The 288358-nt window shown below is 45.0% G+C and overlaps 1 protein-coding gene and 2 long non-coding RNA genes across 3 annotated transcripts; 1 reads left to right on the top strand and 2 right to left on the bottom strand.

Moving 5' to 3' along the window:
- Positions 1-190496: 190496 nt before the first annotated feature.
- LOC123396077 (basic leucine zipper 43-like) lies at positions 190497-191952 on the top strand. Its single transcript, XM_045091107.1, has one exon. The coding sequence runs from the start codon at positions 190781-190783 to the stop codon at positions 191357-191359; it is 579 nt and encodes a 192-aa protein (XP_044947042.1). The 5' UTR covers positions 190497-190780; the 3' UTR covers positions 191360-191952.
- Positions 191953-192974: 1022 nt separating this feature from the next.
- Positions 192975-196539, bottom strand: LOC123399066. The gene is made up of 4 exons (XR_006610314.1): positions 196499-196539; positions 196305-196408; positions 193620-193674; positions 192975-193546 (listed from the first exon to the last, which is right to left on the bottom strand). It is a non-coding gene; the product is annotated as an uncharacterized LOC123399066 (long non-coding RNA).
- On the bottom strand, positions 196539-197037 carry LOC123399067. The gene is made up of 3 exons (XR_006610315.1): positions 196892-197037; positions 196654-196806; positions 196539-196561 (listed from the first exon to the last, which is right to left on the bottom strand). It is a non-coding gene; the product is annotated as an uncharacterized LOC123399067 (long non-coding RNA).
- Positions 197038-288358: the final 91321 nt, after the last annotated feature.

Here is a 288358-nt window from a genome sequence, read left to right on the forward strand (position 1 = left end):
GGTTTCTCAAGTGACGCTGAAGGCGCCACATAGGAGCACGCTCTATGTCTCGCCTTACACGAGGGAACAGCTAGCAATCGTTGAAGGCGTTCCCTAACTGGGCCGGTTCAGTTGGTGCGTCCCACTCGAGCAGTTCGAGAATTCAAATTCTAATGCCCCGCGCGTCAGTTTCCTTATCTTGTTTTATTTTGTTTCCCCTATTTCTTCTTCTCTTTCACTTGCTTGTTGTTCTTCTTTCTTTGCTTGTTCTTTCAATAGTAAATAATTTTCTTTATGACTAAATTAGTGCGTAATAATTTGGCTATTCCTTGTTGTTTATTGTACATCAATTCATCTGAAAAGGATGTTGTTCTCAAGAACAAAATAGACTAACTTTTAAAATTAAAGAGGTAGTGGAAAAACTAAATCATAAGTACTTTTACTCTATAGTCATTGGCTCTTAATGCAAAATAAAAAAACAACTAGTGTATTGTTTCTAGCTAGGCATTTCAAAATGACTCAGTGGACATTCACTCACTAAGTCCAATTTTTACGGAAAAAGATATAAATGAACTGTTGCTTGCTAACTTATTGAATATTTTCTAGTGATGGTTGATACGTCTCCAACGTATCTATAATTTTGTTGGTTTCATGCTATTATCTTGTTAAACTTCGGATGTTTTGCATGCGTTTTATATATTTTTTGGGACTAACTTATTAACTCAGTGCCAAGTGCTAGTTTCTGTTTTTTTCCATGTTTTTGACCCCTTTCAGAGGAGGATTTTGAACGGAGTCCAAACGGAATTAAACTGCCAAAAAGATTTTTTCCGGAACAGAAAAAGATCGGGACACCGGAGAATCAGGGCACGAGGCCACCAGGGACCCCACAAGCCCTCATGGCGCGACCAGGGGGGCCCGCGACCCTCTGGCTTGTGGGCTCCCTAAGGCTCCTTTGCCCTAGGTTTTGCGCCTATATATTCCCTAAAATTCCATAGAAAATCAGGAGATCATCGAAAGTACTTTTCCGCCGCCGCAAGCTTCTGTCTCCGCAAGATCCCATCCGGAGCACGTTTTGGTGCCCTGCCGGAGGGGGATTCGGATACGGAGGGCTTCTTCATCAACACCATGACCTCTCCGATGATGCGTGAGTAGTTCACCCTATACCTACGGGTCCATAGCTAGTAGCTAGATGGCTTCTTCTCTCTCTTGGATCTTCAATACAAAGTTCTCCATGATCTTCATGGAGATCTATCCGATGTAATCTTCTTTTGCGGTGTGTTTGTCGAGATCCGATGAATTGTGGATTTATGATCAGATTATCTATGAATCTTATTTGAGTTTCTTCTGATCTCTCTTATGCATGATTTCATATCCTTCTAATTCTCTTCGAGTTGTGGGTTTTGTTTGGCCAACTAGATCTATGATTCTTGCAATGGGAGAAGTGCTTGGTTTGGGGTTCATACCGTGCGGTGACCTGACCCAGTGACAGAAGGGTAGCGAGGCACGCATCGTGTTGTTGCCATCAAGGATAAAAAGATGGGGTTTTCATCATTGGTTTGAGATTATCCCTCTACATCATGTCATCTTGCTTAAGGAGTTACTCTGTTCATCATGAACTCAATACACTAGATGCATGCTGGATAGCGGTCGATGTGTGGAGTAATAGTAGTAGATGCAGAAAGTATCGGTCTACTTGTCTCGGACGTGATGCCTATATGTATGATCATTGCCTTAGATATCGTCATGACTTTGCGCGGTTCTATCAATTGCTCGACAATAATTTGTTCAACCACCGTAATATTTGCTATTTTGAGAGAAGCCTCTAGTGAACACTATGGCCCTCGGGTCTACTCCACACCATATTTTCAGCCTTACACTTTTTACTTCTTTGCACTTTCCGCCTTCAGATCTCACTTTGCAAACAATCTTAAAGGGATTGACAACCCCTTTATAGCGTTGGGTGCAAGCTCTTTGTGTTTGTGCAGGTACTCTGGACTTGACGAGATTCTCCTACTGGATTGATACGCTGGTTCTCAAACTGAGGGAAATACTTACTGCTCCTGTGCTGCATCACCCTTTCCTCTTCAAGGGAAAAAACCGACGCAAGCAAGAGAAGTAGGAAGAAGAATTCCTGGCGTTGCCGGGGAAGGACTTTTGTTGCCGTAGCAGAAGAATTTCTAGCGTCGTTGCGGGGGAGGATCAAGTCAAGAACTCATCCAAATAGGTGTCGCAAACTCATCTCTTGCATTTACTTTGTTTGCCAGTTGCCTCTCGTTTTCCTCTCCGCCACTTCACCAATTCGCCTTTTTCGTTTGCCTTTTCGTTCACCCTTTTTCTCGCTTGCTCTTTGCCCGCTTGTCTGCCTGCTAAAACCCTCATGGACCAACTAAGGGATTTTGATGCTCACTATGCAAAGATGGAAGAGATTGAAACTAGTGTTAAAAGCTTCATGTCTACACAGTTTGAATACAATAGTTACTTTCGTAGAGAACTGAAGGAGCAAAATTCTTTTCTGGCCTTTATGAGTAGAGAAGTTGACAATATGGCCAAAGAATTCCTTGCGCTAAATGCTCAGTTTGCTCGTCTTGAAAAGTTGGTAGGCCAGATTTCTGATAAGCAGGCTACCTTAGTCAATAAAATGGCTACTAAACCTGAAACTCGTGATGAGAATCACGAAGATATTAAAGTGCTTGATGTGACTCCCATTCAATCTTTGTTTTCTTGTGTCAAACCTAATGATTATGGGTCTGGATATGAATCCACTTTGGTTGAAAAGTGCCCCAATGATTCGGAGTCCATCTATCTTGATGCTAAAAACATTGAAAGTGGAGTAGAAGATATTAAAACTTTGAGTAGTAATGAAATTACTACCTTGGATTTCAAGGAATTAAATTATGATAGTTGCTCCTTGATTGAATGCATCTCCTTGATGCAATCCATGTTAAACTCTCCACACGCTTATAGCCAAAACAAGGCCTTTACCGATTATATCGTCGAAGCTATGATAAAATCTCTTGAAGAGAAACTTGAATTGGAAGTCTCTATCCCTAGAAAGCTTCATGATGAGTGGGAACCTACTATCAAAATCAAAACCAAAAACTATGAATGCAATGCTTTGTGTGATTTGGGTGCTAGTGTTTCCGCGATTCCAAAGTCTTTATGTGATGTTCTGGGTTTTAATGAGATTGAAGAGTGTTCTCTTAATTTGCATCTTGCGGATTCTACTCTCAAGAAACCCATGGGAAGGATCAATGATGCTCTTATTATTGCAAATAGGAACTATGTACCCGTGGATTTCGTTGTGCTTGACATAGATTGCAATCCTACATGCCCTATTATTCTTGGTAGACCTTTCCTAAGGATTATCGGTGCTATCATCGATATGAAGGAAGGGAATATTAGATTTCAATTTCCTTTAAGGAAGGGCATGGAGAACTTTCCTAGAAAGAAAATAAGATTGCCTTATGAATCCATGATGAGGGCCACTTATGGTTTGAGCACCAAAGACGATGATACATGATTCTATCGCTTTTATGCCTAGCTAAGGGCGTTAAACAATAGCGCTTGTTGGGAGGCAACCCAATGAATTTATCTTTTTCTTTATGTTTTCTTGCGTCCACACCATCATAATTCTGTTGTGATTGTGTTTTTTGTGTTTCTTTTTGTGTTTGAGCCAAGCAAAACCTTTATGATTAGTCTTGGTAATGGTTGTTTGATCCTTCTGGAAAAAGACAGAAACTTTTCGCTCACGAGATGATTTTTCATTTTTATTAAGAAAGAGATTTTGAGTTGATTCTTTTTTCTGCTGGTTGATATGCCTTTTTACCAGGCAGACATAATTTTTCAGAATTTTTGAGGTACTAGAAGTATACGAGGTATACAGATTGCTACAGACTGGTCTGTTTTTGACAGATTCTGTTTTTGTTGAGTTGGTTGCTTGTTTTGATGAAACTATGGTTAGTATAGGGGGGGGGGGTACTAGCCATGGAAAAGTGAGAATATAGTAGCCAACACCAATATAGATATAATTCAAGTTTGCTACAGTACCAAAAGATGTGGTAGTTTGTTTTCTTGTGCTAATGTTATCACGAGTTTCTGTTTAAGTTTTGTGTTGTGAAGTTTTCAAGTTTGGGGTGATGTTCTCATGAACAAAGAGATAAGGAGTGGAAAGAGCTCAAGCTTGGGGATGCCCAAGGCATCCCAAACCAAATTCAAGGACACCAAAAAGCCTAAGCTTGGTGATGCCCCGGGAAGGCATCCCCTCTTTCGTCTTCAATCCATCGGTAACCTTACTTGGAGCTATATTTTTATTCACCACATGATATGTGTTTTGCTTGGAGTGTCTTGTATCGTAGGAGTCTTTTCTTTTTGTTGTGTCACAATCATCCTTGCTGCACACCTTTAGAGAGAGACAAGCACTCATCGTGATTTTGCTAGAATACTCATAGTGCTTCACTTATATCTTTTGAGCTAGATAATTTTGCTCTATGTGCTTCACTTATAACTTTTAGAGCACGGCGGTGCTTGACTTGGTAGTTGGCTTATGCTATGAAAGTAGTCCCAAAGGTGATAGGTACCCAAAGGGGATACAAAAACCTCCATATTCATGTGCATTGAGTAGAAAGAGAAGTCTTGATTCCTCTCAATTAGTTTTGAGACGTGGATTCGGTAATATTAAGAGTTATGTTAGTAGGGTGTTGTGAATCTAGAAATACTTGTGTTGAAGTTAGTGATTCCTGTAGCATGCACGTATGGTGAACCGCTATGTTAGGAAGTCAGAGCATAATTGATCTATTGATTTTCATCCTTTGTGTTGAGGTCGGGATCGCGTGATGGTTAACACCTACCAACCCTTCCCCTAGGAGTATGCGTTTAACACTTTGTTTCGATTACTAATAAAAACTTTCGCAACAAGTATGTGAGTTCTTCATGACTAATGTGAGTCCATGGTATAGATGCACTTTCCCCTTCCACCATTGCTAGCCCTCTAGTGCCGCGCAACTTTCACCGGTACACAAACCCACTATATGCCTTCCTCAAAACAGCCACCATACCTACCTACTATGGCATTTTCATAGCCATTCGAGATATATTGCCATGCAACTCCCACCGTTCCGTCTCATGACTTGTGCCGTCACTCTCATATTGCCATTGCATGATCGTAAGATAGCTAGCGAGATGTTTCAACGTCATACGTCAAGCTAGATCGTTGCACATCCCAGTACACTTCCGGAGGCATCTCCTATAGAGTCATTTCTAAGCTTTGAGCTGTGAGTAAATAAAAGTGTGATGATCATCATTTTTAGAGCATTGTCCCATGTGAGGAAATAAAAAAAGAGGCCAAACAGCCCAAAAAAAGAGAAAAAAGAGAGGCCTAAGAGCCCAAATAAAAAAAAGAGAGAAAAAGAGAGAAGGGAAAATGTTACTATCTTTTTCCACACTTGTGCTTCATATAGCACCATGTTCTTCATGATTGAGAGCCTCTCGTTTCGTCACCACCATATGCTAGTGGGAATCTTCATTATATAACTTGGCTTGTATATTCCAGTGATGGGCTTCCTCAAAATTGCCCTAGGTCTTCGTGAGCAAGCAAGTTGGATGCACACCCACTAGTTCTACTTTTGAGCTTTCACATACTTATAGCTCTAGTGCATCCTTTGTATGGCAATCCCTACTCATTCACATTGATATCTATTAATGGGCATCTCCATAGCCTTTTGATACGCCGAGTCAATGTGACCATCTCCTCCTTTTTGTTTCACAACCACCGCCACACTCTATTCCACCTATAGTGCTATATCCATGGCTCACGCTCATGTAGTGCGTGATAGTTATAAAAAGTTTGAGAAAGTAAGAGTGCGAAAACAATTACTTGGCCAATACCGGGGTTGTGGATGATTTACATTAGTTGTGTGAGGATGATGGAGCATAGCCAGACTATATGATTTTGTAAGGATAACTTTCTTTGGCCTTGTTATTTTGAAAGTTCATGATTACCTTGCTAGTTTGCTTGAAGTATTATTGTTTTCATGTCAATAGCAAACTATTGTTTTGAATCTTACGGATCTGAACATTCATGTCACGTGAAAGAAGTTACAAAGGACAACTATGCTAGGTAGCATTCCACATCAAAAATTCATTCTTTATCACTTCCCTACTCGAGGACGAGCAGGAGTTAAGCTTGGCGATGCTTGATACGTCTCCAACGTATCTATAATTTTTGTTGGTTTCATGCTATTATCTTGTCAAACTTTGGATGTTTTGCATGTCTTTTATATATTTTTTGGGACTAACTTATTAACTCAGTGCCAAGTGCCAGTTCCTGTTTTTTCCATGTTTTTGACCCCTTTTAGAGGAGGATTTTGAACGGGGTCCAAACGGAATGAAACTGCCAAAAATATTTTTTCCGGAACAGAAAAAGATCGGGAAGCCGGAGAATCAGGGCAGGAGGCCACCAGGGACCCGACAAGCCCTCATGGCGCGGCCAGGGGGGCCCGCGGCCCCCTGGCTTGTGGGCTCCCTGAGGCTCCTTTGCCCTAGGTTTTGCGCCTATATATTCCCTAAAATTCCATAAAAAATCAGGAGATCATCGAAAGTACTTTTCCGCCGCCGCAAGCTTCTGTCTCCGCAAGATCCCATCCGGAGCACGTTTTGGTGCCCTGCCGGAGGGGGATTCGGATACGGAGGGCTTCTTCATCAACACCATGACCTCTCCGATGATGCGTGAGTAGTTCACCCTATACCTACGGGTCCATAGCTAGTAGCTAGATGGCTTCTTCTCTCTCTTGGATCTTCAATACAAAGTTCTCCATGATCTTCATGGAGATCTATCCGATGTAATCTTCTTTTGCGGTGTGTTTGTCGAGATCCTGTGAATTGTGGATTTATGATCATATTATCTATGAATCTTATTTAAGTTTCTTCTGATCTCTCTTATGCATGATTTCATATCCTTCTAATTCTCTTCGAGTTGTGGGTTTTGTTTGGCCAACTAGATCTATGATTCTTGCAATGGGAGAAGTGCTTGGTTTTGGGTTCATACCGTGTGGTGACCTCACCCAGTGACAGAAAGGGTAGCGAGACACGCATCGTGTTGTTGCCATCAAGGGTAAAAAGATGGGTTTTTCATCATTGGTTTGAGATTATCCCTCTACATCATGTTATCTTGCTTAAGGTGTTACTCTGTTTGTCATGAACTCAATACACTAGATGCATGTTGGATAGTGGTCGATGTGTGGAGTAATAGTAGTAGATGCAGAAAGTATCGGTCTACTTGTCTCGGACGTGATGCCTATATGTATGATCATTGCCTTAGATATCGTCATGACTTTGCACGGTTCTATTAATTGCTCGACAGTAATTTGTTCACCCACTGTAATATTTTCTGTTTTGAGAGGAGCCTGTAGTGAACACTATGGCCCTCGGGTCTACTCCACACCATATTTTCAGACTTACAGTTCTTACTTCGTTGCACTTTCCACCTTCAGATCTCACTTTGCAAACAATCTTGAAGGGATTGACAACCCCTTTATAGCGTTGGGTGCAAGCTCTTTTTGTTGTGCAGGTACTCTCAACTTGATGAGATTCTCCTACTGGATTGATACCTTGGTTCTCAAACTGAGGGAAATACTTACTGCTCCTGTGCTGCATCACCCTTTCCTCTTCAAGGGAAAAAAACCGACGCAAGCAAGAGAAGTAGCAAGAAGAATTCCTGGCGTTGCCGGGGAAGGACTTTTGTTGACGTAGCAATGGTTTCTTCTTTTCCTTGGCATGATAAGCTTCCATTGTATAGTTTTTCAATGGTTGCAACTTGAGCGAACCCTGCAACAATGTGGGACAAAATCTGATTACTTGAAGTGTCAAAGCTACATAAGAAATTGAGCACGATTGATTATCAATTAATAAAAATATAGGAATAGAACTGAATGCATGGTAGACAAAACTAGAAGAATATGACCTTCTTCGAGGTAATTCCTATTATTTGGAAGATGCATTACTTGAAGTTCCAAGCAGAGATCTAAATTAGCTTCTCCCATGATTCTAGTTAGTGCAAGTTGTCCACACCCTACAATAATTTGTAGCAAATATGTTTACTTGAAGTTTCAAGCAGATATTAAATTACTTCAAGTTTGGAGCAAAAAAAACTTAACTTATTGCATAAGTGCCATAAATTAGGAACAAAGCTCAATGAGTAATGCACTTCTTTAATGTCGAAATCCCAAACCGCAAAGGGCCAGGTGATCGGGATTGTCCGAAGAGCCGTTGGGGGCATGTGGCTTTGATTTGCAAAAAGTTGATGCCCCACATAGTGATGGACGAGTGTGTGGGCGTCCGCTCGGGCTGTGGGCCAAAAGAAACCAACTCAAAAAGCCTTGCTGACCAGCGCCTGTGCCGCTGCATGGTGGCCTCCCATACATGCGTGTACTTCGGCCAAAAGTTGTCTCCCATCTTCCTCAGAGATGCACCGCTGGAGGACTCCTGTGGTGCTTTTCTTATATAGCTCTCCCTCATGGACCTTTTAGGCTTTTGATCGGCGGATGATGTGTCTTGCCTCGGTCTGGTCGTTGGGTAGTTCTTTGCACAGAAGGTAAGCAAGGAAGGGCTCGGTCCATGGCGCGATCACTCCCATGACCTCATGAGTCAAAGGTGTTTTTTTAAATTGTAAATCCGCTCATGATTTGATCGTCCTGCTCGGCTATGGGGGTTACAACCTATTCTACACCATCAGCTCCTGTGCTACTGATACGTCTCCAACGTATCTATAATTTTTTATGGTTTCATGCTTTTATCTTGTCAAACTTTGGATGTTATGCATGCCTTTTATATATTTTTTGGGACTAACTTATTAACTCAGTGCCAAGTGCCAGTTCCTGTTTTTTCCATGTTTTTGACCTCTTTCAGAGGAGATTTTGAAACAGAGTCCAAACGGAAGGAAATCCCCGAAAAGATTTTTTCCGGAACGGAAGAAGATCGGGAAGCTTGAGAGCCAAGACACGGGAGCCTCAGGGGCCCCACAAGCCCCCACCCCGCGGCCAGGGGGAGGCCGTGGCCCACAGGCTTGTGGCCCCCCTGAGCGCCCTCTGACCTAGGGGTTGCGCCTATAACTTCCCTAAAAATCCCAAAAAAATCGGGAGATCCTCGAAAGTACTTTTCCGCTGCCGCAAGCTTCGGTCTCCGCAAGATCCCATCTGGGGCACGTTCTGGTGCCCTGCAGGAGGGGAGATTCGGATACGGAGGGCTTGTTCATCAACACCATGACCTCTCCGATGATGCGTGAGTAGTTCACCATAGACCTACGGGTCCATAGCTAGTAACTAGATGACTTCTTCTCTCTCTTGGATCTTCGATAGAAAGTTCTCCATGATCTTCATGGAGATCTATCCGATGTAATCTTCTTTTGCGGTGTGTTTGTCGAGATCCGATGAATTGTGGATTTATGATCAGATTATCTATGAATCTTATTTGAGTTTCTTCTGATCTCTCTTATGCATGATTTCATATCCTTCTAATTCTCTTCGAGTTGTGGGTTTTGTCTGGCCAACTAGATCTATGATTCTTGCAATGGGAGAAGTGCTTGGTTTTGGGTTCATACCGTGCGGTGACCTCACCCAGTGACAGAAGGGGTAGCGAGGCACGCATCATGTTGTTGCCATCGAGTGTAAAAAGATGGGGTTTTCATCATTGGTTTGAGATTATCCCTCTGCATCATGTCATCTTGCTTAAGGCGTTACTTTGTTCGTCATGAACTCAATACACTAGATGCATGCTGGATAGCGGTCGATGTGTGGAGTAATAGTAGTAGATGCAGAAAGTATGAGTCTACTTGTCTCAAACGTGATGCCTATATGTATGATCATTGCCTTAGATATCGTCATGACTTTGCGCGGTTCTATCAATTGCTCGACAGTAATTTGTTCACCCATCGTGATATTTGCTATTTTGAGAGAAGCCTCTAGTGAACACTATGGCCCCAGGGTCTACTCCACACCATATTTTCAGCCTTACACTTTTTACTTTCTTGCACTTTCCGCCTTCAGATCTCACTTTGCAAACAATCTTGAAGGGATTGACAACCCCTTTGAAGCGTTGGGTGCAAGCTTGTTTGTGTTTGCGCAGGTACTCTAGACTTGACAAGACCCTCCTTCTGGATCGATACCTTGGTTCTCAAACTGAGGGAAATACTTACTGCTCCTGTCCTGCATCACCCTTTCCTCTTCAAGGGAAAAACCAACGCAAGCCCAGTCTCCGTCAACATGTCAATTTCTGGCGCTGTTGTTTGAGAAGTAGCAGAAGGATTTCTGGCGCCGTTGCCGGGGAGGAAGATCAAGTCAAGGACTCATCCAAGTAGGTGTCGCAAACTCATCTCTTGCATTTACTTTGTTTGCGAGCTGCCTTTCGTTTTCCTCTCCCCCACTTCACCAATTTGCCTTTTTCGTTGGCCTTTTTGTTTGCCCTTTTTCTCGCCTGCTCTTTGCTTGCTTTCTGAACTCACCATGAACGAAAACACCAAACTTTGTGACTTCTTGAATACTAATAATAATGATTTTATTAGTACTCCATTGCTCCCGCTACTAGTGCGGAGTCATACGAAATCAATGCCGCTTTGCTGAATCTTGTTATGAAAGAGCAATTCTCTGGCCTTCCTAGTGAAGATGCTGCATCCCATCTCAATACCTTCATTGAGCTTTGCGATATGCAAAAGAAAAAAGATGTGGATAATGACGTGATTAAATTGAAGCTTTTTTCCTTTCTCGTTGCGAGATCGCACAAAAACTTGGTTTTCTTCTTTGCCCAAAAATAGTATCGATTCTTGGGATAAGTGCAAAGATGCTTATATATCCAAGTATTTTCCGCGGGCTAAGATCATCTCTCTCCGTAATGATATCATGAATTTTGAGCAACTTGATCATGAACATGTTGCACAATCTTGGGAGAGAATGAAATTAATGATTAGAAATTGTTCCGCTCATGGCTTGAGTCTTTGGATGATTATTCAAATCTTTTACGCTGGCTTGAATTTCGCTTCTAGAAATATCTTGGACTCCACCTCAGGTGGAACATTCATGGAAATCACGTTAGGGGAAGCCACAAAGCTCTTAGACAACATCATGACAAACTACTCTCAGTGGCACATTGAAAGGTCACCTACTAGTAAGAAGGTACATGCTATAGAAGAAATTAACTCGTTGAGTGCTAAGATGGATGAGTTAATGAATTTGGTTGCTAGTAGAAGTTCTCCTTTGGATCCTAATGATATGCCCTTGTCTTATTTGATTGAGAGGTGCAACTCTAGCTTGGACGTTAATTTTGTTGGTAGGAATAACTTTGGCAACAACAATGCTTTTAGAGGAAACTATGTTCCTAGGCCTTTTCCTACTAACTCCTCTAATAATTTTGGCAACTCCTACAACAATACTCATGGAAATTACAATAGATTACCCTCTGATCTAGAGAGTAATATCAAAGAGTTCATCAACTCTCAAAAGATTTTCAATGCGTCCATAGAGGAAAAGCTACTCAAAATTGATGATTTGGCTAAGAGCGTTGATAGAATGTCTAGTGATGTTGATGCTTTGAAAGTTAGATGTGCTCCTCCCAAAATCAACGTGGATGAAACTTTGAAAGCTATGCGTGTTTCCATGATTGAAAGCCAAGAAAGAACCGCCCAAATTCGTTCTAGACATGAATGACTTAAAAAGGCGTTTTCTTGTGATGAGAATCACAAAGATCTTAAAGTGCTTGGTGTGACTCCCATTGAATCTTTTTTTCTTGTGTCAAACCTAATGATTATGGGTCTGGATATGAATCCACTTTGGTTGAAAAGTGCCCCAATGATTCAGAGTCCATCTATCTTGATGCTAAAAGCATTGAAAGTGGAGTAGAAGATGTTAAAACTTTGAGTAGTAATGAAATTACTACCGTGGATTTCAAGGAATTTAATTATGATAGTTTCTCCTTGATTGAATGCATTTCTTTGATGCAATCCATGTTAAACTCTCCACACGCTTATAGCCAAAACAAAGCCTTTACCGATCATATCGTCGAAGCTATGATAAAATCTCTTGAAGAGAAACTTGAATTGGAAGTCTCTATCCCTAGAAAGCTTAATGATGAGTGGGAAACTACCATCAAAATCAAAATAAAAAACTATGAATGCAATGCTTTGTGTGATTTGGGTGCTAGTGTTTCTGCGATTCCAAAGTCTTTATGTGATGTTCTGGGTTTTAATGAGATTGAAGAGTGCTCTCTTAATTTGCATATTGCTGATTCTACTGTCAAGAAACCCATGGGAAGGATCAATGATGTTCTTATTATTGCAAATAGGAACTATGTACCCGTGGATTTCATTGTGCTTGACATTGATTGCAATCCTACATGCCCTATTATTCTTGGTAGACCTTTCCTAAGGACTATCGGTGCTATCATCGATATGAAGGAAGGGAATATTAGATTTCAATTTCCTTTAAGGAAGGGCATGGAACACTTTCCTAGAAAGAAAATAAGATTGCTTTATGAATCCATGATGAGGGCCACTTATGGTTTGAGCACCAAAGACGAAGATACGTGATTCTATCGCTTTTATGCCTAGCTAAGGGCGTTAAACAATAGCGCTTGTTGGGAGGCAACCCAATGAATTTATCTTTTTATTTCTGTTTTGTTGCGTCCACACCTTCACAATTCTGTTGTGATTGTGTTTTTTGTGTTTCTTTTTGTGTTTGAGCCAAGCAAAACCTTTATGACTAGTCTTGGTAATGGTTGTTTGATCCTGCTGGAAAAAGACAGAAACTTTTCGCTCACGAGATAATTTTTAATTTTTATTCAGAAAGAGCTTTTGAGTTGATTCTTTTTTCTGCTGGTAGATATGCTTTTTTCCCAGGCCGTCGTAATTGTTAAGATTTTTTGAGGTACGAGAAGTATACGAAGTATACAGATTGCTACAGATTGGTCTGTTTTTGACAGATTCTGTTTTTGTTGAGTTGGTTGCTTGTTTTGATGAAACTATGGTTAGTATCGGGGGGTACTAGCCATGGAAAAGTGAGAATAAAGTATCCCAACATCAATATAGATAGAAATCAAGTTTGCTACAGTACCAAAAAAAACTGGTAGTTTGTTTTCTTGTGCCAATGTTATCACGAGTTTATGTTTAAGTTTTGTGTTGTGAAGTTTTCAAGTTTTGGGTGATGTTCTCATGGAAGATGAGATAAGGAGTGGAAAGAGCTCAAGCTTGGGGATGCCCAAGGCATCCCAGGCCAAATTCAAGGACACAAAAAATCCTAAGTTTGGGGATGCCCCAGGAAGGCATCCCCTCTTTCGTCTTCAATCCATCGGTAACATTACTTGGAGCTATATTTTTATTCACCACATGATATGTGTTTTCTTGGAGCGTCTTGTATCTTAGGAGTCTTTTCTTTTTGTTGTGTCACAATCATCCTTGCTGCACACCTTTTTGAGAGAGAGAGACATGCACTCATCGTGATTTTGCTAGAATGCTCATAGTGCTTCACTTATATCTTTTGAGCTAGATACTTTTGCTCGTTGTGCTTCACTTATTTCTTTTGAGCTAGATACTTTTGCTCTAGTGCTTGACTTATATCTTTAGAGCACGGCGGTGCGTGACTTGGTAGTTGGCTTATGCTATGAAAGTAGTCCCAAATGTGATAGGTACCCAAAGAGGATGCAAAAACCTCCATCTTCATGTGCATTGAGTAGAAAGAGAAGTCTTGGTTCCTCTCAATTAGTTTTGAGACATGGATTCGGTAATATTAAGAGTTATGTTAGTAGGGTGTTGTGAATCTAGAAATACTTGTGTTGAAGTTAGTGATTCCCGTAGCATGCACGTATGGTGAACCGCTATGTTAGGAAGTCGGAGCATAATTGATCTATTGATTGTCATCCTTTGTGTTGAGGTTGGGATCGCGCGATGGTTAACACCTACCAACTCTTCCCCTCGGAGTATGCGTTTAGCACTTTGTTTCGATTGCTAATAAAAACTTTCGCAACAAGTATGTGAGTTCTTCATGACTAATGTGAGTCCATGGTATAGATGCACTTTCACCTCCCACCATTGCTAGCCTCTCTAGTGCCGCGCAATTCTCGCCGGTGCACAAACCCACCAAATTCCTTCCTCAAAACAGCCACCATACCTACCTACTATGGCATTTTCATAGCCATTCCGAGATATATTGCCATGCAACTCCCACCGTTCCGTCTCATGACTTGTGTCGTCACTCTCATATTGCCATTGCATGATCATAACATAGCTAGCGAGATGTTTCAATTTCATACGCCATGCTAGATCGTTGCACATCCCGGTACACTGCCGGAGGCATTTTCTATGGAGTCATCATCATCATTTTGAGCTGTGAGTAAATAAAAGTGTGATGATCATCATTATTAGAGCATTGTCCCATGTGAGGGAAAAAAGAGGCCAAAGAGCCCAAGAATAAAAAAAATAAAAATGAGAGGCCTAAGAGCCCAAATGAAAAAAAGGAAAGAGAGAAAAAGAGAGAAGGGACAATGCTACTATATTTTTCCACACTTGTGCTTCATGATAGCACCATGTTCTTCATGATTGAGAGCTTCTTGCTTTGTCACTACCATATGCTAGTGGGAATCTTCATTATATAACTTGGCTTGTATATTCCAATGATGGGCTTCCTCAAAATTGCCCTAGGTCTTCGTGAGCAAGCAAGTTGGATGCACACCCACTAGTTCTCCTTTTGAGCTTTCACATACTTATAGCTCTAGTGCATCTCTTGTATGACAATCCCTACTCATTCACATTGATATCTATTAATGGGCATCTTCATAACCCTTTGATATGCCGAGTCAATGTGACCATCTCCTCCTTTTTGTCTCACAACCACCACCACACTCTATTCCACCTATAGTGCTATATCCATTGCCCGCGCTCATGTATTGCGTGATAGTTATGCAAAGTTTGAGAAAGTAAGAGTGCGAAAACAATTACTTGTCCAATACCGGGGTTGTGCATGATTTACATTAGTTGTGTGAGGATGATGGAGCATAGCCAGACTATATGATTTTGTAGGGATAACTTTCATTGGCCTTGTTATTTTGAAAGTTCATGATTACCTTGCTAGTTTGCTTGAAGTATTATTGTTTTCATGTCAATAGCAAACTATTGTTTTGAATCTTACGGATCTGAACATTCATGTCACGTTAAAGAAGTTGCAAAGGACAACTATTCTAGGTAGCATTCCACATCAAAAATTCATTCTTTATCACTTCCCTACTCGAGGACGAGCAGGAGTTAAGCTTGGGGATGCTTGATACGTCTCCAACGTATCTATAATTTTTGAGTTGATTCTTTTTTCTGCTGGTTGATATGCCTTTTTACCAGGCAAACATAATTTTTCAGAATTTTTGAGGTACCAGAAGTATACGAGGTATACAGATTGCTACAGACTGGTCTGTTTTTGACAGATTCTGTTTTTGTTGAGTTGGTTGCTTGTTTTGATGAAACTATGGTTAGTATCGGGGGGGGGGGGGGGGGGTACTAGCCATGGAAAAGTGAGAATACAGTACCCAACACCAATATAGATATAATTCAAGTTTGCTACAGTACCAAAAGATGTGGTAGTTTGTTTTCTTGTGCTAATGTTATCACGAGTTTCTGTTTAAGTTTTGTGTTGTGAAGTTTTCAAGTTTGGGGTGATGTTCTCATGAACAAAGAGATAAGGAGTGGAAAGAGCTCAAGCTTGGGGATGCCCAAGGCATCCCAAACCAAATTCAAGGACACCAAAAAGCCTAAGCTTGGTGATGCCCCGGGAAGGCATCCCCTCTTTCGTCTTCAATCCATCGGTAACCTTACTTGGAGCTATATTTTTATTCACCACATGATATGTGTTTTGCTTGGAGTGTCTTGTATCGTAGGAGTCTTTTCTTTTTGTTGTGTCACAATCATCCTTGCTGCACACCTTTAGAGAGAGACAAGCACTCATCATGATTTTGCTAGAATGCTCATAGTGCTTCACTTATATCTTTTGAGCTAGATAATTTTGCTCTATGTGCTTCACTTATAACTTTTAGAGCACGGCGGTGCTTGACTTGGTAGTTGGCTTATGCTATGAAAGTAGTCCCAAAGGTGATAGGTACCCAAAGGGGATACAAAAACCTCCATATTCATGTGCATTGAGTAGAAAGAGAAGTCTTGATTCCTCTCAATTAGTTTTGAGACGTGGATTCGGTAATATTAGGAGTTATGTTAGTAGGGTGTTGTGAATCTAGAAATACTTGTGTTGAAGTTAGTGATTCCCGTAGCATGCACGTATGGTGAACCGTTATGTTAGGAAGTCAGAGCATAATTGATCTATTGATTTTCATCCTTTGCGTTGAGGTCGGGCTCGCGTGATGGTTAACACCTACCAACCCTTCCCCTAGGAGTATGCGTTTAACACTTTGTTTCGATTACTAATAAAAACTTTCGCAACAAGTATGTGAGTTCTTCATGACTAATGTGAGTCCATGGTATAGATTCACTTTCCCCTTCCACCATTGCTAGCCCTCTAGTGCCGCGCAACTTTCACCGGTACAAAAACCCACCATATGCCTTCCTCAAGCCACCATACCTACCTACTATGGCATTTTCATAGCCATTCCGAGATATATTGCCATGCAACTCCCACCGTTCCGTCTCATGACTTGTGCCGTCACTCTCATATTGCCATTGCATGATCGTAAGATAGCTAGCGAGATGTTTCAACGTCATACGTCAAGCTAGATCGTTGCACATCCCGGTACACTGCCGGAGGCATCTCCTATAGAGTCATTTCTAAGCTTTGAGCTGTGAGTAAATAAAAGTGTGATGATCATCATTTTTAGAGCATTGTCCCATGTGAGGAAATAAAAAAAGAGGCCAAACAGCCCAAAAAAACAGAAAAAGAGGCCTAAGAGCCCAAATAAAAAAAAGAGAGAAAAAGAGAGAAGGGACAATGTTACTATCTTTTTCCACACTTGTGCTTCATATAGCACCATGTTCTTCATGATTGAGAGCCTCTCGTTTCGTCACCACCATATGCTAGTGGGAATCTTCATTATATAACTTGGCTTGTATATTCCAATGATGTGCTTCCTCAAAATTGCCCTAGGTCTTCGTGAGCAAGCAAGTTGGATGCACACCCACTAGTTCTACTTTTGAGCTTTCACATACTTATAACTCTAGTGCATCCTTTGTATTGCAATCCCTACTCATTCACATTGATATCTATTAATGGGCATCTCCATAGCCTTTTGATACGCCGAGTCAATGTGACCATCTCCTCCTTTTTGTCTCACAACCACCGCCACACTCTATTCCACCTATAGTGCTATATCCATGGCTCACGCTCATGTAGTGCGTGATAGTTATAAAAAGTTTGAGAAAGTAAGAGTGCGAAAACAATTACTTGGCCAATACCGGGGTTGTGCATGATTTACATTAGTTGTGTGAGGATGATGGAGCATAGCCAGACTATATGATTTTGTAAGGATAACTTTCTTTGGCCTTGTTATTTTGAAAGTTCATGATTACCTTGCTAGTTTGCTTGAAGTATTATTGTTTTCATGTCAATAGCAAACTATTGTTTTGAATCTTACGGATCTGAACGTTCATTTCACGTGAAAGAAGTTGCAAAGGACAACTATGCTAGGTAGCATTCCACATCAAAAATTCATTCTTTATCACTTCCCTACTCGAGGACGAGGAGGAGTTAAGCTTGGGGATGCTTGATACGTCTCCAACGTATCTATAATTTTTGATGGTTTCATGCTATTATCTTGTCAAACTTTGGATGTTATGCATGCCTTTTATATATTTTTGGGACTAACTTATTAACTCAGTGCCAAGTGCCAGTTCCTGTTTTTTCCATGTTTTTGACCTCTTTCAGAGGAGATTTGAAACAGAGTCCAAACGGAAGGAAAATCCCCGAAAAGATTTTTTCCGGAACGGAAGAAGATCGGGAAGATTGAGAGCCAAGACATGGGAGCCTCAGGGGCCCCACAAGCCCCCACCCCGCGGCCAGGGGGGAGGCCGTGGCCCACAGGCTTGTGGGCCCCCTGAGCGCCCTCTGACCTAGGGGTTGCGCCTATAACTTCCCTAAAAATCCCAAAAAAATCAGGAGATCATCGAAAGTACTTTTCCGCTGCCGCAAGCTTCGGTCTCCGCAAGAGCCCATCTGGGGCACGTTCTGGTGCCCTGCCGGAGGGTAGATTCGGATACGGAGGGCTTGTTCATCAACACCATGACCTCTCCGATGATGCGTGAGTAGTTCACCATAGACCTACAGGTCCATAGCTAGTAACTAGATGCTTCTTCTCTCTCTTGGATCTTCGATACAAAGTTCTCCATGATCTTCATGGAGATCTATCCGATGTAATCTTCTTTTGCAGTGTGTTTGTCGAGATCCGATGAATTGTGGATTTATGATCAGATTATCTATGAATCTTATTTGAGTTTCTTCTGATCTCTCTTATGCATGATTTCATATCCTTCTAATTCTCTTCGAGTTGTGGGTTTTGTCTGGCCAACTAGATCTATGATTCTTGCAATGGGAGAAGTGCTTGGTTTTGGGTTCATACCGTGCGGTGACCTCACCCAGTGACAGAAGGGGTAGCGAGGCACGCATCGTGTTGTTGCCATCAAGTGTAAAAAGATGGGGTTTTCATCATTGGTTTGAGATTATCCCTCTGCATCATGTCATCTTGCTTAAGGCGTTACTTTGTTCGTCATGAACTCAAAACACGAGATGCATGCTGGATAGCGGTCGATGTGTGGAGTAATAGTAGTAGATGCAGAAAGTATGAGTCTACTTGTCTCAAACGTGATGCCTATATGTATGATCATTGCCTTAGATATCGTCATGACTTTGCGCGGTTCTATCAATTGCTCGACAGTAATTTGTTCACCCATCGTGATATTTGCTATTTTGAGAGAAGCTTCTAGTGAACACTATGCCCCCCTGGGTATACTCCACACCATATTTTCAGCCCTACACTTTTTACTTCGTTGCACTTTCCGCCTTCAGATCTCACTTTGCAAAATATCTTGAAGGGATTGACAACCCCTTTGAAGCGTTGGGTGCAAGCTTGTTTGTGTTTGCGCAGGTACTCTAGACTTGACAAGACCCTCCTTTTGGATCGATACCTTGGTTCTCAAACTGAGGGAAATACTTACTGCTCCTGTGCTGCATCACCCTTTCCTCTTCAAGGGAAAAACCAACGCAAGCCCAGTCTCCGTCAAAGTGTCAATTTCTGGCGCTGTTGTTTGAGAAGTAGCAGCTAATAACCTCGTATTGCCATACCACGGATGGCTTGAAAAGCCTCTGTAGGAATGTGTTACTGGGATGGGGTCATGCTTTGCGCCTAAGCGGGCTAGGATGTCTGCGGCTTGGTTGTTGTCTCTCGAGACGTGATGAAATTCCAATCCCTCGAACCGTGCTGATATCTTAAGGACAACATTTATGTATGCTGCCATTTTTGTTTTTTTGCATCAAATTCATCGTTGATTTTTGAGATGGCGAGGTTGTAGTCCCCCAGTACCTCGATAAATTGTGTCCCCATTGAGTTTGCCATCCAAACACCGTGTTATAGTGCCTAGTATTTTGTTACATTATTCAAATCGGCGTACATGATCTGTAGCACGTATCGGACATTATCCCCGATAGGGGATGTGAAGATCACCCGAGCCCCTAGTCGAACTAGAGTTTTCGAACCGCCAAAGTACATTGTCCAGTGAGCATAATGTTGGCAATATGCCCTAGAGGAAATAATAAAATAGTTATTATTATATTTCATGTTTCCAGATAACGTTTATTATCCATGCTATAACTGTATTGAATGGAAACATAATTGCATGTGTGGATATATAGACAAAACTATGTCCCTAGTGAGTCTCTAGTTGACTAGCCTGTTGATCAAGGATGGTCAAGGTTTCTAGCCATAGACAAGTGTTGTCACTTGATGACGGGATCACATCATTAGGAGAATGATGTGATGGACAAGACCCAATCTATGAACGTAGCATATGATCGTGTCATTTTGTTGTTATTGTTTTCTGCATGTCAAGTATTCATTCCTATGACCATGAGATCATGTAACTCACTGACACCGGAGGAATGCTTTGTGTGTATCAAACATCACAACGTTATTGGGTGACTATAAAGGTACTCTACACGCATCTCCGAAGGTGTCCGTTGAGTTAGCATGGATCAAGACTGGGATTTGTCACTCCGTGTGACGGAGAGGTATCCCGGGGCCCAATCGGTAATACAACATCACATATAAGCCTTCCAAGCAATGTGACTAAAGAGTTAATAACGTGATCCTGTATTACGGAACGAGTAAAGAGACTTGCCGGTAATGAGATTGAAATAGGTATGGAGATGCCGACGATCGAATCTCGGGCAAGTAACATACCGAAGGACAAAGGGAATGGTATACGGGATTATATGAATCCTTGACATAGAGGTTCAACCGATAAGATCTTCTTAAAACATGTAGGATCCAATATGGACATCCAGGTACCGCTATTGGATATTGACCGGGGAGTGTCTCAAGTCATGTCTGCATAGTTCTCGAACCCGCAGGGTCTGCACACTTAAGGTTCGGTGACGTTTCGGTATTGTTGAGTTATAGGTGCTGATGATCGAAGTTTTGATCGGAGTCCCAGATGATATCCCGGACGTCATGAGGAGTTCCGGAATGGTCCAGAAACGAAGATTGATATATAGGAAATTGATACTTGGATCCCGGAAGAATTTCGGGCACCGGGGGCCCACTAGGTGGACCCACCACTCCCCAAGAGGGCCACATGGACTTGATGGTGGCGCAGTAGCTCTTAGTGGGCTGACTAGTCAACCAAAGAAAGCCCATGAGGTAAAAGTGGAAAAAACCAAAAGAGGTGGACAACTTGGGGAGGAGTCCTACTCCAAGTAGGATTGGAGGACTCCTCCTCCGCCCTAGCTTCGGCCGAGCCCAAGGAGGCTCTCCTTAGGGATCAAGGGTAGCCCCTCCTTCCTCCTATATATACTAGAGGTTTTAGGGTTTTTGAGACACAATTTAAGCCACGTGCAACCCTCTCATGTAGTTTGTAGTTCCTCCTCTAGATCGGATTTCTATGGTGCTTAGGCGAAGCCCTGCGGGAATAGATCACCACCACCACTGGCGCGCCATCACGCTTCCGGAGAACTCATCTACTTCCCCGTCTCTCTTGCTGGATCAAGAAGGCGGAGATATTCATCGAGCTGTACATGTCCTGAATGCGGAGGTGCCGTCCGTTCGGTACTAGATCGGGACAGATCGTGGGACGGCGACGATTTGGATCGCGAAGACGTTCCACTACATCAACCGCATTTTTAGCGCTTCCCGCTTAGCGATCTACAAGGGTATGTACATCCAATCTCCCTCTTGTAGATGATCATCACTATGATAGGTCTTCGTGTGCGTAGGAATTTTTTTGTTTCCCATGCAACATTCCCCAACAATGGCATCATGAGCTAGGTCCATGCATAGATGAAATCTCGAGTAGAACACAAAAGTTTTAGTGGGCGTTGATGTTCAATTTGCTGCCGTCCTTAGTCTTTTATTGATTCGGCGGTATTTTTGGATTGAAGCGGCCCGGACCAACCTTACTCGTACCCTTACGAGAGACCGCTCTCATCGACTAACATGCAACTTGTTGCATAAAGATGACTGGCGGGTGTTAGTTTCTTCAACTTTAGTTGAATCGGATTTGACCGAGGCGGTCCTTGGAGAAAGGTTAAATAGCAATTTGCGTATCACCATTGTGGCTTTGCGAAAGTAAGATGCTATAATACTAGATACCGATAGCAGCCACGTAATACATGCAACAACAAATTAAAGGACGTCTAACTTGTTTTTGCAGGGTATGCATGTGATGTGATATAGCCAAAGACATGATGTGATATATTGGATCTATGAGATGATCGTGTTGTAATTGTTAAATATCGACTTGCACGTCGATGCTACGGCAAGCGGCAGGAGCCATAGGGTCGTCTTTAAACTAACGTTTGTGCTTGCAGATGCGTTTACTACATTGCTAGGTAGTAGTTTTAGTAGTGATAGCATAGATAGCACGAAAACCTCGATGGCGGCACAATGATGGAGATCGTGATGATGGAGATCATGGTGTGGCGCCGGTGACGATGAAGATCATGCCAGTGCTTTGGTGATGGAGATCAAGAAGTACAAGATCATGGCCATATCATGTCACTTATGAATTGCATGTGATGTTAATCCTTTTATGCACCTTATTTTTCTTAGAACGACGGTAGCATTATAAGGTGACCCCTCACTAAAATTTCAAGATAAAATTGTGTTCTCCCCGACTGTGCACCGTTGCGACAGTTCGTCGTTTCGAGACACCACGTGATGATCGGGTGTGATAGACTCAACGTGCACATACAATGGGTGCAAAACAATTGCACACGCGGAACACTCGGGTTAAACTTGACGAGCTGATACGTCTCCGTTGTATCTACTTTTCCAAACTCTTTTGCCCTTGTTTTGGACTCTAATTTGTGTTGGGGAACGCCGCATGGGAAACAAAAATTTTCCTACGCGCACGAAGACCTATCATGGTGATGTCCATCTACGAGAGGGGATGTGTGATCTACGTACCCTTGTAGACCGTACGGCAGAAGCGTTAGTGAACGTGGTTGATGTAGTGGAACGTCCTCACGTCCCTCGATCCGCCCCGCGAACCGTCCCGCGATCAGTTCCACGATCTAGTGCCGAACGGACGGCACCTCCGCGTTCAGCACACGTACAGCTCGACGATGATCTCGGCCTTCTTGATCCATCAAGAGAGACGGAGAGGTAGAAGAGTTCTCCGGCAGCGTGACGGCGCTCCGGAGGTTGGTGATGATCTTGTCTCAGCAGGGCTCCGCCCGAGCTCCGCAGAAACGCGATCTAGAGGAAAAACCGTGGAGGTATGTGGTCGGGCTGCCGTGGAAAAGTCGTCTCAAATCAGCCCTAAAACCTCCGTATATATAGGTGGGAGAGGGGGGGGGGCTTGCCTTGGGGCTCAAGGAGCCCCAAGGGGGTCGGCCGAGCCAATGGGGGAAGGTCCCCCCCCCCCAAACCGAGTCCTACTTAGTTTGGTGGGTCGAGTCTTTCTTTCCTTTCCCACCTCCTCCTCTTTTTTTTTCTCTTTGATTTTTCTTCCAATGCGCATAGGGCTCTTTTGGGCTGTCCCACCAGCCCACTAAGGGCTGGTGCGCCACCCTCAATGCCTATGGGCTTCCCCGGGGTGCATTGCCCCCCCGGTGAACTTCCGGAACCCATTCGTCATTCCCGGTACATTCCCGGTAACTCCGAAAACCTTCCGGTAATCAAATGAGGTCATCCTATATATCAATCTTCGTTTACGGACCATTCCGTAAACCCTCGTGACGTCCGTGATCTCATCCGGCACTCCGAACAACATTCGGTAACCAACCAGATAACTCAAATACGCATAAAACAACGTCGAACCTTAAGTGTGCACACCCTGCGGGTTCGAGAACTATGTAGACATGACCCGAGAGACTCCTCGGTCAATATCCAATAGCGGGACCTGGATGCCCATATTGGATCCTACATATTCTACGAAGATCTGATCGTTTGAACCTCAGTGCCAAGGATTCATATAATCCCGTATGTCATTTCCTTTGTCCTTCGGTATGTTACTTGCCCGAGATTCGATCGTCAGTATCCGCATACCTATTTCAATATCGTTTACCGGCAAGTCTCTTTACTCGTTCCGTAATACAAGATCCCGCAACTTACACTAAGTCACATTGCTTGCAAGGCTTGTGTGTGATGTTGTATTACCGAGTGGGCCCCGAGATACCTCTCCGTCACACGGAGTGACAAATCCCAGTCTTGATCCATACTAACTCAACGAACACCTTCGGAGATACCTGTAGAGCATATTAATAGTCACCCAGTTACGTTGCGACGTTTGATACACACAAAGTATTCCTCCGGTGTTAGTGAGTTATATGATCTCATGGTCATAGGAACAAATACTTGACACGCAGAAAACAGTAGCAACAAAATGACACGATCAGCATGCTACGTCTATTAGTTTGGGTCTAGTCCATCACGTGATTCTCCTAATGACGTGATCCAGTTATCGAGCAACAACATCTTGTTCATAATCAGAAGACACTGACTATCTTTGATCAACTGGCTAGCCAACTAGAGGCTTGCTAGGGACAGTGTTTTGTCTATGTATCCACACATGTAAATGAGTCTTCATTCAATACAATTATAGCATGGATAATAAACTATTATCTTGATACAGTAATTATAATAATAACAATATTTATTATTGCCTCTAGGGCATAATTCCAACAGTCTCCCACTTGCACTAGAGTCAATAATCTAGCCCTCACATCATCATGCGAATTACATTGTAATAAATCTAACACCCATACAGTTCTGGTGTTGATCATGCTTTGGCCGTGGAAGAGGTTTAGTCAGCGGGTCTGCTACGTTCAGATCCATGTGCACTTTGCATATATTTACGTCCTCTCCTTCGACGTAGTCGCGGATGAGGTTGAAGCGTCGTTTGATGTGTCTGGACTTCTTGTGAAACCGTGGTTCCTTTGCTAAGGCAATGGCACCCGTGTTATCACAGAATAAGGTTATTGGATTCAGTGCGCTTGGCACCACTCCAAGATCCGTCATGAACTGCTTCATCCAGACACCCTCCTTAGCCGCCTCCGAGGCAGCCATATACTCCGCTTCACATGTAGAATCTGCTACGACGCTTTGCTTGGAACTGCACCAGCTTACCGCACCCCCATTACGAATAAATACGTATCCGGTTTGCGACTTAGAGTCGTCCGGATCTGTGTCAAAGCTTGCATCGACGTAACCTTTTACGGCGAGCTCTTAGTCACCTCCATACACGAGAAACATCTCCTTAGTCCTTTTCAGGTACTTCAGGATATTCTTGACCGCTGTCCAGTGATCCACTCCTGGATTACTCTGGAACCTACCTGCCATACTTATGGCCAGGCTAACGTCCGGTCTAGTGCACAACACTACATACATGATAGAACCTATGGCTGAAGCATAGGGGACGGAGCGCATATGCTCTCTATCCTCATCAGTTTCTGGGCACTGAGTCTTACTCAATCTCGTACCTTGTAAAACTGGCAAGAACCCCTTCTTGGACTGTTCCATTTTGAACCTATTCAAAACTTTATCAAGGTATGTGCTTTGTGAAAGTCCTATCAGGCGTTTTGATCTATCCCTATAGATCTTAATGCCTAGAATGTAAGCAACTTCTCCTAGGTCCTTCATAGAGAAACTTTTATTCAAGTAATCCTTTATGCTCTCCAAAAACTCTACGTTGTTTCCAATCAGCAATATGTCATCCACATATAATATTAGAAACGCCACAGAGCTCCCACTCACTTTAACCACTTGTATAAACCCAAATGCTTTGATCACCTCATCAAAGCGTTTGTTCCAACTCCGAGATGCTTGCACCAGTCCATAAATGGATCGCTGGAGCTTGCACACCTTGTTAGCATTCTTAGGATCGACAAAACCTTCGGGTTGCATCATATACAATTCTTCCTTAAGGAAACCATTAAGGAACGCCGTTTTGATATCCATCTGCCAGATTTCATAATCGAAAAATGCAGCTATTGCTAACATGATTCTGACGGACTTAAGCATCGCTACGGGTGAGAATGTCTCATCGTAGTCAGCTCCTTGAACTTGTGAAAAACCCTTTGCCACAAGTCGAGCTTTATAAACGGTCACATTGCCGTCAGCGTCTGTCTTCCTCTTAAAGATCCATTTGTTCTGAATAGCCTTGCGGCCCTCAGGCAGTACTTCCAAAGTCCACACTTTGTTCTCATACATGGATCCTATCTCGGACTTCATGGCTTCTAGCCATTTGTTGGAATCTGGGCCCACCATTGCTTCTTCATAATTTGCAGGTTCATTGTTGTCCAACAACATGATTGATAAGACGGGATTACCGTACCACTTTGGAGCAGCACGTGGTCTCGTCAACCTGCGTGGTTTGACAGAAACTTGAACCGGAGTTTCATGATCATCATCATTAACTTCCTCCTCAACCGGCGTCGTAACGACAGAGGTTTCCCCTTGCCCTGCGCCACCATCCAGAGGGATGAGAGGTTCAACAACCTCGTCAAGTTCTATCTTCCTCCCACTCAATTCTCTCGAGAGAAACTCCTTCTCGAGAAAAGCTCCGTTTTTAGCAACAAACACTTTGCCCTCGGATTTGAGATAGAAGGTGTACCCAACTGTCTCTTTTGGGTAACCTATGAAGATGCACTTTTCCGCTTTGGGTTCCAGCTTTTCAGGCTGAAGCTTTTTGACATAAGCATCACATCCCAAAATTTAAGAAACGACAACTTTGGCCTTTTGCCATACCACAATTCGTATGGTGTCGTCTCAACGGATTTTGATGGTGCCCTATTTAAAGTGAATGCAGCTGTTTCTAATGCATAACCCCAAAACGATAACGACAAATCGGTAAGAGACATCATAGATCGCACCATCTCTAATAAAGTACGATTACGATGTTCGGACACACCATTACGCTGTGGTGTTCCAGGCGGTGTCAAATGTGAAACAATTCCACATTGTCTTAAGTGAGCACCAAACTCGAAACTCAGATATTCACCCCCATGATCAGACCGTAGGAACTTGATCTTCTTGTTACGATGATTTTCAACTTCACTCTGAAATTGCTTGAACTTTTCAAATGTTTCAGACTTGTGCTTCATTAAGTACACATAACCATATCTACTCAAATCGTCAGTGAAGGTGAGAAAATAACGATATCCGCCGCGTGCCTCTACGCTCATCAGACCACACACATCGGTATGCATGATTTCCAACAAGTCACTTGCACGCTCCATTGTTCCGGAGAACGGAGTTTTAGTCATCTTGCCCATGAGGCATGGTTCGCACGTGTCAAGTGAATCAAAGTTAAGTGACTCCAAAAGTCCATCGGCATGGAGTTTCTTCATGCGCTTTACACCAATATGACCTAAGCGGCAGTGCCACAAAAATATGGCGCTATCATTGTTAACTCTAACTCTTTTGGTCTCAATGTTATGTATGTGTGTATCGCTATCAAGATTCAATATGAAAAATCCTCTCACATTGGGTGCATGACCATAAAAGATGTTACTCATAGAAATAGAACAACCATTATTCTCTGACTTAAAAGAGTAACCGTCTCGCAATAAACAAGATCCAGATATAATGTTCATGCTCAACGCAGACACTAAATAACAATGATTCAAGTTCATAACTAATCCTGATGGTAACTGAAGTGAAACTGTGCCGACGGCGATTGCATCAACCTTGGAACCATTTCTTACGCGCATCGTCACTTCATCTTTCGCCAGCCTTCGTCTATTCCGCAGTTCCTGTTTCGAGTTGCAAATATGAGCAACAAAACCGGTATCGAATACCCAGGCACTACTACGAGAGCCGGTCAAGTACACATCAATAACATGTATATCAAATATACCTGATTTTTCTTTAGCCGCCTTCTTATCTGCCAGATACTTGGGGCAATTGCGCTTCCAGTGACCCATACCCTTGCAATAGTAACACTCTGTTTCAGGCTTAGGTCCAGCTTTGGGTCTCTTCGTCGGATTGGCAACAGGCTTGCCGCTCTTCTTTGAATTTCCCTTCTTGCCTTTGCCGTTTCTCTTGAATCTAGTGGTCTTATTCACCATCAACACTTGATGCTCTTTACGGAGTTCAGACTCTGCGACTTTCAGCATCGCAAACAACTCGCCGGGTGACTTGTTCATCCCTTGCATGTTGTAGTTCAACACAAAGCCTTTATAGCTTGGTGGCAGTGATTGAAGGATTCTGTCAGTGACAGCCTCTTGCGGGAGTTCAATCCCCAGCTCAGCTAGACGGTTTGAGTACCCAGACATTTTGAGAACATGTTCACTGACAAACGAGTTCTCCTCCATCTTGCAAGCATAGAATTTATCGGAGGTCTCATACGTCTCGATCCGGGCGTTCTTCTGAAAGATAAACTTCAACTCCTGGAACATCTCAAATGCTCCATGACGCTCAAAGCGACGTTGATGTCCCGGTTCTAAGCCATACAAGACTGCACATTGAACTACTGAGTAGTCCTCCTTACGTGCTAACCAAGCGTTCTTAACATTCTGATCAGCCGTAGCGGGTGGTTCATCTCCTAGCGCAGCATTAAGGACATAATCCTTCTTCCCAGCTTGTAAGATTAGCTTAAGATTACGAGCCCAGTCTACAAAGTTGCTTCCATCATCTTTCAACTTAGCTTTCTCTAGGAACGTATTAAAATTCAGGGTGACTGTTGCGTGAGCCATGATCTACAACACAAATATATTCAAAGTGGACTTAGACTATGTTCAAGATAATTAGAGTTTAACTTAATCAAATTTATCGCTAAACACCCACTCAAAAAGTACATCTCTTTAGTCATTTGAGTGGTTCATGATCCACTTACACTAGCTCAAGTCCGATCATCACGTGAGTTGAGTATAGTTTCAGTGGTAAGCATCCCTATGCTAATCATATCATCTATATGATTCATGATCGACCTTTCGGTCTCATGTGTTCCGAGGCCATGTCTGCACATGCTAGGCTCGTCAAGCTTAACCCGAGTGTTCCACGTGCGCAACTGTTTTGCACTCGTTGTATGTGAACGTTGAGTCTATCACACCCAATCATCACGTGGTGTCTCGAAACGACGAACTGTAGCAATGGTGCACAGTCGGGGAGAACACAATTTCGTCTTGAAATTTTAGTGAGAGATCACCTCATAATGCTACCGTCGTTCTAAGCAAAATAAGGTGCATAAAAGGATTAACATCACATGCAATTCATAAGTGACATGATATGGCCATCATCACGTGCTCCTTGATCTCCATCATCAAAGCACCAGCACGATCTTCTTGTCACCGGCGCCACACCATGATCTCCATCAACGTGTCGCCATCGGGATTGTCGTGCTACTCATGCTATTACTACTAAAGCTACATCCTAGCAAAATAGTAAACGCATCTGCAAGCACAAACATTAGTATAAAGACAACCCTATGGCTCCTGCCGGTTGCCGTACCATCGACATGCAAGTCGATATTATCTATTACAACATGATCATCTCATACATCCAATATATCACATCACATCGTTGGCCATATCACATCACAAGCATACCCTGCAAAAACAAGTTAGACGTCCTATAATTTTGTTGTTGCATGTTTTACGTGGTGACCATGGGTATCTAGTAGGATCGCATCTTACTTACGCAAACACCACAACGGAGATATATGAGTTGCTATTTAACCTCATCCAAGGACCTCCTCGGTCAAATCTAATTCAACTAAAGTTGGAGAAACTGACACTTGCCAGTCATCTTTGAGCAACGTGGTTACTCGTAGCGATGAAACCAGTCTCTCGTAAGCGTACGAGTAATGTCGGTCCAAGCCGCTTCAATCCAACAATACCACGGAATCAAGAAAATACTAAGGAGGGCAGCAAAACACACATCACCGCCCACAAAAGCTTTTGTGTTCTACTCGAGAAGACATCTACGCATGAACCTAGCTCATGATGCCACTGTTGGGGAACGCCGCATGGGAAACAAAAAATTTCCTACGTGCACGAAGACCTATCATGGTGATGTCCATCTACGAGAGGGGATGTGTGATCTACGTACCCTTGTAGACCGTACAGCAGAAGCATTAGTGAACACGGTTGATGTAGTGGAACGTCCTCACGTCCCTCGATCCACCCCGCGAACCGTCCCGCGATCAGTTCCACGATCTAGTGCCGAACGGACGGCACCTCCGCGTTCAGCACACGTACAGCTCGACGATGATCTCGACCTTCTTGATCCAGCAAGAGAGACGGAGAGGTAGAAGAGTTCTCCGGCAGCGTGACGGCGCTCCGGAGGTTGGTGATGATCTAGTCTCAGCAGGGCTCCGCCCGAGCTCCGCAGAAACGCGATCTAGAGGAAAAACCGTGGAGGTATGTGGTCGGGCTGCCGTGGAAAAGTCGTCTCAAATCAGCCCTAAAACCTCCGTATATATAGGTGGGAGAGGGGGGCCTTGCCTTGGGGCTCAAGGAGCCCCAAGGGGGTCGGCCGAGCCAAGGGGGGAAGGTCTCCCACCCCAAACCGAGTCCTACTTGGTTTGGTGGGTGAGTCCTTCTTTCCTTTCCCACCTCCTCCTCTTTTTTTTGTTTTCTCTTTGATTTTTGTTCCAATGCGCATAGGGCTCTTTTGGGCTGTCCCACCAGCCCACTAAGGGCTGGTGCGCCACCCTCAATGCCTATGGGCTTCCCCGGGGTGGGTTGCCCCCCCGGTGAACTTCCGAAACCCATTCGTCATTCCCGGTACATTCCCGGTAACTCCGAAAACCTTCCGGTAATCAAATGAGGTCATCCTATATATCAATCTTTGTTTCCGGACCATTCCGGAAACCCTCGTGACGTCCGTGATCTCATCCGGGACTCCGAACAACATTCGCTAACCAACCATATAACTGAAATACGCATAAAACAACGTCGAACCTTAAGTGTGCAGACCCTGCGGGTTCGAGAACTATGTAGACATGACCCGAGAGACTCCTCGGTCAATATCCAATAGCGGGACCTGGATGCCCATATTGGATCCTACATATTCTACAAAGATCTTATCGTTTGAACCTCAGTGCCAAGGATTCATATAATCCCGTATGTCATTCCCTTTGTCCTTCGGTATGTTACTTGCCCGAGATTCGATCGTCAGTATCCGCATACCTATTTCAATCTCGTTTACCGGCAAGTCTCTTTACTCGTTCCGTAATACAAGATCCCGCAACTTACACTAAGTCACATTGCTTGCAAGACTTGTGTGTGATGTTGTATTACCGAGTGGGCCCCGAGATACCTCTCCGTCACACGGAGTGACAAATCCCAGTCTTGGTCCATACTAACTCAACGAACACCTTCGGAGATACCTGTAGAGCATATTTATAGTCACCCAGTTACGTTGCGACGTTTGATACACACAAAGTATTCCTCCGGTGTTAGTGAGTTATATGATCTCATGGTCATAGGAACAAATACTTGACATGCAGAAAACAGTAGCAACAAAATGACACGATCAACATGCTATGTCTATTAGTTTGGGTCTAGTCCATCACGTGATGCTCCTAATGACGTGATCCAGTTATCAAGCAACACCATCTTGTTCATAATCGGAAGACACTGACTATCTTTGATCAACTGGCTAGCCAACTAGAGGCTTGCTAGGGACAGTGTTTTGTCTATGTATCCACACATGTAAATGAGTCTTCATTCAATACAATTATAGCATGGATAATAAACGATTATCTTGATACAGGAATTATAATAATAACAATATTTATTATTGCCTCTAGGGCATAATTCCAACAATTTGCATGATTTGATTGGAACTAACTCGGACTAACGTTGTTTTCAACAGAATTGCCATGGTGTTGTTTTTGCGCAGAAATAAAAGTTCTCGGAATGACCTAGAAATTTATGAGGATTTTTGTGGAATATATAAAAAATACTGGCGCAAGAATCAACCGGTGGGGTGGACCGAGGATCCCACAAGCCCACCACGCGCGACCCCCCTGGCCACGTCTAGCAGGCTTGTGGGCCCCTCGGAGCTCCACCGCCTCCAATTCCAGCTCTATTTAGTCCCTTTCGTCCGGAAAAAAACAAGGAGAAAAGGTCATCGCGTTTTACGATACGGAGGCACCACCACCACCTGTTCTTCCTTTGGAGGGCAGATCTGGAGTCCGTTCTGGGCTCCGAAGAGGGGAGATCGTCGCCATCGTCATCACCAACCTTCCTTCATCGCCAATTCCATGATGCTCTTCATCGTTCGTGAGTAATCTCATCGTAGGCTTGCTGGACGGTGATGGGTTGGATGATATCTATCATGTAATCAAGTTAGTTTTGATGGGGATTGATCCCTAGTATCCACTATGTTCTGAGATTGATGTTGCTACTACTTTGCCATGCTTAATGCTTGTCACTAGGGCCCGAGTGCCACGATTTCAGATCTGAACCTATTATGTTCTCGTCAATATATGTGTGTTCTTGATCCTATCTTGCAATTTGTAGTCACGTACTATGTGTTACGACCCGTCAACCCCGGAGTGACAATAGTTGGAACCACTCCAGGAGATGACCATAGTATGAGGAGTTCATGTATTCACTTAGTGCTAATGCGTTGTTCCGGTTCTCTATTAAAAGGAGAACCTTAATATCCCGTAGTTTCCATTAGGACCCCGCTGCCACGGGAGGGATGGACAATAGATGTCATGCAAGTTCTTTTCCCTAAGCACGTATGACTACATACATAATACATGACTACATTACATTGACGAACTGGAGCTAGTTACATATCTCTCCGTGTTATAACTGTTGCATGATGAATAACATCCGGCATAATTATCCATCACCGATCCCATGCCTATGAGTCTTTTCCTACTGGTCCTTGCTACGTTACTTTGCTGCTACTGCTGTCACTGCTGCTACTGTTACCGCTACTGCTGTCACTACTGCTACTGTTACCGTTGCTACTGTTGCTATCACACTACTTTGCTACTGATACTTTGCTGAAGATACTAAGTCTTTCAGGTGTGGTTGAATTGACAACTCAACTGCTAATACTCGAGAATATTCTTTGGCTTCCCCTTGTGTCGAATCAACAAATTTGGGTTGAATACTCTACCCTCGAAAACTGTTGCGATCCCCTATACTTGTGGGTTATCAAGACTATTTTCTAGCGCCGTTGCCGGGGAGGCATAGCCATATTCTGTAAGTCACTTGGGATTTACGTCCGCTAATCACTATGAGGAATCCAAGAGATCCAAAAACTAAAGTCTTGCCCTCAACTACGAGGACAGGTAAGGAACTGCCATCTAGCTCTGCACTTGATTCACCTTCAGTTATGAGTAAGTTTGCGACACCACCTCCTGCTAGAAATTTTGATATGTCACCTGTGCTTGATGATGCTACTTCTGCTGTCCATGATGCTTATGATGATGCTTTTCTTGATACTGCTTTGCCACTAGGTTCATTCCTTGATGCACAAATTGCTAGAGTTGCTGCTAGATGTGATGATACTTCTGAAACTGCTGAGATTATTGAAGTAGAACCTGCTATTTCGCCTGTTAGAACTAGCTCTCCTAGATATGAATTGCCTGATATGCCTGAGGGTTATGTTATGGAGGGAGAGATAGCTGAGGACTTTCTTGCTTGTAAGGATAGATATGATGTTGAGAATTTGCTGCGCAAGTGGAAAGAAAAATCTTTGAACGCTAGGATGAAATATGACCCGAAGTTTGCTATTTCGCCTATCTTTGTGACCGATAAGGATTATGAATTCTCTGTCGACCCTGAGTTAATCACTCTGGTCGAATCTGATCCTTTTCACGGTTATGAGTCTGAAACGGTTGTAGCACATCTTACTAAGCTACACGATATAGCCACCCTATTCACGAGTGAGGAAAAGATCCGCCACTACTATATCCTCAAGCTGTTTCCTTTCTCACTAAAGGATGATGCTAAGACCTGGTTCACTTCTCTTGCTCCTGGTTGTGTGCGTAGCCCCAAGGATATGATCTACTACTTCTGTGAAAAATATTTCCCTGCCCATAAGAAGCAAGCTGCCTTGCAGGAAATATACAACTTTGCGCAAGTTGAAGAAGAGGGTCTCCCACAAGCTTGGGGGAGGCTTGTCCGGCCACTGAATGCTTTGCCTGATCACCCTATTGAGAAGAATTATATACTTGATATCTTCTACAATGGACTAACCGATGCTTCTACGGACCACCTAGATAGCTGTGCCAGTTATGTTTTTAGGGAACGAACCGTAGAACAAGATGAGATCCTATTGAATAATATCTTATGCAATGAGAATGCTTGGACTATTCCCGAACCACCTCCAAAGCAACTCCTAATAAAAGAGGTATCCTATTCCTTAGTCCTGAAGATATGCAAGAAGCTAAGAAATCTACGAAATAGAAATGCATTAAATCTGAAGATGTCAAAAATCTACCACCTATTGAAGAGATCCATGGTCTTGATAACCCGATACAGGTAGTAGCGGTAAATTCTCTTCGTAGATTCAATGAGAGTGATATTCCTTTTGATAAACCTGCTAGCTTATGCCCGGATGAATTTGATAACTTTGTTGCCAAACAACAGAGTTTCAATGATTATGTTAACAGACAATTGGAACAGAATGCTCGTATGCTTAGTCATTTAAGTGCTTGTGTGGACAGAAACGTCAATGACCTTAAGCTCTTGAGTAAACATGCCTCTATGGTCACTACTCAAGTAGAACAAGTACTTAAGGCTCAAAATGACTTGCTCAATGAGTTGAATGACAATTCTGTCAGAGTCGTCACTAGAGGCGGTAGAATGAACCAGGAACCTTTGTATCCCGAGGGTCATCCTAAGAGAATTGAACAAGATTCTCAAGGAGTTAGCACCGAGGCACCTAGTCATCCTAGAAAGGAAAAGAAAGATGATAGGAACTTGCACGCTAGCAACCCTGTTGCTGTTACACCTGAGAATCCAAATGATGTCTGTGTTTCTGATGCCGAAACACAATCTGGTGATGAACATGAGCCTAATGATAATATAGATAGTGATTTTCATGATGATGCTCAACCTAGCAAGGATAAGGATGTGGAGATTGAACCAGTTGATCTTGATAACCCACAGCCTAAGAATAAGAGATACGATAAGAACGACTTCATTTCTAGGAAGCATGGTAAAGAAAGGGAACCATGGGTTCAGAAACCCATGCCCTTTCCTCCCAAACCATCCAAGAAAAAGGATGATGAGGATTTTGAGCGATTTGTTGAAATGATTAGACCTGTCTTTCTGCAAATGCGTTTGAAAGATATGCTCAAAATGTCTCCTTATGCTAAGTACATGAAGGATATTGTGACTAATAAGAGGAGGATACCTGAGGTTGAGATTTCCACCATGCTCGCTAATTATACCTTCAAGGGTGGAACTCCTAAGAAACTAGGTGATCCCGGAGTGCCCACTATACCTTGCTCCATTAAAGGAAACTACGTTAGAACTGCTTTATGCGACCTTGGAGCCGGTGTTAGTGTTATGCCTCTCTCTCTCTTTATCGTAGGGTTGAACTAGATAAGTTGACACCCACTGAAATCTCTCTGCAAATGGCCGACAAATCAACTGCTTTCCCTATCGACATTTGCGAGGATGTGCCTGTTGTGGTTGCTAACGTCACTATTTTAACAGACTTTGTTATTCTGGATATTCCCGAGGATGATGCCATGGTGGTCATCCTTGGAAGACCCTTTTTAAACACTGCATGGGCTGTTATTGATTGCAACAAAGGCAATGTCACTTTCCATGTCAATGGTAATGAGCATACGGTGCACTTTCCGAAGAAACAATATCGAGTACATTGCATCAATGCTATTTAAAACACTTCATCGATTCTTATTGGGAGCTTTGAATGCCCTATACCTACTGTTAAGATGAAGTATGATTTGCTTGTTGGGGATATGCACATCCCCATTGAGGTAACCTAGTGACTATTCGAAAATTCTCCGTTTTCTTTTGCGGTTCGAAAAGGCTTGCCAAGGAGACTTGATCAACCTCATTGACAAATTTATTTCGATGACCATGAGACGGATGAATCAAGGAGTCACAACCCTCTCTTCCAAGCTTTCACCTTCGGTTGCTTAGAAGAAAAATGATATATTTAGCTTGAGTTTTCCCTGTTTTCTGCCTTTTGCGTCCCATAAAAAAGTGTCCCGAAAATAGAAGTTCTCCTTATGCCGTGAAAATCAAGTATGATTTTTTCTGGAATTTTTGAAAAATTCCGAGATGGAGAGCTAGTCAGGGGGATGCTCCAGTGGGCCACAAGCCCTGGAGGTGCGGGCACCCCCCTGGCCGTGCCCACCAGGCTTGTGGGGCCCACGTGTCCCACTCCACTTATTCCAGCTCCCATCTACTTCTCCTACCTCAAGAAAAAATCGTTTCGCAGCTCAAACCCGTGTTCTTGCTCTTCTTGCTGTGATTTTCGATCTCCTTGTGCAAAGCCCCATTCACCAAACTGTTTCGGGGGAATTGTTCCTTGGTATGTGACTCCTCCATTGGTCCAATTAGTTTTTTCTCTAGTGCGTTATACGTTGCGTATTTTTGCTGCCTTGGTGACCCTGTTCTTGAGCTTTGCATGCTAATTTTAGCTGGTCCCAAGTAGTTTTGATGCATGATATGGCCTCTAGGGAATTGAAGGAGTAGTTGCTACGAGTTTCGTTGGGCCTTGTTCACTTTTCCTTATAGTCACTAAAATTTCTGAAATTTTCAGAGATAGAAAAAGGAAAAGATGAGGAGGTTCTTAAGAGGCTCTTCAAGCCGTGACCCCAAGGATGATGAACATGAGAAGAAGAAACCCAAGTATCCGGTCCCCCGAGTTGCAGAAGTTCGAGCGTGCAAGTGGCCAAGCGATGTGTTCCTATGCGCCGCCAGACTTTATGAGGACTTTTACTACTTGGTGGAGAACGCGTGCCTTACCGCCTTCGTTGAAGATAAGTGTCCGCAATACCTCCTCCTCACTAATATTTTTGTGCAAAGCTTTAACTTCTATCCAAGGAAGAGTCCTCCTATGGTTGAGTTCAAATTATATGATATCCCCCAGCGCATGTCACTTCAGGATTTTTGCAATGTTTGCAAATTACCTTATGTTGGGGATATTCATGAACCTCGTCCACGGGACTTGGAGGATTTCATAGATACTATTGCTGTAGGAGAGGAGAGAGGAGTGTCTTGCGCTAGAGCTACTAGCATACATTTTCCCGTGCTTCGGTACTTCTCATTATTCGTGGGAAAATGTTTGATTGGCCGTGGGAAAGCTGGGGCCCTTAGCTCCCCAGATCTTGCGGTTTTGCGCGAAGCCCTTTATAATGATAAAACTTATAGCTTGGGCGCTATAGTAGCTCAACGGTTGAACACGAACCGTTCTAAAGGCGTTGTTTATGGAGGTATCTATGCTACTTGATAACCCACAAGTATAGGAGATCAATTGTAGCCTTTCTCGATAAGTAAGAGTGTCGAACCCAACGAGGAGCTAAAGGTAGGACAAATATTCCCTCAAGTTCTATCGACCACCGATACAACTCTACACACACTTTACGTTCGCTTTACCTGGAACAAGTATGAAACTAGAAGTACTTTGTAGGAGTGATAGGATAGGCTAGAAAGAAAGTAAAGAACACGTAAATAAAAACTAGGGGCTGGTTAGATAAATAAACGTTAGTATAACGAGTGTGGAAAGTGGTGGTAGGAGTTGCGGAATTGTCCCTAAGCAATTGACTACGTTACTAGACCGATAACAAGTTTTATGTTGGAGAGGCCGCTGCTAGCATCTCATCCCTTACTTGGAATTCAATGCACTTATGATTGGAACTATTAGCAAGCATCCACAACTACTAACGTTTATTAAGGTAAAACCCAACCATAGTAATAATATATATTGGTCCCCCTTCAATCCCATATGCATCAATTTCTATGCTAGGCTGAAGCTTCTATCATCCTTTCCCTCCAATACATAGTCCTATCAACATACTACTAACCCTATGGTGTGATCCACGCGCACACTCATATGATGGGCACCAAAGGAAAACAACATAACCACAAGCAAATTAAACCAATCATAGCAATCCATCAATCACCGATAGGACAACAAAAATCTACTCAGACATCATAGGATGTCAACACATCATTGGATAATAATATGAAGCATAAAGCACCATGTTAAAGTAGAGGGTACAACGGGTTGTGGGAGAGTGGACCGCTGAATATAGATGGGGGAAGGTGATGGAGGTGTTGGTGAAGATGACGGAGGTGTTGGTGTAGATCGCCGTCACACGATGATGTCTCGAGCAGCGTTCCGGCACCGCCGGGAGAGAGGGCAAAGAGCCCCCTTTCTTCTTATTATTTCTTGACCTCCTCCCTAGATGGGAGAAGGGTTTCCCCTTTGGTCCATGGTCTCCATGGCGGCGGAGGGGCGAGAGCCCCTTCGAGATTGGATCTCTCTCTCTCTGTGTCCTTTTGTTTCTGCGCTCCCAGATTTTGCCTTTCACTGTTTCTTAAATTCCCGGAGATCCGTAACTCCGATTGGGCTGAAATTTTAACACGATTTTCTTTCGGATATTATATTTCTTGCAGCGAAAGAAGGGCCACAACCGCCTTAGGGATGGGTCACAAGCTTGCCAGGTGCGGCCCCACTCCCAGGCCGCGGCTAGGGGGCTTGTGACCCCCTCGGGCATTGTTTCGCATTGATTCTTCTTCCCAAAAATCATAAATATTCCAAAAAATCCCCGTAGGTTTTTATTGCGTTTGGACTTCGTTTGGTAGGGATAATCTGCGAAACAAAAAACATGCAACAAACATGAACTGACACTGGGCACTGGATCAATATGTTATTCCCAAAAATAGTATAAAAAGTTGCCAAAAGTATATGAAAGTTGTAGAATATTGGCATGAAACAATCAAAAATTATAGATACGACGAAGACGTATCACTACCCGTCTTGCTATACATTTTGAGATACCTATTAGACTGCACGAGGAAGAAGAGATTCTTCTTCCTGAGTGATATCTAGATTATGATAGCATGGTTCGCCATGAGTTTCTTGATAAAGATATAAATAAGTGGATGATTTATAACCTGGTATTTAGTTAGGGTACTCGTGCCACTATTACCTTGCCTGCTCCTTGTTTGTTCAATCTTCATCTAGGCAGGTACATTATTATGCCCTCGGACATCTACGCACATTGGGGCATAGCACCACCACAGGCGCCCGTGCCCGAGCTACCAGTCGAGTACCACACGCCAGTTTATCAGTGGGAGCCAGAGGAGCTCACACAGCAGTGGCACCCTCAATACACTCTGGAGTACCCTGAGACGGTTATTTCCCTCCTTGGGAGTAGACCAACTTAGGCCAAAAGCCTAAGTTTGGGGGAGTACGTCTTTCTCACCGACTTTATATTCATGCTCAAACTTTCACTTTGATAGTCGGTGTTCACACTTTTCCACTGTATCATCCATGCTAGTTTATTTTCTTTTTCTCGCTTTCTTCTCGTGTGTTTGTCTAGTTTTAGAAAACCCAAAAAGATTTCATGTTCTTCTTTTGCTTGTTGGGAGCTTTCCCGTGTAAATAGTTTTCTTTTTCTTTGGGTCAAGGTAGAAGACCATGGTTACAATGTTTAGCGACTCTCGCATGCATATCTGTTTATCTGTCAAAGAGCCATATTACTTTGTCTTCTCCTTTGTGTTTGCTTGCAGATTCCAGCTTAGTCCAATGCACGAGCACTCTTATTATTGTTCACATCATTCGGTCGTGCAAATGAAAGGCAATAATGACGATATATGATGAAGTGACTGAGCCTGGAAAAGCTGGTATGAACTCAATCTATTTTGTTTTTGTAAATATGGATAGCTCATCGTTCCAGATTCAACTTTGTTGTGAGAGAAACATGTTTGCAATGACAACTTAGAGATCATAGTTTCTGATGCCATGCTTAATTAGCTAGGAGCTTATAATGGTTTGTCTTGGATGCCAACATGAATTTTGAGATGATTATGATGTAGTATGATAGGGTGGTATCCTCCTTTGAATGATTCAAGTGGCTTGACTTGGCGCATGTTTACGCAGGTAGTTGAAACAAAATCAACATAGCCTATATGATATTCATGTTCATGGTGATTTATGTCCTACTCATGCTTGCACTCAATGTTGGTTAATCTCAATGCATTTTGATGACTGTTGTCGCTCTCTAGTTGGTCGCTTCCCAGTCTTTTGCTAGCCTTCACTTGTACTAAGCGGGAATACTGCTTGTGCATCCACTTCCATAACCCAAAGTTGTTCCATATGAGTCCACCATACCTACCTATGTGCGGTATCTACCTGTCGTTCCAAGCAAATTTGCATGTGCACTCTTTAAACCTTCAAGAAATAATCTGTTTTGCATGCCCGAACCACTCGTGCTGACAAGGGGCGATGAGTATCTTCCATGCTAGGCGTGTTATCCTTGATATGTGTTTATTCACTATCTCTCACGAGAAAGGGGCCGGTAATTGGAATGCCCAGTTCCATGCTCAAATCGAAAAGATAATTGCAAACAATACTCCCCCTGGATTGATGTTGGTATGGACGGCACCCGAGTATTCAGCTAGTCGTGGAGTGTGATTGATCGGTGGTGGGTGATAACCCACAAGTATAGGGGATCGCAACAGTTTTCGAGGGTAGAATATTCAACCCAAATTTGTTGGTTCACCAAAAGGGAAGCGAAAGAATATTCTCAAGTATTAGCAGCTGAGTTTGTCAGATTCAACCAGACGTGAAAGATTAGTGTGTGCAAGCAAAGTATCAGTAGCAAAGTAGTATCATAGCAACGGTGCGGGAAACAATCTATTGACGGCAAACTATTCCTAACTGTTGTATCAATGGCGCCAGTAGGTTGCACGTGGGCGAGTAACTATTCTTCCCCGACAACAGTGTTGGAAAATATCTTCCAACAAGTAACTGCGAAGTAGCAAGGAACAGCAGTAGCAGCAGCAGCAAAGTAACAACAGTAGCAAAGTGGCCCAATCCCTTTTGTAGCAAGGGACAAGCCTGGACAAAGTAACGTAACAAGGACCAGTAGTAAACGACTCGTAGGCAGTGGATCGGTGATGGATGAGTATGCCGGATGTGATTCATCATGTAACAACCATAACACGGAGAGATAAGTAACTGGCTCCCGTTCGTCAATCTAATGTAGGCATGTATTCCGTATGTAGTCATACGTGCTTAGGGAAAGGAACTTGCATGACATCTATTGTCCATCCCTCCCGTGGCAGCTGGATCCTAATGGAAACTACGGGATATTAAGGTTCTTTTTTTAATAAAGAACCGGACCAACGCATTAGCATGCGGTGAATACATGAACTCCTCATACTATGGTCATCTCCGGGAGTGGTTCCGGCTATTGTCACTCCGGGGTTGCCGGGTCATAACACATAGTAGGTGACTACAACTTGCAACTTAGGATCTAAAACACACATGTATTGGCGACAACATAATAGGTTCAGATCTGAAATCATGGCACTCGGGCCCTAGTGACAAGCATTAAGCATAGCCAAGTAGTAGCAACATCAATCTAGAACATAGTGGATACCAGGGATCAATCCCCGTCAAAAACTAACTGGATTACATGGATAGATCTCATCCAACTCATCACCGTCCAGCAAGCCTACGATGAGATTACTCACGAACGATGAAGAGCATCATGGAATTGTCAATGGAGGAAGGTTGATGCTAACGATGGCGACGATTTCCCCTCTCCGGAGCCCAAAACGGATTCCAGATCTGCCCTCCAGATGAAGAACACGAGGTGGCGGCGTCTCCGTATCATAAAATGCGATGAAACCTTCTCTCTGATTTTTTTTCGGGCGAGACAGAAGATACAGAGCTGAGTTTGGGGGCGGTGGTGCCACGTGGGCCCCACAAGCCCTCACGGCGCGGCCTAGGGGGGTGGCCACGGCTTGTGGGCTTGTGGCCCACTAGCACGCCCCCTACGGTGGATCTTTGCGCAGGTATTTTTCTTTTATTCCAGAAAAAATCTCCGTAAATTTTCAGGACATTCATAGAACTTTTATTTCTGCACAAAAACAACACCATGGCAATTCTGCTGAAAACAGCGTGAGTCCGGGTTAGTTCCATTCAAATCATGCAAATTAGAGTTCAAAACAAGGGCAAAAGAGTTCTGAAAAGTAGATACGACGTAGACGTATCAACTCCCCCACGCTTAAAGCCTTGCTTGTCCTCAAGCAATTCAGTTGACAAACTCAAAGATACAAAAGAAAAACTTTGACGAACTCTGTTTGATCATGTTGTTGCAACAATGTCTAACTCATATCCAGAGTTTCAGCAAGATCACAAGCAAACCACATAAGCAAATGACATCTAGGTCTCACGGTAAACTCATATCAATGGCATAATCAACTAGCGAGCAAATAATAATAAGCCTCAAATGTCAACACTTCAATCAAAACAACATGAAGCAGTGCGAACAGATGGTATCTCGCTAGCTCTTTCTGAGACCGCAAAACATAAATGCAGAGCACCTTCAAAGACCAAGGGCCGACTAAACATTACAATTCAAGGCAATGAAGATCCAGTCATAGTCATACTCAACACAGTTAAAAGCAAAGCATAAAAATGACAGAGGTGCTCTCTAATTGGTGCTTTCGTAAGAGGTGGATGATTCAACACGAACATAAATAGACATGCCCTTCGCAGAGGGAAGCATTGATTTGCAGAGGTGCCAGAGCTCAAGCTTTTAAAACAAAGATAATAATTTTGGGTGGCATGCTTTCATTGTCAACGCAATGACTAAGAGTTCTCAACATCTTCCACGCTACACATGTTATAGGTGGTTCCCAAACAGAAAAGTAAAGTTTTGACTCCCCCACCACCAATCAATCATACTCCACGGCTAGCCGAATCCTCGGGTACCGTCCATACCAACATCAATCCTGGGGGAGTTTTGTTTGCAATTATCTTTTTGATTTGAGCATGGAATTGGGAATTCCAATTATCGACCCCTTTCTCGTGAATGATAGTGAATAAACACATATCGAGGATAACACGCCTAGCATGGAAGATACCAATAGTCCCCTGTCACCACATGAGCGGTTTGGGCATGCAAAACAGATTATTTCTTGAAGGTTTAGAGAGTGGCACATGCAAATTTACTTGGAACGGCAGGTAGATACCGCACATAGGTAGGTATGGTGGACTCATATGGAACAACTTTGGATTTATGGAAGTGGATGCACAAGCAGTATTCCCGCTTAGTACAAGTGAAGTCTAGCAAAAGACTGGGAAGCGACCAACTAGAGAGCGACAACAGTCATCAAAATGCATTGAGATTAACTAACATTGAGTGTAAGCATGAGTAGGACATAAATCACCATGAACATGAACATCATAGAGGCTATGTTGATTTTGTTTCAACTACATGCGTGAACATGCGCCAAGTCAAGCCACTTGAATCATTCAAAGGAGGATACCATCCTATCATACTACATCATAGTCATCTCAACATTCATGTTGGCAACCAAGACAAACCATTATAAGCTCCTAGCTAAGTAAGCATGGCATAAGCAACTATGATCTCTTAGTTGTCATTGCAAACATGTTTCTCTCACAACAAAGCTGAACTAGGAAGAGTGAGCTAGTCATATTTATAAAAACAAAATAGATCGAGTTCATACCAGCTTTTCCAGGCTCAGTCACTTCATCATATATCGTCATTATTGCCTTTCACTTACACGACCGAACGATGTGAACAATAATAAGCGTGTTCGTGCATTGGACTAAAGCTGGAATCTGCTGGCAAACACAAATGAGAAGACAAAGTAATATGGCTCTTTGAAAGCTAAACAGGTATGCATGCAAGAGCCACTAAACATTGTAACCAATATCTTCTACCTTGACCCAAAGAAAAAGAAAACTATCTACACGGGAAAGCTCCCAACAAGCAAAAGAAGAAAAAGAAAATATTTTTGTTTTTTCTCAAACTAGACAGACAGGCGAAAAGAAAACGAGAAAAAGAAAATAAACTAGCATGGATGATACAGTGGCAAAGTGTGAACACCGCTAACAAAGTGAAAGCATAAGCAAGAATGTAAAGTCGGTGAGAACACGTACTCCCCCAAGCTTAGGCTTTTGGCCTAAGTTGGTCTACTCCCAAGGATGGTCCTGGCGAATCCCGAAGTCATAATGGGGGTTATACGGGAGCGTTGCAGCCACTGCCTGAATAGCTGCCTCACGGAGACGAGCAGCCTTTGATTCCCTCTCATACTCCTCTGCCTCTCCTCTGGTTATGTAATATCTCCATTTTAGCTGAAAGTCAAAGAAAGCAGGAGCAGGAAGGGTAATATGGAAAACACGTTGCCGGTTAAATATCATACGGCATAGGACGGATTCATCATCCCTCTCAAGGAACTGGTAGCGTGTCAAAGCGACGCGATCAAGGAAAGCTGTATGGAGTGGGGGATCTCCTTCGCGGATGGGTACTCCAAGAAAATTTGCTATGCGAGTGGCATAGACCCACCAAAGAAATCCCCTTCAATAGCATTCTTATTCAGCCTCCTTGCTATAATAGCTCCCATGTTGAAGCTTTTGTCACCCGTTACTGCGCTCTTATGGATACTAAGGTCGGGTGCGCAGAGGTGAAAATGCTCAATCTTGCCATTAATGCATCTGCCTATGAAGAGGGCAAAGTAATGCAAGGCAGGAAAATGAATACTTCCCATGGTAGCTTGCGTAATGTCTCTAGTTTCTCCAACCATAATACCAAAGGAAAAATCTCTAACCGAAGATTTAGGAGGATCATTGAGGGTACCCCAAATAGGTATTTTTCAAATTCTATTGAAATCCTCTAAATCCATGGTATACGATTTATCATAGAGATCAAACAGTACCGATGGCTCAGGGCCAGCTGGAAATTTGAATCTACGAACAAAAGAGGCAGTGAGAGCAACATACTGTTCACATTTATCGGAGATGAATTCTTCGAGTTCGACGTTGTGAACAAGTGCATCAAACTCATCTTTGAAACCTGCCTCAATCTTAAATTCATCAGAAGGCCATTCACATGGTCGTACCTGCGCGTCCCTTGGTTGGTAAGGATCACGCTCCCAAATCGCAAGACGGGGACCTCTCTTGCTTGAGGAGCCACCATGAAAGTTTCTCCTGAACATCTTCCTTTTCTGAAATTTTCACCGACCCAAAGGAAAAGTGAACAAGGTTCAACTAAACTAGTAGCAACTACTCCCACAAGTGCCTATAGACCATATTACGCATCAAAACTACTTGGGACTAGCTAGAATCAGCATGCAAAGCTAAAGAACATGGTCACCAAGGCAGTAAACATACGCGGAGTATAAGGCACTAGAGCAAAAACTAATTGGACCAATGGAGGTGTCACTTACCAAGGAGCAATTTCCCCAAAACAGTTCGGAGAACGGTGATTCGAGCAAAGAGATCGAAAATCCCAGCCAGATGAGCAAGAACACGGGTTTGAGCTGCGAAACGATTTTTTGGGAGATAGGAGAACCAGATGAGAGCAAGAATGAGTGGAGGGGGTACCTGTGGGCCCCACAAGCCTGGGTGGCGCGGCCAGGGGGGTGCCCGCGCCCCTAGGGCTTGTGGCCCACAGGTGTGCCCCCTAGACAAACTCTTTGTCTCAGAATTTTTCAAAAAGTCCAGAAAAAAATCATACTTGATTTTCAGGACGTTTGGAGAACTTTTATTTTCGGGGTACTTTTCTACCGGACGCGAAAACAGAAAACAGGGAAAACTAAACTAAATCTATCATTTTTCTTCTAAGAAACCTAAAGTGAAAGCTTAGAACAGAGGTTTGTGACTCCTCGATTCATCCATCTCATGGTCATCGAAAGAAATCCGTCAATGGGGTTGATGAAACCCTCTCGACAAAACCTTTTCGAATCGCAAAAGAAGACGGAGAATTTTTGAATAGTCACTAGGTTGCCTCAATGGGGATGTGTATCTCCCCAACAAGCAAATCATACTTCATCTTGACACGAGGAATAGGGCATTCAAAGCTCCGAATAAGAATCAATGAAGTCTTTTCGATAGCATTGATGCAATGTACTCGATATTGTTTCTTCGGAAAGTGCATCGTATGTTCATTACCGTTGACATGGAAAGTGACATTGCCTTTGTTGCAATCTATAACAGCCCCTGCGGTGTTTAAAAAGGGTCTCCCGAGGATGATAGCCATGGCATCGTCTTCGGGAATATCCAAGATAACAAAGTCTGTTAAGATAGTGGTGTTAGCAACCACAACAGGCACATCCTCGCAAATGCCGATAGGGGAAGCGGTTGATTTGTCGGCCATTTGCAGAGAGATTTCAGTGGGTGTCAAATTATCTAGTTCAAGTCTATGATAAAGAGAGAGAGAGGCATAACACTAACACCGGCTCCAAGGGCGCATAACGCAGTTTTAACGTAGTTACCTTTAATGGAGCAAGGTATAGTGGGCACTCCGGGATCACCTAGTTTCTTAGGAGTTCCACCCTTGAAGGTATAATTAGCTAGCATGGTGGAAATCTCAACCTCAGGTATCGTCCTCTTATTAGTCAGAATATATTTCATGTACTTAGCATACACAGACATCTTGAGCATATCCGTCAAGCGCATTTGGAGAAAGACAGGTCTGATCATTTCAACGAAGCGCTCAAAATCTTCATCATCCTTTTTCTTGGATGGTTTGGGAGGAAAGGGAATGGGTTTCTGAACCCATGGTTCCCTTTCTTTACCATGCTTCCTAGCAGCGAAGTCATTCTTATCGTATCTCTTATTCTTAGGCTGTGGGTTATCAAGTTCAGGTTCAATCTCCACATCCTTCTCATTGCTGGGTTGAGCATCAACATGAACATCACTATTGATATTATCATTAGGCTCATGTTCATCACAAGATTGTGTTTCAGCATCAGAGACAGAGGCATTGTTTGGACTCTCAGGTGTAGCAGCAACAGGGTTGCTAGCGTGCAGGTTCCTATCATCTTTCTTCTTCTTTCTAGGATGACTAGGTGCATCAGTGCTAACTCCTCGAGAATCTTGTTCAATTCTCTTTGGATGACCCTCAGGATACAAAGGTTCCTGGGTCATTCTACCGCCTCAGTGACGACTCTGACGGAATTGTCATTCAACTCATTGAGCAAGTCATTCTGAGCTTTAAGTACTTGTTCTACGTGAGTAGTCACCATAGAGGCATGTTTACTGAGAAGTTTAAGATCATTGACATTTCTGTCCACACAAGCACTTAAATGACTAAGCATACGAGCATTCTGTTCCAATTGTCTGCTAACATAATCATTGAAACTCAGTTGTTTGGCAACAAAGTTATCAAATTCATCCATGCATAAGCTAGCAGGTTTATCAAAAGGAATATCACTCTCATCAAACCTACGCAGAGAATTTACTTCTACTACCTATATCGGGTTATCGAGACCATGGATCTCTTCGATAGGTGGTAGATTTTTGACATCTTCAGATTTAATGCCTTTCTCTCACATAGATTTCTTGGTTTCTTGCAAATCTTCAGGACCGAGGAATAGAATACCTCTTTTCTTTGGAGTTGGCTTCGGAGGTGGTTCGGGAATAGTCCAAGCATTCTCATTGCACAAGATGTTATTCAGTAGAATCTCATCTTGTTCTACAGTTTGTTCGCTAAAAACACTACCGGCACAACTATCTAGGTTGTCTTTGGAAGCATCTGTAAGTCCATTATAGAAGATATCAAGTATTTCATTCTTCTCAAGAGGGTGATCAGGCAAAGCATTCAGTAGCTGGACAAGCCTCCCCCAAGCTTGTGGGATACTCTCTTCTTCAGCTTGAGCAAAGTTGTATATTTCCTGCAAGGCAGCTTGCTTCTTATGGGCAGGGAAATATTTTTCAGAGAATTAGTAGACCATATCCTGGGGGCTACGCACACAACCAGGAGCAAGAGAAGTGAACTAGGTCTTAGCATCATCCTTTTGCGAGAAAGGAAACAACTTGAGGATATAGTAGTGGCAGATATTTTCCTCACTAGTGAATAGGGTGGCTATATCGTGCAGTTTGGTAAGATGGGCTATAACCGTTTCAGACTCATAACCGTGAAAATGATTAGATTCGACCAGAGTGATTAACTCAGGGTCGACAGAGAATTCATAATACTTATCGGTCACAAAGATAGGCGAAGTAGCAAACTTCGGGTCGTATTTCATCCTAGCGTTCAGAGATTTTTCTTTCCACTTGCGCAGTAATTTCTCAACATCATAGCTATCCTTACACGCAACCTTCTCCTTGTAGACTACGCAACCTTCTCCTTGTAGACTACGCAACCTTCTCCTTGTAGACTCAGCTATCTCTCCCTCCATAACATAGCGCGTGATGTCTACTACGCAACCTTCTCCTTGTAGACGTTGTTGGGCCTCCAAGTGCAGAGGGTTGTAGGACAGTAGCAATTTTCCCTCAAGTGGGTGACCTAAGGTTTATCAATCCACGGGAGGCGTAGGATGAAGATGGTCTCTCTCAAGCAACCCTGCAATCAAATAACAAAGAGTCTCTTGTGTCCCCAACACACCTAATACAATGGTAAGTTGTATAGGTGCACTAGTTCGGCGAAGAGGTGGTGATACAAGTGTAATATGGATGGTAGATATAGGTTTTTGTAATCTGAAATTACAAAAACAGCAAGGTAACAAATGGTAAAAGTGAGCACGAACGGTATTGCAATGCGTGGAAACAAGGCCTAGGGTTCATACTTTCACTAGTGAAGTTCTCTCAACAATGATAACATAATTGGATCATATAACTAGCCCTCAACATGTAACAAAGAGTCACTCCAAAGTCACTAATAGCGGGGAACAAGCGAAGAGATTATTGTCGGGTACGAAACCACCACAAAGTTATTCTTTCTGATCGGTCTATTCAAGAGTCCGTAGTAAAATGACACGAAGCTATTCTTTCCGTTCGATCCATCATAGAGTTCGTACTAGAATAACTCCTTAAGATACATATCAACCAAGACCCTAGTATCACCCAGATACTCCATTGTCACCTCAAGTATCCGTGGGCATGATTATACGATATGCATCACATAGTCTCAGAATCATCTATTCAACCAACACATAGAACTTCAAAGAGTGCCCCAAAGTTTCTATCGGAGAGTCAAAACGTGTGCCAACCCCTATGCATAGGTTCCCAATGTCACGAACCCGCAAGTTGATCACCAAAACATACATCGAGTACTCACATGAATCAAACGTGTGCCAACCCATATGCATAGGTTCCCAATGTCACAAACCCGCAAGTTGATCACAACAGATAGACACGTGCAAGACATACATCAAGTGTTCTCAAAGACTCAATCCGATAAGATAACTCCAAAGGGGAAACTCAATTCATTACAAGAGGGAGAGGGGGAAGAACATCATAAGATCCAACTATAGTAGCAAAGCCCATGGTACATCGAGATCAAGACATCTCAAGAACACGAGAGAGAGAGAGATAAAAACACATAGCTACTGGTACATACCCTCAGCCCCGAGGGAGAACTACTCCCTCCTCATCATGGAGATCGCCGGGATGATGAAGATGGCCACCGGAGATGGATTCCCCCTTCGACAGGGTGCTGGAACGGGCTCCAGATTGGTTTTTGGTGGCTACAAAGGCTTGTGGCGGCGGAACCCCCGATCTAGGTTTCTTTTTGGGGGTTTCTGAATTTATAGGAATTTATGGCGGTGGAATTACGTCGGTTGGGCCCACGAGGAGGTCACAAGCCTGGTAGGCGCCGCCAAGGGGGTGGTGGCGGCGTCAGGGCTTGTGACTCCCTCGTGGCTCTGCTGGCCTTCTTCCAAAGCTTGAGGGATCTCTTTTAGTCCAAAAAAAATCATTGTAAAGTTTCATTCCATTTGGACTCCGTCTGAAACACGGAAAAAACAGAAACTGGCACTTGGCACTGAGTTAATAGGTTAGTCCCAAAAAAGATATAAAATAGCATATTCATGCATATAAAACATCCAAAGTTGACAAGATAATAGCATGGAACCATAAAAAATTATAGATACGTTGGAGACGTATCAAGCACCCCCAAGCTTAACTCCTGCTCGTCCTCGAGTAGGGAAGTGATAAAGAATGAATTTTTGATGCTTTCATGCTACCTAGCATAGATGTCCTTTGTAACTCCTCTTATGTGACATGAATGTTCAGATCCGTTAGATTCAAAACAATAGTTTGCTATTGACGTGGAGACAATAATACTTCAAGCAAACTAGCAAGGTAATCATGAACTTTCAAAATAACAAGGCCAAAAAGAAAGTTATCCCTACAAAATCATATAGTTTGGCTATGCTCTATCATGCTTGCACAACGAATTTAAATCATGCACAACCTCGGTATTGGCCAAGTAATTGTTTTCACACCTTTACTTTCTCAAACTTTTTCAACTCATGCAATACATGAGAGTGAGCCATGGTTATAGCACTATAGGTGGAATGGAGTGGTGGAGGTTGTGAGACAAAAAAGGAGAAGATGGTCACATTGACTAGGCATATCAATGAGCTATGGAGATGCTTATCAATAGATACCAATGTGAATGAGTAGGGATTGCCATGCAAGAGATGCACTAGAGCTATGAGTATGTGAAAGCTCTTAAGGAAAACTAGTGGGTGTGCATCCAACTTGCTTGCTCACGAAGACCTAGGGAAATTTTGAGGAAGCCCATCATAGGATTATACAAGCCAAGTTATATAATGAAAATTTCCCACTAGCTATATGGCGGTGACAAAACGAGAGACTCTCAATCATGAAGATCATGGTGCTTAATATGAAGCACAAGTGTGGAAAGGAGATAGTAGCATTGTCCCTTCTCTCTTTTTCTCTCATTTTTTGTTGGGCTCTTTGGCCTATTTTTTTGGTGGGCATATTTGGCCTCTTTTTGTAAATGGGCTTCGCTGGCCTCTTTTATTTCCTCACATTAGACAATGCTCCATCAATGATGACTCTATATGAAATGCCTTCGGTAGTGTACCATGACAATGATCTAGCATGGCATAGACATCAATGGAAACATCATGCTAGCTATCTTATGATCATGCAATGGCAATGTAGAAGCTGTGGCACATGTCATGGTGGTATTTGCATGGCAATATATCTCGGAATGGCTTTGAAAATGCCATAGTAGGTAGGTATGGTGGCTGTTTTGAGGGAGGCTATATGGTAGCTTTATGCACCGGCGAAAGTTGCACGGTACTAAAGAAGATAGTGATGGTGGAAGGTGAAAGTGCATCTAAACCATGGACTCAACATTAGTCAAGAAGAACTCATATACTTGTTGCAAAAGTTTTATTAGTAATCGAAACAAAGCATGCAACGCATACTCCTAGGGGAAGGGTTGGTAGGTATAAACCATTGCGCAATCCCGACCGCTACACAGAGGATGACAATCAATAAAATAATCATGCCCAAACTTCATCACATAGCGGTTCACCATACGTGCATGCTACGGGAATCACTAACTTCAACACAAGTATCTCTAGATTCACAATACCATACTAACATAACTTAAATATTACCACAACCACATCTCAAAACAAATTGAGAGGAATCAAGCTTCTCTTTCTACTCAATGCACATGAAGATGGAAGTTTTCGTAACCCTTTGGATAACTACCACTTTTGGGACTACTTTCATAGCATAAGCAAACTACCAAGCCACGCACCGTTGTGCTCTAAAAGATATAAGTGAAGCACATAGAGCAAAATCAACTAGCTCTAAAGATATAAGTGAAACACATGTTAGCTGAATTGCCTAACTCAAAGGATATAAGTGAAGCTCGACAAAATCACGGTGAGTGCATGTCTCTCTCTAGGTGTGCATCAAGGAAGATTGTGACACGACAAAAATAAAATACTCCTACGATACAAGACGCTCCAAGCAAAACACATATCATGTGGTGAATAAAAATATAGCTCCAAGTAACATTACCGATGGATTGAAGACGAAAGAGGGGATGCATTCCCGGGGCATCCCCAAGCTTAGGCTTTTTCAGCATCCTTGAATCAACTTGGGGTGCCTTGGGAATCCCCAAGCTTGAGCTCTTGCCACTCTTTATCTCTTTGTCCATAAGAACTTCACCCAGAACTTGAAAACTTCACAACACAAAACTTAAACAAAAACTCGTGATATCATTAGTATAAGAAAGAAAATCACCACTTCCTTAGGTACTGTAGCAAACTTAAATTCTACTTATGTTGGTGTTGGGTTGCTGTATTTTCACTTTTCCATGCCTAGTACCCTCCGATACTATCCATAGTTTCATCAAAATAAGCGACCAACTCAACAAAAACAGAATCTGTTAACAGCAGACCAGTCTGTAGCAATCTGTATACTTCGTATACTTTTGGTACTTCAAAAAATCTGACAAATTACGACAATCTGAAGAAATTGCATAGAAATCAGAAGCAAGAAGAATCAACTTAAAAGCTCTTACAGAATAAAAATGAAAATTCTTTTCGTGAGCAGAAAGTTTCTGTCTTTTTCCAGCATGATCAAACAATCATCACCAAGACTAATCATAACGGTTTTGCTTGGCACAAACACAAAAAGAAACACAAAATACACAATCATATTAGAATTATGATGGTGTGGAGAAAACAAAACAGGAAGCAAAAAGCAAAGAAAAATTTATTCATTGGGTTGCCTACCAACAAGCGCTATCGTTTAACGCCCTTAGCTAGGCATTGATTTCAATGATGCTCACATAAAAGGTAAGGATTGAAACACAACGAGAGCATCATGGAGCAAATGGCTAGCACATTTAAGTCTAACCCACTTCCTATGCATAGGGATTTTGTGATCAAACAATTTATTGGAGCAAGAATCAACTAGCATAGGAAGGCAAAACAAGCATAGCTTCAAAAATTTCAACATATGGAGAGGAAGCTTGATACTATTGCAATAAGTAGAAGCATATGATCCTCTCTCATAGTAATTTTCAGTAGCATCATGAATGAATTCAACAATATAACCAGCACCTAAGGCTTTCTTTTCATGATCTACAAGCATAGGAATTTTACTACTCTCCACATAAGGAAATCTATTCTCAAGAATAGTAGTGGGAGTATCGTAAAGGACTTGAATGCTACAAATAGTTTCCACATTGAAAAAGCAAGGTTTATCAAAGGGGTACTCAAGAGTATGACAAGTTTTATCATCCCTCTTCTTTATAGCATAAGTATCCTCACAATAATCATCATAGATAGGAGGCTTGCAATAGTCATAATAAATTTGATCACTCAAAGTGGGGGGACTAAAAGGATCATCTTCACATAATGAAGCATCCCCAAGCTTGGGACAAATTTTAATTGTAGAAAATATATTGTCAAACATGGCATCCCCAAGATTGTGCTTTTGCAAATCATAGACATAATCACCCTCATCATTAATAGCATGAATAGCACCAAGAATATAGCAATTATTATCATCCTCCACATTTATACCATTTGGGAGAGATACCTCTTTACCTTTACTTTTTCTTCTTTTCTTCTTCTTCACCCCATGTGAAGATTTACTTAGTTCTTCTAAGCTTCCTTTTGGAGAGGTTGGTTGAATGGAGAGCTCCTCCTCGTTACCTGATTCATCATAAGAAATAATAGGAGGGTATTGGGAAACCTCTTCCCCTTCGTTAGTATTATCTTTATCTTCCATTTTTTTCTTGCCTTTAAGTAATTGGCAATATAAGGATTCTCAATGCAATTCACCGCACAATATAAATAAATTTCTTCTAGATCATAATCAAGCATTTTCATGACAGCCCAATCTGGAAGGTGCTTAGTTATACGTTTCATTTCTTCATATCTCAGAAGCAAACTAAGTTCATTGTGATACGCAAGGGAAATCAAGTCATCACAATTTTTGGACACGATTTGATCATGAAACAATTTGCATTGCATATTTAAATGACCATGTTCATTGCAAAGTTCACAAGGACGGCTATCAATATTAAATATTTCAGCACAATCATCTAGCCTCACATGCAACGACTTAGTTTCTAAATACTTATGCGTCTTGCAAAATCTATCTTCTCTTTTTGGTATATATTTGCAAACTCTATGTATACCACAGAAATCAACATGCTTATAGGAGACATTTTCATCATGAATAGTGCAATCGCAATTAGCATCATGGATATTCAAAGTATTCATGCTAAGGACATTGCAATCATGCTCATCGTTCACATATTCTATGCCAAGCATTCTATGTAATTCTTCTTTCAGCACTTGAGCACAATTTTCCTTCCCATCATGCTCACGAAAGACATTGAAAAGATGGAGCATATGAGGCATCCTCAATTCCATTTTTTGTAATTTTCAGCGAAAGAACAAGAAACAAAAAGATTCGATTGCAAGATCTAAAGATATACCTTCAAGCGCTAACCTCCCCGGCAACGGCGCGAGAAAAGAGCTTGATGTCTACTACGCAACCTTCTCCTTGTAGACGTTGTTGGGCCTCCAAGTGCAGAGGGTTGTAGGACAGTAGCAATTTTCCCTCAAGTGGGTGACCTAAGGTTTATCAATCCGTGGGAGGCGTTGGATGAAGATGGTCTCTCTCAAGCAACCCTGCAACCAAATAACAAAGAGTCTCTTGTGTCCCCAACACACCTAATACAATGGTAAGTTGTATAGGTGCACTAGTTCGGCGAAGAGATGGTGATACAAGTGCACTATGGATGGTAGATATAGGTTTTTGTAATCTGAAATTACAAAAACAGCAAGGTAACAAATGGTAAAAGTGAGCACGAACGATATTGCAATGCGTGGAAACAAGGCCTAGGGTTCATACTTTCACTAGTGAAGTTCTCTCAACAATGATAACATAATTGGATCATATAACTAGCCCTCAACATGTAACAAAGAGTCACTCCAAAGTCACTAATAACGGGGAACAAACGAAGAGATTATTGTCGGGTACGAAACCACCACAAAGTTATTCTTTCTGATCGATCTATTCAAGAGTCCGTAGTAAAATAACACGAAGCTATTCTTTCCGTTCGATCCATCATAGAGTTCGTACTAGAATAACACCTTAAGATACATATCAACCATGACCCTAATGTCACCTAGATACTCCATTGTCACCTCAAGTATCCGTGCGCATGATTATATGATATGCATCACATAATCTCAAAATCATCTATTCGACCAACACATAGAACTTCAAAGAGTGCCCCAAAGTTTCTATCGGGAGTCAAAACGTGTGCCAACCCCTATGCATAGGTTCCCAATGTCACGAACCCGCAAGTTGATCACCAAAACATACATCAAGTACTCACATGAATCAAACGTGTGCCAACCCATATGCATAGGTTCCCAATGTCACAAGCCCGCAAGTTGATCACAGCAGATAGACACGTGCAAGACATACATCAAGTGTTCTCAAAGACTCAATCCGATAAGATAACTCCAGAGGGGAAACTCAATTCATTACAAGAGGGAGAGGGGGAAGAACATCATAAGATCCAACTATAGTAGCAAAGCCCATGGTACATCGAGATCAAGACATCTCAAGAACACGAGAGAGAGAGATAAAAACACATAGCTACTGGTACATACCCTCAGCCCCGAGGGAGAACTACTCCCTCCTCGTCATGGAGATCGCCAGGATGATGAAGATGGCCACCGGAGATGGCTTCCCCCTCCGGCAGGGTGCTGGAACGGGCTCCAATTTAGTTTTTGGTGGCTACAAAGGCTTGCGGCGACGGAACTCCCGATCTAGGTTTCTTTTTGGGGGTTTCTGAATTTATAGGAATTTATTGCGGTGGAATTACGTCGGTTGGGCCCACGAGGAGGTCAGAAGCCTGGTAGGCGCTGCCTAGGGGGGTGGTGGCGGCGTTAGGGCTTGTGACTCCCTCGTGGCTCTTCTTGCCTTCTCCCAAAGCTTTGGGGGTCTCTTTTGGTCCCAAAAAATCATCGTAAAGTTTCATTCCATTTGGACTCCGTCTGAAAAAGGGTCAAAAACACGGAGAAAATAGAAACTAGCACTTGGCACTGAGTTAATAGGTTAGTCCCTAAAAAGATATAAAATAGCATATTCATGCATATAAAACATCCAAAGTTGACAAGATAATAGCATGGAACCATCAAAAATTATAGATATTGGAGGAGTATCAGCGCGTATTAGGCATAACAGGCAATTCAGGCATAGTACCAGGTTCTACTTCAATAGTATTAGCAGTTTCAGAAGTATCATCACATCTAGCAGCAACTTTAGCAATATGTGCATCAAGGACACCTAGTGGCAAAGCAGTATCAGGCATAGCATCATCAGGCGTAGTATCAAGCATAGCATCATCAGGCATAGTATCAAGCATAGCATCATCAAGCACATGCGACATATCAAGATTTCTAGCAGGAGGCGATGTCGCAAACTTACTCATAACTGAAGGTGAATCAAGTGCAGAGTTAGATGGCAATTCCTTACCTCTCCTTGTAGTGGAAGGCAAGATTTCAGTTCCTGGATCTTTCGGATTCCTCATAGTGATCAGCAGACGTCAATCCCAAGTGACTCAGAGAATATAGCTGTGCTTCCCCGGCATCGGCGCGAGAAAAAGGTCTTGATAACCCACAAGTATAGGGGATCGCAACAGTTTTCGAGGGTAGAGTATTCAACCCAAATTTGTTGGTTCACCAAAAGGGAAGCGAAAGAATATTCTCAAGTATTAGCAGCTGAGTTTGTTAGATTCAACCACACCTAAAAGATTAGTGTGTGCAAGCAAAGTATCAGTAGCAAAGTAGTATGATAGCAACGGTGCCAGAAACGATCTGTTGACGGCAAACTATTCCTAACTATTGTATCAATGGCGCCAGTAGGTTGCACGTGGGCGAGTAACTATTCTTCCCCGACAATAGTGTCGGAAAAGATCTTGCAACAAGTAACAGCGAAGTAGCAAGGAACAGCAGTAGCAGCAGCAGCAAAGTAACAACAGTAGCAAACTGACAGTAGCAAAGTGGCCCAATCCCTTTTGTAGCAAGGGACAAGCCTAGACAAAGTAACGTAACAAGGACCAGTAGTAAAAGAGTCATAGGAAGTGGATCGGTGATGGATGAGTATGACGGATGTGATTCATCATGTAACAGCTATAACACGGTGAGATAAGTAACTAGCTCTCGTTCGTCAATCTAATGTAGGCATGTATTCCGTATGTAGTCATACATGCTTAGGGAAAGGAACTTGCATGACATCTATTGTCCATCCCTCCCGTGGCAGCGGGGTCCTAATGGAAACTACGGGATATTAAGGTTCTTTTTTTAATAAAGAATTGGACCAACGCATTAACACGCGGTGAATACATGAACTCCTCATACTATGGTCATCTCCGGGAGTGGTTCCGGCTATTGTCACTCCGGGGTTGCCGGGTCATAACACATAGTAGGTGACTACAACTTGCAAGATAGGATGTAAAACACACATATATTGGCGACAACATAATAGGTTCAGATCTGAAATCATGGTACACGGGCCCTAGTGACAAGCATTAAGCATAGCCAAGTAGTAGCAACATCAATCTAGAACATAGTGGATACTAGGGATTAATCCCCGTCAAAAACTAACTCGATTACATGATAGATCTCATCCAACTCATCACCGTCCAGCAAGCCTATGATGAGATTACTCACAAACGCTGAAGATCATCATGGAATTGTCGATGGAGGAAGGTTGATGATGACGATGGCGACGATTTCCCCTCTCCGGAGCCCAAAACGGACTCCAGATCTGCCCTCCAGATGAAGGACAGGAGGTGGCGGCGCCTCCGTATCGTAAAACGCGATGAAACCTTCTCTCTGATTTTTTCGGGCGAGACAGAAGATATAGAGCTGAATTTGGGGGCGGTGGTGACACATGGGCCCCACAAGCCCTCACGGCGCGACCTAGGGGGGTGGCCGCGGCCTGTGGGCTTGTGGCCCACTGGCACGCCCCCTCCGGTGGATCTTCGCGCAGGTATTTTTCTTTTATTCCAGAAAAAATCTCCGTAAATTCAGGACATTCCGAGAACTTTTATTTTTGCACAAAAACAACACCATGGCAATTCTGCTGAAAACAGCGTCAGTCCGGGTTAGTTCCATTCAAATCATGCAAATTAGAGTCCAAAACAAGGGCAAGAGAGTTCAGAAAAGTAGATACGACGGAGACGTATTAGTGGGGGAGTCAAAACTTTACTTTTCTGTTTGGGAACCGCCTATAGTATGTGTAGCATGGAAGATGGTTAAAACTCTTGGTCATTGCGTTGACAATGAAAGCATGCCACCCAAAAATATTTATCTCTGTCTTCAAAGCTTGAGCTCTGGCACCTCTGCAAATCAATGCCTCCCTCTGCGAAGGGCCTATCTATTTATGTTTCTGTTGAGTCATCCTCTTCTTATAAAACACCAATTAGAGAGCACCTCTGTCATTCTTATGCTTTGCTTTTAATTGAGATTGAGTATGACTGTGACTGGATCTTCTTTGCCATGACTTACAATGTTCAGTCAGCCCTTGGTCTTTGAAGGTGCTGTGCATTTATGTTTTGCGGTCTCATAAAGAGCTAGCGAGATACCATGTGTTCATACTGCTTCATGATTGTTTCGATTGAAGTGTTGACGTTTGAAACTTATTATTATTGCTCGCTAGTTGATTATGCCATTGATATGAGTTTACCATGAGACCTAGATGTCATTGCTTATGTGGTTTGCTTATGATCTTGCTCAAAATCTGAATATGAGTTAGGCATAATTGCAACAACAAGATCAAACAGAGTTCGTAAAAGTTTTTCTTTTGTCTCTTTCAGTTTGTCAACTGAATAGTTTGAGGACAACCAAGGCTTTAAGCTTGGGGGAGTTGATACGTCTCCGTCGTATCTACTTTTCCAAACTCTTTTGCCCTTGTTTTGGACTCTAATTTGCATGATTTGATTGGAACTAGCCCTGACTAACGCTGTTTTCAGCAGAATTGCCATGGTGTTGTTTTTACGCAGAAATAAAAGTTCTCGAAATGACCTGGAAATTTACGAGGATTTTTTGTGGAATATATAAAAAATACTGGCGCAAGAATCAACGAAGGGGTGGAGCGAGGAGCCCACAAGCCCACCAGGCGCCCCCTGGCTGCGCCTAGCAGGCTTGTGGGGCCCTCGGAGCTCCACCGCCTCCAATTCCAGCTATGTTTAGTCCCTTTCGTCCGGAAAAAAATCAAGGAGAAGAGTTCATCGCGTTTTACGATATGGAGGCGCCGCCACCACCTGTTCTTCCTGTGGAGTGCAGATCTGGAGTCCGTTCTGGGCTTCGGAGAGGGGAGATCGTCTCCATCGTCATCACCAACCTTCCTTCATCACCAATTCCATGATGCTCTTCATCGTTCGTGAGTAATCTCATCGTAGGCTTGCTGGATGGTGATGGGTTGGATGAGATCTAACATGTAATCGAGTTTCTTTTGATGGGGATTGATCCCTAGTATCCACTATGTTCTGAGATTGATGTTGCTACTACTTTGCCATGCTTAATGCTTGTCACTGGGGCCCGAGTGCCATGATTTCAGATCTGAACCTATTATGTTCTCGTCAATATATGTATGTTCTTGATCCTATCTTGCAAGTTGTAGTCACCTACTATGTGTTATGACCCGGCAACCCCGGAGTGACAATAGCCTGAACTAGTCCCGGAGATGACCATGGTATGAGGAGTTGATGTATTCACTAAGTGCTAATGCGTTGTTCCAGTTCTCTATTAAAAGGAGAACCTTAATATCCCGTAGTTTCCATTAGGACCCCGCTGCCACGGGAGGGATGGACAATAGATGTCATGCAAGTTCTTTTCCCTAAGCACGTATGACTACATACGGAATACATGCCTACATTACATTGATGAACTGGAGCTAGTTACATATCTCTCCGTGTTATAACTGTTGCATGATGAATAACATCCGGCATAATTATCCATCACTGATCCAATGCCTACGAGTCTTTCCTACTGGTCCTTGCTATGTTACTTTGCTGCTACTGCTGTCACTTCTGCTACTGTTACCGCTACTGCTGTCACTGCTGCTACTGTTACCGTTGCTACTGTTGCTATCACACTACTTTGCTACTGATACTTTGCTGAAGATACTAAGTCTTTCAGGTGTGGTTGAATTGACAACTCAACTGCTAATACTCGAGAATATTCTTTGGCTTCCCCTTGTGTCGAATCAACAAATTTGGGTTGAATGCTCTACCCTCGAAAACTGTTGCGATCCCCTATACTTGTGGGTTATGACGAACCTAGCATGTAAAGACATGGCCTAGGAACACAAGAGACCGAATGGTCGAGCATGAGTCATATAGTAGATATGATCAACATGGAGAGGTTCACCACTAAAACTATACTCAACTCACGTGATGATCGGACTTGAGTTAGTGAATTTGGATCATGCGACACTCGAATAACAAGAGGGATGTCTATTTGAGTGGGATTTTATAAGTAATATGATTAGCTAAACTCAATTGTCTTGAACATAGTCTATGTAATCTTTGAAAAAAAAAATTATGTTGTAGATCAATGGTCGTGATGAATACTACGTCGAGTGTTACTCATTCGGTGCAGCATGCTTCTTTCCCAGGGACGATACCTCTGAAGGTGGTATTTCTTTGTTCAATTCGAGACCTATCAAACTGCATTTTCTCAGGACCCTGATCCTAAGCCATACGTATCTAGCATGTAACACATCATATCACTTTGTGGCCTCACGCACGGTAATCCCCACGGCTGCCACTTTACCTTGGCCGGGACTATTTGCGCCTTTTGGCTCACGTATATGAATATGTCGCCAACAACTCACGTCCAAGGCAGTCGCATATCTGAGTTGGAACCCATAATGGAAGTCCGGCCGAGGTTTCCAACATGGCCTCAAACAATGTGAGCAGGGCCCCAAGCCAGTCCCGAGTGGGCCTTTCATCCACTTCGCATGCCATGCCACAACCTATGAACGGTTTGAACTGCCATGACTCATGGACTAAGAACAGAGTAATTAATAGGCCCAGAGATCTCGAGTTACCGGAGCCCAATGTGCGGTAGTAGCTAGTCTTGGAACACCAACACAAGGTCTCAGGTTCTAAGTGCGGCGTCAATGAGACAACCCACCCTGTCCTCCTACATGGCCTCTCATCGCTACCTTTACCAAAACAAGTTCACAAGCTTAACTCTCATTAGTAGGACATGTTCATTCCAACTCATCATCCTGATGGCCAGACCAACTCAACTCTAAGCATAGCAAGCAAAACAGGTTAACGACACAACATGGCTCAAGCATCTACCAGGTATGTTAGGTTGCTTGGTCTAGCTATTTACTATGATAATCACAGGTCATGCAAAGGAATGGGTTCATCTACCATAAAACAAGTACCAATTGAATCATCTTGTCCTAACGCATTGAAATGAGAGCAAGGGCGAGATAGTGGAATTATATCAAAATGTTCAAGGGGGGTTGCTTGTATGTTGATCAGAACAGCTCAATTGTTCTTCGATGTCGTCGATAACTATGTCTTGCAAGTCTATCGACAAGATCAAACAAGGAAAAATCTAAGCACGACAAATGCTTCACAACGATGCATGAGCATGGCATGTTAACATGTTCCTGGTTTTGTCTAATGCAAGTGACCACAATTTAAATGGAAGTTATTTGACCAATATAGATCAATTTCAAACTCCACATATAAGCATTTAGATGACTGTAATGAAATTACCCTAATCAGTGGTTATAAGTTGTTCAAACATGCATGAAAATGTTACCATCAGATTCCTTGAATTTTTTCGATTATTTTTCATATACAAATTATTTCATTTGGAGCTATAGATTATTTTCTATGAATTTTTGAAGTTTTAAGTATTTTTTGGAATTTCCTGGTTTATTTTAATTTTAGAAAATAACTAATTGCGTTCGGTTGAGGTCATTCTTGCGTCAGCAAATCAAACCCGCCCAGTACAGGTCAAACCTGACCAGTGGGGTCTAATGGTCAGTGACCCAGGGGCTAATCCCTCGTTGACTAGTGTTTGACCCACTTCTCGAGCCTAGTGTCAGCGTCAAGGCCGGTTTAATTAACGCTAATTAAGTTCCTGACGGCCGGGGCCCGCCAGTAAGTGGCTCAGGACAGCGAGGTTGTCGCTAGCAACCACTCGACGCGGTGGAGTCCGCTCGAGAGGCCGTAGGGAAGGCGGAGGAGGGAACTGGGGCGAAGCCCAAGCTCGCCCGCATATAGGGGCACATGCGGCTGGTCGCGGGGGCGTCAGAGCTCGTCGGTCGCGAGCCCGTGACGGCGGACGAAGCTTGGCCATGGCGGTGCTGTCACTAGGCGACGCGGAGAAGCTGGGGAGGAGGGGCAAACAAGGCAACAAGTCATGACGTGTATGATGGAGGCGACGACGAGGTCGAGGACGGCCCGAGCAAAGCGAATCGAGCTCGCAAGCTCCGGTGGCCGGAGTTGGAAACGGTAACAGCGACGATGCTGCGGGGCCTCCGGCTTCGATTCCTTCAACATGGAGCACGAGGGCGACGAGGCAAAGACGATGGGCTTATCGAAAGGGCGAATGGAGGCCGGTGGTTCCGGTGGTGGTGAACGGCGATGATCGCATGCTCGGGGCCGGTGCGGGAGGAGCAGAGGACGAGTGTGAGGGACGACAGGGAGAGGGGGAATGGGATCAACTCGTCCTGGCCGCCGTCCTGGCACGGTTGGAGAGCCCGAGATCCCCCCCCCCCGAGGTGGAATCGGGAGGTGGCTGAGGGCCCTCGGGTGCGCGGCACGCTTCTCCCTTGCCTACTAGGTGAAGGTAGAAGATGAGGCTGCCCGTGTGGATTGTGCCTAAACTTAAAAGGTAAGGCCCAAGTAAGTGAGGGTTCTTTTTCTATTTTCTTTTCTTTTCTTTTCTATCTTCTGACATTTCTTTGGTTTTTAAAAAATAAATATAAACCCATTTGCAAAAATCCTGAAATTGATTATGGGGTCTAAATGGAATTAGCGAGTGCCACATAAGAAATTCTAGAATATATGGAACTATATTATATGTAAAGTAAATATAATTCCATTGCAAATAATTTTTTGATTAATTCAAAAGCTCAAAATAAAATGTTTCTATGATTCTAAAATATTGGTTGACATTTTTAACTCATGTCAATCTTTTATTAGAATATCAGGGACATTTTCTTGGACCTCCGTAAAACAATTTTTGTATTGCTTATTTGACAAAATTTGGTTTCTCACGCTTGATTACTTCCTCAATTCATTTTTAGAAGAAAAAAATGCATGCACGAATGCATTAGCAAACATAATTAAACTAGGGTTGTGACACGTTTTTCCGAGTGTGTCCTCGTAAATGAGGTTTAGACCGCTGCCCCCGTCCATTAGCACCTTATTAGTCTCAATCCATCGACTATGGGGTTTAAGACTAGGACGGAAAGTGCTCGGCCTGTGCTGGTGATCGGCTAGTCGTCTTTGCCGAAAGTAATTGGTGTGTCCGACCATGGGGTTTCCGTCATTACATGGTGGATTTGATGGACTTCTCGAAGAGCTCTCTTTCTTTGATTTTTCGAGGAAAACATTTCGTAGATCGTTAGGATCTCTGCATTGTTATCAGGCAGTGTTCCTGACTGTTCCTCAGTGGGTGGGGCCTTGAGGATGCCTTCTCCAGTTTTTGCAACTTGCCTAACGACCCAACATGCTCGAAGGCTGTGGGTGGAGCTTGTGTTAGGCGGGGACGAGTGTATGGGGCATGGCTTGTCTAGTAGTACGTCGAGGACCAATATCGCTCTCGTCCATGTTTTGTTTCTTTCTGCAGGTCCGGAGGTAATCGGCCCCATGAATGGGGGTGTGCGCCTTCTCCGGATTCCTCTGGTTTCCTTGATATGGCTGGGCTCCGTACACATTTGCTGTATTTTCTAAGTGCTTTCCATGGCGCAATATTTGAGCATCGGGTTTGATAGCTCGATGAAGGTTTGAACTCGATGATGGCGAGGGCGTTGAGGATGCCCTCATCGTGGCAATTATGCTGGAAGGCGTTGATCATCTCCTGCTCGCCGCGGCCCTCTGCCCTATCCTTGTTGAGGAGGAATCTAGCCCAGAAGTGATGTATTGATTCGCCTAGCCTTTGCATAACATTATATGGGTCCAATAAACCAAACTCTTTCGCTTTTCCCGAGGGATTATCTAGTTGGGTGGTGGGTGGGATAAAATTTCCCATGAGACGTGAGTATGAGATCTCGGCGACCGCGTTCCACGCTCTGGTGGGGTTTTGCGCGGCAGGCTCGGGTCCGTAGTTACGACGAGACCGTCTTGCACTGATTATGGGTCATGTGCCGGATCAGCCACTAGCCCCAAGTTTTTCTCGGGATGAGATTCGGATTCTGGATTATCGGAGGAATCCGGATGGTTGGTAACCGGGATGTATACTATCCTTAGTTCTGGTAGTTGATGCGGGGAGCCCTTAACCGAGGACTCGACGGTGGCGACCACGTGATGGGTGGGACGCAAATTTCCCGGTCATCGGGTGATGGGGTTATAGGTCAAGGGTAGGGTCATAGGTCTGCCCTGTAGGTCCTACCCAAGGACTACCCTTCATAGGGGACAAGGCCCTTAGACTGTTCCGACTGAACTAAGGACGCCCCCATCATCTAGTCGGCGACGATCCACTCGGAGCATATCTAACGTACCGACTGGAATCCACTCTGTACATCGTAACCTCCCAGGAGGGCAACGGTCATACGTTTTCATACACCATAACTAGACTTTAAGGCTTACGTTACTAGTAACGCCAGCGTTTACTCGCCACTACTCCACCCCTGTCCACCAGACCATTATGAAGGGCAGCGCACTCTATATAAGCCGCCATTCACCACTGGTACAGGGGTTGGCACTTGCTGTAATCCCTAAATACACTCGACACAGAGCTCCCAAGAGCACAAAGACGTAGGGTTTTTACCTCCACCGTAGAGGGGCCTGAACTCATACATCCTCGCCGTAGCTAAGGCTCTGCACATATACTTTCATACCCCGTACTTCTACTGTCAGACTTATACCCACGACAGTTGGCGCCCACCGTGGGGCAGGCGCCTAAGCGACTTCCGGCGAGTTTGCGATTTCATCTTTTCGTCATGTCATCCGGTGGAGATCTGTGCATGGGTCATGAGATCCTCTTCGGTGCACTCTCCTTCATCGCCGATGATTCGGCATGGCTTCAGGATGCGCCCCTCGACATCGAGACGCTTCCGAGTCGTGGGGCTACGCACTTCCGTGCCAGTTCCTACGGTGTTCTTCTTCTCCAGCCATCGACCCCAGTGTCGATCTTCGCCCCCGTCACGCGCCGCAACAAGCAATCCGGTCGTTCACGGCTGCAGCGTTGGGTGCGACATGCCCTAGCGCGACAAAACATGTCCTCTCAAGTGGCGGTGCTCGAATCGGTTGGGGTCCCGCGATCATCCCAGTGCTTGGAGTCAGTTCCAACTGAACTACCTTCCGAGTATCAGGGTCACGGGCCTGCAGCCAAAGTACTCATGGCCGATTCCCATGAAAGTCCCTCCAGGACTGGTCGGAACGAGCGTGAGATCGGAGAATCATCCGGTGCTCGTCGTCAGCACCTTCGTTCTTCCAGTCGACGCACTCGCCAGGGCAACGTCGAGGTGTTCCGCACACCCATCCTCAACTTGGCTGCAGCCGCCAGGATCGCTGATTCTCTCCAGCCGACTGATTCGGAGGCTGGCAGAGGAATCGAGCAGATCCGTGCCTTGTTACATACGGCGCAGTAGCAAAACTCGACGGTCTCCCAGTCGCACAACAAGATCCACAACAGTTCCATTCAAGCGAACACACATCGGTCGGTTTTCAGTCCCGACTCTCACCACCGACGCAGAGGGGGCAGCCGTTCCAGGGACCCGAGTCGGAATCCGCTTTCCATTCGGTGTCATCCCGAAGATCGTCGTCGTTCACATACTCCTCCGCAGAGTGGGCCTTACGGAGCCCGGCATTACGATGATCATCGTTCGGGCGGTGGCGTGCATGAACAAAGGCCTGATGCAAGAGGGTATATCACTCAGAAGAAGGTTGATAGAATCCGAGCCCACCGTGATGGTCACGATAGAGATCATCCGAGTGGAAGCAGGATCGTTGTTTCTGGTCCCGAGTGCTTTAGTCGGGCCATTCGCTCGGCTGACATCCCTCCCAACTTCCGATTGGCGACGGGAATCAGCAAATTCATAGGAGAGTCCAAACCAGAAACTTGGTTAGACGACTACAGAGTGGCGGTCCAGATCGGTGGCGGAGATAACCATGTCGCCATGAAACATCTCCCACTGATGCTCGACGGTTCGGCTCGAGCTTGGCTAAACCAGGTAGCTCCATCAAGCATTTACAGTTGGGCAGATCTGTCCCGAGTCTTCATCAGGACCTTCGAGGGTACGTGCAAACGCCCTGCTGGTCTCACAGAGCTTCAACACTGTGTCCAGAAGCAAAACGAGCCCCTGCGCGATTTCATCCAGCGCTGGACAACTCTCTACCACACGGTGGAGAATGTTACAGAACACCAAGCAGTCTGCGCCTTCAAGGCAGGCGTTCGGTACAGAGATCTATACCTGAAGTTTGCTCGGACAGGCAACATCTCCATGAGCAAGATGATGGAGATAGCCGCGCGCTATGCAAATGACGAAGAGGAGGACCGCATACGTAGCGGCAAGCATAAGTCAGTCACCGACGGAGATGGGAGCAGCAGTCGGAAGCAGAAACAGAAAGCCCAATCCAGTCCGCAAGCAGAGGCGGCAGTCGTTACAAACGCTAAGTTCAAAGGCAAGGGGAAACCACAGTACACCCCCTAGAAGAAACAGTCAGGAAATTCCATCCTAGATCAACCGTGTCCAATCCACACGAAGATGGATGAAGAAGGCAATGTCATATTGCCGAAACATACCACTCGGCAGTGTCGCCTCCTGATCCAAGGATTTGGTGAAGGACAACCGAGTGAGAAATACACCGAGCAAGATGATGAGGACAAGGAGGATCCATTCCCTCAAGTCCATGCAACGTTAATGATTTTTGCTGATGTAGAAAGCAAAAGTCGACTGAAGCTGGTCAATAGGGACGTAAACATGGCAACCCCATCCACTCCCACGTTCCTCAAGTGGTCACAGACTGCAATCACTTTTGATCAATCAGACCACCCAGCACACGTACCCACCCCAGGGAGGCAAGCTCTGGTCGTCGACCCGGTGGTGGAAGGACTTAGGCTGCGCAAAGTCCTCATGGACGGCGGCAGCGGCTTGAATATCATGTATGCCGATACTCTCAAGGGAATGGGCATTCCGATGTCCAGACTTAGCGAGAGAAGTATGAAATTCCATGGAGTCGTCCCAGGAAGAAAGGCCAAATCACTCGGCCAGATTGCGTTGGATGTCGTTTTCGGCTCTCACAAGAACTTCCGCAAAGAGAAGTTAACATTCGAGGTGGTAGACTTCCAGAGTGCATACCATGACATTCTAGGCCGTCCGACATACGCACATTTCATGGCCCGTCCATGTTACATATATTTGAAGCTGAAGATGCCTGGTCCCAAAGGCGTGATTACTGTCACAGGTAATCGGCAGCGGGCCGAGGAGTGTCTCCAGCAGGGGTCGAAAATTGCAGACCATCAGATGGCTGTACTCGAGTTGGATGAGTACAAGAAGATTGCCGACCCCGCCGACCTGATGCGTTCAAAGAAGCCAGCTTCCGAGTCAGCATTCCAGTCGGCGGGAGACACGAAGAAATTAAGCATCCACCCGGCGGATTCCACCGCCGCCCCAACAAACATCTCCACCACCCTTGATCCAAAATAGGAAGCCGAGCTCATCCAATTCCTCCGTGAGAACTGGGACATTTTTGCATGGAAGCCTGCTGACATGCTAGGTGTACCCAGGGAGTTGGCTGAGCACCGACTCCATGTGGATCCTGCCGCTCGGCCCGTCCGAGAACGCCTGCGTCGGTCCGCCGCGCACAATTGAAAAGCAATCGGAGAGGAGGTAGCTAAACTTCTGGCAGCCAACTTCATTCGCGAGGTACACCACTCCGAGTGGCTCGCTAATGTTGTCATGGTGCCCAAGAAGGACAAGTCTCTCCATATGTGCATCAATTTTAAGCACCTTAATAAGGTCTGTCCGAAAGACCACTTCCCGCTCCGCCGCATTGATCAAATCGTTGATTCGACTGCGGGTTGCGAGCGCTTATCCTTCCTTGATGCCTATTCGGGCTATCATCAGATCTGTCTGTATGGTCCAGATGAATTAAAAACATATTTCATCACCCCATTCGGGTGCTTCTGTTACATCACTATGCCAGTCGGTTTGAAAAATGCAGGAGAAACTTTTATGCGAATGATCCAAAAATGCCTCCTAGACCAGATTGGTCGAAATGTGGAGGCATACATGGACGATATCGTAGTCAAGTCACGGAAAGGTTCCGACCTGCTGACTGACTTGGCAGAAACATTCGCCAACCTACGTAGGTATGATATCAAGCTCAACCCAGCCAAGTGTTCATTTGGCGTTCCCAGCGGGAAGTTACTCGGTTTCTTCGTTTCCGAACGAGGGATCGATGTCAACCCCGAAAAGATCGGGACCATTGTTCGAATGGAGCGGCCGGTAAGAGTACATGACGTACAAAAGCTCACAGGTTGCCTAGCGGCTTTGAGCAGGTTTGTCGCTCGACTCGGCGAGAAGGCGTTACCTCTGTACCGACTCATGAAGAAGTCGGATACCTTCGAGTGGACAGACGAAGCCCAAACCGCATTCGACAACCTCAAAGCCCTGCTTTCCACCCAGCCGGTTCTCACTGCCCCGCTCAGTAAAGAACCCCTTCTTCTGTACATCGCGGCTACAAATCAAGTCTTCAGCACCGTTCTGACAGTCGAACGCGAAGAAGAAGGCAAAGCGTACAAGGTTCAGCGGCCAGTATATTATGTTTCTGAAGTCCTGACTCCTTCCAAGCAGAGGTATCCCCATTATCAGAAGCTTATTTATGGGATCTACATGACTGCAAAGAAGGTGGCTCATTATTTCCAAGACCACTCGGTATCTGTCATATCCGATGCTCCGTTGTCGGAAATTCTCCACAATCGGGACGCATCAGGCCGAGTGGCAAAGTGGGCAATGGAGATGCTATACTGCGACATCAAGTTCGAAGCCAAGAAAGCTATAAAGTCTCAAGCTCTTGCTGACTTCATAGCAGAATGGGTAGAACAACAAAAACCGACTCAGATCTACTCGGCTCATTGGACCATGTTCTTCGATGGGTCCAAGATATTGAATGGTTGCGGCGCCGGCGTAGTGCTCATATCCCCGAAAGGTGATAAACTCAAGTATGTGTTGCAGATCCATTTTGATTCTTCCAACAATGAAGCAGAGTACGAAGCTCATCTTTACGGGTTGCGCATGGCCATCACACTCGGCGTCCGTCGCCTGATGGTCTATGGCGACTCAGATCTAGTGGTTAATCAAGTAATGAAGGAGTGGGATGTAAGGAACCCCACCATGACTGCATACTGCAACGCAATAAGAAAGCTCGAAAAGAAGTTCGAAGGTCTGGAACTTCACCATGTTCCCCGACTGAAAAACCAAGCAGCAGATGAATTGGCAAAACTTGGATCCACACGGGGACGTGTCCCGAGTGATGTCTGCCACGAGCACTTACACCTCCCCTCAGTAAAAGAAGATCCTTTTACAGAGGAACCTGTGCAACCGAAGAGCTCAACAGATCAGACTGAAGTCGAGGTTCCCGCTATGGTTGACCCGGTCTTGGAGATTCTAGCTGTCATTCCCGAATGGACTGTGCCATTCATTGCGTACATCCTGAGGCAAGAGTTACCGGAAGACGAGGTCCAAGCTAGGCAGATCGCTCGCAGGTCGAAGTCCTTCACCGTCATTGATGACCAGTTATACACAGAAAGTGTTTCAGGCGTCCTTCAGCGGTGTATCTCTCCTGGGGAGGGTCAGTTAATTTTGGAAGAAATGCACTCGGGAACCTGCGGCCATCATGCCTCCTCAAGGGAAATCATCGCCAAAGCATTCAGAGCTGGTTTCTTCTGGTTGCAGGTGAATGAAATGGCAAAAGATATAGTCGACCATTGCGAAGGTTGTCAGTTCTATTCAAACAAGTCCCACAAGCCAACGTCCGCGCTGAAGACAATTCCCCTTTCCGGGCCATTCGCCATGTGGGGATTAGATACAGTCGGACCATTCAGAACAGGCCAAGGAGGATTCACCCATCTGCTGGTAGCAGTCGACAAGTTTACCAAGTGGATTGAAGCCAAGCCAATCAATAAGCTTGATGCCCTTACGGCCATCAAATTTATCAGAGACATCATTGCCAGATACGGGGTTCCACACAACGTAATCACCGACAATGGCACAAACTTTAACTCGGACGAGTTCAAAGGTTTTTGCGCAGGCCAAGCTATCCGAGTGGATTTTGCATCCGTTGCGCAGCCCCAAACAAATGGACAAGCGGAGTGGGCGAATGGACTCATTCTTCAAGGGTTGAAGCCTTGACTCCTGCGGAAAGTTGGGCATGCCGCCGGCGCATGGGTCACCGAGCTGCCTTCGGTGCTGTGGGGCCTCCGAACAACTCCGAATAGATCGACAGGATGATCCCCGTTTTTCCTCGTTTATGGAGCCGAGGCAGTCCTTCCGAGTGACTTGCTTCACAACTCTCCACGAGTCGAACTCTTCTCCGAAGCCGAAGGAGAGAAAGCCAGGCAAGATGGAGTAGACCTTTTAGAAGAGAAGCGCGAGATGGCATTGATCCGTTCAACAATTTATCAACAAGATATGCGGCGATTTCATGCGAGGCACGTCAGGAGTCGCACGTTCCAAGCAGGCGACCTGGTGCTCCGAGTGGATCAACAGAGACCCCACAAGTTGGCTCCCGCCTGGGAAGGACCGTTCATCATTTCTAAGGTGCTGAACAACGGAGCGTATCAACTCTACAACCTTGACAGGGAGACGGGCGAGCTGCGAGCATGGAATGGAGATCTACTGAAGCGCTTCTACACATAACCGCCGACAGAGACAATGTAAAGAACAAATGTCATCGAAGTAATACAAAGCGGATTAATTTCTTGCCGATTCAAAATTCTTCCGCGTTTGCAGACTCCGGTCTAAAAAACTAACTCCGAGTGTGTACTAAAAGTCACACTCGAGGACTTAGCTGCGATGCAGAGTCGCCTAAGTAAACAACTTGCTCCGAGTGTGCACCAAAAGTCACACTCGGGGACTTAGCTGCGACCCAGAGTCGCCTAAGTAAACAACTCGCTCCGAGTGTGCACCAAAAGTCACACTCGGGGACTTAGCTGCGACCCAGAGTCGCCTAAGTAAACAACTTGCTCCGACTGTGCACCAAAAGTCACACTCGGGGACTTAGCTGCGACCCAGAGTCGCCTAAGTAAACAACTTGCTCCGAGTGTGCACCAAAAGTCACACTCGGGGACTTAGCTGCGACCCAGAGTTGCCTAAGTAAACAACTTGCTCCGAGTGTGCACCAAAAGTCATACTCGGGGATTTAGCTGCGACCCAGAGTTGCCTAAGTAAACAACTTGCTCCGAGTGTGCACCAAAAGTCACACTCGGGGACTTAGCTGCGACCTAGAGTCGCCTAAGTAAACAACTTGCTCCGAGTGTGCACCAAAAGTCACACTCGGGGACTTAGCTGCGACCCAGAGTCGCCTAAGTAAACAACTTGCTCCGAGTGTGCACCAAAAGTCACACTCGGGGACTTAGCTGCGACCCAGAGTCACCTAAGTAAACAACTCGCTCCGAGTGTGCACCAAAAGTCACACTCGGGGACTTAGCTGCGACCCAGAGTCGCCTAAGTAAACAACTCGCTCCGAGTGTGCACTAAAAGTCACACTCGGAGACTTAGCTGCGACCCAGAGTCGCCTAAGTAAACAACTCGCTCCGAGTGTGCACCAAAAGTCACACTCGGGGACTTAGCTGCGACCCAGAGTCGCCTAAGTAAACAATTCGCTCCGAGTGTGCACCAAAAGTCACACTCGGGGACTTAGCTGCGACCCAGAGTCGCCTAAGTAAACAACTTGCTCCGAGTGTGCACCAAAAGTCACACTCGGGGACTTAGCTGCGATCCAGAGTCGCCTAAGTAAAAACTAACTCCGAGTGTGCACCAAAAGTCACACTCGGGGACTTAGCTGCGACTCAGAGTCGCCTAAGTAAACAACTTGCTCCGAGTGTGCATTTCAAGTCACACTCGAGGACTTAGCTGCGAACCAGAGTTGCCTAAGTAAACAGCTTCCTCCGAGTGGGCACACAAGTTGCACTCGGAGGCTTAGCTGAGTCGCCTAAACAAAATCCACGAGCAAAACTCGTGTCAAAAAATAACTCAGCGAAAGAAGAGCAAAAGATCCGGTTCGAATTCAAATTGAGTTCAACGATCAGTCAGCTCGGTGTGAATCAAGTTTATCCACACTGAGCCACAAATGTACCGGCCAACAGCAGTGGCCAAAGTTTAATACAAACTCCACTCGGCATACCGAGGTAAATGCGCGTTCAGCATAAAGTCTATCAAGCATCGCCGGGGCTGGCAGGCTCCACGAAGGTGTCGAGGTCGATTCCATCTGCAATCCGAGTGGCCGTGTCGAGGAAGGTCTCCATGAAGTCTTCAAATCGAAACTTCTTGGTGTTGGCGACCTGCAACGTCTTCAGCTTGTCTTCACGGGCTTCCTTACAATGCACTCGGACCAGAGACAGCGCCACGTCCGCGCCACACCGCTGCGGCAGACTTCTTCCATGCCTGCACTCTGCTTGGAACATCCTCCAGTCGAGTCATCAACCCCTCTATCTCATTCCGGGAGTCATCTTCAGGCCACAGCTCTTTGTCAATTCGGCCGAAAACTTCTCTGAGGCGATCAATGAAAGGACCCACCTTCTTAAGGCGGGAATTCAGTCGGAACATGTCCCGGTTAGCTTCATCACCGAGTGGAACATTCGGTTGCCCAAGCGCCCGTTCAATTTCGGCGGTCTCGGCTTCAACGTCCCGACAGAAATCTGCAAAGAAAATACACGGAGAAAATAAGCGCGGAGTGAACTCCAAAGTCAAAGAGCACTCGGCAATCAACTTACCACCAAGCAGTGCGACCATATTCTTCGCCCAGTCGCCGACGTAATTCTCCTGCGCTTTGCACTGAGCGTTCATTGACTTCAGCTGGCCCACCCATTCAGTTCTCTCCTTCTTCATTTTTTCTAACTCGGCTAGCACTGCCTTGTTAGTCCCCCGAGATTCCTCCAAAGATATTTCTCGTTTAGCGAGAGCCTTCTTCATGCCAGCCAGATCATTCGCAGCTACCTCCAAGTCGGCAGCAAGTTGAGTCTTCTCAGCCTTTAGAGCATTATAGGCCGATCCCATTTCACAAGTCTTCTGTCAAAGAGATAGAAAGGGAGGATCAGCCAGATCCAACAAGGAAAAAGTCTCGACAGATATGACAAAACAATCAAAACTCAAGATTCTCCAGACCCCTGCCGATGCAAGCAATCAACAGTGGTCTCGGGGACTACACCCAGTGGGTTCACTGAGAGTGACCCCACTGGTATGAAGCTCGAACAGGTCGGTCCCATTGAGCTCCATAGCAAACCAAGAACACCATGAGATTACTATTACTCGACCCGAGTAACACTACTCTCGGGGACTACACCCAGTGGGTGCACTCGGCGTGCCCCCACTGGTACCATTCGGGCAGATCAGCTCTGATCTCTAGAGATTATGGAAAATACATATAAAAACAACTGCCGGTGCAAGCACTCGGCAGAAGTCCCGGGACTACACCCACTGGGTTCACTCGGAGTGAACCCACTGGAAAATTAACCTACTGTATCCGAGTATCTCGCCAAAACCCCAAGTGGGCACCAAGAGGAATGTAAACACTTACTAGCGCACTTACTCAGATATCATCCCGAAGCTCCAAGCTCTTCTTGTACAGGGACGCAACGGAGTCATATGCTCCCTTGGCTTCGCCCACCATCAGCTCCACTTGTACCATGGCGTCCTTGGCGGCTCCTACTTGATCTTCCGGGAGGCGTCGGGCATCATATTGAACAGTCGACGGACCCGGCGTGGCAGAAGGCGCCCTAGGTATCCCGAGCTCCCTGGGCATCCTGAGCTCTGCTCCAGTCGGTTCCGCCGTAAAGACCACCGTCTCATTCGGCGGCACGCTCATGGCGGGGTTGGCAGTAGGTTGGATAACCCCAAGGACAGGTGCCAAAGCTGGTTTCGACCTCCTTTGGTCGTCGTCGTCCAGATGGATCACCTCCAAAGGAAGCCCGACTGAACAAAATAAAAATATAGAAAAAGATCAAGATCAAAGACATCACTCATGAAACGGTAATACAACTCTCGGAGTCGTGACAACGTACCTTGCTGGGACGTGGCGGCGTTATCAGTGTCCATGGGATCGTCACCCTGACGCGACAGAGAGGTAACGGAGGTAGCAGCTCTGTTGAGTGAAATCCATTCGACGGGTAAACATGAATTCCCAAAAAGAAGAGTCCAATCGGATACTGAAGGAAGATGGAAGAGCAAAGATACTTACGCCGAGGCGACCGAAACAGGGATCCTCATCCAGGGCAAAGTTTTCCGAGGTTTAGATCCGCTGGGTTTAGCCACCTTGGACGGCTGATCCACGGGCTCGGCAGAAGAACCCCTGGTTCTCTTCACACTCCGAGCACTCGGGGCCATGGGAGGAGCCGGCGGAACAGCGGGGTCATGACGGTGCTTGGTTTGGCGTTCTGGTGGTGAGGGTGACGAGCTCTGCTCTTCACTCTCCTCCTCCTCCTCTTCTGTTTCCTCCTCCGTCTCCCTACTGTCAGAGACATACTCGGCACTACCCGTGCTACCCTGCATGCTGCCTTCTTCTTCCTCGACCGGATTCCCATTTGAGACTGCAGAATGCCAGTTCGTCCACTCCTGCACAAAACACAGTCGGCAACGTCAGTCGGCGAGACAAGAAAAGCAATAAAACTGAGAAGGTTAAAAGCACTCGACAACATGCACTCACCTCATTCGGAGGAGGATTTTGGGCGTGGAAGGCCTTCACCCACCGAGCTCCCACGGGGTTATCACATGTGCCCGTGATGCTGCGGACCCACGCACCCACGGTCTCCTCGCTCACGTCTTCAGGATGGGACCGAGTGGTATCCAAAGGCCCCGTGTAATGCCACATTGCGTGGTCTCGGGCCTGGAGCGGCTGGATGCGTCGACCCAGAAAAGTCTCCAACAGGTCCATGCCGGTGACTCCGTTCCGGACGACGGTTACCAGCGCGTCGATCAAAGGCTGGATCTGGGTTTTTTCTTCCTTAGAGAGCGCTAGCTTCGTGGGAGGGCCCGGACAGTCTAAACTAAAGGGTGGTAACCCACTCGGAGCATTCGGGCAGGCAATGTCCTGGCAATAGAACCAGGACGATTGTCAGTTCCTAACCGACTCGGATAGCTGAAGGGAGGGATAACTACTTTTCGTTTTCTTCTGAAATTCTAAACCCCCGCAGAGCTGGAGGATGTGTGTCTTATCATCAGACTAGCTAAGTTTCTTAACCGTTTGAGATCTAGCAGAGAAAACATATTTGAAGAGCCCCCAGTGGGGAGGACATCCTATGAAACACTCTCAGAGGGTGATGAATGCGGAAAGATGAGCTATCGCATACGGCGGAAAGTGATGGAGTTGCGCCCCGAAGTAGTTCATAATACCTCAGACGAAAGGATGGGGAGGCAGGAAGAAACCTCTGGCCACGTGGCTGAGCAGCAGGACGCGCTCCCACTCCCTCGGCGCCGGCTCCATCTCGCCTTCCGGCAGCCTCCAAGACTTATTGACGACCATGCCGTGCTCCACCAGCTCCAGCACGTCGGTCTCCCTCATCGTGGAGGGGAGAAAGTCCCCCTGGATCCAGCCCGCCGGCAATGCCCGCCTCCGGTGCTGAGTGGAGGCCGCCCCCTTCTTCTTCTTCTTCGCCTCAACCTTGCTGGTCTGCCCCTTCGTCATGGCGAGGGCGACGGATCCGCAGAGGAGGAGGGGAAGGAGGTGGCTAGAGGTGTGTAGGGAGTTGCGGGGAGGCGAGATCAATGGGAGGAAGACGAGCAACGCAATAGGAAGGTCCGCTGGGAAGGCTTTAAAAGGCCTCCGACTGAGTCACCTACAGGTGGGACCAAAATCTTATCCTCCCAACCGACTGCTGCAAGATTAGTGGAGAAGATCACGGTGCGGTAATCGAGGAGGCGAGATCTACTCGATGGCGATGTCGTCATCCCTGCTGAGTGCGCGGCAACCGAAATTTGAGAATCCCGGAAAATCCGGCGCTGTCAGTATGACCGGTCACGTCGAAAGATTCCGCAGAAGCAATCGGTCCCTCACGGTTCGTTTCGCTTGCATATTCACTCGGATCACTAGCCGCAAAGATAAAATGGATCGAGGCAGACAACGCTAAGATCACCTCAATACCAGTCGGCTCCAAACTCTGGACATCACTTCATCGTTCCAGCCTCGACCCATTCGGGGACTAATGATGGGGTTATAGTCCCAGGGTAGGCTCATAGGTCTGCCCTATAGGTCCTACCCAAGGACTACCCTTCATAGGGGACAAGGCCCTTAGACAGTTCCAACTAAACTAAGGACGCCCCCATCATCCAGTCGGCGACGATCCACTCGTTGCATATCTAACGTACCGACTGGAATCCACTCTGTACATCGTAACCTCCCAGGAGGGCAACGGTCATACGTTTTCATACACCATAACTAGCATTTAAGGCTTACGTTACCAGTAACGCCAGCGTTTACTCGCCACTACTCCATCCCTGTCCACCAAACCATTATGAAGGGCAGCGCACTCTATATAAGCCGCCCTTCACCACTGGTACAGGGGTTGGCACTTGTTGTAATCCCTTAATAGACTCGACACAAAGCTCCCAAGAGCACAGAGACGTAGGGTTTTTACCTCCACCGTAGTGGGGCCTGAACTCATACATCCTCGCGTAGCTAAGGCTCTGCCCATATACTTTCGTACCCCGTACTTCTACTGTCAGACTATTACCCATGACATCGGGTCTAAGCCCAACTCGGTCGTAGATCGGAGGTTGGTCGCCGATCATGCCCATAGATTGGATCCATCCGAGTAACTCGTGTAGTAATCGGAGTTGGCTCACGGCACTGATGCCCCTAGTGTGGGAAATATGCCCTAGAGGCAATAATAAAGTGGTTATTATCATATTTCCTTGTTCATGATAATCGTCTATTGTTCATGCTATAATTGTATTAACAGGAAACAGTAATACTTGTGTGAATAAATAGATCACAATGTGTCCCTAGAAAGCCCCTAATTGGCTAGCTCGTTAATCAATAGATGATCATGGTTTCCTGATCATGGGCATTAGATGTCATTGGTAACGGGATCACATCATTGGGAGAATGATGTGATGGACAAGACCCAATCCTAAGCATATCACTAGATCGTATTGTTTGTATGCTAAAGCTTTCATAATGTCAAGTGTCTTTTCCTTCGACCGTGAGATTGTGGAACTCCCGAGTACCGTAGGAGTGCTTTGGGTGTATCAAACGTCACAACGTAACTAGGTGACTATAAAGGTGCACTACGGGTACCTCCGAAAGTGTCTGTTGGGTTGGTACGAATCGAGATCGGGATTTGTCACTCCGTGTGACGGAGAGGTATCTCTGGGCCCACTCAGTAGAACATCATCATGAGCTCAATGTGACTAAGAAGTTAGTCACAGGATGACGTGCTACGGAATGAGTAAAGAGACTTACCGGTAACGAGATTGAACAAGGTATAGGCATACCGACGATCGAATCTCGGGCAAGTTCTATACCGACAGACAAAGGGAATTGTATACGAGATTGATTGAATCCTTGACTTTGTGGTTCATCCAATGAGATCATCGTGGAACATGTGGGAGCCACCATGGGTATCTAGATCTTGCTAATGGTTATTGGCCGGAGAGTGTCTCGGTCATGTCTGCATGCCTCCCGAACCCGTAGGGTCTACACACATAAGGTTCGATGACGCTAGGGTTATAGGGAGTTGTTATACGAGTTTACTGAAGGTTGTTCAGAGTGTCGGATGAGATCTCGGACATCACGAGGAGCTCCGGAATGGTCCGGAGGTAAAGATTGATATATAGGATGGATGGGTTTGGACGCCGGAAATGTTTCGGGCACCACTGACAAAGTGCCGGGACCACCGGAAGGATTTCGGAGGCCCACCGGGAGGGGCCACAAGCCTTGGAGGGCTACGTGTGCCAAGTGCGGGAAGGAACTAGCCCCTAGGTGGGATGGTGTGCCCCCCACACCCAGCCCATGCGCACCAAAGAGGGAGGGAGGGGAAACCCTAGGCGCTGGTGGGCCTAAGGCCCACCTAGGGGTGCGCCCCCTCTCCCTGCCCTGGCCGCCGCCCCCTCTCCCATCTGGGCTGCCGCACCACCTAGGGTGGGAACCCTAGGGATGGCGCACCCCCTCCCCTCCTCCTATATATAGAGAGGGTTTTGTGGCTGTTTTACAAATAGTTTTCCCTCTCCCTCGGTGCAGTCGTGCTCCCCTCCTTCCTCCTCTTCCACTGTGCTTGGCGAAGCCTTGCCGGGAGACCTCGTCTCTCCATCGACACCACGCCGTCATGCTGTCGAAGATCTTCCCCAACCTCTCCCTCCTCCTTGCTGGATCAAGGTGCGGGAGACGTCACCGGGCTGCACGTGTGTTGAACACGGAGGTGACGTGGTTCGGCACTAGATCGGAATCACACCGCAATCTGAATCGCCGCGAGTACGACTCCATCAACCGCGTTCTTGCAACGCTTCCGCTTAGCGATCTTCAAAGGTATGAAGATGCACTCACCCCTCTCTCGTTGCTGGTCTCTCCATAGGAAGATATGAATATGGCGTAGGAAAATTTTGAATTTATGCTACGTTACCCAACAGTGGTATCAGAGCGAGGTTTCCTATGCGTAGATTATATGCACGAGTAGAACACAAAAGGTTGTGGGCGATGATTTGTCAATTTCTTGCCGCTACTAGTCTTATTATTTTCCGGCGGTATTGTGGGATGAAGCGGCCTGGACCGACCTTACAAGTACGCTTACGTGACACAGGTTCCACCGACAGACATGCACACCGTGCATAAAGGTGGCTAGCGGGTGTCTGTCTCTCCCACTCTAGTCGGATTGGATTTGATGAAAAGGGTCCTTATGAAGGGTAAATAGCTTTGGCATATCATCATTGTGGCTGTCACGTAGGTAAGAAGATGTTCTTGCTAGAAACCCAAATCAGCCACGTAAAACTTGCAACAACAATTAGAGGACGTCTAACTTGTTTTTGCAGGGTTTGACATGTGATGTGATATGGCCAAAGTTGTGATGTTGCATGTGTGATGTATGAGATGATCATGTTATTGTAATAGGATTCACGACTTGCATGTCGATGAGTATGACAACCGGCAGGAGCCATAGGAGTTGTCGTAATTTATTGTATGAGATGCAACGCCATGTGTTTACTACTTTTACTTCATTGCTAACGGTTAGCTATAGTAGTAGTGGTAGTAGTAGTTGGCGTGACGACTTCACGGAGACACGATGATGGAGATCATGATGATGGAGATCATGGTGTCACGACGGTGACTATGATGATCATGCGATGCCTAAAGATGGAGAATGAAAGAGCAAAGATGATAATGGCCATATCATGTCACTATAGGATTGCATGTGATGTTTATCACGTTTTTCATCTTATTTCTTAGAACGACGGTAGCATAATAAGATGACCCCTCTTAAAAATTTCGAGAACGTATTCCCCTAAGTGTGCACCGTTGCGAAGGATCGTTGTCTCGAAGCACCACATGATGATCGGGTGTGATAGATTCTAACGTTCGCATACAACGGGTCTAAGCCAGATTTACACACGCGAAACACTTAGGTTGACTCGACGAGCTTAGCATGTATAGACATGACCTCGAATACAAGAGACCGAAAGGTCGAACATGAGTCGTATGGTTGAATACGATCAGCATGAAGTTGCTCACCATGACGACTAGTCCGTCTCACGCGATGATCGGACACAGGTTAGTCAACATGGATCATGTATCACTTAGATGACTAGAGGGATGTCGATTTAAGTGGGAGTTCATACTTAATTTGATTAAATGAACTTAATTGTCATGAACTTAGTCTAAAAGTTGTCTTTATAAATACTGTAGATGGCCAACGTCAACCTCAATTTCAACGCATTCCTAGATAAAAACAAGCTGAAAGATGATGGTAGCAACTATGCGGACTGGGTCCGCAACTTGAAGCTCATCCTTGAAGCAGCTAAAAAGGCTTATGTCCTTAATGCGCCGCTAGGTGACCCTCCTGCTCCTGCAACAGCCCAGGACATTCTGAACGTCTGGCAAACGCGGAGTGATGACTACTCTCTGGTTAGGTGTGGCATGTTATACAGTTTAGAAATGGGGCTCCAAAGGCGTTTTGAGCAACACGATACATATGAGATGTTCCAAGAGCTGAAACTAGTTTTTCAAGCTCATGCCTGTGTCAAGAGATATGAAGTCTCCGACAAGTTCTTTAGCTGTAAGATGGAGGAGAACACTTCTGTCAGTGAGCACATACTCAAAATATCTGGGTTACACGGTCGTCTGACTTCACTTGGAGTGGAACTTCCGGATGACGCTATAATTGACAGAATCCTCCAGTCTCTCCCACCAAGCTACAAAGGTTTTGTGCTGAACTACAACATGCTAGGGATGGAAAAGACCATTCCCGAGTTGTACTCGATGCTCAAGTCTGCAGAAGTAGAAATCAAGAAAGAGCATCAAGTGTTGATGGTCAATAAGACCACCAGTTTCAACAAAGGCAAGGGTAAGAAGAACTTCAAGAAAGACGGCAAAGCCGTTGCCGCGCCCGGTAAGCAAGATGCCGGGAAGAAGAAAAAGAATGGACCCAAGCCTGAGACTGAGTGCTTCTATTGCAAGGGAAAATGTCACTGGTGTAAGTGCATCTAGTGCCCCTTAGTGATTTTGGTGGTTTGAAGACTTATAGGTTAAGTATCTAATGTGTTTATGAGTGTACACATGATCTATAAGTCATTGAGGAGTTTGAGATATTTGAAGAATATCGACCCCTAAAAATATATATCTTCAGTTGAAGAAATTGATCTTAAGCTGAAGAAATGAATCACGAGGAATCTGTGATGAAATTGATATTCCTCATGAAGATACTGAAATCGAGGAATTCGGTGTGTCGTGAAGAAAATCATTTCGAAGACTTTGAAGCATGAAGATTTACTCTTTTTGTTTTATTTTCTTCGCATTTGAGTAATAGGAACACCGTACTGTTAAAGGGGGTCGAAGTTACACTTTGGAATGAATTTCCTCATGATGCTCAACCTAAGCCTAATCCTACCAAAAGCCTCAAGTGAGGAATACGAGTGACATGAGGACTCTCACAGTTGAGGGTTCCGACCGTTTCGATAGCCACGCCAAGTCATTGGTCTTATCCACTCCAACGGTCATATTATTTAAGGGCATTAGTGTCAAATCATGTCGGGATGCTCCCAGGCTATAAACAGCCACCCCCCACAACCATTAGCTGGTTGGCTGCTCCGTTAGAAACTGACACTTGTCATAAGAGCAACCCAATTCCTCAGAGTCTTCGAGAGTAATTCATCAGTGAGGAAATACCCCATACACCGAAACCACAAACCAAACCTAGTGATTGAGCATCACTGAAGAAGTTGTTCCTGTGTGGGACTGAAGCGTTTTACCTTTGAGGACTATGCATCCTCCAGACGGTTAGGCATCATGGTCTAGAGCTTTCCAGCAGTCAATTGTGGATCGCCGGGTGACCAAGTTTGTGAGGGTTTGGAAGTCTGCCCTGAAGACTTACCATGAGTGTTGGGCGAGGACTATATGTTCTTAGCCCAAGGAGAACACGGTAGGGACTGTGTGTCCTTTGGTTTTAATACCAAGCCGCTCCAAACCAGATGTACGACTGTCACAACAGTTGGAACTGGGTCATCAACGATTGTCTTCACTGAGAAACGGGTTCTAATTCCTCAACTCCTTACTTTCCTCGTATTATGTGTTGATGACTTTCACTGCTACTGTTTGAAGAATTTGCTGAAGACTTTCTCTGAATTTCCTCAACCCAAATTCTTCACGTCAGTTAATCCTCATCTGTATTCTGCGTGCCTTCTCACAGAGCAATCTGTTTTCACATTCCTCACTCTGAAAAACTGATGTTGTGAAACTTTGCACTTCTGATCCTTTACTGTTTCCGCTGTAAGTTAGTCATCAGTGAGGAATTTCCTCAAAAGGAATTTCCTCAGTGATGAAATTCTAAAAATCTCCTATTCACCCCCCCTCTAGTCGATATAACGCACTTTCAATTGGTATCAGAGCAAGGTACTCCCTTGTTCTGTGTGATTTTGGTTTAACCACCTCGAGTTTTAGTTATGTCGACTGCAGGCATGTTTAAGGTGACTGCAGCATGTCCTGCCTTCGAACGAAAGAACTTTCCCTTCTGGAAGAACAAAATGCAAATGCATCCACAAGCTATTGATAATGATCTCTGGTATATTGTGGAACATGGCGTCCCCATCATCTCAGCTAGTGTCTCTGCTGCTGATGTGAAGAAATTCAAGCAACTCGAGTCTCAAGCGAAGAATATCATCTGTGGCCATATGAGCCCGGGCCAGTTTGGAAGAGTAAGTGCTTTGGGCTCTGCAACACTGATCTGGGAGAGACTGTGCAAAGTAAATGAAGGAGTATCAACCCAGCGTGACTCTCGTGTTGATATTCTTCGCAATCTCGTCAACCGCTTCAAGAGACATGACAATGAAAGCTGCCAAGACACCTTAGATCGCCTCACTGACATATCAAATGAACTGCAAGCACTAGGAGCTCGAGACATCACTGATCACGAAGTTATGAAGAAACTGCTGAGATCTTTGGATTCTTCATTTGATACTTTAGTTCTGATGATTCAAGAAAGACCAGACTACAAGATGCTTGATCCAGCTGATATACTCGAAAGGCTAAATACTCATGAATTCCAGCTAGAAGAAAAGAAAGATCTATATGGACCAAGCTATTCCAGACCACGTGCACTGAAGGCAAGAGCAATTTCCTCATCTGAAGAAGAAGACACAGATGACAACATTGGTGACCCTGAAGAATTTGGATAGGAGCTTGCAATGCCCGTGAGGAAATTCCAGAGATTCACACGACGTGGCCAGTTCGGTAAATCTTCAAGAAGAGACATGAGGAAATCAGAATCTTCATCTGAGGACTACAAGAAACGAACCTCCCACAAGTGCAAGAAAGCAGGTCATTACATTGCTGATTGTCCCCGTTGGGGAAAGGAATCAAAGAAGAAGAAATACAAGGATGACAGTTCTGATGACTCGAAGAAGAAGAAGAAATCTTCAAAATCCTCATCTTCAAATCCCGCATCGCACAAGAAGACTAGTTTCAGAAAGGCTCGGGCACTTATTGGCAAGGAAATGGACCCAGAGGCAGAATCAGAGGAAGGTGATGAAGAAGAGGGTTCTGATGAAGACTCAGAATCCGGACAGGCTAGTCTTGCACTGGCAACCACTTTCGTCAGCAAGTCAATCTTCAATCTTGAAGAAAATGATTGCACCATCCACACTGATGACTATGCTGATGACTTCGCTCCAACCTATTGCTTCATGGCAAAAGGTTCAAAGGTACCAAATAATTCCTCCTCCTCTGATTCAAGTGAATGTGAACCTGATGATTATAAAAAACCCAGATACAGTAAACTTGCTATCATTGCCACTAAACAACAAACTGCCCTGGAAAAGCTTCAGAAACTGCTAGATAAAAGTGATGATCTGTTGAATGATGAAATGAACCTTACCCAAATCCTCACTGAAGATGTGAAAAGTCTTCAGTCTAGATTTGATAATCTTCAGGATCGTTATGATACACTCCTCACTAATCATGAGAAGCTTTCCTATGAATTTCTTCAAAGGAGGCTTGATCTTGAGAAGCTAAGGATGTCTCATGATGATCTTCGTATGGAAAATGATTCATTACTAGCTCAACAGATCAGCGCTAGTCAAGTTGAATTCATTCCTCCATGTCTTAAATGCATTGAACGCGAAACTGCTAATTCCTCACCAGAATCATCAAATGCTACTATTGCTACAAATTCTTCAACTGCACCTGTTGTGTCTATTTCCTCACTTGAGGAAAACACAAATGTTACTGATGAAAATGCAGGGTTGAAGGAATTGTATGTGACAGGCATATACAAAAGCCTCAAAGGACATCAAACCCTTTGTGATGTGCTCAAAAAGCAGATCTTGAACAGGAACCCAAGGAAAGAAGGAATTGCCTTTGAGAGGAAATTAAATGCTGATGGATCTTATTGGAAACCTGAGCAGTATCCCAAAACCTCATAGTTGCTGCTGCTGGGCCTCCTTTTAATCCATCTAATCTAACTAGCTTTTCATGTGAATTATCCTATTCCTGAGATGAGTCATTTGACTCCAATTATAAACTGTCCAAAAATCAATCTTGTGAAGTATTTTCTCGATATGTTGGAACTAACTGCAGGAATGGCCCTCCCTTGAGGAAAATCTGGGTTCCCAAAAGTTGTCTTGAAAATCTTCAGGTGAATGTCCTCATGACACCACCACTGAAGAATCTGAACCCCAGATCAAATTCTTCAGGAGGACCAAAGTCTTCAAGAGGATTAAAATCCTCAACTGGTCAAAATTATGCTCGTACCCGTGCTAATGCATCTAACATGCAGGGAAATTACAAGGAATATGAATATGAGCGCTACTCTTCAAATCATTATGTTCATAAATCCTCAAACCAGTTCTCTGCATATTCATACGAGTACTTTAACCCCCCTACTCTTGAGAGAAGTGCATTAGGTTCAATGCCACCCTTCAGATGTGGGTGGTCAAGAAATCGAACTAATCACTTCTGCAGGTCAGGTCTCCAGATGAAAATCATCATGTGAAGAATTTGCTGGAGACCTGAGGAAATGCTTGATAGGACACAAGCTAATGATTGATGAAATAGAAATATTTCACACATCCTTATATTTCTGTTGTGATGAAATTCTTATCTGATGAAATTAATATCATATTCTTCAAATCTGAAGAATATGAGATGGTAAGTTGTACTAATTCATCTGTAGGATGACAAACCCAAGAATACTGAGTGGGTTCTTGATAGTGGTTGCACACATCACATGACTGGTGGTAAAAGCTTACTGATGAATATGCCACTAACTCCATCACCTCTGAAGCAAATCACATATGCTGACAAAGGTAAAAGCAAGGTATTGGGACTTGGAAAAGTGGCTATTTCCAAGGATAGGCATATGGACAAAGTGATGCTTGTTGAATCCCTTGGTTTTATCCTCATGTCAGCCTCGATGCTTTGTGATCTTGATATGATTGTTATCTTTGGTAGATATAGATGTGTAGTCATCATGGAATCTGACAGATCCAAAGTCTTCGAAGGTGTAAAAAGAGGGGATTTGTACATTGTTGATTTCTCTACAGGTCCTCAACCATCCACTTGCTTACTAGCAAAAACCTCAGAAGGATGGTTGTGGCACCGAAGACTAGGTCATGCAGGCATGAGGAATTTGCACACGCTCGCGAAGAAGAAGCATGTCATCGGCATTGAATCAGTAAAATTCCTCAAGGATCATCTCTGTGGTGCTTGTGAATCTGGAAAATGACCAGATCCAAGCATCCCTCGAAGACTATCATGACCACTACACGTCCATTCGAATTGCTTCATATGGATCTATTTGGACCTACTCACTATGCCACACTAACCAATGTAGCATCTTTATATGGCTTCGTCATAGTTGATGATTATTCCAGATATACATGGGTGCATATCATAGTGTATAAAACTGAAGTGCAGGAAATCTTCAAACGATTTTCTTCAAGGGCCTCGACGAACTTCGGCATCAAGATCAAACATATCAGGAGTGATAATGGAACCGAGTTCAAAAACACTGGTCTTGATGATTATATTGATGAACTTGGTATTACTCACGAATTATCTGCTCCTTATACTCCTCAGCAGAATGGTGTCGTCGAAAGGAAGAACAGGACTCTGGTTAAAATGGCAAGAACTATGCTTGAAGAATATCAGACTCCTCGTCGCTTTTGGCCTGAAACAATCAACACTGCATGCCATATCATCAATAGGGTATATCTTCACAAATTCCTCAAGAAAACCTCATGTGAACTCCTCACTAACAAGAAACCCAATGTAAGTTATTTCAAAGTCTTCGGTGCAAAATGTTTGATTAGAGATCCTCACCATAGCTCACAATTTGCACCTAAGGCACATGAAGGTTTTATGCTCGGTTATGGAAAGGACTCGCACACTTACAGAGTCTTCCACAACTATCACAACATAGTTGTTGAGACTGTAGATGTGCGGTTCTAATGAAACTAATGGCTCGCAAAGGGAGGAATTGCCTTCTGATCCAGATAAGCTGTCTCCTGAGGAAGCAATAAAGCTCAAACCTACTGAAGACATTGTCCCCACTGAGGAAATTGGCGAAGAAACGATCCCCATCACTCATGAAAATCAAGAAGATGCTCCTGAGGAAATTGCACCAGAACCACTTCCTCAGCCCAGACGAAATCCTCAACCAGCTCATCCGAGGATTGCAAATGAAGTAGAACTTGACAAAATCCTCAACGACATCAACGCGCCAGGTCCTCTCACTCGCTCAAAAGCTTCACACTTAGTTAACTTTTGTGGGCATTTTTCTTTTGTATCCATCACAGAACCCTCAAAAGTTGCTGAGGCTTTTCTGGAACCGGAGTGGATCCAAGCTATGCAAGACGAACTTCTTCAATTCAAGCTGAATGATGTATGGGAGCTCGTTAAACGACCAGATCCTCGCAAGCACAACATCATCGGCACCAAGTGGATTTTCCAAAACAAGCAAGATGAGGACGGTCAAGTGGTGAGGAACAAGGCACGACTTGTAGCCCAAGGCTACACCCAGGTTGAAGGAATAGATTTCGATGGAACTTTTGCACCTGTTGCTAGACTTGAAGCTATTCGAATACTACTCGCTTATGCTAATCATCATAACATCATATTATATCAAATGGATGTGAAAAGTGCATTCCTCAATGGTAAGCTTGAGGAAGAAGTATATGTTGCTCAGCCCCCAGGTTTTGAGGATCCAAAGAATCCAGACAAAGTCTTCAGACTCAAAAAGGCTCTCTATGGTCTCAAGCAAGCCCCTCGGGCATGGTATGATACATTGAAGGAATTCCTCATGAAGAAAGGCTTCAAACCTGGTTCACTCGATCCAACTCTTTTCACTAAATCCTATGATAATGAGCTATTTGTGTATCAAATATATGTCGATGATATCATATTTGGCTGTACTGACAAACGATACAGTGATGAATTTGCTTACATGATGAGTGAAGAATATCAGATGTCCATGATGGGGGAGCTGAAATTCTTCTTAGGTCTTCAAGTTCGTCAACAAAGAAATGGAATCTTCATATCACAGGAGAAATACCTCAAGGATGTTCTGAGGAAATTCGACATGCATGAATGCAAAGGTGCCAAGACTCCAATGCCTACCAACGGCCACCTCGGCACTGATGAAAATGGTAAAGATTTTGATCAGCAGGTATATCGCTCTATGATTGGCTCTTTATTGTATCTATGTGCATCTAGGCCAGGTATAATGCTTAGTGTTTGCATGTGTGCACGTTTTCAAGAAAAACCGAAGGAATCCCACCATAAGGCTGTGAAGCATATTCTTCGATACTTAGCTCACACACCAACACTAGGATTATGGTATCCCAAGGGCTCAAATCTTCATTTGGTAGGGTATTCTGATTCTGACTATGCTGGTGACCGTGCGGATCGCAAGTCAACTTTTCGCACATGCCATTTCCTCAGAAGATCACTAGTTTGTTGGTCCTCAAAGAAGCAGAACTACGTATCACTCTCCACTGCCGAAGCTGAGTACATTGCTGCTGGTTCATGCTGTGCTCAATTACTATGGATGAATCAAACCCTCAAGGATTACGGCATCAACATGAAGAATGTGCCTCTCTACTGCGATAATGAGAGTGCAATCAAGATTGCATACAACCCAGTACAGCACTCGAAGACCAAGCACATCCAGATTCGTCATCATTTTCTTCGGGACCATGTCCTCAAGGGCAATATCCTCATCGACCATGTGAAGACTGATGATCAACTGACAGATATCTTCACTAAGCCCTTGGATGAGAAAAGGTTTTGCAAGTTGCGGTGTGAGCTAAATATCTTAGAATCTTCAAATGTTTTGTAAAAACATGCACACATCCTAACACTTATGCAAAATTGATGACTTAGATGTGCAACACATGATGAATCGATTTTCTTCAACTGATGAAGAATGTCACTCTGAATGTGAAGAAATCAACGAAGACATTGACTCTCAGGGCCCTACGACAATTGTACGCGGCGTCTGCAATCAACATTCTTATATGGTGGGTCACGCCACCGCCTAATGTGAAATTCCTCAAGTTGATTTTCTTCAAATGTTCCATTTCCTCAATATGTGTTTTTCTTCAAAACAGTTATTCTTCATTGTGACGATCTATCACAAAATCTTCAAAACACTTGATGACTTTCATTTGACTAGATAGAGTGTGATTGCAAGTCCTCAACATCATTCACTTATAGCTATTTCTTCAAGTTGATATTTCTGCTAAGTGAATGTGATCGGACCCTACTTTCCCTCTATGCTATACTCATCCAGTCTATTCAATTCTTCATATGCGTTCTACTTGAAACTGTGTTCAAAATCCTCACTGCGTCCTTGTCAGCTGATGGTTTTGTAACGAAAATCCTCAAATCTTCAAAAATTGTTTCTTTAATGCACAGTAACTGAACCCCACTTCCCACGATCGGATAACCACGATCTCCACCGCCTTGTTCGGGAACTACATGTGTCCTGCGGAGACGTAGAGGCAGGGGTTGTTTGGTCCGAAATCTTCGCGCCAACAGTAACTGTCTGGCTATAAATATGTCCCTATCCCCCTCAGCAAAGTCTTCTTCGCTCCATCGCTCTCCTGCTACAGCAAACACCACAGAACCCTAGCGTCATCACTGGTATGTGACAGCCCGAGTCCGACGTTCCAGAAGATTCCCCTTTCTTTCCATTTTCATCGTGTGACTATTTTCTTTTGTCGCATCATCATCGCATCATGCGCATCATCTGCATTGCATCGGCATCTCCGTTGCCGCCAGTTTTCAAAACTTGCATCCGTTGTTAGTTGCCGGTTCTCGTCGTTGTTCGTTCCGAGTCCGACCGCACTCGCACGCGCCCGCGGCATCGTCGAAACCCTGTTTTAAAAGTGTGTTTAAATCTTTCTATGATTGGGGTGACATTTGACGTGCGATCGTATTTTAATATAGGTAGGCCGACTGTCAAATTTCGTCGCGATCGGAGTTCGTCTGGTACCCGAATGGTCGACCGTAGTGGCACCATATTCGGTCTACCGTCGGACGGTTATCGGTGTTTCAAATAGCGTTGCCGTGCCGCCCGTTTCCCACTCGTCTCCGGATAACCGCTCTACACAGCCCGCTAGTTCCACCGTGCCACTTCCTCCGTTTGTGGTCATCGGATCGCGATCGGACGGACGAGGTCCACCCCACCAGAGACCAACCCTATATAAGTAACACCTCCCCTAGAGAGAGCTTCTCACTTCACTAGGGTTCCCCCTAGTCATTTTTGCAGCCACCCCCCTAGAAATCCCCACCTGCTAGCCCACACCCTTCAAATCCCGCAGCCCCAGCTCCATAGCCTTTCTCAGCCTTCGGATCTGAGATATGGGGCTCAGATTCGCCCAAATTCCCACCTACCGGACATGTCCGTGGTCAAATCGGACATGTCCGGGCGACCACATCAACTCCTCCCGTGCCCGCAAACTCCTCCCATGCCGCAGCTCCTCCCATGCCGCAGCCCCTCCCATGCCCGCAGCTCCTAGCCGGATTCCCCACCGCCGGCTGGAGTAGCCCCGCCGCCGCCTCGGTACGAGCAGATCCGGCGAGCTGCCGCCCGGATCCAGCCCCTTCTTCTCCCTAGACCGAATCTTGGGCAGTTCCCATGGAGCTGTCCTCAGTTCGTCGCCGCGCCAGATCCCTGGAACGTCGAGCCGGCGCATAGCACGAGGCAGCGCTCGCTGGCCTCTCGCTCGCCGTCGTCGTGCGCTTGCCTCGATCTGATCGAGGACGAGGCCTTCGCCCCATTGACCGATCGGGAGCGCCGCCAGCCCAGCAACGTCCCGCTCCCCCTCGTTAACCGCCGCGCCGATGTGGCCCAGCCGGCCTTCGCCTCGGCCCAGGCCAGCGCCCCGACCAGCCCAGCCTACTCCGCCCCCCAGGCCACTTCGAGCCGGCCCAAGGTGAGATCCCCCGGCCCTCTAATCTTTCACCTAGGCGACGTGTTAGCTAAGCTGCGCCCAACTGTTAGGCCCATTAGATTAATTAGGTTAATATTTCGGAATATAGACGATATTAGAATGCCCATAGATTTTATTTCGTAAGTCAGATCGGATCATGTAGCATATGGTTTTCGCGTAGTTTTACACGTAGAATACGTTGGTGCAACTTGCATATTTGTTTGATTTAGTTTAGCATGCCTAATTCCTAGTTTTGCGTGCTGTCTCAATAGGTTTATTGCCCGTTGTTAATTTTCGTGCGTGTCCGGATAGCCCACATGCCGTAGGTTAAATGTCCATGTTTTAAGAACCATTTTTGCATGTATTTTAGAGCGGTCATTGGTATTTTTGTGTGTAGGGATTTGCCGCTAGATTATTTTTCGTGTCTAGGTTATTATCTCGCATTTTCGTGTGACATTATTTTTGTTGCGCAACCCCACATATTTTATATGTTTTCGGGGTAGAAAAATCCATGGGATTTTTCTGTGCAATTAGTTTTAGCTTTCGAGTAAGTTAGTTCGCGCGATATTTTGCTATGTTGCCCTCTTGTCATTTTCGTAGGATTTATTCCGTGCTTCGTTTGAAGGAGTTGTCAACTAGAGAGTTGATCTTGGATGTTTTGTCTAGCCCCTGGTATTTTTGGTTGCAATAGATATGCATGTTTAGGTGTGGTTTGCTTGCTCTCAAGTTGCTAGAAATAGTGCTGATTTGGGGGTGCTGAAATACTTCTAAGTCTGGAATCTGTTATATTTTGTTGTTGTTTTGTTTTGCTTGTATCTTGTGATCTGTAGCTCTTTTGAGGTTGGTGCAATGGAGTAAGTTGTAGACCTTGTGATTCTATAGCATGCTGTGTATTTTCATGCCATTTGGAGTTCTGTAGCTATAGGTTTTGCTGCTGTCAATATAGCTTCAGATCGAAAGCTGCACTTTCATGAGGTGTAATTTTCACTAAGTCTGAAATAGTGTGTGAGATGCCATTTTGTGTCTTCTTTTCCTAGTGCTCCTTGCCGCCATGCTAGTTGTTGTTAGTTGTTTGTAGTAGTGCGTCTTGCCCTCTTTCGTTCCATGCCTTCCTTGAGTTTATCGGAGTTGTGTAGCTCGTAGTTGTGGGGCATAGAAAATGCTATGTGGCTGATTTTGGCAGATTGTAGTCAGTTCTTGTTTTCCTCGTAGTTGTTGAACCGTAGCTCCGATTTGATCGTGTCCTACATGAAACTTGCTTAGAATCTCGTGTAGTTTCATTTTATATTGCTGGTTGAATGTTTTGAAGTGCTCGTGACCGTGGTTGCACACATATTGCATTCATGCCATCATATCTTGCGATGCTTGTATCTTTTGATCCGTAGCTCCGTTGGAGATGTTCTCTATGTGTAAATTGCTTGTAACAACGCGTAGAATCACCTGAACCTATTTGTTTTGCTGTTTAACAACCAATTATATGTGTTAGTTCAGATCTGGACAGAATTGTAAATTAACATGTGAGGTCGTCTCGGAGATGCTATATGTCATTTCCGACCTCATTTAAAATGCCTAGATAGGTAGTTTAATCGCGCTTCACCTCTTGCCATGTTTAACCACATTTAATATTGCAGTGTATCTAATCGGGATAGAACTAAATAATTAAACGTGGAGTTTCGTCAATATGCAACTCGTTGCATATTGAACTTCACTTAACGTGTAGTGTTTGTTTGTCGTGAATTGCCATGCTGTGTCTTGCATGTATTCAGCTGCTCATGCATCATATGTGTTGTGCATCGTGTGGTGAATTCCATGTGTTGATGCTTGTTTCCGGTTTTCCCTGTCTCGATAGAGTTCCGCAAGCGTGTCGGATGTGAGGACCCGTTCGACTACGTCGGTTCGTCTGCTTCATGGAGGCATTCTTCTTCCAAGCGGGATCTCAGGCAAGATGACCATTTCCCGAGATACCATTACTATCATTGCCATGCTAGTTTTATCGTTTCTGTCGTTATGTCTCGATGCCTACCACATGTTAAATATCAGCCTCTCAACAATGCCATGAAAACCTTCAACCTGTTCCACCTAGCAAACCACTGATTGGCTATGTTACGGCTTGCTTAACCCTGTGTTAGCGTTGCTAGTTGCAGGTGCAGTTTCTTCCATGTGAAAACATGGGTTCCTTGTTATATCACCATATTAAATGCTATTTAATTTAATGCACCTATATACTTGGTAAAAGGTGGAAGGCTCGGCCTTTCTAGCCTGGTGTTTTGTTCCACCTTTGCCCCCTTAGTTTTCGGCTACGGGTGTTATGTTCCATAAATGAGCGCTCCTAACACGATCGGGGTTGTTATGGGGACCCCCTTGATAATTCGTTTTAGATTAAGACTGGTCTGGCAAGGCCCAACTTTGGTACTACATTTGCCTAATAACCTAATAATAATGCATAGGGACCCGCCGGCACCCGAGGAAATTTAATCAAACCCCGGGCCAGTGCTCCTCACGAGTGTTGGTCCAAACTGGCAGACTACGGGGCCACCACGGGGCAACCCGAGGTTTGGTATCTCCTATTGTGACCCATCCGTCGTGTCCTGAGAACGAGGTACGTGACTCCTATCGGGATCGTCGACACGTCGGGCAGCCTTGCTGGATTAGTTTTACCTTTGACGAAATATCTTGTGCATCGGGATTCCGGTGATGCTTTGGGTAATCTCAGAGTTGAGGTTTTCCACTAGGGAATCCGACGCGATCGCGAGCTTCGTGATTGAGGATTTCTATGAGGCTTGTGGTAATTTGTGATGGACTAGTTGGAGCACCCCTGCAGGGTTAAATCTTTTCAGAAAGCCGTGCCCGCGGTTATGTGGCAACGTGGAAACTTTGTTTAACACTGGTTCTAGATAACTTGAAGTTAACTTAATTAAAATATGCCAACTATGTGCATAACCGTGACTGTCTCTTTCGTGAGTTCTTACTCCGATCGAGGACACGGTGGGGTTATGTCTGACGTAGGTAGGTGTTCACGATCATTCATTTGATCATTCGTAGCTCACGTCCGCTACGCGTAGATCTTCCCCCTCTTATTTCTTGTACTCGTAAGTTTAGCCACCAAATATATGCTTAGCCGCTGCTGCAACCTCACCACTTAACCTTGCCTCACCCATTAAGCTTTGCTAGTCTTGATACCTTTGGAAATGAGGTTGCTGAGTCCCCTGTGGCTCACAAATTACTACAACACCAGTTGCAGGTACAGGTAAAGGTTACTTGACGCGAGCGCGTTGATTGTTCATTTGGAGTTGCTTCTTCTTCTTCTTCTTCTTCATTGATCTAGGATGGGTTCCAGGCCGGCAGCCTGGGATAACAAGGATGGACATCGTTCTTGTTTTCTCGTTTGTTTTCATCCGTAGTCGGACCCTGCTCTTACTCTTGATGATTACGTAATGTAATGATGTGACTCTGATGTAGCTTGTGGCGAGTGTAAGCCAATTCTATTATATATTTCTTCTTTTCAGTACATGTACTTGTAATGATATCCATTCTTGCGACACGACGAGATGCGCTTCTATCCCTGACGAGGCCTTCGTGCCAAATTGAGGATAGGGTCACATCTTGGGCGTGACATGGTAGTCTCGTCGCCGGTGAGGAGGAGCTTCACTGCCTCAACTTCTCCGTCGCCGGAACCACGCCGGAGTCGGACTATCTTCGTCCGCCGCCGCCGCCGTAGACATCCTCTGTCGCTAGGTTAGGGCGCATTGGACACGCGACCGAAGGGCCTCACTGCACAACTTCTCTGTGTTCTTCGTGTGCTCCTTCAAGGGTAAATAAATCCCATTTTTACCGCAAGTTAGATCTACAATTTTACATCTTCTATGTGAAATATGTTTTTCCTCAAGAATCGATAAGCACTTGATTCCTCAAACACTGCCTATCACCACATCATTGATGAACTATACTAAGCATCTAAGATTTTCACGAGATTCCTCTATTGTGCGAATTTTCGGATCTGTACAACTCTGGAACCCAAGAACAGTATGCTTAGGCAAATTCCTCAACCACTGGTTAAATTCCTCAACTGTCAAACTTTTCCATTTTCTTCAAATCTGAGAACACATATGACCTCTCCAAATTCCTCGCAACTATACTCTGTTCACAGGTACACACATGTCAGCTGATGAATCTCTCGGTTCTCATCACATTAACTCATTTGCAGCGTTTCTTGAAGAAAATCTTCAAGTCTCATCAGAATCCTCAAGAGTTCAATCTCATCAGCAAAATCCTCAGCTGAAGAAAATGGAGGATGACAGAAAACAGAAGGGGGGAAAGAAACTTGAGCAAAACACAGCTGCGGATATCCCTGAGGATATTTACTTGGACTATTGCACACCTGATGAAAATGAGACAATGGCCAAGAGAAAGATCCGGCTGCAGAAGATAGAACGCCGATGGGCGAAGGAATGGAAAGAATACAGGTTTGTAACTACCAAGTATGCGAAGAAATTCGCTCCGAAGCCCCCTGGCAAACGGGCCCCACTTGAGGCTCATCAAGTAGCACATCCCTCAAGCCTCAAGACCCTTGATGACTATCCAGATGAGAAGGAAAAGCATCTGGCTAAGCTCAAGAAGCGGGCAGATGCTGCAGTGAGGAAATTCAATGAATCCTCAGCTGCTGCCTCAGCTGCAACTACTTCCTGTGCCGCTGAGACCTCTGGTTCAGCAATTCCTCAACCACAGTCTGTGCCATCAAAGCCAAGGGCTCCAAAGCCTCAAGAGAAGTCTGCTCAGGCATCAGTCACAAAACCCTCAGCTCCAAAACCCTCAGCACCACCACCAAAGCCTCAAGAAACACCAGTGCTGAAGCCAGTCATGAAGCCAATGACCGCCACCTCCAGCTCCTCACTCCCGGCTGCAACCAGCTCGGAGACAAAGTCTTCACCACCTCCGGTGAAGACTCAGGTGTCTGCTGAAAGAGCAACTCTGCCGAGCCCCAGCAAAATCATCACCGTTCCATCTGCATCAGAGGGCAGTGATGAATATGATGATCAAACCCTGCAAGCCATAATCAGAAACAAGCAGGAGAGAGTAGCTCAGGCATCAGGCAACACCATTCCTCTGGCCATGGACCCCAAGGTCCTCCTAGACTACATCAACATCTGCTATGAGGACCCAAACACTCTGCTTGATGATTTGAAACTTCCCCCTGGCATCAGCCACATGGTGGCCACTTTCATCAATGAAGCCAAGTGGAAAGAAGAGCAGGCCAAGCAGGCCAAGGTTGCAAAGCTTAAAAAGGAAAAATTCCTCAAGCAGAACCTCCTCAGCTTGACGCCTGATGCACTCGTGTCAACACAGGCACAACTGAAGAATTTCACTAACAAGTACTCCAAGCTGTCAGATCGTAAGAGTCTCAAGAGAAATTTCATCAAGCTGGCCACTAAAGTTGTTGATGACTACAACAAGAAGGTTGCACCTCCAGCACCAACTTCCCAGCCCTTGATTGAGGAGCCAGTAGATGAATCTCCTCATGCTGAGGAAACTCCTCAAGTTGAGGAAATACACCAAGAAAGCCGTGTAGATGTACCGGCTATTGAAGAAATCATCATGGAAGCTCCAGCTGATGAATCTGTTGCAGCTGATGAGACTGCCCCTGACCCAGCTGCTTCATCAAAGCAAGCTGATGACTCTGTTCTAGCTAGTTCCTCAAAATCAGCTGAAGAATCTGTCGAGAGAACCCCTTCACCAAAAGCTTCAAAGGTGAAGAAGATGACTCCGTCTGCATCAGACGTGAAGAAAACTAGGGCTGCTGAGAAGGAAGCCAAAAAGAGAAAGGCCTCCTCAGCAGAAGAAGAAGCAGAGGCCAAGCGCCTCAAAGCGCTTCAAGAGACTGCCCCTCTAGACCCTGTGCCCCTAAATGTCGCACCTTCTTATGAAATGGTCATCCTTGATGATCAAGCGAAAGGGGCAGATGAGAAAATGAAGGATACTGACGCTGAGGAACACACCGACGAAGAAATTCGTATTGACGACAGTCCTCAGCCCTTCATTCCTCAGAAAGACACTGCTCAAGGATCAGCTGCACCAGCTGAAGAAACTGCCTCCGCCACCAAGCCAGCTGAGAAAGAACAAACTGAAAATCCTCAAACTGAAGAAATTCAAAGCTCCGGGCAAAATCTTCAAGATGAGGAACAGGCTGACCCAACTCCTCCACCTGAGCAAGATGAAACTATTCCTCAGCCTGATGCACAGCCAGAGCAAGCCCCTCAGCCTGACGCCCACCTAGAGCCATCTCCTCAGCATGAAGTCCCAGCTGCTGAAATTCCTCGCCCTGAGGAAAATGTTGAAGAAAATGCACCTGACCAAGACAATGCATTCGTCGTGCTCAACCCCGAGACTGCAATTGTTGTCTCCCCTCCTGTTCCTCAGCAAAATCTTCAGCCAGTTCAGCGCCAGCCATTCTCCAAGCGTCCAAAGTTTCAAAAGGAGAATTTCTTTGAAGAACGCATGTACTTCATTGGAGAGAACCCCTATGACAAGCCTCAAATGAGGCATCAGAAGTTTTGGACTAGGACACAGATGAATTACTATGCCTCTGTGTTGTGTGGAAGAAACAAGATCTTCCAGCACAGGCTTATTCCAAACGTTGAACTTGAAGCTTGAAAGTGCGTTATATCGACTAGAGGGGGGGTGAATAGGAGATTTTTAGAATTTCATCGCTGAGGAAATTCCTCACTGATGACTAACTTACAGCGGAAACAGTTAAGGATCAGTTGTGCAATTGTTCACAACAGTAGTATTACAGAGTGAAGATTATGAAAACAGATTGCACAGCAAGCAGGCACGCAGAATACATATGATGATTTACTCAAGTGAAGAATTTGGGGTTGAGGAAATTCAGAGAAAGTCTTCAGCAAATTCTTCAAACAGTCACAGTGAAAGTCATCAACACATAAGACAGAGAATGTAAAGAGTTGAGGAATTAGAACCCGATTCTTGGTGAAGACTGTTGTTGATGACCCAGTTCCAACTGTTGTGACAGTTGTACATCTGGTTTGGAGCGGCTTGGTATTTAAATCAAAAGGACACCCAGTCCCGGGACACACAGTCCCTACCATATTCTCCTTGAGCTAAGGACACACAGTCCTCGCCCAACACTCGTGGTAAGTCTTCAGGGCAGACTTCCAAACCCTCACAAACTCGGTCACCCGGCGATCCACAATTGACTGCTGGATTGCTCTAGACCATGACGCCTAACCGTCTGGAGGATGCACAGTCCTCAAAGGTAAAAGGCTTCAGTCCCACACAGGAACAACTTCTTCAGTGATGCTCAATCACTAGGTTTGGTTTGTGGTTTCGGTGGGTGGTGTATTTCCTCACTGATGATTTACTCTCGAAAGCTCTGAGGAATTGGGTTGCTCTTATGACAAGTGTCAGTTTCTAGCGGAGCAGCCAACCAGCTAGTGGTTGTGGGGGGCGGCTATTTATAGCCTGGGAGCATCCCGACATGATTTGACATTAATGCCCTTAAATAATATGACCATTGGAGTGGATAAGATCAGTGACTTGGCGTGGCTTATCGAAACGGTCAGGACTCTCAACTATGAGAGTCCTCATGTCACTCATATTCCTCACTTGAGGCTTTTGGTAGGATTTGGCTTGGGTTGAGCATCATGAGGAAATCCATTCCATAGTGTTACTTTGACCCCCTTTAACAGTACGGTGTTCCTATTCATCAAATGCGAAGAAAGTAAAACAGAAAACGAAAATCTTCACGCTTCAATTTCTTCAGAATGATTTTCTTCAGGAACCACCGATCTTCTCAATATCAATATCTTCATGAGAAATATCAATTTCATCGCAATTTCTTCGCGATTCATTTCTTCAGCTTCAGACCAATTTCTTCAACTGAAGACTTATATTTTTAGGGGTCGATATTCTTCAAATATCTCAAACTCCTCAATGACTTATAGATCCTCTGTACACTTAAAAACACATTAGATACTTAACCTATAAGTCTTCAAACCACCAAAATCACTAAGGGGCACTAGATGCACTTACAATCTCCCCCTTTTTGGTGGTTGATGACAATTAGGTTAAGTCTTCAACAGGGATCGAAAATATGAAGTGCAAATACTCATTTGAGGAATTTGAAAACAAGATTCACAGAGACTCCCCCTGAAGATGTGCATACCTTGAGGATTTTGCTTTTATAGCATATGCACATTGATGATTTATATCATGGAGATCTCCCCCTGAATCTTGTAAATCATGCATACATATAACATGTCATATGAAGAAAATTCAGATGCATGATTGCAAATGGTATCTGACAAATTCCAGCATGCGTGCATTAAAACTTGAGGAATAAGCATGCGAAGAAAAACGTTCAAAAAGCGTCAGAGTACCATCGGGCTTAAGTTACAACTCATTACATAAAAACTTCAGAAGAGCCAAGAGTTTGTAACTTAAATATAGTTCATAAGCCCCAAAAATAATTCCCGTTTGAAGACTAACTCTCAAGTTTCTCCCCCTTTGTCATCAAGTGACAAAAAGGGACAAACTGAGGACTAACGCCCGTGAAGACTTCATTGCTTGGCAGTTGATGAAGATCCCTGGCGCTTCTTGGGTGTAGTCTTCTTCCTAGGGCCTGTGGCGGTGTCAAGTTGTTCCTCATCAGATTCGGCTGTGCGGAAGGACGAGAAGGAACTGTCTTCAAGATCTGGCACAGGAATGGGCCTGAACTTCTTCTTGGGAGGCCACGACCATTCAAAATCCTGCTCAAAGTTCAATTCTTCAAGCTCAGTCTGGGTCTTCAGATGTGCAAGAGTAGCCCAGGTGCGATCAAAAACCTCATGCAGATAGTGATGATTAAGCTTCACACTGTCCTGTGTCTCAGTGAGGGTTTTCACAATGGCACCAAACTGGCGTTTGACCCATTTGTGGTTGTGATCGACCTTCTGATGAAGACTGAGAAGAAGCTCTCTGGTGTTAAGCACGCGAGGAGGAACTGGGCTTGGCGGACGAGTCTCAGTGTCGTCCCATGAGGAATATGCATCTGGTTCTTTGAACTGGCCATCAAGGGGCATGCTTCCTTCATCAATCACAGACTTTCCTTTTCCCTCAATGGGCTCGAAAGTCTTCTTGTTGACCCGGATAGGAGGCATATAACCAACATGGTTCTGGAAATCTGCGTGAAAGTTGATGCCTGTCCTTGTCCTGAGGAATCTCATGATCCATGGTGCATAGATTTTGTGATCATAGGGGCACATTGCATTGTCAGCCAAAGTCCTCAAGAAGAAATCATGGATATTCATGGGGATACCGTGAATGATGTTGAAGAGGATGTCCTTCATGAGGCCGACGACATATTCGTCGTCATCATGGCCTTTGATTGGCGCTAGCACACTGCAGAGAATGCGGTAGACAGACCGTGGTGTGTACTTTAGCTCATGGACGAGGAATGTGGTTCTTGAGGGTTTTCCTGCAGCCAAAGGCTTCATGAGGACTTCCATCATTCCATTTGGCAGCTCACGCTCACCATAAAGCATCACTGCCCCTTCTGAAGGAATTGGTACGGGCAGTTCTCTGAGGAGTTCAGACGCTGGAGCCTTGTAGTGAGTATTTTGGGCCATCCAGTCGAACACCCAAGTGTTGATGTCATCAGCATTGCCCGAAATGTGCAGAGTTGAATAGAACTGAAGAATTAGCTCACTATTCCAATCTGATATGTCAGAGCACATAGGGAGCAAACCTGCATCATGTAGGACACTGAGGACTGGTTCCATGCAGGGAATTTCTTCAAGGTCAGCATGAGGAATGTGCTTGTGCTAGAATATTTTGTTGCGGCCACAGAGCACAGAAGCATAGTAGTTCATCTGCGTCCTTGTCCAAAACTTCAGATGCCTCATTTGAGGCTTGTCATAAGGATTTTCTCCAATGAAATACATACGTTCCTCAAAGAAATTCTCTTTCTGAAACTTGGGCCTCTTCGAGAATGGCAGGCGCTGAACTGGATTGAGATTGTGCTGAGGAATGGGAGGGGAAACAACCATGGCAGATTCTGGGTTGAGGACAATGAATTCATTGTCAGGGGCGGGAACATTTTCTTCAGCAGTTTCCTCAGGATGAGGAATTTCTTGTTCTAGCTGAGCATCAGGCTGAGGAATTTCTTCTTCCTTCTCAGCTTGAGGAGTTTGATCAGCTTGTTCAGTAGGTGGAGCCTGCTCAGACTGGACATTTTCTTCAGCTTGATTTTCATCAGCTGACTTTGTGGCAGAAGCAGATTCATCAGCTGCTGCAGCTGAGGCTTCAGTAGTCTTTTTCTGAGGAATATGAGGTTGAGGACTGTCATCAATCTGTATTTCCTCATCAGTATGCTCCTCAGAGGCAGCATCCTTCATTTCCTCATCTGCCCTCGTAGTGTGGTCACCAACGATGACCATTTCAAATGATGGTGCAACATTAAGAGGCACCGGGTCCAGTGGGGCAGATTCGTCAGTTTCCTTGAGGCGTTTTGCCTCAATCTTTTCTTCTGCTGAGGAAGCTTTTCTCTTCTTCGCTTCCTTCTCAGCAGCCCTTGTCTTTTTCGCGTCTGATGCAGACGGGATTAACCTCTTCACCTTTGAAGTTTTTGGTGAAGGTGATTTCTCAACAGATTCTTCAGCTGGCAGTGAGGAACCAGCTGGAACAGAGTCATCAGCCTGCTTTGGTGAAGCAGTTGGATCAGTAGCAGTTTCATCAGGAGCGGTCTCAGTGATGATCTCTTCAATGGCCGGCTGATCAGCACGGCGCTCTTGGTGTTGTTCCTCAGCTTGAGAAATTTCCTCCTCAACAGGAGATGCATCTTCTGGCTGTTCAACCAGGGGCTGAGGAGTTGGTGCTGGTGGGGGGTGACGTCTGTTGTAGTCATCAACGGCACTAGTGGCTAGCTTGATGAAATTGCTTTTGATGCTTGTGCGATCTGACAGTTTCTCACACTTGTCAGTCAAAAATTGCAGTTCTGCCTGGGTGGACACCAATGCTTCAGGCGTCAGTTTGAGAACATTCTGCCTGAGGAATTTCTCCTTTCTGGCCTTTGCAATTTTTGCCTGCTTGGCCTTCTGTTCCTTCCACTTGGCTTCGTTTATGAAAGTAGCCACCATGTGGCTTACACCAGGAGGAAGTTTCAAATCATCAATGGGTGTGTTTGGATCTTCATACCACACGTTGATGAAATCGAGGAGGACCTTGGGGTCCAGCGCCAGAGGAATAGCACTGCCTGATGCTCGTGCTACCCTTTCTTGTTTGTTCCTGATGATGGCTTCCAGAGTTTCATCATCATATTCTTCACTTCCCTCTAATGCAGACGGGACTGAGATGATTTTGCTTGGGCTGGGCAGAGGTGCAGGTTCAGTAGTAGCCAAAGTCTTCACATGGGGAGTTGAAGACTTTGTCTCCGAGCTAGTTGCAGCTGGGAGTGAGGAGCTGGAGCTGGCAGTCGTAGTCTTCAAGACTTTCTTCTGTACTGGCTTTGGAGGTGGAGCTGAGGACTTTGGTGTAGGTGCGATTGGTGCTGAGGGTTTTGGCGCTGACGGTTTTGGTGTGGACGGTTTTGGAACCGAGGGTTTTGGAGCGGAGGGTTTGGTGACAGAAGCCTGTGTAAACTTTTCTTGGGGTTTTGAAGCTTTTGCCTTTGCTGGCACAGACTTTGGTTGAGGAATCTCAGAGCCTGAGGTTTCTGCTGCTGAGGAATGAGCAGCACCGGAGACAGCAGCTGAAGATTCATGAAATTTCTTCACTGCTGTTTCTGCTTGCTTCTTGAGCTTGGCCAGATGCCTTTCTTTTTCCTCTGGGTAGTCATCAAGTGTCATGAGACTTGAGGGATGAGCAACTTGATGATCCTCAAGTGGGGCCCTTCTGCCAGGAGGCTTCAAAGCGAATTTCTTCGCATACCTTGGAGTCACAAACCTGTACTCCTTCCACTCCTTTGCCCATCTGCGTTCAATTTTCTGCAGCCTAATCTTTCTTTTAGGCATAGTTTCAGGTTCATCATCAGGCGTGCAGTAGTCCAGGTATATGTCATCAGGAATGTCCACAACTGTGTTCTGCTCCAGTTTCTTTCCTCCCCTCTGTTTCCTTTCTTCCTCCATTTTCTTCAGACGAGGAATTATCTGAGGATTTTGAACTCTTGAGGATTCTGATGAGCCTTGAAGAGTTTCTTCCAGAAATGCTGCAAATGAGTTAATGTGATGAGAACCGAGAGATTCATCAGCTGACATGTGTGTACCTGTGAACAGAGTATAGTTGCGAGGAATTTGGAGGGGTCATATGCGTTCTCAGATTTGAAGAAAATGGAAAAGTTTGACAGTTTGAGGAATATAACCAGTGGTTGAGGAATTTGCTTAAGCATTCTGTTCTTGGGTTCCAGAGTTGTACAGATCCGAAAATTCGCACAATTGAGGAATCTCGTGAAAATCTTAGATGCTTAGCTAGTTCATCAATGATTGTGGTGATGGATAGTGTTTGAGGAATCATGTGCGCATCGTATCTTGAGGAAAAACAGATTTCACACGGGAGAGGTAAAATTTTAGATCTAATCTGTTGTAAAAATGGGATATAATTACCCTGGAAGGTGCGAACGAAGAACACAGAAAGGTGGCGTTGGAGAGGCTCTTCGGTCAAGTGTCCAATGCACCCTAACTTGGCAGCAGAGGACGTCTACGGCGGCGGCGGACGTAGATGTTCCGTCTCCGGCGTGATCCTGGCGGCGAGAAGGTTGAGGCAGTGAAGCTCTTCCTTGTCGGCGACAAGACTACCAGCGGTGGCGCTAGGGTTCGGTGTGCTGTGGCAGGAGAGCGATGAGGCGAAGAAGATGATACCGAGGGGTTAAGGACATATTTATAGCCCGAAAGTTACTGTTTGGCGCGAAAGTTTCGGACCGAATAGCCCTTGCCTCTACGTCTCCGCAGGACACGTGTAGCTCCCGTACGATGCGGTGGAGATAGTGGAGATCGTGGCTATCCAATCGTGGGAAGTGGGGGTTCAGTTACTGTTCCTTTGAAGAAAATAATTTTTCGAAGATTTGAGGATTTTCATTACAAAATCATCAGCTGACAAGGATGCAGTGAGGATTTTGAACAAAGTTTCAAGTAGAACGCATATGAAGAATTGAATAGACTGGATAAGTATAGCATAGAGGGAAAATAGGGTCCGATCACATTCACTTAGCAGAAACATCAACTTGAAGAAATAGCAATAAGTGAATGCTGTTGAGGACTAGAAATCACAGTCTACCTAGGCAAATGAAAGTTATCAAGTGTTTTTGAAGATTTTTGCAATAGATCATCACATTTAAGAACAGTTGTTTTGAAAAACAATGCATCATGAGGGATTTGATCATTTGAAGAAAATCAACTTGAGGAATTTCACATTGGGCGGTGGCGTTACCCACCATATAAGAATATTGATTACAGACGCCGCGTACAATTGTCGTAGGGCCCTGGGAATCAATTTCTTCCTTAATTTCTTCACATTTAGAGTGGTTTTCTTCATTGGTTGAAGAAAATCGTTTCATCATGTGTTGCACATCTAAGTCATCAACTTTGCATAAGTGTTAGGATGTGTGCATGTGTTTACAAAACATTTGAAGATTCTAAGATATTTAGCTCACACCGCAACTTGCAAAACCTTTTCTCATCCAAGGGCTTAGTGAAGATATCAGCCAGTTGATCATCAGTCTTCACATGGTCGATGAGGATATTTCCCTTGAGGACATGGTCCCGAAGAAAATGATGACAAATCTGGATGTGCTTGGTCTTCGAGTGCTGTACTGGGTTGTAGGCAATCTTGATAGCACTCTTATTGTCACAGTAGAGAGGCACATTCTTCATGTTGATGCCGTAGTCCTTGAGGGTTTGCTTCATCCATAGTAATTGAGCACAGCAAGAACCAGCAGCAATGTACTCAGCTTCGGCAGTGGAGAGTGATACGCAGTTCTGCTTCTTTGAGGACCAGCAAACAAGTGATCTTCCGAGGAAATGGCATGTGCCAGATGTTGACTTGCGATCCACACGGTCACCAGCATAGTCTGAATCAGAATACCCTACCAGATGAAGATTGGAGCCCTTGGGAAACCATAATCCTAGTGTTGGTGTGTGAGCTAAGTATCGAAGAATATGTTTCACAGCCTTATGGTGTGATTCCTTCGGTTTTGCTTGAAAACGTGCACACATGCAAACACTAAGCATTATGTCCGGCCTAGATGCACATAGATACAATAAAGAGCCAATCATAGAACGGTATACCTGTTGATCGAAATCTTTACAATTTTCATCAGTGCCGAGGTGACCGTTGGTAGGCATTGGAGTCTTGGCACCTTTGCATTCATGCATGTCAAATTTCCTCAGAACATCCTTGAGGTATTTCTCCTGTGATATGAAGATTCCATTGTTTTGTTGACGAATTTGAAGACCTAAGAAGAATTTCAGCTCCCCCATCATAGACATCTGATATTCTTCACTCATCATATAGGCAAATTCATCACTGTATCTTTTGTCAGTACAACCAAATATGATATCATCAACATAAATTTGACATACAAACATTTCATTATCATAAGATTTTGTAAAAAGAGTTGGATCGAGTGAACCAGGTTTGAAGCCTTTCTTCATGAGGAATTCCTTCAATGTATCATACCATGCCCGATGGGCTTGCTTGAGGCCATACAAAGCCTTTTTGAGTCTGAAGACTTTGTCTGGATTCTATGGATCCTCAAAACCTGGGGGCTGAGCAACATATACTTCTTCCTCAAGCTTACCATTGAGGAATGCACTTTTCACATCCATTTGATATAAGATGATGTTATGATGATTAGCATAAGCAAGTAGAATTCGAATAGCTTCAAGTCTAGCAACAGGTGCAAAAGTTTCATCGAAATCTATTCCTTCAACCTGGGTGTAGCCTTGGGCTACAAGTCGTGCCTTGTTCCTCACCACTTGACCGTCCTCATCTTGCTTGTTTCGGAAAATCCACTTGGTGCCGATGATGTTATGCTTGCGAGGATCGGGTCGTTTGACGAGCTCCCATACGTCATTCAGCTTGAATTGAAGAAGTTCGTCTTGCATGGCTTGGATCCACTCCGGTTCCAGAAAAGCCTCAGCTACTTTTGAGGGTTCTGTGATAGATACAAAAGAGAAATGCCCACAAAAGTTAACTAAGTGTGAAGCTTTTGAGCGAGTGAGAGGACCTGGCGCGTTGATGTCGTTGAGGATTTTGTCAAGTTCTACTTCATTTGCAATCCTCGGATGAGCTGGTTGAGGATTTTGTCTGGGCTGAGGAAGTGGTGTTGTTGCAATTTCCTCAGGAGCATCTTCTTGGTTTCTGTCAGCGATAGGGATTATTTCTTCTTCAATTTCCTCAGTGGGAACAATGTCTTCAGTAGGCTTAAGCTTTATCGCTTCCTCAGGGGACAGTTTATCTGGATCAGAAGGCAATTGCTCTCTTTGCGAGCCATTAGTTTCATCGAACCGCACATCTACAGTCTCAACAACTTTGTTGTGATAGTTGTTGAAGACTTTGTAGGTGTGCGAGTCCTTTCCATAACCGAGCATAAAACCTTCATGTGCCTTAGGTGCAAATTTTGAGCTATGGTGAGGATCTCTAATCCAGCATTTTGCACCGAAGACTTTGAAATAACTTACATTGGGTTTCTTCTCAGTGAGGAGTTCATATGAGGTTTTCTTGAGGAATTTGTGAAGATATACCCTATTGATGATATGGCATGCAGTGTTGATTGCTTCAGGCCAGAAGCGACGAGGAGTCTGATATTCTTCAAGCATAGTTCTTGCCATTTCAACCAGAGTCCTGTTCTTTCTTTCGACAACACCATTCTGCTAAGGAGTATAAGGGGCAGACAATTCGTGAGTAATACCAAGTTCATCAAGATAATCATCAAGACCAGTGTTTTTGAACTCGGTTCCATTATCACTCCTAATATGTTTGATCTTGATGCCGAAGTTCGTCGAGGCCCTTGAAGAAAATCGTTTGAAGATTTCCTGCACTTCAGTTTTATACACTATGATATGCACCCAAGTGTATCTAGAATAATCATCAACTATGACAAAGCCATATAGAGATGCTGCATTGGTTAGTGTTGCATAGTGAGTAGGTCCAAACAAATCCATATGAAGCAATTCAAATGGACGGGTAGTAGTCATGATGGTTTTGGAGGGATGTTTGGATCTGGTTATTTTCCCAGATTCACAAGCACCGCAGAGATGATCCTTGAGGAATTTGACTGATTCAATGCCAATGACATGCTTCATCTTTGCAAGTGTGTGCAAATTCCTCATGCCTGCATGACCTAGTCTTCAGTGCCACAGCCATCCTTCTGAGGTTTTTGCTAGTAAGCAAGTGGCTGGTTGAGGACCTGTAGAGAAGTCAACAATGTACAAATCCCCTCTTCTTACACCTTCGAAGACTTTGGATCTGTCAGATTCCATGATGACTACACATCTATATCTACCAAAGATAACAATCATATCAAGATCACAAAGCATTGAGACTGACATGAGGTTAAAACCAAGGGATTCAACAAGCATCACTTTATCCATATGCCTATCCTTGGAAATAGCTACTTTGCCAAGTCCCAATACCTTGCTTTTACCTTTATCAGCATATGTGATTTGCTTCAGAGGTGATGGAGTTAGTGGCATATTCATCAGTAGGCTTTTATCACCAGTCATGTGATGTGTGCAACCACTATCGAGAACCCACTCAGTATTTTTGGGTTTTTCATCCTGCAGATCAATTGGTACAGCTTACCATCTCATATGCTTCAAGTTTGAAGAATATGATACTAATTTCATCAGTTCAGTGATTTCATCATAACAGAAATGTAAGGACGTGTGAAATATTTCTATTTCATCAATCATTAGCTTGCGTCCTATCAAGCATTTCCTCAAGTCTCCAGCAAATTCTTCAGATGATGATTTTCATCTGGAGACCTGACCTGCAAAAGTGATTAGTTTGATTTCTTCACCACCCACATCTGAAGGGGTGGCAAAGCGTTCATCATCCTGCGAGCAACATATGAGAAAGGTGGCATTGAAGCTAATGCACTTCTCTTAACAGTAGGGGGGTTAAAGTACTCATATGAGTATGCAGAGAACTGGTTTGAGGATTTATGAACATAATGATTTGAAGAATAGCGCTCATAATCATACTCCTTGTAGTTTCCCTGCATGTTAGACGTATAAGCACAGGTATGAGCATAGTTTTGACCAGTTGAGGATTTTGATCCTCTTGAAGACTTTGGTCCTCCTGAGGAATTTGATCTGGGGTTCAGATTCTTCAGAGGTGATGTCATGAGGACATTCACTTGAAGATTTTCAAGACGACTTTTGAGAACCGAGATTTTCCTCAGGGGAGCGCCATTCCTGCAGTTAGTTCCAACATATCGAGCAAATACTTCACCAGATTGATCTTTGAACAGTTTATAGTTGGAATCAAATGACTCATCCGAGGAATAGGATAATTCACATGAGAATCCAGTTAGATTAGATGGATCAAAAGGAGGCCCAGTAGCAGCAACCCATGAGGTTTTGGGATACTGCTCAGGTTTCCAATAAGATCCATCAGCATTTAATTTCCTCTCAAAGGCAATTCCTTCTTTCCTCGGGTTCCTGTTGAAGATCTGCTTTTTGAGCACATCACAAAGGATTTGATGTCCTTTGAGGCTTTTGTACATGTCTGTCACGTACAATTCCTTCAACCCTGCATTTTCATCAGTGACATTTGTGTTTTCCTCAAGTGAGGAAATAGACACAACAGGTGCAGTTGAAGAATTTGTAGTAGTGGTAGCATTTGAAGATTCTGGTGAAGAATTAGCAGTTTCACGATCAATGCATTTAAGACATGGAGGAATAAATTCAACTTGACTAGCGCTGATCTGTTGAGCTAGTAATGAATCATTTTCCATACGAAGATCATCATAAGACATCCTCAGCTTCTCAAGATCAAGCTTCCTTTGAAGAAATTCGTAGGAAAGCTTCTCATGATCAGTGAGGAGTGTATCATAACGATCCTGAAGAATATCAAATCTAGACTGAAGATTTTTCATGTCATCAGCGAGGATTTGATTAAGATTCATTTCTTCATTCAACAGATCATCACTTTTGTCTAGCAGTTTTTGAAGCTTTTCCAGAGCAGTTTGTTGTTTAGTGGCAATGATGGCAAGTTTACTGTAACTGGGTTTTTTGTAATCATCATGTTCACAGTCACTTGAATCAGAGGAGGAGGCATTATGTGATACCTTTGAACCTTTTGCCATGAAGCAATAGGTTGGAGCGAAGTCATCAGCATAGTCATCAGTATGGATGGTGCACTCATTTTCTTCAAGATTGAAGATTGACTTGCTGACGAAATTGGTTGCTAGTGCAAGACTAGCCTGTCCGGATTCTGAATCTTCTCCAGAGCCTTCTTCATCATCACATTCTTCTGATTCTGCCTCGGAATCCATTTCCTTGCCAATAAGTGCCCGAGCCTTTCTGAAGCTAGTCTTCTTGTGTGAGGAGGACTTTGAGGATGAGGATTTTGAAGATTTCTTCTTCTTCTTTGAGTCATAAGAACTGTCATCCTTGTATTTCTTCTTCTTTGATTCCTTTCCCCAGCGAGGACAATCAGCAATGTAATGGCCTGATTTCTTGCACTTGTGACAGGTCCGTTTCTTGTAGTCCTCAGATGCAGATTCTGATTTCCTCATGTCTCTTCTTGATGATTTACCGAACTGGCCTCGTCGTGTAAATCTCTGGAATTTCCTCACAAGCATTGCAAGCTCCTATCCAAATTCTTCAGGGTCACAACTGCTGTCATCCGTTTCTTCTTCAGATGAGGAAATTGCTCTAGCCTTCAGTGCTCGTGGTCTGGAATAGCTTGGTCCATATAGATCTCTCTTTTCTTCTTGCTGGAATTCATGAGTATTTAGCCTTTCAAGAGTATCAGCTGGATCTAGCATCTTGTAGTCTGGTCGTTCTTGAATCATCAGAACTAGAGTGTCAAATGAGGAATCCAAGGATCTCAGCAGTTTCTTCACAACTTCGTGATCAGTGATGTCTCGAGCTCCCAGTGCTTGCAGTTCATTTGATATATCAGTGAGGCGATCAAAGGTGTCTTGGCAGCATTCATTGTCATGTCTCTTGAAGCGATTGAAGAGATTTCGAAGAATATCAACACGAGAGTCACGCTGGGTTGATACTCCTTCATTTACTTTGCACAATCTCTCCCAAATCAGTGTTGCTGATCCCAAAGCACTTACTCTTCCAAACTGACCTGGGCTCAAATAGCCACAGATTATGTTCTTCGCTTGAGAATCGAGTTGCTTAAATCTCTTCACATCAGCTGCAGTGACATTAGCAGAAACGAGCGGAACGCCATTTTCCACAATATACCAGAGATCATTGTCAATTGCTTGCAGATGCAGTTGCATTTTGTTCTTCCAGAAAGGAAAGTTCTTCCCTTCGTAGGTGGGACATGGTGCAGTCACCTTGAACATGCCTGCAGTCGACATAACTAAAACTCCAGGTGGTTAAACCAAAATCACACAGAACAAGGGAGTACCTTGCTCTGATACCAATTGAAAGTGCGTCATATCGACTAGAGGGGGGTGAATAGGAGATTTTTAGAATTTCATCGTTGAGGAAATTCCTTTTGAGGAAATTCCTCACTGATGACTAACTTACAGCGAAAACAGTTAAGGATCAGTTGTGCAATTGTTCACAACAGCAGTATTACAGAGTGAAGATTATGAAAACAGATTGCACAGCAAGCAGGCACGCAGAATACAGATGATGATTTACTCAAGTGAAGAATTTGGGGTTGAGGAAATTCAGAGAAAGTCTTCAGCAAATTCTTCAAACAGTCACAGTGAAAGTCATCAACACATAAGACAGAGAATGTAAAGAGTTGAGGAATTAGAACCCGATTCTTGGTGAAGACTGTTGTTGATGACCCAGTTCCAACTGCTGTGACAGTTGTACATCTGGTTTGGAGCGGCTTGGTATTTAAACCAAAAGGACACCCAGTCCCGGGACACACAGTCCCTACCGTATTCTCCTTGAGCTAAGGACACACAGTCCTCACCCAACACTCGTGGTAAGTCTTCAGGGCAGACTTCCAAACCCTCACAAACTCGGTCACCCGGCGATCCACAATTGACTGCTGGATTGCTCTAGACCATGACGCCTAACCGTCTGGAGGATGCACAGTCCTCAAAGGTAAAAGGCTTCAGTCCCACACAGGAAGAACTTCTTCAGTGATGCTCAATCACTAGGTTTGGTTTGTGGTTTCGGTGGGTGGTGTATTTCCTCACTGATGATTTACTCTCGAAAGCTCTGAGGAATTGGGTTGCTCTTATGACAAGTGTCAGTTTCTAGCGGAGCAGCCAACCAGCTAGTGGTTGTGGGGGGCGGCTATTTATAGCCTGGGAGCATCCCGACATGATTTGACATTAATGCCCTTAAATAATATGACCGTTGGAGTGGATAAGATCAGTGACTTGGCGTGGCTTATCGAAACGGTCAGGACTCTCAACTGTGAGAGTCCTCATGTCACTCATATTCCTCACTTGAGGCTTTTGGTAGGATTTGGCTTGGGTTGAGCATCATGAGGAAATCCATTCCATAGTGTTACTTTGACCCCCTTTAACAGTACGGTGTTCCTATTCATCAAATGCGAAGAAAGTAAAACAGAAAACGAAAATCTTCACGCTTCAATTTCTTCAGAATGATTTTCTTCAGGAACCACCGATCTTCTCAATATCAATATCTTCATGAGAAATATCAATTTCATCGCAATTTCTTCGCGATTCATTTCTTCAGCTTAGACCAATTTCTTCAACTGAAGACTTATATTTTTAGGGGTCGATATTCTTCAAATATCTCAAACTCCTCAATGACTTATAGATCCTGTGTACACTTAAAAACACATTAGATACTTAACCTATAAGTCTTCAAACCACCAAAATCACTAAGGGGCACTAGATGCACTTACAAAGCTATACCGTGCCTAGAGCCAGTCCTTAATGTACTCCATGATGCTGGTTTACTGCCAATGTGCTCCGACATCTCTTACTGGAACAGCGAGCTCATTCTTCAGTTCTATGCTACTCTTCACATCTCTGGCAACCCTGAAGACATTAACACTTGGGTGTTTGACTGGATGACTCAAAACACTCACTACAAAGCTCCTGCTACTGAGCTCCTCCGTGAACTGTCTGTACCAATTCCCTCAAAGGAGGCTGTGAAGCTTTATGGTGAGCGTGGGATGATGGAAGTCCTCATGAAGCCTTTGGCTGAAGGAAAATCACCGAGAAAAACATTCCTTGTCCACGAGCTCAAGTATACACCCAGGTCTGTCTACAGAATCCTCTGAAGTGTGCTCGCGCCGATCAAAGTCCATGATGATGAAGAAGATGTCGTAGGCCTCATGAAGAATATCCTCGTCAACATCATTCATGGTATTCCTATCAACATCCATGATTTCTTCTTGAGGACTTTGGCCGACAATGCTATGTGTCCTTTTGATCACAAGATATATGCCCCATGGATCATGAGATTCATCAAGACAAGGACAGGCATCAACTCTCTCGCTGAGTGCCAAAACTATGTTGGTTATATGCCTCCTATCCGAGTCAACAAGAAGACTTTCGAGCCCATTGAAGGAAAAGGCAAATCAGTGATTGAAGAAGGCAGTAGGCCCCTTGATGGCCAGTTCAGAGAGCCAGAAGCTTATTCTTCATGGGATGATACTGAGACTCGTCCGGCAAGCCCCGTTCCTGCTCAAGTGATGAATACAAGAGAGCTCCTCCTCAGTCTTCACCAGAAGGTGGATCGCAATCACAAGTGGGTCAAACGTCAGTTTGGCGCCATTGTGAAAACCCTCACTGAAACACAGAACTCTGTGAAGCTCAACCATCACTATCTACATGAGGTTTCTGATCGCACCTGGGCTACACTTGCACATCTGAAGACTCGGACTGAGCTTGAAGAAATGGACTTTGAGCGAGACTTTGACTGGTCGTGGCCTCCCAAGAAGAAGTTCAGGCCCATTCCAGTTCCAGACCTTGAAGACAACTCCTTTTCTTCATTCCGCACTGCTGAAACTGATGAAGAACAGCTCGACACTGCTACCGGTCCAAGGAAGAAGACTACACCCTAGAAGCGTCACGGCTCTTCCTCAACCGCCAAGAAGTGAAGTCTTCTCGGGCGTTAGTCCTCAGTTTGTCCCTTTTTGTCACTTGATGACAAAGGGGGAGAAACTTGAGAGTTAGTCTTCAAACGGGATATTTTTGGGGCTTATGAACTATATTTAAGTTACAAACTCTTGGTGCTTCTGAAGTTTTTAGGTAATGAGTTGTAACTTAAGCCCGATGGTACTCTGACGCTTTTGAACGTTTTTCTTCGCATGCTTATTCCTCAAGTTTTAATGCACGCAGGCTGGAATTCGTCAGATACCATTTGTCATCATGCATTTTCATTTTCTTCATATGATATGTTACATGTATGCATGATTTACAAGACTCAGGGGGAGATCTCCATGATATAAATCATCAATGTGCATTTGCCGTGAAAAGCAAAATCCTCACGATATGCACATCTTCAGGGGGAGTCTCTCTGAATCTTGATTTCAAATTCCTCAAATGAGTATTTACACTTCATATTTTTTATCCCTGTTGAAGACTTAACGTAATTGTCATCAACCACCAAAAAGGGGGAGATTGTAAGTGCATCTAGTGCCCCTTAGTAATTTTGGTGGTTTGAAGACTTATAGGTTAAGTATCTAATGTGTTTATGAGTGTACACAGGATCTATAAGTCATTGAGGAGTTTGAGATAATTGAAGAATATCGACCCATAAAAATATATATCTTCGGTTGAAGAAATTGATCTGAAGCTGAAGAAATGAATCGCGAGGAATCTACGATGAAATTAATATTCCTCATGAAGATACTGAAATCGAGGAATTCGGTGTGTCTTGAAGAAAATCATTTTGAAGACTTTGAAGCATGAAGATTTACTCTTTCTGTTTTATTTTCTTCGCATTTGAGTAATAGGAACACCGTACTGTTAAAGGGGGTCGAAGTTACACTTTGGAATGAATTTCCTCATGATGCTCAACCTAAGCCTAATCCTACCAAAAGCCTCAAGTGAGGAATATGAGTGACATGAGCACTCTCACAGTTGAGGGTTCCGACCGTTTCGATAGCCACGCCAAGTCATTGGTCTTATCCACTCCAACGGTCATATTATTTAAGGGCATTAGTGTCAAATCATGTCGGGATGCTCCCAAGCTATAAATAGCCACCCCCACAACCATTAGCTGGTTGGCTGCTCCGTTAGAAACTGACACTTGTCATAAGAGCAACCCAATTCCTCAGAGTCTTCGAGAGTAATTCATCAGTGAGGAAATACCCCATACACCGAAACCACAAACCAAACCTAGTGATTGAGCATCACTGAAGAAGTTGTTCCTGTGTGGGACTGAAGCCTTTTACCTTTGAGGACAGGGCATCCTCCAGACGGTTAGGCGTCATGGTCTAGAGCTTTCCAGCAGTCAATTGTGGATCGCCGGGTGACCAAGTTTGTGAGGGTTTGGAAGTCTGCCCTGAAGACTTACCACGAGTGTTGGGCGAGGACTGTGTGTTCTTAGCCCAAGGAGAACACGGTAGGGATTCTGTGTCCCGGGACTGTGTGTCCTTTGGTTTCAATACCAAGCCTCTCCAAACCAGATGTACGACTGTCACAGCAGTTGGAACTGGGTCATCAACGACTGTCTTCACTGACAAACGGGTTCTAATTCCTCAACTCCTTACTTTCCTCGTATTATGTGTTGATGACTTTCACTGGTACTGTTTGAAGAATTTGCTGAAGACATTCTCTGAATTTCCTCAACCCAAATTCTTCACGTCAGTTAATCCTCATCTGTATTCTACGTGCCTTCTCACAGTGCAATTTGTTTTCACATTCCTCACTCTAAAAAACTGCTGTTGTGAAACTTTGCACTTCTGATCCATTACTGTTTCCGCTGTAAGTTAGTCATCGGTGAGGAATTTCCTCAAAAGGAATTTCCTCACTAATGAAATTCTAAAAATCTCCTATTCACCCCCCCCTCTAGTCGATATAACGCACTTTCAACTGGAAGCGGAACTGCCCCAAGTACTTAGCGGACAAGAAGGCCGACAACGTTAAAGGTATATGTGATATACATGTTATTGATGTGTACCTTACCAGCGCTCGTGATATACAAGAAGGCCGGTGTTGTTGCTCACATTTGCAACTCAAAGAAGGAACTGAGGAATAAGCGGAGACTGGCCAAGGACGAGGTGACGATGCGCGTCGGGAATGGCTCCAAGGTCGATGTGATCGCCGTCGGCACGCTGCCTCTACATCTACCGTCGGGATTAGTTTTAAACCTTAATATTTGTTATTTAGTACCCACTTTGAGCATGAATATTGTACCAGGGTATTGCTTAATGCGAGAGGGCTACTCATTTAAGTCACACAATAATGGTTGTTCTATTTATATGAGTGTTATGTTTTATGGTCATGCTCCGCTGGTGAATGGTTTATTCTTGATGAATCTCGACCGTGATGTTACACATATTCATAGTGTGAGTACCAAAAGATGTAAAGTTGATAATGATAGTCCCACATACTTGTGGCACTGCCGCCTTGGTCATATCGGTGTTAAGCGCATGAAGAAGCTCCATACTGATGGACTATTAGAGTATCTTGACTTTGAATCATTTGACACATGCGACCGTGCCTCATGGGCAAGATGACTAAGATTCCATTCTCATGAATAATGGAGAGAGCGACTGACTTATTGAAAATAATACATACTGATGTGTGTGGTCCAATGAACGTTGAAGCTCGCGGTGGCTACCGTTATGTTCTCACTCTCACCGATGATTTGAGTAGGTATGGGTATATCTACTTGATGAAGCACAAATATGTGACGTTTGAAAAGTTCAAGGAATTTCAGAGTGAGGTTGAGAATCAACGTGACAGAAAAATTAAGTGTCTACGATCTGATCGTGGAGGAGAATATTTGAGTCACGAGTTTGGCACACACCTAAGGAAGTGTGGAATCATTTCACAACTGATGCCGCCTGGCACACCGCAACACAACGGAGTGTCTGAACGTCGTAATCGCACTTTATTAGATATGGTACGATCTATGATGTCTCTTACCGACTTATCGCTATCATTTTGGGGATACACATTAGAAACTGCAGCATTCACTTTAAATAGGGCACCGTCTAAATCCGTTGAGACGACGTATGAACTATGGTTTGGCAAGAAACCTAAGTTATCGTTTCTTAAAGTTTGGGGCTGCCATGCTTATGTGAAGAAACTTCAACCAGAGAAGCTCGAACCCAAAGCGGAGAAATGCGTATTCATAGGATACCCTAAGGAAACTATTGGGTATACCTTCTATCTTAGATCCGAAGGTAAAACCTTTGTTGCCAAGAACGGATCCTTTCTAGAGAAAGAGTTTCTCTCGAAAGAAATAAGTGGGAGGAAAGTAGAACTTGATGAGGTAATTACACCCCCTCTCGAACAGGAAAGTAGCGCAGCGCGGGAAATTGTTCATGTGGCGCCTACACCAACTGAAGAGGAAGTTAATGATAATGATCATGAAGCTTCGGATCAAGTTACTACTGAACCGCGGAGGTCCACAAGGACACGCTCCGCACCAGAGTGGTACGGCAACCCTGTGATGGAAATCATGTTGTTAGACAACGGTGAACCTTCGAGCTATGAAGAAGCAATGGCGGGCCCAAGTTCCAACAAATGTCTTGAGGCTATGAAATCCAAGATAGGATCCATGTATGAGAACAAAGTATGGACTTTGGCGGACTTTCCCGATGACCGGCGAGCCATAGAAAATAAATGGATCTTCAAGAAGAAGACTGATGCAAACGGTAATGTGATCGTTTATAAAGCTCAACTTGTCGCAAAGGGTTTTTGACAAATTCAAGGAGTTGACTACGAAGAGACTTTCTCTCGCGTAGCGAAGCTGAAGTCAGTCCAAATAATGTTAGCAATTGCCGCCTTTTATGATTATGAAATTTGGCAAATGGACGTCAAAACAGCGTTCCTTAACGGGAATCTTAAGGAAGAGTTGTATATGATGCAACCAGAAGGTTTTGTCGACCCTAAGGGTGCTAACAAAGTGTGCAAGCTCGAGCGCTCCATCTATGGGCTGGTGCAAGCATATCGGAGTTGGAACATTCGCTTTAATGAGGTGATTAAAGCATTTGGGTTCATACAAGTTTATGGAGAAGCTTGTCTGTAAAAGAAAGTGAGTGGGAGCTCTGTAGCTTTCCTCATACTGTATGTGGATGACATATTATTGATGGGGAATAATGTAGAGATGTTGGAGAGCATAAAGGCCTATTTGAATAAAAGTGCTTTCCTCATACCGTAGGAGTGCTTTGGGTGTATCAAACGTCACAACGTAACTGGGTGACTATAAAGGTGCACTACGGGTATCTCCAAAAATGTCTGTTTGGGTTGGTACGAATCGAGATCGGGATTTGTCACTCCGTGTGACGGAGAGGTATCTCTGGGCCCACTCGGTAGAACATCATCATGAGCTCAATGTGACTAAGGATTTAGTCACAGTATGACGTGCTACGGAACGAGTAAAGAGACTTACCGGTAACGAGATTGAACAAGGTATAGGCATACCGACGATCGAATCTCGGGCAAGTTCTATACCGAAAGACAAAGGGAATTGTATACGGGATTGATTGAATCCTTGACATCGTGGTTCATCCGATGAGATCATCGTGGAACGTGTGGGAGCCACCATGGGTATCCAGATCCCGCCGATGGTTATTGGTTGGAGAGTGTCTCGGTCATGTCTGCATGCCTCCCGAACCCGTAGGGTCTACACACTTAAGGTTCGATGACGCTAGGGTTATAGGGAATTGTTATATGAGGTTACCGAAAGTTGTTCAGAGTCCCGGATGAGATCTCGGACGTCACGAGGAGCTCCGGAATGGTCCGGAGGTAAAGATTGATATATATGATGGATGAGTTTGGACGCCGGAAATGTTTCGGGCACCACCGGCAAAGTGTCGGGGCCACCGGAAGGGTTCTGGAGGCCCACCGGGAGGGGCCACAAGCCCCGGAGGTCTACGTGGGCCAAGTGCGGGAGGGAACCAGCTCCTAGGTGGGCTGGTGTGCCCCCACACCTAGCCCATGCGCAGCAAAGAGGGACGGAGGGGAAACCCTAGGCGCTGGTGGGCCTAAGGCCCACCTAGGGGTGCGCCCCCCCCCCCTCCCTGCCCTGGCCGCCGCCCCCCTCTCCCATCTGGGCTGCCACACCACCTAGGGTGGGAACCCTAGGGGTGGCGCACCCCCTCCCCTCCTCCTATATATAGAGAGGGTTTTGGGGCTGTTTTACACACAGTTTTCCCTCTCCCTCGGTGCAGCCCTGCTCCCCTCCTTCCTCCTCTCCCACGGTGCTTGGCGAAGCCCTGTCGGGAGACCTCGTCTCTCCATCGACACCACGCCGTCGCGCTGTCGGAGATCTTCCCCAACCTCTCCCTCCTCCTTGCTGGATCAAGATGCGGGAGACGTCACCGGGATGCATGTGTGTTGAACGCGGAGGTGTCGTGGTTCGGCACTAGATCGGAATCACACCGTGATCTGAATCGCCGCGAGTACGACTCCATCAACCGCGTTCTTGCAACGTTTCCGCTTAGCGACCTTCAAAGGTATGAAGATGCACTCACCCTCTCTCGTTGCTGGTCTCTCCATAGGAAGATCTGAATATGGCGTAGGAAAATTTTGAATTTATGCTACCTTACCCAACACCTGGGTTGTTCGAGAACACTCCCGGGTTGTGTTCGGCTGAGACAAATCTGGGAGTATCGACCACATCGGGCTCTAAGGCTGGGCCAATGGTAAAAGTCGTACCAGCAGTGGGATCCACAACTTCCGAAGTCAAAGCATCAGGGCTCGTGGGCTCCTCGAAAGGAGCTAGGAGCCTTTTTTAACACAAGATCTCCCCGGGGGTCGGTGGTGAACTCTAGGCTCCTAAACCTTACTTCTTGATTGGGGGTGAAGCTTTTGACCTGGCCAAGGCGGTTGGCCGGATCGGCATGTAGAACGATGCTTCCGAATGCAAAGATCTGTCCAGGGACAAAGACGTCCTTTTTGCAGATCTCTTCGCTGATGACTAAGCATGCCATCAATCCTTCCTGCGACCCTACAATGAAACTCTCAATGAAAGGACCGGTGTCTGTATCAAAACCGATGGATCGCGGGTAGGGGTCCCGAGCTGTGGACCTTGGGTCGATGGATTACACGAGACGAAGGAGACAGTATTCACCCAGGTTCGGTCCCCCTTGCAGAGGTAAAACCCTACGTCCTACTTGATTATATTGATGTGGATGAGAATTACAGAGTTGATCTACCTCGAGATCGTATGAGCTAAAACCCTAGATGAGTCAACCTGACCACACGGATGAACTCGTCTGGTTTATATAGACACTAGGGGTTCCTAGGATTACACATAACCGACCTCCAACCGGGGACAAACGCGCCGACCTAGACTACTTAACTTGGATGACACGCCAGTCTTTGGAGCTTTCCTTCTTGAATTCGAGGTCTTCATGTAATCCTGTCTTCAACAACACGGCCCATTAGGTCGGCCTCTAAAAGATGGGCCGACCGTCCGAGGACCCCTTAGTTCCGGACTCCCTCAGTCGCTTCCCCTCTTGTCCGGCTTCAATATGGAGCGGCCGCTCCACAACATCGTGAATGTGGGCGGCTGGTGCCGGATGCGAACACGCATGGGTGAGGGAGAAGGGTTTTGAATAGGTCAGGGCGGTCAGAAGCGGACGTGGGTGTTTTCCGGACGCCCCTAAAGTACTCCTTAGTTTGTCTCCGGTTGGCGGAAAAAAACACATCCGAACCGTTCATCGTACCAATGCAGGCCCGCGTTGGATAGCACAACACGCCCAGACTGCGTTGTCCGGATACTTGCGTCCGGTTTAAGGGTCGGAGTTGGATAGGTCAGAACGGTCGGAAGCGGCCGTAGGTGTTTTCCGGACGTCCGGAAAGTACTCCATAGTTTGTCTCCGGTTCGCGAAAAAAAAAAAACAAATCCGAACTGTTCGGCGTACCAATGCAGACCCGCGTCGGATGGTACAACAAGCCCAGACCACGCGGTCCGAACATTTGCAGCCTGTTTAAGAGTCGGTCTTGAAGATGGCGTTGCTCCTTCTTTACTAGCGAGTTGAGGCCATTTTTTCCTCCGTTTAAATAAAAGTTCCAACGGGGAGATACCGCTATGTTGGCAACAAGCTTAGTAGTACTCCTAGCTAGGCCGAGACTGCGTTGTCCGGATACTTGCGTCCGGTTTAAGGGTCGGAGTTGAAGATGTCCTTGCTCCTTCTTTACTAGCGAGTTGAGGCCATTTTTTCCTCCGTTTAAATAAAGGATACTTGCGTCCGGTTTAAGGGTCGGAGTTGAAGATGTCCTTGCTCCTTCTTTACTAGCGAGTTGAGGCCATTTTTTCCTCCGTTTAAATAAAAATTCCAACGGGAAGATACCGCTATGTTGGCGACAAGCTACCACTCCTGGCTAGGAAGAGGAAAAGCCATGGGCATTTGTCACAATTCGACACATGTCTTCCCCACGCAAATGGCGAAGCTGAGATCAGGCCATGCTGTCTTACATGGTGCCATCATCAGGCGCCTTTGATTCCTCGTCTAGTGTAACAATTCTCCACCACTACCATGCTAGTGTGGGGCACTTTGTTTTACTTTCTTGTCACACCCTCGTATGCCCCCGAACACAACAAACAAACAGATCAAACCAGCATAAAACAACTCGGCGTAGGGCTGCAGGAAGCCGTCTAGCCCGCAGCGCCAAAAGCCCACCCAGACCACGCACCCAAAACCGGAAACGCATATGATAACCGGGCGCCGGAAGAAGAGGCGTCTCGGGGTCGAGGCTCGTTGCGCGACACCTGAGAAGCACGCAGCATCCTCACGCGCGACGGCGAAGCGCGGGGCCGTGCGTCATCTCGACAGCGAGACCCCCGCCCATGGCTGTTCCACGCGCCGTCTCGTGTTGCCGCCGCATAGGCTCGCGCCGGGCTCGGGCCCCGCCCGCCGGCGACACGCACCACCACCGGATGAACCTCCCGTCGTGCTTTGGTTGCGTCGACGCCGTGGAGTTTGATTAGCTCGACGGCGACGGGGCGCTAATTAGTGTTGGCTTAATTTAATGGCGATGTAACGTCTGTAGTAGTAGCAGCAGTACTCCGGATCATTGATCAGTGCTGCTAATGGCCTTCGTCATCCGGCTCCCATCATATATCCACATCGAAGGCTGGCTGGCTGGCTATCTAGTGCGGTGACGAACTTAGTTTGGTTTCGTCGAGTAAACTAGTGCAAAGTGGGTGCGTACGTACGCGGGCTTTTGCGTGCGCGCCAAAGCTCGTTTGCGTCACCATGGGCGACCAACTTGCACGCCCCCCTTTTGTTTTCCTTACATGCATCCGAGGCTCTCTCATTCTTAATGTCAATTTGCTAGTGCGTCAAAGTTAACTAACTGTCAGATTTAGCCGAACATTCTCGAAGATTTGGAGATCTACTAGCTTAGCCTAGTGACTTAGTGCACACACCTTTAATTTGTGTTGCTAGCTTCAGAGATTGGGCACTATTATTGCTAACAGAGATGCGTATAACTAAGAAAGAGCATGGTTAGGGCTTATCCACATCGGTCCAATCAGGGAAGAGAATTCTTTTGTGGAAAATATGCATGCATGTATCCACATCGATCGCATCTTAAACTGGTAAAATTATTAAGCTGGTGTTCGCTTTATACCAAGAATGGTGGTTGTGCGCCCGCAAGATGCACCGTATCTCAAAAGGTAGAATGTTTAGATAGGGTTTTAATTCAGTCGGAAGTAAGATCGACTTGTGTACGGTGTGCCTGTGTGAAACCTGTCTGACCACTACGGATGTGCACCATGGTCTAGTAGACTTTCCTTAATTACCAATCATCCACTTTAGCTCATGTAAGGTGCACCCCCGTGGCTCAAAATACAACAATCAAAGAAGCTTACCCTCTCATGAACCCGGATCGATCTCGATTTAGGCATGTCTCTGATTTGGCTCATACAAATAAACATATGATTAAACAAGCAATTTTGGAGACTAAGCAAGCTTGACCTGAACGTTTTCATCTCAATGAAACTATCTTGGATACCAAGATTTGAGGAGTTAAGATAAAATATGCTTGACCAGCTAGTCAAGTAAAGTCTGCTATGTTTATAAATATTTCGCAAAAAAGAGAGTCTATGTATAAGGCTCTCAAAGAATTTCTATGGTTAGCTACTAGAAATAGTGTGCTGACAAAAGATTTACTTATTCATAGAGGTTCGCCGTGTGAGGCTAAATGTATGTTTTATAGCACTAGGCGCATGCCCTTGCGTTTCCATGGGCGCCAAATATTTTTGTCTCGATAAATTCCTTAGCCTGAATCATGCATGGTAAGTAAATTAATTTGATTGAGCAGTGAAGGTGCGGTGAAATATGACAGTAAATTGAATGGTGTAATACCATGTTATTGCAAAATAGAAATTTAATTAAGGTGGAGTTGAATGACGGGGGAAAATCAACAAGATGAAAAAATCGATGGATGGCCGTGATGCGAGGGGATGAACCGATTGACGAAAAGCTTTGTCTGACAAAAAAAAGTACTTACTTTTTAAATAGTAGAGATAAATGAAAGTTTAGATCACCTGTTTTCAACTTGTCATGTGGCTAGCTATACGTGGAATGTGATAAAATGAAGTCTCGGTCCATGGATTCGTGTGGCTACGAGCAACCGGGGTTGGTGGTGCGTGCTTGTGTTCCGACAAGTGGCCCACGAAGGTGGTGGAGTCTTCTCTTTTCCTGTGTTTGAGCCAGCGGTGCACGGGTTCGGCGGGTGGCGAGTGCGGTAACAGTTGACGAGCAATGACGGTGGCTTCGACATGGGGCTCGTGTTCGGGCGGACCATCTCGGTGTCCGAGGTGAGTCCGGGCTCGCGCTCTGGGCAGTGAGGTCAGGTGCGGTATAGGAGGTGCTCGTGGGAGGAGATGGGGCAGTGTGACTGCTTTGGTTAGGCGGCGGTGTAATCTGGGTTGTTGGCGTCTTCGACGCGGGTGACGCGGATTTGGATCATGGTGGTGGACGACGTTCGGCGGTGCGCAAGTAATATGGTTGCTTTAGCCCAGGTTGGATGCCTTCCTTTGTGCCCTTCTTGCTTGGCGCCTGTCTGTCACATCGGTCCAAGGTTTGCTCTCCGGGCGTTGTTGTATCATCACACGGATCGGCGCCAATGACCACAAACATGACGATGTTCGAGCATACTCGGCGGTGACCGTCGGTAGTCACTGGGTTGTACCCCTCTCGGTCCACCGAGACGAGTTGCGGAAACAGGTGTGGGCGCTTACTATTATGGAGGTGACGACCCAAACCCGGTGACTGATTGATACGTCTCCAACGTATCTATAATTTTTTATGGTTCCATCCTATTATCTTGTCAACCTTGGATGTTTTATATGCATGAATATGTTATTTTATATCTTTTTTGAGGCTAACCTATTAACTCAGTGTCAAGTGCCAGTTTCTGTTTTTTTTGTGTTTTTGGCCCATTTTCAGACGGAGTCCAAATGGAATGAAACTTTACGATGATTTTTTTTGGACCAAAGAGACCCCTGAAGCTTTGGGAGAAGCCAGATGGGCCACGAGGGAGTCACAAGCCCTCACGCCTCCACCCCCCCCCCCCCCCCCCCCCCGTGGTGGTGCGCAGGCTTGTGACCTCCTCGTGGGCCCAACTGACGTAATTCCACCGCCATAAATTCCTATCAATTCAGAAACCACCAGAAAGAAACCTAGATCGGGAGTTCCGCCGTCGCAAGCCTCTGTATTCACCAAAAACCAATCTGGAGCCCGTTTCAGCACCCTGCCGGAGGGGGAATCTATCTCTGGTGGCCATCTTCATCATCCCGGCGATCTCCATGACGAGGAGGGAGTAGTTCTCCCTCGGGGCTGAGGGTATGTACCAGTAGCTATGTGTTTGATCTCTCTATCTCGTGTTCTTGAGATGTCTTGATCTCGATGTACCGTGGGCTTTGCTACTATAGTTGGATCTTATGATGTTCTTCCCCCTCTCCCTCTTGTAATGAATTGAGTTTCCCCTTGGAGTTATCTTATCGGATTGAGTCTTTGAGAACACTTGATGTATGTCTTGCACGTGTCTATCTGCTGTGATCAACTTGCGGGTTTGTGACAATTGGGAACCTATGCATATGGGTTGGTACACGTGGATTCATGTGAGTACTTGATGTATGTTTTGGTGATCAACTTGCGGGTTCGTGACATTGGGAACCTATGCACAGGGGTTGGCACACGTTTTGACTCTCTGGTAGAAACTTTGGGGCACTCTTTGAAGTTCTATGTGTTGGTTGAATAGATGATTCTGAGATTATGTGATACATATCGTATAATCATGCCCACGGATACTTGAGGTGACAATGGAGTATCTAGGTGACATTAGGGTCTTGGTTGATATGTATCTTAAGGTGTTATTCTAGTACGAACTCTTGAATAGATCGATCAGAAAGAATAACTTTGTGGTGGTTTCGTACCCAACAATAATCTATTCGTTTGTTCCCCGCTATTAGTGACTTTGGAGTGACTCTTTGTTGCATGTTGAGGGCTAGTTATATGATCCAATTATGTTATCATTGTTGAGAGAACTTCGCTAGTGAAAGTATGAACCCTAGGCCTTGTTTCCATGCATTGCAATACCATTCGTGCTCACTTTTGTTATTTGTTACCTTGCTGTTTTTGTAATTTCACATTACAAAAACCTATATATACCATCCATATTGCACTTGTATCACCTTCTCTTCGCCGAACTAGTGCACCTATACAACTTACCATTGTATTAGGTGTGTTGGGGACACAAGAGACTCTTTGTTATTTGGTTGCAGGGTTGCTTGAGAGAGACCATCTTCATCCTACGCCTCCCGCGGATTGATAAACCTTAGGTCACCCACTTGAGGGAAAATTGCTACTGTCCTACAACCCTCTGCACTTGGAGGCCCAACAACGTCTACAAGGAGAAGGTTGCGTAGTAGACATCAAGCTCTTTTCTGGCGCCGTTGCCGGGGAGGTTAGCGCTTGAAGGTATATCTTTAGATCTTGCAATCAAAACTTTTTGTTTCTTGTTCTTTCGTTAGAAAGCTACAAAAAAATGGAATTGAGGATGCCTCATATGCTCCACCTTTTCAACGTCTTCCGTGAGCATGATGGGAAGGAAAACTGTGCTCAAGTGCTGAAAAAAGAACTACATAGAATGCTTGGCATAGAATATGTGAATGATGAGCATGATTGCAATGTTCTTAGCATGAATTCTTTGAATACCCATGATGCTAACGATATGCAAAGCCACAAGCTTGGGGATTCTATATTTGATGAAGATGGTCTTTTTAGGTCTTCCACTTTGAATGATCAAAATCATTTTGATGAAAGCATGCCCCCTATCTATGATGATTATTGTGAGGATACTTATGCTTTAAAGAAGAGGGATGATAAAACTTGTCATACTCTCGAGAACCCCTTTGCTAAACCTTGATTTTTCATTGTGGACACAATTTGTAGTGCTGAAGTCTTTTACGATACTCCCACTACTATTCTTGAGAATATATTTCCTTATGTGGAGAGTAGTAAAATTTCTATGCTTGTAGATCATGAAAAGAATGCTTTAGGTGTTGGTTATATTGTTGAATTCATTCATGATGCTACTGAAAATTACTATGAGAGAGGATCATATGCTTCTAATTATTGCAATAGTATCAAGCTTCCTCTCCATATGTTGAAATTTTTGAAGCTATGCTTGTTTTGCCTTCCTATGCTAGTTGATTCTTGCTCCAATAAATTGTTTGATCACAAAATCCCTATGCATAGGAAGTGAGTTAGATTTAAATGTGCTAGACATTTGCTCCATGATGCTCACATTGTGTTTCAATCCTGACCTTTTATGTGAGCATCATTGAAATCAATGCCTAGCTAAGGGCGTTAAACGATAGCGCTTCTTGGGAGGCAACCCAATGAATAAATTTTTCTTTGCTTTTTGCTTCCTGTTTTGTTTTCTCCACACCATCATAATTCTGTTATGATTGTGTCTTTTGTGTTTCTTTTTGTGTTTGTGCCAAGCAAAACCGTTATGATTAGTCTTGGTGATGATTGTTTAATCATGCTGGAAAAAGACAGAAACTTTCTGCTCACGAAAAGAATTTTTATTTTTATTCTGTAAGAGCTTTTGAGTTGATTCTTTTTGCTGCTGATTTCTATGCAATTTCTTCGGACTGTCGTAATATTTCAGATTTTTTGAAGTACTAGAAGTATACGAAGTATACAGATTGCTACATACCGGTCTACTGTTAACAGATTCTGTTTTTGTTGAGTTGGTTTCTTATTTTGATGAAATTGAAGTTTCTCATGATAAACTTAAAAAGGATTTTGAGGCCCTTCTCCTTGAATGCAATAATGTCAAGGGATAGCTCATCAAAACCTCTAAGATCTATCAGGAGCTTCAATCTACTCATGAGAAGTCTCTATTTGCTACTTACTCCTCTCATATTGTTGATGATACTTGTGTTGGAATTATGCCCTAGAGGCAATAATAAATGTATAGTTATTATTATAGTTCCTGTATCAAGATAATAGTTTATTATCCATGCTATAATTGTATTGAATGAAGACTCATTTACATGTGTGGATACATAGACAAAACACCGTCCCTAGCATGCCTCTAGTTGGCTAGCCAGTTGATCGATGATAGTCAGTGTCTTCTGATTATGAACAAGGTGTTGTTGCTTGATAACTGGATCACGTCATTGGGAGAATCACGTGATGGACTAGACCCAAACTAATAGACGTAGCATGTTGATCGTGTCATTTTGTTGCTACTGTTTTCTGCGTGTCAAGTATTTATTCCTATGACCATGAGATCATATAACTCACTGACACCGGAGGAATGCTTTGTGTGTATCAAACGTCGCAACGTAACTGGGTTACTATAAAGATGCTCTACAGGTATCTCCGAAGGTGTTAGTTGAGTTAGTATGGATCAAGACTGGGATTTGTCACTCCGTGTGACGGAGAGGTATCTCGGGGCCCACTCGGTAATACAACATCACACACAAGCCTTGCAAGCAATGTAACTTAGTGTAAGTTGCGGGATCTTGTATTACGGAACGAGTAAAGAGACTTGCCGGTAAACGAGATTGAAATAGGTATATGGATACTGACGATCGAATCTCGGGCAAGTAACATACCGAAGGACAAAGGGAATGACATACGGGATTATACGAATCCTTGGCACTGAGGTTCAAACGATAATATCTTCGTAGAATATGTAGGATCAAATATGGGCATCCAGGTCCCGCTATTGGATATTGACCGAGGAGTCTCTCGGGTCATGTCTACATAGTTCTCGAACCCGCAGGGTCTGCACACTTAAGGTTCGACGTTGTTTTATGCGTATTTGAGTTATATGGTTGGTTACCGAACGTTGTTCGGAGTCCCGGATGAGATCACGGAAGTCACGAGGGTTTCCGGAATGGTCCGGAAACGAAGATTGATATATAGGATGACCTCATTTGATTACCGGAAGGTTTTCGGAGTTACCGGGAATGTACCGGGAATGACGAATGGGTTCCGGGAGTTCACCGGGGGGGGGCAACCCACCCCGGGGAAGCCCATAGGCTTTGGGGAGACACACCAGCCCTTAGTGGGATGGTGGGACAGCCCCAAGGGGGCCTATGCGCCAAGAGAAAGAAATCAAAGGAAAAGAAAAAAAAAGAGAGGGAAGAAGTGGGAAGGGAGGGGGACTCCTCCCACCAAACCAAGTCCAACTCGGTTTGGGGGGGGAGTCCTCCCCCCCTTGGCTCGGCCGACCCCTTGGGAGTCCCTTGGACCCCAAGGCAAGGTCCCCCTCCCTCCTCCTATATATATGGGGCTTTTAGGGCAGATTTGAGACGACTTTCTCACGGCTGCCCGACCACATACCTCCATAGTTTTTCCTCTAGATCGCGTTTCTGCGGAGCTCGGGCGGAGCCCTGCTGAGACGAGATCATCACCAACCTCCGGAGCGCCGTCACGCTGCCGGAGAACTCTTCTACCTTTCCGTCTCTCTTGCTGGATCAAGAAGGCCGAGATCATCGTCGAGCTGTACGTGTGCTGAACGCGGAGGTGCCGTCCGTTCGGTACTAGATCGTGGGACTGATCGCGGGATTGTTCGCGGGGCGGATCGAGGGACGTGAGGACGTTCCACTACATCAACCGCGTTCTCTAACGCTTCTGCTGTACGATCTACAAGGGTACGTAGATCACTCATCCCCTCTCGTAGATGGACATCACCATGATAGGTCTTCGTGCGCGTAGGAAATTTTTTGTTTCCCTTGCGACGTTCCCCAACAGTGGCATCATGAGCTAGGTTCATGCGTAGATGTATTCTCGAGTAGAACACAAAAGGTTTTGTGGGCGGAGATGTGCGTTTTGCTGCCCTCCTTAGTCTTTTCTTGATTCCGCGGTATTGTTGGATTGAAGTGGCTTGGACCGACATTACTCGTACGCTTACGAGACACTGGTTTCATCGTTACGAGTACCCCCCTTGCTCAAAGATGACTGGCAAGTGACGGTTTCTCCAACTTTAGTTGAATCGGATTTGGCCGAGGAGGTCCTTGGATGAGGTTAAATAGCAACTCATAGATCTCCGTTGTGGTGTTTGCGTGAGTAAGATGCGATCCTACTAGATACCCTTGGTCACCACGTAAAACATGCAACAACAAAATTAGAGGACGTCTAACTTGTTTTTGCAGGGTATGATTGTGATGTGATATGGCCAATAATGTGATGTGATATATTGGATGTATGAGATGATCATGTTGTAATAGAAATATCGACTTGCACGTCGATGGTACGGCAATCGGCAGGAGCCATAGGGTTGTCTTTATACTAACTTATGTGCTTGCAGATGCGTTTACTATTTTGCTAGGATGTAGCTTTAGTAGTAATAGCATAAGTAGCACGACAACCCCGATGGCAACACGTTGATGGATGATCATGGTGTGGCGCCGGTGACAAGAAGATCGTGCCGGTGCTTTGGTGATGGAGATCAAGAAGCACGTGATGATGGCCATATCATGTCACTTATGAATTGCATGTGATGTTAATCCTTTTATGCACCTTATTTTGCTTAGAACGACGGTAGCATTATGAGGTGATCTCTCACTAAAATTTCAAGACGAAATTGTGTTCTCCCCGACTGTGCACCGTTGCTACAGTTCGTCGTTTCGAGACACCACGTGATGATCGGGTGTGATAGACTCAACGTTCACATACAATGGGTGCAAAACAGTTGCGCACGCGGAACACTCGGGTTAAGCTTGACGAGCCTAGCATGTGCAGACATGGCCTCGGAACACATGAGACCGAAAGGTCGATCATGAATCATATAGTTGATATGATTAGCATAGGGATGCTTACCACTGAAACTACTCTCGACTCACGTGATGATCGGACTTGGGATAGTGTAAGTGGATCATGAACCACTCAAATGACTAGAGAGATGTACTTTTTGAGTGGGAGTTTAGCAAATAATTTGATTAAGTTGAACTCTAATTATCTTGAACATAGTATAAGTCCACTTTGAATATATTTGTGTTGTAGATCATGGCTCACGCAAGTGTCATCTTGAATTTTAATACGTTCCTAGAGAAAGCTAAGTTGAAAGATGATGGAAGCAACTTTGTAGACTGGGCTCGTAATCTTAAGCTAATCTTACAAGCTGGAAAGAAGGATTATGTCCTTAATGCTGCGCTAGGAGATGAACCACCCGCTACGGCTGATCAGGATGTTAAGAACGCTTGGTTAGCGCGTAAGGAGGACTACTCAATAGTTCAATGTGCAGTCTTGTATGGCTTAGAACCGGGACTTCAACGTCGCTTTGAGCGTCATGGAGCATTTGAGATGTTCCAGGAGTTGAAGTTTATCTTTCAGAAGAACGCCCGGATCGAGAGGTATGAGACCTCCGATAAATTCTATGCTTGCAAGATGGAGGAAAACTCGTCTGTCAGTGAACATGTGCTCAAAATGTCTGGGTACTCAAACCGTCTAGCTGAACTGGGGATTGAACTCCCGCAAGAAGCTATCACTGACAGAATCCTTCAATCACTGACGCCAAGCTATAAAGGCTTTGTGTTGAACTACAACATGCAAGGGATGAACAAGTCTCCCGGCGAGTTGTTTGCGATGCTGAAAGTCGCAGAGTCTGAACTCCGTAAAGAGCATCAAGTGTTGATGGTGAGCAAGACCACTAGTTTCAAGAGAAACGGCAAAGGCAAGAAGGGCAATTCGAAGAAGAGCGGCAAGCCTGTTGCCAATCCGCCGAAGAAACCCAAGGCTGGGCCTAAGCCTGAAACAGAGTGCTTCTATTGCAAGGGTATGGGTCACTGGAAGCGCAATTGCCCCAAGTATCTGGCAGATAAGAAGGCGGGCAAAGAAAAATCAGGTATATTTGATATACATGTTATTGATGTGTACTTAACCGGCTCTCGTAGTAGTGCCTGGGTATTCGATACCGGTTCTGTTGCTCACATTTGCAACTCGAAGCAGGAACTGCGGAATAGACGAAGGCTGGCGAAAGACGAAGTGACGATGCGCGTAGGAAACGGTTCCAAGGTTAATGCAATCGCCGTCGGCACAGTGTCACTTCAGCTACCATCGGGATTAGTGATGAACTTAAATCATTGTTATTTAGTGCCTGCGTTGAGCATGAACATTATATCTGGATCTTGTTTATTGCGAGACGGTTACTCTTTTAAGTCTGAGAATAATGGTTGTTCTATTTCTATGAGTAACATCTTTTATGGTCATGCACCGAATGTGAGAGGATTGTTCATATTGAATCTCGATAGCGATACGCATATACATAACATTGAGACCAAAAGAGTTAGAGTAAACAATGATAGCGCCATATTTTTGTGGCACTGCCGCTTGGGTCATATTGGTGTAAAGCGCATGAAGAAACTCCATGTTGATGGACTTTTGGAGTCACTTGACTTTGATTCACTTGACACGTGCGAACCATGCCTCATGGGCAAGATGACTAAGACTCTGTTCTCCGGAACAATGGAGCTCGCAAGTGACTTGTTGGAAATCATACATACCGATGTGTGTGGTCCGATGAGCGTGGAGGCACGCGGCGGATATCGTTATTTTCTCACCTTCACTGACAATTTAAGTAGATATGGTTATGTCTACTTGATGAAGCACAAGTCTGAAACATTTGAAAAGTTCAAGCAATTTCAGAGTGAAGTGGAAAATCATCGTAACAAAAAGATCAAGTTCCTACGGTCTGATCGTGGGGGTGAATATCTGAGTTTCGAGTTTGGTACTCACTTAAGACAATGTGGAATTGTTTCGCAGTTAACACCGCCTGGAACACCACAGCGTAATGGTGTGTCCGAACGTCGTAATCGTACTTTGTTAGAGATGGTGCGATCTATGATGTCTCTTACTGATTTGCCGTTATCATTTTGAGGTTATGCATTGGAAACAGCTGCATTCACTTTAAATAGGGCACCATCAAAATCCGTTGAGACGACACCATACGAACTGTGGTATGGCAAAAGACCAAAGTTGTCGTTTCTTAAAGTTTGGGGATGTGATGCTTATGTCAAAAAGCTTCAGCCTGAAAAGCTGGAACCCAAAGCGGAAAAGTGCGTCTTCATAGGTTACCCAAAAGAGACACTTGGGTACACCTTCTATCTCAAATCCGAGGGCAAAGTGTTTGTTGCTAAGAACGGAACTTTTCTCGAGAAGGAGTTTCTCTCGAGAGAATTGAGTGGGAGGAAGATAGAACTTGACGAGGTTGTCGAACCTCTCATCCCTCTGGATGGTGGCGCAGGGCAAGGGGAAACCTCTGTCGTTGCGACGCCGGTTGAGGAGGAAGTTAATGATGATGATCATGAAACTCCAGTTCAAGTTTCTGTTGAACCACGCAGGTCGACGAGATCACGCGCTGCTCCAGAGTGGTACGGTAATCCCGTCTTATCAATCATGTTGTTAGACAACAATGAACCTGCAAATTATGAAGAAGCAATGGTGGGCCCAGATTCCAACAAATGGCTAGAAGCCATGAAATCCGAGATAGGATCCATGTATGAGAACAAAGTGTGGACTTTGGAGATACTACCTGAGGGCCGCAAGGCTATTCAGAACAAATGGATCTTTAAGAAGAAGACGGATGCTGACGGTAATGTGACCGTTTATAAAGCTCGACTTGTGGCAAAGGGTTTTTCACAAGTTCCAGGAATTGACTACGATGAGACTTTCTCTCCCGTAGCGATGCTTAAGTCCGTCAGAATCATGTTAGCAATAGCTGCATTTTTCGATTATGAAATCTGGCAGATGGATGTCAAAACGGCGTTCCTTAACGGTTTCCTTAAGGAAGAGTTGTATATGATGCAACCCGAAGGTTTTGTCGATCCTAAAAATGCTGACAAGGTGTGCAAGCTCCAACGATCCATTTATGGACTGGTGCAAGCATCTCGGAGTTGGAACAAACGTTTTGATGAGGTGATCAAAGCATTTGGGTTTATACAAGTGGTTGGAGAATCTTGTATTTACAAGAAAGTGAGTGGGAGCTCTGTGGCATTTCTAATATTATATGTGGATGACATATTACTGACTGGAAACAACGTAGAGCTTTTGGAGAGCATAAAAGGTTACTTGAATGAAAGTTTCTCTATGAAGGACCTAGGAGAAGCTGCTTACATTCTAGTCATTAAGATCTATAGGGATAGATCAAAACGCCTGATAGGACTTTCACAAAGCACATACCTTGATAAAGTTTTGAAGAGGTTCAAAATGGAGCAGTCCAAGAAAGGGTTCTTGCCAGTGTTACAAGGTACAAGATTGAGTAAGACTCAGTGCCTAGCAACTGATGAAGATAGAGAGCATATGCGCTCTATCCCCTATGCTTCAGCCATAGGTTCTATCATGTATGCGATGCTGTGCACTAGACCGGATGTTAGCTTGGCTATAAGTATGGCAGGCAGGTTCCACAGTAATCCAGGAGTGGATCACTGGACAGCGGTCAAGAATATCCTGAAGTACCTAAAAAGGACTAAGGATATGTTTCTCGTGTATGGAGGTGACGAAGAGCTCGCCGTAACAGGTTACGTTGATGCAAGCTTTGACACAGATCCGGACGACTCTAAAGTCGCAAACCGGATACGTATTTATTCTTAATGGGGGTGCAGTAAGGTGGTGCAGTTCCAAGCAAAGCGTCGTAGCAGATTCTACATGTGAAGCGGAGTACATGGCTGCCTCAGAGGCGGCTAAGGAGGGTGTCTGGATGAAGCAGTTCATGAAGGATCTTGGAGTAGTGCCAAGTGCACTTGATCCAATAACCTTGTTCTGTGACAACACTGGTGCCATTGCCTTAGCAAAGGAACCAAGGTTTCACAAGAAGACCAGACACATCAAACGACGCTTCAACCTCATCCGCGACTACGTCGAGGAGGAGGACGTAAATATATGCAAAGTGCACACGGATCTGAATATAGCAGACCCGCTGACTAAACCTCTTCCACGGTCGAAACATGATCGACACCAGAACTGTATGGGTGTTAGATTTATTACAATATAATTCACATGGTGATGTAAGGGCTAGATTATTGACTCTAGTGCAAGTGGGAGACTGTTGGAATTATGCCCTAGAGGCAATAATAAATGTATAGTTATTATTATAATTCCTGTATCAAGATAATAGTTTATTATCCATGCTATAATTGTATTGAATGAAGACTCATTTACATGTGTGGATACATAGACAAAACACCGTCCCTAGCATGCCTCTAGTTGGCTAGCCAGTTGATCGATGATAGTCAGTGTCTTCTGATTATGAACAAGGTGTTGTTGCTTGATAACTGGATCACGTCATTGGGAGAATCACGTGATGGACTAGACCCAAACTAATAGACGTAGCATGTTGATCGTGTCATTTTGTTGCTACTGTTTTCTGCGTGTCAAGTATTTATTCCTATGACCATGAGATCATATAACTCACTGACACCGGAGGAATGCTTTGTGTGTATCAAACATCGCAACGTAACTGGGTGACTATAAAGATGCTCTACAGGTATCTCCGAAGGTGTTAGTTGAGTTAGTATGGATCAAGACTGGGATTTGTCACTCCGTGTGACGGAGAGGTATCTCGGGGCCCACTCGGTAATACAACATCACACACAAGCCTTGCAAGCAATGTAACTTAGTGTAAGTTGCGGGATCTTGTATTACGGAACGAGTAAAGAGACTTGCCGGTAAACGAGATTGAAATAGGTATATGGATACTGACGATCGAATCTCGGGCAAGTAACATACCGAAGGACAAAGGGAATGAAATACGGGATTATACGAATCCTTGGCACTGAGGTTCAAACAATAAGATCTTCGTAGAATATGTAGGATCAAATATGGGCATCCAGGTCCCGCTATTGGATATTGACCGAGGAGTCTCTCGGGTCATGTCTACATAGTTCTCGAACCCGCAGGGTCTGCACACTTAAGGTTCGACGTTGTTTTATGCGTATTTGAGTTATATGGTTGGTTACCGAACGTTGTTCGGAGTCCCGGATGAGATCACGGAAGTCACGAGGGTTTCCGGAATGGTCCGGAAACGAAGATTGATATATAGGATGACCTCATTTGATTACCGGAAGGTTTTCGGAGTTACCGGGAATGTACCGGGAATGACGAATGGGTTCCGGGAGTTCACCGGGGGGGGCAACCCACCCCGGGGAATCCCATAGGCTTTGGGGAGACACACCAGCCCTTAGTGGGCTGGTGGGACAGCCCCAAGGGGGCCTATGCGCCAAGAGAAAGAAATCAAAGGAAAAGAAAAAAAAGAGAGGGAAGAAGTGGGAAGGGAGGGGGACTCCTCCCACCAAACCAAGTCCAACTCGGTTTGGGGGGGAGTCCTCCCCCCCTTGGCTCGGCCGACCCCTTGGGAGTCCCTTGGACCCCAAGGCAAGGTCCCCCTCCCTCCTCCTATATATATGGGACTTTTAGGGCAGATTTGAGACGACTTTCTCACGGCTGCCCGACCACATACCTGCATAGTTTTTCCTCTAGATCGCGTTTCTGCGGAGCTCGGGCGGAGCCCTGCTGAGACGAGATCATCACCAACCTCCGGAGCGCCGTCACGCTGCCGGAGAACTCTTCTACCTCTCCGTCTCTCTTGCTGGATCAAGAAGGCCGAGATCATCGTCGAGTTGTACGTGTGCTGAACGCGGAGGTGTCGTCCGTTCGGTACTAGATCGTGGGACTGATCGCGGGATTGTTCGCGGGGTGGATCGAGGGACGTGAGGACGTTCCACTACATCAACCGCGTTCTCTAACGCTTCTGCTGTACGATCTACAAGGGTACGTAGATCACTCATCCCCTCTCGTAGATGGACATCACCATGATAGGTCTTCGTGCGCGTAGGAAATTTTTTGTTTCCCTTGCGACGTTCCCCAACAACTTGTACATCTAACTCTACCTCATTTGAAGTATCAACATTGAAGGAGAATATTGAGCTACGTGCTCAACTTGATTTAATAACTAGCAATTATGGGAAGTTGGAAGAAAACCATGTAATGGTCACAAGCTCTCATGCCGATCTTCTAACATCCTATAATGTGCAAAAGTTAGCTCATGAGGCTATCATCACCAAGGTAACATCAAGTGAGCCTCATGTGGACAAGGGCACAACTTCTAGTCAAAGTACTATATTTCCATGTGCTATTCCTCGTAATTCGTCTACTCATAATGTTGCTACCTCGTGTGATGAATTACTTTCCTTGCCTTGTTGCTCTAACATTGAAGCTTACACTTCCTCTAATAATTGCATTGATACTAACCGTGCAGAGGAAATCGAAGAGCTCAAGGCCCAAGTCATTTCTTTGAAGAAAGACTTGGAACAGTGTCATGAAGGGATGTCCACACTCAACAACGTCCTGTGTGAGCAAACATCTCCGAATGACAAAAATGATGTTGGACTAAACTCAAACAAGAACAAGAGGGGCCTAGAACAAGTCACTAATTCGGCCAAAATCATTTGCTTCAAGTGCAAAGTTAAAGGGCACCATGTTAGACCTTGCCCTCTGAAGACGAAGTCTCAAAGTCACAAGCAACAAGGGAAGCGACCACAAACTCAATCACATATTCAGCTACAAGTTGAAGGAAGGCCTCTTCCCAATAAGACCCAAGCCAACACTCCCCGAGGTGAGAAATCAACTGCGAAGAAAGCAAAGGGTAGATGTTGCTACTTATGTCGTGAGAAGGGTCAAGTCGCTTCGTCTTGCACAAGAGGTAACTTATCCAACCCAATCACTATTGATGATATCTATTCCCTTGGGAAGGATAAGGTTGGCAATGTGTTTGCCAAGTTTGTTGGTACTCAAAATGGTGTCAAGAAAAGAACCATTTGGGTTGCCAAGCCTATTGTGATTAACCTCTTAGGACCCAACGTAGTTGGGGACCAACAAGCTCAAACTTGATCAATAGGTCACTATGGAGGACATTACAGACTTGGATACATAATGAAGAATTAAGGGGTATTCATCATTCATATTATCTCAAGCCAAGTCATTTGGATTATTGAGTTTCTATCTTATATCCAATGTGCCTCCTTACGGTAACTTATACTTAAACTTTTTACATTGTTAGGTGCTTGCCCCTTTGCATGTTGTGGTTTTCGTACCTTGCATGCGTTTGTATATGTTGTGCTTCCAACTTGCTTATCTTGAGTAATCGAGTATGTGTATGTTGGTTTGCATATCATGTACATTGAGTCTTGTATTGAGCCTTTTTGCATCTTGTTTGTATTTTTGTTGGCTCTTGTGAGAGATTAATGGATTATCCCATTGTGGGGGAGTGATGTGCTTTGCACACCTCACAATCCTATAAATGTGTATACATGGGGAATACCACTTAGTTTTGATATTTCAAGATTATCTAGTTTCTATGTGGTATGTCTTACTCATGAGAAATTCAAATTATATATGGTCCATTAAGTATCTCTTGTTGGTTTTAATTTGCCACTTGTTAATATTGTTGGTTTATCACATTATGGGGGAGTAATATGCTATGTGCATATTACAAAACTAGAAAATGTGTACATTTGAGGTGTTGCCACTTAGTGTTGATATTGTAAATTATCTTGTTCCTAGGTAGCATGTTAGCTCTACAAGTGTCATTTGCTTGCGTTTTATGGGTAAAGATGGTCTTGGATATATTTGCGATCTACCAATGAGTATCACTTCCAAAATACTTCTTGTCCTTGACAATTGGTATTCCCATCATGTGATAGGAATTGCTAATCGTCTTTACATTGGATTTTATGTTTTGTTTGTCTTCCTTGCCTCTTATGGATCTATTTTAACATGTCTAGTGTTTTTATAGATATAGAGAAAGTGATGATCCCATCGTGTGCATTTTGTATTTAAATGCAAATTCTATATAATGCACGTCCCTTGGGGGAGCTATCCTATTTTCTTTAGAACACTCTCTTTATTCACCCATCATAAAATCTTTTGATCCCCATAAAGTGTTTGTTGATGGGAGGCAAGTCTTGCTCTTTATGATGCTTTGTGCCATCATGAAAATTTGTCGAGGGCTTGGTTTGTTGGAACCTAGCTCTCTTTTGGAAATTAGATACCTCGTGTTTGTTTTCCTTCAATTGGTTTCTTGTTTCCTTTTATTTGGCATGTGCCAATGGATATATCATTCCTTGAGGTATCTTTTAATTGATATCCTTCAAGTGATAGTTCTTTTTTTTAGGATCTTATTATCACTTGATACCTTGTCTTTTGGTGACTTATCAACTTTGTGTTGAGTTGATTCTTGAGAGTCTTGAGCATGCATATCTACTATATACAACTTATTTTGCTTGCTTTCCTTCTTTGACCCAATATATAGGGGAAACTCCACCTTGTCATAAATTGGCTAAAGTGTGCATGAAATTCAAATTCATATCTATATGCACATATGTATGTGGAGTTTGTCCTATGTATTGCTGGTTTTCTAACTCTTTGGTCCCAATGAGTTAGGGCACCATTTTGTTTGTTTTGCTGTTCCAGGAACAACTGGAGATGCATTGGATGCTCGGCTCACCTATAAGGAAGGTGTTGAGACCATGTGATTATTGGAGCCAAGTTAGGATGATCAAAGAACAACTATCTACTACATCAATCCAATGTTGTCTCGGTAACAAGTATCCACTTCATGCATTCTTTTCTTGCAAAGGCCCCAACCTGTCTTTTCTTTTCCAGGTTGCGTCATGGCATGAATCCCTTGATTCGTTCTTGTAGTACTTGTTTGCTTTCTCAAAGCATCCGAACGATGATGTCTTACTACTAGTTGGGATGTCTTTGATGTTCGTATGTTGGAACTTCATATTGTACAATAAGAAAATATTAGGCCATGTGTTATGCTTCCAAGCAAAAGATCTCATTGATATATTTATGACTTCCTTTTTGGATATGTAGTTTGTTCATTCTTGTAACCATTTCGTGTGTACATCCTTCTTTGTGGATATATATCATCATGATTGTCTTCTACTTAGAATCTTTTACACATGAGAGAAGTTACATCTCTAATTGATATCCTCTTTTCTTTCACGTCCATCGTTGCATTTCCTTTTTCAGTTTTTGGTGGCTTCGTGAAAGGATTTGTTTTGAGTGCGTATCTTATTTTTTTTAACATCTTGATGCACTCTTTGGCCGTGAAGATTATTTTTCCTCATGCTTGTCTTGATGAGGGTTTTTCCATTTCAATTAGTATCCCTCCTCTTGACAAGGTTCTTACTTCCTATCTTCACAATGGGTTGTCACAAGCGTTGGTTCTTATTTTGTTTATTAGTAAGCTTGTGAACCCATTTTATAGTATGTGTGTGTGGGAATGATATGTCTTGCACTTTGTATCTCATTTCATCAAGACTATGTTGATGAGCAATGCTCATCCTTATCTTAGTCTTCTCAAGTGCTTTGCCATGACTCACACACATTACTTCGGTTGAGCCTATTCTTAAGTTGCTTCTTTTACATGTTGCTCAACCATTTGTTTTGCGCAATTGATATGCTTATTGTCTCATCTATCTTCTTGCACTCGTTGTGTGTTTTTATTCATTTTGGGGGAGCAACGATCCTATTTTGTGCACCTGTATCAAATACAAAAATCTCGTATTAGTGCACAAATCATGGGGAGCTTCTCTAGTTTTTGATAAAACACTCTGTTGCCTTTATCATAATATCTTTTATTCATGTGGTTCGAAGGACCATATGATTGTTTGTTCCATCTGGAATCTTTTGATTGCTTGCCTCTATTTTTGTATGTCTTTGTGGCATACGATCCTTTTATTTGCAATCTTTGGGTCCTCAATATAGTATGTTTTCCTCCAACTACTTATCATTGTATTTGTGTAGTTCTCTGCACTCATTTGCTGAGAAGTACACACTTTTTGGAGGACCACCTACTATATTGGCTTTCTAAACTTTTCGTCCATTTTGGCAATCGATGCCAATGGGGGAGAAGTTTAGAGAGTTTACTTTGGATATGCTTAGAGGGTTTTGCTTTTATTGCGTAAGCATTTACATCTTGCACGCATGCATTATTACCTTGTATGTGTGCGCTTGCTTATGCTTATTTTCTTATATAAACTCTCTTGAAGTGGTTGTCTTCAATTACCAAAATGGGGGAGATTGTTAGAGCATATATCTCCATATGTGGTTTTGGTAATTGAGTAAATCAAGATGATCGACAGACAAAGAGTAAATCAAGATGATCGACACACAAAGCGTACAAGATGTACCGAGAGGGATCAAGTGATCCCATGGTATGGTAAGCATTGTCCATTACGTGTTTGTGTACTAACCCATGGTCTTTGTGAGAGTCCTATGTGGGGGTTAGGTGTGCTTCCATGGGCTTGCGTCAAAAGAAAGATCTCATACAACCCATGAAGGATGACGTCAAGTGGTGATCGTCATCAAGATTGTGGTGTGCAAGTTCAAGTGGATCAGCACGAATATATCATTGAAACTATTGTTAATGATCATGTGTTGATAAGGACAAGCTCATGTGCTAACAAGGACAAGATCAAGATAAGCATTCCTGAGCACTACATGCTTGATTCTTGTGGATGTTCACATGGTGGACAAATGAAGATGAATACATAAGCTAGGCTTTCCACATTGTGTATGGGAGAGCTACTTGAAGACTTCATCATGTCTTGCTTTCAACTTGAGCCAAGAAGGAACAACAACATCAAGCTCAAGTGAAAGGGCTAACTCAAAGGTATCATTTCCTTTGACGTTAGTTGTGCGGAGTGATGATCAGCGAATAAAAGTATACACTCAAGTATGGATCATCAGTACCCTTTTATGATTCTTGAGTCCTTAGGGATCCCGCACTATTAAGAGGGGATCACAGGTTTTGCGATGAACTTGCTCAAACTACATCTCCACTGTTGTGCTCAGATGACATCTCCACTGCTCTGCTGTTATCTGAAAACAGATCACATGCCTCGGACATCTGGCTTCCTCCGGACGTCTGAGGGCCGAACGACCGACTGCTTTGGAAATCCGGAATCCTATACCAGAGGAATCAGAGCCATTTAACTCGGACTTCCGGCTCCCTCCAGACGTCCGAGGCCCGACGTCCGACCAGCTTCGGAAATCCGGAACTATGCACCAGAGAAACTTGAGCCATATAACTCGGACTTCCGGCTCCCTCCGGACGTCCGAGGGCCGGACGTCCGACCAGCTTCGGAAATCCGGAGCTTTGCACGAGAGAAACTTGAGCCATACAACTCGGACTTTCGGATCCCTCCAGACGTCCGAGGGCCGGACGTCCGTCCACTTTCGGAAATCCGGAATCTTGCACCAGAGAAGTTTGAATCGAATAACTCGGACTTCCGGCCTTCTCCGGACGTCTGGTCCCTGTTCAACTCCACAGTGGTTCCAGATATATTTACAGCCCTCGGACGTCCGACCCCTGTCGGACGTCCGACCCCTTGTGGACGCCCGGACATCCGTGAACTGCCGGATGTCCGACCCCTGTGTGACTTAAACTGTCCCCAACGGCTGTTTTACTCTCCCCGCTATATATACCCCCTCCCACTTCGTGAGAGCGTGTCCAACACAGCCTTATCCGCATAAGAACACATTTCTACCTCACACACATTTGGTCACACCAAATCTTAGATCCCAAGAGCATTTGTGAGCCCCTTTGAGAGTTGTTCCAATCAAAAGATAGATCGTCTCCCTCTCCTCCTCTCAACCCAAGCTATTCGAGATTTGAGCAAGTTTTGAGCATTCCCCGTGATCTTGTTACTCTTGGAGGTTGGAGACTCCTAGGCGGTAGGAGTTCTTAGCAGAGGAATCAATCTGTGTGATTTCCCCCGGAAAAGTTTGTGAGGGTTTGGAAGCCACCTCAAAGGCTTACCACTAGTGGTTGAGAAACGCCTTCGTGGTGTTATCTCAAAGGGAGAATAGGGTGAGCCTTCGTGGCGTTGGTGTGCCTTCGTGGTAACATCCACCTCTCTAACGGTGACTAGCTTCCCTCCAAGGAAGTGAACATCGGGATACATCTTCGTCTCAGTGACCTTGGTTATCCTTAACCCTAACTCCTTACTTGTGGTTTACTTGTGTTACTTGAGCATACATACATTGCATATTGCTTGTGCTCATTGTATTGTGTTGGCTATTTCTTGTACAAGATTAATCATTCAAGCATACCCTCTATATCCACACGTTCACACTTGCAGCTTTTGATATATCGTGTGTTATAGTTGATCTAGTATCTTGTGTCGTTCACCTACTTGTCGGGTGATTTAGCTCAAGTAAGTTTGTGTAACTTGCTTGTGCTTGTTAGTAACTGTATTGTGTCCATCTTGGTAGATCGTGTTGTTGATACACGTTGCGGTGCCTATTGCATTTAGGATTTGTGATTGAATAGTATCCTCTTAGTTTATTTCCGCATTAGGTTTAAGCCAAATCCGAAGAAGTTTTTAAATAGCCTATTCACCCCCCCCCCCTCCTCTAGGTGTCATCGAGATCTTTTCACAAAGGACATCTATGCTAGGTAGCATGCAACATCAAAAATTCATTCTTTATCACTTCCCTACTCGAGGACGAGCAGGAGTTAAGCTTGGGGATGCTTGATACGTCTCCAACGTATCTATAATTTTTTATGGTTCCATGCTATTATCTTGTCAACTTGGATGTTTTATATGCATGAATATGCTATTTTATATCTTTTTTGAGGCTAACCTATTAACTCAGTGTCAAGTGCCAGTTTCTGTTTTTTTTTGTTTTTGGCCCATTTTCAGACGGAGTCCAAATGGAATGAAACTTTACGATGATTTTTTTTGGACCAAAGAGACCCCTGAAGCTTTGGGAGAAGCCAGATGGGCCACGAGGGAGTCACAAGCCCTCACGCCTCCACCACCACCCCCCCCCCCCCGGTGGTGGCGCGCAGGCTTGTGACCTCCTCGTGGGCCCAACTGACGTAATTCCACCGCCATAAATTCCTATCAATTCAGAAACCACCAGAAAGAAACCTAGAGCGGGAGTTCCGCCGTCGCAAGCCTCTGTATTCACCAAAAACCAATCTGGAGCCCGTTTCAGCACCCTGCCGGAGGGGGAATCTATCTCTAGTGGCCATCTTCATCATCCCGGCGATCTCCATGACGAGGAGGGAGTAGTTCTCCCTCGGGGCTGAGGTATGTACCAGTAGCTATGTGTTTGATCTCTCTATCTCGTGTTCTTGAGATGTCTTGATCTCGATGTACCGTGGGCTTTGCTACTATAGTTGGATCTTATGATGTTCTTCCCCCTCTCCCTCTTGTAATGAATTGAGTTTCCCCTTGGAGTTATCTTATCGGATTGAGTCTTTGAGAACACTTGATGTATGTCTTGCACGTGTCTATCTACTGTGATCAACTTGCGGGTTTGTGACAATTGGGAACCTATGCATATGGGTTGGTACATGTGGATTCATGTGAGTACTTGATGTATGTTTTGGTGATCAACTTGCGGGTTCGTGACATTGGGAACCTATGCACATGGGTTGGCACACGTTTTGACTCTCTGGTAGAAACTTTGGGGCACTCTTTGAAGTTCTATGTGTTGGTTGAATAGATGATTCTGAGATTATGTGATACATATCGTATAATCATGCCCACGGATACTTGAGGTGACAATGGAGTATCTAGGTGACATTAGGGTCTTGGTTGATATGTATCTTAAGGTGTTATTCTAGTACGAACTCTTGAATAGATCGATCAGAAAGAATAACTTTGTGGTGGTTTCGTACCCGACAATAATCTGCTTGTTTGTTCCCCGCTATTAGTGACTTTGGAGTGACTCTTTGTTGCATGTTGAGGGCTAGTTATATGATCCAATTATGTTATCATTGTTGAGAGAACTTCGCTAGTGAAAGTATGAACCCTAGGCCTTGTTTCCATGCATTGCAATACCGTTCGTGCTCACTTTTGTTATTTGTTACCTTGTTGTTTTTGTAATTTCACATTACAAAAACCTATATATACCATCCATATTGCACTTGTATGACCTTCTCTTCGCCGAACTAGTGCACCTATACAACTTACCATTGTATTAGGTGTGTTGGGGACACAAGAGACTCTTTGTTATTTGGTTGCAGGGTTGCTTGAGAGAGACCATCTTCATCCTACGCCTCCCGCGGATTGATAAACCTTAGGTCACCCACTTGAGGGAAAATTGCTACTGTCCTACAACCCTCTGCACTTGGAGGCCCAACAACGTCTACAAGGAGAAGGTTGCATAGTAGAGATCACTGATGTCGGGCTAGGAGCGAAAGGTGATCCCTTTCACTCTTACTACTATTGTTGAGTGTGACAGCCCGATGCCGACGTTCCAGAAGATTCCCCCTTATTTCCGTTTTCGTCATGTGTCTATTTTCTTTTGTCGCATCATCATCGCATCATCTGCATTGCATCGGCATCTCCGTTGCCGCCAGTTTTCAGAACTTGCATCCGTTGTTAGTTGCCGGTTCTCGTCGTTATTCGTTCCGAGCCTGACCGCACTCGCACGCGCCCCCGGCACCGTCGTAACCCTGTTTAAAAGCGTGTATAATACTTTCTCCGTTTGAGGTGGACTTTGTCGTGCGGTATTATTTATATATAGCTAGGCCGCATGTCGAGTTTCGTCGCGATCGGAGACCGTCTGGTACCCGAACGGTCGTCCATAGCGGCACCGTATTCGGTCTACCGTCGGACGTCTGTCGGTGTTTTAGAAATCGTTGCCGCGCCGCCCGTTCTCCCTCTCGTCTCCGGATATCCCCTCTACACGGCCGCGTACCCATACCCGCGTTCGGAATCGTCCGAAGCCGACCGCATGGTTGGATCCGGAACGCGATTCCGGTTAACCGAGCCCCTCTTTTCTCTATAAATACCCCCCTCCATCATATTTTTTAGACAGCCCCCTCCTCCACCTTGAAATCCGTGCAAACCCTACCCGCCTTCCACCCCTCTCTCTCTCCCCTCAGCCTCCCACCATCCGCCGGGCCCGCCGAGCTCAGATCGGGCCCGGGTGAGGCCCATCCGCCGCCGCCGCCGCCTCCCGTGCCCCGTGTTCCCCTCGCGCCTCCCGTGGCTTCCCCCGCGCCGCTGCACCTCCCTCACCGGAGCCCCTCGTCGCTGCGCCCGTCCGGCCAGCAGCCGCCGCCGCCGGAGACCAACCACGCGCCATGGGACTCCTCCTTCCCGAGCTCGCCGCCGTTCGGTGGTTCCTCGCCGGATCCGCTGGCCGCGCACGCCACCATCCCCGTCCGTCGGAGCGCCGCCCTACCTCGGTTCCCCGTCGGCCTCCGCGCCAGATCTGGTCGGCCCTCGCCGGAACCGCCGCCTCCCGGCCCCCTCCCCTCCGGTGCCTCGCCTGCTGTGGCCGTTGACCTGCCCTGCCACTCCTTCCTCCCGCTCGGGAACGAGCAGGGAGGCCCTGCAGCTCCCGTGTCGCCAGCGCCAGGAGGGCCACGCGAGCGCTCCGCCCCGTGGGCCGCTTGGGCCACTAGGCGCCTCAGCGAGCGCCTCCACCTGGCCCAGCTCGCCCCGTCCGCGTGGCCCAGTGCCAAGCCGGCCTGCCTCGCCTCAGCCCTCTCCAACCGGCCCGAGGTGAGCCTCTTCCCTCCTGTGTAACTTAGGGAAATGTGGCCCGTTAGATTATAGGTTGATTTTCGGAATTAATATGAATTCCAGAAAAATAGGTGCTAATAAAACGCGTGTATCTTTTAATCCGTTAGCCGGATCGAGTCATGTAATATATGGTTTTGGGGTAGCTTCGCGAGTAGAACACGATTTCACAACTTGCATATTTATTTGACGCCGTTTAGAGTGCATAATGCATCGTTTTGCGTGCTGTTTCACTAGGATCCGTTCCGTAGTTATTTCCCGTGCGTGTCCGGACTGCCCGTATACCGTAGATTAAATGTCCATGTTTTAGGGACCATTAATCCATGTATTTTAGAGCGGTCATTTGTATTTTTGCGTATATGGAATTGCCTCAAGTTTATTTTCCTGTATATAGGTTATTTATCTCTCATTTATGTGTGGCTATATTTTGTGTTGCAGCCCCACATATTTTATATGTTTTTTCTGTGCAATTAGTTTTAGCTTTTGAGTAAATTAGTTCACGCGATATCTTGCCATGTTGCCCTCTTGTTTAATTCGTAGGATTTAATCCGTTCTTCGTTTGACGGAGTTGTCAACTAGGGAGTTGTTCTTGGGTGTTTTGTCTAGCCCCTGGTATTTTTAGTTGCAATAGGAATGCATGTTTAGGTGTGGTTTGCTTGCTCTCAAGTTGCTAGAAATAGTGCTGATTTGGAGGAGCTGAAATATTTCTAAGTCTGGAATCTGTTATTGTTTTGTTGCTGTTTTGTGTTGCTTCTATCTTGTGATCTGTAGCTCTTTTGAGGTTGGTCCAATGGAGTTAGTTGTACCCCTTGTGTTTCTCTAGCATGCTGTGAAGTTTCATGCCATTTGGAGCCCTGTAGATATAGGTTTTGCTGCTGTCAATATTGCTTCAGATCGAAAACTGCACTTTCATGAAGTGCTATTTTCACTAAGTCTGAAATAGTGTGTGAGATGCCATTTTGTGTCTTCTTTCCCTAGTGATCCATGATGCCATGCTAGTTGTTGATAGTTTTTTGTAGTAGTGCTTCTTGCCCTCTTTCGTGTCATGCCTTGCTTTAGTTTATCGGAGTTGTGTAGCCCGTAGTTGTGGGGCGTAGAAAGTGCTATGTGGCTGATTTTGGCAGATTGTAGTGATTTCTTGTTTTGCTCGTAGTTTTTGAACCGTAGCTCCGTTTTGATCGTGTCCTACATGAAACTTGCTTAGAATCTCGTGTAGTTTCATCTTCTCTTGCTGTTTGTATGTTTTGAAGTGCTCGTAGCCGTCGTTGCACACATATTGCATTCATGCCATCATATCTTGCGGTGCTTGTAACTTTTGAACCGTAGCTCCGTTGGGGTTGATCTTTATGTGTAGATTGCTTGAAATGACGCGTAGAATCACGTGAACCTATTTGTTTTGCTGTTTAACAACTAATTAAATGTGTTAGTTCAGATCTGGACAGAATTGTAAATTAACTTGTGAGGTCGTTTCGGAGGTGCTATAAGACATTTCCGATCTCATTTAAAATGTCTAGATAGGTAGTATAATTTCCGCTTAACCTCATGCATGTTTAACCACATTTAATATTGCCGTGTACCTAATCGGAATAGAACTAAATAATTAACGTGGAGTTTCGTCAATATGCAACTCGTTGCATATTGAACTTCACTTAATGTGTAGTGTTTGATTGTGTGAATTGTCATGCCGTGACTTGCATGTATTCAGCTATTCATGCATCATTTGTGTTGTGCATCGTGTGGTGAATATCGTGTGTTGATTCTTGTTTCCGGTTTGCTTCGTATCGTTAGATTTCCGCAAGCGTGTCGGATTGTGAGGACCCATTCGACTACGTCGGTTCGTCTGCTTCACGGAGGCATTCTTCTTCCAAGCGGGATCTCAGGCAAGATGATCATTTCCCCAGATACCATTACTATCATTGCCATGCTAGTTTTATCGCTTCTATCGATTATGTCTCGTTGCCTACCACATGTTAAATATTAGCCTCTCAACAATGCCATGAAACCTTCAACCTGTTCAACCTAGCAAATCACTGATTGGTTATGTTACTGCTTGCTTAACCCTGTTGTTAGCGTTGCTAGTTGCAGGTGCATTGCTTCCATGTGAAAACATGGGTTCCTATTTATATCACCATATTTAAATGCTATTTAATTTAATGGACCTATATACTTGGTAAAAGGTGGAAGGCTCGGACTTTTCTAGCCTGGTGTTTTGTTCCACCTTTGCCCCCTTAGTTTCCGGCTACCGGTGTTATGTTCCATAAATGAGCGCTCCTAAGACGATCGGGGTTGTTATGGGGACCCCCTTGATAATTAGTTTTAGATTAAAGCTGGTCTGGCAAGGCCCAACTTTGGTACTACATTTGCCTAAACACCTAATAAAATTGCATAGGGACTTTCTGGACCTCGAGGATAATTTAATCAACCCCCGGGCCGGTGCTCCTCATGAGTGTTGGTCCCACCTCAGCGATGTCCGGTGCCCCTCTGGTCACCCGGAGGTTTAGCGATCCCGACGTCTAGCTCATCCGCCGTGTCCTGAGAACGAGGTATGCGACTCCTATCGGGATCGTCGACACGTCGGGCGGCCTTGCTGGATTAGTTTTACCTTTGACGAGATATCTTGTGCATCGGGATTCCGGTGATGCTTTGGGTAATCTCAGAGTTGAGGTTTTCCACTAGGGAATTCGACGAGATCGCGAGCTTCGTGATTGAGGATTTCTATGCGGCTTGTGGTAATTTGTGATGGACTAGTTGGAGCACCCCTGCAGGGTTAAATCTTTCGGAAAGCTGTGCCCGCGGTTATGTGGCAACGTGGAAACTTTGTTTAACACTGGTTCTAGATAACTTGAAGTTAACTTAGTTAAAACTTGCCAACTGTGTGCGTAACCGTGATTGTCTCTTTCGTGAGTTCCTTCTCCGATCAAGGACACGGTGGGGTTATGTCTGACGTAGGTAGGTGTTCAGGATCATTCATTTGATCATCTGTAGTTCACGTCCGCTATGCGTAGATCTTCCCCCTCTTACTTCTTGTACTCGTAAGTTAGCCACCAAATATATGTTTAGCCGCTGTTGCAACCTCACCAGTTAACCATGCCTCACCCATTAAGCTTTGCTAGTCTTGATACCTTTGGAAATGAGATTGCTGAGTCCCCTGTGGCTCACAGATTACTACAACACCAGTTGCAGGTACAGGTAAAGGTTACTTGACGCGAGCGCGTTGATTGTTCATCTGGAGTTGCTTCTTCTTCTTCATCATCATCATCGATCTAGGATGGGTTCCAGGCCGGCAGCCTGGGATAGCAAGGATGGACGTCGTTCTTATTTTTCTCGTTTGTTTTCGTCCGTAGTCAGACCCTGCTCTTACTCTTGATGATTATGTAATGTACTGATGTGACTCTGATGTAGCTTGTGGCGAGTGTAAGCCAACTCTGTATATATATCTCTTTTCTTTTCAGTACATGTACTTGTAACGATATCCATTCTTGCGACACGGCGAGATGTGCTTCTCTCCCTGACGAGGCCTTCGTGCCAAATTGAGGATAGGGTCGCATCTTGGGCGTGACATTGAGTGCTGGTGACGTGGATGGTCGGTGGTGCCTAGGGGCATGGATACCACGTTGGCGGACCCGGTCTGCGGGCCTCATGGTTGGCTTTCCGGCAGGCTTCGTGGTGGTGGTGATGGCTTCATCTTTTGGTCATGTGGGCGACAAGAGATATAGTGGCGGGTGGCTCAGGTTCGCTCTAGAAGTGGCCATATGTGGGGTGGGAAAGTTGGCCCTTGTTGAGGTGGTGGCCGAGACTCCTTTTGGTGCCGGTGTCGGCAACACCTGTGGGCACCGCTTGCTTCTTGAAGATGTCGTCGTGGATCTCGTCCATGTGCCAGGGCTCACAATTAAAAACCTTGTATATTCTCAGACTCGGCAATGATGATGCTTTGTTCCATCACTCTCTTCGTAGTGTTGTCTTAGAGCTCATGGGTCTTTATTGGAGCCTTGCTGAGGTGTTAGGTTTGTTGTGCACTCATGTATTTCTTTTTATCTGCTTCATAAGGGAGCTTCCCCATCATATTATATCGTTTGTCCATGTATTTTAATTCATTGCTTTATGTATAAAGAAGGACGAAAGCCTGTTCGAAGAACATGTTTGCTAATCAACAAATTAAGCAGTAATCTTATGATACAAGATTGCTTCTGAACTAAGATACGGATGGATAGAAATAGACATCCTGGGATAATTTTTAGACGCATTAAGACACGGATATAAGCACCCCAAGTGTCGAGCTCTCAAATTTCTCTCCCTAAATCTGGTTTTCATTGTCTTAAGTGTTTGTTGTTCGGTGTCATGTATGCACAGTAAGTTTACATATGGTCAAACCTAGTAATGTCAATCAGTTTTAGATATATGTACTTTTTATTTTGTAAATAGTCAAACTTGTTAGAATTAATCTAAGATGGGATGTCGATCCACCGAAAAACAAGCAATCACAGCACGATGATTGACATCGAGATTTGTTAACAAGGTTTGACGAACTCCCCTCCTCCCCGGGGCAATGACTACAGATGCTCCTCCTCGAGATACCGCAACACCGGCCACCCGGGCACCGGCACAAGCCGCCGGCTCCCCCTTGTGTGTGTGTTGCTATCTAGTCGTCATGTGTTACAACATGGGGTGCCTGCTCATATATAAGAGGCCAAGGGTATAATGTGTCCTACTACGACACTATACGTATCCACACTATAACACCAAGTCCAAACGTAACCCTACTCATACACAATATTCGACACAAACTCAACAAACTCCACATTGGTGAATATTCTTCACCATCTTGAATTTGTCCATGCGTCAAACTTTCATGTACTTCCGACTTGTGTTGTTTTCTTTATAACTTACCGAGAGATACTCGACGAGTCTACCCAGACCCATCGAGCCTCGTGGGATCCTGTTGCTGCTCCCGCAACTCCAGTCTCCGTGACTCCACCTGCAATAGTGCTTCCTTGCAACATGTAAAGATATGAAGACGTCCTCTATCCAATCATCACGGTCACCTCATCTTCCATGATTTTCATGGTCTTCTCATCCCGATCACAACGGAATACCATACCACTATCATGAAGAACTCCAAGCAAAATTAGATTCCTTCTTAGCCCCGGCACATGTGTGACTCCCCGAAGCATCCACTCAACTCTGTCAAACATCTTCATTTTGATGTCACCTACTCCAGCAATGCGATAACATGTGTTGTCTCCCACATAGGCTAAACGAAACTCACCAGATTTGTGTTGCTCATGTATTTGGCTCAATTGTAGATACAAACGAAGTACTACTTGGATGCCAAAGCTCCTTGCTTTCAAACAGATGTGTATCGATAAATGGATTTCGTCGCGTGTCGATTGATCTGCCTCTGTCTGTGTGTAACATGTTGTGCTTGTTGATCACATTTTGTCAAGTCGCCACATGAAACATATCTCACCATGAACTCGCTAAATTGACCTCATGACATGTTGTTGCAGACCACACGATCACTCCTCAGTCTCCTAGATCAACGAACATCGAACTCTTCGTAACCTTGCTCTGATACCACTTGTTAGAATTAATCCGAGATACACGGGAAATCCACCGAGAAACAAGCAATCACGGCACGATGACCACATCGAGATTTATTAACGAGGTTTGGCGAACTCACATACTCCCCGAGGCAAAGACTATGGGCGTTCCTCCCGAGATACTGCAACACCGGCCACCCGGGCATAGGCACAAGCTGCTGGCACCCCTTGTGTGTCTATTGCTATCTTGTCGTCGTGGGTTACGACATGGGGTGCCTCCTCATATCTAAGAAGCCAAGGGTACAATGTGTGCGACTCCGACACTACATGTATCCTACCCACACTACAACACCAAGTCCAAATGTAACTCAACTCGTACACAATATTCGATACTCCCTCCTTTCCGGCTTATAGGGCTCAAATCTGAAATATCATCAACCAAGGTGAATTGTGAGTGGATGATACTAGTTTATACTAGCCAATGAAATATTTCTCACATATTCAATTTCGAAGGCAATAAATGTAGCATCCTTCCTTTCATTGGACTTGCATGGTGGATGTAGAAAACGATGCATGCATAACCACTCATCTCCTTTCTCTAAACTCTATGAATTAAATATGGTGTGAGACTCAAAGCACTTTAACTCAATTAGACTCAAAATGAGCCTAATATAATGGAAATATGAAAATTTTGAGATGAGCCCTATAAACCGGAAAGGAGGGAGTACAAACTCAACAATACTTATAAATGTTTAACCGATACTCTCTCCTTTCCGGTTTAGAGGACTCAAATATGAAATTTCATCAATCATGGTAGAGATGGTGAGTGGATGGCATGAATTTTGTTGATGCTCGACTTCCAAATTAATAAGTGGAGTACCTTTACTCTACTTGGACTTGCATGGTACATGTATAATAAGATGGATGCATGACCAGCATGCATGACCACTAATTCTCGTTCTTTCTCATCTCTATGAATTAAATGTGGTGTGAGACTCAGAACAATTTAACTTAACTAAAGTGAGCCTAATATAATAAAAATGTAAAAAAAATAGATGAGTCACTTAAACCGAAAAAGGGAGTAAAAGGGAGATAACTAACCACTGTTTTGATGGTTGGTGTGGTAATTGCAATCCCAGCCCACGAGTGTGAATTGATGCTGCCATGGATAGTAAGAAGTCCCCGATATCTTGGTTTATGTGAAAGTGAGACAGTATAAACAATCACTTTCATGGATGGATGCATTGGAGCCCTATATTTTGAATAGTATCAAAATGGTATTTAAAAGTTTCAGAAATAATTCCATATGTTTATATGGATGTATTTTACACATGCAAAAAAATTATGATGAAATAAATAACCATTTGAGTTAGACACAAATGACAAAAGCGTGATTTTAGAAAGATGAACGGTGCATGTATTATTCACTATTTGAAAATCGTCACATGTTTACTTATTTTATCATCAAAATTTATACATGTGTAATATCCATTCATATGATCATGCAGATTTATTTTCAGGATTTTTTTTAAAATTTTAAATGGTTTTTAAACTATTTAACATAACCCCCTCCAATGCACCCATCTTCCCAAAACCCACTCTCACGTGCATGTTTGCAACCATATAATGTACACCACTTGTTTCTTTTCTTTTTTTGGTCCACGTATTTGGTTTGTCTGGAGTCAAATTCTCCAAAATTTGATCAAGTTTATACGAAAATTAACATCAACATCATTAGATCCACAATTATTAAAATTTCACATCAGCCGCGAAGTAAAAGGAAACCGAGGGAGTAGTCGTGTTTGAAAACCTGCATTCTAAGGCCAACTCCACCGCGCAACCCCATCTTGTCCGGGTGCGTTCGTTTGGGGTAGAACGGACAAATAGCGCGGCCCAACGCGCGGATCCAAACGGACAAATGTCCAGATTTCGTCCGTTATCAACCCATCCCCGGCCCAAACTTGCGTCGAGTTTGGGGGAAAACGGACATCGCGCGAACGTGCTCGCCGCACGCCCTTGTCCGCCTATGGCCCACGTGTCAGGGACACAAGTATTCCAATTTGATTCCAACGCCTCCACCCCCTCTCCCGCCTCGCCCCGCCGACGGCGTCGCCGCTATTCTCCGGCCACCTCAGCCCCCGGTCGTCCATAGCAAACCACGTCTCGACATGGCCGCCACCACGTCCGTGCTTTCGCCGTAGTTTAGGCGTCGATCGGAGGAGGTTTGGCCGTCGCCGTCGTAGCCGGCGGCATAGTGGATACGACCGCAGGCGACGTACCACGGCGGCCACGGCAGCTTCCGACTAGTGCTCCAGAGCGGCCAGTAGCTGGCCGCCAACCACCCCTGCATCGAGATGATCATCGCAACCTCTTTGCCACCACGACCGCAAGGTGTTCGACACTTTGCCCGCAAAGGTATGGACAGTGGTGATGAGTTTTTCTTCCATCACTTCATTTGTTCATCGGACGATTCGTCGTCAGATGATGAAGATCTTGTGGTGGTTGCACTGGTGGTTCACAACCATATTCAACGACAGCTTCCTCGGTACAGGGGGTCACTTCCTGGCCGTGCTCCCAACCTGAACCGCACCAGGGAGAGAGGCCAGGCCCTGCTCTATGCCGATTACTTTGCGAACACCCCGCTCTTCAAGCCGGATAAATTCCGTCGCCGTTTTCGTATGGCAAGGCATGTGTTCAATCGTATCCGAGAGGGAGTGGTTGCTCATGACCCATACTTCGAGTGCAAGACGGATGCCCTTGGCAAGCTAGGATTCTCCTCTTATCAGAAATGCACCGCGGCCATCCGCATGCTTGCATATGGAATTTCAGGCGATCTGGTGGATGAGTATGTGCGTATGAGTGAGACAACATGTCTGATGTCAATGTACAAGTTCTGCGAGGCTGTGATCGAGGTGTTTGGCCCTGAGTACTTGATGCATCCAACTGCCGCTGATACAGATAGATTGTTGGCGACCAATGCAGCTAGAGGCTTTCCAGGCATGCTTGACAGCATAGATTGTATGCACCTGGAGTGGAAGAAATGTCCATTTGCTTGGCAGGGCCAGTACAAGGGGCATGTCAAAGCGTGCACTGTCATATTAGAAGCGGTGGCTTCGCAGGATCTTTGGTTATGGCATTCTTTCTTCGGCATGGCTGGTTCTCATAATGATATCAACGTGCTGCAGCGTTCTCCAGTCTTCGCAAGGCTTGCAGAAGGCCACTCCCCACCTGTCAACTTTGAGATCAACGGCCACCAGTACAACAAGGGATACTATCTAGCTGATGGTATATATCCTCAGTGGTCAACTTTTGTGAAGACAATCTTAAACCACCAAGGTGAGAAGAGAAAGAAATTTGCCCAAATGCAAGAAAGTGCTAGAAAGGATGTGGAACGTGTTTTTGGTGTGCTTCAATTCCGATGGGGTATCGTTCGAAACCCTGCACTGTCATGGGATGAAAGGAAGCTTTGGAAGGTGATGACTGCTTGTGTGATCATGCACAACATGATCGTCGAGGACGAGCGTGATGACAGTATCTTCGAGCAAGGATTTGATTATCAAGGTAAAAATGTTGAGCCCCTGCACCAAGAACCGGACACGTTTCAACACTTTGTCCAGTTTCATCGTGAGCTGCGTGATTGGCACACTCATTTGAATCTTCAAAATGACTTGGTTGAGCACATGTGGGATCATATTGACAACCAATGGATGTATTGGTTCATTTTATATTCATTCAAGACAATTTTAATTTGGTTGTAAAACTATTTTTACTTAGAGACAATTGCGATCTGGTTGATGTACAAACTTGTTTTGATACGAAAATATGTGCATTTTAGGCCCTGGCGTACAGGTTAGGGCAAACGGATACGGACACGCGCTGAACGCATGGCCAACGCATCTCAGGACAGGCCCGGACACGACTTCATCACCCTACCCAAACGGACAGAATCCAGGCAAAACGAACGTCCGTTTGGGTCGCCGCGGAGTTGGCCTAAATCATGGAGGATCTCAGCACCCATGTGATCATCAAATAAAGGAAAACGCCGTTTACTATTCGCGCTGCCCCTGCCCCTGCCCGGGTGGATGGATGGGTGGGAGGGCGGGCGCGCGAGGCGCAGATATTTCTCCCGCGACGTTACGCGCGGTGGTTGGCCGACGACGCCGCGACGCGGGTGCGTGGGGCTCCTTGTCTTGTCTCCCCGGTCACCGGTGCTCCGCCCTCCAGCCAGCCGTGGCCGGCAGCGTGGCTCCGTCACGCGACCCCGGCTGGGCATCCGCCGGACGCGACGTCCCGTCCTCTCAGATGTCCATTCCGGCGCACTCGCGCCCAGCCAGGCGCGTGCCCTCGGGTGGTGTGGTGACCGCCGGACGGGACCTGCGCGCCACACATGCGTGGACAAATTCCCTCCGGTCGATCGTGTGCCAGCCAGCGCCACCAGTATAGCCCGGGCTTTGTTCGCCTCGCCCCCACTACACGGAATTGGATGACGGGCGCAGCGCACCGGGCACCGGCACCGGTGCTCGCGAGCACGATGCCGTACGGCGACTCTGGCTGCGCATGTCCTGTCTGGATTAAGTACGCGCCATCTTTTCCTCTCCCCTCTCTCTCTCTCTCTCTCTCTCTCTCTCTCTCGGAGCTGAAATCTGCACTATCTAGACATGATTAGAAGGGCATTATTCGAGTGTGTGTTAATTACAATAATGGAGATATATAGAAATAGACGGACCAGCACCACACGGGAAAAGACGGACCGGCTCACCACGTACGATTGCTTGCTCCTGTGATTTGACCGCCCCCTTAATTCGCTTTGCGTCATATATATCCTGCTCAGTTTAGGTCATGCTAGATCGAAAAATAGCCCAGCATGCGTGCATGCATGTGTACTCAACATGTGACTGATTAATCTTGGCCTTCTTAATGCATCGGATCGGATGGAGAATATTATACGGCGGCACGAGTTGATCCTAGGCTTAAATAGTGAAGCGGATGCAGCCGCCAGGGCACTATTTCCCTGAGCCTATCAGCGGCCAAGAACACGAGTGTGCTTCCAATTCGGCCGGATATCGGATTAGTATATGGACTACACTACCACAGTGGTGTACTGCCACGTTTTCAACGGCTGCCTGTGACGTTGGGCCATTTTTAGGGCGAATGAAAGCACAGAGAGGTCGGCCGGAAATTTCATGAACAACAAACTTTTTGCAAGCGATAAACCACGTGAACAGAGCTTTCTCTTTTCCCTACCATCGATATCGTGAACAGGGAGCTTTTTCTTATCATATCTATCACCAAAGAGCGAAAACAAAAGCCGGCTTTATTTTCTTCATTCACAAAGGATGAAAGCGCAAACACGAGAGACCGGCCTTGTGCACGCTATTTCGTTTTTCGTCCTGATCGTAACAGTCAAGCGGGCGATGCGTTTTCTATGAAATCAACTGTTATCTGGTCTTGCGTACGTCCGTGCACGAAGCAGTGCCGTAATTAAATCTGCACCGCAGACGACAGTGACACATGCATGCATGCATGCATGTGGTTTGAACCTATATAACCTAGCAAATGGATTGAGGGAACGAGTAGCCTCGGTGCATCGGATGGAGAATATTATACACGGGCATGAGCTAACTATAGCCTTATAATCAGTGAAAATAATGCAGCCGCCAGGGCACTGTCTCTAGCGTCCATCAGCTGCACAGAGCACGGAGAACATTGTTTAGTCCGGAGCAAAGGAGGTTTTTGCCGCGTTTTCAACGGGGTGTCTGCGACGTTAAGAAACCCTCTAGTTCATGCCTCGGCTTTTTCGAGATCAATTTCCTGAACAGAGAACTTTGTCCTCCAATCGGTCGGTTTCGTGAACAGGATAGCTCCTTTTCTGATCATCAAAGGGAGGAACGAACGAAAGCAGAAGGCATAGGAGACCGGCCGTATGATGCAGCGTTTTCAACCTAGCTAGCTAGCCTTAACGGTGGCAGGCAAAGGCAGGTAATGGAACTGCAAATGTGGCAACACGAGTGCATACGGCGACCCGATCGGCATCTCGCCCGGCATATCGTCTGTGCCTGATGGGGAGCTCTCTTTTCCCTCCCTTCACTCATGGCCTTTGCAACTTTGCCTTGAAGTAGACCGTGCCGTCTGTCGGCCTCCTCCAAGAAAGATATATATTCGATATGTACTGGTAAGTTATACGTGCATAGTACGTGATAGTCAAATTACAACCAAAGATAGACGTAATGTTACTGTATTAAATAAAATGCTAGTGGAATTGTGAGGCATATGCATGAAGTATGAGATGCACAAATCACGTAAAATATATCGAACGTGTTTTGTGTAGGTGTCTTTTTCAGCTATCTCAAAGTTAATGTACTATCCGCCAAGATAAATATGATTTATGAAGGTACCTAGCTTTGAATTTTTTTAGAAAAGGAGGCTTAGCCCCGGCCTCTGCATCGAAAGATGCATACGGCCATATATTAAAACAAGCTCAAGTCTTAACCGAGTACATCTGGTTCAAGAAAACTGGAAAAAAGAAATAAAAAAGAAGATACAAGACGCCAAATGCGTTCAAAACCGACGCTGACAATATATCTAGATGCCTAAACACCTATCCGATTAATGTGACGACATCCAAACCGGTTGAAGATACCCTGAGCTACCATCTCCCAACGAACACAGCCAGTAACCATAGGCTCCCTGGCGTACACATGGGTGAGTAATGACCACGTACGGATCAGTGCGGTAACCGTGAAGATGACCTGCAAGAAGTTAAAGTCATGTCGGCGGTTAAAAACTATGTCATTCCTGCAGTTTCAAACGGCCCACAATAATGCACACACTCCCACACGAATACATTTAGTAGTTAAAGTATCAACCCCGTGTAGCCACATCCCAAACAACGTGTTTATGCTATTAGGAGGAGTGATATTGAAAGCAATGTGCAACAAGCGCCAAACCAACTTTGCCATAGGACAATCTAGAAAGAGGTGCTGAATACTTTCATTATTAGGACAGAAACTGCATCGAGGATGCCCATTCCAATTCCTCTTGGCAAGATTGTCCTTTGTTAAGATAACTCCTTTGTGGACGAACCACATGAAAATCTTAATTCTAAGAGGCACTTTGATCTTCTAAATATGTGCGGATTTCGAAATAGGCGTAGAATCTATGAGATGCAAATACATAGATTTAACCGAGAAAACTCCATTCGTAGTCAGCTTCCACTGAATACGATCGGGTCTGTCAGAAAGGTTGATGTCCATCAACCTTCTGACAAGATGCAGCCAACTAATCCATCTGTCAGCAAGTAAAGACCTACGAAAATGAATATTTAGAGGTGTCTCGCGCAATATTGAAGCAACGGACGCTTGTCGACGTTGCGCAATATGATACAGCTGTGGATATTGAATGGCTAAAGGCGTCTCCCCTAACCAAGTATCTTCCCAGAATCTAGTCAATTCACCATCTCCTATGATGAACCTGGTTCTGTGAAAGAAACGGTCTTCACCCGCATCAAACCCTTCCAGAAAGGAGAGTCTGTAGGACATGCTGTAACCTGAGACAAGGTTTTGCTTTGTAAGTACTTATTCGTCAGAATCTGTACCCAGATACCTTCAGACTCCCCGGATAATCTAAACAGCCATCTGCTGAGTAGACATCTATTCTTGGTCTCTAAATTTTCAATTCCTAAGCCCCCTTGCTCCTTAGGTCGACAAATAATATCCCATCTAGTAAGCCTGTATTTTGTCTTAACCTCATTGCTTTGCCAGAAGAATCGTGATTGATAGAAATCCAGTCTTTTCCGCACCCCAACAGGTACTTCAAAAAAGGATAAAAGAAACATAGGCATGCTTGTTAGTAGAGAGTTAACAAGAACTAGCCCCCCACCATACAATAGAAGCTTGCCTTTCCAGCAGCTCAACTTTTTTTCAAAACGATCCTCAATGCATTTCCATTCCTTATTTGAGAGTTTGCGATGGTGAATGGGAAACCCTAAATAAGTAAAAGGTAAATTCCCGCTTGCACAACCAAACAATGATTGTACGTGTGTTGTTCAGTTTTGGCCCTACCAAAACAGAACAATTCACTTTTATTGAAATTAATTTTCAGTCCGGATAACTGCTCAAAAAGGCAAAGGATAAGCTTCAGGTTTCTGGCTTTAACCAAATCATGTTCCATAAAATAATCGTATCGTCGGCATATTGTAGAATAGAGACACCCCCATCCAAAAGATGTGGGACAAGTCCCCCTACGAGGTCTTTCAAGAGAGCCAACATGTCAGCAACAATGTTAAATAAGATAGGAGACATCGGGTCCCCCTGCCTAAGACCCTTCAGTGTCTGAAAAAAATGACCAACAGCATCATTCACCTTAATCCCAACACTGTCTTTCTTAATAAAGCAATCAACATGCTTTCGCCAAAGCTCGTCGAAACCCTTCATGCGTAGGGTTTGCTGAAGAAAGGACCATTTAACTTTGTCATATGCCTTTTCAAAATCCACTTTGAAGATCACACCATCTAGTTTCTTCGAATGAATTTCGTGCAATGTTTCATGCAAGACAACAACCCCTTCTAAGATATTCCGCCCAGGCATGAAAGCTGTTTGCGTAGATTGCACGACAGAATGTGCCATCGTAGTTAGTCTATCAGTTCCCACCTTCGTGAAAATCTTGAAGCTAACATTTAGGAAACAAATGGGACGAAATTGCTCAATACGTGTCGCCCCCTCTTTCTTTGGCAACAACGTAATGGTACCAAAATTCAAATGAAAGAGTTGTAATTGACCATCATACAGATCCTGAAACATAGCCATGAGATCATTCTTAATGATGTGCCAATATTTCTTGTAAAACTCAGCCGGAAACCTATCGGGCCCCGGAGCTTTACCATTGTTCATGTCGCCAATCGCCTGTAGCACCTCTTTCTCTCTGAATGGGGCGGATAAAAACTCAATATCGGCCTCTCCAACTTGAGGAATATCCGCAACTTGATGCTCATCCATAATCACATGACTATGATCAGACGCACCAAATAGCTTTTTATAGTAGTTGGAGATGTACAATTTTAGGTTCTCATGACCGACTATTGTACCCTCATCTTGCTCTAACTGCAGAATCCGCTTTTTCCTATGTTTGCCATTCGTGATCAAATGAAAGAATTTAGTGTTGTTATCCCCGAGTACTAGAGCCCTCACTTTGGCTCGAGAGGCCCATTTCAATTCCTCCTCTCTCAGGAGTACTCGAAGGCGGTGTTCAGCCTCATTCTTCAATGAACGCTCGTTCGCATCCAGAAGAATAGTCTCAGCTTTTCGGTCCAGAGTATCTATAAATTGGATAAGCCTATCCTGCTCATCCTTATACATCCCGGAAGCATTTTTTGCCCAACCACGGAGGTATTGCCTAAGATGACGTATTTTGTGCTGCCATCGGTCAACGTTTGATGACCCACCTGACACCTTATTCCATTCCCTAGCAATGACATCCATGAACCCCTCCCTTGAGAACCAACTTAGCTCAAAGGAGAATCCATGTTTGTTACCCACATAGCTTGCATTACCAGAGTCCAATAACAGTGGTGTGTGGTCAGAAATCGTTCTTTGAAGCGCCCGCACCGTTACCAGAGGAAATTTCTGTTCCCACTCTGTGCTAGAGAGAACCCTGTCCAACTTTTCATAAGTTGGGTTAGGTAGGGAATTTGCCCAGGTAAATTTCCTACCAGAGAGTTCTAACTCCCGTAAATTTAGGCTTTCAATGATAGTATTAAACATAAAAGGCCATCGGCCATCAAAACTATCATTATTCTTTTCATCAGCCTGCCTCATGATGTTGAAATCACCCCCTACCAAAATAGGTAATTTGTCATCACAAATCCTAACTAAATCAGCGAGGAATTCAGATTTAAATTCAGGTTGAGCAGCCCCATACACAGCTATAAGAGCCCATTGGAAACCATCTCTCTTGGATGTAATTCTGAATTTAACAGCAAAATCTCCGAACACCACTTCATTGACGTGAAGGGCATCACAACGGACTCCAAGTAAAATCCCACCGTATCTTCCTCTTGGAGGCAGACAGTGCCAGTCAAAATCCACCCCAGCTGATATAGAACTCAAAAACTGGGACGTGAAATTATCCCGACCAGTTTCCAAAAGAGCAATAAAATCAAGCTGATGCTCTATAGTTACCTCTGCCAGAAATCTTGTTTTAGCCAAGTCACGAAGACCTGTGCTATTCCAAAAAATTCCTCTCATCTATCATCTTAAAAAAAATTAGCAGTCTTAAATCGCACATTCCTTCGAACTGCCGATACTGGATAAACTTTCCGTTTCCAAGGCCTTTTAGGCTTCTCACCAAATCCTTGATCCATATAACCAAGGATTTGTGAGTCATCCTGCAAAGGCTGCTCCGCATCAGCGCACTCCTCAGTACTAAACCCTGGTGTTGCGATAGGTTGCACTACGTCATGACCCCCATCGGACAGATGTTCTTCATCCTCCTCTGGTCCCTCATTTGGGACTAAATTCTCACATAGAGAATTTAAATCCCCCAAAACCGAAATCTCCTTATCATTCATAGGTTTGAGAGCAGCCATGTTCCTAATAATGTCTAAAGCCCTATCAACCTCTAGGTCAAGTAAATCGTTAATAGATTTCGCCACGTCCTTACTTGTACTTCCCAAGGAAACCACAATAGAAGTAGCATTCTTAATGATTTCAGGAGGTGAAAAATGCAAGATAGAATGAGCCTGGTTGATAGACAAACCTGTCGAGATCTCAGCACTCCTCATCTTGGCCATGTGCATAGCTCGGCCCAACTGCAAATCATCCACGTCAGGCTGTTCTTGGATCCTTTGACTACACCTCCGATCAGCTGTCATCGGATTAGCAATGCCCCCAAACGCTATGATTTGTTCCTCCGAAATACAGCCCAGTGTGTCTCATGAGTCCAGCCACTTGGCATAACCCACCTTCTCTGCTTGCTGCGGCAGTACTTGAGGTGTCAGCGGCCCTTGAAAACCTTGCTGGACATCCCTGACCGGGTCAACAAGGCGAACCGCCGCTGCCACATCAGAAGTAGACAGGACAGCAGCCTGGGTGTCCCTAGATGCGGCAGTATTCAGCCCAGCAGCATCCGACAGCCCATTCTGCTGCTCCACTGTCGGAACAGGCAAAGCGGTCGATTTCTGTGACAGGTTTTCCACCGATTGCAAAGTATCGACGGCAGTGGAATGAGGCAGGTCGCACAGCGCCTCCCTGGCCAGCGCTCCCCCTCCCGAAAGCTCAGTCAGCTGCCCGGCACCTTCCTGTATTGCAGGTTCAGCGTTGCCCCCATGCTCAGCCATGTCCTCAAACCGTGATGCCGCTAGAAACTCAGACAGCGACACAGGTGGCAAAGTAGGCAGCAGTTGGGGAGGATTTACTGCTGTCGTCGGAGTAGGCATAACTGGAGCTTTCCCCCGCGACACGGCGAGCAAACAAGGCTCCTCTCCCCTAGTAGCATCCATCTGGGAAAGCGCCCCCTGAACCGACACCGACGCTGGTTCGAAAGAACCGAATTTGAGTTGAGACATTGGTGGCATAGCAGAATTTGCATTCCCTCCACCTTCTTTATTAGATTGAGTATTCGGCCTATTTGAGAAGTTGGAGGGATCATCCTTTGTATCAGCTTCCTTAGAACCATCCGCGTCGTCACCATCATGCATAGTAACATCTTCATCCGTGGGCGCGTTCTCAAAAAAAAGGTGGACTTTCGATCTCAAGTTGAAGTGTGTATCTCATACCGGCGTAAGTCCATGTAACCTCATCCGGCACCAGATCGATACTCAACACACTGACTAGGATCCTTGCTACTCCTTTGGCACGCGTGAACCTCATATCCACCTTCTCAGTCTTGCCAATGAGATAACCCAAGGTCCAAGTGATCAGAAAATCATTAAGCACCTTCGACGGTATTCCAGAAAACTGAACCCAAATCTGAGGCAAAGGAATCCCTACCGGTTCCTCTTTTTTCCAAGCATCAAACTCCAACACACAGGATGTACTAGGAACTCTACACATGCCAAACTTAAGCAAGCGAGCAAGATCCTCTTTGGTAGGAAACACCACTTTGAAGACATTGTCTGCGATCAACAAGGGTTTCCCACCTAAAAGTAGAAGACACAAGCTCCCGAAGCTGCTTCACAATCTGTTCAGCCGTCATGGTGCCTCTCGCTACAGTAATCGTCCCAACATAAGATGTATCCGCCATATGAGTAGTAGTAGCACAGTTGGGCGACTCAAAGAACATCAACTCTTGGCAACACACGCCATAAATATTCATGCCCGGCATTGGTCCAACTGTAAGCGGGCATTTAGCAGAACCATGTGCTGGCCTGAGACAAATCTCACAGAGCTCAGCCTTGCACTCAGAGACGAAGTGCCCCGTCTCACCACAATGATAACATGTCATCTTTTCTTTCTTGCGAGCCCACTTGGTAGGTCTCTCTCCTCCATCAAGCTTGGCAGCAGGCAGCACTTTCTCATCCGTGATAGGCTCATTAACTGTCCCATGAGCAAGGCTCACATCCTTGACGATCTCCTTCGTCCTACCTTCGGCCTGGGCATCCGACCCCTGAGGCCTACCCCCATCGGCCCCTGCTGGAACAGGCACATGCGAAGGTACAGGAGGAGGTGGCTTTCTCCCGCCTCCTCTGCCAGCCCAGTTCGGACGATACGCCCCCCTCTTAGGAGGCCCCGCCACTCCAGGAACGAATTTGCCCGGCGGTCCAGAGAATCCCCTGCCATGGCCAGAGTGACCGTGCCATGCATGACCATGGCCTCCTCCCGCGGAAGAAGAGCCCCTATGGTGACCGTCTTCGTACGCGTCAACCTCGTAGTCTCCCCATCGACCACGTGGCTGCATCTTGTTGATGTCCTCCCTGGTAGCCCCATGAGCATCAGCACCCTGGAGCGATCCCTTGCTCGTAGGCTTATCCTGCAGCATCGGCCCGTGGCTTGTATGCTTCTGCAACGCTGGCGCTGGGTGCGTCTGACCTCTCCCCGCCATGCCACGCCAGAGGTAACCGGCCGAAGGCACTCGAGCCGCTCGCCCCTCCCCCAGCAAAGGAAACCTAGGTTTTTGCAACCCTAGGCGCCGGAAGTGGTGGTACTGGCGTCTCATAGTCGCAGCGGACGCTGGCGATACGTGAAGCAGATCCTGGGGTCATGCCACCTCGGCCATATACCCAGGCTCGTGCAGGCCCAAGTCCACACCAGCATAGCCAGGCCCAGCCTCAGCGCAGACCGCATTCAAATAATCGATCTGTGATTGCCGCAGTGGAAGAACCGGCGCAATCACCGGCACCTGCCTAACCACCGGCGAGACCGACGGCCTGTGCCGAGATTTCTTCGTCTTCTTGATCAAAGTCCAATCATGAAAAAGGTCGGACAAAGCAATCGGCTGAAGATTAACCTTAGGTATTGGGCCGATCCAAGGATGGAGCTCCGGCGCCGGCCTCGTCTTCTTCTTGGACAGACGCAAATCAGTCTTCCGTATGTGCACAGCAACGTCAGTCCGAGAACCTCCAAAGCTTGAGAAAGACGCCGCTCCATCATCCATGACCTCCTCAGCCGCTGCACACGCAACCTCCTCTTCATCCTCCTCGTCGTGATCTGCAAGGACCCAAAAACGACCACCGAAACAAGAAGGGTTACGAGTAAGATCGATGCAGACCTTACCTTTCTCCAAAACATCTCGTTGTTCATCCCATGGATTCCCCACGATCACCAGGATACCATCTACGTCCAGATCGTCCCCGCTCTTAGGATCTTCACATCCCTGCAAAAACATACGATATAATGGTATAGATTTGTTTCATCCCTACAAAAACATCCCTGCAAAAACGTCTCTACCGTTGGATTGGCTTCATCCGACGGTTGTTTTCAAAGTTATTTGTACACTATATAATGGTATAGATTTGTAAGAAGAACTTGCACAAACATACGATATTTGAAGCTGAGGTAACGAAGACACACAACTCTAGGAGATATTAACAAAATACGCGGTTGTAGGATTAATGAGTAATGGAAACATAAATTGCTATGATTAGTCACTTAGAGAGTGTTCGTATTCTCTCCGCTCCTTAACTCTGCTCCCAGCACCGACGGAGCAACATTGAACGCTCAAACTCTACGGAGTAGAGCGGGTTACAGTGCAATTGTGCGGAGAGGCTATTTCGAGGATCTTAAATCTCCGAAATCACGGAGTTCATAAGACCTGCCAAGTGACCACTCGTACCGTTTTTCACTTAAGGAGCTATGCGGGGAGACATAAGTGTTTAAATTTTAAAATAGTTAGGAAAATAGGCTAAAAAATTCCAGCTTGATAAACAAACATGGACTAAACTACAAGACTTATTCAAAAAAATTATGGAAATTCTAAAAAAAAGAATTTACAAAACTTTGAACAATTCATATTTCTCATTGCGACTTATTGAGGAATATGCAGTTTTTTTGGTACCGGTTAGTTAGAGCTTTTTGTTGTTGTTAAAATCCCCTAGAGTTGTCGTTATTTGTTACCTCGGCCCCAATAATTGTGCATTTGTGCAATTTTCTCTATTTATTTTTGTAGAGGAAGCCACCATGGCAGTTTTTATTCATTTAGTGGTTTTCGCAAGGTGCGGGTGGCGACGACGGCCTGTTCGTCGACGGACATGTTTGATGGTGGCGGTGGTTGGTGAGCTTGTTGGCACCGATGGAGGTTGATGCTCGGTTGTGGTTGTGTCAGGAGATTGGGTGAAGACATTAACTCTGCTTGGTGCCCTGACCAGCGATGATGGTGGCCACGGTCATCATTCACCTTCGTGGAGGCCTCGCTACATTGTTGTCGCACACCTATCATGCAGATCTAGTCATCGATGCAGCTCCGGGGGAAACCCTTGATCATGTGTAAATGGATGATGGTGATGCCTCCCTGGGGTTTTCATCTTTGGAGCTAGGCATCGGCAAGAGGGGCATGTGAAAAGCGACGGTGTTGGCGTCGAACTTATGTGTTGCAATGACAATTGGGGGAGTGATTTTGGAGACATGACTATAGTTGAGGTACTCGGCTCTTCTCCGGCGTGTTCATGGAATTGCCTTAGCTTGTTTGTTGTTGTGAAGTCAAAGCTGCGGTGGCGGGGTCCTAGTGACATACGATGACGGACATAGGTAGTCCATTCGGTGATCTACCGTGTGGTGCCTAGTTCTCCTTCATAGTTCTCCGTGAGAGTCGGGGTTGCGCTCTCTGGTTGCAGGTGACTGCGTTTTAGCACGGATATTTATATAGCTACACATGTCATGTACACTATGTGCAGATATAGCTCCACACGACCTCTACAGTATTGATGACCCACAAGTATAGGGGATCAATCTTAGTCCTTTCAGTAAGTAAGAGTGTTGAATCCAACAAGGAGTAGAAGGAAATGATAAGCAGTTTTCAGCAAAGTATTCTCTGCAAGTGCTATTAAGTAAGAGTGATAGATTGCTTTGTAGCAAGATAATTCGTAACAAGTTACAAGTAAGAATAGTAGCAAAGGTGTAGCAAGATAGCCCAATCCTTTTTATAGCAAAGTACAAGCCTGAAAGTACCCTTATATAAAGTAAGTGCTCCCGAGGACACATGGGAATTTCTGTCTAGTCACGTTCATCATATTGAGTTGATTCATGTTTGCTACTTTGATGATTTGATATGTGGGTGGACCGGTGCTAAGGTGTTGTTCTTACTTGAACTAACAACCTACTTATGATTACCCCCTCTCGGAAGCATCCACAACTACGAAACAAGAATTAAGATAAATCTAACCATAGCATGAAACATGTGAATCCAAATCAGCCCCTTCTATAGTAATGCATAAACCAGGGTTTAAGATTCTATCACTCTCTCAACCCATCATCTACTTCTTACTCCACAATGACTTCTCTTAGGCCCATAGCATGGTGAAGTGTCATGTAGTCGATGTTCACATGACACCACCAAGAGAAGTAACAACATCCATATCATCAAAATATTGAATGAATACCAACTTTATATGATTACTTATAACAAGACTTCTCCCATGTCCTCAGGAACAATAATTACTACTCACACATCATCCACATGTTCAAGATGAGAGGTATAATAATAATAATAATAATTAAGGATCTGAACATAATATCTTACACCAAGTAATTCAACAAGCATCAACTACAAGATGTAATCAACACAACTAGTAACCCACAGGTACCAATATGAGGTTTTGAGACAGAGATTGAATACAAGAGATGAACTAGGGTTGGGTATGCGATGGTGCTGGTGAAGATTGGTCCTCTCACGAAGGAGGAAGCATTGGTGATGACGATGGCTTCAATCTCCCCCTCCCGGAGGGAAGTTTCCTCGGCAGAATCTCTCCCCCGGAGAGCAAAAGGGCCTTTGCCCAGGTTTCCGCCTCGATACGGCGGCGCTTCGTCCCGGAAGATGACTTACGATTTTTCTAGGGTAAAAAACACGATAGGAGAAGATGGTCGCTAGAGGGCCAGCTGGGGTCCCATCAGCCATGAGGGCGTGGCCTGGGGGTCGCGCCCTGTTGGCTTGTGCCCAGCTGGTGGGCCCTCAGTGGCATATTTTTGGCCCAGAAATTCTCAAATATTCCCGAAAAAATTCTCTGTAAAGGTTCAGGTCATCTGGAGCAAGTTTCCAGGTATTTCCTCCTATTTCTCGGTTTCTCGGTCCAGAATTCAAGTTTCCAGGTATTTCCTTCTCGGTGATGTACCTTGCATATTCAGAGAGAAAGAGCATAAGAATTGCATGATAATAAGGGACAAATGGACAAAATCAACACAATATCAATAGTAATTCACGATCCAAAATGGGCGTATCAACTCCCCCGTGCTTAGGCCTTGCTTTTCCTCAAGCGAAAGCCGAGCTAAAAAATAATGACCACATGATTTGAGAGAGAGTGTCGATAAAAACAGTATACAAGCATGAGAGTGTCATGATATTAGCATAACAACAAGTATTTTATCATATAACTTCTCATAAACAAGTAACAATCCATTCACAACTATTAGAGTATAAAGCATAAACCTTATTGACAATCAACAAACTATGTTCTTAGTCATTGGGACAATCCTAACTCATCATAATTCAGAGGAGAGTCTATGCAAGAGCTTTCTTTTTGGCAAGTTCACATACTCAACTATCATTTAATCTTCTATGATTTCTCATGCTCAAGACATATTTTTGGAGCTCATGTTTCCATAGGACACATAGGGAGATAGGGGCTTAAATGATTTGCCACCCAACTTATTTATCTCAAGGATAATGTCAACAATAATAAATCATGATCATCTACATCCACTTGGATATATAAATATAAATCTTTCCTCAACACATGATGATTTCCACTATATAATTAATAGTGTTAGAGCATATTTCTCCATATGTAATTTTGGTAATTGATGACAATCCCTATGGACTAATGGTTGTCTTAAGTTATGTTCGAAGGATTTGTCCATATGCACTTCTTGAAGTCCATCTCTTGGTTTCAAGGAGTTTATATGATGACCAAGGTGGTATTCAAGGTTTTATCCAAAGATTGGTCATAAAGATACAAGGTTGATCAAGACTAAGACAAAGAGTAAATCAAGTTGATCAACACACAAAGTGTACAAGATGTACCAAGAGGGATCAAGTGATCCCTTGGTATGATAAGCATTGTCCATCACGCTTTTGTGTACTAACCCATGGTCTTCGTGAGAGTTCTATGTGGGGTTATGTCACGCCCAAGATGCGACCCTATCCTCAATTTGGCACGAAGGCCTCGTCAGGGATAGAAGCGCATCTCGTCGTGTCGCAAGAATGGATATCGTTACAAGTACATGTACTGAAAAGAAGAGATATATAAATAGAATTGGCTTACACTCGCCACAAGCTACATCAGAGTCACATCAGTACATCACATAATCATCAAGAGTAAGAGCAAGGTCCAACTACGGACGAAAACAAACGAGAAAAATAAGAACGACGTCCATCCTTGCTATCCCAGGCTGCCGGCCTGGAACCCATCCTAGATCGATGATGATGAAGAAGAAGAAGAAGCAACTCCAAATGAACAATCAACGCGCTCGCGTCTCGTAACCTTTACCTGTACCTGCAACTGGTGTTGTAGTAATCTGTGAGCCACAGGGGACTCACCAGTCTCATTTCCAAAGGTATCAAGACTAGCAAAGCTTAATGGGTGAGGCATGGTTAAGTAGTGAGGTTGCAGCAGCGGCTAAGCATATATTTGGTGGCTAAACTTACGAGTACAAGAAATAAGAGGGGGAAGATTTACGCATAACGGACGTGAACTATTGATGATCCTGAACACCTACCTACGTCAGACATAACCCCACCGTGTCCTCGATCGGAGAAGGAACTCACGAAAGAGACAATCACGGTCACGCACACAGTTGGCAAGTTTTAATTAAGTTAACTTCAAGTTATCTAGAACCAGTGTTAAACAAAGTTTCCACGTTGCCACATAACCGCGGGCACGGCTTTCCGAAAGATTTAACCCTTCAGGGGTGCTCCAACTAGTCCATCACAAATTACCACAAGCCGCATAGAAATCCTCAATCACGAAGCTCGCGATCTCGTCGGATTCCCTAGTGGAAAACCTTAACTCTGAGATTACCCAAAGCATCACCGGAATCCCGATGCACAAGATATCTCGTCAAAGGTAAAACTAATCCAGCAAGGCCGCCCGACGTGTAGACGATCCCGATAGGAGTCGCGTACCTCGTTCTCAGGACACGACGGATGAGCGATGGTTACCACGCCAAACGCCGAGTTGCCCCGGGTAGCGTTAATAAGCTGCTCTGTTTTGGACCAACACTCATGAGGAGCACTGGTCTGGTGTTGATTAAAATAGTACGCGGGTGCCGGCGGGTCCCTATGCAATTTCATTAGGTGATTAGGCAAATGTAGTACCAAAGTTGGGCCTTGCCAGACCAGTCTTAATCTAAAACGAATTATCAAGGGGGTCCCCATAATAACCCCGATCGTGTTAGGAGCGCTCATTTATGGAACATAACACCGGTAGTTGGAAACTAAGGGGGCAAAGGTGGAACAAAACACCAGGCTAGAAAGGCCGAGCCTTCCACCTTGTACCAAGTATATATGTGCATTAAATTAAATAACATTTAAATATGATGATATAACAAGGAATCCATGTTTTCACGTGGAAGCAAAGCACCTGCAACTAGCAACTCTAACACAGGGTTAAGCAAGCACTAACATAGCCAATCAGTGGTTTGCTAGGTTGAACAGGTTGAAGGTTAACATGGCATTGTTAAGAGGCTGATATTTAACATGTGGTAGGCAACGAGACATAAACGACAGCAACAGTAAAACTAGCATGGCAATGATAGTAATGGTATCTGGGGGAATGATCATCTTGCCTGAGATCCCACTTGGAAGAAGATTAACTCTATGAAGCAGACGAACCAACGTAGTCGAACGGGTCCTCACATTCCGACACGGTTGCGGAACTCTATCGAGACAGGGAAAATCAAAAACAAACATCAACACAAATATTCACCACATCATGCATAACCTACTATGATGCATGATCAGTTCATTGATGCAAGGGATGGCATGGCAATTCATCTCACGCAAACACTACACATTAAATGAAGCTCGATATGCAACGGGTTGCATATCGACGAAACTCCACGTTTAATTATTAGTTCACTCCCGATTATTTAACACGCAATATTAAATTGTTGTTAACATGGCAAGGGGTGAAGCGATGGTCCTACACGACATCCTAGTCGGGTAACACGCGAAACATAGATCGGAGCTACGGCACAAGAGACATGCAACACAATATATTATGCCATGAATTCATTATGCATGCAAGTTCATTACATCACGGCAAGAAGGGTAAGAAGCATATGTCACCACGGCGAGCGAAAAGGGAACCATGGCGGCAAATCAGAAACGATGCCACGGCAACGTTCCTATCCCGATAACTCGTCGAGATATCGTGCCAACGTATATGAAACGTGTGCAGGAACGTTAAATAAAGGATGGGGTGATCCCGTATCTCGGGTTCCCATGTGTCGAGGCACGACGAAAGAAGACAACGGGAAACATACGGTGCATACATACATATATTCATACATCACTAGTACACGGTACACGACATGTCCCATCGGTATACCTTCGACGCGTGCATATCGGAGCGGATCGGGTCGTTGAAGGAGATCAACGATCGTCGTGGTCGTCGTGGAAGTAGTTGTCATTGTGGATGTGGAGGTACTCGGTCTTCGGCTTCAGTTCATGGTATTCGACGACGGTAGTCGAACTCGTTTCGGGGGTCCTCGAGGACGTCGTGGTACTCGCCGAATTGTCGATAACTCACGGAGGAGGGCATGGTGCACGCCGCGACGGCAAGCGGCACACAGCAACAACTAGCAGCCACGGGGGAATAGCAACATAGCACTCCACGGCAGCATAGCGGCAAGCTACAACATCTAGCAACAACAGCTATCAGGCAACATCAACTATCTGCAGCACAAGCAGAACCGCGGCAACAACAAACGCGCAGGGAAACGGCCAAGGCGGATGTAGAGACCGGCGTCGAGAGGCGAGGCTAGAGCAGTTCGGGCACGGCGGCACGGCGACCTGCAAGACGGCGCTGACATGAGGCCTCGCGGCACCTCGGGCAGGACGCGGCGGCATGCAGAGGGGAGCCGCGGGCACGGACGACGGGGAGAGGCCACGGCGCGGTGACCCGGGCGGGCGCGGGGCGCGGGGCGAGGCGGCGCACGGCAAGGGAGACGAGGAGGGGGCAGGCCCTGCTGTAGGGGCAACGGCGGCCACGCGAGCTTGGGGCCGGGAACAGTGGCAGGGGAGGCAAGGACGCTCGGGCCTGGGCAAGCCGGCGGCGCACGCGCAGGCGGCCGGCTCGGGCAGGGGAGGCCATGGCGGAGAGGAGAGAGGGTTCGGGCAGGGGGAGAGGAGAGGGACGAAGGAAAGGGGATCGGGGGAACAGGGTGACGGCGCTGCGGGAGGACGAGGGGAAAACGGGCTCTCCCTCTTTGTGGGTTTTTTTCCTTTAAAAAAAAAACTCCAACAAAAATGAAAAAGGTTTTTTAAACAAAATAGAAAAATGCTTTTGGCTCCCTTTTAAAAAAAATATACCCCAACTATAAAATAGCTTGGGCATTTTAAAACAAATAAAATGAAACCTTTTTTTAAGAATAAAATAATACCCTTTCTTTTTAAATAATAAACAAACCCCCTTTTTTTAATAAAAGAGTCCCTAGTTTTAAAATAACAAAAGGAAAAAATAAAGCAAACCCAAGGGGTTGCCCCCACATTTAATAAAAGGATTTTAAAAGAAGACGAACTTTTAAAAGGGGGTTAAACGGAAACTTTAGCAAACCACAAAAAAAACAAATAAAAGAGGAGAGGAGCGGAGAAGGTTTACGTCCTCGGTGCAACAGGGTTTGAAGCGGCTCTGTTGCACCCACTCTTGTCATGCCAACGAACAACGCCACACTCACAGCACTCACAAGCAACAACACGAAGCAACAAGTAACACCGACAAAACACAGTTGACATGATGCCATGCATGATGCGATGATGCAAACTAAATGACGATGCAATCAATAAAAATAACACACGACGGAAACGGAATAGAAGGGGGAATCTTCTGGAGCATCGGTCTCGGGCTGTCACAACTCTCCTACACTACAAGAGGATCTCACCCCGAGATACAAGAATGAAAGGGGGAGAGGATGAGAAAGAACAAGAGGTAAAACTTAGTCGCTTCTTTGACAAACGAGTGAAACCAACGATCCTTGAAAGTTGCAAGGCGATGAGGAATGATATGAGAAGGAAGCAAGAACTCACGGAAAATTTCGGCAGCACTTCGGTAGGAAAATGGGACAAAAAATTCGATAAGAAGGTAGAATTAGACAATGTACATAACAAACAACTAAATAGAACAAGGGAACACCATTATCTTGATAGAACAACATAATAGACCGAAAAGAGCAACATCACAATGCCTCCGGAACAAGAGAATATGAACTAGCTCAAGCGGAAGAAGAGAATGAAGAAAGAATGCCAACTATCATCACAATAGAGTTGAAGAGCCTCCGGACAGAAAATTGGCATAGTAGTTGGAAAACCAACAATGAAAAGAACAAGATAGTAGTGGGCTTATGAAAATCATCTCAACAAATATGAGGTGACAACCACCCACTAAAAGCAACAAGGATAGTTGAAAGCAAAGACAAGAAAACTTCATACACCAAGAGGGTACATTGAGAACTAGGATTAATGGGAAGCACCATGATAGCAACAATCCATAGGAAAAGCTTTAGGTGAATCCAAACCAAGATAACTCAATGAAGAAATCATGGGTTGAAATATCTCGTGACCATAGAATTGCTGGGTTTAATTATCTCATTCTTGAAAGGAAATCTCTTCGAGGCTCCTACACTAACAAGAATGCTATAATACCACCGCAAAGGATAAAGGAAGAACAAATGCATTGAAAATGGAAGAGAAATAATACTTGAGGTATTCCAGTAGGAATCTTGAAGAACACATGAGAATGAATCACATCCTTGAAGAACCAGCATGACAAGCCTCCGTATCAAAATGAATGATGCAACGATATGAAGGTAGAAAAGAATAAGATTATGACCTTGCCAAGATTTAGATGAAGATTCACAAAGAGATACTAAAAGAACTTGGAACTCTGAAAAGGAAAGATAAGCGCTTGAGAAAAGAATTGATATCATGATCCACTCCGGAAGAAGAATACAGATTACTATGAACAAGAATAAGAATTATGTTATGCTTATCCTTCATCAAATTTAATTGATGAGAAGCAACAGATTTAACAAACAACTTATTCTTCTAGAAATGAATCTTGGAGAGACAGAGAGGAAAAACACCACTTGAAGCATAATTTAAGGAAGCACCGGTAAGAATTCATAATTGAATGGGGATACCAAGAATGAATGGCGATACATGAGAATAAAGAGATCATGATCCACCTGAAATAAAACTAGAACAAGGCACCGGATAAACGAGAGACGAACGAAGAGGCAACAATTGAGAAGAATTGAGGATGAAAGCTGAAAGCTGAGAACGAAGAATCTTTTAAAATGATGGCCTTCGGAGGAACGAGAAATAAAAACAACTCAGAGAAGCACCGGATAGCACGGAAGGGATTACTCATGATTGACAACAAATGAGAGGATACACGAAGCTGAGATGACAGTCTTCACAAGAATGGACAAAGATTCGAGAGAAACACTCCTTCGGACTGCAAGCTGAGAATGATGACAAGAACAACACCAAGAATTAATGAGACACTCCGGAATAAGAAAGAATGAAAGGTTGAGCCATATGAGAATTAATTCAAATAGATCTTGGAGAAGGAATATGACTGATGAAAAATCATGCTTACGTCATAGTTGAAAGATTTAATGATCTCCAGAAAAAGATTAAAAGAGCCAAGTACGATCCTGGGAAAGAACATGTGGGTTATGGGCCCACTCAAAGAAAACACCGTTAGAAAAGATTGCTAGAACGAGAGATATTGCACCGGTATGAAGAGAAATAGATGAGGTTGAGAACTCGAAATAATAAAAGAATTGAGAACAAGAATTCTGAGACAACTTCAAGGCTCCGGATAGAATAGAGAGAAATGACAACAAGAAGATAGACAGATAAAAATTTCCAACATAGGAAAGAATTACAAGGATGAAAAGGAAATGATGAACACGGACAACTGAATTAAATTCACCGCGTAAGAGAGAAAGAACAGACAGCGGAAGCACAAAGAAGAGGAAACTCTTGGATGAAAATTGAATCACTAAAATAAAAGGGCGGGAGGGTGGGAAAAAACAAAGACGACTTGGGCTAAATGAGCTGAACTCCGGAATAAAATGAGAGGAAGATCTTGCAAAAATAGATAAGATTGAATTCAGTTGCAGAGAAGCACACCGGTTGAATGGAATTGATACGATGACTCCGGTTGAAAGGAATTGAAAAGACAATTGATATAGCAAAGAATTAATACTCTTATAAAAATATGAGAACACCTCTTAGGAAAGATCTGAAATCACCACTTGACATCGAAGCAACACGAATTACCCTATTCAACAAAACAAAGGTGCGGCTAGCAATTAGCCAGAACAAACTCATGAGAAAGATTTCGTCCGATATTTTCGTGGACACGATCGCACGGGCTCGATTTTAGAGTAGCCATCAAGTGCAAGGCAGTGCACCCGACATACGAAGCGTCCCCGAGTCGTAGCAAGCTACAAGGACTCTTTAAGACACAACGTGTACCGCTGTAAGTCGACCGTGAACAAACGAATCCACTAGATGTCGAACCCCAACCTAACATCATGCGTTTGTTGGAAGATAGTCCTATAAGCAACTACTTGAATTCCGACCTATGAATTCCTGAAATATCTGGTCATGCAATCTGGTACACGGATACAAGGAGTAATAATCACACAACTCCTATACTAACCCGTCACCTGTATCACATCCGTCAACACACGACCAGAATCTCGGACCTTCATCTACAACAGACCCTCGTGATCACAACGATACAAAGTATGGCAGTACTCCCGAACAATCTGCACCAGTACTGGGGACATCGGGGTTATCTCGCCACTACTAGTATTGAAGCAATTACGAACATCCTTCGTCCTGAGATACTAAGAAATCTGAATGATAACGATGTGCTCAAGAATCCCTTGGAGCTCAACTCCCCTGAGACTCAAAGCAGATAGGAGGCACCAAGACAGAACTCCGTCACGTCGGCATCATATAGATTCCAAAAATATCCGCGTGATCCTAAAAAAATTTTGAGTGAGAAGAGGAGTAGAATTAAAATATTACGCCGACATTCCTCACCAGAGCATAGAAGAGGAGAAAAAAGAATCCTACTCTCCGATATATAACTAGACTCAAAGTAGTTTTTCACTAGACTCGACTCAGCCAAGTTCGATCAATCAAGGGGGCTCCTAGGTCGGTACTGCTCTGATACCAACTTGTCACGCCCAAGATACGACCCTATCCTCAATTTGGCACGAAGGCCTCGTCAGGGATAGAAGCGCATCTCGTCGTGTCGCAAGAATGGATATTGTTACAAGTACATGTACTGAAAAGAAGAGATATATAAATAGAAATGGCTTACACTCGCCACAAGCTACATCAGAGTCACATCAGTACATCACATAATCATCAAGAGTAAGAGCAGGGTCCGACTACGGACGAAAACAAACGAGAAAAATAAGAACGACGTCCATCCTTGCTATCCCAGGCTGCCGGCCTGGAACCCATCCTAGATCGATGAAGAAGAAGAAGAAGAAGCAACTCCAAATGAACAATCAACGCGCTCGCGTTTCGTAACCTTTACCTGTACCTGCAACTGGTGTTGTAGTAATCTGTGAGCCACAGGCGACTCACCAATCTCATTTCCAAAGGTATCAAGACTAGCAAAGCTTAATGGGTGAGGCATGGTTAAGTAGTGAGGTTGCAGCAGCGGCTAAGCATATATTTGGTGGCTAAACTTACGAGTACAAGAAATAAGAGGGGGAAGATCGACGCATAACGGACGTGAACTACTGATGATCAAATGAATGATCCTGAACACCTACCTACGTCAGACATAACCCCACCGTGGCCTCGATCGAAGAAGGAACTCACGAAAGAGACAGTCACGGTCACGCACACAGTTGGCAAGTTTTAATTAAGTTAACTTCAAGTTATCTAGAACCAGTGTTAAACAAAGTTTCCACGTTGCCACATAACCGCGGGCACGGCTTTCCGAAAGATTTAACCCTTCAGGGGTGCTCCAACTAGTCCATCACAAATTACCACAAGCCGCATAGAAATCCTCAATCACGAAGCTCGCGATCTCGTCGGATTCCCTAGTGGAAAACCTCAACTCTGAGATTACCCAAAGCATCACCGGAATCCCGATGCACAAGATATCTCGTCAAAGGTAAAACTAATCCAGCAAGGCCGCCCAACGTGTCGACGATCCCGATAGGAGTCGCGTACCTCGTTCTCAGGACACGACGGATGAGCGATGGTTACCACGCCAAACGTCGAGTTGCCCCGGCTAGCGTTAATAAGCTACTCTGTTTTGGACCAACACTCATGAGGAGCACTAGCCCGGGGTTGATTAAAATAGTCTGCGGGTGCCGGCGGGTCCCTATGCAATTTTATTAGGTGATTAGGCAAATGTAGTACCAAAGTTGGTCCTTGCGAGACCAGTCTTAATCTAAAATGAATTATCAAGGGGGTCCCCATAACAACCCAAATCGTGTTAGGAGCGCTCATTTATGGAACATAACACCGGTAGTCGGAAACTAAGGGGGCAAAGGTGGAACAAAACACTAGGCTAGAAAGGCCGAGCCTTCCACCTTTTACAAAGTATATAGGTGCATTAAATTAAATAGCATTTAAATATGATGATATAACAAGGAATCCATGTTTTCATGTGGAAGCAAAGCAGCTGCAACTAGCAACGCTAACACAGGGTTAAGCAAGCAGTAACATAGCCAATCAGTGGTTTGCTAGGTTGAACAGGTTGAAGGTTAACATGGCATTGTTGAGAGCCTAATATTTAACATGTGGTAGGCAACGAGACATAAACGACAGCAACGGTAAAACTAGCATGGCAATGATAGTAATGGTATCTGGGGGAATGATCATCTTGCCTGAGATCCCGCTTGGAAGAAGATTAACTCTGTGAAGCAGACGAACCAACGTAGTCGAACGGGTCCTCACATTCCGACACGGTTGCGGAACTCTATCGAGACGGGGCAAACCGGAAACAAACATCAACACAAATATTCACCACATGATGCATAACCTACTATGATGCATGATCAGTTCATTGATGCAAGGGATGGCATGGCAATTCATCTCACGCAAACACTACACATTAAATGAAGCTCGATATGCAACGGGTTGCATATCGACGAAACTCCACGTTTAATTATTAGTTCACTCCCTATTATTTAACACGCAATATTAAATTGTTGTTAACATGGCAAGGGGTGAAGCGATGGTCCTACACGACATCCTAGTCGGGTAACACGCGAAACATAGATCTGAGCTACGGCACAAGAGACATGCAACACAATATATTATGCCATGAATGCATTATGCATGCAAGTTCATTACATCACGGCAAGAAGGGTAAGAAGCATATGTCGCCACGGCGAACGAAAAGGGAACCATGGCGGCAAATCGGAAACGATGCCACGGCAACGTTCCTATCCCGATAACTCGTCGAGATATCGTGCCAACGTATATGAAACGTGTGCGGGAACGTTAAATAAAGGATGGGGTGATCCCGTATCTCGGGTTCCCATGTGTCGAGGCACGACGAAAGAAGACAACGGGCAACATACGGTGCATACATACATATATTCATACATCACTAGTACACGGTACACGACATGTCCCATCGGTATACCTTCGTCGCGTGCATATCGGAGCGGATCGGGTCGTTGAAGGAGATCAACGATCGTCGTGGTCGTCGTGGAAGTGGTTGTCGTTGTGGATGTCGAGGTACTCGGTCTTCGGCGTCGGTTCATGGTCTTCGACGACGGTAGTCGAACTCGTTTCGGGGGTCCTCGAGGACGTCGTGGTACTCGCCGAATTGTCGATAAATCACGGAGGAGGGCATGGTGCAGGCGGCGACGGCAAGCGGCACACAGTAACAACTAGCATCCACGGGGGAATAGCAACATAGCACGCCACGGCAGCATAGCGGCAAGCTACAACATCTAGCAACAACAGCTATCAGGCAACATCAACTATCTGCAGCACAAGCAGAACCGCGGCAACAGCAAACGCGCAGGGAAACGACCAAGGTGGATGCAGAGAACGGTGGCGAGAGGCGAGGCTAGGGCAGTTCGGGCACGGCGGCACGGCGACCTGCAAGCCGGCAATGACATGAGGCCTCGCGGCACCTCGGGCAGGACGCGGCGGCACGCAGAGGGGAGCCGCGGGCATGGACGACGGGGAGAGGCCACGGCGCGGTGACCCGGGCAGGCGCGGCGACGGGGAGGCGCGGGGCGCGGGGCGAGGCGGCGCACGGCGAGGGAGACAAGGAGGGGCGAGGCCCTGCTGCAGGGGAAACGGCGGCCACGCGAGCTTGGGGCCGGGAATAGTGGCAGGGGAGGCGAGGACGCTCGGGCCTGGGCAAGCCGGCGGCGCAGGCGGCCGGCTCCGGGAGGGGAGGCCATGGCGGAGAGGAGAGAGGGTTCGGGCAGGGGGAGAGGAGAGGGACGAAGAAGAGGGGATCGGGGGAACAGGGCTACGGCGCTGCGGGAGGACGAGGGGAAAACGGGCTGGATGCTAGGGTTGGGGGGTCCAGCTGGGCCTCTCCCTCTTTGTGGGTTTTTTTTCCTTTAAAAAAAAAAGAAAACTCCAACAAAAATGAAAAAGGTTTTTTAAACAAAATAGAAAAATGCTTTTGGCTCCCTTTTACCCCAACTATAAAATAGCTTGGGCATTTTAAAACAAATAAAATGAGACCTTTTTTTTAAGAATAAAATAATACCCTTTCTTTATAAATAATAAATAAACCCCCTTTTTTAAATAAAAGAGTCCCTAGTTTTAAAATAACAAAAGGAAAAAATAAAGCAAACCCAAGGGGTTGCCCCCACATTTAATAAAAGGATTTTAAAAGAAGACGAACTTTAAAAGGGGGTTAAACGGAAACTTTAGCAAACCACAAAAAAAAACAAAAAAAAAGAGGAGAGGAGGGGAGAAGGTTTACGTCCTCGGTGCAACAGGGTTTGAAGCAGCTCTGTTGCACCCACTCTTGTCATGCCAACGAACAACGCCACACTCACAAGCACTCACAAGCAACAACCTGGAGCAACAAGTAACACCAACAAAACACAGTTGACATGACGCCATGCATGATGCGATGATGCAAACTAAATGACGATGCAATCAATAAAAATAACACACGACGGAAACAGAGTAGAAGGGGGAATCTTATGGAGCATCGGTCTCGGGCTGTCACAGGTTAGGTGTGTTTTCATGGGCTTGCGTCAAGATGAAGATCTCATTCAACCCATGAAGGATGACATCAAGTTGTGATCGTCATCAAGATTGCGGTGTGCAAGTTCAAGTGGAGCATCACGAAGATATCATGCTTGAAGCTTGCCATCCATTGTGGTGGCAATGGGCCTGTCAGGATGTGTTGAGATGTGCTGAAGATCTCATTCAACCCATGAAGGATGACATCAAGTTGTGATCGTCATCAAGATTGCGGTGTGCAAGTTCAAGTGGAGCATCATGAAGATACCATGCTTGAAGCTTGCCATCCATTGTGGTGGCAATGGACTTGTCAAGATGTGCTGAAGAGTGGCTCACCCATAGTGGAGTATGGGGGAGCAATCATCTAGTCTTCAAGAAGCTAATGCAATCAAGAAAGGTGGTCCATCTTGAGAAAAACAAGATCGCCATAATCTAGCTCAACTGGACTTTGTGCAAGGTATAGGTTTGCCCTTGATAGGTTTTTCTATTTTAGGATAGATTGTCGTACTGTCAAGGGGGCTCTCAAGTGAATACCTTGATCGTATCATTTGTTTAGAGCTCAAACCATTTACATCCTTGCATCATCTACCTTGGTTCTTGTTTGGTGGTTCTCTTTGTGAGTATTTGAGCTTATGATCATCTTTATGACAAGCTCGAGTTCATCGAAAACGGAGTTCATGTGCATCTTCTATGATGTTTTCGATGTTGGAGTTTTCGTCGATTCTTCATTCATAGAGGTTTCACATCTCTATATCATTGGCATTTTCATAACTGCATGTTCTTAAGATTTCCAGACGCTTTTGGATAGCCCTTGTCATCATGAATCCAACAAGCTTGAGTTTGCTCAATTCGGAGCTCGTATGCCAAAGTTGTGATAGTTTTAGTGGTTGGGTAGTTTTTCTCGCTTAAACGGAAGTACCGCTCTAGGTTGCGGTAATACCGCTCCAGCGGTACTGCCTCCCTCCAGTGCCGGCCCCACTTCCACTTATTCTTTTCTTGTGGCATCCGGAGGGGCTTTTTCTTTTTCGAGCGGAATTACCCCTCTGGGGGAGCGGTATTGCCGCCCTCCCCTGCCACTCGCACTTCCGCTTAAATATCTTCTCTGGCTTCTTCGGTCACTTTGTCCATGTTGAGCGGAAGTACCGCTCTGTGCTGGGCAATAGTACCGCTGCAAGCGGACGTACTGCCCCCCTGCACCTACTACCACGTGTGCACTGACTGAGTGCATAACGGTTCGATTTGGGTAGGCCTATAAAAGGGGGTCTTCTTCCCCAATGGTTTTCTATCCGTTGAGCTCGTGTTCTTCCCCCATTGTTAACCTTTGAGCTTGCTAACTCTCAATCCCTCCAATGATTCTTGCCAGTTCTTGAGGGAAAAGAGAGACGAGATCTAGATCCACATTTCCACCAATCACTTTCTCCTCTATGTGAGGGGAACCCCTTGGATCTTGATTTTGGAGTTCTTTGTAAGCTCCTTGTTCTTCCTCTCATATTCCTCCATAGACTTTGTTGTTCTGGAGGGACTTGAGTGTCAGGGACTTGACCACTTTGTGTGTTCTTGCCATTGCATTTGGTGCATCGGTTTGAGTTTTCCACGGTGATACGTGGAAGTGAAGTTTGAGAATCTTATTACCCTTGGGTGCTTGCTACCCTAGAGATTGTTCTTCGTGGATGCTTTGGCGTCCTAGAAGCTTGGTGGTGCCTTGGAGCTCAATCATTGTGGTGTAAATCTCCGGGCAAGCGTCGGGGTATCCAATTAGGTTGTGGAGATTGCCCCAAGCATTTTAGGCATTGTGGTGAAGCTTCGTGGTGTTGTTGGGAGCCTCCAATTAAGTTGTGTAGATTGCCCAACCTTGTTTGTACAGGTTCGGTGACGAGCCTCAAGGGTCCCTTAATGGAATCACGACATCTTGCATTGTGCGAGGGCATGAGGAGATTATGGTGGCCTTAGTGGCATCTTGAGGATCATTGTGCCTTCACACCGCTACAAACGGATATTAGCATCTGCAAGGGTGTGAACTTTGGGATACATCGTCGTATCCGCGTGCCTCGGTTATATCTTACCCGAGCCTTTTACTTATGCACTTTACTTTGTGATAGCCATATTGTTTCTTGTTATATATCTTGCTATCACTTGGTTGTTTATCTTGCTTAGCATAAGTTGTTGGTGCACATAGGTGAGCCCAGTTGTTTTAGGTTTTGTGCTTGACAAATTAAACGTTAGTTTTATTCCGCATTTGGTCAAGCCTAAACCGTAATTGTTTTAAAACACCTATAGGCGACATCCACGTCCTTTCAAATAGGTTGGAAGATGAATAAACTTTATTGACTCGAGCACATGATTGAACTCGTGAAAATAAAAGACAGGCCCTTCGTAGAGAGAAGTAGAGGTTGTCATGCAATTTTAATTTGTTGGATGTGTAAACTCTTAATGCAAAGGAACATCACTTTATATTGCCCCTTATGATATCAAACTTTATTATGCACCCTGTCGCTTTTATTTCTTTGCCATCACAAGATTGTACAAAGCTTATTTTCCCTTGTAATAAAAGATCATACATATTTAGGAGCAATTTTTATTGCTTGATGCACTGATGACAACTTACTTGAAGGATCTTACTCAATTCATAGGTAGGTATGATGGACTCCCAATGCAAGAAACTAGGTTTTAGGGTTATGAGTGCACAAGTAGTATCTCTACTTAGTGCTGTATTTTTGGGCTAGCAAAGGATCTAAAGCAAGCATCACATGTTGAAGGATCCAAGACCATATAACTTCTATGTGAATATAAACTACCATGATCATTACATTGTCTTCCATGTCCAACATCAAAACTTGATCATTATATAATATTTGATGAAGGCTCACAATCATAAAAGATGTCCAAGATAGTGTATTTATATGTGAGTCTCCTCTCCTCTATCATAATCTTGCTTAGATTGCAACAATGACTAATACTATGTTTATTTACTATAAACAACTTTTATCACTTATACCCTTTTTGTGTGAAGTCATTACTTCTCATGGGATGAGCATACGATCTTTATATTTCTTTTTATTTCCATGCTATGATGATGAGTGCACACAGGTAAAGCACAAAAATTCAACTAATCTTTATTATATAACTCGCATACTCGATTACAAGGATAGATGGAACTCAAAGCAAAAACTCTAAGCACAGAAAATCTAAAAATTGTTTCTGTGTATAATGAAACAACTAAGGATCGAGCTAAGATAGATAGTAATGATGGAAGTGATGGTGATACGATACCGGGGCACCTCCCCCAAGCTTGGGACAAGCCAAGGGTGGTGTCCATACCCATGTACTCAAGCGTCATCCTTAGGTGATGGTGGTGGTGCTGTAGCAGCATTCTTCTCCAGCTTACGTCGGAGGATAAATTCTCCTCCCTCAAGTCATCGTTTTCTTCCTCAAGCTTCAATATCTTTTTGCATAATAACATCTTGCTTTCCTGCAGAAAACATGACGGGATAAATTGATTCTTAGATTTATTTACTCCGTTTGGGAGGCTCGACTTCTTGAATTCCACATGCATATCTTCAGGCTGGGTGGTGGAGCTTCATCTTCATCCGAGCTGGCTTCCTTTGGTTCCTCCAAATCATTGTCATTCTCCTCATTCGTGGACCAAAGGTAGGGATAGATATCCCCAAAGAACCTCGGATCCGCAATATAGTGGGAGACATAGCTCTCTTCATCTGAATCTTGAGATGACATATTCTCATGCCTGCTAGAAAAACAACTCGAAGCCAGAATAGAAGAAAATCTCGCGATGTGGTGGTCAAAACACACGGGAGTATATATAATGATTTTGCCAGGTCAGAATACGTACTCGGGAAGAATTCGGAGTCCGAGAGGCGCACGAGGGCCCCACAAGCCATCAGGGCGCGACCTTGGGGGCGCGCCCTATTGGCTTGTGCCTCCCTCGTGGGTCCCCTGAACTCCTTTTTATTTTTATATTTTTTCTAAAATATCAAAACCAGCAAAAAAAAATTGAGTTTTTGAAGTCGGTTTACTTACCGTACCACGTACCTACCCCTTTTTAAGGTTTCTCGAGTGTTTCAGAAGACTTTCTTTACGTGCTCCTCCAATGTTATGACTTGAACGACATTAGTTTCCTCATTACGCGGCGGCGCCAAGGCCGACGGGAGCGCCCTGGGCGGCGTCCTCTGCGGCGTGTTGGCCATCTGTGGCATGTCCAGGGGCGAGGTAACCGCCCCGGGCGGCGCCACCAGCGGCATGCTGGTCGCATCCAACGGCAGCACGGCAGCGTCGGGCAAGGAGGAGGCCCCGGCGGCCGTCCTCACTGATGAGGTGGGGGAAGAAGGAAGTGAGGGACGACATCTCACCGGCGACAAGTTCGCCGGCTTCTCCATCTGTGCGTCTCTATTCTTTTCGCTCTCTCTGGTAGGCAAGTGTTGATAATATGTTAGAAAAAAAATGAAAATCTTTGTCATCTTTGATTATTGTATAATCATTATTTTTATTAAATATAAATAATATAACAAAATAGAATTTCTCATGCATGTTTGTGTGTTGAGGTGGGCCATTTGGATTTTTTTCACTGTTTTAACCTTTTTTCTAAACATAAGCACAAAATGAAGCAGATTTGAAACCATTTCACGATCTGACCCTTTTAGAAACGCCACAAGCCATGGCGTTGCTGCCCCACTATACAACGCATGTCTACCGTGGCGTTGCTGCCCTACAGTGACACGCCTGTCTACCGTGGTGTTTTTTCTTTTTTGCAACGCCAGTCTAACGTGGCGTTGCAGACCCACTATGAAACGCCAACAGTGTTGGCATTGCTGCCCAACATTGACACGTCTGTCTACCGTGGCATTTTTTCTTTCTTGCAACGCCAGTCTAATGTGGCGTTGCACGCCCATTGTGAAACGCCAGCAGTGTTGGCGTTGCAGACCCACTATGGAACGCAGCGACGACATCCAGCCAGCCCACGGCATGCTGCCAGCAACATGTGTACTGCTGAAACGTCATGGACCATGGCGTTTCACGCGTTGCCTGCAACGCCACGTTAGACTGGCGTTTGAGTGGGACTGCAACGCCACATTAGACTGACGTTTCTATGTGCGTCTGCAACGCCACATTAGACTGGCGTTTCTATGTGCGTCTGCAACGCCACGGGCTCTGACGTTTTCAAAATAGGTCAGATCGTGAAATGGTTTCAGTCAGAGTTCATTCCGTGCAATACTTTCATCCCATGGATCAAAATCATGAAAAAATCCGGGCCATTTCTGATTCAAGCTCACATGCTGAGCTCCCATCAGAAACTATTGTGAAGGGGCAATAATCGAGCGCCATGTGTCCTTGCGGGTCAACAACTCACCATGAAGCTAGATATTTGTCATGGCGAGAGGAGAAGATGCACGGTGGATTTGTCTTCGTTTGTTGGAGTTGACCCGCACAAAAATGCCAGACCCAAAAATGTGGCAGCAGCTAATGGGTGTCCCACAATCAGAAAGCGAGGCTACATTATTGTACCAACCACGACCTCTTTCTTCACCACTTTTCTGCAAGTGCAGGCACAGTTTATCTGCATTTTCACGGCTCGTTTGTTTGCAGGGTCCAATCGGATGACATGAGCGTTTATCCATCCACCCCGAGACACGGCACGGCATCCGGTTCTCGGCCTACTCGATTGGAATCCCGTTTCTTCGGGGCTTCCCAGATATGCTAAGGCCGGACGGGACCTATATCTGGCAAACAAGACAACATAAGGATCCAGGCGATCAGGTGCTCCTGACTCTTGTCTCACACTCACACTCACACTCACCCCCGGCATGCATATATTCTTTCACCGCCTCGTTGCGTCAAGACTTGACGTTGCTGCATGGAAGTCCTGAGAGAATTAGCATCCGTGTTTACGGGTGATTGCAGAGAAGAAGCGGACAAACCCAAAAAGAGACAACGGCTGCAACCAGGCAAAAAGCTAAAAATTCAGAAACATGCAACGTCGTCTATTGAAAACAGGAATGAAGTTATGAAGATTGAAGATTGACGACGCCATCACAAACACCTCAATATAAAGCACGGACTGAAACATCTGCTTCATTTAAAAAATAATCCATATTAATAAAACACCAAAACATCATACCTTGGGTTGATCTCTAATGTGCTGAAAGTATCCCTGTCCTCTTAACCATCACTGGTTGATTCTTAATTTATCCATTTTATTTCAATTTAATATGCCGGAAACGCAATTGAAACCCAAATGCTGGGAATCATCTTTGTCCCTTTACTAGAAGGAAACGCTTTCTAGCCGACGCGCCGGCCAAATCATTTGGCTGGTCGCGCGCGGCCCGTGTGCGCTGGCGCACCAATGCATGCAACATTTTTTGTTCAGATTTGCTACAACTGCAGTAAAATTTACTACAAACGTTTTATATTTTGCTATAATTTGTTCATTAAAAAAGCTATATCCACGTTTGGTTGCAACCCAAGTTTGTTGGATTTTTTTGCTACAACCGGTATCATTTTTTGCTGCAATCGTTCACTAAAAACGCTCAAAATCGTAGGCTTTTGTGTCGTCGCATCGCATTGGTGCAAAAAAATGATCCCTGCTTTCTCATTCTAAGACATAAACATATCTAATCACGCGGCGATCCACCTTTCGAACCATATGATGGATGTTGGCTCCAAACAAATCCTATCCAATTTTGAGGCTCCGATGCTCCGCTCCTTCTTTATCTATATACACATTTATAAATGCTCCTACTAACTAGCACCACGAAACAAAAAAAAAACTCGGCCACTGTCCGGGCTCACAAAAAGCCAGATCATTGTTTTAGCAAAAATTTCTACTACAAAAAGGCAGATCTTCGAGCCACACATAACCAAAACGTACGCGCGCACGCAGACGAAGATACACGGAAATCATAAAAGAAAAGAAAGGAACGCGAAAACGACGCATTCGGCAAGCACGTCCCAGAGGATGCAAGTGCATAAACCGCTTTACGTATTATTTATCATTCGTGGGCGATCGATGGTGCGCCCGCGGTTAAGTGTTCTGGAGTAGTACATGCTGCTACCACCAGCAGCACAGCACTAGCGGCCCTCCCCTCCCCGAGCCGTGAACGAACGAGGTGCTGCTGCGGCCAGGGCCATGGCCCGACGGGCGACGACTGTCCGCCGGCCTCCATCGGGCGTCGCCTCAATCATCCAAACTCGTCTGCTTTCCACAAAGCGATGGGCGGGGTTTCGGTCGCCCGTGCGTGGCGTCACCTTTCCGACCACCCAAGCCCAAAGCCGGCCGATGAGATGCTGCTGCTGCTGCCACAAATCTAGAGCAACAGTGTTCCGGGTCTGTGGACAACGCACGCACGCAAAAGATGCATGCCATTTGCTTTGGGTACATGCCTAGCTGCATGGCATGGACATCTTCCTTTTTTTTTCTTTTTTTGAGGGGAGCATGGCATGGACATCTGAAACCTGGGTTTAGTAGCTGTACCAGCGAACATAATATGATGTACTTATATATTTGTGTGAGATGTGCGTAAACTTCTTAGGACAACTTCAACGGGCCGACCTAAACGACCTAAACGGATAACGATTTCATCTGTATTTTATTCGTTTGGGTCGGCCAGACGGACACGAACGTCCGTTTCCACAAATGGGTCGGTTCGTGCGTCCAACGTTGACCGGACCCATTTTTTGCCGGCGAGAAAAAAACAACATAAAACATAATTAAACATTAAAAATCGGCCACGAATTCCCGCCATAGTCCACGCGTCGCGTCCGCATTACATTAAATAAAAAAACCTTAAACTACGTCCATGCAACTCTAGACGCCGTCGGGGCCGGTGTTGGGGATATTACATGCGGTGTAACCCGCCCTAACTGGGCCGGGTCACTGAAGGGGCGACTCATCCTTTGGTAATACAAGCCTTGGCCCAGGGGGCCCAGGAGCCGGATGACGGTTCAGGAGCTACACAGAGGATAGGCCGCCAAGGAGGTTTCCAGTCTTGGAAAACACGACGACTTAGAGATATGAAAAAACACGACCTGTAGCGTGGCTAGGACTCTTGTAAATCCTAAGGCATCAACCTGTATATAAAGGCGAGTCCCTGGGGAAGATAGGGCAAGTTCGAAATCGTCGAGATCTAGGTCAGGCGAGTTACGCCCTCCTTGTAATCGAAACCATCATCAATCTACACAAAGCAAGACGTAGGCTTTTACCTCCACACGAGGGGCCAAACCTGGGTAAATCCGAGTCTCGCTTTCGGTCACCCCCTTTGAGTCGCCATCAAGGTGCGATGGCTCCTTCATTAAGTCCTTTCATGAGGACATCTGTCGTGACAAAACCACGACAGTCGGTGAGGTCGACCGGCGTTGGCGCAGGGCCGGCCCAGGGGAACGCCGAGTTCCAGAGCGCAGCTGCCGACACCTCCGTTGTCTGCCCCGCCGACGCGGGCTATGGTGGTGGCGGTGGCAGCGCAGCAGCACGAGCACACTCCTCCGCCGCCGTCTCCCATCGCTCCTCCTCCTCCTCCTCCTTCTCCAGCTCCATCAGCCGCAGGCCTTCGGCGCGCTCCGCCTGCAGGTGCACCAACCTCCAGTGCTCGAGGTAGGCCTGCTCCTGCAGCGGGTCGCGCCCAGCCAGATGGGCGGCGCGCTAACGAACTCCTGGACGACGCCGGTCCACTAGTAGACCTATCGTGGCTCGGGCTGGGGCTCCGGCGAAGGTGGCACGACGCAGTCGCCGGCAGCCGACAGTGCCATGGCCTCCGCAAACTGCCGCTGGTACGCCTCCTCCTCTTTCGCGACGCGCCGAGCTTCTTCCTCGCTGTCGCGGAGGACACCAGCGAGCGCCGCCTGGTAGGCGGCCTCAGCCTCCTAGTCCTCGTCGCTGACGACAGGCGGCGGCGGCGGAGGGCCTCCTGGCTGCACTTGGCGCACGCCACGGCGGCGCTGCTCCTCGTGCTCCACCGCGAACCACACCTTCCAGTTAGGGGAGTCGACCGCGTATGTGGGGTATCGCCGTTCCTCCGTCGTCAGCAGACGTCGTTGCTTAGTCACCTCCTCCAGATGCACTCGCGCCGACCGCGGCACGGCCGGCAACAGAATCCTCTCCGGATCCAGGTGCCAGCCGTGCGGCAGCGTGACGTCGGGGTAAGGGAGTGCGACGCGGTGCTCCCAGTGCCACCGCGCTTGGTGCACCGGGGCGCTCACACGCTGGCGAGGCCGGGAAGACGACGGCGGGGAGGTGACGCGGGGGAAGAGAGGGGCCTTGCCCTTGTTTGGGAAGCCGCCGGCCATGGTGGGCTAGGGTTTCGGTCGCTTTGGTCGCCGAGGAGGTGGCGAGGTGGGTACGGGGGCGGGTTCTAGAAGCGGGTGGCGGAACCCACCGCACGCTCGAAATAAAAAAAGGTCGGCCGCGGTCGTTGTGGGCCCGAGGATGGCGGCCGTCATAAATTATGTTGACCGCAGTGGTTGGGGACAGACACTGAGGGGGGGCGCTTGTCCGCTTCGCGTCCGCGCCGACAATTTGGACCGAAAATGGGTCGGCGCGGACGCAAAGCCGACGCGTTTTGGCAATGGATCGGCGTTGGACCATCTTTTTTGTCTGCGCCGATCCAAACGGACGACGGCGACCCGTTGGAGTTGCTTTTAGACTCGTGATTTTTCATATTAGAAAGTTGAAACAAATTTTGATTGTATCAACAAATATGATATTCAAGCTGTCACATATTATTTGTCGCTCAAATGAATATATCTAGCACTGAAGGATAAACCTTCCTCTATTCCATAATTCTTGTCATGGTTTACTTCAAACTGAACTAAAATCAAGACAAGAACTATGAAACGGAGGGAGTACATGTCTAGAGTTGAGTCATTTTGAGATTTTGACAACGATTTTGCTATTTTTCCATGGCGACCGAGAAATAACTATTTCCGAGTCACACCAAGAACCATTTGATCTGGTCGTTAGGGTCGGCGGAAGTGCAGAAGTACGAGAAGATATTGATCAGGCTGGTATACGCAGAAAAATCCATTTCTAAGTCGACTGCGGAGCTATAATAATTCTCTTTTGAAAAACCCCATGAGTCTATTTCCTTGATTTGGTTGCCATGTCGTTGTTATTTTTCATTTTATTTTGTTCCTTTTCCTCGTGGAATTGTTGTTAGTTGTCAAATAAAGGTGTGATGGAGGCATCTTCTCCTGTTTAACTTGATTTTCTATGTGTTTTAGTTGTCAACTAAAGGTTTGTGGGGCCACATTCCCTGTATCAATCTTTCATTCCCAAAAAATTAAAGATAAGCAGAGCTGAAAGGCGTATATGATATGCATCTCATCCACCATGTTGCTAGTTTGTGTTAATGGATTTGGAAAATCCCTTTAAACAGTTGATTTGTTATCGATTTTGCTGCCTCAAGAGTTACTAGAATAAAGTGTGTACATATGCACTACTCCCTCCATATCAAAATAAAATGATACAACTAAATTGTGTTAGTATTTATAGTAGTACCTAACTCAATCAGTGTATATATACATCCGTATGTAGTCTCCTAGTGAAACCTCTTAAAAGACTTACATTTAGGAACGGAGGGAGTAGTACCTAACTCAATCCCTTCAGATAAAGACAGGGAATTTCGGCTTACATCATGCCTTATGGTCCATAGGGAGAGGGATTGAGCCTAGCCCTTCCCTGTCGAAATAAGCTCTAGTGTGCTATGGCGTCCCTCCTGAATATGCCTAAGGTATATGACACATCCAATCAAGATCTAGCTTTGCTTTTCCTTTCGGAAATGAGATGCAGAACCACCATGCGTGCATCCTTCCTCGTAGGTGCGACACCATGCCAGTGATCCAAAGTTGGGTTTACTAATCAAAGGACTTGCGATTCCCGAACAAACTCACAGTCATAGGTGTCGAACTTGCAAGGTCCGAGACATTGTATATAACACTAAAGCCCGAGCTGATCTACTTGACTGGCTCTCTAGTGGCCTAACTATTTGTGTTCATTTATTCTCACACGGTGGCTACATGTCCTGATGTCCATCATCACCCATCAAGCAGCTGTCATGTCCCTGTGGTGGATCGATCTCATGCCACTCTAACCGGGCACAAGAGTTTAATTCTGTCTCTAGGCTAAACTAATGCGAGCGAGGAGAAAAGGCTAGAGGCCGACCGAGCATCTAGTTGGGGCACTGATTGATGAAAAATAAATTAAAGCAAGGTTTGGCATGGATTAACTGGAATAACAATTGGAGAAAAATAATCACCCTAGGCAAGGCAAGTCAAGTCATGGAATGTGCAAGCAAAGAGGAAGGAAAGAAAGGAAGTAAAAATGTTCTCTTGGGAAAGCAAAGGCTAACTGATGGAGGATTAGTTTATGGCGGGCATGGCATTGTTCTGGATATAGTTGGCCCCGAAAGGAGAAAGGTGTGTGCGCCTCATGGCCATGTACCAAATCGACAAGGCGAAAGCCACGACGAAACTCTAGAGAAAACAATGGAATGGACAGAGAAGATGGCTTCTCCCTCTGGCCTGAGGCAAGGCCAGCAGGCAGAGCCGCCTTGGCTATAAAAGGAAGGCCCTCGCACCAACCCGGCCATTGCCTCCTCCGCTCACCCAGAGCTAGTTAAGCTAAGCAGCAGCACGCCCAGCCCGAGCCACGATCGTCTACTTGCTGCCTCCTAAGCCCAGCTCTCTCCACCCTCCACCGATCGAGCGGCCATGCTGCACCATTACCACCATGGCGAGGTGGCCAGCCTGCACTGCCTCTCGCCTCCGAACCCGCCGTTCCACACCCACTATAACCACCCCGGCATGGCGCCCCCTCCCTCCTTCCACTTCTCACCGGCCGCCTACGAGTATGTGGAGGACGAGCCTATCCTGCAGGAAGCGCTGGCTGCCATCGGCGGCCATAACAGCCCGCCGGGTTCGGGCGGGGCTGATGGCGCCCATGGCCAGGTGCTGGCTTCGGCGGCGGAGGAGGAGCGGAGGCGGCGGAGGATGGTGTCCAACCGGGAGTCGGCGAGGCGGTCGCGCATGCGCAAGCAGCGGCAGCTCAGCGAGCTCTGGGCGCGGGTCGCCCACCTCCGCGGCGCCAACCGCCGCCTCCTCGACGAGCTCAACCGCGCAATGAGGAGCTGCGGCGACGTGCGCCGCGACAACGACCGGCTCGGCGCCGAGAAGGCCGAGCTGGAGGCCAGGCTCCAGCAGCTCATGCGGCACGCACAACAGAGCAGCAACGCCTCCTCAGAGCCATGCGAGAAAAACACCACCACCACCACCGCTGCTGCTGCTGAATAAACCATTCTTATCTTCTCGTTTTATTTAAGTTAACTACCAGGATCGTTGATTATCATCATTAGTAGTAGTATACCCAAATAAGGCGTGCGTTGAGGGGGTCTGATCGGCTTAATCGTTTCTTAATTTTATTATTAAGACTGGGGGTAATAATGCATACCCTTAACTAGCTACGTACGTATATACTACTACTACTGCACATTACTGTCATCTTTTTTGGCAAAGTGCCAGTGGCTAGATGAATATGGATTGGGTGTTACTGACGAGTTGCCATCAGTGGACAATCTATAATGCAACATGATCGATCACACGGACGATGAAACAAGAAACCGCTGGAAACCAGTGTGGAATGAGAAACCACACATACCATTGGTTTTTTCCATAGAAAAGAAAAAAAAGGCGCTTTCCGCTGATAATGATGTGGTGACTGGCGAGTGGACTACTGGCCTGTACTTGCAGCAAAGCTGTATTCCCATGAAAAAACAGGGGACCAGATTGTTTGGATTAATTCATGTTAACTTGAATTTGATCCCCAAAGAATTCAGTAACTGTGTGTCTGAGAGTCTGAGACAAACCAGACCCTTGTTTTAACTTCAGCGGGAGAATCTATGAGCTAAATTATGAAATTGCTGATATCTGAAACAACGCTAATTTCCCCTAGAAAAACGAAACAACGCTAAATGATCCCACGCGCAAGTAAGGAACTGATAAGGCTTACTTACCAAATTCAGTGAGATCATGGAAGATTCAGATATCCCAAATCTGGGTATAAAACAACGCCCTTTCAGTAGCAAGGCTCGAAGATACGACAATCCTACTAAAAAATTTGCAGAGTCTTGAATCAAAAAGGAAAAGTCAAATTTGTATGCAGTTGCCAAGATTTAATATGAAAAGTATGCAGTAACATGGCAGTGAATATAGAACCCCCAAAAAAAACATATCAAAATTAACAGGCTTCAGGTGCATTGCAGATCTGCAGTTGGCAAGCTGTCCACAAATCAACTGGCCAAGCCTGCGTGAGCATGTGAATACAAAACTGAAAGGCATGGACCAGTGGGAGGCGCTCACGTCACAGGGACCATGCAAAAGTGACCTGAATTGCTTCAAAAAGCAAGAGCTTTGATACATAATATACTTACATGGGTTGGGTGGACAGCCGGGGACAAGCACAATATACTGTCTTTGCGGTGGTGATGATGGAGCTATCATCTAACAGGACAAGAACAGGGAGGAACTACATTACTTCAAAAAGCTGTTTAAACAGAGCCAACTTTCAGATGTTGCCTATGTATATCCAGTTACATGTAAACAAGACTAACTATAGTTCTGTCTGTGGTTATGTGGATAAGAATAGTTTATATGCTCCCACAACTGATTGCGGAAACAAGAGAAGGGATAACCATACAAAAAATGTCTTCAAAAGGAAGTAAGTTTAGAAATCGTTAGCAATTGAAGGGAACAACATGACTACAATTGATAGCACAGTACACATGGAAATCAAGGAAAGGAAAAAATGTGAGTGTTGAAATTTAGACATAAACTGAGACGACAAACAGAAAACATTACAGTGAAGTGTGAATATCACCACCATCAGCATGCTTCCCAGTTGGATATCACAAAACTAAACTCAAAGTGCATACTGATACTCAGAGTGAAATATAATTGTTGGCAAAAAATGCTGCTGAAACAGATTCGATGAGATGAATCTAGCATCGCCTAACATGCGGGGCAGATTATTTTTAGAAGATAACTAGCATGATTCAGGTAGCATATACCTTGAGACTTAAGACAACAAATTGTTCCCAATGGATGCTGCTGAGACTGGTTCAATGAAATGAATCAAGCATCGGCCACATACATCTGCTGGATGGATTTTTATTTCATGATAACTTGCATCCTTCGGGTTGTTGCATGTCTTCAGCCTTACGAAGAACATACAAGTATATAACAACCCACTAGCCTACTGTTATCCCATCATGTCTCCTTGGATGCCTGTCTCTTGCCAGGTGTTAGATTGTTTTCAGTCGCCAAAACACTTGAATTATTCCTTGGTGAAGCTTCAGCTACCACAGTGGAGAATCGTTCTTGGCAGAGGAATCTGCTGCTGAAGATGGAGAATCCCTCCTCTCATGGCTGTTCTTGTCCGGGAGAAAATTAACTGGGTTCGCATACGAACTTGTACATGGCCACCTAAGAAGAAAAATGGAGATGATTGCTATATTCAAATTTGAGATATTTACACAAAAGCACACGAAGAAAGCACCTGCTTGAACGGATGGTTTCGCCTTCAACAATAGTTTCTTCTTCAAAGATTTTTCCTATTAACAGAACAAAGATGAGGAACTGATAATAGACAAGGTCTAATAGCAAAAATAAGGGCCAGCTTATAATTAACAATAATCAGGAAATGTCAAACGTACTTAGCAGTCATTTACATAAGTTTGCAGACTAGCTGCTGTACTAGTGTTCACTACTGAGTTCTGAAAAAGGCAAATATGCAAATTGACCTAAAAGACCACCTCAGAAATGAGATGTCCCACTCCATAAAGTCACTTTTTAATCCTCTTCTCCCTTCAGAATCCATTTAAGTAGGAGTTTGCTAGTTGGCCACTACTAAAGTATATGGAAATTCAAAAAGGAAAGGGCAGCTTATCAGAAAATGTGAACATAAAGTACATGATTATTGCTAATAATTGTCAGTAGTATGTTCCCTTAACCATAGATTTGTAGTGCTTCAACATGTTGATCAAATGACTTGTTAAATAGAAGGGCCAATTCATAAAGCATAACCAATAACCAACGAACCATATACCATGACTACTAAAGGCTTGACTAGCACGTCACATGGCCCCATATGAAGAAACAAATGGATCATTGTAATATGGACTGACAAATTAGGCATGGAGATCAAATATAGCATGTATATGTGCATAAATAATTGCAATCAAAAGTTCATACCATATATGCAACAAATAATGTGTAGATGTCATTCATTGGCAAAATACATAACTATGATTTCTTGTTGAAATTTAGGGTTACTGGTAGTAAGTTACCTAATTAACAATTCAAATGTGACCTTTGGTAGAGATATTTCAAAACCATGTATCAGATTTTCAGTTATTGATATCTGGCTGACTCGTGACTGAAAATGCGCCAGTTATTTCCTTATTACCATTAAGGTAAACACCAAGACAGGCTGTATTTTTTACAAATAGAATATGAACCAAGTAACTCACTCGACATCAGATCAGCTCAAATCAACCCTACCTCTACATACTTGGAAGTTGTACATTAGAAAAGAAACATCATTACATTTCGAGATCAACTACCAAGATACAATGCCTAACGCAGAGGTTGTGCTTGTTGGTATGGAGCTCTGGTCCCACAAGGCTTGTGGTATTCAAAATTTTGGTAGAGGTTGATTAGAGACCATGTTTCTATTGACACCATGTATTCTGAATGCTTGTCAATTCAACATATACTACGCACTGTCCCATTGTTGTCTTTATGTAACGATATAGCTGGATTTAGAAGGCATAAAATTTACAACAGAATCCTGTCCTTAACTTATGTGGAGCATATACCAACTAATATGTAGGATGCTTTTTATCCTGACCCGCACAGAAGAAAAACTTAAACAATACAACTACACGGTTTAATTCCTTTTGCTTAATTCATTCTTTTTTTTAAGTAACTTAATGCATTGTGAACAAATGGCAATGCTACAATATCAGACGAAAAGAACAGATATTTGACATGAAAACAAGTTTTTAAAAGTATAAAATACTAGGCGATTACATCTAAAAGGGTGAATCTACTTAATGTATCAAGCTGAAGATTTCAGGAGTACCTCCATCAAAAGCCTTATTACAGAAGTATTTGTGACGGGGGCATGACCCCGGGGTAGGCAAATTAGAGCACTTCCCCCATCCTCCTTCAAGAAACAACACAGGGCGGCCTCTTCTCCCCGGAAGGCCGGTTGCCCCTGGCCGGCTGCGCAGCCGAGCCGGCTCGGGGTAGAGCCATTCTCCATCCGGCTCGACTACGTCCCGCCGGCCGGGTGGATCAGCCCTAGTCAGGGACGCATCATCAAAGGCGTGGCTATAGCAGCCCAAGTACCGCTGACCTGACCGCGCGTGGCTACAATGGAGGTGGTCGTACCACTGACCCTCGCCGACTGCGACCAGTCGGCGGCACGGTGACAGCACGCCCCCCATCCACTCCATTACCTGCCCGACGTGGCTACAATGCAGCCGACCGTACCGCTGACTACAGTCGGCTGCCACAAGACGACGCCACACAGTGCGGCCTGTACCGCTGCGTGACGAGCATGCACCAATAGCAGCAACTGGCCGGCAGGACCCTGCAGCCGGCGGGCCCTACACGTGACAAGACCCCTCAACCGGTGGGCCCCTTGGCCGGCTAGAGAGGCTGCCAGCTGGGTCCCTCCCGGTTCCCTTTACCCTTTACGCTTAAGAAGAAGAAGAGGAAGAGGAAGAAGATGAAAAAGATGAAAAAGAGGAAGAAGAAGAAGAAGAAGAAGAAGAAGAGGAAGAAGAGGAAAAAGAGGAAGAAGAAGAGGAGGAAGAAGAAGAGGAAGAAGAGGAGGAAGAAGAAGAAGAAGAGGAAGAAGAGGAGGAAGAAGAAGAGAAAGAGGAGGAGATGATTACAATACTTATCTTATTTTGAGCTTACTATGTCATTTTGGAGGAAGATAAGTTAAGTATATGACATTTATGAGCTAACCAAGGTTCTTATGCTATTTTTGACCTAACTGAGCTAATTATGTCATAAATGAACTAAATAAGCTAATTATGTCATTTTGGAGGATAATTAGCTAAGTATGTCTTTCTTGGGGAAAATAAGATAAGTATGTGCATAATAGGGCTAACTAGCATGTACCAAACTAATTATGCATTTGTTAAGCAAAACACTAGAGAAAACTTACCGTCGTCATCATCAAGGATGTGAATCACCGGGGTTGCTAGGGGCGGGTTCACCTGAAGAAGATTGCCCTGGAGAAGGGTCGTGCGATGCGGCTCGGGAGCTATTCTGCACCAAAGATATTTTGCAATGTCTTGTTAGCATGATGACACTCAAATGTTAATACTAGTAACTAATGACCATTCAAATGAAACTCACCGTTCCAACCGCAGAAATGTCTGGCATCGGCGGAGGGGTCTGACCGGTCTTCTCGCACATAGACTGCACATTTATTTTTGAAGAGTCGGTCATATTAGTTAATAATGAAACGGACATTACATGCATGATTTGGCTAATGCTAAAAAGAAACTCACCACAAGGAGCTCCTACATGGCACGGTGAGCCGCCTCATTCCGTGCCCTCTCCTCCTCCAAAAACCGAGCCACCTTCTCCGCCACCACCCGCTCCCTCTCCTGAAGCTCCTGAATAGCAGCATGAGTTGTCGCTCTCTCTCTCTGAAGAGCAGCCTGCAACACCACTCCACGTTAGCATTGTAATCATCGATGGCCACACATGTAATGGACGAAAGTTTTCTGAGTCCGTATAACTAACCTCGATGGCGAGATCGACTGGCCGTGGACGAGGCCTTATCTTAGGACACGAGCTCGTCTGGCGCGCCTTTATCTCCGGAAGAGTGAGAGGACAACGTATCAGCCCATCTCCAATGGCTTTCGAGCCATGGGGCCTCCCGCCACCAGATATCATCACCAGCTCTGGATCCAAAGGTTCCTGGCTCGGGTTAAAGTCCTCCCCTTTCCTCGCCTTCCCCTCCTCCTTGCATCTCACGAGCTTGTTGTGGGAGGAGATGTTGGTGAACTTCTCTGCATGATCGAGGTCAGACTCGGAGAATGTCTTGACCTTCTTGTAGGAGGCAGTATGGGCCATGCCATAGAAGTTGTACACCTCTGGCACCTCCATGTTATTGTGATGTGCCTAAAAGAGAAAACAAAGTATTAGTAAAGGGCTCAAGCTAGCATGAGGAATGAATTGCATGAATCATGAAGCAAACCACATACCCAGTTCCGTCCAAACTGAAATAAGTTGGTGTTGCCTTGATCGTGTGGCACACCAACCATTTGGGCACGCCGGTCCTTCGCATTGTCGTGGACGGCTCGCCATTGGCATGTGCACCACTCATCCACCAACGCCTCCCAACAATCCATCTTATCAGCACACCATCTCGGGGGCACCTAAGTTAGTAAAGAGAAATTTGAGCGCTACGCCTACAAATCAAATCAAGAAAACTAAGTACAAGGCCTTAAGAATAGATAATTACCTTCATGTACTGCTCCTTCTTCAGAAACTTTCCGTGGCACAACGGCTTATCCTTCTTAATACCACGTGTGGCGTAGTAGTCTCGAACAGCCTGCGGCCGAGCCTCGCGCCGTAAGTTCTGTAATAGGCACTTGCACTCGGTATCGATAACCTTTGCCACGGCCTCCTCGTATCCCTCCTCACATCTGTAGAAGGTCTGCAATCAAACGAGACAACACTTATTAGTACAATAACTAGCTATTGCTAATTTTTAATTGTGTAAAGGAGAAATTACCCAAAAGCTTCTGATCACCATCTCGGCCCTCGTGTGGCACAAGACACCCTCGATCATCTCCTCAGATGGGGCCGGAGCACCCAAGTAGTGCTCCCAGCTCAATCCTAGTTGTGGAAGCCGACCCTCACCGGGCAACGTGACAAACCCCGGAAAATTTTGTCGGCAAAGCACACCAAGGACGGTGTTGGGCTTGCGGAGTCCATTGGCGTGATCCCAACCCCTGTAGTATGAGAATGCCAACGCATTAGATATTTAAAGAAACGTGAAGGCAAAAGGTACAAAAAGAGTAAATGCACTTACTTCTTCCCATCAGGCCTAATCACCGGCCTCTGCTCGCAGGTCGCCGGCACGGGCGGGAGCCGTGTACCACCACGCTGGTACACGGTGACCCCCTCAACCACCTCGCCCTCACTATCAGTAAACTCATCCTCCTCCTCTGCAGATTCCTCCATCTCATCGTCCGAATCCCGAGCATCATTAAAGTCTTGCACCATGTCTTCAATCCCGGTACAAGGCTCGTCGGTGCGACGACGAACCACCTCCGCTTTGGTACGTTGGGCAGACTCACCATGAAATGTCCACACCATATAATCAGACGTAAAACCCCTCCTCTGCAGGTGTTTACCCATTTCATCCTCTGTCATCTTTTTAAAGTTGTCGCACCCACGACAAGGGCACCAGGTTTTTATCTGACCATTTGCAAATGCGGCTTTCAAAAACCCCTTGGTTTTTGTAAACCATTCTTTGGTCATCTCTTTCTGACTAGTGTGACCAATGTACATCCACGCACGATCACCCATGATGGTACTTGCACTGACAATAGGTGCACGAAATTCATATTCATCAAGTTATGTAGAATGTAATTGCGACTAGATACGGAACTAATTACTTTTGTTATATTTTTTACGCCACAGTTTTATTTTTTACCATACAAAAGGAAAACGGGCATTCATGGATTGAATCTATTTCTAATAGGTAAAGATGGGCCCTAATCCCAGCCGAATACGTGTAGATCGTGTTCGTTGGAGGCGGCGGCGAGGTGGGGAGGATGGGGGAGGAGGATGAGGAGGCGGTTGTGTCGGGCAGGAGGAGGCCGGAGGAGAGGAGTTGGGGGGGGGGGGGGGGCAGGCGCAACCGGGGGGGATAATCCCTCGCTTTGTCGGCTTCCTTTCGTCGGGGTAGACGGCAAAGAAGGAGTCGGTCGTCAATTTTTTTTTTTACCGAGCCGTTAGGTTAAAACTTTGTCGTCTGCCTTCTTTTTAGATGTCGTCAGCCTGTTCTTTGCCGTCCGCTTTTAGGGTGTTTGCCGTCCGCTAGCAGACGACAAAGAATGAACTGATGGCAAAACAAATATTTTCCATGAGTCCTTTCTTTGCCGGCAAATTCGCTCTTAGTTTACAGTGGTGAGTATATCATTGTTTTGCCCTATTATTCTAGCCCTAGGTCTAGTAAAGTTATATGCCATTTTCTTTTCACAAAAAGAAGCGGTATGGCACTTCCACTTGCAAAAAGGAAGCGGTATGCAATTTCAAAAGATCATAAAGTGTAACATCCCAAGTGACTCAAAACTAAGTCCAGGACAGACCTACAGAATGATATCTGCGAGCAAAAATGCAGGTTATCATTTTTCAGATCCCAAGTGACTCAAAACTAAGTTCAGCACTGACCTACATAATGATATCTGCAAGCAAAAAATGCAGGTTATCATTTTTCAGAAGTTAGATTCAACTTCGTAACTATATTGCTAACTTGGTTCTGAAGTACTGGATTTATGGAAATGCAGCCTTTGGTCTTGTGTACGAAGTAATCAGCACTAACAATTTATTGTCAGACACATAATTCACATTGTTACACTTTTATTATTTTTGAAGAAAAAGCAAAGCTTGTGTCTAGTAGGCCGAAACAACTGGCCACTCAAGACGAACACGGGACCAACGGCTGACAGACAATCGTTACAACCAACACCAATGTATTCTGTCATTGTTCACCATGTTACTCTTACCTAGTCAAAATTGTACAAATTAACTAGTCCAACACGGGTTTATGCACAGTTGTTAATGGTAGCACCTAAACTCTACGAGAAAGAAAACATGACAACATGACAATATACATCTGAAGGATCAAAATCGAACAAAACATAAAGCGCCATAGGCATGAAGTCTAAAATGGTGTCCTTCTTGTTCTTTAAAAAACTCCCGACGCAGTATGTGGAAGCGGAACAGAAAATTTGGAGGAAAACCATGAAACTGGTGGCGTGCTCTTCCGCTGTGGACAAAGAACATTGCAGCTTTTCAGACATTGAAAGGCAAAATCGACTCACCACATTGCATCCGTTGCAGTTGCAGGCTCGGACTTGATGTTGAGCATGGTTCCTAAATGCCCAGCCGAACCTCTTGGAAAGATTGGCTGCTACGCGAGCCCGCAAGAAACTGAACGCATTGGAGAAAAATGAATGCTCGGATTACCGCGAACAGAGCGCGAGATAGTTAGGGTTCGTCACCAGCAAATCTACACCGACCGAATCGAGTCCGGATTGGTTCCAAATCCACGCCAGTCCAGTGGGGTAGAAGAAGACGACGATGGGGCTAATGGGGAGAAATTTCTTCAAGGCGAAGAGCAACGGCGGAGGGGAGGGGAGGGGAGGCCAAGTGGGCGGTGGAGAAGGCCAGTGGAGTGATGGAAACTCTGGAGTCAACTCTTAGTTTTTTTTTTCGTTTATTGATTTAATTTTTTTACTTTTGTTTACACTTCCAAATATTCTACTCATATATATACTTCCTCCGTTTCTAAATATAAGTATTTTATAAATTTTACTAGCAAACTATATATAAATATACTTTAAAACGTAGATTCATTCATTTTGCTTCGTATGTAGTCTCTAGTGAAATCTTTAAAAAGACTTATACTTCCTCTATCAACTAATATAACAGCATTTGAATTACTAATAATGATTCAAACGCTTTTATATTAATTGACAGAGTAAGTATTTAGGGACGGAGAGAGTATTACCAAAATGTACTTTAAATAATGTTTTGAGAAATATGATGTATTTGAAAAAGATAACTATGTACAGAAAAATATGACATGTATACAAAAAAATATACAAGTGTGTAAAAAAAGTTGAAAATATTTAAAAAATGACAATCAAACATTTAAACAAATGTTAAAAAAGTATTTGAAAAACTTTAATCAAGCATTAAACAAATATGTATAAAAAATGTTAACCATGTATTCAAAAAATATTAGTCTTGCATTTGAAAAATGTTGATCAATTATTTGAAAAATATTAAATGTACATAGAAAAAATGTTGAGCATGTATTGAAAAAAAGTTAATATTGTACTTCAAAAAATCAAACATTTGAAAAATGTTTAAAATGCGTATAGGAAAAAATGTTGACCATGTATTGGAACAATGTTAATATTATACTTTAAAATGTTAATAAAGCATTTCAAAATGTTTAAAATGTGTATACAAATGTTAGCCATGTATTAAAACAATGTTCATTTTATATTTATAAAATGTGATGTGTTAGGAAAATGTCCCTAACGTTTACAAAAAATGTAGAGGAAACAATAGAAATGTGTTTAAGAAAACAATGATGGAAACCGATAAAAAACATAAAGAAAAAAAAACAAAAAAAATGAAAGAAACCCGAAGCATATTGAAGGGGGAAGAGAAAAAAAATGAAACCATAATAATAATAAATAAAAAGAAAAAGAAAAAAGAAACCAAATTACAAGAGAATCCTAGTGCAGTTAAAGAAAACGAAATAAAAACGATAAAAACCATAGATGATATGTCTTCAACATATCTATAATTTTTAATTGTTCAATACTGATATATTATCATTTTAGGATAATTTTTTAGTATTTATTTACCAATTGATATTATTTTTTACCACTAATCTATTGACACAGTGCCTAGTGCTAGTTGTTGTTTTGTGCATGTTTTTCACTTTCCAGGTTTTCAATGTCAAACGAAGTTCATTTGACCTGAAACTTTTTGGAGATTTTCTCTCGACCAAAAGAAGACCAACGAGCATCAGAAGAAGGCTGGAGGGCCCCACAAGCCAACCCGGTGTGCCACACTGGGTTGGCTTGTGGGCCCCTCAAGGCCCTCCCAACTCTGTTCGGTGGCTTATAAATTCTCATATATCCTAAAAATTCTAAAGGCAGTCCCGAAACACTTTTTACGCCCCCGCAAATCTCTCTTCCAACGGGAGGTCATCTCGAGCTCCGTTCCGGCACCCTGTCGGAGGGGGGTTGATCACGGAGGGCCTCTTCATCAATCTTGCTGCCCTCATGATGATATATGAGTAGTTCACCACAGACCTACGGGTCCATAGCTAGTACCTAGATAGCAATCACTCTCTCTTGGTCTTCAATACAATGATCATCGCATCTTCCCTTTGATCCATACGATGTAATCCTTTTGTGCGGTACGTTTGTTGGGATCCCATGAATTGTGGTTTTATGTTCAGATTATTCATGATAAATATCCGAGTCTTCTTTGAATATTAATATGATTTTTATGTGCATGATTATGATAGCTTTATAATTCTCTCCGATCTATTTAAATAGTTTGACCAACTAGATTGATATTTCTTCGGCAAGAGAGGTGTGTTGTAATAGGTTCAACCTGGCGAATTTCTATATCCCAGTGAGAGAAGAGGACAAGATGCGCCTTTGTGTTGCTGCTACTAAGGATAACACGGTGGGCCTTTTTAATATTGCTTGTGTTTACTTTGTCTACATCATGTCATTGTTCTTCATGCATTACTCTGTTTTACTTAATACTCTATATGCATGCTGAATAACGGTCGATGGATGGAGTAATAGTAATAGGTGCAGGCAGGAGTCGGCCTATTTATTTATGGGCGTGATGCCTATATACAAATGATCATTGCCACATAACCATCCACTTTTCTATCAATTGCTCAACAATAATTTGTTTACCCACCGTATGCCATTTTCATGAGAGATGCCATTAGGGAAAATATGGCCCCAGATCTATTCACCATATATTTACAAAACCTTCAATACCTTGCTTCCATTTACTTATTTTCATTTTATTTTGCAATTTACAATCATCTACAATTGTCTACACACATCACTTGCTTGCAAATAAAGAGACCAAGGGGATTGACAACCCTCTTGCCCGCATTGGGTGCAAGTTATTTGTTCTTTTGTGTGCAGTCGGTGAAGAGAGTTGTGGTTGATATTCCTATTGGTTTGATAAACATTAGTTTCGTAACTGGGGAAATACTTACCCACATTGTGCTACGATGACATGTTCCTCTTCACGGGAATCCCAACATAGATCACAAGTATCGGGAAGGATTTCTGGCACCGGAGAGAGGGATTCGTTGCCATCGTTATCACCAACTTTTCACTGTCAACAATTTCATGATTCTTACAATTTTGTGTGAGTAATTCCTTTGTAGGCACACTAGAGGTAGATGGAGATGGAAGAGATTTGTTATTTAATCATGCATATTTGTTAGGTCTCGATCCCAAGTATCCACTATGTTCTAAGATTGATGTTGCTATGACTTTGCTATGCTTAATACTTGTCACTTGATCCCAACTGCCATAATTTCATATATGAAAAGTATATGATTTCATGAATATATTTGAGATGTTGATCTTGTTGGAAATATGCCCTAGAGGCAATAATAAATTAGTTATTATTATATTTCTTTGTTCATGATAATCGTTTATTATCCATGTTATAATTGTATTGATTGGAAACATAGATACATGTGTGGATACATAGACAAAAAACTGTCCCTAGTAAGCCTCTAGTTGACTAGCTCGTTGATCAAAGATGGTCAAGGTTTCCTCACCATAGACAAGTGTTGTCGCTTGATAATGGGATCACATCATTAGGAGAATCATGTGATGGACTAGACCCAAACTATGTACGTAGCATATTGATTGTGTCATTTTATTGCTATTGTTTTCTGCGTGTCAAGTATTTATTCCTATGACCATGAGATCATATAACTCACTGGCACCGGAGGAATACCTTGTGTGCATCAAACGTCACAACGTAACTGGGTGACTAAGGTGCTCTACAGGTGTCTCCGAAGGTGTCCGTTGAGTTATTATGGATCAAGACTGGGATTTATCACTCCGTGTGACGGAGAGGTATCTCGGGGCCCACTCGGTAATACAACATCACACACAAGCCTTGCAAGCAATGTGATTAAGTGTAAGTCACGGTATCTTGTGTTACAGAACGAGTAAAGAGACTTGCCGGTAACGAGATTGAAATAGGTATGCGGATACCGACGACCGAATCTTGGGCAAGTAACATACCGAAGGACAAAGGGAATGACATACGGGATTATATGAATCCTCGGCACTGAGGTTCAACAGATAAGATCTTCGGAGAATATGTAGGATCCAATATGGGCATCCAAGTCTCGCTATTGGATATTGACCGAGGAGTGTCTCGGGTCATGTCTACATAGTTCTCGGACCCGCAGGGTCTGCACACTTAAGGTTCGATGATGTTTTAGTATAGTTGAGTTATATGTGTGGTTACCGAATGTTGTTCGGAGTCCCGGATGAGATCGCGAACGTCACAAGGGTTTCCGGAATGGTCCGGAAACGAAGATTGATATATAGGATGGTTTCATTTGGTTACCAGAATGTTTTCGAGCATTACCGGGAATATACCGGGAGTGACGAATGGGTTCCGGAAGTTCACCGGGAGGGGGGCAACCCACCCGGGGGAAGCCCAATAGCCCTAGGGGTGGCCCACCAGCCCTTAGTGGGCTGGTGGGACAGCCCAAGAGGGCCTTTGCGCCATAAGGAGAAAACCAAAGAAAAAAAAGAGGTGGTAAGGAAGAGAAGGACTCCACTTTCCAATCCTATTTGGAGTAGGATTGGAGTAGGACTCCTCCTATCCCTTGGTCGGCGCACCCTTGAGGTCTTGGCCCTCAAGGCAAGCCTCCTCCCCCTCCCTCCTATATATAGTGGTGATTTAGGGCTGATTTGAGACAAATTTTGCCACGTGCGACTCAGATCTAGACACCATAGTTTTACCTCTAGATCGTATTTCTGCGGAGCTCGGGCGGAGCCCTACAGGAGTAGATCATCACCACCACCGGAGCGTCGTCACGCTTCCGAAGAACTCATCTACATCTCCGTCTTGCTTGCTGGATCAAGAAGGCCGAGATCATCGTCGAGTTGTACGTGTGCTGAACGCGGAGGTGCCGTCCGTTTGGCACTAGATCGGAACGGATCACGGGACGGTTTGCGGGGTGGATCGAGGGACGTGAGGACGTTCCACTACATCAATCGCGTTTCTTAACGCTTCCTGCTGTGCGATCTACAAGGGTACGTACATCCAAATCTCTTCTCATAGATGGACATCACCATGATAGGTCTTCGTGTACGTAGGAATTTTTTTGTTTCCCATGCAATGTTCCCCAATAGTGTATCAGAGCTAGGTTCATGCGTAGATGTTATCTCGAGTAGAACACAAAGGGCTTTGAGGATGGTGATGTTCGATTTGCTGCCCTCCTTAGTCTTTTCTCGATTCGGAGGTATTGTTGGATTGAAGCGGCCCGGACCGACATTATTCGTACGCTTACGAAAGACTGGTTTCATCGATTGACATGCAACCTCGTTGCATAAAGATGACTGGCGGGTGTCGGTTTCTTCAACTTTAGTTGAATTGGTTTTGACCGAGGCGGTCCTTGGAGAGGCTAAATAGCAATTTTCACATCTCTGTTGTGGTTTTTGCGTAAGTAAGATGCGATCTACTAGATACCCATAGCAGCCACGTAAAACATGCAACAACAAATTGGAGGACGTCTAACTTGTCTTTGCAGAGTATGCTTGTGATATGATATGGCCAATGATGTGATATGATATATTGGATGTATGAGATGATCATGTTGTAGTAGTTAATATCGACTTGCACGTCGATGGTACGGCAACCGACAGGATCCATAGGGTTGTCTTTAAACTAACGTTTGTGTTTGCAGATGCGTTTACTATATTGCTAGGGCGTAGCTTTAGTAGTAATAGTATAAGTAGCACGACAACCCCGATGGCTACACGTTGATGGAGATCATGATGATGGAGATCATGGTGTGGCGCTGGTGACAAGAAGATCGTGTCGGTGCTTTGGTGATGGAGATCAAGAATCACAAGATGATGGCCATATCATATCACTCATGAATTGCATGTGATGTTAATCCTTTTATGCACCTTATTTTTCTTACAACGACGGTAGCATTATGAGGTGATCTCTCACTAAAATTTCAAGACGAAATTGTGTTCTCCCCGACTGTGCACCGTTGCTACAATTCATCATTTCTAGACACCACGTGATGGTCGGGTGTGATAGACTCAACGTTCACATACAACGGGTGCAAAACAGTTGCACACGAGGAACACTCGGGTTAAGCTTGACGAGCCTAGCATGTGCAGACATGGCCTTGGAACACATGAGACCGAAAGGTCGAGCATGAATCGTATAGTTTATATCATTAGCATAGAGATGCTTACCACTGAAACTACTCTCAACTCACGTGATGGTCGGACTTGAGTTAGTGAATTTGGATCATGTACCACTCAAATGACTAGAGAGATGTACTTTTTGAGTGGGATTTTAGCAAGTAATTTGCTTAGTTAAACTCTAAATTATCTTGAACATAGTCTAAGTCCACTTTGAAAATATTTGTGTTGTAGATCAATGGATCAAGCGACAGTCACCCTGAATTTTAATATGTTCCTAGAGAAAGCTAGGTTGAAAGATGATGGAAGCAACTTTGTAGACTGGGCTCGTAATATTAAGTTGCTCCTGCAAGCTGGGAAGAAGGATTATGTCCTTAATGTTGCGCTAGGAGATAAACCACCCGCCGCGGCTGACCAAGATGTTAAGAACGCTTGGTTAGCACGCAAGGAGGACTACTCAGTAGTTCAATGTGCAGTCTTGTAAGCCTTAGAGCCGGGACTTCAACGTCGCTTTGAGCGTCATGGAGCATTTGAGATGTTCCAGGAGTTGAAGTTTATCTTTCAGAAGAACGCCCGGATCGAGAGGTATGAGACCTCCGATAAATTCTATGCTTGCAAGATGGAGGAGAATTCGTCTGTCGGTGAACATGTGCTCAAAATGTCTGGGTACTCAAACCGTCTAGCTGAGCTGGGGATTGAACTCCCACAAGAAGCTATCACTGACAGAGTTCTTCAATCACTACCACCAAGCTACAAGAGCTTTGTGTTGAACTATAACATGCAAGGGATGAACAAGTCACCCGGCGAGTTATTCGCGATGCTGAAAGTCGCACAGTCAGAACTCCGTAAAGAGCATCAAGTGTTGATGGTGAATAAGACCACTAGTTTCAAGAGAAACGACAAAGGAAAGAAGGTTAATTCAAAGAAGAGCGGCAAGCCTGTTGCCAATCCGACGAAGAAACCCAAAGCTGCCCCTAAGCCTGAAACGGAGTGTTATTATTGCAAGGGTCTTGGTCACTGGAAGCGCAACTGCCCAAAGTATGTGGCTGATAAGAAGGCGGCCAAGGAAAAATCAGGTATATTCGATATACATGTTATTGATGTGTACTTAACCAGCTCTCGTAGTAGTGCCTGGGTATTCGATACCGGTTCTGTTCTCATATTTGCAACTTGAAACAGGAACTGTGGAATAAGCGAAGGCTGGCGAAGGATGAAGTGACGATGCGCGTGGGAAATGGTTCCAAGGTTCATGCAATCGTCGTCGGCACAGTTTCACTTCAGTTACCATCAGGATTAGTTATGAACTTAAATAATTGTTATTTAGTGCCTGCGTTAAGCATGAACTGTTGGAATTATGCCCTAGAGGCAATAATAAATATAGTTATTATTATAATTCCTGTATCAAGATAATAGTTTATTATCCATGCTATAATTGTATTGAATGAAGACTCATTTACATGTGTGGATACATAGACAAAACATCGTCCCTAGCATGCCTCTAGTTGGCTAGCCAGTTGATCGATGATAGTCAGTGTCTTCTGATTATGAACAAGGTGTTGTTGCTTGATAACTGGATCACGTCATTGGGAGAATCACGTGATGGACTAGACCCAAACTAATAGACGTAGCATGTTGATCGTGTCATTTTGTTGCTACTGTTTTCTGCGTGTCAAGTATTTATTCCTATGACCATGAGATCATATAACTCACTGACACCGGAGGAATGCTTTGTGTGTATCAAAAGTCGCAACGTAACTGGGTGACTATAAAGATGCTCTACAGGTATCTCCGAAGGTGTTAGTTGATTTAGTATGGATCAAGACTGGGATTTGTCACTCCGTGTGACGGAGAGGTATCTCGGGGCCCACTCGGTAATACAACATCACACACAAGCCTTGCAAGCAATGTAACTTAGTGTAAGTTGCGGGATCTTGTATTACGGAACGAGTAAAGAGACTTGCCGGTAAACGAGATTGAAATAGGTATGCGGATACTGACGATCGAATCTCGGGCAAGTAACATACCGAAGGACAAAGGGAATGACATACGGGATTATACGAATCCTTGGCACTGAGGTTCAAACGATAAGATCTTCGTAGAATATGTAGGATCCAATATGGGCATCCAGGTCCCGCTATTGGATATTGACCGAGGAGTCTCTCGGGTCATGTCTACATAGTTCTCGAACCCGCAGGGTCTGCATACTTAAGGTTCGACGTTGTTTTATGCGTATTTGAGTTATATGGTTGGTTACCGTAGGTTGTTCGGAGTCCCGGATGAGATCACGGACGTCACGAGAGTTTCCGGAATGGTCCGTAAACGAAGATTGATATATAGGATGACCTCATTTGATTACCGGAAGGTTTTCGGAGTTACCGGGAATGTACCGGGAATGACGAATGGGTTCCGGGAGTTCACCAGGGGGGGGGGCAACCCACCCCGGGGAAGCCCATAGGCTTTGGGGAGACACACCAGCCCTTAGTGGGCTGGTGGGACAGCCCCAAAGGGGCCTATGCGCCAAGAGAAGGAAATCAAAGGAAAAGAAAAAAAAGAGGGAGGAAGTGGGAAGGGAGGGGGACTCCTCCCACCAAACCAAGTCCAACTCGGTTTCGGGGGGGAGTCCTCCCCCCCTTGGCTCGGCCGACCCCTTGAGGGTCCCTTGGACCCCAAGGCAAGGTCCCCCTCCCTCCTCCTATATATATGGGGCTTTTAGGGCAGATTTGAGACGACTTTCTCACGGCTGCCCGACCACATACCTCCATAGTTTTTCCTCTAGATCGCGTTTCTGTGGAGCTCGGGCGGAGCCCTGCTGAGACAAGATCATCACCAACCTCCGGAGCGCCGTCACGCTGCCGGAGAAATCTTCTACCTCTCCGTCTCTCTTGCTGGATCAAGAAGGCCGAGATCGTCGTCGAGCTGTACGTGTGCTGAACGCGGAGGTGCCGTCCGTTCGGTACTAGATCGTGGGACTGATCGCGGGATTGTTCGCGGGGCGGATCGAGGGACGTGAGGACGTTCCACTACATCAACCACGTTCTCTAACGCTTCTGCTGTACGATCTACAAGGGTACGTAGATCACTCATCCCCTCTCGTAGATGGACATCACCATGATAGGTCTTCGTGCGCATAGGAAAATTTTTGTTTCCCATGCGACGTTCCCCAACAGTGGCATCATGAGCTAGGTTCATGCGTAGATGTCTTCTCGAGTAGAACACAATAGTTTTTGTGGGAGGTGATGTGCGTTTTGCTGCCCTCCTTAGTCTTTTCTTGATTCCGCGGTATTGTTGGATTGAAGCGGCTTGGACCGACATTACTCGTACGCTTACGAGAGACTGGTTTCATCGTTACGAGTAACCCCCTTTGCTCAAAGATGACTGGCAAGTGACGGTTTCTCCAACTTTAGTTGAATCGGATTTGACCGAGGAGGTCCTTGGATGAGGTTAAATAGCAACTCATATATCTCCGTTGTGGTGTTTGCGTAAGTAAGATGCGATCCTACTAGATACCCTTGGTCACCACGTAAAACATGCAACAACAAAATTAGAAGACGTCTAACTTGTTTTTGCAGGGTATGATTGTGATGTGATATGGCCAACGATGTGATGTGATATATTGGATGTATGAGATGATCATGTTGTAATAGAAATATCGACTTGCACGTCGATGGTACGGCAACCGGCAGGAGCCATAGGGTTGTCTTTATACTAACATATGTGCTTGCAGATGCGTTTACTATTTTGCTAGGATGTAGCTTTAGTAGTAATAGCATAAGTAGCACGACAACCACGATGGCAACACGTTGATGGATGATCATGGTGTGGCGCCAGTGACAAGAAGATCGTGCCGGTGCTTTGGTGATGGAGATCAAGAAGCACGTGATGATGGCCATATCATGTCACTTATGAATTGCATGTGATGTTAATCCTTTTATGCATCTTATTTTGCTTAGAACGACGGTAGCATTATGAGGTGATCTCTCACTAAAATTTCAAGACGAAATTGTGTTCTCCCCGACTGTGCACCGTTGCTACAGTTCGTCGTTTCGAGACACCACGTGATGATCGGGTGTGATAGACTCAACGTTCACATACAACGGGTGCAAAACAGTTGCGCACGCGGAACACTCGGGTTAAGCTTGACGAGCCTAGCATGTGCAGACATGGCCTCGGAACACATGAGACCGAAAGGTCGATCATGAATCATATAGTTGATATGATTAGCATAGGGATGCTTACCACTGAAACTATACTCAACTCACGTGATGATCGGACTTGGGATAGTGTAAGTGGATCATGAACCACTCAAATGACTAGAGAGATGTACTTTTTGAGTGGGAGTTTAGCATATAATTTGATTAAGTTGAACTCTAATTATCTTGAACATAGTCTAAGTCCACTTTGAATATATTTGTGTTGTAGATCATGGCTCACGCAAGTGTCATCCTGAATTTTAATACGTTCCTAGAGAAAGCTAAGTTGAAAGATGATGGAAGCAACTTTGTAGACTCGGCTCGTAATCTTAAACTAATCTTACAAGCTGGGAAGAAGGATTATGTCCTTAATGCTGCGCTAGGAGATGAACCACCCGCTACGGCTGATCAGGATGTTAAGAACGCTTGGTTAGCACGTAAGGAGGACTACTCAATAGTTCAATGTGCAGTCTTGTATGGCTTGGAACCGGGACTTCAACGTCGCTTTGAGCGTCATGGAGCATTTGAGATGTTCCAGGAGTTGAAGTTTATCTTTCAGAAGAACGCCCGGATCGAGAGGTATGAGACCTCCGATAAATTCTATGCTTGCAAGATGGAGGAAAACTCGTCTGTCAGTGAACATGTGCTCAAAATGTCTGGGTACTCAAACCGTCTAGCTGAACTGGGGATTGAACTCCCGCAAGAAGCTATCACTGACAGAATCCTTCAGTCACTGCCGCCAAGCTATAAAGGCTTTGTGTTGAACTACAACATGCAAGGGATGAACAAGTCTCCCGACGAGTTGTTTGCGATGCTGAAAGTCGCAGAGTCTGAACTCCGTAAAGAGCATCAAGTGTTGATGGTGAGCAAGACCACTAGTTTCAAGAGAAACGGCAAAGGCAAGAAGGGCAATTCGAAGAAGAGCGGCAAGCCTGTTGCCAATCCACCGAAGAAACCCAAAGCTGGACCTAAGCCTGAAACAGAGTGCTTCTATTGCAAGGGTATGGGTCACTGGAAGCGCAATTGCCCCAAGTATTTGGCAGATAAGAAGGCGGGCAAAGAAAAATCAGGTATATTTGATATACATGTTATTGATGTGTACTTAACCGGCTCTCGTAGTAGTGCCTGGGTATTTGATACCGGTTCTGTTGCTCACATTTGCAACTCAAGCAGGAACTGCGGAATAGACGAAGGCTGGCGAAAGACAAAGTGACGATGCGCGTAGGAAACGGTTCCAAGGTTGATGCAATCGCCGTCGGCACAGTGTCACTTCAACTACCATCGGGATTAGTGATGAACTTAAATCATTGTTATTTAGTGCCTGCGTTGAGCATGAACATTATATCTGGATCTTGTTTATTGCGAGACGGTTACTCTTTTAAGTCTGAGAATAATGGTTGTTCTATTTCTATGAGTAACATCTTTTATGGTCATGCACCGAATGTGAGAGGATTGTTCATATTGAATCTTGATAGCGATACACATATACATAACATTGAGACCAAAAGAGTTAGAGTAAACAATGATAGCGCCATATTTTTGTGGCACTGCCGCTTGGGTCATATTGGTGTAAAACGCATGAAGAAACTCCATGTTGATGGACTTTTGGAGTCACTTGACTTTGATTCACTTGACACGTGCGAACCATGCCTCATGGGCAAGATGACTAAGACTCCGTTCTCCGGAACAATGGAGCGTGCAAGTGACTTGTTGGAAATCATACATACCGATGTGTGTGGTCCAATGAGCGTGGAGGCACGTGGCGGATATCGTTATTTTCTCACCTTCACTGACGATTTGAGTAGATATGGTTATGTCTACTTGATGAAGCACAAGTCTGAAACATTTGAAAAGTTCAAGCAATTTCAGAGTGAAGTGGAAAATCATCGTAACAAGAAGATCAAGTTCCTACGGTCTGATCGTGGGGGTGAATATCTGAGTTTCGAGTTTGGTACTCACTTAAGACAATGTGGAATTGTTTCACAGTTAACACCGCCTGGAACACCACAGCGTAATGGTGTGTCCGAACGTCGTAATCGTACTTTGTTAGAGATGGTGCGATCTATGATGTCTCTTACTGATTTGCCGTTATCATTTTGGGGTTATGCATTAGAAACAGCTGCATTCACTTTAAATAGGGCACCATCGAAATCCGTTGAGACGACACCATACGAACTATGGTATGGCAAAAGGCCAAAATTGTCGTTTCTTAAAGTTTGGGGATGTGATGCTTATGTCAAAAAGCTTCAGCCTGAAAAGCTGGAACCCAAAGCGGAAAGGTGCGTCTTCATAGGTTACCCAAAAGAGACAGTTGGGTACACCTTCTATCTCAAATCCGAGGGCAAAGTGTTTGTTGCTAAGAACGGAACTTTTCTCGAGAAGGAGTTTCTCTCGAGAGAATTGAGTGGGAGGAAGATAGAACTTGACGAGGTTGTCGAACCTCTCATCCCTTTGGATGGTGGCGCAGGGCAAGGGGAAACCTCTGTCGTTGCGACGCCGGTTGAGGAGGAAGTTAATGATGATGATCATGAAACTCCAGTTCAAGTTTCTGTTGAACCACGCAAGTCGACGAGATCACGCGCTGCTCCAGAGTGGTACGGTAATCCCGTCTTATCAATCATGTTGTTAGACAACAATGAACCTGCAAATTATGAAGAAGCAATGGTGGGCCCAGATTCCAACAAATGGCTAGAAGCCATGAAATCCGAGATAGGATCCATGTATGAGAACAAAGTGTGGACTTTGGAGATACTACCTGAGGGCCGCAAGGCTATTCAGAACAAATGGATCTTTAAGAAGAAGACGGACGCTGACGGTAATGTGACCGTTTATAAAGCTCGACTTGTGGCAAAGGGTTTTTTCACAAGTTCCAGGAGTTGACTACGATGAGACCTTCTCACCCGTAGCGATGCTTATGTCCGTCAGAATCATGTTAGCAATAGCTGCATTTTTCGATTATGAAATCTGGCAGATGGATGTCAAAAACGGCGTTCCTTAACCGTTTCCTTAAGGAAGAGTTGTATATGATGCAACCCGAAGGTTTTGTCGATCCTAAAAATGTTGACAAGGTGTGCAAGCTCCAGCGATCCATTTATGGACTGGTGCAAGCATCTCGGAGTTGGAACAAACGCTTTGATGAGGTGATCAAAGCATTTGGGTTTATACAAGTGGTTGGAGAATCTTGTATTTACAAGAAAGTGAGTGGGAGCTCTGTGGCGTTTCTAATATTATATGTGGATGACATATTACTGATTGGAAACAACGTAGAGCTTTTGGAGAGCATAAAAGGTTACTTGAATAAAAGTTTCTCTATGAAGGACCTAGGAGAAGCTGCTTACATTCTAGGCATTAAGATCTATAGGGATAGATCAAAACGCCTGATAGGACTTTCACAAAGCACATACCTTGATAAAGTTTTGAAGAGGTTCAAAATGGAACAGTCCAAGAAAGGGTTCTTGCCAGTGTTACAAGGTACGAGATTGAGTAAGACTCAGTGCCCAGGAACTGATGAAGATAGAGAGCATATGCGCTCCGTCCCCTATGCTTCAGCCATAGGTTCTATCATGTATGCGATGTTGTGCACTAGACCGGATGTTAGCCTGGCCATAAGTATGGCAGGTAGGTTCCAGAGTAATCCAGGAGTGGATCACTGGACAGTGGTCAAGAATATCCTGAAGTACCTGAAAAGGACTAAGGAGATGTTTCTCGAGTATGGAGGTGACGAAGAGCTCGCCGTAAAAGGTTACGTCGATGCAAGCTTTGACACAGATCCGGACGACTCTAAGTCTTAAACCGGATACGTATTTATTCTTAATGGGGGTGCAGTAAGCTGGTGCAGTTCCAAGCAAAGCGTCGTAGCAGATTCTACATGTGAAGCAGAGTACATGGCTGCCTCGGAGGCGGCTAAGGAGGGTGTTTGGATGAAGCAGTTCATGACGGATCTTGGAGTAGTGCCAAGTGCACTGGATCCAATAACCTTGTTCTGTGACAACACTGGTGCCATTGCCTTAGCAAAGGAACCAAGGTTTCACAAGAAGACCAGACACATCAAACGACGCTTCAACCTCATCCGCGACTACGTCGAGGAGGAGGACGTAAATATATGCAAAGTGCACACGGATCTGAATGTAGCAGACCCGCTGACTAAACCTCTTCCACGGCCAAAACATGATCGACACCAGAACTGTATGGATGTTAGATTTATTACAATGTAATTCACAGGGTGATGTGAGGGCTAGATTATTGACTCTAGTGCAAGTGGGAGACTGTTGGAATTATGCCCTAGAGGCAATAATAAATATAGTTATTATTATAATTCCTGTATCAAGATAATAGTTTATTATCCATGCTATAATTGTATTGAATGAAGACTCATTTACATGTGTGGATACATAGACAAAACACCGTCCCTAGCATGCCTCTAGTTGGCTAGCCAGTTGATCGATGATAGTCAGTGTCTTCTGATTATGAACAAGGTGTTGTTGCTTGATAACTGGATCACGTCATTGGGAGAATCACGTGATGGACTAGACCCAAACTAATAGACGTAGCATGTTGATCGTGTCATTTTGTTGCTACTGTTTTCTGCGTGTCAAGTATTTATTCCTATGACCATGAGATCATATAACTCACTGACACCGGAGGAATGCTTTGTGTGTATCAAACGTCGCAACGTAACTGGGTGACTATAAAGATGCTCTACAGGTATCTCCGAAGGTGTTAGTTGATTTAGTATGGATCAAGACTGGGATTTGTCACTCCGTGTGACGGAGAGGTATCTCGGGGCCCACTCGGTAATACAACATCACACACAAGCCTTGCAAGCAATGTAACTTAGTGTAAGTTGCGGGATCTTGTATTACGGAACGAGTAAAGAGACTTGCCGGTAAACGAGATTGAAATAGGTATGCGGATACTGACGATCGAATCTCGGGCAAGTAACATATCGAAGGACAAAGGGAATGACATACGGGATTATACGAATCCTTGGCACTGAGGTTCAAACGATAAGATCTTCGTAGAATATGTAGGATCCAATATGGGCATCCAGGTCCCGCTATTGGATATTGACCGAGGAGTCTCTCGGGTCATGTCTACATAGTTCTCAAACCCGCAGGGTCTGCACACTTAAGGTTCGACGTTGTTTTATGCGTATTTGAGTTATATGGTTGGTTACCGAAGGTTGTTTGGAGTCCCGGATGAGATCACGGACGTCACGAGGGTTTCCGGAATGGTCCGGAAACGAAGATTGATATATAGGATGACCTCATTTGATTACCGGAAGGTTTTCGGAGTTACCGGGAATGTACCGGGAATGACGAATGGGTTCCGGGAGTTCACCGGGGGGGGGGGAACCCACCCCGGGGAAGCCCATAGGATTTGGGGAGACACACCAGCCCTTAGTGGGCTGGTGGGATAGCCCCAAAGGGGCCTATGCGCCAAGAGAAGGAAATCAAAGGAAAAGAAAAAAAAAGAGGGAGGAAGTGGGAAGGGAGGGGGACTCCTCCCACCAAACCAAGTCCAACTCGGTTTGGGGGGGGGGAGTCCTCCCCCCCTTGGCTCGGCCGACCCCTTGAGGGTCCCTTGGACCCCAAGGCAAGGTCCCCCTCCCTCCTCCTATATATATGGGGCTTTTAGGGCAGATTTGAGACGACTTTCTCACGGCTGCTCGACCACATACCTCCATAGTTTTTCCTCTAGATCGCGTTTCTGCGGAGCTCGGGCGGAGCCCTGCTGAGACAAGATCATCACCAACCTCCGGAGTGCCGTCACGCTGCCGGAGAACTCTTCTACCTCTCCGTCTCTCTTGCTGGATCAAGAAGGCCGAGATCATCGTCGAGCTGTATGTGTGCTGAACGCGGAGGTGCCGTCCGTTCGGTACTAGATCGTGGGACTGATCGCGGGATTGTTCGCGGGGCGGATCGAGGGACGTGAGGACGTTCCACTACATCAACCGCGTTCTCTAACGCTTCTGTTGTACGATCTACAAGGGTACGTAGATCACTCATTCCCTCTCGTAGATGGACATCACCATGATAGGTCTTCGTGCGCGTAGGAAATTTTTTGTTTCCCATGCGACGTTCCCCAACATGAACATTATATTTGGATCTTGTTTATTGCAAGACGGTTACTCGTTTAAGTCAGAGAATAATGGTTGTTCTATTTCTATGAGTAATATCTTTTATGGTCATGCACCCAATGTGAGAGGATTGTTCATATTGAATCTTGATAGCGATAATACACATATACATAACACTGAGACCAAAAGAGTTAGAGTTAACAATGATAGCACCATATTTTTATGGCACTGCCGCTTAGGTCGTATTGGTGTAGAGCGCATGAAGAAACTCCATACCGATGGACTTTTGGAGTCACTTGACTTTGATTCACTTGACACGTGCGAACCATGCCTCATGGGCAAGATGACTAAGACTCTGTTCTCCGGAAGAATGGAGCGTGCAAGTGACATGTTGGAAATCATACATACCGATGTATGCGGTTCGATGAGTGTGGAGGCGCACGACGGATATCGTTATTTTCTCACCTTCACTGACGATTTGAGTAGATATGGTTATGTCTACTTGATGAAGCACAAGTCTAAAACGTTTGAGAAGTTCAAGCAATTTTAGTGTGATGTTGAAAATCATCGTAACAGGAAGATCAAGTTCCTACGGTCTGATCGTGGGGGTGAATATCTGAGTTTCGAGTTTGGTGCTCACTTAAGACAATGTGGAATTGTTTCACACTTGACACCGCCTGGAACACCACAGCGTAATGGTGTGTCCGAACGTCGTAATCATACTTTATTAGAGATGGTGCGATCTATGATGTCTCTTACCGATTTGCCGTTATCGTTTTGGGGTTATGCATTAGAGACAGCTGCATTCACTTTAAATAGGGCACCATCAAAATCCGTTGATACGACACCATACGAACTGTGGTATGGCAAAAGACTAAAGTTGTCGTTTCTTAAAGTTTGGGGATGTGATGCTTATGTCAAAAAGCTTCAGCCCGAAAAGCTGGAACCCAAAGCGGAAAAGTGCGTCTTCATAGGTTACCCAAAAGAGACAGTTGGGTATACCTTTTATCTCAATTCTGAGGGCAAAGTGTTTGTTGCTAAAAACGGAGCTTTTCTTGAGAAGGAGTTTCTCTCGAAAGAATTGAGTGGGAGGAAGATAGAACTTGATGAGGTTGTCGAACCTCTAATCCCTCTAGATGGTGGCACAGGGCAAGGGGAAACCCTTGTTGCTGCGGCGTCGGTTGAGGAGCAAGTTGTTGATGATGATCATGAAACTTCGGATCAAGTTGCTATCGAACCTCGCAGGTCGACAAGATCACGTACTGCTCTTGAGTGGTACGGTAATCCTGTCTTAACAATTATGTTGTTGGACAACAATGAACCCGCGAATTATGAAGAAGCAATGGTGGGCCCGAATTCCAACAAATGGTGGAGGCCATGAAGTCGGAGATATGATCCATGTACGAGAACAAAGTGTGGACTTTGGAAGTACTACCTGAAGGCCGCAAGGCTATTCAGAACAAATGGATCTATAATAAGAAGACGGACGCAGACGGTAATGTGACCGTTTATAAAGCTCGACTTGTGGCAAAGGATTTTCACAAGTTTAAGGAGTTGACTACGATGAGACTTTCTCACCGGTAGCGATGCTTAAGTCCATCCAAATCATGTAAGCAATAGCTGCCTTTTACGATTATGAAATATGGCAGATGGATGTCAAAACGACGTTCCTTAATGGTTTTGAGTTGATTATTTTTGCTGCTAATTTCTACGCAAATTCTTCAGACTGTCGTAATTTTTCAGAATTTTTTAAGTACCACAGGTATACGAAATATACAGATTGCTACAGACTGGTCTGCTGTTAACAGATTCTGTTTTTGTTGTGTTGGTTGCTTATTTTGATGAAACTATGGATAGTATCGGGGGGTATTGCTTATTTTAATAAAACTTTGGAACAAGTATATGAGTTCTTCATGACTAATGTTGAGTCCATGGTTTAGATGCACTTTCACCTTCCACCATCACTATCTTCTTAGTGCCGTGCAACTTTCGTCGGTGCACAAAACCCACCATTAGCCTCCCTCAAAACAGCCACCATACCTACCTACTATGGCTTTTTCAAAGTCATTCCGAGATATATTGCCATGCAAGTACCACCATGACATGTGCCACCACGTCTACATTGCCATTGCATGATCGTAAGATAGCTATCATGATGTTTCCATTGATGTCTATGCCATGCTAGATCATTGCCACGGTACACTACCGAAGGCATTCCATACAGTTGCTCTAGGTTTTGAGTTGAAAGTGTGATGATCATCATTAATGAAGCATTGTCCCATGTGAGGAAATAAAAGAGGCCAAATAAGCCCACCAAAATAAAATAAAAAGAAAAAAAAGAGGCCAAAGAGCCCACCAAATAAAAAAAATGAGAGAAAAAGAGAGAAGGGACAATGCTACCACTTTTTCCACACTTGTGCATATTAAGCACCATGATCTTCATGATTGAGAGTCTCTCGTTTTGTCACCACCATATAGCTAGTGGGAAATTTTCATTATATAACTTGGCTTGTATATTCCAATGATAGGCTTCCTCAAAATTGCCTTAGGTCCTCGTGAGCAAGCAAGTTGGATGCACACCCACTAGTTTTCTTTAAGAGCTTTCACATACTCGTAGCTCTAGTGCATCATTTGTATGGCAATCCCTACTCATTCACATTGATATCTATTGATGAGCATCTCCACAGCGCATTGATATGCCTAGTTAATGTGACTATCTTCTCCTTTTTTTTGTCTTGCAACCTCCACTACATTCCACACCATCTATAGTGCTATAACCATGGCTCACGCTCATGTATTGTGTGAGAGTTGAAAAGGTTTAAGAAAGTAAAGGTGTGAAACAATTACTTGGCCAATACCGGGGTTGTGCATGATTTAAATTCGTTGTGCAATGATGATAGAGCATAGCCAGACTATATGCTTTTGTAGGGATAACTTTCTTTTGGCCTTGTTATTTTGAAAGTTCATGATTACTTTGCTAGTTTGCTTGAATTATTAGTGTTTCCACGTCAATAGCAAACTATTGTTTTGAATCAAATGGATCTGAACATTCACGTCACATAAGAGGAATTACAAAGGACACCTATGCTAGGTAGCATGAAAGCATCAAAAATTCATTCTTATCACTTCCCTACTCGAGGACGAGCAGGAGTTAAGCTTGGGAATGCTTGATACGTCTCAAACGTATCTTTAATTTTTGATGGTTTCACGCTGTTATCTTGTCTTCTTTGGTTGTTTTATGTACCTTTTATATCTTTTTTGGGACTAACTTATTAATTCAGTGCCAAGTGCCAGTTCCTATTTTTTCCGTGTTTTTGACTCTTTTCACATGTGATTTTGGAACGGAGTCCAAACGGAAGAAAACCCCAGAAATGATTTTTTTCCCGAACAGAAGAAGACCATGGGGCTTTTGGGCCAAGCCAGGTGGGCTCCAGGGAGCCCACAAGCCCCCACTCCGCCACCAGGGGGGAGGCAGTGGTGGGCAGGCTTGTGGCCTCCCTGGGCGCCCCCTGACCTAGGTCTTTGGCCTATAAATTCCCAAATATTCCGCAAAAAATCAGGGGAGCCTCGAAATTACTTTTCCGCCGCCGCAAGCTTCCGTTTCCGCGAGATCTCATCTGGAGACCCTTCCCGGCGCCCTGCCGGAGGGGACTTTGGAGTTCGAGGGCTTCATCATCATCATCATCATCGCCCCTCCAATGACTCGCGAGTAGTTCACTTCAGACCTACGGGTCCGTAGTTAGTAACTAGATGGCTTCTTCTCTCTCTTGGATCTTCAATACAAAGTTCTCCATGATCTTCATGGAGATCTATCCGATGTAATCTTCTTTGGCGGTGTGTTTGTCGAGATCCGGTGAATTGTGGATTTGTGATCAGATTATCTATGATATATATTTGAGTCTTTGCTGATTTCTTATATGCATGATTTGATATCCTTGTAAGTCTCTCCGAGTCTTGGGTTTTGTTTGGCCAACTAGATCTTTGATTCTTGCAATGGGAGAAGTGCTTGGTTTTGGGTTCTACCATGTGGTGACCTTTCCCAGTGACAGTAGGGGCAGCAAGGCACACATCAAGCAATTGCCATCAAGGGTAAAAAGATAGGGGTTTTATCATTGGTTTGAGATTATCCCTCTACATCATGTCATCTTGCTTAAGGCGTTACTCTGTTCTTATGGACTTAATACACTAGATGCATGCTGGATAGCGGTCGACATGTGGAGTAATAGTAGTAGATGCAGAAAGTATCGGTCTACTTGTTTTGGACGTGATGCCTATAGATATAATCATCGCATAGATATCGTCACGACTTTGCGCGGTTCTATCAATTGCTTGACAGTAATTTGTTCACCCACCGACTACTTGCTTTCATGAGAGAAGCCACTAGTAAACACTACGTCCCCCGGGTCTATTCACATCCATAGTTTACACCTCCGCTTTTACTTTGCTTTGTTACTTTGTTGCTTTCAGTTCTCACTTGGCAAACAATCTATAAGGGATTGACAACCCCTTCATAGCGTTGGGAGCAAGCTTTTGTGTTTGTGCAGGATCTTGTGGTACTCCTCCACCGCATTGATACCTTGGTTCTCAAACTGAGGGAAATACTTACCGTCACCGTGCTACATCACCCTTTCCGCTTCAAGGGAACACCAACGTAAGGCTCCAAGGCCACGGGGGAAATCCTTTGCATACTTGCCTAGGAAGTCCCTTAAGGCATAGCCGGAGCTGAAGGATTCCTGGTGCCATCGACACACCTGTTTCTGGCGCCATTGGAAGGACTTTTCTGCATTAGCTCAGCTGACATCAGTCGCCACCACCCGATCCTGAGGGTCAAGTTTACCCGGAGCAACATGATGGACAAGTGCGACCACAAAGGAGCAAGGAGGTGACAACACCCGCGTGCGAGTAAACCGTCGTTCTAGAAAAATAAGGCATGTTATGCACTATGACACTCACATACCTGTGCCGAACTAGATGTCAAGGCACCAACGGCATCAATGCCATGTTATGCCATACACAACCGACCATGCCACTCATGTGGCCAGGGCAGCCAGCCCACGCCCGAGACCCGAGACACGTGCTCCTTCCACAAACACCATGTCCCTCACCGACAGGGCTGCTGTCGGTGTCAAAACCGGTAGATCTCAGGTAGGGGGTCCTGAACTATGGACCTTGGATTGATGGGTTGTAGAAAGAGGGGGGGGAGACAACGGTTTACCCAGTTTCGGGTCCTCTTGTGGAGGTAATACCATATGTCCTGCTTGATTGTATTGACGACGATGATTACAGAGCTGATCTACCTCGAGATTGTATATGCTAAACCCTAGGTGATTCAGCCTCTCCTTATACGGATAGGGGTCCCTGGTTTATATAGACACCAGGGTCCCTAGGGTTTACAAGTTACCGACTATAATCGGGAACAAATGAGATGACCTATCTTTCTAAGCTTGGAGTCCACACCAATCCTCGGTGCCTTCCTTCCTTCATACGAAGTCATCAACTATCCGGACTGTGATGATCTGGTCCATGGGCCGGCGCCACGAGGACCCCTTAGTGGAGGACTCCCTTAGTTGCCCCCGAACTGGCCTTCCATGCCCTTATGTATAGTCTTTGGTAGCTTTCACACATCTGGTAGTCGGCTTGAAAGGCGAGTTCCTCCTCCAATTTGCAGCATGGCCAACTAGTTTTCGGGGAATCCTCGAACATCGAAGCATCACGGGACCCATAACCTTCAATTTTGACCCTAAATTTTAATATCCTATTGAGCACCGCGTGTCTTAAAGTTGGCACGCGTCCCAATGATTCAGCGGAACCGTCTCTTAGAGACATGGGGGGGGAGGTGTCCCTTCTTTATAAATAAACAAGGGCCCAGGTCTAAGGCCATATCTTCATTCCTTCCCCCACAAGCGCAGCCAATGAAACCCTAGAATCCTAGCATCTAGCTCCATGGACAATTCCTCCTCTCGTCCCTTCGGCCCTCAACCGGGCGACTAGGTGAGTTGCTCTGTTTCTCAGCTTCGTTGCGGGACCTTGAAATCCAAGGGTACCTTCCCCTCTTCCAATCTTGCACCCATGTGTGCCGGCTTAACCGCCTACAACGGCAAGGCCTTTGCAGAAAAATCCCTCATTCCACAAAAAGGTGAAAGGGTCTGATTTACCTCCTTCCTACTGCATGGGCTGGGATTTCCCATCCATCCTTTCCTGAGAGGTGTGTTGGCATTTTACGGGCTCCGGCTCCACAATCTATCTCCGAGTTCCATCCTATACATCTCAGGTTTCGTAGCCCTATGCGAGATGTTCCTAGGCTGCGAACCTCATTTAGATTTATGGAGAAAGTACTTCTGCATTGTTCCCCGGACTAATGGAGCCTCCATCAAGGAAGTAGGCGGGGCCGAGGTGTGGCGCATAGCTGCCACCGGATACCCAGTCGGTACACCGAACGAAGAAACCTACGAATGGACTTCGGAGTGGTTCTATATCGACGACATCCCTCTATTTGAGTGAGTTCATCGAGGCCTTGTCGGGTACTCAGCGGATCCTTTGAAGAAGCGATTCAGCTGGTGTCCGAAGAGTAAGTCCAAAGAAGAGAGCTCGGAAGTGAGGTGCGTAGCTGCCAAGGTAAAAATACTGGCTCACAGTGGTCTGACCATTGTACAAGTGATGCCCACCGTTATCATGAGGTGCGTTCAACCACTCCAGCAGCGCATACATCCTTTATGGGAGTACAACGAGACAAATGATTCGACGCGTTGTAAGCGGCAAGGAACGGACACCCGCGACGACTTATCGGCCATTCTGGCTCAGTTTTTTAAAAGGAAAAAGGAAGACTTCGCACGTCTCGCCTTCTGAGGAGGCTTCGCATCGTACAACCCCATCCCATGGGTAAGTACAAACATGTGTGCAGCTACCTTGCTTGACCGTGTTACCAATAAAGGTAAAAACTCTTGATCCTTGGCTTGTAGGACTGGAAGCGCTGGATCGATACAATGGGATTCCCCGGTCCCCAGCTCGAGAACTACGCTCGAGACGATGACCCTTGATTCCACAAAGATCTAGACATCTCCATCATCTTTTAAGATGGGGTATTTTATCAGGAGAGTCTCAACGGACAGGTAGTAGGCCTTCTGGTCGACAACCCAAGGTCTCTCTCAGCTTCGGCGAACAAGCGAAAGGTGGTCACTCGTCGCGGGACTGCTCCACAACATTGTCAGAGCACGCGCCGAACAACATCCCTTGTTCCTCCGGCCGAGGTTGTGTTGACTAAGAAACAACTTTCCGCACAGGTGGCGACATGCAATATTGCGTACGTCACTTCATCCAAGTATCGATATCCACCAATTATTTTTACAATAACGGTGGCTTCCTTGGTGTACTTACAATCCCCTTTGCCGGTAATTACACGAAACGAGCGCGAACCTCCTTGCCCGGAGATGGGGCCGAGGAATTGGAAAACCAGCTGAACCCACAATCTTCAGCCAATGCGGGGGATCCGAACACTTGCCCGGCGCCTGGTCCTGCCGATGATGTTTCAGCGATGAATTCCGAAATCGATAGTGCTATCAATCACCGACATCGTAAGGAGTCATTACGACACCCTATCAACAGTTTAATGCTCTCAATTTGGCGGATGCCTATATTGGCGTTGCGCGGAATAGCATCAAAGAACTAGCTTTGCAGATGTCGGCCCAACTACATGTTTTTACCACTCCTTTGGTAATTTGAACCGAAGTTCGGGTCTAGTAGCCCCGAGCCTTAATTTGGTCGGAACGGTCGAGTTAAGGCTCGACCTGACCATTGATTTTGTTTATTCTAGGCTTTGAAGGAGGAAAATAACAAATTTTCCGAAGGGTGTGCAGCGAATGCAAACCGAACTTCAAGCCAGTCCGGCAGAGCTCGAGGATGTAAAGAAGTTTACCAGGGAAGCTCATGGTAAGGGTAAAATGGTTGATGGCGTGGTGTATTACAAAAGGCTGATTACTCATCACAGGACTTTGTGATGTAGCACGCGAATCCATAAACCATATGGAAAGGGATCTAGACGCAGCTCGTGAATCTCCAAGATATGTCAAATCCCAGCTTGAAGCCGGTCATCGTGTATTAACAAGTTGTCGTGAAGAAAACAACCAGCTCAGGAAGGAGAAGAAAAATCAGGCCGAGGAGATCGAAGCTTTAAAAGCTCAACCGACACAGAGCAATGAAGAAAAGCAACAACTAAAGAGCGGTTTATTATTGTAAGTAAAAAATCCCTGACCTATTTGTTTGCTAAATCATTTAAATGACGACGGATAGTGAAAGACTTCCATTGTTTATTTTTCTTTAAAAGGTCTCTTGACGAGGCGTCCCATGACAGAAGCTGATTCCTTCGGGGACAATGTGCTACAAGAGCTTTCCGTTGTTCACGAGCGGGTTCAAAAAGCCAAGAGGAATATGATCCGAGCTTTATGGCCCGCAAGGGATGGCTGAACTGTCAGAACTCTTCAAAAGAGCCCGGAGCCGTTTCGAGATGTGGAAGACTTCAGCCTGTCGAGAAGGAGCTAGGGAAGCGTGGGCCATGGGTAAGACCCATTTTACCCGTCTTGATACCGAGCACATGGCCCAAGTTGGTCCGACAGACCCTAATGGTGCAGAGGTTCCTGTACATCTAGTGTATGATCAAGTGATACCGGTTGCCCGCTTATCGCAGGAAGACTGCACTCTCGACACTATAATGGATGACCTTGACAAACCAAGGGTGTGACCATGTGTAATTTTTATATTATGTGTGCCAAGACACTTCCCATCAAAGTTTGTAACATTTGTCATATTGGGCCATCGGCTTCTACCTCCCATGGTGTAAAGAACCCGGGAGGGTTTCGTACTTTGTACCTTATGATATTAGGAATCAATTTCCAAGAACAAGGCAATCCAGCCATATGGTACGAACAGACAAAGACGGTATGAGGGGAGTATGTTATATCACGATGAAACGTAAGAAACATCTTTCAGAAAAAATAGTTCCTCTATGGGTTCCTTTTTCCGAGTTGGTACATAGTGTGTAGGTGTTCAGTATGTTTTTTTGATTAACTCGCGCGTGCAATAGCTAGTACTGCCGATCGTTTGGCCCCGTTCGCTGCCGACCAATTTGTATATTAAGAACACTAGCTTTTGACTTCACCCGTCTGAGGTACGAATCCAGACGAACTGGCCGTATCAATCACAAAGGTGTTCCCTTTACCCTCTAGCCGAATAGATCGAGAACGTAGAGAGTAAGCATAGGAGTGAGGCAACCCAGCTTTGCAAAGATCTTAAGTCCAATTGATGCATACCATGTCGCGAATTTACTTTAAGTCGAGGTTTATACCGGACATGTATGTTTAAACATATCCGCTTGATTACAGCTCCCACGCGTTGTGTTGGGATATATGAATTTACATGAGTATTCGGAAAAAACATAGTATTCGGTTAAGCGGAACTCACCTGGGGGTAATCTGGGAAGATCCTACAAAGAAAGAAGAAACAAAAATATTCGAAAAAAGAAGGGGAAAGGAAAAGAAAAAAAATGCTAGCCTAGTTGTAGAAACGCCGAAGGCGAGCCGCGTTCCATGGGTTTTGGCTCCAGCCGATTGTCTCCTCGATTGCGTAAACGATAAGCTCCTCTCACATGACTGAGCTGGATTTGGGGCACTGGACCAACGGTTGGAATAGGAAACGTGCGCCAATGCACGCTTCTTATCTAGTTCTAATGATAGTCGTTAACTTGTACTTCTTTCCATGTAGTTTTTTTGCAGTGCAGACACAACAAATCCGATCTTCGGTAAAAAAAGACACATTGGTTAGTTCAAGGATGTGACCCCCCCTGCCCCTAAGAGAGCTTGTAGATTCCTCATACACACGTGGCTAGCACATTGTGCCGTAACCAACAAACTTAAGGTGGAAGCCTTTAATTGAGCATACGAGTTGTTCAGAGGTATGAGATAACCTTTGACAACGTTAGAACTTTTCACAAGGAGCTCAAATTCCTCAACAAGTTTTGTCGCGTGGAACAGTAGCAACAGACTTAAGGATGGAAGCTTTTAGTTGAGCACACGAGTCGTTCAGAGGTACGAGATCACCTTTGACAATGTTAGAACTTTTCACAAGGAGCTCAAATTCCTCAACAAGTTTTGTCGCCTGGACCTCCACTTCACAACCTCGAGCATCACAGCCCAGGCCGCCACACAAACCACTGGACCTCCACTTCACAACCTCGAGCATCACAGCCCAGGCCGCCGCACAAACAACCACTAGGAAAACGCCCGCCGGCGGCAGCTTACTTGGAGTCAGCCCAAGCGCACAAACGCCGCCGGCGGCAGCTTATTTGGAGTCAGCCCAAGCTTCATCGACGAGGCCTCTGGTGGAGGGGGGAGAGAGGGGGTGGGGGTGGGGGGGCGCCACCAGAAGCATAACACTGTATGATATCCCAAAACTTAATTGGAAGTGCATATTCATAGCAACAGGTTAATGCTGTACCACGAATACTCCGCAACCAAATAAAATATCAAGAATACAACATTCTTTAGAACAGATATTACCGAAACCGATTCAATGAGATGAATGTAGTATCACCTACAAACATGCAAGGCAAATTATTTTAAAGAAAAAGATAAGTTGCATGCTTCAGGTAGCATATACTTTGAGACGACAAAAATGTGTTCCCAACCAGTGCTGAAACCGGTTCAACGAAATGAATCAAGCACCGTCAACATACATCTGCTGGACGGATTTTTATTTCATGATAACTTGCATACTTCAGGTTGTTGCACGTCTTCAGACTTAAGAACATACAACCCACTAGCCTGCCGTTACCCATCAGGTCTCCTTGGATGCCTCTCTCTTGGAAGGTGTTAGATTGTTTTCTGTTGCCGAAACAACTGCATTATTCTTTGGCGCGGCTTCAGCTACCACAGATGAATAATCGTTCTTGGCAGAGGAATCTGCTGCTGAAGATGGAGAATCCCTCCTCTCATGGTTGTTCTTCTCTCGGAGAAAATTCACAGGGTTCGCATACGAACTTGTGCATGGCCACCTAAGAACGAAAAATGGGATGATTGCTATATTCAAATTTGAGATATTTACACAAAAGCACACATGAAACACACCTGCTTGAATGGATGGTTTCTCCTTCAACAATAGTTACTTCTTCAAAGATTTTTCCTATTAGCAAAACAAAGATGAGGAACTGAACATTGCACGGTCTGATAGCAAAAAGAAGGGCCAGCTTATAAGTTACAATTAATAATACCCAGGAAATGTGAACATAATTATCAGTCATTTACACAAGTTTGCAGACTAGCGATCACTACTGAGTTCTGGAAAAGGCAAACATGCAAATTGACCTAAAAGACCGCCTCTAGTGAGATGTCCCATTCAATAGAAGTCACTTTATACTATTTTCCCCTGAGAGTTCATTTAAGTAGGAGTCTGCTAATGGACACTAGTAAAGTATATGTAAATTCAAAAAGGAAATGGCTGAGAAAATGTGCACATAAAGTACATAACTATTATTAATAATTTTCAATAGTATGTTCCCATAACCGGAGATTCACAGTGATTCAGCATGTTGGTCAAATCACTTGTCAAACTAGATGATGCCCCGGCGCGTTGCTGCGAGAAACTTGCTAAAAGAATCATGAAAGTTGCTAAAAAACATCTAGAACTTATGGGAAGCGAATTTAAGCTTACAAATGAAAATGAAATATAAAGAGTATAAAAAGAAAAAAAATGCAGTGAAAAGAATGTCATTTTTAACAAAAATGTGAATGTGAACTGCATATGTTGGTACATGCAACCAAGACATATATTGTCAATACAAAATCTAATGCAAAAAGTAACTTAAGAGTAACATGCATGAATTAATGATGTGGTGCTTGCATGCATAGAGTAATGAAAAAGCAACGTAATTTATGACTTACATGCATGAGTTGCTCATGTGGCATACTTGCATGTCTAGGAAAAATAGCTAGTGGGCTGTAGCTATTTAGAAATAGAAGATAAAAGGGTCAATTCACAAAGTGTAATCAATAACCATATACCACGACTACAATGCTGACTAAGTCACATGGCCCATATTAAGAAACAATGGACCATTGTCAATATAGATTGACAAACTAGGCATGAAGATCAAATATAGCATGTATTTGTGCATAAACAATTACAATCAAAGTTCATACCATATATCACCTGCAAAAAAAAAGTTCATAACATATATGCAAAATATCATGTGGGAGATTGGTAGAGGCTAGGGTTCTACCAGGTCTCGGACGTAGGTTGTAGGGGTGGAAGTGCGGGCTGCGAGGTTGGGGACGCCGGCGCCGGCGGTTGGGCGCCGTCGCGGCGTGAGAGAGAGAGAGAGAGAGAGAGGCGGCTAGGGTTTGAGGCTCTCGTCTCCTGAGGGAGACGACAACAGAATATACTGTTTATTGTCTGATTAATATCGAAGGGGTACATGTGTTTATAAAGGAGGACAGCCTCCACTAAACCCTAGATAACTTGGACTCTAACTTGGACTCTAATATAACTTGGACTTCTAAGATAGGTAAGATAACTTGGGCTAAGCCCGTAATTAACCCTGCCCATTGGGCCTCCTCCGTTGGTACGTTGTACCGGTCATAACATCTCTCCCCGCCTTCTCAAACAGCTCGTCCTCGAGCTGAACATCTGGAAACTGCTGGCGGAAATCGTCGAGCTTCTCCCAAGTCGCTTCCTCCTCTGGCAGGCCGGTCCATTGTACCAAGACATGCCAGACGCCACGACGCTGCTGCGCCTGTAGCACCTTCGCCACCTGTGCGGAAGCTGGAAGGAGGCGGCCATCCGAAATAGGAGGAAGGGCCGGTGTCGCTGCAGGAGGGTCCCCGCGGTAGGCCTTCAGTAAGCCGACATGGAAGACGTCGTGGAGGCGAGAACCAGCTGGCAGCTCCAAGCGGTATGCGAGTGTGCCGACACGCTCCAGCACACGAAAGGGACCGGCGTAGCGAGGTCCCAATTTGCGCTTGGAGCGCGGGTCCAGAGACTGCGTGGTCCTGTGGAGGAGGCGCAGCCACACGCAGTCGCCCACCGCGAACTCCGCCTCGCGATGATGAGCATCGTAGTACTTCCGAGCCAGCTGCTGTGCTTGGAGAAGACGCTGGCGTGCCTCAGCCAGAATGTCGTCGCGGGTGCGGAGTAAGTCGCCCGCCGTCTCGGACCGAGCCGTCCCAGGCTCGTAAGGGAGCATCGCCGGAGGTGGGCGCCCGTAGACCACCTCGAAAGGCGTGGTGCGCAGGGCAGAGTGATAGGAGGTGTTGTAGCAGTACTCCGCCCACGCCAACCAGTCCACCCAAGCTCGTGGACGATCACCAGTAACACAGCGCAGGTACATGGCGATCACCTTGTTGACCACCTCGGATTGGCCGTCTGTCTGAGGGTGGAACGCTGTGCTCATGCGGAGCTTCACGCCCGCCAGTCGAAAGAGATCCCGCCAGACATGTCCCGTGAACACGGGATCACGATCGCTGACGATGGACGACGGAAAACCGTGGAGGCGGACGATGCCGTCGAAGAAGGCCCGCGCCACGGAGGCGGCTGTATATGGATGACCCAGGGCGATGAAGTGCGCGTACTTGGAGAAGCGGTCAACCACCATGAGGATGACGGACTTGCCGCCCACCTTGGGAAGGCCCTCGATGAAGTCCATGGAAATATCCGCCCACACCTGGGAGGGTACGTCCAGCGGCTGCAGTAGACCCGCGGGTCGTAGTGTCTCCGTCTTGTTCCGCTGGCACGTCACGCACGACCGTACCCAGTCGCGGACCATCGCGCCATCACCGGGGATGTAAAAATCAGCACGAAGACGATGGAGAGTCTTCTGCACGCCCTCGTGCCCTGCAGAGTGCGCCAAGGTCAGGACCTGGTGGCGCAGGTCGCCATGGTCGGGCACGAAGATGCGGCGGCCATGTAAGAGTAGCCCCTCGTCCAAGCGCCAGGGCGCGTCCAGCTCGCCGGCATCAAGGCGCTGGCGCAGGCCCTGGGCGTCCACGGCCGTCGAAGTTGCCCGGCGAATGTCGTTGATGAAGGCGAAAGATGGCCCGGAGCGAATGCACATGATATTGCCAGCCATGGCGACGTCGTCTGCGATATCCTCAGTGTTGCGGCGGGGCAAGGCGTCGGCGACCGTGTTGAGACGGCCGGGGCGGTACTCAACGGTGAAGTCAAAGCCAAAGAGCTTGCTGATCCACTGGTGTTGCGGAACTGTGGAGAGGCGCTGGTCCAGCAAGAACTTGAGGCTGTAGTGGTCCGTGCGCACACGGAATGACCGGCCCCAAAGATAAGGCCGCCAGTGGCGCACCGCCTGAACCAGCCCAATAAGCTCGCACTCGTAGGCCACGAGCTTGTGATGGCGAGCGGCGAAGGGGCGGCTGAAGAAGGCGAGCGGTCCCTCGCCCTGGTGAAGGACGGCGCCGAAGCCAATGCCAGAGGCGTCGCAGTCCACGATGAACGGCATATCAAAGTCCGGCATCTAGAGGACGGGTCCCGTTGTGAGCGCCCGCTGGAGAGCCTCGAATGCCGTAGTCGCCTCCTCGTCCCAGGAGAAGGCGTCGCGTCGAAGGAGACGCGTCAGTGGCGCGGCGATGAGGCCGAAGTGCCGGATGTACTTCCCGTAGTAGCCGGCGAGGCCCAAGAAGCCGCGGAGCGTCCGCGGTGACCGCGGGATCGGCCACGCAGCGACGGCGGCGACCTTGTCCGCGTCCATCGCTACCCCGTCCGCCGAGATGACGTGCCTCAGGTACGCGACGGAGGTCGTGCCGAACGAGCACTTCGAGCGCTTGAGGTGAAGACGATGCGCTCGAAGCTCGTTGAAGATGATGGCCACATGTTGTAGATGCTCCGCCCAAGATGCACTGTAGATGAGAATGTCATCAAAGAAAACAAGCAGAAAGCGGCGCAAGTATGGGCTGAGCACGTCGTTCATCAGGGCCTGGAAGGTCGCCGGCGCGTTGGAGAGGCCGAACGGCATCACCAGGAACTCGAAGTGGCCATGGTGAGTGCGGAACGCCGTCTTCTCGATGTCGTCAGGGTGCATGCGCACCTGATGGTAGCTCGAGCGAAGGTCGAGCTTGGTGAAGAAGCGCGCTCCGTGTAGCTCGTCCAAGAGCTCATCCACGACAGGGATGGGGAACTTGTCCTTGGACGTCAGGGCGTTGAGGGCGCGGTAGTCGATGCAGAAGCGCCATGTGCCGTCGGACTTGCGCACAAGGAGCACCGGGGCGGAGAACGGCGATGTCGAAATCCGGATGATGCCCTGCGCGAGCATGACCGCCACCTGACGCTCGAGCTCGTCTTTCTGCAGCTGAGGGTACCGGTACGGACGCACGGCGACAGGTGCCGTGTCCGGCAGCAGGTGGATGCGGTGGTCACAGGGCCGCACGGGAGGGAGGCCCTGTGGCTCGTCGAAGATGTCGCTGTGCTGCTGCAGGAGGTCGGCCAGGAGGGGATGCGCCTCGTCCAGTGCGGACGCCATCAACTGGAGCTGTGGAGTCACGGCGCCGGAGCCGCCGATGCCTGTCCACTAAACGCGACGGCCGCCCTCGCGCCAGAAGATGAGGGACAACACATCGAGGTCCCAAAGGATGGGGCCGAGAGTGGACAGGAAGTCGATGCCGAGGATGAAGTCGTAGCAGCCCAGGTCGATGCCGGCGCAGTCGATGGAGAATGGCTCGTTGCCGATGAGGACGGGAACCTGCCGCGCCACCCCCTGGCAAGCAAGGCGGTCCCCGTTGGCGACGGTGACGCTGAACTTCTCCGAGCCCGCCGGTTGGAGTGCGAGGCGGCGCATGGCGTCCCCGGACAGGAAGTTGTGCGTCGAACCCGTGTCCACGAGCGCGGTTAGACGCTCCCCGTTGATCGTCACCGGAAGCAGCATCGTCTTTGCCGTCTTGATGCCAGCCATGGCATGAAGGGAGACGACGAAGGCGGTAGGTCGTGACGCCGGCCTCGGAGAGTGTGGTGGCGTCGAGCTCCGCGGTGAGGGCCTCCACCTCCGCGTCGTCGACGGTCTCCAAGTAGAACAGGCGGGCGCACGTATGACCCGGCGCATACGGCTCGTCGCAGTTGAAGCACAGGCCCTTGCGGCGCCGCTCGAGCTGCTCGGCCGACGTCAAGCGCCGGAAGGTGCGTGTCGGCGCGGGGGCAGCCGCCGTAGCGGCCGGCAGGGCGGGGCGTGGCGGCCGCCGGGGCGGGTCGGGGAACGCGTGCCGCGGCCCGGGAACGCCTGTTGTAGGGCGTTGGCGCGCTGCTCGTACGCGCGTGCGTAATACATGGCCGTCTGCAGGTCCTGGGGGTCGCGCATCTCGACGTCGATGCGGATGTGGTCGGGAAGGCCGCCGACGAAGAGCTCAGCGCGTTGGCGAGCCGTGACGTCAGGCGCATGGCAGGCCAACGTCTGGAAGCGGTCGGCGAAGTCCTGCACCGAGGTGGTGAAGGGAAGGCGACCGAGCTCGGCCAAGCGACTCCCACGTATGGGGGGGCCGAACCGGAGGAGACACGGGTCGCGAAAGCGCTCCCATGAAGGCATCCCGCCCTCGTCCCGCTCGAGGGCGTAGTACCAAGTCTGGGCGGCGCCACGGAGGTGGTAGGAGGCGATCCACGTGCGGTCGGACGCCATGGTCCGCTGCCCCCTAAAAAACTGGTCGCACTGATTGAGCCAGTTCAGGGGGTCGACGGTGCCGTCGTAGGTGGCGAACTCCAGCTTGGTGAAGCGGGGTGGCTGCTGCACGTGTGGCGAGGCCGCGTAGGTGCCCTCGTGACGGCCCAGCGCGGCGGAAGGAGAGTGTTGCGGCACCACGGAGCTCCCGGCGTACGGATCAGTGTACCCGCCGAACCCCCCGAAGGTGGGGGCGGGTGGCTGCAACACCGTCGGTTGTAGTGGCGCCGTCGTGTAGGTCGGCGTGTCCATCCACGTCGGTAGCGGGGACGGCGACGGCGGCCACCGGACCTGGGTGATCGGCAGGCCCTGGGGCACGACAGTCGCCGGGGGCGGTGGCGCGAAGGGCGCCGCCGGCGGAGGCGGTGGTGGCGGGGTTGCGTACGGAGCCTGGAGGAGAGTCCGGAGGTTCGAGACCGCCAGGGTTCTACCAGGTCTCGGACGTAGGTTGTAGGGGTGGAAGTGCGGGCTGCGAGGTTGGGGACGCCGGCGCCGGCGGTTGGGCGCCGTCGCGGCGTGAGAGAGAGAGAGAGAGAGGCGGCTAGGGTTTGGGGCTCTCGTCTCCTCAAGGAGACGACAACAGAATATACTGTTTATTGTCTGATTAATATCGAAGGGGTACATGTGTTTATAAAGGAGGACAGCCTCCACTAAACCCTAGATAACTTGGACTCTAACTTGGACTCTAATATAACTTGGACTTCTAAGATAGGTAAGATAACTTGGGCTAAGCCCGTAATTAACCCTGCCCATTGGGCCTCCTCCGTTGGTACGCTGTACCGGTCATAACAGAGATATCATTCATTGGCAAAAAACATAGCTGCAGACCCGTGGTTCTTGTTGAAACTTAGGGTTACTGGTAGTAAGTTAGCTGATTTAACCATTAAAATGTGACCTCCAGTAGAGATATTTCAAAATCATATATCAGATTTTCAGTTATCGATATCTGGCTGGCTTGTGAATGAAAATGTGCAAGTTATTTCCCTATTACCAGGCAGCTAAACAACAAGACAGGCTATATTTTTCCATTTTACAATATGAACCAAGTAACTCACTCGAAATCAGATGATCTTAAACCAACCCTACCACTACATACTTGGAAGCCGTACATTAGAAAATACATAAACAGAAACATCATCATATTTCAAGATCAACTATCAAGATATGATGCCTGGCGCAGAGGTTGTGTGCTTAATTGTATGGAGCTCTGTTCCCACAAGGCTTGAGTAAAATTTGCAATAGAATTCTGCCCTTAACTTAGTTGTGGAACAGATAGCAACTAATATGTAGGATGTTTTTTGTCCTGACCCACACTAAAGAAAAACTTAAACAATACAACTACAAGGTTTAATTCCTTTTGCTTATTTCATCCAGTTTTTTTTAAAGCAATTTGATGCATTCTGAACAATTGACAACTGCTACAATATCAGACGAAAAGAACAACCTATCTGACATCAAAACCAGTTTTAGAAAATACAGAATACTATATATACATCTATTAAGGTGAATCTATTTAATGCATGAAGCTGAAGCTTCAGAAGTACCTCCGTCGGAAGCCTTATTAGAGAAGTATTTGGCCTTGATGCGTGCTGCAAGTTCAGCTTGGTATCTGTTTACCTTCTGTTCATGCTCCTCAATTTCCGATTCACTGCACATGGGTATGCAAAAAACTTACTATCATGTTTCATGATTTCTTACAGCAACAACAAGCAGAAGATAAAGTCTGTAACAAATGAGTAACTGTGCTCTGTCAAGGATGGGGTAAGATCTAGATGTTCGAAATTCATGGTCAATTTGGCCCTGGGCTGACGTGGAAGTATCAATTTGTCTTTTTCGAGGCCCATGTGTATTTAATTTGTCTAAAAAAAATAATGATGTGAGATTCCTGATACACAAGGTTCAAATATTTACGGCAATGAAAATATTAGATGGAATAGAGGTGGCATGTTCAGGTTAATTAGGATATAAAGAATGTATATGACTGTCGGAAACATAAGAAGCAAAGCCTCCTTCACTCTGTCATTGTTTTGCCTTATTATTCTAGCCATTGGCTATCCAGGGGGTGCACACCCTTCATTTTATTCCTGGGTCCGCCACTGATTCTAGCCCTGGGTCTAGTAAAGTTATATGCCGCCTCTTCTCACAAAAGAAGTAGCATGGCACTTCAACTCACAAAAGAAAAGAAGCGATATGCCATTTCAAATGATAGTAAAGCGTAACATCCTGAGTGACTAGAAACTAAGTCCAGGACAGACCTATGGAATGGTATCTGTGAGCAAAAATGCAGGCTGTCCTTTCTCAGAAGAATGATTCAACTTCACTACTATATTGCTAATATAACTTGGTTCCAAAGTAGTACTCCCTCCGCCCCATAATATAAGAACGTTTTTGACACTAGTGTAGTGTCAAAAACGTTCTTATATTATGGGACGGAGGGGGTACTATATATGGAACTGCAGCCATGGCTGTGAGCATCGTTCGATGCAGAGGCCGGGGGTTATCCTCCTTTTCGGAAAAAAAATGGAACTGCATGCAGCCTTTGGTCTTGAGTTCAAAATAATCTGCACTTACAATTTATTGTCAGGCAAACAATTCACCGTGTTACCCTTTTCTTTCTCTCGAGAAAAAGCAAAGCTTGCGTCTCAATGCATCGACAGAACAAATATTAATTACAAGCCTAAGAGTAGGCCGAAACAACCGGCCACGGATAAAACCGCACCCAACGGCTGACAGACACTCTGTTACAACCAACAGCAATGTGTTCTATCCTCATTCACCATGCTACTCCTACCTAACCAAAATTGTAAAAATTAACTTCTCCAGCATGGGTTTATGTACAGTATGTACAGTTGTTAAAGGTGACACCTTAACCTCTACGAGATAGAAAACACGACAACATGACATTACACATCTGAAGAATCAAAATTGAACAAAACATAAAGGCACATAGGCATGAAGTCTAAAATGGCATCCTTGGTGTTCTCCAGAGAACCCCATATGCTGAAGTGGAAAAGCAAACTCGGAGAAAAACCATAAAAGTGAATGGTGTTGTGTGCTCATTCCGTTGTGCACAAAGAACGTTGCCACTTTCATCAGACATTAAAAGACAAAACTGACTCACCCCACTGCATCCATTGCAGTTGCAGGTTCGGACTTGACGGTGAGCATGGCTCCTCAATGCCCGGCCGAACGCCGCAGAACCTCTTGAACGTCAGCCGCCACGGGAGCCCGCAAGAAACTGAACGCGTTGGAGAGAAATGAATACTCGGATTACCGCGAGCAGAACGCGAGCCAGTTAGGGTTCGTCACCAGCAAACCTACCGAATCGAGCCCGGATGGGTACCGACTTCCCGCCGGTCCAGTGCGACGGGGGAGAAGAAGCCGGCGACGGGGCTGACGGGGAGAAATTCCTCTGGGGTGGCGAGCTTCGGCGGAGGGGGGCGAGGGGAGCGCTGTCGCGGAGGGCAGGGGAGGCGAAGTGCGGGGTGTGGGGAAGGCCGAAGGGGAGTGAAGGAACGTCCGGGAGTCAACTGGGAACTCGCTTGTGTTGACCCTCTACGAATTTGGTGGGCCCTTCTGGTCAGACTGACAGCACCGGGGTGAGGTCGCGTTTCTTTTTGTTGCCAACGGCGTACTCGTAAGGGTATCTTCAATAATCGTATAATCATCGTCGGTAAAATTGCCACATAAACGATTTGAATGACATGACACGTAATAAAAAAGTGAGAGAATGAAACCGTATGAACTTGAAGCAACGGTTCATGCACAAGCTCCGAGGCAAGCATGATAATTTCTTCAACATTTAATGGACCCGTTCAGTTATTTTACATACGGTTAACATGCAATTCATTGAAGAGCTTGTATGATGTGCTGTTGGTTGATGACGTGGATATTTATACCAACGATTAAACATACGGACTGTTGAAGATGCTCTAAATGATAAGGTCAAAAAGGAAAAAGACGTAGTAAATGGTAAAGAGTAAGGTCGTGTTTGGCTTGTCTTTTTTTTCCAGATACCGTGTAGACAATACAAATCTCCATTTGTCGTTTCGCTTACAACCTGAAATCTGTACTAGCTCGGTAAGTTACACCTGTAAATTAAATATACGCATATCTAAATACAACCATTCCAAACGGGGCCTAAAGTGACAGCTGGGATAGGGGTGTATGGGGGTGTTCCTTACTCTATTTTGTTTAAATTGGCATTTTTTATTTAATGCATTAATGTCTTTTTATAGCTTTTCATCCTCGCTGTATAATAGGCATATATTAAACTTTGGAAATAACAAAAGAACTTTAGATTTGGAATTTCAAAGAAAATACAAGCGTTAAGCACAAATCTCAGCATCCGGAATTTGAAGCACGTTCCATGCACGCAATCAAAATCATGAAGACCCGAAATTGAATCCATGAAAAAGACGATACCTGAAGGATGGAATGGAATCGGCCGCCGCCGCTCCTTGCGCAACGTCATCCTTGCTCCTCCGTGTCGGGTTGCTCGTGGAGTAGGGGGGGATCGGAGCTCCGGGGGCATTCAGCGCCAGCACCACATGTCTATGAAGGGGAAGGTCGGCCGCCGCTGCTCTCCCCCCGCCGCCACTACCGGTGTTCCCATGACGAGGTGGTCGTGACATGGAGGAGGTTGAGTGGGGGGTCGCGGGCCTCGATGAGTAGTAGAACCTAGACGATGAAGAAGAACAGGGACAAAGGTTGGACGAGGTTGGCGGCGGAGGGTTTACTCGAGCACTCGTTGGGTTCGCTTTTATCCTTGTCCGATAAAGGGGTCTATTTACGATGGGACTGGGGAGGGGCCGGGGTTGGGCTTGAGTTGGGCCATGCTAGGTTGTGTGGTACCTATTTACGGCCCAATGTAGACAAGCATGTTTACTAGAGTCGGGTAACAATGCAATTGAATATTTTGTAATAGAAGTTTGAGTGAACACATTTAAAAGGAATTGGGTGTAAGACACAAAGAGGCAAACACAAGTAAACTAGATCACAAAAGTGTGACAAGGGAACTCGTGTGTACCCCAAGATTTTCAAAACATAGGAATATAAAAAGATACATTATAACGTCGACATGCTAGATTGTACCAAGAACCAAAAAAAACATTATTTGCTAAGGAGAAATATTTAGATATGACACAAGGGAAAGGGCAAAAAAGGGTTTAAGTGCCTGATTGGAAAGAAATAAGACAAAAATATACGTTAAAACTTAAGGATTTTTCCGCATGAGAATAGACCTCATGTTTTTTTAAAGAATATTTAATAAATCCTTTGTTAGAATCCTATGCTCCAAAGAGTAGCTAGAAGTAGGAATTTTCCCTTAAGATTGATCATAAACCCCCATTTTTCACTCTAGTAATCCTTCCACGCAAAGTGAGCCTAAAGGGATTTGGATTTTGAGTTCTCATAATTGATATACGGATTTTATTTAGTTTTGTATATTTATGTCTTATTCTCTCTTGCTTATACACGTATACACATATGCCTCGGGCATTGTTGCATGAATTTGCGGATATAAGAGTGGCTTGCTGTAATGAAGGACCAAAGATGCCTTAAGCGTTGACTACATGGGAGAATAGACGACTATCAAATAAAATTATTTTCGTTGTTGCTTTTAGAGGCTAGTGTGGGACTATAAGTTCTATAGATATGCAACTAGATGATGCACCCGATATGACGTGTTACAACAAACAAGTAGGCTACACAAGAAGGCAAACAAGCAAGTAATAACAAGTTAAGGTAGGGTTAAGAGACATGCGAAAGTGATGGAGACAATGATGTAATATGAAGTTCACACACTTGAGGTGCAAATGATACGTTCATTTTGCATCATGATTTTCTATTGATATTTATAATATTTTCAAGCGGTATTTCACTTTTTGATGCAATACCTATACCTTCTCTCTCTTATTTTAGAAGGTTTACACAAAGAGGGAAATCACTAGAAACTGGAATTCTAGACCTGAAAGGCTATGGAAAAGACTGGATTTTTTTTGGATTCCAGATGACCTACAACTTCAAGGAGATTTTATATGCAATATATGAGAATTATTGGAGCAAAGAAGTACCAGAGGGGGCCCACCAGTTGCCCACAAGGCAACATGTCGCGCCCACCCCCTAGGACGCGCCCTCATGCCTTATGGGTCCCACAAACAACCTCTGGTGTCCATCTTTTGCTATATGAAGGGTTTTGACCTAGAACAAATAAGGAGGATACTTTCGGTACGAAGCGTCGCCGTCTCGAGGCGGAACCTGGGCAGGAGCACTTTTTCTCTTCAACAAAGCAATTTGGCCGAGGAAACTTCCCTCCGGGAGGGGGACATCAAAGCCATCGTCATCACCAATGCTTCCTCCTTCATGGGAGGACCAATGTTCAACAACATCTTTACTAGGACCATCTCATCTCAAACTCTAGTTCATCTCTTATATTCAATCTTTGTCCCAAAACCTCAGATTGGCCCCTGTGGGTTGCTAGTAGTGTTGATTACATCTTATAGTTGATGCTAGTCCCTCACCTGGCAAACACAGTTGTTTCTACACTGGAAATCTTAAGTGCAAACGATTTGTTTGGTGTTTTATAACAACCATGTCGCCCAAACGCGGACTAAAACATCGAAAATGATCGATCCACATGTCATTGCATCTATTTTGGGATGCGTTTGGTTACCCGCATATACCCCAGCCAAGCCCGCGCGGGAAGAAAATGACCTTGTTGGTTACCCGCATTCACTGTTGGGCATGTATAGCATGAACTTTAAAGCATCTCTGGGCCTGCATCCAGAGGAACGCTCAAATCAGTCATTTTTGTGGAGCTAGGCCCGAGCGGTGCAACCCTAGGCACATGGGCGTGGGGAGCTACATGCGTGGATGCGGTCTCGAGACATCGCTTTGTTTCCTAAAGTGTCGTCATAAATTACCCTCACCACCCTCTCACCATTCTCTCCTCTTTTCCCCACCCGCACTGACGGTAGCGATAATAGGACAATCCAAGACAGCGGCTACCACCGCACTGACTATAGGCCTCCATCGAGCATCGGCCATGGCAGCAAGCCTTTGCCCTGTCTCTGGATTTACTGCTTACGACTCAGGCTAGATTTCATTTGGGCACTCGATTGGAGAGTTAGGGAGGGGACTGAGCACATTGAGGGTGGGGGATTGGATTCTGCACCGACAATTTCTAGAGTTCATAGCTAATTTTTAGATTACATCACGGTGACGATTGGGGTACAAACATTCTTCTCTAGTTGCGGCGTCCCTAGAGCCGCGTCGAGTGGTGGTGGGGTATAGCCGTCTTCTTTTCTTCCTCATCATCTTCACCCTCACCATCTTCATCAAGAACGTTGGGTCCTGCACGACGGCCTGCCCCCGACGCCTTGGACACCATCTGCACCTTGTAGTTGTCCTCCTCCGGAGCCATCGAAATCCTTGTCGTCCAGTAGGTTGCGGCACGGTGGTCATTAGGACGCATGTAATCCCTATACTTGGCCCACTTTATCCTCTATCAAGTGTCGCCGGAGTCGGCCTAATTAATGGCCCAACAAAGGATGTTAACTCACATAGTGCCCTTCGTTGGGTCAGAATCAGCGTCTTCAACTCCTTCGTTGATACGTCTCCAACGTATCTACAATTTTTGATCATTACATGCTGTTATATTGTCATTCCAGGATGATTTATGATCATTTTATAGCAAATTTATATCATTTTTTGGGACTAACCTATTGACATAATGCCTAGTGTCAGCTGCTGTTTTTTCCTTCACAGAAAATCCATATCACATGAAGTCCAAATGCCACAAAACTTTACGAATATTTTTTTGGACCAGAAGGAAACCTAGGAGCCAAGAATGAGTAGCAGATGAGGCCCAGGGCGCCCACTAGACACCAGGGCACGCCAAGGGCCCTCGCGCGGCCTGGTATCTAGTGGGGCCCTCGGGCACCTCCTCTGCCACCTCTGAGCTCTACAAACACCCCAATATTCAGAAAACCCTAGAGGAGTGAACGAAAAATCATTTGAGTCGCCATAAGTTCCATCGCCACAAAATCCAATCTAGAGCCCGTTCCAGAGAGGAACATCTTGATAACCCACAAGTATAGGGGATCAATTGTAGCCTTTCTCGATAAGTAAGACTGTCGAACCCAACGAGGAGCTAAAGGTAGGACAAATATTCTCTCAAGTTCTATCGACCACCAATACAACTCTACGCACACTTTATGTTTGCTTTACCTAGAACAAGTATGAAACTAGAAGTACTTTGTAGGTGTGATAGGATAGGTTTGCAAGATAATAAAGAACACGTAAATAAAAACTAGGGGCTGTTTAGATAAAGAAACAATTATGTTAGTTTACCGAGTGTGGAAAAGTGGTGGTAGGAGTTGCGGAATTGTCCCTAAGCAATTGACTACGTTACTAGACCGATAACAAGTTTTATGTGGGAGAGGCCACTCTAGCATGTCATCACTTACTTGGAATTCTATGCACTTATGATTGGAACTATTAGCAAGCATTCGCAACTACTAACGTTCATTAAGGTAAAACCCAACCATAGCAATAAGATATATTGGTCCCCCTTCAATCCCGTATACATCAATCTATGCTAGGCTCAAGCTTCTGTCACCCTTGCCCTCCAATACATAGTCCTATCAACATACTACTAACCCTATGGTGTGATCCACGTGCGCGCTCATATGATGGGCACCAAAGGACAGCAACATAACCACAAGCAAATTAAACCAATCATAGCAATTCATCAATCACCGATAGGACAACGAAAATCTACTCAGACATCATAGGATGGCAACACATCATTGGATAATAATATGAAGCATAAAGCACCATGTTCAAGTAGAGGGTACAACGGGTTGCGGGAGAGTGGACAGCTGAATATAGATGGGGGAAGGTGATGGAGGTTTTGGTGAAGATGACGAAGGTGTTGGTGTAGATCGCCGTCACACGATGATGTCCCGGGCGGCGTTCCGGCGCCACCGGGAGAGAGGGGGAGAGAGCCCCCTTCTTCTTCTTCTTCTTCCTTAACCTCCTCCCTTGATGGGACAAGGGTTTCCCCTCTGGTCCATGGTCTCCATGGCGGCGGAGGGGCGAGAGCCCCACCGAGATTGGATCTCTCTCTCTGTGTGTCCTTCTGTTTCTGCGCTCCCAGATTCTGGCCCTTCACCATTTCTTAAATTCCCAGAGATCCGTAACTCCGATTGAGGTGTCCTTTTAAAACGATTTTCTTCCGGATATTAGCTTTCTTGCACCTAAAGAAGGGCCCCAACCGCCTTAGGGGTTGGTCACAAGCCTGCCAAGCGCGCTTGGGGGGGTAGGGCGCGCCTCCTGGGCTCGTGACCCCCTCGGGCATCGTTTCGCGTTGATTCTTCTTCCCAAAAATCTTAAATATTCCCAAAAAAATCCCTGTAGGTTTTTTATTGCGTTTGGACTTCGTTTGGTATGGATATTCTGTGAAACAAAAAACATGCAACAAACAGGAACTGGCACTGGGCACTGGATCAATATGTTAGTCCCAAAAATAGTATAAAAAGTTGCCAAAAGTATATGAAAGTTGTAGAATATTGGCATGAAACAATCAAAAAATATAGATACGACGGAGACGTATCAGCATCCCCAAGCTTAATTCCTGCTCGTCCTCGAGTAGGTAAATGATAAAAAAGATAATTTTTGATGTGGAATGCTACCTAGCATAATCTTTATCATATAATCTAATCATGGTATGAATACTAAAACACGAGTGATTCGAAGCAATAGTCTATCATTTTACATAAAGACAATAATATTTCAAGCATACTAACAAAGCAATCATGTCTTCTCAAAATATCATGGCGAAAGAAAGTTATCCCTACAAAATCATATAGTCTGGCTATGCTCCATCTTCCCCACACAACGTATTTAAATCATGCACAACCCCGGTTTTAGCCAAGCAATTGTTTCATACTTTAGTGTACTCAAACTTTTTCAACTTTCACGCAATACATGAGCGTGAGCCATGGACATAGCACTATAGGTGGAATAGAATATGGTGGTTGTAGAGAAGACAAAAAGGAGGAGATAGTCTCACATCAACTAGGCGTATCAACGGGCTATGGAGATGCCCATCAATAGGTATCAATATGAGTGCGTAGGGATTGCCATGCAATAGATGCACAAGAGCTATAAGTGTATGAAAGTTCAAAAAGAAACTAGTGGGTGTGCATCCAACTCGCTTGCTCACGAAGACCTAGGGCAATTTGAGGAAGCCCATCATTGGAATATATAAACCAAGTTCTATAATAAAAATTTCCCACTAGTATATGAAAGTGACAACATAGGAGACTCTCTATCATGAAGATCATGGTGCTACTTTGAAGCACAAGTGTGGTAAATGATAGTAGCATTGTCCCTTCTCTATTTTCTCTCATTTTTTTTTATTTTATTTTTTTGGTGGGCTTCTTTGGCCTCTTTTTTTTATTTGGGCTTCATTGGCCTCTTTTATTACTTCCTCACATGGGACAATGCTCTAATAATGATGATCATCACACTTTTATTTACTTACAACTCGATATTTAGAACAAAATATGACTCTACATGAATGCCTCCGGTGGTGTACGAGGATGTGCAATGATCTAGCGTAGCAATGACATAAAAAAATAGACAAGCCATGAAAACGTCATGCTAGCTATCTTACGATCATGCAAAGCAATATGACAATGATGGTGCGTGTCATAATAAACGGACTGATGGAAGTTGCATGACAATATATCTCGGAATGGCTATGGAAATGCCATAATAGGTAGGTATGGTGGCTGTTTTGAGGAAGTGTATATGGTGGGTGTAATGCACCGGCCAAAGTTGCGTGGTACTAGAGAGGCTAGCAATGGTGGAAGGGTGAGAGTGCGTATAATCCATGGACTCAACATTAGTCATAAAGAACTCACATACTTATTGCAAAAGTCTATTAGTCATCAAAACAAGGTACTACACGCATGCTCCTAGGGGAAGGGTTGGTAGGAGTTAACCATCGCGCGATCCCGACCTCCACACAAAGGATGACAATCAATAAATAAATCATGCTTCGACCTCTTCACATAACGATTTACCATACGTGCATGATACGTGAATCACAAACCTTAACACAAGTATTTTTACGAATACACAATTACTCACTAGCATGACTCTAATATCACATCTTCATGTCGCAGAACTATTGCAAGGAATCAAACATATCATATTTAGTGATCTACAAGTTTTATGTAGGATTTTATGACTAACCATGTGAATGACCAATTCCTGTTAACTCTCTAAATAGGTATAAGTGAAGCATGAGAGTTTAATTCTTTCTACAAAAGATATGCCCCGCTCTAACAAATATAAGTGAAGCAAAAGAGCATTCTACAAATGGCAGTTTTCTATGTGTAGGAAACAGGTAATCCAAACTTCAAATGATATAAGTGAAGCACATGAAGCATTCTATAAAGCCATACTCAAAAGATATAAGTGAAGTGCAAAGAGCATTCTATAAATCAACCAATGACTATCTCATGCCAGCATAGTGCATAAAATAAAAAGGGGAAATAAACACAAAAGACGCTCCAAGCATTTGCGCATATCATGTGACGAATAAAAATATAGCTCCGAGTAAAATTACCGATAGATTGTAGACGAAAGAGGGGATGCCTTCCGGAGCATCCCCAAGCTTAGACGCTTAAGTCTTCCTTGAATATTACCTTGGGATGCCTCGGGCATCCCCAAGCTTAGGCTCTTGCCTCTCCTTATTCCTCCATCCATCGTGGTCTCACCCAAAACTTGAAAACTTCAATCACACAAAACTCAACAAAACCTTCGTGAGATCTGTTAGTATAATAAAGTAAATCACCACTTTAAGTACTGTTGTGAACTCATTGCAAATTCATATTAGCATTATATCTACTGTAAATCGAACTTCACCATGGTTCATACCCCCGATACTACCCATAGATTCATCAAAATAAGAGAACAATGCATAGAAAACAGAATCTGTCAAAAACAGAACATTCTGTTGTAATCTGAACACATACCATACTTATGATACTCCAAAAATTCTGAATTTTTTTTGATAATTAAGGAAATTTGTATATCAATCAGCAGCAAAAAGAATCAACTCAATAGCGCTCTCTGTATAGAAATAAGAAATGATTTCGTGAGTGCAAAGTTTCTGTCTTTTTCAGCATGATCAAACAACTATCACCCAAACTAATCATAAAGGCTTTACTTGACACATTATTTTTAGGATACAATGGAATTTTACAATAGGATAATTATTTTTGCGAGAAACTTCCATGAAACATTCTACATTGTTTCCATGAGCATGAACACAAGTGTTCAAGGTCGACCCTCACTTCCGCAATGCATCACCTTTCAATCGCTTCTCTTTTTGAAAAAGTTTTAAGTTCCCCTCTATATTTTGTTTTGTTTTTAAACTATATAAAATCACTCAACAGAAATAAATGACTCTCTAAAACTTCCGGGTTGTCTCCCTGGCAGCGCTTTCTTTAAAGCCATTAAGCTAGGCATAAAGTGCTCAAGTAATGGATCCACTCGGATCCCAAGGTATATCAAAGCCAATTTTAATTAACAATGATTTGTAATTTATTAGTGAGCACAAGGTAACATATATCATGCAATGACGAAGTCTAACTCTCTTCATATGCATTGGCATGTCATAAAAGAACAATTTATGCACATCAAGTAAAAGCCAATACATAGCATAAACAGTTTTTTGCAATTTTATCGTATTGAAAACATCGAGAGGTGGAGATGTAGTTCCTCTCTCATAATAATTGCAAGTAGGAGCAGCAAGCACATGCATATTATATTCATCAAAATAAACATGTGTAATAGTAGAAGGCAACCCATCTATGTAATCCCTAATAAGAGCAAACTTCTCCGATATAGTTGTGACAACCTGATGCCGACGTTCCAGAAGATTCCCCTTTATTCCGTTTTCGTCGTGTGTCTATTTTTATTTGTCGCATCATCATCGCATCATGCGCATCATCAGCATTGCATCGGCATCTCCATTGCCGCCAGTTTTCAAACTTGCATCCGTTGGTAGTTGCCGGTTCTCGTCGTTGTCCATTCTGATCCCGACCACACATGCACGCGCCCGCGGCATCGTCAAGACCTTGTTTTTTTATAACGTGTATAAAACTTTCTCCGATTGAGCTGGAACTTGGCGTGTGGTATTAATTTAGTGTAGGTAGGCCGTCTGTCAAATTTCATCGCGATCGAAGCTCGTTTGTTACCCGTGTCGTTTATTATATAGCGGCATTAAAGCCCGTCAATTGTCAGACGTTTCGGTATTTTAAACCCTGTCACCGGGTTGCCCGTTTTTCCCTCTCATCTCCGCCTAGCGCCTCTGCACAGTGCACCGACCCTACGCGCAACCTGGTCCGAAAACCTCCCGAAACCCGGACAGGGCGGTCGTGACCGTCCGGTCCGGATCAACCCCGTTTTACCCTAAACCATCATCGGTTTGTCAATTGAACTCCCTGACCTTATAATCTCGACCATTTGAGTTTAATCGAAAGGATGAGATAGGAGGTCTATCCTATCCCCCAATCCCAAGTCGCGCCGCCGCAATCCCCAACCTCGGTATCTCCGTTGCCGATCCAACCCTGCTGCACGAGCGCTCGATCCGGAGCGGATCGGGGCATCTGCCTGCGCCCGACACCCCGCCTCCACCGGAGGGCCGCGCGACGCCGCGAGCACCAGAGCCAGGCCAGACCCATCGCCCTTGCTCCCTTCCTCTCTCTCTCTTCTTCTCTTGATCTCTCTCCCTCTCCCGTTGGTTATTCTGTTGTGCCAAGGAACGAATGGAACCCGCCCGCCAGAGCTCCGCTGCCGTTGCGTGGTCAACCTCGATGAGCCCCGCTGCCGGGATTGGAGCAGGCACCTCGGATTCCCCCCTCGACCTCGTTGATGCGTGTGGACCATCGAACCTCGTCGCTAGGTCCTCGAGGGTGTCGTGCTCGACTCCAGCCTCCGCATCAAGCAGAGGAGGGTGATGCATCGCCCTGGACTCCCGTGCATCCCAGTGAGGTGAGGAACTGCACTGCCCCTCTCCTTCCTGCTCTTCCTATCTCCTCTGCTCTAATCTCCCTCTCCTTCTCGTGCATCCCAGTGAGAGACCAGAGAATCTCTGTCCCGGTGCGATGGACAGGAGCTGCCGCTCCCTAGATCCACCTCGTGCTGCTTGACACAAGCCACCAGAAGCTTCTCCGGCCCTAGGAACGGGACCCCCTCAACCGGTTATACCCAGCCCGCTGGCGAAGAGCCCCGTCGGAGCCGCCTCCTCATCGCCCATGCCGCCAGTCGTTCGTCCCTGACGAACTGAACCCCTGCATCCTGACCTGGCAACAAAGATATCTCTGTTTCACATTTCAGTTTCGTCAGGTTCGGCTCAGGATATGGTTCATCTTGCGGAAACCCCTTTTTTGCATGAATGATTCGCTTGTATCCCGGTGGTCAGGGCGCTCGGTAGCAACCTTGAGGTCCAGGGATCAGATCCCGCCGGCGCCCCCTTTTGTTTATCTCGTTTTTCCCGTGTTGCAGTAGCAGTAGAGTTAGTTTATCTATGTTAAGTCCTCATCTGTGGTTAGCTGCGTTGCAGTAGCTTAGTGGTGTGGAGTTGTGCATAGGGTACCCTAGATTCAGGGTTCGAATCCCCCTGCACTCCATTTTATTTTTTCTTTTAGGTGTGTGGTGCAGTAGTTGGGGTGTGTGTGTATTGTGGGGGTATGGCCTACTTGCATACACCCATCAGGGGCCCTGGTGAGTATGACCAGTGGGACCCCCTGATCTTAATATGTTTTTTGTTTAGTTTAGTTTTGTGATGTATTTCCAAATCTGGGATATTCCAGAAGAGGAATATGCCAAATCTGGCATATCAAGAACAACCCCTGTTCTTGTTATTAGCGTAGTTTGATCATGTGTAGTTTTTCCTTTGTTGTTTCTGGTGTTTTTCCGCACGCATTTATAGCAGTGTTATATATTGATTTGGGGTAGGAGAACCCGAGGAATCCAATGGAGACACTAGTTTCCAATTCTGAACAGTTTCGCAGAAGTGTCACTTTGTGATGAGGTGGCACTTGGTTACCTTGTAGGTTGGAGTAAGGGCATAGTTAGGGATTGAGCATCCATGCATCATTTTAGTTAGTGCTTCCTGTTGTGCATGTCTCTTGAATGTAGCTCCGTTCTTTGTTCCACGTGTTAACCGACTAGGATGACATGTAGAATCACCGCTTCACCTCTTGTCATGTTTGACCACATTTAATATTGCCGTGTATCTAATCAGGAGTGAACTAAACAATTAAATGTGGAGTTTCGTCAGTATGCAACTCGTTGCATATTGAACTTCACTTAATGTGTAGTGTTTGATTGTGTGAATTGTCATGCCGTGACTTGCATGTATTCAGCTGTCCATGCATCATATGTGTTGTGCATCGTGTGGTGAATATCGTGTGTTGATTTGTGTTTCCGGTTTGCTTCGTCTCGATAGAGTTCCGCAGCGTGCCGGATTGTGAGGACCCATTCGACTACATCGGTTCGTCTGCTTCACGGAGTCATTCTTCTACCAAGCGGGATCTCAGGCAAGATGACCATTTCCCCAGATACCATTACTATCATTGCCATGCTAGTTTTATCGCTTCTATCGATTATGTCTCGTTGCCTACCACATGTTAAATATCAGCCTCTCAACAATGCCATGATAACCTTCAACCTGTTCGACCTAGCAATCCACTGATTGACTATGTTACTGCTTGCTTAACCATGTTGTTAGCGTTGCTAGTTGCAGGGGCATTGCTTCCATGTGAAAACATGGGTTCCTTGTCATATCACCATATTAATGCTATTTAATTTAATGCACCTATATACTTGGTAAAAGGTGGAAGGCTCGGCCTTTCTAGCCTGGTGTTTTGTTCCACCTTTGCCCCCTTAGTTTCGGCTACCGGTGTTATGTTCCATAAATGAGCGCTCCTAACACGATCGGGGTTGTTATGGGGACCCCCTTAATAATTCGTCTTAGATTAAAGCGGGTCTGGCAAGGCCCAACATTGGTTTTACATTTTCCCAACATAATAATTTGATAATACTGAAATGCATAGGAAGTTAGCGCTACCCGAGGAGTAATTTTACTTAAACAGGAGGGGCCAGTGCTAATGGTGTTGGTCCCAAACGGTCTGCCTGCGGGGCCACCGTGAGGAAACTCGAGGTTTGGCACGCGTAGCTAGTTCCATCCGTCGTGTCCTGAGAACAAGATACGCGGCTCCTATCGGGTACCTCGACACGTCGGGCGGCCTTGCTGGATTAGTTTTACCTTTGACGAGATATCTTGTGCATCGGGATTCCGGTGATGCTTTGGGTAATCTCAGAGTTGAGGTTTTCCACTAGGGAATCCGACGAGATCGCGAGCTTCGTGATTGAGGATTTCTATGCGGCTTGTGGTAATCTGTGATGGACTAGTTGGAGCACCCCTGCAGGGTTAAATCTTTCGGAAAGCCGTGCCCGCGGTTATGTGGCAACATGGAGACTTTGTTTAACACTGGTTCTAGATGACTTGAAGTTAACTTAATTAAAATATGCCAACTGTGTGCTTAACCGTGACTGTCTCTTTCGTGAGTTCATTCTCCGATCGAGGACACGGTGGGGTTATGTCTGACGTAGGTAGGTGTTTAGGATCATTCATTTGATCATCAGTAGTCAAGTCCGTTATGCGTAGATCTTCCCCCTCTTATTTCTTGTACTCGTAAGTTAGCCACCAAATATATGCTTAGCCGCTGCTGCAACCTCACCACTTAACCATACCTCACCCATTAAGCTTTGCTAGTCTTGATACCTTTGGAAATGAGATTGCTAAGTCTCCTGTGGCTCACAGATTACTACAACACCAGTTGCAGGTACAGGTAAAGGTTACTTGACGCGAGCGCGTTGATTGTTCATTTGAGTTGCTTCTTCTTCTTCTTCATCATCGATCTAGGATGGGTTCCAGGCCGGCAGCCTGGGATAGCAAGGATGGACGTCGTTCTTCTTTTGTCGTTTGTTTTCGTCCGTAGTCGGACCCTGCTCTTACTCATGATGATTATGTACAGTACTGCTGTGACTCTGATGTAGCTTGTGGCGACTGTAAGCCAATACTATATATATATATCTCTTCTTTTCAGTACATTTACTTGTAACGATATCCCTTCTTGCGACATGACGAGATGCGCTTCTATCCTTGACGAGGCCTTCGTGCCAAATTGAGGATAGGGTCGCATCTTGGGCGTGACAATAGTGTAGTTGGGAGAGTTCAAAAAGATAATAGGACTATCATAAGTGGGTGCGATAGCAACAATTTCATGTTTAACATAAGGAACTATAGCGAGTTCATCTTCATAAGCATCATTCATATTGGCATCATGGCCACAAGCATAGCAAGCATCAAGTTCATCAAAAAGGGATATTTCAAACGAATCTAAGGGATCATAGCAATCAACATAGCATTCATCCTTCGGTAAGAATGAGGGGAAATTAAACAATGTATGAGTTGAAGAGTTACTCTCATTAGAAGGTGGGCACGGGTAGCTAGTCCGCTCTTCCTCCTTTTGTTCTTCGCTCTCCTCGTCATCTTTTTCATCTAATGAGCTCACAGTTTCAGCATTTTCTTCTTCCATAGTTTCCTGCAAAATATTAGTCTCTTCTTGGGCAGCGGATAATTTCTCCATAAATCGATAAATATGGACATTATATTCATAATTAGTATAACAATAACGAAGCATAACCAAATTTTCAGATCGGTAAACAACATCATCCTTATCATCACACCTTTTAAACAGAGCTTCAATTTCATAAGCACCCATAAAAGCAACAAACTCTTCTATTTGTTCCACATCATAGTAATCATATATACCATTAGCATAAGAAGCCAAGGTTTCATTAGCATTAAATTTACAAGAAAAGGGAAGGTGTTTAGCCTTCATCCTAGAGCAAAAAGTAACATCATATCTCAAACACAGATCCCAAGCATACCATTTCAACATATGAATTTGATCCCATAATAGTTTCCCTTTTTGAGTCAAGCGATAATCCTAAAGTATTCACGTTGATCCAACGTGACTCCCATTATATAATTGAATGGGGTTTTCTCAGGATTATTAAAGAAGTGCATAATATTTTTCACATAACGAGCATCGAGGGTTTTAGGAGGTTCTCCATCTCCATGAGTAGCAAGTACACCTAATTTTTTGGTATTTCGTCTTCCATATCCATAAGTAAAGATAGAGAACAACTTAGAACAACAAATAAATCAACTTAGTGATAAAGCAAACAAGCACACACGAGAATATTCACCCCCACGCTATTGCTCCCCGGCAACGGCGCCAGAAAAAGGTCTTGATAACCCACAAGAATAGGGGATCAATTGTAGCCATTCTCGATAAGTAAGAGTGTCGAACCCAACGAGGAGCTAAAGGTAGGACAAATATTCCCTCAAGTTATATCGACCACCGATACAACTCTACGCACACTTTACGTTCGCTTTACCTAGAACAAGTATGAAACTAGAAGTACTTTGTAGGTGTGATATGATAGGTTTGCAAGATAATAAAGAACACATAAATAAAAACTAGGGGCTGTTTAGATAAAGAAACAATTACATTAGTTTAACGAGTGTGGAAAAGTGGTGGTAGGAGTTGCGGAATTGTCCCTAAGCAATTGACTATGTTACTCGATCGATAGCAAGTTTTGTGTGGGAGAGACCACTGCTAGCATGTCATCCCTTACTTGGAATTCTATGCACTTATGATTAGAACTATTAGCAAGCATCCGCAATTACTAACGTTCGTTAAGGTAAAACCCAACCATAGCAATAAGATATATTGGTCCCCCTTCAATCGTGTATGCATCAATTTCTATGCTAGGCTGAAGCTTCTGTCACCCTTGCCCTCCAATACATAGTCCTATCAACATACTACTAACCCTATGGTGTGATCCACGCGCGCGCTCATATGATGGGCACCAAAGGACAACAACATAACCACAAGCAAATTAAACCAATCATAGCAATTCATCAATCACCAATAGGACAACGAAAATCTACTCAGACATCATAGGATGGCAACACATCATTGGAAAATAATATGAAGCATAAAGCACCATGTTCAAGTAGAGGGTACAGCGGGTTGCGCGAGAGTGGACCGCTGAATATAGATCGGGGAAGGTGATGGAGGTGTTGGTGAATATGACGGAGGTGTTGGTGTAGATCGCCGTCACACGATGATGTCCCGGGCGGTGTTCCGGCGCCGCCGGGAGAGAGGGGGAGAGAGCCCCCCTTATTCTTCTTCTTCTTCCTTGACCTCCTCCCTAGATGGGAGAAGGGTTTCCCCTCTGGTCCATGGTCTCCATGGTCGCGGAGGGGCGAGATCCCTCCGAGATTGGATCTCTCTCTCTGTGTCCTTCTGTTTCTGCGCTCCCAGATTCTGGCCCTTTACCGTTTCTTAAATTCCAGGAGATCCGTAACTCCGATTGAGGTGTCCTTTTAACACGATTTTCTTCCGGATATTAGCTTTCTTGCGGCGAAAGAAGGGCCCCAACCACCTTAGGGGTTGGTCACGAGCCTGACAGGCGTGCCTGGGGGGGTAGGGCGCGCCTTCTCGGCTCGTGACCCCCTCGGGCATCGTTCCGCGTTGATTCTTCTCCCCAAATATCATAAATATTCCAAAAAAAATCCCCGTAGGTTTGTTATTGTGTTTGGACTTCGTTTGGTATGGATATTCTGCGAAACAAAAAACATGCAACAAACAGGAACTCGCATTGGGCACTGGATCAATATATTAGTCCCAAAAATAATATAAAAAGTTGCCAAAAGTATATGAAAGTTGTAGAATATTGGAATGAAACAATCAAAAATTATAGATACAAAGGAGGGGTTCACCATCCTCATTGGTGCTCCTCCGATGATGCGTGAGTAGTTCATATCAGACCTATGGGACTATAGGCAATACCTAGATGGCTTTCTCTCTCATTTTGTTTCTCAATACAACGGTCTCTTGGAGATCCATATGATGGAACTCTTTCTTTTGCAGCGTATTTGTTGGGATCCGATGAATTGTGAGTTTATGATCACATCTATGAAAACATAGTCATGCTTGATTATTATAGCCTCGTATTTCTTCTCTCATATTTGGTTTTTGTCTGGACAACTTGATCTTTTATCTTGCAATGGGAAGAGGTGCTTTGTGATGGGTTCGATCTTGCGGTGCTCATGTTGGGCGACGTACCATGGGAAACAAAATTTTCCTACGCACACGCAATACCTATCCATGGTGATGATCATCTACGAGAGGGGAGAGTAAATCTACATACCCTTGTAGATCGCTAAGCGGAAGCGTATATAACGTGGTTGATGTAGTGGAACATCTTTGCGATTCAAATCGCAGCCCGTCCCGCGATCCCATCACGATCCATCCCGATGTAGTGCCGAATGGATGGCACCTCCGCGTTCAGCACACGTATAGCTCGATGACAATCTCCGCCTTCTTGATCCAGCAAGAGAGGCAGAGAGGTAGATGAGTTCTCTGGCACGGCAGCATGGTGGTGGTGGTGGTGAACTAATCCAGCAGGGCTTCGCCTAAGCACTGCCGAACTAGACTAGAGGAGAAACAGATCTAGAGAGAGACAGGCAGCCGTGGCTGATTTCTGTGTGTTCAAAAACCTTCAATACCTCTAGTATATATAGGAGGATAGGAGGGAGGCCGGCGCCCTAGGTTTCCCCTTTGGGTCGGCCTAAGTGAGGAGGAGTCCTCCTCCAATCCTAGTAGGATTAGGATTCCTTCCTTCCCACTTGGAAACTCTTTCCACCTTTGCCTTTTTGCCTTATTCCTCCACTCTAGACGCATGGGCCTTTAGGGGAGGCTTTGGCCAGACCACCAGGGGCTGATCTACCTCCTCTCACATCCCATGAAGCCTTTGGGTTATCACACCCCTCCCGATGGTCCCCCTGTACCCTCCCGGCACTCCTGGTGCACTATCGATGAGACCGAAACTTTTCCGGTGACCAAAACAGGACTTCCTATATATCAATCTTTACCTCCGGACCATTCCGGAGCTCCACGTGACTTACGTGATCTCATCCGGGCATCCGAACAACCTTCGGTCACCAACACCTATAACTCAACTATACTGAAATGTCACCGAACCTTAAGTGTGCAGACCATACGGGTTCGAGACCTATACACACATGACCTGAGACACTCTACGGTCAATAACTAATAAAGGGACCTGGATTCCCATATTGTCTCCTACATAATCTACGAAGATCTCTATCAGTTGAACCTCTATCTCAAGGATTCAGTTAATGCCATATGTTGTTCCCTTTCTCCTTCGGTATGTTACTTGCCCGAGATTCGATCGCTGGTATCTCCATACCTAGTTCAATATCGTTATCAGCAAGTCTCTTTACTTGTTCCGTGATACAAGATCCCGTGGCTAACTCCTTAGTCACATTTCTTGCAAGCCTTATTGTGATGTTGTATTACCGAGTGGGCCCCGAGATACCTCTCCGTCATACGGAGTGACAAATCCTAGTCTTGATCCATGCCAACCCAAGAGACACCTTCGGAGATACCTGTAGAGCACCTTTATAGTCACCCAGTAACGTTGCGATGTTTGATACACACAAGGTATTCCTTCGGTGTCCGGGAGTTGCATGATCTCATGGTCATAGGAACACATACATTGACATGCAGAAAACGGTAGCAATAAACTGACATGATCTTATGCCACGTTCATAGTTTGGCTCTTGTCCATCACATCATTCTCCTAATGTTGTGATCTCGTTATCAAGTGACAACACTTGTCTATGGCTAGGAAACCTTGACCATCTTTGATCAACTAGTCAACTAGAGGCTCACTAGGGACAGTGTGTTGTCTATGTATCCACACATGTATTTGAGTTTCCAATCAATACAATTATATAATAAATAATTATCATGAACAAGGAAAAATAATAATAACCAATTTATTATTGCCTCTAGGGAATATTTCCAACAGTCTCCCACTTGCACTAGAGTCTATAATCTAGTTCACATCACTATGTGATTGCAATGAATCAAACACCCATATAGTTCTGGGATTTGACCATGTCTTGCTTGTGAGAGAGGTTTTTAGTCAACATGTCTGAACCTTTTAGATACGTGTGTGCTTTACAAGTCTCTATGTCATCCTATAGATGATGCTACCACGCGCCCTTTGGACCTATTCCAAATGACTGCTCCACTATACGAATTCGGTTTACTACTCAAAGTCATTTGGATTAGTGTCAAAGCTTGCATCGACGTAACCCTTTACGACAAACTCTTTTATCACCTCCATAATCGAGAAAAATTCCTTAGTCCACTAGTTACTAATGATAACTTTTGACCGTTGTCCAGTAATCCATTCCTGGATCACTTATGTACCCCGTGACAGATTCATGGAAAGGCACACCTTCGTCCTTTCTCTTTCTTCTATCGTGGTTGAGCTTAGAGTCTTACTCAAATTCACACCTTACAACACAGCCAAGAACTCCTTCTTCGCCAATCTATTTTGAACTCCTTCAAAAACTTGTCAAGGCATGCATTTCATTGAAAGTTTTCATCAAGAATCTTGATCTACATAGATCTTGGTGCTCAATGTTCAAGTAGCTCAATCCAGGTTTTCCTTTGAAAAACTCCTTTCAAACAACCCTTTATCCTTTCTAGAAATTCTACATTATTTCTGATCAACAATATGTCAACCACATACACTCATCGGAAATTATATAGTGCTCCCACTCACTTACTTGGAAATACAAGTTTCTCCTAAACTATGTATAAACCCAAAAGCTTAGATCACCTCATCAAAGCGCATATTCAACCTCCGAGATGCTTACTCGAGTCCTTAGAAGGATCGCTAGAGTTTGCATACTAGTTACCATCCTTAGGATCGACAAAACCTTCTGGTTGTATCACATACAACCTTTCCTCAAGGAAACCGTCGAGGAAACAATGTTTTGACATCCATCTGCAAGATTTCATAATTGAAAAATGTAGCAACTGCTAACATAATTCCAACAGACTTTTAGCATCGCTACGAGTGAGAAAATCTTATCGCGATCAAATCCTTGAACTTGTCGAAAACATCTTTGCGACAAGTCGAGCTTTCTTAACGGTGATATTCACCATCATCGTCTGTCTTCCTTTTAAAGATCCATCTGCACTTAATAGTCTTACGACCATCAAGTAGTTCTTCCAAAGTCCACACTTCGTTTTCGTACATAGATCATCTCTTGGATTTCATGGCCTCCAACCATTAGTCGGAATCCGGGCCCACCATCGCTTCTCCATAGCTTGTAGGTTCATTGTTGTCGAGCAACATGACCTCCAAGACAGGGTTACCATACCACTCTATAGCAGTATGTGACCTTGTCGATCTATGAGGTTTGTAGTAACTTGATCCGAAGCTGCATGATCATCATCATCAGCTTCCACTTCAATTGGTGTAGGCGCCACAGGAACAACTTCATGCGCCCTACTACACACTGGTTGAAGTGATGGTTCAATAACCTTGTAAAGTTTCCACCATCCTCCCACTCAATTCCTTCGAGAGAAACCTTTTTCTTGAGAAAGGACCCGTTTCTAGAAACAAACACTTTGCTTCCGGATCTTAGATAAGAGATGTACCCAACTGTTTTGGGTATCCTATGAAGATGCATTTATCCGCTTTGGGTTTGAGCTTATCAGACTAAAACTTTTTCACATAAGCGTCGTAGCCCCAAACTTTTAAGAAACGACAGCTTAGGTTTCTCCAAACCATAGTTCATACGGTGTCATCTTAGCGGAATTATGGGGTGCCCTATTTAAAGTGAATGCGGTTGTCTCTAATGCATAACCCAAAAACGATATTGGTAATTTGATAAGAGACATCATAGTATGCACCATATCCAATAGGGCGCGCCTATGACGTTTAGACACACCATCACACTATGGTGTTCCAGGTGGCGTGAGTTGTGAAACAATTTCCACATTGTATTAAATGCGTACCAAATCGTAACTCACGTATTCATCTCTACGATCATATCGTAGACATTTCATCCTCTTGTCACGCCAATCTTCAACTTCACACTAAAATTACTTGAACCTTTCAATAATTCAGACTTGTGTTTCATCAAGTAAATATACTAGTATCTACTCAAATCATATGTGAAGTAAGACCATAACGATATCCACTGTGTGCCTAAGCACTCATTGGACTGCATACATAAAAAATGTATTACTTCCAATAAGTCACTTGCTCGTTCCATCTCACTAAAAACGAGGCCTTGAGTCATCTTTCCCATGTGGCATGATTCGCATGTCTCGAGTGATTCAAAATCAAGTGAGTCCATAGGTCCGTCAGTATGGAGCTTCTTTATGCGTTTTATACCAATATGACTCAAGCGACAGTGCCACAAGTAAGTGGTACTATCATTATTACTTTGTATCATTTGGCATCAAATATCATGAACATGTGTAATACTACGGTCAAGATTCAATAAACCATTCATATTAGGTGCAAAACCATTGAAGGTATTATTCAAGTAAACAGAATAACCATTATTCTCTTTAAATGAATAATCATATTGCAATAAACACAATCCAATTATGTTCATGCTCAACAAAAACACCAAACAACATTTAGGTTCAAGACTAATCTCGAAAGTAGAGGGAGCGTGCGATGGTGATCACACCAACCTTGGAAACACTTCCAACACACATCGTCACCTCGCCTTTAGCTAGTCTCCATTTATTCCATAGCTTTTATTTCGAGTTACTAACACTTAGAACCCGAACCGGTATCTGATGTCTGCTGTGTATCCCCGGCAACGGCGCCAGAAATACTTCTGATGTTTGCTGTGTATCCCTTGCAACGGCGCCAGAAATAGTTGTGTCGACGGCACAAGGAATCCTTCAGCTACGGCTACGCCTTAAGGAACTTCCTAAGCAAGTATGCAAAGGATTTCCCCCATGGCCTTGGAGCCTTGCGTTGGTGTTCCCTCGAAGCGGAAAGGGTGATGTAGCACAACGATGGTAAGTATTTCCCTCAGTTTGAGAACCAAGGTATCAATCCGGCGGAAGAGTATCTCAAGATCCTGCACAAACACAAAAGCTTGCACCCAACGCTATGAAGGGGTTGTCAATCCCTTATAGATTGTTTGCCAAGTGAGAACTGAAAGCAACAAAGTAACAAAGCAAAGTAAAAGCGGAGGTGTAAACGATGGATGTGAATAGACCCGGGGGCCGTAGTGTTTAATACTGGCCTCTCTCATGAAAGCAAGTAGACAGTGGGTGAACAAATTACTGTCGAGCAATTGATAGAACTGTGCAGAGTCGTGACGATATCTATGCAATGATTATTTCTATAGGCATCATGTCAGAAACAAGTAGACTGATACTTTCTGCGTCTACTACTATTACTCCAAACATCGACCGCTATCCAGCATGCATCTAGTGTATTAAGTCCATAAGAACAGAGTAACGCCTTAAGCAAGATGACATGATGTATAGGGATAATCTCAAACCAATGATAAAAACCCCATCTTTTTACCCTTGATGGCAACTACTTGATGTGTGCCTTGCTGCCCCTACTGTCACTGGGAAAGGTCACCACATGGCAAAACCCAAAACCAAGTACTTCTCCCATTGCAAGAATCATAGATCTAGTTGGGCAAACAAAACCCAAGACTCGGAGAGACTTACAAGGATATCAAATCATGCATATAAGAAATCGGCAAAGACTCAAATATATATCATAGATAATCTGATCATAAGTCCACAATTCATCGGATCTCGACAAACACACCGCCAAAGAAGATTACATCGGATAGATCTCCATGAAGATCATGGAGAACTTTGTATTGAAGATCCAAGAGAGAGAAGAAGCCATCTAGCTACTAACTACGGGCCCGTAGGTCTGAAGTGAACTACTCACGAGTCATTGGAGGGGCGATGATGATGATGAAGAAGCCCTCCAACTCCAAAGTCCCCTCCGGCAGGGTGCCGGGAAGGGCCTCCAGATGAGATCTCGCGGAAACGGAAGCTTGCGGCGGCGGAAAAGTATTTTCGAGGCTCCCCTGATTTTTTGCGCAATATTTGAGAATTTATAGGCCAAAGACCTAGGTCAGGGGGCGGCCAGGGAGGCCACAAGCCTGCCCACCGCCGCCTCCCCCCTCGTGGCGGAGTGGGGGCTTGTGGGCTCCCTGGAGCCCACCTGGTTTGGCCCAAAAGCCCTCTGGTATTCTTCCGTTCGGGAAAAAAACATTTCGGGGTTTTTCTTCCGTTTGGACTCCGTTCCAAAATCAGATCTGAAAAGAGTCAAAAACACGGAAGAACAGGAACTAGCACTTGGCACTGAATTAATAAGTTAGTCCCAAAAAGATATAAAAAGGTACATAAAACATACAAAGAAGACAAGATAACAGCGTGAAACCATAAAAAATTATAGATACGTTTGAGACGTATCAAGCATCCCCAAGCTTAACTCCTGCTCGTCCTCGAGTAGGGAAGTGATAAGAATGAATTTTCGATGCTTTCATGCTACCTAGCATAGGTGTCCTTTGTAATTCCTCTTATGTGACGTGAATGTTCAGATCTATTAGATTCAAAACAATAGTTTGCTATTGGCGTGGAAACAATAATAATTCAAGCAAACTAGAAAAGTAATCATGAACTTCCAAAATGATAAGGCCACAAGAAAGTTATCCCTACAAAAGCATATAGTCTCGCTATGCTCTATCGTCATTGCACAATGAATTTAAATCATCCACAACCCCGGTATTGGCCAAGTAATTGTTTCACACCTTTACTTTCTCAAACATTTTCAACTCTCACGCAATACATGAGCGTGAGCCATGGTTATAGCACTATAGATGGGGTAGAATGTGGTGGGGGTTGCAACACAAAAATGAGAAGATAGTCACATTAACTAGGCACATCAATGAGCTGTGGAGATGCTCATCAATAGATATCAATGTGAACGAGTAGGGATTGCCATACAAATGATGCACTAGAGCTACAAGTATGTGAAAGCTCTTAAAGAAAACTAGTGGGTGTGCATCCAACTTGCTTGCTCACGAAGACCTAAGGCAATTTTTGAGGAAGCCTATCATTGGAATATACAATCCAAGTTATATAATGAGAATTTCCCACTAGCTATATGGTGGTGACAAAACGAGAGACTCTCAATCATGAAGATCATGGTGCTCAAAATGCACAAGTGTGGAAAAAGTGGTAGCATTGTCCCTTCTCTCTTTTTCTCTCATCTTTTTTTTATTTTTATTTTTTATTTTGGTGGGATATTTGGCCTCTTTTTTATGGGATTCTTTGGCCTCTTTTATTTCCTCACATGGGACAATGCTCCAATAATGATGATCATCACACTTTCAACTCAAAACCTAGAGCAACTATGACTCTATATGGAATGCCTTCGGTAGTGTACCGTGGCAATGATCTAGCATGGCATAGACATCAATGGAAACATCATGCTAGCTATCTTACGGTCATGCAATGGAAATGTAGACGTGGTGGCACATATCATGGTGGTAGTTGCATGGCAATATATCTCAGAATGACTTTGAAAAATCCATAGTAGGTAGGTATGGTGGCTGTTTTGAGGGAGGCTAATGGTGGGTTTTGTGCACCAGCGAAAGTTGCACGGCACTAAGAAGATAGTGATGGTGGAAGGTGAAAGTGCATCTAAACCATGGACTCAACATTAGTCATGAAGAACTCATATACTTGTTGCAAAAAGTTTTATTAGTAATCGAAACAAAGCATTCAACGCATACTCCTAGGGGAAGGGTTGGTAGGTATAAACCATTGCGCGATCCCGACCGCCACGCAAAGGATGACAATCAATAGACTAATCATGCTCAGATTTCATCACATAGCGGTTCACCATACGTGAATGCTACGGGAATCACTAACTTCAACACAAGTATTTCTAGATCCACAACACCTTACTAGCATGACTTCAATATTACCATAACCACAACTCAAAACTAATTGAGATGAATCAAACTTCTCTAACTATTCAATGCACATGAAGGTGGAAGTTTTCGCATCCCTTTGGATAACTACCCCTTTTGAGAATACTTTCAAAGCATAGATCAACTACCAAGCCACGCACCGCTGCGCTCTAAAAGATATAAGTGAAGCACATAGAGCAAAAGTATCTAGCTCAAAAGATATAAGTGAAGCAGATGTGAACTGAATTGTCTACCAAAAGATATAAGTGAAGCTCGACAAAATCACGGTGAGTGCATGTCTCTCTCTCTCTCTAGGTGTGCAGCAAGGATTATTGTGACACAACAAAAATAAAAGACTCCTACGATACAAGACGCTCCAAGCAAAAACACATAACATGTGGTGAATAAAAATATAGCCCCAAGTAACGTTACCGATGGATTGGAGACGAGAGAGGGGATGCCTTCCCGGGGCATCCCCAAGCTTAGGCTTTTACGACATCCTTGAATATCTTGGGGTGCCTTGGGAATCCCCAAGCTTGAGCTCTTGCCACTCTTTATCTCTTTGTCCATAAGAACTTCACCCAAGACTTGAAAACTTCACAACACAAAACTTAAACAAAAACTCGTGATAACATTAGTACAAGAAAGCAAACCACCACTTCCTTAGGTACTCTAGCAAACTTAAATTCTACTTGTGCTGATGTTGGGTTACTGTACTTTCAATCTTCCATGGCTAATACCCCCCCCCCCCGATACTATCCATAGTTTCATCAAAATAAGCAACCAACACAACAAAAACAGAATCTGTTAACAGCAGACCAATCTGAAGAAATTTGTATGTTTCGTATACCTCTCGTACTTCAAAAATTCTGAACAATTACGAAAGTCTGAAGAATTTGCGTAGTAATCATCAGCAAAAAGAATCAACTCGAAAGCTCTTACATAAAAAAATGAAAATTCTTTTCGTGAGCAGAAAGTTTCTATCTTTTCCAGCGTGACCAAACGATCATCCCTAAGACTAATCATAACGGTTTTGCTTGGCACAAACGCAAAAATAAACACAAAAAAGACAATCATAACAGAATTCTGAAAGTGTGGAAAACACAAAAGAGAAATAAAAAGGATAGATTCGTTGGGTTGTCTCCCAACAAGCGCTTTTGTTTAACGCCCTTAGCTAGGCATTGAATGATGCTCTCACAAAAGACAAGAATCGAAGCACGACGAGAGCATCATAAAGCACGTGAAAATCACACCTATGTCTAATATACTTCCTATGCATAGGCATTTTATAGGAAAACAGATTGTCAAGACAACCAATAGTTGCCATATGCAAGGAAGAAGAAAGAGACAATGACAATCTCCACATAACAAGAGGTAATTTGGTAACATGAAAGTTTCTACCACAATATTTTCCTCTCTCATAGCACTTACATGTGGGATCATATTCGATTCAACAATGTAACTATCACAAAGGATATTCTTTTCATGATCCACATGCATGCAAAGTTGACGCTCTTCAAAAATAGTGGGATTATCATCAACTAAAGTCATGACGTCTCCAAACCCACTTTCAATATCATTGCAAATATCATATTCATCATGAGGTTTAAACAAATTTTCAAGATCATAAGAGAGATCATAACCCCAATCATGATTATTGCAACAAGTAGGGGACATAGCAAAACTATCATCCCCAAGCTTAGGGTTTTGCATACTTTTAGCATGATTGTCACTAATAGGATTTATAGTGAAACCATTGCAATCATGCTTTTCATCCAAGGAACCCTCGTGAATCACTTCATGAATTTCTTTCTCACAATTTTCAGATTCACGCATCTTACGCAAAACTCCAAAGAAATAGTCAATTGCCCTCAACTCACTAGCAATTTGTTCCACACGAGTGGGTCTCTTAAAGAGACTAGCAAGTGGATGAGGATCCATATCACTAGATTTTCAGCAAGCGAAGATGCAAGCATATTGAGGGCACATGGCACACAAGCGAACAGAAAGCAAGCGAGAGAAAAGGGCGAACGAAAAAGGCAAATGAGAAAGGCAAATGTGAAGTGGGGGAGAGGAAAACGAGAGGCAACTGGCAACAAAAGTAAATGCAAGAGAAGAGTTTGTGAGACTTACTTGGATTGATCTTGATTTCTCCTCCCCGGCAATGGCGCCAGAAATACTTCTGATGTTTGCTGTGTATCCCTGGCAACGGCGCCAGAAATACTTCTGATGTTTGTTGTGTATCCCTTGCAACGGTGCCAGAAATAGTTGTGTCGACGGCACCAGGAATCCTTCAGCTACGGCTACGCCTTAAGGAACTTCCTAAGCAAGTATGCAAAGGATTTCCCCCGTGGCCTTGGAGCCTTGCGTTGGTGTTCCCTCGAAGCGGAAAGGGTGATGTAGCACAGCGACGGTAAGTATTTCCCTCAGTTTGAGAACCAAGGTATCAATCCGGCGGAAGAGTATCTCAAGATCCTGCACAAACACAAAAGCTTGCACCCAACGCTATGAAGGGGTTGTCAATCCCTTATAGATTGTTTGCCAAGTGAGAACTGAAAGCAACAAAGTAACAAAGCAAAGTAAAAGCGGAGGTGTAAACGATGGATGTGAATAGACCCGGGGGCCGTAGTGTTTAATAGTGGCTTCTCTCATGAAAGCAAGTAGACGGTGGGTGAACAAATTACCGTCGAGCAATTGATAGAACTGTGCAGAGTCGTGACGATATCAATGCAATGATTATTTCTATAGGCATCACGTCCGAAACAAGTAGACCGATACTTTCTGCATCTACTACTATTACTCCACACATCGACCGCTATCCAGCATGCATCTAGTGTATTAAGCCCATAAGAACAGAGTAACGCCTTAAGCAAGATGGCATGATGTAGAGGGATAATCTCAAACCAATGATAAAACCCCATCTTTTTACCCTTGATGGCAACTACTTGATGTGTGCCTTGCTGCCCCTACTGTCACTGGGAAAGGTCACCACATGGCAGAACCCAAAACCAAGCACTTCTCCCATTGCAAGAATCATAGATCTAGTTGGCCAAACAAAACCCAAGACTCGGAGAGACTTACAAGGATATCAAATCATGCATATAAGAAATCAGCAAAGACTCAAATATATCATAGATAATCTAATCACAAGTCCACAATTCATCGGATCTCGACAAACACACCGCCAAAGAAGATTACATCGGATAGATCTCCATGAAGATCATGGAGAACTTTGTATTGAAGATCCAAGAGAGAGAAGAAGCCATCTAGCTACTAACTACGGACCCGTAGGTCTGAAGTGAAATACTCACGAGTCATTGGAGGGGCGATGATGATGATGAAGAAGCCCTCCAACTCTAAAGTCCCCTCCGGCAGGGCGCCGGGAAGGGTCTCCAGATGAGATCTCGCGGAAATGGAAGCTTGCGGCGGTGGAAAAGTATTTTCGAGGCTCCCCTGATTTTTTGTGGAATATTTGGGAATTTATAGGCCAAAGACCTAGGTCAGGGGGCGGCCAGGGAGGCCACAAGCCTGCCCACCGCCACCTCCCCTGGTGGCAGAGTGGGGGCTTGTGGGCTCCCTGGAGTTCTTCCGTTCGGGAAAAAATCATTTCGGGGTTTTTCTTCCGTTTGGACTCCGTTCCAAAATCAGATCTGAAAAGAGTCAAAAACACGGAAAAAACAGGAACTGGCACTTGGCACTGAATTAATAAGTTAGTCCCAAAAATATATAAAAAGGTACATAAAACATACAAAGAAGACAAGATAACAGCGTGAAACCATCAAAAATTATAGATACGTTTGAGACATATCAGTATCTAATAGCCAGGTGCTACTAGGAGCACTAGTAAAGTACACATCAATATCATGTATATCCAATATACTTTTCTCGACTTTGCCAGCCTTCTCATCTACCATGTATATAGGGTAGTATATCTTCAGTGACCGTCCCCCTCATTACAGAAGCACTTAGTCTCGTTTCTGGGTTCAACCTTGGGTTTCTTCACTAGAGCAGCAACTGGTTTGCCGTTTCATGAAGTATCCCTTCTTGCCCTTGCCCTTCTTGAAAGTAGTGGTTTTACTAACCATCAACAATTGATGCTCCTACTTGATTTCTACTTTCGCGGTGTCAAACATTGCGAATATCTCAAGGATCATCATATCTATCCCCGATATGTTATAGTTTATCACGAAGCTCTATAGCTTGGTGGTAGTGACTTCGGAGAACTATGTCAATCATTATATTATCTGGAAGATCAACTCCCACTCGATTCAAGCGATTGTAGTACTCAGACAATCTGAGCACATGCTCAATGATTGAGCCTTTCTCCCTTACTTCGTAGGCCAAGAAACTTGTCGGAGGTCTCATACCTCTTGGCGTGGGCACGATCCTGAAACCCCAATTTCAGCTCTTGGAACATCTCATATGTTCTGTGAGTTCAAAACGTCTTCTGCGCCCCAATTCTAGGTCGTTAAGTATTACACACTGAACTATCACGTAGTCATCAAACACGTGTATGTCAGATGTTCGCAAGTCCACAGATGACGTTCAGGGTTCAACACACCGAGGGTGCATTAAGGACATAAGCCTCCTGTGCAACAATGAGGACAATCCTCAGTTTACGGACCCAGTCCGCATAGTTGCTACTATCATCTTTCAACTAAGTTTTCTCTAGGAACATAAAAATAGTAGAGCTACACTTCAAGCTACAACATAATCTGCAAAGACATTTTTGACTATGTTCATGATAATAAGTTGAATTAATCATATTACTTAAGAACTCCCACTCAAATTGACATCCCTCTAGTCATTTCAGTGTCACATGATCCAAATTCACTAACTCAAGTCTGATCATCACGTGAGTTGAGTTTAGCTTCAATGGTGAACATCTCCATGTTGATCATATCCACTATATGACTCATGCTCGGCCTTTCGGTCTCTTGTGTTTCAAGGCCATGTCTTTACATGCTTGGCTCGTCAAGTTTAACCCGAGTGTTCCGTGTGTGCAACGGTTTTGCACCCGTTGTATGTGAACGTTGAGTGTATCACACCCGATCATCATGTGGTGTCTCGAAACGGTGAACTCTCGCAACGGTGCACAGTCAGGGAGAACACAATTTTATCTTGAAATTTTAGTGAGGGATCACCTTATAATGCTACCGTCGTCCTAAGCAAAATAAGGTGCATAAAAGGATTAACATCCATGCAAATCATAAGTGGCATGATATGGCCATGAACTTGTGCTTCTTGATCTCCATCACCAAAGCACCAACATGATCTTCATCGTCACCGATGCCACACCATGATCTCCATCGTCACCGATGCCACACCATGATCTCCATCATTATGTTGTCATCGAGGTTGTCGCGCTAAGTATGTTGTTACTACTAAAGCTACTGACTATCGATAAAGCAAAGCATCTCCAAGCACATAATTATTAAAGACAACCCTATGGCTCCTGCCGATTGCCGTATCATCGACATGCAATTCGATATTTAACTATTACAACATGATCATCTCATACATACAATATATCATATAATGTCATAGGTTCACCATCCTCATTGGTGCTCCTCCGATGATGCGTGAGTAGTTCATATCAGACCTACGGGTCTATAGGCAGTACCTAGATGGCTTTCTCTCTCATTTTGTTTCTCAATACAACGGTCTCTTGGATATCCATATGATGAAACTCTTTCTTTTGCGGCGTATTTGTTGGGATCCGATGAATTGTGAGTTTATGATCACATCTATGAAAACATATTCATGCTTGAATATTATAGCCTCGTATTTCTTCTCTGATATTTGGTTTTTGTCTGGCCAACTTGATCTTTTATCTTGCAATGGGAAGAGGTGCTTTGTGATGGGTTCGATCTTGCGGTGCTCATGTTGGGCAACGTACCATGGGAAACAAAATTTTCCTACGCACATGCAATACCTATCCATGGTGATGATCATCTACGAGAGGGGAGAGTGAATCTACATACCCTTGTAGATCGCTAAGCGGAAGCGTATATAACGTGGTTGATGTAGTGGAACATCTTTGCGATTCAAATCGCAGCCCGTCCCGCGATCCCATCTTGATCCATCCCGATGTAGTGCCGAATGGATGGCACCTCCGTGTTCAGCACACGTACAGCTCGATGACGATCTCCGCCTTCTTGATCCAGCAAGAGGGGCGGAGAGGTAGATGAGTTCTCCACCACGGCGGCGTGGTGGTTGTGGTGGTGAACTAATCCAGCAGGGCTTCACCTAAACACTGCCGAACTAGACTAGAGGAGAAACATATCTAGAGAGAGTCACGCAGCCGTGGCTGATTTCTGTGTGTTCAAAAACCCTCAATACCTCTAGTATATATAGGAGGAGAGGAGGGAGGCCGGCGCCCTAGGTTTCCCCTTTGGGTCGGCTTAAGTGAGGAGGAGTCCTCCTCCAATCCTAGTAGGATTAGGATTCCTTCCTTCCCACTTGGAAACTCTTTTCACCTTTGGCTTTTTGCCTTATTCCTCCACTCCAGACGCATGGGCCTTTAGGGGAGGCTTTGGCCATACCACCAGGGGCTGATCTACCTCCTCTCACAGCCCATGAAGCCTTTGGGTTATCACACCCCTCCCGGTGGTCCCCCTGTACCCTCCCGGCACTCCCGGTGCACTATCGGGACAACAATGCGCCTAAGAGTTATGGAGAAGCAATGGTAGGCCCAGATTCCAACACATGGTTAGAAGCCATGAAATCCGAGATAGGATCTATGTATTAAAACAAAGTATGGACTTTGGAAGTATTACCTGAAGGTCGCAAGGCTATTCAGAACAAATGGATCTTTAAGAAGAAGACGAACGCAGACGGTAATGTGACGGTTTATAAAGCTCGACTTGTGGCAAAGGGTTTTTCACAAGTTCAAGGAGTTGTCTACGATGAGACATTCTCACCCATAGCGATGCTTAAGTCCGTCCGAATCTTGTTAGCAATAGCTGCATTTTTCGATTATGAAATCTGGGAGATGGATGTCAAAACGCCATTCCTTAACGGGTTTCTTAAGGAAGAGTTGTATATGATGAAACCCGAAGGTTTTGTCGATCCGGAGAATGCTGACAAAGTGTGCAAGCTCCAGCGATCCATTTATGGACTGGTGCAAGCATGTCGGAGTTGGAATCAACGCTTTGATGAGGTGATCAAGGCGCTTGGGTTTATACAAGTTTTTGGAGAAGCTTGCATTTACAAGAAAGTGAGTGGGAGCTCTATAGCATTTCTAAAATTATATGTGGATGACATATTGTTGATTGGAAACAATGTAGAGTTTTTGGAAAGCATAAAGGATTACTTGAATAAAAGTTTTAAAATGAAGGACCTAGGAGAAGCTGCTTACATATTGGGCATAAAGATCTATAGAGATAGGTCAAGGCGCCTAATAGCTCTTTCACAAGCACATACCTTGATAAAGTTTTGAAGAAGTTCAAAATGGAACAATCCAAGAAGGGGTTCTTGCCTGTGTTACAAGGTATAAAGTTGAGTAAGACTCAATGTCTAGTAACTGTAGAAGATAGATAAAAGATGAGTGTCGTCCTCTATGCTTCAGCCATAGGGTCTATCATGTATGCAATGCTGTGCACAAGACCAGATGTCATCTTGGCCATAAGTATGGCAGGCAGGTTTGAAAGTGATCGATGAGTGGAACACTGGGCGGCAGTCAAGAATATTCTGAAGTACCTGAAAAGGACTAAAGAAATGTTTCTTGTTTATGGAGGTGACGAAGAGCTCGTCGTAAAGGGTTACGTCGATGCAAGCTTTGACACTGATCCGGATGACTCTAAGTCTCAAACCGGATACATATTTATTCTTAACGGGGGTGCGGTAAGCTGGTGCAGTTCGAAGCAAAGCGTCGTAGCTGATTCTACATGTGAAGCGGAGTACATAGCTGCCTCAGAGGCGGCTAAGGAGGGTGTCTGGATGAAGCAGTTCATGTCAGATCTTGGAGTAGTGCCAAGTGCACTGGATCCAATCAATCTGTTCTCTGACAACACTGGTGCCATTGTCTAGCCAAGGAACCAAGGTTTCATAAGAGGACCATGTAAGTGCATCTAGTGCCCCTTAGTGATTTTGGTGGTTTGAAGACTTATAGGTTAAGTATCTAATGTGTCTGTGAGTATACACATGATCTATAAGTCATTGAGGAGTTTGAGATATTTGAAGAATATCGACCCCTAAAAATGTATATCTTTAGTTGAAGAAATTGGTTTGAAGCTGAAGAAATGAATCGCGAGGAATCTGCGATGAAATTGATATTCCTCATGAAGATATTGATATTGAGAAGATCGGTGGTTCCTGAAGAAAATCTTTCTGAAGAAATTGAAGCGTGAAGATTTACGTTTTCTGTTTTACTTTCTTTGCAATTGATGAATAGGAACACCGTACTGTTAAAGGGGGTCAAAGTAACACTATGGAATGGATTTCCTCATGATGCTCAACCCAATCCAAATCCTACCAAAAGCCTCAAGTGAGGAATATGAGTGACATGAGGACTCTCAGAGTTGAGGGTCCCGACCGTTTTTGATAACCACGCCAAGTCACTAGTCTTATCCACTCCAATGGTCATATTATTTAAGGGCATTAGTGTCAAATCATGTCGGGATGCTCCCAGGCTATAAATAGCCGCCCCCACAACCACTAGCTGGTTGGCTGCTCCGTTAGAAACTGACACTTGTCATAAGAGCAACCCAAATTCCTCAGAGCCTTCAAGAGTAAATCATCAGTGAGGAAATACACCACCCACCGAAACCACAAACCAAACCTAGTGATTGAGCATCATTGAAGAAGTTGTTCCTGTGTGGGACTGAAGCCTTTTACCTTTGAGGACTGTGCATCCTCCAGACGGTTAGGCGTCATGGTCTAGAGAAATCCAGCAGTCAATTGTGGATCGCCGGGTGACCGAGTTTGTGAGGGTTTGGAAGTCTGCCCTGAAGACTTACCACGAGTGTTGGGCGAGGACTGTGTGTCCTTAGCTCAAGGAGAATACGGTAGGGACTGTGTGTCCCGGGACTGGGTGTCCTTTGGTTTCAATACCAAGCCGCTCCAAACCAGATGTACAACTGTCACAGCAGTTGGAACTGGGTCATCAACAACAGTCTTCACCAAGAATCGGGTTCTAATTCCTCAACTCTTTACATTCTCTGTATTATGTGTTGATGACTTTCACTGTGACTGTTTGAAGAATTTGCTGAAGATTTTCTCTGAATTTCCTCAACCCCAAATTCTTCACTTGAGTTAATCATCATCTGTATTCTGCGTGCCTGCTTACTGTGCAATCTGTTTTTCACATTCTTCACTCTGTAATACTGCTATTGTGAAAGTTTGCACGTCTGATCCGTAACTGTTTCCGCTGTAAGTTAGTCATCAGTGAGGAATTTCCTCAAAAGGAATTTCCTCAGCGATGAAATTCTAAAAATCTCCTATTCACCCCCCCTCTAGTCGATATAACGCACTTTCAGACCAGACACATAAAGCGACGCTTCAATGCATCCGCGATTACATCAAAGGAGGAGGACATAAATATTTGCAAAGTGCACACGGATCTGAATGTTGCAGATCCGCTGACTAAACCTGTTCCACGATCAAAGCATGATCAACACCAAAACTGTATGGGTGTTACATTCATTACATTGTAAAGCACATAGAGATGTGAGGCTAGATTATTGACTCTAGTGCAAGTGGGAGACTATTGCAAATATGCCATAGAGGAAATAATAAAATAGGTATGATTATATTTCCTGTTTCAAGATGATCATTTATTATCATGATATAATTGTATTGAATGGAAACATAAATTCATGTGTTGATATATAGACAAAACAATGTCCCTAGTGAGCCTCTAGTTGACTAGCCTGTTGGTCAAGAATGGTTAAGGTTTCCTAGCCATAGACAAGTGTTGTCACTTGATGACAGGATCACATCATTAGGAGAATGATGTGATGGACAAGGCCCAAACTATAAACGTAGCATATGATCGTGTCATTTGGTTGCTATTGTTTTCTACATGTCAAGTATACATTCCTATAACCATGAGATCATGTAACTCACTGACACAAGAGGAATGCCTTATGTGTATCAAACGTCGCAACCTTACTGGGTGACTATAAAGGTACTCTACAGGCATCTCCGAAGGTGTCCGTTGAGTTAGCATGGATCAATACTGGGATTTGTCACTCTGTGTGACGGAGAGGTATCTTGGGGCCCACTCGGTAATACAACATCACAAACAAGCCTTGCAAGCAATGTGACTAAAGAATTTGCCACGGGATCTGGTATTACAGAACGAGTAAAGAGACTTGCCGGTAACGAGATTGAAATAGGTATGGCGGTACCGACGATCAAATCTCGGGTAACATACTGAAGGACAAAGGGAATGATATACGGGATTGTGTGAATCCTTGACATAGAGGTTCAACCGATAAGATCTTCATAGAATATGTAGGATCCAATATGGATATCCAGGTCCCGCTATTGGATATTGGCCGGAGAGTGTCTCGGTCATGTCTACATAGTTCTCGAACCCGCAGGGTCTGCACACTTAAGGTTCAATGGCATTTTTGGTATAGTTGAATTATTGATGTTGGTAACCGAATGTTGTTCAGAGTCCCGGATGAGATCCCGGACGTCAGGAGTGTCTCCGGAATGGTCTGGAAACGAAGATTGATATATAGGATTGTTGCATTTGGCTTTCGGAAAGATTTCGGGCATTACCGGTAAAGTACTGGGAGTGACGAATGGGTTCCGGGGTTTTACCGGGAGGGGCCACCCACACGGGAGAGGGCCTAATAGGCCCATGGGTGGAGCACTAGCCCAATAAGCCTATTTCAGCCAAGGCAAAAAAAGGAAAAAGAAAGAAAAAAAGGAAGGAGGTGGACAAGAAGGAAAGGACTCCTCCACCAAACCGAATTGGAGGAGGAGACCTTTCGCCTTGGCTCGGCCGAACCCTCCTACTTGGAGTAGGAGGCAAGGCAGCCTCCCTCTTGTTCCTCCTAAATATAGTGGAGATTTGAGAGGGTTTTTGTACCTCAAGCCTTTGTGCAAACCTCTCTCCCTCCACTACTTCGTGACACCTCGTAGCTAAATCGGTACGACACGGTGAAGCCCTGCTGGAGTAGCTCTACCATCATCACCGCCATGCCGTCATGCTTCCGTTGAATTCAGCTACCTCTTCGTCTCTCTTACTGGATCAAGAAGGTGGAGATCCTCATCGAGCTGTACGTGTGCTGAACGCGGAGGTGCCGTCCGTTTGGCGCTAGATCGGGACGGATCGTGGGACGGCGGCGATTTGGATCGCGAAGACGTTCCACTACATCAATTGTGTTTCTTAATGCTTCCCGCTTAGCGATCTACAAGGGTATGTGGATCCGATCTCCCTCTCGTAGATGATCATCACCATGATAGGTCTTCGTGTGCGTATGATTTTTTTGTTTCCCATGCAACGTTCCCCAACATATTCCTTCACTCCAGCTGCATGGGCCTTTAGGGGAGACTTTGGCTAGCCCACCACGGGCTGATATACCTCCTCTCACAGCCCATGAAGCCTTTGGGTCGTCACACCCCTCCCGGTGGTTCCCCGGTACCCTCCCGACACTCCCGGTACACTATCGATGTGCCCGAAACTTTTTCGGTGACCAAAACAGGACTTCCTATATATCAATTTTTACCTCTCGACCATTCCAGAGCTCCTCGTGATGTCCAGGATCTCATTCGGGACTCCAAACAACCTTCGGTCACCAACACCTATAACTCAACTATACCAAAAACGTCACCAAACCTTAAGTGTGCAGACCATGCGGGTTCGAGAACTATGTAGACATGAACTGAGACATTCACCGGTCAATAACCAATAGCGGGACCTGGATGCCCATATTGTCTCCTACATATTCTACAAAGGTCTCTATCGGTTGAACCTCTATGTCAAGGATTCAGTTAATCCCATATGTTGTTCCCTTTGTCCTTCGGTATGTTACTTGCCCGAGATTCGATCGTTGGTATCTCCATACCTAGTTCAATCTCGTTACCGACAAGTCTCTTTACTCATTTCGTAATACAAGATACCGTGGCTAACTCCTTAGTCACATTGCTTGCAAGGCTTATTGTGATGTTGTATTACCGAGTGGGCCCCGAGATACCTCCCCGTCATACGGAGTGACAAATCCCAGTCTTGATCCATGCCAACCCAACAAACACCTTCGGAGATACCTGTAGAGCACCTTTATAGTCACCCAGTAACGTTGCGATGTATGATACACACAAGGTATTCCTTCGGTGTCCAGGAGTTGCATGATCTCATGGTCATAGGCACGGCCGGCCCTAAGGGGAGCAAGGGGGCGGCCGCCCCGGGCCCCCACGAGCTAGGGCCCCCACCCAGGTATGTAGACACTGTTGGAAATATGCCCTAGAGGCAATAATAATTAGTTATTATTATATTTCTTTGTTCATGATAATCGTTTATTATCCATGCTATAATTGTATTGATTGGAAACACAATACTTGTGTGGATACATAGACAAAACACTGTCCCTAGTAAGCCTCTAGTTGACTAGCTCGTTGATCAAAGATGGTCAAGGTTTCCTAGCCATAGGCAAGTGTTGTTACTTGATAACGAGATCACATCATTAGGAGAATCATGTGATGGACTAGACCCAAACTAATAGACGTAGCATGTTGATCGTGTCATTTTGTTGCTACTGTTTTCTGCGTGTCAAGTATTTGTTCCTATGACCATGAGATCATATAACTCACTAACACCAGAGGAATGCTTTGTGTGTATCAAACGTCGCAACGTAACTGGGTGACTATAAAGATGCTATACAAGTATCTCCAAAGGTGTTCGTTGAGTTAGTATGGATCAAGATTTGGATTTGTCACTCCGTATGACGGAGAGGTATCTCGGGGCCCACTCGGTAATACAACATCACACACAAGCCTTGCAAGCAATGTGACTTAGTGTAAGTTGCGGGATCTTGTATTACGTAACGAGTAAAGAGACTTGCCGGTAAACGAGATTGAAATAGGTATGCGGATACTGACGATCGAATCTCGGGCAAGTAACATACCGAAAGACAAAGGGAATGACATACGAGATTATATGAATCCTTGGCACTGAGGTTCAAACGATAAGATCTTCATAGAATATGTAGGATCCAATATGGGCATCCAGGTCCCGCTATTGGATATTGACCGAGGAGTCGCTCGGGTCATGTCTACATAGTTCTCGAACCCGCAGGGTCTGCACACTTAAGGTTCGACGTTGTTTTATGCGTATTTGAGTTATATGGTTGGTTACCGAATGTTGTTCGGAGTCCCGGATGAGATCACGGACGTCACGAGGGTTTCCGGAATGGTCCGGAAACGAAGATTGATATATAGGATGACCTCATTTGATTACCGGAAGGTTTTCGGAGTTACCGGGAATATACCGGGAATGACGAATGGGTTCCGGGTGTTCACCGGGGGGGGGGGGGCAACCCACCCCGGGGAAGCCCATAGGCCTTGGGGGTGGCGCACCAGACCTTAGTGGGCTGGTGGGACAGCCGAAGAAGGCCCTATGCGCCATAGGAAGAAAATCAAAGAGAAAAGAAAGAAAAAATAGGAGGTGGGAAAAGGGGGAAGGACTCCTCCTTCCAAACCTAGTTGGACTCGGTTTGGAAGGGGAGGGTTGCCCCCCATGGCTCGGACGAACCCCTTGGGGGTCCTTGGACCCCAAGGCAAGGCTCCCCCTCTTCCCCCTATATATACGGAGGTTGTAGGGCTGATTTGAGACAACTTTGCCATGGCAGCCCAACCACATATCTCCACGGTTTTACCTCTAGACCGCGTTTCTGCGAAGCTCGGGCGGAGCCGTGCTGAGATAAGATCACCACCAACCTCCGGAGCGCCGTCACGCTGCCAGAGAACTCATCTACCTCTCTGTCTCTCTTGCTGGATCAAGAAGGCCGAGATCATCGTCGAGCTGTACGTGTGCTGAACGCGGAGGTGCCGTCCGCTCGGCACTAGATCGTGGGACTGATCGCGGGACGGTTCGCGGGGCAGATCGAGGGACGTGAGGACGTTCCACTACATCAACCGTGTTCACTAATGCTTCTGCTGTGCGATCTACAAGGGTATGTAGATCGAATATCCCCTCTCGTAGATGGACATCACAGTGATAGGTCTTCGTGCGCGTAGGAATTTTTTTGTTTCCCATGCGACGTTCCCCAACAGTGGCATCATGAGCTAGGTTCATGCGTAGATGTCTTCTCGAGTAGAACACAAAAGTTTTTGTGGGCGGTGATGTGCGTTTTGCTGCCCTCCTTAGTATTTTCTTGATTCCGCGGTATTGTTGTATTGAAGCGGCTTGGATCGACATTACTCGTACGCTTACGAGAGACTGGTTTCATCGCTACGAGTAACCCCGTTGCTCAAAGATGACTGGCAAGTGTCGGTTTCTCCAACTTTAATTGAATCGGATTTGACCGAGGAGGTCCTTGGATGAGGTTAAATAGCAACTCATATATCTCCGTTGTGGTGTTTGCGTAAGAAAGATGCGATCCTACTAGATACCCATGGTCACCACGTAAAACATGCAACAACAAAATTAGAGGACGTCTAACTTGTTTTTGCAGGGTATGCTTGTGATATGATATGGCCAACGATGTGATGTGATATATTATATGTATGCGATGATCATGTTGTAATAGATAATATCGACTTGCACGTTGATGGTACGGCAACCGGCAGGAGCCATAGGGTTGTCTTTATACTAACATTTGTGCTTGCAGATGCGTTTACTATTTTGCTAGGATGTAGCTTTAGTAGTAATAGCATGAGTAGCACGACAAACCCGATGGCGACACGTTGATGGAGATCATGGTGTGGCGCCGGTGACAAGAAGATCGTGCCGGTGCTTTGGTGATGGAGATCAAGGAGCACGTGATGATGGCCATATCATGTCACTTATGAATTGCATGTGATGTTAATCCTTTTATGCACCTTATTTTGCTTAGAACGACGGTAGCATTATGAGGTGAACTCTCACTAAAATTTCAAGACGAAATTGTGTTCTCCCCGACTGTGCACCATTGCGACAGTTCTTCGTTTCGAGACACCACGTGATGATCGGGTGTGATAGACTCAACGTTCACATACAACGGGTGCAAAACAGTTGCACACGCGGAACACTCGGGTTAAGCTTGACGAGCCTAGCATGTGCAGACATGGCCTCGGAACACATGAGACCGAAAGGTCGAGCATGAATCGTATAGTTGATATGATTAGCATAGAGATGCTTACCACTGAAACTATTCTCGACTCACGTGATGATCGGACTTGAGATAGTGGATTTGGATCATGTACCACTCAAATGACTAGAGAGATGTAATTTTTTAGTGGGAGTTCTTAAGTAATATGATTAATTGAACTAATTGTCATGTACATAGTCTAATGGTCTTTGCGAATTACGATGTAGCTTGCGCTATAGCTCTACTGTTTTTATATGTTCCTAGAGAAAATTTAGTTGAAAGTTGATAGTAGCAAACTTTGCAGAGGATTGTCCTCGTTGCTGCGCAGAAGGCTTATGTCCTTAATGCACCACTCGGTGTGCTGCACCTCGAGCGTCGTCTGTGGATGCTGTGAACATCCGACATACACGTTTCTGATGACTACACGATAGTTCAGTGCAAAATACTTAATGGCTTAGAAGCAAGGCGCCGAAGACGTTTTGAAACGTCACAGAACATAAGTGATGTTCTAAAGAGATGAAATTGTGATTTCATGCTTGTGCCCTTGTTAAGAGGTACGAGACCTCCGACAAGATTCTTTGTCCACAAAGTAAAGGAGAAAAACTCAATCGTTGAACGTCTGCTCAGATTGTCTGAGTACGACAATCGCTTGAATCAAGTGGGAGTTAATCTTCCAGATGAGATAGTGATGGTTCTCCAAAGTCACTGCCACCAAGCTGTGAGAGCTTCGTGATGAACTATAACATACCAAGGATAGATACAATGATCCTTGAGCGATTCGCGATGTTTGACACTGTAAAAGTAGAAATCAAGAAGGAGCATCAATAGTTGATGGTTAGTAAAACCACTAAGTTTCAAGAAAGGCAAGGGCTAGAAGGGATACTTCGTGAAACGGCAAAACAGTTGCTGCACTAATGAAGGGACCCAAGATTAAACCCAAACCCGAGACTAAGTGCTTCTGTAATGAGGGGAACAGTCACTGAGGCGGAGCAACTCTAGATACTTGGTAGAGAAGAAGGCTGGCAAAAATCGAAAGAAGTATATTTGATATACATGATGTTGATGTGTACTTTACTAGTACTCCTAGTAGCACGAGGGTATTGGATACCGGTTCGGTTGCTAAGTGATTAGTAACACGAAATGAAAGCTACGGCATAAACAGAGACTAGTTAAAGGCGAGGTGACGATACGTGTTGGAAGTGTTTCCAAGGTTGATATGATCAAACTTCGCACGCTCCCTCTATCATCGGGATTGGTGGTGAAACTCAAATAATTGTTATTTGGTGTTTGCGTTGAGCATGAACATGATTGGATCGTGTTTGTTGCAATACGATTATTCATTTAAAGAGAATAATGGTTACTCTATTTGCTTGAATAATCACCTTCAATGGTTTATTGAATCTCGATTGTAGTGTTACACATGTTCATGATATTGGTGCCAAAAGATACAAGGTAATGATGATAGTACCACTTACTTGTGGCACTGCCGCTTGAGTCATGTTGGTATAAATTGCATGAAGAGGCTCCATGATGATGGATCTTTATACTCACCTGATTTTGAATCACTAGTGACATGCAAATCATACCACATGAGCAAGGCCTTGTGTTCATTGAGATGAAACAAGATAGTAACTTGTTGGAAGTGATACATTTTTTTATGTGTGCAGTCCAATGGGTGCTGAGGCACGCAGTGGATATCATTATGTTCTTACTTCAATGAGGATTTGAGTGGATACAAGAGTATTTACTTAATGAATCACAAGTCTGAAATATTGAAAAGTTCAATTCTGTTTCGGAGTGAAGTTCGTCGTAACAAGAGGATAAACCGTCTACGATATGATCATAGAAATGAATATCTGAGTTACGAGTTTTGGTACGCAGTTAAGACAATGTGGAAATTGTTTCGTAGTTCATGCCACCTGGAACATCATAGTGTGATGATGTGTCTGAACGTCATAGCCACGCACTATTTGGTATGGTGCATGCTATGATGTCTCTTATCGAATTACCACTATCGTTTATGGGTTATGCATTAGAGACAACCGCATTCACTTTAAATAGGGCACCGCGTATTTCCATTGAGATGACACAGTATAGACTGAGGTTTAGAGAAATCTAAACTGTCGTTTCTTGAAAGTTTGGGGCTTCGACACTTATGTGAAAAAAGTTTCAGTCTGATAAGCTCGAACCCAAAGCGGATAAATGCATCTTCATAGGATATCCAAAACAGTTGGGTACATCTCCTATCTCAGATCCGAAAGAAAAGTGTTTGTTTCTAGAAACGGATCCTTTCTCGAGGAAAGGTTTCTCTCGAAAGAATTGAGTGGGAGGGTGGTAGAACTTGATGAGGTTATTGAACCATCACTTCAACCAGTGTGTAGCAGGGCGCAGGAAGTTGTTCCTGTGGCGCCTACACCAATTGAAGTTAAAGCTGATGATGGTGATCATCGAGCATCGGATCAAGTTACTACAAACTCGTAGGTTGACAAGGTCGTGTACTACTGCAGAGTGGTACGGTAACCCTGTCTTGGAGGTCATGTTGTTGAGCAAGAGTGAACCTACGAGTTATGGAGAAAGCAATGGTGGGTCCGGATTCCGACAAATGGCTGGAGGCCATGAAATCCGAGAGAGGATCCATGTATGAAAACAAAGTGTAGACTTTGGAAGAACTACTTGATGGTCATAGGACTATTGAGTAAAGATGGATCTTTAAAAGGAAGACAGACGGCGATGGTGATAAGTCACTATTAAGAAAAGCTCGACTTGTCGCAAAGATGTTTCCGACATGATCAAACAGTTGACTATGGTAAGACTTTCTCATTCGTAGCGATGCTAAAAGTCTGTTAGAATTATGTTAGTAGTTGTTGCATTATTTTTGAAATATTGCACATAGGATGTCAAAACATTGTTTCCTCGACGGTTTCCTTGAGCAAACATTGTATGTGATACAACCAGAAGGTTTTGTCGATCCTAAAGATACTAACAAGTATGCAAGCTCCAACGATCCTTCAGTGGACTGGTGCAAGCATCTCGGAGTTGGAATATACACTTTGATGAGATGATCAAAGATTTTGGGTTTGTACAAGGTTTATGAGAAACTTGTATTTCCAAAGAAGTGAGTGGGAGCACTATAGAATTTCTGATAAGTATATGTGGTTGACATATTGTTGATCAGAAGTAATGTAGAATTTCTGTGAAGCATAAAAGGTTGTTTGAAAGGAGTTTTTCAAAGGAATACCTGGATTGAGCTACTTGAACGTTGAGCATCAAGATCTATGGAGATAGATCAAAACGCTTAATAGAAGTTTCAACAAGATGCATGCCTTGACAAGTTTTTGAAGGAATTCGAAATAGATCAGCAAAGAAGGAGTTCTTGACTGTGTTGTAAGGTGTGAATTTGAGTAAGACTCAAAACCCGACCACGGCAGAATAAAGAGAATAGACGAAGGTCGTCTTCTGTGCCTTCGCCGTAGACTCTAAAGTATGCCATGCCGAGTACCGCACCTGATGTGTGCCTTGCAGCAAGTCTGTTAAGAGGTACACAGAGTGATCCGGGATTGAATCACTGATCAGCGGTCAAAGTTATCCTTAGTAACTAAATAGACTAAGGATTTTTTTCTCGATTATGGAGGTGGTTAAAGAGTTCGTCGTAAAGGGTTACGTCGATGCAAGCTTTGACACTAATCCGAATAACTATGAGTAGTGAAACAGATTCGTATAGTAGAGTAGATATTTGGAGCATTTCCGAATAGCACGTAGTAGCAGCATCTATAAGATGACATAAAGATTTGTAAAGAACGCACGGATCTGAAAGTTTCAGAACCGTTGACTAAAACCTCTCTCACGAGCAAGACGTGATCAGACCCCAGAACTATATGGGTGTTGGATTCGTTGAAATCACATGGTGATGTGAACTAGATTATTGACTCTAGTGCAAGTGGGAGACTGTTGGAAATATGCCCTAGAGGCAATAATAATTAGTTATTATTATATTTCTTTGTTCATGATAATCGTTTATTATCCATGCTATAATTGTATTGATTGGAAACACAATACTTGTGTGGATACATAGACAAAACACTGCCCTAGTAAGCCTCTAGTTGACTAGCTCGTTGATCAAAGATGGTCAAGGTTTCCTGGCCATAGGCAAGTGTTGTTACTTGATAACGGATCACATCATTAGGAGAATCATGTGATGGACTAGACCCAAACTAATAGACGTAGCATGTTGATCGTGTCATTTTGTTGCTACTGTTTTCTGCGTGTCAAGTATTCGTTCCTATGACCATGAGATCATATAACTCACTGACACCAGAGGAATGCTTTGTGTGTATCAAACGTCGCAACGTAACTGGGTGACTATAAAGATGCTCTACAGGTATCTCCGAAGGTGTTCGTTGAGTTAGTATGGATCAAGACTGGGATTTGTCACTCCGTATGACGAAGAGGTATCTCGGGGCCCACTCGGTAATACAACATCACACACAAGCCTTGCAAGCAATGTGACTTAGTGTAAGTTGTGGGATCTTGTATTACGGAACGAGTAAAGAGACTTGCCGGTAAACGAGATTGAAATAGGTATGCGAATACTGACGATCGAATCTCGGGAAAGTAACATACCGAAGGACAAAGGGAATGACATACGAGATTATATGAATCCTTGGCACTGAGGTTCAAACGATAAGATCTTCGTAGAATATGTAGGATCCAATATGGGCATCCAGGTCCCGCTATTGGATATTGACCGAGGAGTCGCTCGGGTCATGTCTACATAGTTCTCGAACCCGCAGGGTCTGCACACTTAAGGTTCAACGTTGTTTTATGCGTATTTGAGTTATATGGTTGGTTACCGAATGTTGTTCGGAGTCCCGGATGAGATCACAGACGTCACGAGGGTTTCCGGAATGGTCCGTAAACGAAGATTGATATATAGGATGACCTCATTTGATTACCGGAAGGTTTTCGGAGTTACCGGGAATGTACCGGGAATGACGAATGGGTTCCGGGTGTTCACCGGGGGGGTCAACCCACCCCGGGGCAGCCCATAGGCCTTGGGGGTGGTGCACCAGCCCTTAGTGGGCTGGTGGGACAGACCAAGAAGGCCCTATGCGCCATAGGAAGAAAATCAAAGAGAAAAGAAAGAAAAAAAGAGGAGGTGGGAAAAGGGGGAAGGGCTCCTCCTTCCAAACCTAGTTGGACTCGGTTTGGAAGGGGAGGGTTGCCCCCCTTGGCTCGGCCGAACCCCTTGGGGGTCCTTGGAACCCAAGGCAAGACTCCCCCTCTTCCCCCTATATATACGGAGGTTTTAGGGCTGATTTGAGACAACTTTGCCACGGCAGCCCGACCACATATCTCCACGGTTTTACCTCTAGATCGCGTTTCTGCGGAGCTCGGGCGGAGCCCTGCTGAGATAAGATTATCACCAACCTCCGGACCGCCGTCACGCTGCCGGAGAACTCATCTACCTCTCCGTCTCTCTTGCTGGATCAAGAAGGCCGAGATCATCGTCGAGCTGTACGTGTGCTGAACGCGGAGGTGCCGTCCGTTCGGCACTAGATCGTGGGACTGATCGCGGGACGTTTCACGGGGCGGATCGAGGGACGTGAGGATGTTCCACTACATCAACCGCGTTCACTAACGCTTCTGCTGTGAGATCTACAAGGGTACGTAGATCGAATATCCCCTCTCGTAGATGGACATCACCATGATAGGTCTTCGTGCGCGTAGGAAATTTTTTGTTTCCCATGCGACGTTCCCCAACAGATACTAGGTATATTGTAGGCTAGGTAGGCCCATGTCAGAAATATGGTCAAAGGCAAGGACTTCCAGCCATCCACGCACACGCACAGGATTGCAAGCTAGTAGCGGCAGCGACACCAACACCCTGATTAGCGATCGCTTCATGCGTATATCCTTTAGGTAATAAGAAAAAGAAAAAAATACTAGGGTATGCGATTACTCAGGCTCGACTGTTCGACCCGTCTCATCCGACAGCGATTCCAGGCTCACAGGTCCCAGCCGCCAACGCCGAGATGTCGCACTGCTGGTCTATCGCCTGGATCTTACTATTTTGCTAATTCTTAATTCCCTTGTTCTAATCTTCTTCCTAATCGAGTTCATTGCTGATTTCAGTTCAGGGGGACCCATCATCACGTTTGATCAATTGCTCTCCGATGCTAGGCGCTGCAAATAAAACATATATTAACGATAACACGGATTCGATCATCAAGATCTTGTATATTATGTTTGAAATTTGTCGTTCCTTGATGCATACTGGTACAGTTCAATAATTGATGCATATCTCACTTTTTCACAATATTGTGTGCTAACATGTTGCCGAGAAACAACACGTATGCATCAGGTAGCAATAAAAGGAACAGAAAGAAGGCTGCAGATAAATTGATATAATCGCAAAGTGGACATATGCACAAATATTTCAAGAGTACTTCCACTACTTCGATAAACTCAGGTGATGAATTGGCACTACTCCATTTCTTATCACATCTTATTTACTGTGTCTGTGACGATGACACCGGCTGAAAGAAGCTTTCCAAAGGTGAAATTATTGAAGAATTATTTGAGGCCAACAACGATCCAAAAGAGGTTAAATGGTTTGGTGATACGTCTCAAACGTATCTATAATTTTTGATGATTTCACACTGTTATCTTGTCTTCTTTGGATGTTTTATGTACCTTTTATATATTTTTTGGGACTAACTTATTAATTCAGTGCCAAGTGCCAGTTCTTGTTTTTCCTGTGTTTTTGACTCTTTTCAGATCTGATTTTGGAACGGAGTCCAAACGGAAGAAAAACCCCGAAGTGATTTTGTCCCGAATGGAAGAAGATCAGGGGGGCTTTGGGCCTAGCCAGGTGGGCTCCAGGGAGCCCACAAGCCCCCACGCCGCCACCAGGGGGAGGCGGCGGTGGCAGGGCTTGTGGCCTCCCTGGCAGCTCCCCTCACCTAGATCCTTGGCCTATATATTCCCAAATATTCAGCAAAAAATCAGGGGAGCCTCGAAAATACTTTTCCGCCGCCGCAAGCTTCCGTTTCCGCGAGATCTCATCTGGAGACCCTTCCCGTCACCCTGCCGAAGGGGACTTTGGAGTTGGAGGGCTTCTTCATCATCATCATCGCCCCTCCAATGACTCGTGAGTAGTTCACTTCAGACCTACGGGTCCGTAGTTAGTAGCTAGATGGCTTCTTCTCTCTCTTGGATCTTCAATACAAAGTTCTCCATGATCTTCAAGGAGATCTATCCGATGTAATCTTCTTTGGCGGTGTGTTTGTCGAGATCCGATGAATTGTGGATTTGTGATCAGATTATCTATGATATATATTTGAGTCTGTGCTGATTTCTTATATGCATGATTTGATATCCTTGTAAGTCTCTCCGAGTCTTGGGTTTTGTTTGACCAACTAGATCTATGATTCTTGCAATGGGAGAAGTGCTTGGTTTTGGGTTCTACCATGTGGTGACCTTTCCCAGTGACAGTAGGGGCAGCAAGGCACACATCAAGTAGTTGCCATCAAGGGTAAAAAGATGGGGTTTTTATCATTGGTTTGAGATTATCCCTCTACATCATGTCATCTTGCTTAAGGCGTTACTCTGTTCTTATGGACTTAATACACTAGATGCATGTTGGATAGCGGTCGACGTGTGGAGTAATAGTAGTAGATGCAGAAAGTATCGGTCTACTTGTTTTGGACGTGATGCCTATAGATATAATCATTGCATAGATATCGTCATGACTTTGCGCGGTTCTATCAATTGCTCGACAGTAATTTGTTCACCCACCGTCTACTTGCTTTCATGAGAGAAGCCACTAGTAAACACTACGTCCCCCGGGTCTATTCACATCCATCGTTTACATCTCCGCTTTTACTTTGCTTTGTTACTTTGTTGCTTTCAGTTCTCACTTGGCAAACAATCTATAAGGGATTGACAACCCCTTCATAGCGTTGGGAGCAAGCTTTCGTGTTTGTGCAGGATCTTGAGATACTCCTCCACTGGATTGATACCTTGGTTCTCAAACTTAGGGAAATACTTACCACCGCTACGCTACATCATCCTTTCCGCTTCGAGGGAACACCAACGCAAGGCTCCAAGGCCACGGGGGAAATCCTTTACATACTTGCCTAGGAAGTCCCTTAAGGCGTAGCCGCAACAGAAAGATCAAGCCAAGTATTCTCCCGTCGACGTGCCTATTTCTGGCGCCGTTGGAAGGTCTTTTGTTGCAGTAGCAGAAGTATTTCTGGCGCCATTGCCGGGGAGGAGAGATCAAGATCTATCCAAGTAGGTCTCACAAACTCTTCTCTTGCATTTACTTTTGTTGCTAGTTGCCTCTCGTTTTCCTCTCCGTCACTTCACATTTGCCGTTTTCATTTGCCTTTCTCCTTCGCCGTTTTCTTTTGCCCGTTTCACTCTCTCTTCCTGCTCGTTTGTGTGTGAGATAGTCCATCAATGGCTAGAACCACCACTCCAAACGACACCCCTGAAAATGATGTTCTCAATTTCAGGGAGAATGAGGAAGAAATTTTGAAGGACGCTTGGTACAGGATTTGCAATGCTCAAAGTAGATCTACTCGTAAGCAATCCACTACTGTCCTCCTTCGCAGTTTCTATGTTGGAATTTCTCCTTGGAATAGGTATATCCTTGATACCATTGTTGGCGGGAAATTTTTGGGGAGCCATACTGTTGACTCCTATAGAGCTATCATGAATTTGGTAGGCTCACCCCCGCTCATGGTTAATGGAACTATCTTGACCTTGGAACACGTGATGCAAAGGCTTGACGCTATTGAAAACAAAATTGCCACTGTTGAACTTATTGAGGGTTTGGATAGAAAGATCCACAATCAAATTACTCAGTACGGATCCAAAGTGGGAAACTTTTTGAAAAATTTAAAGGAGAAGGAACTTATAGTTAATGATTCTTCTAGAATTGGCAAATTAGAAGATGCAATAACCAACTTGGGTTCCGCTTTTGCCGCTGTGCAAAATACTCCAAATCTTACTCTCAAAAAGACCGTCAAGCCTGTTTTTGTTCCTAAAGCTAGTGGTGAGTCATCTAATAAAGATGAAAACTTTAAGATGTTAAATGATCACACTACTTATGGTTTGAGCACCAATGATGACTATACGTGATTCCATCACCTTTCGCCTAGCTAAGGGCATTAAACAAAAGCGCTTGTTGGGAGGCAACCCAACGAATCTATCCTTTTTCTTTCTGTTTTGTGTTTTCCGTAATTTCATAATTCTGTTATAATTGTGTTTTTTGTGTTTCTTTTTGTGTTTGTGCCAACCAAAACCGTTATGATTAGTCTTGGGGATGATCGTTTGGTCATGCTGGAAAAGACAGAAACTTTCTGCTCACGAAAAGAATTTTCATTTTTTTCTGTAAGAGCTTTTGAGTTGATTCTTTTTGCTGCTGATTGATACGCAAATTCTTCAGACTGTCGTAATTTTCAGAATTTTTGAAGTACCAGAGGTATACGAAATCTACAGATTGCTACACACTGGTCTACTGTTAACAGATTCTGTTTTTGTTGTGTTGGTTGCTTATTTTGATGAAACTATGGATAGTATGGGGGGTATTAGCCATGGAAGATTGAAAGTACAGTAACCCAACATAAGCACAAGTAGAATTTAAGTTTGCTACAGTACCTAAGTAAGTGGTGGTTTGCTTTCTTGTACTAATGTTATCACGAGTTTCTGTTTAAGTTTCGTGTTGTGAAGTTTTCAAGTTTTGGGTGAATTCTTATGGACAAAGAGATAAAGAGTGGCAAGAGCTCAAGCTTGGGGATGCCCAAGGCACCCCAAGAGATTCAAGGATGCCTTAAAAGCCTAAGCTTGGGGATGCCCCGGGAAGGCATCCCCTCTTTCGTCTTCAATCCATCGGTAATGTTACTTGGGGCTATATTTTTATTCACCACATGTTATGTGTTTTTGCTTGGAGCGTCTTGTATCGTAGGAGTCTTTTATTTTTGTTGTGTCACAATCATCCTTGCTGCACACCTAGAGAGAGAGAGACATGCACACACCGTGATTTTGTCGAGCTTCACTTATATCTTTCGGTAGACAATTCAGCTCACATGTGCTTCACTTATATCTTTTGAGCTAGATACTTTTGATCTTTGTGCTTCACTTATATCTTTAGAGCACAGCGTGCGTGGCTTGGTTGTTGATCTATGATTTGAAAGTAGTCTCAAAAGGGGCAGTTATCCAAAGGGATACGAAAACTTCCACCTTCATGTGCATTGAATAGTTAGAGAAGTTTGATTCATCTCAATTAGTTTTGAGTTGTGGTTATGGTAATTTTGAAGTCATGCTAGTAAGGTGTTGTGTATCTAGAAATACTTGTGTTGAAGTTAGTGATTCCCGTAGCATGCACGTATGGTGAACCGCTATGTGATGAAATCTGAGCATGATTAGTATATTGATTGTCATCCTTTGCGTGGCGGTCGGGATCGCGCGATGGTTTATACCTACCAACCCTTCCCCTACGAGTATGTGTTGAATGCTTTGTTTCGATTACTAATAAAACTTTAGCAATAAGTATATGAGTTCTTCATGACTAATGTCGAGTCCATGGTTTAGATGCACTTTCACCTACCACCATCATTATCTTCTTAGTGCCGTGCAACTTTCGCCAGTGCACAAAACCCACCATTAGCCTCCCTCAAAACAGCCACCATACCTACCTACTATGGCTTTTTCAAAGTCATTCTGAGATATATTGCCATGCAACCACCACCATGGCATGTGCCACCACGTCTACATTGCCATTGCATGATCGTAAGATAGCTAGCATGATGTTTCCATTGATGTCTATGCCATGCTAGATCATTGCCACGGTACACTACCGAAGGCATTCCATATAGAGTCATAATTGCTCTAAGTTTTGAGTTGAAAGTGTGATGATCATCATTAATGGAGCATTGTCCCATGTGAGGAAATAAAAGAGGCCAAAGAAGCCCACCAAAAAAAAAGGCCAAAGAGCCCACCAAATAAAAAAAATGAGAGAAAAAGAGAGAAGGGACAATGCTACCACTTTTTCCACACTTGTGCATATTAAGCACCATGATATTCATGATTGAGAGTCTCTCGTTTTGTCACCACCATATAGCTAGTGGGAAATTTTCATTATATAACTTGGCTTGTATATTCCAATGATAGGCTTCCTCAAAATTGCCTTAGGTCTTCGTGAGCAAGCAAGTTGGATGCACACCCACTAGTTTTCTTTAAGAGCTTTCACATACTCGTAGCTCTAGTGCATCATTTGTATGGAAATCCCTACTCATTCACATTGATATCTATTGATGAGCATCTCCACAGCTCATTGATATGCCTAGTTAATGTGACTATCTTCTCCTTTTTGTCTTGCAACCTCCACCACACTCCACTCCATCTATAGTGCTATAACCATGGCTCACGCTCATGTATTGCGTGAGAGTTGAAAGGTTTGAGAAAGTAAAGGTGTGAAACAATTAGTTGGCCAATACCGGGGTTGTGCATGATTTAAATTCGTTGTGCAATGATGATAGAGCATAGCCAGACTATATGCTTTTGTAGGGATAACTTTATTTTGGCCTTGTTATTTTGAAAGTTCATGATTACCTTGCTAGTTTGCTTGAATTATTACTGTTTCCACGTCAATAGAAAACTATTGTTTTGAATCTAATGGATCTGAAAATTCACGTCACACAAGAGGAATTACAAAGGACACCTATGCTAGGTAGCATGAAAGCATCAAAA

Source organism: Hordeum vulgare, chromosome 5H (assembly GCF_904849725.1).
Source record: "Hordeum vulgare subsp. vulgare chromosome 5H, MorexV3_pseudomolecules_assembly, whole genome shotgun sequence".
Classification (NCBI taxonomy): domain Eukaryota; kingdom Viridiplantae; phylum Streptophyta; class Magnoliopsida; order Poales; family Poaceae; genus Hordeum; species Hordeum vulgare.

Excerpts from the sequence above, each read along its gene's own strand:
- LOC123396077 (XM_045091107.1), top strand. The coding sequence starts at position 190,781 with ATGCTGCACCATTACCACCATGGCGAGGTGGCCAGCCTGCACTGCCTC.